At 44.3% G+C, this 228,683-nt stretch overlaps 1 protein-coding gene and 1 non-coding gene across 4 annotated transcripts; both read right to left on the reverse strand.

Annotated features, from left to right (window-relative positions):
- Window positions 1-25,746: 25,746 nt before the first annotated feature.
- Window positions 25,747-187,122, reverse strand: LOC108921321 (kin of IRRE-like protein 3). 3 transcript variants are annotated; one of them, XM_018730756.2, is made up of 16 exons: window positions 186,817-187,122; window positions 87,541-87,690; window positions 77,664-77,813; window positions 63,788-63,945; window positions 61,131-61,281; window positions 54,858-54,963; window positions 47,271-47,419; window positions 46,283-46,410; window positions 43,024-43,150; window positions 38,882-38,982; window positions 38,084-38,282; window positions 37,662-37,769; window positions 37,069-37,152; window positions 35,581-35,690; window positions 34,893-34,979; window positions 25,747-31,236 (listed from the first exon to the last, which is right to left on the reverse strand). In XM_018730756.2, exons 1-16 carry the CDS (start codon window positions 186,857-186,859, stop codon window positions 30,781-30,783), a joined length of 2,307 nt encoding a protein of 768 aa, XP_018586272.2. In that variant the 5' UTR covers window positions 186,860-187,122; the 3' UTR covers window positions 25,747-30,780. The 3 variants fall into 3 exon arrangements, 2 of the variants coding, with proteins under 2 accessions (XP_018586272.2, XP_029105283.1); XM_029249450.1 differs by having other exon boundaries at window positions 38,072-38,282; XR_003797342.1 differs by having other exon boundaries at window positions 31,161-31,236; window positions 35,516-35,690; window positions 38,072-38,282.
- Window positions 187,123-211,300: 24,178 nt separating this feature from the next.
- On the reverse strand, window positions 211,301-211,373 carry trnar-ucg (transfer RNA arginine (anticodon UCG)). Its single transcript has one exon. It is a non-coding gene; the product is annotated as a tRNA-Arg (tRNA).
- Between the last annotated feature and the right edge of the window lie 17,310 nt (window positions 211,374-228,683).

Consider the following 228,683-nt stretch of genomic DNA (forward strand, 5'->3'; position numbering starts at 1 on the left):
ACACACCCAGGACGGGACGCCAGTCTGTTGCAAGGCACCCCAAGCGGGACTCGAACCCCAGACCCACCAGAGAGCAGGACCCGGTCCAACCCACTGCGCCACCATATGATTATTATATTTATTTAATTTACTATAAAATAATGAGAATGACAAGAGTAATTATTGTTACTAAGTATTGTATTTATTTAAAGTACAAATTTGTAGAACATTATATCTACACCTTATTCTAAGGACCTCACACTATATGCATGTTATGCCCAGCTGAATATGCACCGTGTCTTACGACACGACAATAAACATGAACATAATTATTAAGAGGACCTTTTTAGCATCCTCAGGGGACGTTTCTTTACAGTACTTACTGTGTCTGGCCATTACAGTACATTATTGCTTTTTCTGGGAGCACAGGGTCACAAACACACAACAATAGCCCTAGACAATGTAGAACACTTCACGTCAGCTTATTAGTCCTGATCAAAATAAACAAATCAGTTGAGAAGGAATCCAATAAATTAAGGGGAAGAAGTAACAGGTAGTATCCATGGAATCGGGGATAACTGGTACCCTAGTGTTTAGAGCAGCTGCTTTTGGACCCAATGGTTGCAGGTTTGATTCCCAGGTCCAGCTGTTGTAAGCTTGAGTAGGTACTTACAATAAAGTGTTCCAGTAACAAAATAACCCAACTGTATAAATGTGTAAGTAGTTGTAAGTAACTTAACATTGTAAGTTGATTGGAGAAAAGCTAGATAAATACTTAAAATAAGTGTTCAGCTGAAAAACTCCACCCCTGGGCTGAGATCCAGCTCTGTGTTTCTTTAAAAAAAATCACAGAGCCTTTCTCTCCTGTGGGAAAGGGGGAGGAGCCAAGTGGAGAAAAGAATTCTGTGCTTTTTTTTTTTTTTAACCCCCTTATGCAAGAGGGAAGTTTTTATGGTGTCACTTCTTGGGTTAGTACTTCGAGCAAAGGTCCTACAGCAGGGGCTGGAGTTCACACCCAGAACCTTCTGACTGCAAGACAGCAGTTGTAACCACTACGCCACCTGCTGCCCCCACACAAACATCAACAGAATGGTTGCCACGGAGGACTGCGGATCACGCACCCTTCTCTGACGGACGCGGGCGATGCAAAGCGGAGGGTGCAGCGCGGAACAGGAAACGGCTGGACGCGTTCCCTTTGCCACGACATTGGCTCGAACCCTGGGAAAGCTGCGCCAAGACCTCTCGGTGCCTCTGAGCGTAAAGAGCTTTGAGAAACGCTTGTCTCATTGCGCTCGAGCGCCGCGGCCCTCGTTTCCCATCCTGGCACGCGGGCAGAAGCGCAGCTTTTCCGGATCACGTTAAATTAGTACTTAGAGAGAAGGTTAAATTAGTTTAATTGGGGAAATAATTAGTGAAATCAAGTGCTTAATGGCTCATGTGGAATGAAAACATTCATACATGTTGCTCCCTCCGGATCGGCACCATTCTGATGGATCGTGGTTCGACAGCAGATGCTGACTGCTCGTTAGACATCTATGAAGACTCGGAAATTTCCCGGTCGATTCGGATGCGGGGGGCACAGTCGTGACGGGGGGTTGTAAGTTCAGCTCCCTGATGGAGCGCTGATGGATAAGGCTGTGGTGAAAAAATAAAATTTTGAAAATTTTCTCTAAAACCTAAAAAATTGAAATTGCAGCAGTGGGACAACACAAACGTAAAGGACATGGACTTACAACCTGAAGGGTGCTGGTTTGAATCCCACTCATACTATAGTACCCTTGATGAAAGTGCTTACCCTGAAATGACACAGTAAAAATTGCCCGGCTGTATAAATGAGTCAAATACTGCAAGTCACATTAGTTAAAAGCATCACCAAAGCAGAATTGTAATTAATAACGATAAAAAATATAAATACTACGGTTCCATTTATGACACTCCGTGAGTGTCAGTGGAGGAAGGAAACGTGAGAAGTTCCGTCTTCGACGGCATCAACTCTTCAAACCCTGGTCCGTCGATGACTTCATAGTATAAATCACAGTCATGATTGTTTTGTTACCTAATCAATACTTCCACCCAAAGTGATTTACAGTATTTGACCCATTTGTACAGCAGGGTGTTTTACTGTAGTAATTCAGTGCAAGTACCTCGATTCAAGGGCATCGCAGCAGGAGCAGATCACCTTCTCTTTGGATGGTCACGTCCTAACGACTGTGCTAATTGGTACCGACCCTCCCGGCGGAGGCATCGTGAATCACGGCGCGTTTCGTCTCTTTTGCTCGTATCGTCAAGGCCGACGTTATGTTTCACACAACGAATCCTGGCAAAATAGTTTGACATTTTATCAAGGTTGTTTTTTTTTTTTTTTTGAACCAGCTGCCTAATTACCGAGGAAATCCAAACCTTTCATTTCTTTGTCTGTGCCCCACTGTTAATGACCTCTAGGAGGAGCGCTGTGTCACACACCTGTTCCGCGGTTCTGCTTCGGCGCAGAGGCCCCGCGGTAAAGTTGCCGCGGGAAGCAGCTATTACAAGATTAATGGGCAAATAAAAGCTGGCGGGAACTTTCAGGGAAGAAGCGGGTTCGACTAGCCGGGGTTGCCTCTTCGGCGAAGCGTGACCGCAGCGGCCACCTCCGGTCCGTCGCGATGGGCCGCGAAAGGAGGCGGAGCGGCGGTGACCCCTGACGCACAGAACCGCTAACAATCAGAAAGGGAGCGAGGAGGGAGGGGGGCTTCTCATTTCCACCGCGGTGATTTTGACTTGAAACCATCACCTTCTCCGCAGCTCCGTCAGCGACACCCCTGTCCGGATCAGCCGAGCTGCTGTTACCGGCGTCCGCCAACAGAGGTCACCGTGGGACCTTTTTCCTTCCCGACGCTTAAAGCGGGGAACCCAAGTGGCCTCTTGCAGGTTCCTTTGGAAACCTCACAAAGGGTAATAAAAATGAGAAATGATGAAACCAGGTGTAATCGGAGCAGCGGCATGCGGAAGGGAGGCACCGGGCCCTCGGGGGGGTGGGGGGACGCTCCGCAGGACGCACTCCATGCGTCGCACACTTAAACAAGCCCGGCGCAACATTTAGAGCGCTCCTCTTCCGCACGTGTACTAGTAATAACACACCTCTAATAACACATCCGAACAATCGTGACATTTTTCGCCGGCTCGCTGTGGGTACGCTGCCAATTAGCTTAACTTTTTTTTGCCATTTTTGTCTCTGTTAGGGTGATTGCAGAGGTTGTTCAAAAGGAAATCTTTTGTTTTTTTTTTCCTCCCTGAATTTTTGTGATGGAAAGTGATGTCAGATGAAAACGCGCAAACTGAACGATCGATTCACCCGGGGCCTGTTGTAACATTACACATATTTCGCTCTCCTTTATTTCAACATTTTGACATGTCGCACCGTATGACTTTGCGACCTTTCTCTCCGACACACGTCCATTCTTCGGATGCAAAATGTAACATCCTGCTTAGGAATCCGCTTTCTTAACCGCGGCACAAAATAGACGGCAGTTAAAAAAAAAAAAATGCAAATTTGGACTCAAATAAATGAACAAAGTGCTCAAATTGTGTGCAGTAGCGTGTTCGTAAATGACCTTTCGAACCCGAGATGGTCAGTTGCCTCTTGAGAAGTCGAGGGAGGAGAGGACTGGACGGGATAATTGTGCTGATGTAAATGTGGCATTTGTCCTGAAGTCGGGGCAGCAGGGGGCAGAGCGTTTAGAGCTCTCACCTTGAAGTCCACTCTTTCATCTGCGCTTAAACGCAACAAAATTGCCAGCATTCATAAAAACATTAAGGAAAAATAGGAGAAATTATGATAAAAAAATGTAAGTCCAATAAAGAGCATGTGGAGAAATCACCGGCTCTGCCCAGCGAGAACACTGAGCGGATTCGACTGGGATGGATGCTGTCAACAGGATTGCACTCCGACACATCGGGAACTTACTCAGTCTCACACTCCGGGGGCTGCTGGGGGTCAAAGGTCATCATGCTTCCGCAGACTGTTTTCGCAGAGAATATCAGACAATGGTCTTCTGAAAAGTGTGTTGGAGCTTGGATGATTAGGGTCATCAAGGGGCGGGGTCAGTCTGACTAGGGGGTGTGGCCTGTCCGGTAAGGGGGAAAGACGAGTCCGACCGGGTTGGGCTTCTTCATTAATGGGCGGAGCCTTTTCGTCAACCTGGCTGAGGGGTGTGGCCAACCAGACGGAGGGCTTCTTGACGAGGGGGCGTGGCCTGTCTGCCTGGGGTGGGTGGGGCCGTTTGAGCTGGCGTGGATCCCATCTGCTTTCTGACAGCGCCAGTCACGGCCGTGTTTCTGTTCCGAGCCAAACGCGAATGCTGATTTGAAAAAGCATGGATTTAACTTTTTTTTGACACGTTGCAATTCCCCAACTTCTGGGTCCCAACGCAATATCGCAGCATGGTCATTAGCTGCCAAATTTGAATTTTCCCATTTTCATAAGAGCCATCAAGCAGCAGTCGGCAGCGCAGAAGAACAGGCCTCGCCGAAAACCGTCAGCTTCCTGCGTGCTTTCGCACAGAACTGATGTCGCTAATTAGGCCGCCGCTATTAGAGAAGTGATCGCTGCAAAAAAAAAAAAAAAAAAAAAACAAGACGTCGACTTGCGGGACACGTCGGACGAAGATCCTGAGAATTACCTGGTGCTCGCCGCCGCTCAGTTACATCTACATCGTCTGAAACACCGGGAGAAGTAATCAGCGCTTCATTCAGTGGAGCTCCGAGGTTTCGTTCTCACCTCCTGTTACACGTGGGATGGCAAAGTCAACAGTAACGATGGCGTTTCTCTCTCCTCCCTTTCCAACACCTCCGCACATTTAGCTCATTAACAGCAGTTGTATGATGGTTTAAATTCACACCGATTTCGTCTGTGGAAGTTTTCACATCAGAGACCACTGGCGTATGTATCCAGATGGCATTGCGAACACATTTGTGCTGAACTGATGCTCGTGATTTTGCTACTTGCGTTGCCGGAGATTTGAGCCTCTTTGGTCACACGTTCGGTTCCTACCGATCCTTGCAGCGACACTAATGCTGGCGTTTCTTTATACTGTGGATCTCTGAGCAACTGCTTACAGTGTTTCCTCCGTTTATGAACACAACTGCGGCGCGAAGTTTGTAACTCCTTCTGCGGATGAAGTCACTTCGGTTCAAAAGTCACTTTTAGCACTAAGTCGCAAAGAATAAAAGTTCAGCTATATCGACGTCCATCCATTTATCCCTGGGTAGGTGCTGAAAATGTCGCGGATGTAGCTTTAACATACGAGGATGTGAGCCTTTTTATTTTATTACTTCCATTAACTTAGAGCTGCATTAAGATTAAGAGTAATTTTAAACGACTGAAAATTAAACTATCCAATCTCCAGAAACTCGTATTAAGTGCAAATTTTTTAAAACCGATTCGTCCCATAAAATTGGTCAGTTTTGGGGCTCTTTTCTGCCATCTATTGGCTCGGTGGATAAACACCGTCTGCGTTCACGCCTCTGCAGACGAACATCAAACAAAATGATAAGTGAAGAGAATGTACTTAAAATTCATACATGGCCTTGCAAATAAAAAAAAAATGTACCTTTGAAATTTGTTACTGGACCGCAATATGAGGAGCCAGTGTATATTTACATTTACATTTATTCATTTATTTCATAGATACTTTTCTCCAAAGTGGCGGTGTGCCGGGTTTGGCCAGTGCCTGCTGTGCGGTGGGTTTGAGGTTCGAGCCCTGTTTGGGGTGCCTTGCGGGAGACTGGCATCCTGTCGAAGGTGTGCTCCCTACCTAGCCTTGCGCCCTGTTTTGCCAGGTAGGCTCTGGCTTGCCATGACCCCGCTTGGGTCAAGCAGTTGTTGATGTTGTTTGGTTTTCTCCAAAGTGACTTTCAATGAACTTTTTGTATATATAACTGCATTTCTATATTTTTCGATATTTCTCAAAAGCGCATGGGTCTACCTGTCCCATAAGCCCCGAAATGCTAACCTCCGCCCCGATTGCAACACGGCTGCCCGTATCGACTCCACCGGGTTACACTACAGTTCACCACAGGGGCCCGATTAGGATTCAGCCCCAAACAAGTAAGACCGTTGCACGAACAACTCAGAAACAGGGAGAGTCCCTGCAGCACGCGCCACCGTGGGCTTTGGACCGAGGGACCATTTGACTACTTCGCGAAAGGACGACGTCTCCTATCCTCACCTTGAATTACTGCCGTTTTATAGATCTTTACAGAAGCCGAGGTATCGCTCCCGTGCAGCCGCCGATCAACAGTGGCATATCCCGAGCAATCGTAAAAATGATGAACACCCCATCTCTGCGCTGTAAAACCCTGCACCGCGGGGAATACGGCGCCCGGGGCGGACATTATGGCTTCCCAACAATGACATCATCTGTCATAATGAATCCCGCGGACCGGCTTCCGCAGTAAATAATACATATTGCCCGCATAATTTCTCTGGCTGTATGCACATCGGCTGACGAGTGCAGGGTAATGGGGGGCGAAGTTGATTTAATAAATCCTTTTCGAGGTGCCCCGATGACACCGTTCGCGGGGGCCGAGGCCCGGCGCGCTGGTGGAAATGGAAGTGGTGGGGGGATGGGGGGGTGTTCCGTGTCCCGCGTCCCCAACGTCCCGATGAGACAGGTCTATAAAGGGAGCGAAGCAGAACGTGAAACAGAGAAACAGAGCGGGAGAGAAATTAGAAGTCATGCTCATTTGCATATCAATTAGCTTCGTTCCGAGGCGCTTGTCACTCAATGATTGCGCTAATGGTTGTGTCTCGGGAGCTGGCGGCGGCTGTTTGCGGGGAATTCGGTCCTCACTCGGAGATACAAGACGCTCTCTAACCAAGCAGATGCTCAGCGCTCCGGATTAACATCCTCCCTGGCGAGGGCCCAGATTGCCGATGTCCCACATCAGCTGACTCCGGCGGTGCGGACGGAACCGGCGCTGCCCAGGGTACCAGTTCAACGTGCCGGTCCTTTTTCTTCATTCCACGTGTTTCCGATTTTATCTTTTATCGGCCAAAAAGCAACAAACAAGAAAAATCACCGTTTTCTTTATCGTACTCATTCTCCGGGTCTTTGGCCAGCGAGAAGCTCGATCTTGTTATCTGCAGCTCGCGATGGTTTATGGAGATGTCCGTAAACGGCAAAAAAAAAGTTTAAAAGATCATTATTTGGGTTATTATAACTGATTTTTTTTTTTTTTTTTTAAAAAAACTTTTATCACTGTAATTTCAACCGAAGGAATGTTATCTGATAATTGGCTGTGCACCGCCGGCAGTGTCGGCTGCCTTTGATTTTACCAGGGAAGGAAGAGCGGACACGGTGAACAAGTTGTCCTCTGCGTGCGTGAAGGGAATGTGTGAGAGTGCTGGTGCCCCACGATGTCTGTACCGCGTTTCCCAGGACGTGCTCCGCACAGCTGGATAAAGATGGAAAGGTAGCTATTATTTGTTCAGCTGCACAAAGCAACTTAGAATGAGAGGTTCGTACACCAATTCACCTATGTAGGTATATTTACTGTATCCGTTCAGGGCAAGTAGCTTGATCAAGGGTGCTAGAGCAGAAGGAAGGATTCGAACCCGGGCCCTTCGAGTGCAACGTGAAAACTTGCCCCCTTCCAGTATCTCGGAGCACAGCCAGATGGTGTAAATGAAACATAGGGGACATTAATTTCTTCTACGCAGATCACGGGAACACCTGCAATGCATTTCCGATGCGGAGGAATGTTCCAGAAGAATTACGCTAAATTAAAATGCAGGTACAAGGATTCAGGTCACGGGACTGGAATCTGCGGGAACTTTTGATTGACTGCGGAGGACAGAGTTTCTGTTTACATCGCATATCGACGTGCATTCAGATGTAACTTTTTTATTCGTCTCTTTTCATTGCGTTCCTAACACACGGGCTCAGACGACCCAACCCTCCCATCCTAAACAGGAAGCTGCTGCGCCGAGGATGTAAATTAACAGGATCCCATCGAATGCAGCCGGATGGATCGACCGAGTGCGTTCGACTTTAATGACACGACACTGGGAGCTGCACAATTGTCACACGTCTTTTTAACACATTTGACCACTACTGACTTTCCAAAAAATGTATTTGCTGTCCTCCAGAGCTCTGCAATCCCCTCTCTGGATATTTATGGATGCTTTTTATAAATGTGAGATTTACGTATAAATGTACATTTATTGTTGTGAAAGACACTTTTCTCCAAAGCTAATTAACAAGGAAGCAGGAGAAAATCAACAACAGGTGAAGAGCCTTAGATACGGACCCAGGATTGTTGATGCGCAGCTTGTTTGACCGTGTTGCTGGTTCACATCCCTCAAGCAGCTGCCCATAGAAGTCACATTCAAAGAGTAATTATGTAGATAGTCATAGCTGGTGATATTGGACTTATTTATGTAGCTGTCAGGAGAAATGGCTCAGAAAGACATGGGTTTGGGATGTTTCTTGAATTCTGAAGGGATTCAGCAGCTCTGAGGGACAGAGGGAATTCATTCCACCACCTACAGGAAGCCAATGGAGAGAAAGGAGGAGGAGAGACACATGGGAATTCTTGATAAGATGAGCAAAAAGCACACCTTGCCTATTTTATTTTCATACTTTGGAATACAGATTTTTACAAGTTTTATTTGTATTTTAACGTTATCAAGGGTAAGTAATTGAGATGCAGCTCTGCATATACTGTAACTGTGTGAACACTACAGGGACAGTTTGGTTTGCTGCCCACTCAACCACCCAAAACACCACCAGCAAAGTAATAAATGTGGAGAGAACGGATTAATTAATTGAAAACCAAGCTATTTATCTCTGAAATCCCCAGGGTGCCGCAGCGGACTTCCCACCTGGCCCCGAAAACGGCCGCAAACCCATGTCACACTTTGGCGGGCATCTGATGGGATTTGCACGCCACATTTTCCGTGTCGCTCCACGCTCGAGGAGAGAAACTGCGCCTGGCGCGGCGTGCGAAACGGACACACTTTGGCCGCTCGAGCCCCATTCCCGTTGCAGGAAGGCGGAATTAAACCTGCAAAAATACCAACAGTTTCCATCACTGAAAATAATTATGGGAGGAAAATGCGCCGTGTGACGTGAGACTGAAGCCGGCGCTCATGACACCCTCCTCCCGGGGCATCTATATAAATACCCAGCGGAACGGGTGGTACGGCGACGCGTGCCACATGTGATCCTGGGACAGATAAGTGCGCGCTTCCATCTCACGTCGCCTGATCACGACCTTTACTTGACTTTTGGTCCCTTCGGTCCCGGGGCCGGCGGCTCCTTCCCTTTGTGTTCGCTCCCTCCCGGCTTGTATATGGCCCCGTCTCTGAGCAAACGCAGAATTGCCCGCCATCGATTTTCCACTTTCTTCAGGAGCCGGGCCGATGCTTTCCTGTCCCATTTATTGAGCGGCGGGGAAAAAAAAAAAAGGAAAAAACGCTCCCGTTTCTGTGGGGCTAAATGTTACCGGGCAGAACCAGCAAAGCGCGGCTCCCTTTTTCCAGAGTTAAAGCCGTGCGTTTTACTTGCTGGAAGGATGATAGTCCCATGTCTTCCTTGGCCAAATGTTACATTTATTTATTTATTTATCCACACTTTCCTCCCGAGCAACCGACGCCGTTGAGCCGAGCTGCCCGTTTCTTCAGCAGGCTCATTTTACCGCACCATTTCGGGGTAGATGCTCTGCTCAAGCATGGCGGTGCGGCGGGTTTAGCCAGTGCCTGCTGTGTAGCGGGTCGGGGGGTCTTGGGGTCGAGCCCTGCTTGGAATACCTTGCGACGGACTGAAATCCCATCCTGGGTGTGTCCGCTCCCCTCTCCGGCCTCGTGCCCCGTGTTACTGGGTAAGGCTCTGGCTCACCGCGACCCTGCTTGGGACAAGTGGTTGTTGACCATGGAAGGATGCTCTGCTCAAAGGTACAATGGCAGAAGGTGGGATTCAAACCCTTGTCTTTCAAGTTCAAGGCAGCAGCTCTAACCACTGCCCTACCAGGTATGCTGTATAAATACGGATCGAATCTCATGCCAGGTTTGGATTTCAGTTCCTGTGAAAATTAGAAAAAGACAATAAAGCCCCTTTTTTTTTCTTTGTACCGTAGTCACTTTATATAATCCGGCGTGTCCGAATGCGCGCCCCCGTCACACACGGGTGGGCAGCGCGGGAAGAACGGGCCTTTGTTGTGCGCTGAATTGAAGTGCCAGGCGAAAGGACTCTCGAGGACACCCCTCCCCCGCCCCCTTTACCCCCTGAGAAAAACTGCGCAAATTAAACACACCTCTTCTGTGTCACATCGACAAAGGCCGGGGGCGGCTCAGCAGCGCGACAGGGGGATACGTGCGAAAAAAAAAAAAAAAAAAATACACACGTTTTAAAGTGTTCGCAAACAGATACGATCCGGGAAATAAATATTCAAGAAATATTGAGAAGGTGTTGAGACGTTTTACGCAGCCAGAGGGGAAGATTAGGCCTACTGGAGGGTGGGTGGCGGGGGGGGCACAAAGGGAGCCAAGCAGCATGCAAAGGGGCTTCTCATTTATTCCCAACTACCCCGGGTATAAACAGGAAGAGCAGATTCCACATTAACAGGTACCCATCACACTGATTGCATTGATTCCAACCCTAAAGCCTTATTAACTTATTCCATGCGCCCGTTCCCTCCATTTCTATTTTTTGAAACGCGCTTCATCGTATCCAACGGCAGCATCCTTTTCACCGTCACATACACAGGCCACTAGGGGGCAGTAGGAATTAAGTGCTAGCGACGCTCCCGAAAGCGCAGGGTCGCAAAGAGCGGCCGTATCAGGGTTCGAGCTCGGCGGGGCGGTCGCCCAGGGGCACCGAAGAGGGACGCGACCCAACGCTCTGGGTGCGCTGTCGGCGTCCGCAGCACCAGTTCAGCGGAACAGGTGCTGCGCCGTGTGGTTATGATTCAGTGAAGACCCCTACCCCCACAAACACACACACACACATTACTCACACAGGCAGCCGCAGAAGTGCTTCAAGAGTCTGTTCACTGCAGCGAATGGATAAATCGAATTACAGGGAAGAACGGCAGGGAACGCGACCCTTTTTCTCTTGGCAGTATTGTGATAACACAGACTTTATTGCAGCAGGCAAAACATCTGCATGATTTTTTTTCATATATTAGTTGTTTACCTGGCGACAGCTTTCGTTCACGGCTACCGGTCGAAGGAAAACATTTACATTGATGTTTACGTATGAATATCTCCCGAAGCATTACTGACTCTGAGTGCCTCCCTCAAGGGTACAACTGCATGCCCTTCCAAATTCTCTGTTCAAAGGGACGGTTCCTTAAACACTGCGCCCCCTCCTGGTGGGCTGCGCTCAGTGGTGGTCTCCTTCCCGTGACGTGGAGGTTTGCTTTCATGTCGCAGATCAAGGCAAGAGTTCTGCCTTCTTTCAAAAAAGGCTTTTCCTTCAAGTGCCTTCAAGTAACCGTAACCCTCATTAAAAATAATTCGGCGGAAGCGGGAAAGCGCAACAGATGAACCTGCGCGGTAAAACCCGTGTTCGTTCAGCGTCTCATCGCACCGCTTCTGCGGGATTTTTTAAAAGACAATATTCTAAAACTGAAAAATTAATGGAACATCCAGTTCCTTTCAATCCACCTTGTTGAATGATGACGATGATCAAGGCTGTGACCCCGACTGATCATTACGATGATGATGATGATGATGATGATGATGATGCACCCCATCTGTATACTACCATTTCTTTGAACTGAATCTTGAATAAATCAGCATTTCCCTAACTGTTCACTGGATGCGTTGGGTATCATTGTAAAAGTTAATGTGTGATTTTAGTGCTGGCTGTAGTTTGACTGGAAACAAAAAGATTAAATTAAATAAATGAAATAAAAAAAAAAATAAAACAGTGCTCCTGGTTTCATGTAGGCTAATTTAAATGTATAGTGAGTACGGCAGCTACTCCACCGCTCAGCTTTTGTTAAATTAAATAATTTAGCTCAACCAACCATTTAAGTTCAATACCAATTTATTCTCTTTTAAGTTTTGAAAAATTATTAAACAAAGATTTTTTTTTTTTTTCCCCCCACAAACATTTTGCTCAAGTCGTCTCTGGCGGTATTTTTCTTTCCACGTATTTTCTTTAAAGGAGCCGGATCATTAGAAGACGGTTTTCCGCCGTTAATTATTATCCCGAACCCATGATCTCAGTTCAGCTGGTTCAAATGAAGATATTTAGTTAACTAAGTTAGTTAACCAGGGCTAATGAATTACAGCATCAGCCGGAACGAAAAGCAGCATACGACATGTGGAAAACGTCATATTTGGTTACATATGCCAGTTTCATGCATCACTTCTTCAAAAAATCTGTCCCCGCTGTAGGTCGACATTTTGGGAGGAACCAGATGCCGTTTTCGCCCCCTCCCTTCGTTCGGCTGCGGGGATCGGAACCCATCGGGCCGGGAGGAGGAGCGCCGGGCTTTCTGAACCTCGGTGATCACTGAGGATATGAACAAGAAGTTTGGAGCACGAGGACCGGGTCCTCGAGGTCCTTCAGGTGCGGAACCATCGCAACCCGCTGCGTGCTCTTCCCGCCGTCCTCCTGAGGGAGAGCTGAGAAGCAGAAGATGCCGGCGCAACTGTATGCTCGAGGAGGAATAAAGAAAAATAACAAACAGGCAGAAAGAGGATGATGAAAAGGTTACGGTGCTTCGTCATGCGTGACTCACACTCTGCTGACTCGCCCGTGGGTTCCTCTCTGCGTTCCTGCAGCCCATGTGTCAATAATTCGATAAGACCCCCTCCAGGACAGAGTTAAGCCCTTATTACACCCTCCGTTGGCTAAACTAGAGGCCTTGGAGTCCACTTAGTACAGCAGTGCCCTGTGTTGCCGGACACCCTGCCCACACGCACGCCCACACATACAGACACACAAATAACACACTGGTCCTGGATACGTCCTTATCATAATTTGTTAGGAGATGTAAAGAACCCACCGTAACCTTAACCGTAAGCCTAACCACAGCCCTTATTCCTAACTCTATCTCTGCGTGTAACCCAAACCCCTAACCATATATTTAGCCCGAACCCCTAACCCCTAACCCTAACTAGAGCCCTCATTCCGAACCCTAACCCTCACACTAACAACTTATCCCTAAGATTAACCCCTAACTCCTAACCCCTAACCATATCTTTAACCCTAACCCCTAACCCTTAACCATATTCTTAACCCAAACCCTAATCACACACACATTTTCGGAACCGGAGCCTACCTGGCAACACAGGGCGTAAGGCCGGAGGGGGAGGGGACGCCAGTCCGCCGCAAGGCATCCCAAGCGGGACTCGAACCCCAGACCCACCGGAGAGCAGGACCAACCCACTGCGCCACCGTGCCCCCCTCCAAACCCTAATCCCTAACCCTAACTCTAACCATAACCTCTAACACCTAACCATATATTTAACCCCAACCCTAACTCTCACTATAGCCCTTATTCCTAATTCTATCTCTAACCCCTAACCCTGACCCTAACTATAGCACTTATTCCTAACTCTAACACTTAATCCTAACCCTAACCTCTAAAACCTAACCCCTAACCGTAAATGTAACTTAAACCCTAACCTCTCACTCCTAACCCTAACCCCAACCAGTGAACATCCAGAGCAGGAAAGCCATTGTCTGGTTCTCTCCGCTCCTCCACGGTCCAACAGCAGGTTCAAGGGGTACAAATGCAGGAGCTAAAGAAAGCCCCGCTAGGCCACCCTCCGGTTCTTCTGGAATCTCCCGTCTACCTTCAGTTTGCCCCACGTGCGGTTTGATGTTTGACTCTCTTGTAGTCCGCCCACCTTTCGGCCCTCCACGCTGACTTCAGAGAAGAAACGTTAAACGGCACTTTTCTGATCTAGTCATGCGGTAAATCTACTCTCATCTTTAGCTGTCTCTTTAAAAAGAACAATAGCTGCATGCACATGAAATCATTTGGCCCTAATTAGACCAAAAAAAAAAAAAAGACGCAAAGAAAGGCGACGGAGAGGTGTGACAGGACGTCGGACGAGCGATAACGCCGCAGTGGCGCCGAGACGTCGACTCGGGGAGAGAGGTAATGAAGGAGAGAATGAGGAATAAAGAGGGAGTTAAGAGATACTTCAAAGATGAAGCGGAGCGCCACGGTAACGAGGCCATAATGCGGCCGATTTGACTGGGATGAAGGATGTGGCGACGGCAGTTAACTTCTCAGCACGGAGGAGGAAGATTCGGGAAACAGAGCCCGATAGCAGCGCGTTTGCAGAAGAGAGATTGCTTGACATTGTAGACATTTGTTTCCGTGGGAGAGTGCAGTTCCGGAAGGAGGTGGTTTGGCAGCTCAGGGTCAAGTCTGATGGGCAGAGGGGTGATGCAATCACCAGAGGCAAGGTCACATGGCACCCCTTTAGGGCGATGGGGTCTGTCACTCTTCTCGAGATCACTTTCGGGACAGCGTCTAACCAGAAAGTATCCGGAGAACGCTGCTTATTCAATTCCAAGGGGCCAGTAGCTTCAATATACTCGACCTTAGCACAGGCCCCAAACCAACAGATCTTTGGCTCTCGTCACTTTTACACTGAATTGCATTTACATTTATTTTTTCAGTAGCTGCTTTTCTCCAAAGCAGCGTAAAAGTCAGAGTTAACAAAAACGCATCAAGAATCGACAAATGAACCAGACACGCAGAAACAAATGCAGGATTATCGAAGCACAGCTTGTTTGTCTGATACCGCCATGTTGCTGGTTCGCATCCCTCAAACAGCCACCGATGGAGGTAACATTCAAATAGCAAATAAACAGATGCTCATAGCAGATGGTGTTGGACTCATTTATGTTACTGCCAGGAGATCAGGAGAGAGGTGGATCTGAAAGACTTGGGTTCAAAACCCTTCTTGAACGCTGCGAGGGATTCAGCAGCTCTGAGGGACACAGGGAGTTTGTCCGTAAGCTTTCGAACTATGGACCTTTTAATTCGGGACCGGGAAGTGTCCAGAGGAGGAGGAGCAAAGCACATCCGGGGTGATGAGCTCCTGCAGGTATCAACATGCAGGTCTTTTGACAGTTTTGCAGGTAACAACCAGAGTGTACAGCTTGACGTGGGAAGCTGCAGGAAAACCAACGAAGACGGCGTCCAGAATGCAGCTGCACTCCATTAACACGTCCTATTGTGTTTTAAATTGCTCATTACCTGTGAGGATGCAAATGTCTTCAGCCACAATCTGGAGCTCCAGACCTTCTGCATGTCTCATACACACCCCAGCAGAGCAGGGTAACGATGGTGCACCGTGCTCGACGAAGGCAATAGCCGCCAGCTAAGAGAGCTACTCTTCCATCAACCATCTCAGTGAGATTAATGGGGGGGTTGAGACAGATGCGCTTTGAGTTGTGCGATTCGGAAAAATGTTTCTCTCGCTTTTACTGCAAACCTTTGGACAAACCCACTTATCGTCAGAAGGATGTGATAACAGCTCAGAGAAACTAAGCAGTGACTGATTACTATATTCTGCCTTTTGCCATGTTAGCAAAGATGCTGGAGACGTTTTCGAAAGAGATGTTTAAGACCAAAGTGAAGAAAAGGCCGTGTACACACTGTACGTTCGGCATTAAAACTGTGCCTTCTTTGGGCAACATCTGTAAGAAGATGTGAATCTGAAGGAGCTGTTTAAAGCTAAATGTTTGGAAAAATACATATTATATTGCAAATATATATAATTACTGTTAATGTTGCCCGGAGAGCTGGTAGTGTCGTGGTCAACGTTAGTCCCTTTGGATCTGAAGGATGCATGTTTGATCCCCAGCTCTGGCAAGGTACACACACACACACACACACACACACACACACACACATTTTCTGAACTGCTTGTCCCATACGGGGTTGGGGAGAACCAGAGCCTAACCTGACAACACAGGGCATAAGGCTGGAGGGGGAGGGGACACACCCAGGACGGGACGCCAGTCCGTTGAAAGGCACCCCAAGTGGGACTCGAACCCCAGACCCACTGGAGAGCAGGACCCGGCTGAACCCACTGCACCACTGCACCCCCCCTTCTCTGGCAAGGTACTAACCCTAAAAATTTTTTTCAGTATCACTACCCAGCTGGGGGGGCGGGGGGCACAGCGGGTTTGGCCGGGTCCTGCTCTCCGGTGGGTCTGGGGTTTGACTCCTGCTTGGGGTGCCTTCTGAAGCACTGGCGTCCCATCCTGGGTGTGTCCCCCCCCCCTCCAGCCTTGCGCCCTGTGTTGCCGGGTTAGGCTCCGGCTTGCCTCGGGACAAGCAGTTTCAGATAGTGAGTGTGTGTGTGTGTGTGTGTGTGTGTGTGTGTGTGTGTGCGCGCATGTATGGATTACCCAGGTAAATCACTGTAAGTCACTTTGGAGAAAAGTGTCAGCTAAATGTATTACTAATAACAAAATTACTTTACATTAAACCTTTAAAGGCAACTTCTCAAAGCGCTTCAGAGTGAAAAGATATAAATGTACAAAGAAGAATTAATAACCATCAGCATCATACAAATTTAGGAGACACAAACAGAAGAACAAAATAAAGAGGAAATTATTTTTTTATTCTTATATTATTTTGTGATTATTTAGTCCCTGGGTATGGCATGAGCACGTGTAAAAAATGGAGAGTGACCACATTTTTCCTCTTTAAAAGATGCAGTCACAGTTACCATGGTGATTTGCCAAAATGTCAGGTGACAGCGAGACTGTTTCAAGTGCATCTGCCAACGGGGCTTCGTCGATGTCCTGGTTCATAAAGTGCAGGCCAACCACATGGGCATTAATGTGGGGATTTTTTTAAAATACATTAATATAACCGTTTTTAACATCGGCAGCTCAAACGTGCATCTCCTGCGCAGAGTTTACGAGACGGTGGAGCTCGCGAACCACTTGATACACAACTAATTTATTTCTGAAGAGTGAAGCGTAAAGGTCATTAGCGTTTGAAAAATTTCATAATGAGCATTTAAAGGATGACCAGGGCAAGTTTAAACTGAACTAAATAATTCACTGTTTCCCTGAAGGAATTTTTATAAAATATGTGGGGGGGAAAAAAAAAAAAAAAAAATCAGGATGCAGCTAAAGAGGCCAAACAAACAAGAACATCAAATAACAAACAACAAAACAAAAACAAAACAGAGAAGCGTGCATTTTAAAAAGTATCTTAAAAGGAATAATGAAATGAAGAACTGTTTCTTCCTTTTTCGTCGAACTCAAGAGCTGGAGATGATTAATTACTCGAAGTACTGTAGCGCGAGAGCTCCATGCTGCCGTCAAAACGTCCGAGTCAAAGCGTTGCGACACCTTCCCTGTTAAAACGAGGTATTTGAGTGCGGCTGCGGATTGTCGCCATTTCTCACAGAGCAAACTCCGCTCGGGGAATTTTTGCGACGCTCCCACCGCAGAAGCATTACGCTCGCGATAAATCTATGAGATCCACCTGTGCACCTGCGGAGCGTCGGAGTCCCGCACCGCCGCTGTACTAGCCGATTCCATGCCGTTTTCCACCTCCGCAACCCTTGAAGTGAAACCTGATTGTATTTCAAAAAGAAAAAAAAAAAAAAAACACGAGATGTGCGTCTTAATAGGTTCTTTCAGCGAAACGATGCTGTCCGCACCATACTTAAATCCCCTCAAGTCACCGATGGCTAGGGTGAATCTGATGCCAATCTGACGTTCTCCAGAAATGGAGCCAAGAAGTTCGGGAGGGTTTGGTCAGGTCAAGGTGGTCTTCAGCACATAGTCAGGACTTAACCGTTGACCCTGGTAGAGCCTGGCTTTCAGAGTGTAGGTGACGACTGAACGCGGAACCTATATCCACCATGCCGGTATTGTTAATTTGCTGCTTATTTTTACTGGAGTAATTCAGAGTAAGCACCTCGCTCGAGGTACTACAACACTAGTGGGGAAGACTTGAACCAGCTACTTTCAGGTTACATGTCCAGTTGAGCTGTACCACCTACTCTCCCAAACTTCTGAAACCGAAACAAGGCATGACTTTGGGTCATATCTGGAGCTAAGACTTGCCGTTGAGATTCCAGAGCAAAACACATCACAGGCAGCAGTTGGAAATGATGACTGATCGGCAATTGTACAGACTCAGCAATGACCGATCATCACTGATGAATGATGGTGTCTCTTTTTTGCTTTGCTTTCTGCAAAGTGCAGCTAAAACAACATCAGCACCTTGCTGTTCATGGCATCTCTTTTAAAATAAGAGCAAAGATGACAGCAAAAGTGCATTTTCATCTGAAATAATATCTTTCACTGGCATGATGTTGACTTCGGACGGTCCTGACAACGAGTGCTCTTCGTGGGCCATAAGGACTTTCGATCCGTTCGGGGTTGAAAATTCACACCGAGGCCTTTTGGTGCCACATGTGACGTTGGGGTCTTGGGAATGGATACTGAGGCTTTTGGGTGCTACAGGGAACCTCGGGGAGTTGGAAACTCAGACGACACCCTTTGGGTGCCGCAAGGGGACGTTGGGATTTTGGGAATTGAGGCAAAGCCTCTGGGTGCCAGATTGGGATACTGGAGTGCTGGGAACGAACCCTGAGGTCTTTGGATGTCACAAGCGGGTGGCTTTGAGCAGGAGAGGATTCCGAAGTCGCGTTCGAGAAGTCGAGCAGTCAGCCCCCCGCTATCTGCCGCTTTTCAAGGGACGCAATGGGCCATCTGCTTTTCCGTGCGATCGGCCCCTTTAATTGTGTTTTATCGATGTCACCGAGGGTAGTACTGCTATGAATTTTGCATTTCTTCACAGTCACCCACCACGTAATGTGTATGCAAAGTACCGGTGGAAAGTCATGTTGTCCAGTTTACTTTGACTAATTTGTACACCTTACATTACTTATGCGGATTCCACGCGGCTTGGTAAATTAAAATAAATCGCTCGTTGTGTCAACCATCGCGATAAACCCTAGAGCACTAAGTGCATTCCGTGGGTAAACAATCAAGTGTCATTATTCTTTACGTGACAAAAAACTTAGATGAGGAAACACATTCACTTTAACTTCTTTTATAATAAAAACATATTTTAATGAAAAAGCTGTGGAAACTGCTTTTCGGGGGCCAGCTGTGCTGCGATTAACTGAGAATTACATCTGAATTAAAAAACATATTCACTCAACGTAAATCTAGACAGCTGAAGTTCACTCACTGTAGTAAAGTACTACTTTGCTGCAGTTTGTCTTTTTATTCATCAGCCACCATTTTCCATTACTGTCGCTGTCAGTAATTTCAAGTCTTATTTCTTCTAATAATACAAAGAGGAGATTCAGCCATTATAAATGAATGTATAGGTCTCATCCATGGCCTCAATTAACAGCCACCTCCTTGTAACTCTGAGTTAACTGACCACTGGTTTCTGACTCCTATCGCTGACTGACGGGGTCGACCGGCTCCGTTGCCGGAGTGGTAAATGACTCAGAGTTAACGATCGTACGTTATAAATTCACTCAGGCTGCCGGTGTGACGGTACCAAATCCATGCGTTCGGAGTGTGAGAGGAAACCAGAGTACCTAGAGAAAACCTGTGTGAACACGGGGAGAAAACACAAACTCCACACACGCTGAATACGGCTTGAACTCATGCTCTCCTGCACCTTCCAGGTGCCATAAGGCAGCAGGACTATCCGTCGGGTCACCATGTCTACCGCAGTTATTGGAGTGCGTTAACCTTCTGGCCCGGAGTTCCCTTACTGTTTACTAAGTCTGAGTTAAACGTCTCAGATTTTGATTCAACTGAGTCTCTGTCTTATCCAAACCGGAGTTAACTGGCTCTGTTTACCGACTCCGAGTTCACCGATGGTTACATTTGCGCTGGATACTGAACAGTTGCTCACAACTTCGCATTTAGAATTTAGCTGACACTTTTCTAAAAAGTAACTTACACTGTTAAGCTACTCATAATTACTCACCCATTTATTTAACTGGACAATTTTTCCTTCTTACCGGAGCAATTCAGGGTAAGTACCTTGCTCAAGGGTCGAGTACTTTGCTCAAGCCCCCCCTGAACCTGCGCTTTTGTTTAGCTCTTAGTCACTCTTCCCCGTTTCCCTTCTATCCTTTTCTCCCCCCATTACTTTCTCTCCTCTCGGCTGTCGGAGTCTCTTTAGCCGACAGATCAGCCAGACGACCTGCGATGATCTTTCACCAATTAGTCTGATGCAGCCATTTTAACGATCTTCTCTCCTCTCTGTTAAATTGCCCTTCTGCTGCAGATCCAGGTGCCCCCGGATTGGCCCGCGCCGCCCCGCCGTGCCCTCCCGCCTCCGGTCGTGTCAGAACGGGGGCTACGACATAATGTTTGCTGAGGCTGTACAATCGCTGATGCAATGTCTGTTCTTTGTGCAGACAGCTCGTTGGCGGGTTCCAACCAGCTGGCTCAGCTTCGCCCACGCCGCCCTCTCACCCTTCGCCGGGCAGCCTGCCAGTCTACCTTCTGATCCGAGTGTCACTTCTCTGCACCTGCATTAAAGGAGTGCATTTGCAACCGCGAGGTAACAGGTCTAAGTCCCAGGAGGATCTCTGATGCTGTACCTTTCATCGCCTCACTTGTAATGCCCCCCCCCCCCCAAGGAACTGGGAGGATGACCTCTGCCATGAGTTCTATACAACACCATGTGGGAGGATACCTGGGATGTATACTAATCCAGCCCTCACAGCTCGTGTGAAACCCGGTTCCCCATTGTGTTGTATCTGTGTCCTTTTGGGTTCAAAGGTAAAACTTGGTCACCTTCGGCAACCACCACCCCCCATCCCCATCCCCATCCCCATCCCCATCCCGTTGAACTTCCCGGCCCAGTCTTGCTGCAAAGAACATCGATGCCGCTCTATCTCAGACAATCAAAATTTAAAAACGTCAATGGAAAGTTTCATTGCGGGAGGGCCCCAATTCATTCTCACGTTCGCAGCGAAGAATAATGGCGGCTTTAATTGCCGAGCCACCAAATTCAATAGGGAATTAAGTACTTTTTTATTGATGGAATTTTAGCGGCGCTTCCCAGGAATATTGGCAATTTGGATTCAATATCCCTTTAAAAGCCTGTTATTTTCTTCCTGATGCCAGATTGATCACGGCAATATTTAAAAGGCAATTTTCATTCTTCATGTACAACAAATTCTATTTCATGCAGTTCTTCCGATGGGGAGCATAAAAACGCTTTGCATAGATTTATAAATGGAAATGATGCACTTTAGAAGCCGTTTTTTGGTTACGGCCTAATCTTCCCAGAACTACGTTTCGAAACGCCTGTTTTTGTGCGGCTCCTCGATGAATCGGAGCCCATCGCACATCGACATTATCCAAACACCGGGACGTACGCAGACAGCGAATTATCTGCATTTGCCGCTAAGAAGCTGCATCTGTCTCCTCAATGGAGCTGGCTGATTGCTGCATGCCCGGCTCTTTCTCTAAGACACCACCCTATCATTTTCCCGAATGGAAACAGCGGTACCTTTGTTGATCCCTGGTCCTCGAGCATTCAGAATACATAATAGGAAACGTAATTAAGTTTTAAATCTGCTACACTTTCTTTGGTCTTCCAGAATTGCAGTCTTCTTTTTGTTCTTAAAGAACTATATTGATTTAATTTTGTTTTCCATTTTCAGACACTGAAGAAACTCTTGTTATTACGTGGTTAAAAATGTCCCCCAAATCAATTTGCGCGTGATTTATGCCCCAGAATGTAATCAGTTTATTACGGTATTCCTCATCCTGAGAAACAATGAGGATAATCTTAATAATGAGAATTATTAGTTTCTGCAGAGGTGACAAATTACTGCTGCCAGTGTTAAGATCAATAAGCGCTCAGGACTCTCTCTGCCTTAAATTGCGGGCGAAACTGTGTGGATAATTAATAGTCGGACGCGGGAGCTGGCGCTTGATTAACTTTGTATCTTGGAGAGTCGAGGCGCTGCGCCCATGACAAATCTTAAAAGGAGGGAAATCGCTGGAGCAAAGGCCTGCAGAAGACACATCCAAAGACTCAACCGGCAGGGTCTCCGTAATGAAGAAGAAAGGTCAACTCCTACATAACACCTTTCGAGCCAAAATCTTCCTTAGGATTTCTAAATGCTAAACTGCACTGCTACCCTACCCCCGGCCCCAACCCGGGGGAGAAAACTGTTTCTCTTCATCCAGAAGAAATGAAACACACAAAAGGTGATGCGGGGATGTTCTCGGTTCTGGCTCCGTTGTGGTGGAATGAGCTCCTCCTCTCACTCAGAACTTTTGAAACTGTCTACACTCAAGAAGGGTCTGAAAACTCACCTTTTTCGGACTCGCTTCGCCCAAGATCTCTCGAGTTCATGTATAGTGTAAATATTCATGCACCGTAACTTTGTGATCATCCCCAAATAAGCCTTTAAACAGCTGCTACTCCTCTATTGTATGTAAATGTTTGTGTACCCTTTAAAAGTCTATCCTGAGTTTTATGCACCTACTAGTGCGATGAACATCGGTGCATAAAGTGGAAAGTAACAAACTAGGTTTGCTTAAGGATCACCTCTGGCACTATGTCTCTTTCTCCTAATGTAATGCACAAGTTGTCTATTTCTGAGATGTACATCGCTTTGGAGAAAAGCGTCTACTAAATGAATAAGTGTAAATAGACTTGTAACGCACTTGGATCTTTAGTTTCACTATCCCGAATGCCAAGCTCTTAATCTAAGCTGATAGCAAAACGAAAATTAAATGCCAACAATGTGGCAGACGTGAGTGTGGCCTGCATGTTTTGTTGAATTGTAAACACATGATTTTGTGGGATTTCCGTTTCATTTCTTGCATATAAAAAAAAAAAAAAAAAAAAAAAAAAAGATAAGTGAGCAAGAAGGGGGGGGGGGGGGGGGGGAAACCTTGCTCACAAGTTTCCTTGTTTTCACAAGGAAATTAAATATCTTGAAGTTCTTATTTTACTTACTAAACAATACAACTGGAATAAATTGAACCAGAACCACAATCCAAAATGAAGTACAATTTTAACCATTTATGCAGTTGGATATTATTGCAGAACAATTGAAATACCTTGCTTCAAGCTACCTGTTGGAACTGGCAACTGGGTAAGTCCCTTTACACATAAAAGTACCCGCTTCTCTGAGCTCAAAGGGAAGCGTCAAATTGTCAACTACACCACGCATAACAAAAACAAACAGTTACAATCCAACCGCAAATGTTTACCACCCACCCTGCCTAAGCGGCAGACTGTAGAACGTGTCATTTTCTTCTGAGAAATTGAGCCTGGAAGACATGCAGTCTAATATTCATAATTGAATCAAAGGCAGATGTTGCCAGACTAAGCTTTCTTGCGAAACAGCTGTCTTTAAACAAAACGACAGTGCGAGAGGAACTTCATGGCCAATTACACCGAGGCAGCAGCACACACAATTTTTCCTTTTTAAAAAAAAAAAAAAAAAAAAAAAAAAAAAAAACACCACAAAAAAGGAATTTAAGACTTTGCTGTAGCTTCTTATTGATTCACCTCACTAGGTAATGATGTTGGAGACAAATTGCATTTGTTTACTTCTTTTCGCAAAATTATACAATAGTGTCCAGTGTTACCACCCCCCAACCCCGTTATACACTGATGGAGCTCATTAGCTTAGCTTCCCAATCAAGCAGAGAGCATCATTAAGGCAATTGAATGTGGATAAAGTTGATTTTGCAGGACCCGCCCCAATTTAAAATTTGAATTAACAGCTTTATAGTTGCTAGATGAAACTAAAAAGATGGAAAGTAATTGCATATAGAAGCAATTTGGGCTCCCATTTGTCCTAATAATGCAGCCTCGTTCCAGTGGGTTTCATCCAACTGGATATTTACCAAAGAGGGTTAGTGTATATCCGTGGCTTGAGAATTCCTCTCCTTGAGATTTTATCTCACGACCAATCGGCTAAAAGTCCAATTCATCAAGTCATATTGTGCTTCAGGGTTCTCATAACTTTCCAAGGATCCAAAGAAAACCCCATTCCTCTAAATTGGCACTGTACAGCTACAGGAAAGTCAAGTCCAGCAGCTTTCTCCGCTCTTTTTATAGGACCGAAAGCTCCTAACGAGAGCTAAATGGGTTCATTCAGGACAGATGAATTGGGTCTTTTGCAGTCCGGCTGGACCAAAAGCCTCCCGAACCCGGCACTCCGGGATGGCTGTCGAATAGCCCTGCGTGAAAAGCCTTGAGCCTTGCCATTGTGAAGTCAACTGAGAGGCTCGCGTTGGGGTAAAGCCCTCCTGCTCTAGAAAGAGGAAGGCATTCCATTCAGGAAGGCCACACTCCCAAGGGAAGAGTCCAACCTATAAGCTGTCCACTGATGAGCTCTCCGCATGATTCTAGTGACTGCCCTGCCCAAACCGCTCCATCCATCCCATGACATGGTTATCAAAGCACACAATTTCCAATCTGTTCCTACACCTCCTCTGGGAGAGTTAGCAAGAAAACATGAATTGATGGTTTTCATTTAGATTTCTCTTATTCGAAATAAAACTAGAAATATTTGTGGTGCATGGAAAATAAATAAATTAAACAAGAGTTAACTTTTCATCAGCGAGACACAGTTGGCATCCAGATGGTTTCTCTGTGAGGAATATCGAGTGTTGTTTTGGAGAATGAGGTACCTTCATTTCTCTACACAGTTAATTACTTCACACGTCTGTCCAGCGTCTGCCAAATGAAACAACCTGAAAAGCAGAGTGCTTTGAGTATTCAGTAGATGCAACTTTCACATTTTCACACCTGGTACTCACCCTGTTAACGTTTATCTGACATTTTTCTCCAAAGTAACTTACAATTATTTACACAGCTGGATAATTTTACTAGAGCAATTTAGGGTAAGTACATTGTTCAAGGGTACTACAGGTCAAGGGGAGATTCAAGGCAGCAGCTCTAACCACTATACCCCCAGCTGTCCCTCTTTTTAAGAATTGGTAAGGTGCTAACCAAAAAACTGCTGAGTACTGAAAATGTATTATTAATGATTGGCTACACATGTTGAAATGAACAATTAATTCAATGAAGGGAACAAAGGATGATCTGTCTGGGTGCTTCCTCCCTCAGCATTGCATAATTAAACTGCTGTTGGAATCGGAACAACGATTTCATGTTATGTTTCCATTTGGAATCCAGAATTACTGTTAATATTGCCTGATTCTTTTCTTTAACATGAGTCACAATGTTAGACTTGTCTATTAACTACAGTATGTAACATGATGTACCTGTTTAACACTCACTCTGTCAATTAACAATAAGCATAGACGTGAAGTGGGATTCAAACCTGTATCCTTCCAACTTGGAAGACATTGGCTCTAACCCGCATGCTAACAGCTGAGCACGGAAATAGATATCTACGAAGCAGACTGGAAAGACAATATATGCTGATTTTTTCCATTACACATTCCTCTGCCTCAAATGCTACAATTAGTCTTTAATTATCTGCACTACACTTTTAGCGTTTCCCTAAAGCGGAGGAATACAGCTTTTCTGTTTGAGTACAGGGTAAAGTGTGCTTTCTGACATTTTTTAAGAAAGTGCACGCGGAGCCCTCCAGCGCTGATTCGAGCAGCTCCGCTCCGACAATAGCCCCGTGTTTGAAAATGTGAGCTGTTGCAAGTTGCAGAGACAAAAAAGGGAGACCTTTGCTTTTTTTCTTTTCTTTTTCTTTTCCAAATACACAGAGCAAAAGCAATATAGATTCACAGTCCAACACAGGTAAAACACAACTTTCTAATCCTTCTCATGGGGAAACGTGTCTCTTGTACAGTTCGAAAAAGGGGTTCTCTTCTACGGTGCTCTCGTGTACAGAAACGGGTGGTTCACCCAACACCTTCCACGACAAAACGGTGTAAATGCAGAGTTCTTAAATGTCTCAAAGTGTCCATGGATGTTTCTCTTCCCTGTGACCGGTGGCTGGACAACGACCAGGCAGAAGGAGTGTATGCGAAGAGGAATGTTGGCCCTACGTGCCATCTGCTCTCCTGTGAAGTGAACAAGATCTGAATCTCAGGGTCCGGCAGCTGTATCAGAGGCAGAGAGGGGCGGCGCCGGGTGCGGGTTGCAATGGGACACACTGCACGGCTGGGTCACTGCAAGCCGTGCCTGCCTCACAAGGTCAGTCTTCTCCATTGTCCAGGTTGAAGGTTCCAGGCGAAGAAATGCACGAAGACATGGCAGGAAACGTTCTCAGGTTTGACCGTAAAAAGAAACTCTACCAAAGCAACAGAGTTCGTAAAACAGGTGGTTCCAAGACCCCGCCTTTCCAGACACAGTGGCAGATTTGGTTACTGCTGACTCCTCCAGCATTTTACTGCATATTAGTTTAAGGTTATCAGTACACTCAGATTAAGGTAATATTTATTACATTATGTGTATTTTATTTCAATATATTGCTGCATATTATTCATACATACACAGGCTCTTCAAACTTTCAAAGCTTCTCTAACTTTTGTTTGTAACTCCAAAATACAGATGTACCTTGTTTATTTATTGGTTCTGCTTTGTGGAAATCCTGTTCAGCTGTAATAAATGAAAATATATTGTGAGAATTTCTAATGTTTTTGTTACATGACATAAATGTATGCTATTCAATGCTGATTACTGACCGCCCGCTCCCAAAAACATATGCAATGCTCCTCAACTTTTCATTGATCACCAACACCTGGGAACAGCAGACGTGCTGTAAACACTGTGGAAATTAAGTGAATGATGGTGGTCCAACACTCTTACTCTAAGTGCTCTTTACTGCTTTACTGCCATCTGTGGAATTTGAGAGTAAATATGGGGCATGTTTGCTACAGTTAGGAATTTTAAAAAACTGATCATGTTTTGAATTTTTTTTTTTGCAAATGTTTGCATCTTCAGAAATTCTTAACTGTAAGATGAGGAGAGAGTGTATTCATATGTAAGCTGAAGTAAGGTTATGATGTGCATGGCTGAAGGAACCTTGGCTGAAGTAGTTTCTGTTAGCACTGAGTAGTGAACTTCTCAAGAGTCTAAGGACACAAAACTGATCTGCAGGGTTCATGAGAAGCATTTACATTTCCAGAAACCATTAGCCAGGGAGCTCTTGTTATTTCAGCTACCAAATCCACAGTTAATATTGTCTAAGAATTAGCTATTCAAACCCAAGCGAGGAAGCAATTGTTTCACAAAGGGAGATTTTCTGGGCTCAGGGAAACCACTGGGTGAGGAGCTTGTTAAACAACACAGCTTGTACCATCCAGGAAGCAGTGCCAGAAATGAGAGGGACTGGGCAATAGAGTTTTCAAAAGGGAACAAATGAGCTAATTCAAAGCATTCTGGAAAATAAAAAAACTGTAAAGAATACCATAAGAATGAATAATCTGTACAATGCTGGCACGAGAATCCTAATGTTCCAAATATAGATAAAATCAGCAGAAATTATTTTGGAATTCATTTACAGCTGATGAAACAGCACAGGTGAATTGGACATTTACAGTTTTGCTGCCAGCTCATTAAACCAAACGCTGTCCAACACTGGCAATGGCGTATACACCCCTCCCTCCAGTCGTAACAGGGCCATGATGGACATTCTGGGGATGAAATGATGTGCAAAATTTGAGCAGTGGAGCCAAGATGGAGCTCCTCATCCCTTGGTGCATGCTAAAGGCTCATGTGTTGATCACCATCCGACGGGCATGCAAAAGAAAAAAAAAAAAAGGATTGGCAACAATGTCCAAATGCTGCTGTTGTCCAAGAAGAAAAATTGCTGTTTTTAATCGCAGAGACTGCAAACAGTTATGACTTGCAGAAAAGCACTTTCAGTAAACATGGAGAAGGAATGGCCTTGGTGTTTATTGTTATGTGTGCAACTTTATGTCATGCTTCAGAAAAAGGAAATGGGAAGGAGGCGGACATGCATATGAAAAATTAATCAGAAGCACTACATGCAGGGAGAAAGGTTCTGTGGTGAAGAAAGCGCAATGCTGAAGTTTACATCCGATAAACAAATACCACAAGAAACATTTGACAGCCTGCTATAACTCAGGGAACCCTGCACACAACATAAAAATAATAATTGCATCTAGTACCACCTGCTGAGCAAACTGTGTTCCCCCCCTTTGGTAAAATACAGACTCAAACAAAAGGCCACTGTAATGGATTCGAAATGTGACTCCTGCCCACAGTCTTAGCTGACTTTCTTTTCAGCCCTATTTTTGGTTCAAGGTATGAATTACATTTTGATTTTTGCGATGACAAATGTCAGAGCCCAACATTTTTCAACTCGCTCAGCATTCGTTTGTCAACTGAAGTATGAACCCAATTTCAGTGCGACAAATGATGGGTATTTTTCATTTCTGACAAACGAGTTGGCTGATAAACTATAAACCAGCCAAAATGGGGTAAATTACAATATTATCTGTTTTATAGCAGACGTCAGTAAAAAACTTAAAAGATGCACTAAAAGTTCTCAACACTATCCTCATATCATAATGTGTCACCTTACTTCAGATTTTTAAAAAAAAGCAATTTTTCCTTTTCATGAATTACATGGCTTTTGGTAGGTTAATGTATAAGGGAATGAGATGGTTTATCGTTTTTTTTTTTTTTGACGACTTGTTTATTGCTGCACCAATGACCTTCTGCTTCACCTGTAAACTGAACATGTTCTGTGAAGAAATCCCCAGAACTCTGAGACCCGAAGAGCTGATGGGATGTGACAAAGACTGCTTCGCGCGATCGAGTAACTAAAGCAACGTGTAATGCACAAGGCCTCAGCCTAAGTGATTCTGATAAACTAATTTAAGAGCTTGTTTCCATCCGAGGGCTTACGAGAACAAGGAGAAATGGGTGAAATTTGCCCAACCAGAGAACTGACGGACGCAGTTAGGAAAACCACCTGGGAGGAACTAAAAGCAGAGCTCAGGCTGAGTGTCTGAACTGGAGTAAATTACTGTTCTATTACCACAACAGGCTGACAGTGCTGTGATGAGAAAAGAGGTAAAGATCCTGCAACTATGACCCTGGGGCTCTGGCCTTCCTGTCACTGCTGCCAGTGAGGTGTTGGATTATGGGACAGCTGCTGAGGGCATGGCACGCTAGTCCGTATCCCCGGGTCTTGCCCGACAGTCGCAAGGTTCCTGACATCTGTTCTCCAACACGCCATCTGTGTATTTCAGAGCACCAGGTGGGCGTGGCTTCTGGGATCCGATGGCTCTAACTGCACAAAAAAAATCACAAGGATGGATAGTTTCTGTGCTGCACACTGTGGCTGATCGTAAAGGCGAGGTCCAGGAGAACACACGCAGTTCTGTACACACACATACACTTACACACACAATCCTCTCTGAACCAGAAATTGGTAACGGCAAAACCTCACAGTCTATATTTGTCACGTGCGTTGCATTTCCTGGCCTGGCATTTTAGCTTCCTGCACTTACAACAGTGGATGCACTCTTGTGGCAATCTTACAAGCATGTAGAAGTACAGAAGAAAACCTAGTATTACTATTATTTTCTTTTTTCATCTGTCCCTCCATTCAGTAGTCAGGTCACAGTAGGCAGAGTGCTGGATATACACAGTTCCAGTGTAAACAACATGGGTTCGACAGTGCATTTAAAAGCCATTTGACTCTAGGCCCCAATGGTCGCGTACAAAAAGTCTCACAGATGTCCTGTTGACATGGACCACAATCCGATCATCTGCAAGCGGCTGAGCGAAACCGTACATTTTGTGCAAAAGATATGGATGGCGAACCGGCGATCTGGCTTGCAGAACTAAACATGATGGTGTCTATGAGCACAGATGAAAATCGCTCTGAAGAACTGGCCTGTCATAATTCGAAAAGGACCCCATTCTGAGGTCCATGTACGATGACATCTCTTATGACCTGTGAATCTCTGATGGTTCTACACAGCTAGAATAATGCAACGTCCTAAAAATAAAACTGAGGACAAAAAAATAGACAAAGTAAAAGGGATACTAAGAAAACACACGGTAACCCCCCTTACAAAATGTTTTCTTAACGTGCCAATTTCTCGGGTTTATAGGAACATAATGAACCAGCTGAAATCTAAATCTCAAGACGTGTGAGTGAAGCAACCCTAAAACCCGAGAAGTTAAACCCTTTATTTATTACATAACCTTAGGGCAAAGTTTGTAGGCTGAGCTCGCACAGTTTGACTCGCCGACCTGGACTTCTCTACAAAAAACCACAAGTCCCTTTTCAGTTAAATTGAGATGCCTTGAGCAATTTGTGGATTCATTTGTGCTTGGGTTCGAGAGTGAGGCAGAGTATCAGCTCATGAAGCTCACGTTTCATCTGCTATCCTGCAACTTCTCCTTTCTTGTCTTTGAAGCGGGATGGCCTAGAGGTTGCAGTGCGCAGCGAGCATGGCTGAGCAATGTGAACTTGCCGGAGGCTCGCGGTTTGTGAATGCTGTCTCGACTGTCACACTGTGGCACGTGGAGAGGCCAGGCATCTTCACTCCAGAGTAACAACTGTTTTTTTCTTGTTAGATTTGTAACTACGTGTGGCAAATATTCAGTCAAGAAGTGTACATTTAAGCTTGAGCTACTTTGGCAAAAAAAAGCACGATTCTTATGATCGAAACACACTGAGCTGCGTCGCAATTTTCCAGAGGACAAAGAGAGCCAAACTGGATACGGACAATTTTAACCTCCTTGACTGGACAGAGAAGAATTCAGATGAAGCAACTCCACCCAGTCCCCGTCCAAGGAAACCAACACGTATGAAAGACAAGTCCTGTTGGCTGCTTGCCGTGGGTTTGTCGAAGGGCTCCATGCCCTCAGGCGGCCCTGCTACACATGGGTCTGCATGCGCTTCTGCAGGGGCCGCGTCAGGTCGGAGTTCTGCGACGAGGACTGTGAGTAATGCGAGGACGAGGATGCCGATGCCTTGCTGGCCTTATCGAACTGCGCGTAGCCATCCGGTTTGCCGCAGCTGCTCACGCTGCTGTCACACTGCGCGTCCAGGAACGAGCTCGAGTCGCTGAGTGAGCCGCGCTGGTACTCGCGCTCGCACAGCTCAATGGAGCTGCTGCCCATGCCCAGGACGAAGCGTTGGCTGTAGTCGTAAAGGCGGTTGGGCCCGGCACCCAGCGTAGAGTAGATGTTGGTGAAGGACATGCCTGTGGGCACCCTGTGTTTGCCCAGTGTGGCCGTGCCGGGGTTGCGTACTTCGGTGGCGTGGCTGCTAGTGGGGGTCGAGTGGTGCTCTTTGAATGTATTGACGCTGTAGTAGCCATTGGTTGGGTCCTGGGAGCAAGAAAAGGAAGCAAAAGCATTAGTGTGAAAAACACACTGATAAACAAAACACACGATAACGTTGCTATGATCTGGCTTTAAGTGAAGGTCTCAGTGACAGGAGCAGAAACTAAAAACTTTAAAGTAAACTAAACAAATAACATTTAAATACAGAACATTTAAATATATTTATATACATGTGGTCCTCCTCTTACCCTTACATGAGGATAAACAATTCATGTACATAAATGCTATGTTGTATAAACACTATATGTTTTATAATCACACATTTTTTCACTAATTTCACACAGTGCTCATCTTAACTATAATATAGAACAATAACAATATAAATATAGTACATAGTATTAGCATGGTACATGGGCAGTATTTTGATCCTGCACTGTTGTGTTCACTTTCATTTCTAAATCTATTGCCACTTTTTCTTTGGCACCCCACTAGAACATCATCTTTAAAATAAAAAAGTAACTTCAAGGGAATAACAAACAAAAAGTTTTGTGAACAAAATGCAAGCACTACTAGGCACCCAAAACCAACTGAGACTAAAATGATAAGCGATACGGTGCCTTGTGGCAGCATGACCAGCCGGGGTTATTGTACAGTAGATGTAGTGGTCATCATTAGACGTTACAGATGAACAAAATGGTATAATAACGATAATAACGAAAGGCTGTCCTAAGTTCAGGTTGACCACCTGTATTACATATAGGACTTCCTTTTGCTCACTGCTTCCCTGTGGATGGCTGATGGTGTTGTAGTTAGAATGCCTCCCTTTGGACACAAAGGTCACTGGTTCAGATCCCAGATATAGCTTATCCTAAATTGCTCTAGTAAATTTACCCAGCTGGGTAAATGATTGTAAGTTTGCTTAGAGGAAAGTGTCAGGTAAATTTGCTATTTTGAACTGGTCGCTTAACATACCAGCAGCATTCAGACTAAAGAAACTGAAGACATTCAAGTGGTGTATGAAGACAGTGAAAATATCAATAATTTCCATGTGGGTCACCAACACATTCCTCCAGCTGCCTCTCAGAAGGGAGGCCATCAGCCCCATGTCTCTTTGCCTTGATTCCCATCTGAAGTATAGTTGTGTCAGGTTCGTGTTGACATTAATTAGAGCCAGGATGTCAGGCATGCGAAGGATGGGGAAGCTGCACGCCTTGTGCGAACCCAAGATCTGATGTCTGAGTGGTGAGGAAGTCACCCTCCACCAAAACCCACAGCCCCCGGTATCTGTTAATTACAAGAAGCCCGATGACTCACGGGTTGACACCTTATTTGCACAGGAATGTATGGAAAAAGCCCTAAAAGTCTATTCTTATGAACATCTCAAACAGATAATGAAGCGTTCTTTTGCGAGACTCCCTGGCATCTTGCAGAAATAGCCCAAGTTCGCTATTGGGGAAAAAGAGGCAAACATCTTTTTGTTGCCCACGTTTGTTCAGAGGGAAAATGTAACAGGCACTGGCGGTGTCGCTGATGTCTTTGTCTGCGCTCGCAGTTGCTAAGAAGTGCACGGGGAGCTGCCGGAGCTGCATGTCATTCCAATCTGCCAAATCTCGGGGGTGGCGTGCCAATAACCGGGAGGTGACGTAACTATGACAACCCAAATACTGGGGGGGCAGTGCCGACTACTTTGTTATTGGCCACCAGAACGAAGTGAGGAAGAACAAGAAAAAACAGTTGAGAAGATGGAGATACAGTGATAAGCAACATTTAAAGGGGTAACAGTGATAAATGAGAGTAAAATAACATATTCTCAGCACAGCATTGCTCTATATAGAAAAAAAATGCAAGCCTGGAAAGGAAAAATGTGAAAATATGAACCCTTTGCAAGCATCGGGAATCCAGGGCACGCAATTTTCAAACAGCTGACAGCCTATGGGCAGACAAGAGCAAGTGAACATACTTTGTGTATTAACGTGGGATACTTTCTTACTGAATCATTTATCCCACACCTTTCTCTTAGGTGACTTACAGTGGCCAGAGTTTTGTGAACTAATCTATTGACAATACGTTACCCATTTATAGACTCAGTCACTGATTTTTGTGAACTGCTTATCTGTGGCACTGTCGCGGCAGTGCGGAGCCTATCCCACATACCCACATGCCAAGCGAGGGGTACACCTTGGATGAAATGCCAGTCTATTGCAGGGTAGCAAGACATACACACACTCCTTCAAACAGGCACACACTAAGGGCAATGTAATGTTGCCAATTCATCTGAAATGTATGTCTTTGGACTTTCGGTAGAAACCCACATAGACATGAGGAGAACAAGCAAAATCCACAGAAGGCTGAGCTGGATTTGAACCTATGCCCAGACAGCTCAGGCACTGCGAAGCAGCAGCACTACCTGCTGTGACATTGTGCAACCCTCCGTTTATACAGCTGGGTCATATTTACTGTGCCAGTACAGGGTACCTTGAACAAAGTTATTAGAGAAGGTGGAATCTGAACCCGTGTTCTTGGATTACAAAATGATCGCTCTACCTGCCACTGTTGTTAAAATCATAATCGTGCTTAGATTTGTTTTGCCTTCCCTTGACTTCTGACAGATCATCTCTAAGACATTAAAGAAAAAAAAAAACTAAAAGTGTAAGTCAAATAGAAATATAATTTTTATATTATTTTGTCAAAAATGGATTTCGCTTTCAGTAGCTAATTTATTGTTTTAATTTTTTTAGAAAGTTCAGTAGTTAATTTATTATTGTTTTAACAAAAATTCTATTCACGTGCTTCCCGCTACAGCTGCTGGTCCATGCGCTCCGTCCGAGACTTGTTTAGAATGCTCTGCCACAAACATCACTCTCTGTGCAGCACACATGCCCGTCACATTGTGCTCTGCATTTCCAATTCCTTTTCTGCCAGTTTAAGTGCTTTTTTGCTGCGGTGATCAGCAGAGGAGCGAGGGAGTCAATTAGGGTCCTAATTGTGAAATCATTGGTTTTGGTTCAATAGAGTGACTGCAAATATTCATGCCTCCCATCTACCTGTAATGTAATGCTGGATATTTTTGAGCCCTCATTAGAAAGGAGCAGCAACTGTGCTTTCTCAAAGTGTAAATAATGAGTCTGGCAAACATAAAAAAATAAAATGATCAAAGGCTCTTTCAACTGTGGCGAAAGTTCATTTAATTTTCCTCTGGCTGATGACATATCAGTTGTCATTTTACTGGGTATATGTTTCAATTACATGACTAATTCTATTGCTCCATAAGTTTTTCATACACTTGGTAAAGGATGGAAAAGCGCTCGGGCACAGTTACTGTTCAGAATCAGTTAGCAAGACTATGTGCTGTCAGATGGTAAATAAAAATAATTTAACTGCCGTGGAATGTACCTTTTTCAAACCTATATGTTGTATGAATATGACTTCACATGATGCACATCATCAGGTGTACTTCATGGGAGATCTACTGCATGCCCCTACAGCCACTTTCACTGTCTGAATGTTCAGCGTGCAGTTAAGCAAACGTAGAGGACATCACCTAAAGCAGTGTAATCCCAATGTACTAAGGCAGTGCGATGCCAGTGTGCTAAAGCACTGTAATCTCAGTGTACTAAAACAGTGTAATTCCAGTGTACTAAGGCAGTGTAGTCCCAGTGTGTTAAAGCAGTGTACTCCTAATTTCCTCCAGCGCAGCCCACCTTGATATGTTGATACTCCTTCTCTTCCTCCTGCAGCACCTCTAGCTGTTTCAGCACAGACTCCTGCTGGAACTCCCCTCTCTCGATCTGAGGAGGACAAGGCATGGGGAAATGGAGAGAAAGGAGAACTGTTTCACATATGAGCACATTTCTTACACTTTTTTTTTCACAAGAACAAAAGAAGAGCCAATAATAATAATATCCCAACCTAATAAATTCCCAATAAATTTCCTAACCTAATAAAATCCTAACCTTCTTAGTGTTTTACCTTGATGTCAGTAATTTTGATTTCCCACAATTGATTACATTAATATTTATTTCTTTGTAAAAAGAATAAACAGGTGCAAATGATAAATCTGAAATAACTCCTAAAATGTGAGATACAGAACATAGTTTTCTTTCTGTATGAGTAAACGTGAGACATTATATAATAAACAGATTTTATTAGCAATAAATGGCAAAATACAGGTCTGGAGAGAGGTGGATCATGCAGGTATGTTTACCATAATCTGTTCTGGTTATAGAAGTACACATGGAACTTCACTTGAAATGGACTCTGTGCCCATTTAGGGAAGTAAGACCGTGAAGTTGGACCATGTTGGGTCACAGGAAGTATACTGTACCTCTGTTCACAGGAAGTAGAGCTGTGTCCACAGACAGGACGGTGACCCACGCAGAGCTCACTCACCATGAGCTGCTTAATGGCGGCATGCTCCTCTGTCTCACGGGCGGCGTTGTGATCCTTGTGGACAATCTCCACCCGGATGTCGCTCTTTGTGGAAACGACCCCTTTCAGATCTGCGAGGCAGAGCAACAATCAACTCAAGGTCAGTGAAACGAGTACACTTTACCTCTCCTTGGTGCCCTTTTCTCTTGTCTTTCCAGAGTTAGCTGGAGAAACATACCCTGTTGTTGTTAACAACACAGCAACTCATATATACGTATATATATATATATATATATAATATATATATATATATATATATATATATAAATAAGGGGGCGCGGTGGCGCAGTGGGTTGGACCGCAGTCCTGCTCTCCGGTGGGTCTGGGGTTCTAGTCCTGCTTGGGGTGCCTTGCGACGGACTGGCGTCCCGTCCTGGGTGTGTCCCCTCCCTCTCTCCAGCCTTACGCCCTGTGTTGCCGGGTAGGCTCCGGTTCCCCGTGACCCCGTATGGGACGAGCGGTTCTGAAAATGTGTGTGTGTATATATAAATATATATATACATACACACAGTACTGTATAGAAGGCTTAGTCACTTAGATGTTTTACAAAAATGTTTGTTTTAGACGGTTATTTAATGTATTCTGCATTAGTGTCAATGGGAAAGAGCATATTTTAGATTTCCAAGCATCCATCCATCCATCTTCCTCCGCTTATCCGGGACCGGGTCGCGGATTTCCAAGCATTCCTTTAACAAAAAGTTACTGCAGAAGGAGGTGTGATTCGAACCCGAGTCATTTGAATACAAAGTGATCTTTAGTCTGTTATTTAGAAATCCGATTTCTGTCTTGATTTGTTTTTGTCTTCATTTGGATTTTAAGTATCACTAATTCATTAAAAATATAACACCAAAACAGTGTGTATAAAAATGGATCTAGAAATCATGGTGCAATTCAGCATTCAGTAAATTTATCGAGGGGGGCGCAGTGGGTTGGACTGGGTCGGACTGGGTCCAGTGAGTCTGGGGTTCAAGTCCTGCTTGGGGTGTCTTGTGACGGACTGGTGTCCCGTGTCCCCTCCTCCTCCTCCTCCAGCCTTACGCCCTGTGTTACCGGGTTAGGCTCTAGCTCCCCACGACCCCGTATGAGACAAGCGGCTCAGACAGTGTGTGTGTAAATTTATCGAGTTCTTCTACTTTTATTTTTCAAAAAATTTACATTCTGTATCATTGAATATATACATATCATTGCTTTAACTAATATGGAGTATTTTCTGCCATACTCACAATAATCTGCCCTATATTTTGACCATTACATTTTACATACAGATGGGATTTGAACCTTGCTCTTTGGAGTGCGAGATTAAAACCCTAAACATTACGCCACCTGCTGTCCCAAGCAGTATGTCTGCTGCTTCTTGGAAGGGAACCAACAACCTTCTGTCAACCGCCATGCTGCTGTCAGCATCTCCAGGGAAAATACTGGAACAATCTGCACATGACAAAATCTTACTTTCTGTCTTAATTTTGCTGGCGAGGTCTCGCTGGTGGGCGGATATGGAGACGGGCAGTGAAGACATTACAAGGCGCACCTCCTCTGTAACAAACGACAACATCACGCTGAGATCTGGAGAACCAGCGTGCACCCAACAACAGAACAGGGCAAACAAATCACCCAGGGGACAAAGGACTTCTTTGAAGCTACATGAGAGAAAAAACTGTTTTTTGCAAGAGCAGTAAAACAAATAAAAACATCAATAAAATGTTGGTGAGTCAAAGCTAAGGGTGAGTAATCCTGCCTTATGATGGCCATATGGTGTGAAGGCTTTTTAGTATCCCAGACTTAATTAGTTAAGTCATTGTTTGGGCAGAAAATAACCTCACCTGGCTTTCGCTGTTGTGAATAATTCAGTGATTTGGGACACTTTCCAGTTGCTGGCTAATTTACGCCGGCAAAAGCCTGGTGATGTTATTTTCTCTCCCAACAATGACTTTTATTATGCAGTCAAGTGCTGGGACATGGCAAAATCCCGCGAACCCCGCAGCCCCAAAAGGCTCGATGCTCAGTCCAAACACACGTGCAGCCATGTGACGGGAGGGACTTACTTCTCTGGGCACGGGTGCAGCAGAAGGCTCCCAGGGTCCCCATGAGGACAATGAAGGCGACGAAGGCACCCACGGCCACCCCAATAATGACAGCCAGGTGGAGGGACTCTGCAAAACATGGGCACACGCGTGTCTACGATAACATGTCACAGCTGCAGTCCTTCAGAATGGTGTTGCTCACTCCCCACGGAACTGTGCTGTTTACCATAGCACCTAAACAACACCTGAACATGGTGCTACTTTCCAGCACAAGGCAGACCCGTTGAGTGTGCGGTCCTCTTGAAGCCTGAGTGAGGACACCTGGGCATGTGCAGGATGCGGAGCATGTGACCAGTTTGAACCACCCCACAGGAGTGCTAGGGCAAACTGGTGGTCGGCGAGCACTCTGAGGACGAGGAGGGCAGTCGAACCTTGCCTCCCACCTTGTTCCCTAAGGCGGATGATCTCGGTGTCGGAGCCGAAGCTGTTCCAGGCCGTGCAGTTGTAGATGGTCTGGAAGTCGGCGGGCACGATGTTGCTCATGGTGAGGGTGGAGATGACGCCCTCCTCCGTGCTGACCGTCTCCACTGTGTAGCGACCTGATGTCCCCGACTCCAGAACCGTCTCCTTCCAGGACCACGCCTTTGGTGGGAAAACAGGGGTGACGTGGAAGAAAGAGCATTTGACCGTACTGAGCAGAGAGCGGCGGTGCAAACAATGCTGCTACAACATTCCGTAAACCAAACAAAATTCATTGCTCATTAACATCTAAATAGAGTTATACCACCTTCTCAGAAGTTGAAGTTCATTAAAATGCACGGTCGTATTATGCAATTATAAAATCAATTTGTTAACAAAAACCTTTTTGTTCTGTTTTTTAAAACATGAATATGTAAGTTTTATCAGCAAGTACACAATGTTTCCTGATAGACGTTGCTGCAACTCGGTAATGGGGCTGGGTGTATGAACGAAAAACATGACCATATTCAGCACTGTTCACCCTTTTGTATGAAAACACATGCTTGCATAAAGTCACAAGTGTGGAGTATGTGTTAAAGGTTATGAAAGTCACAGCTTTCAAAGTTTCAGTTACAATGCACTGATCTTAATTTATTCATACTTATGAGAGTTATTAATTTACTTCGATTAGCTAGATCACACCTCCGCACACTGGTACAGCTCCGATTTGGAATACAAGGGATGGCATGGTCACTGGGGAGGTTGCAGACTCGGTCACTCACAATGCGGTCCGGTGGTGGGGTGCTGCGGATGAAGCACTTGATCTGCCCTTTCTCCCCATGCAGGGCTTGCTGGGTCTGGGTGCTGGAGATGGTGGGGGGACCTGTCACATTGGCGGGAGGAGGGTGGTGCAGAGGGACAACGTGTCAGGACTGACATGAGAATATCTCAGACGCACACACACTGTTGTGGTGAGTTCATAACGCCTCTCCTTTTGATGAAATAAATGATTTCCCCGACGTCGGAAAGACTGCCCACAAGGTGACAAAGTGCGCACGTGCAGTCATGTGCAGTCACGTGCATCAGGGTGTCACCAGCATGAACTCCAATGGCCCCGCAGGTCGAAGAGCGGAAGGGCAGTCAGCGACTCGAAGGACACACTTGGTGAGGTGGCCTTCGATGGGGTTGGCGTTGCAAGCCATGAGCGGAAATCTTTTATGGCAGTTTTCATTTCTCAGGGCGGGAGGAGGCTGGTGTCAGGGTGAGGACACCTACATGTGAGGAAGCATGATGGGAGCAGGGCCCAGAGGATCGAGTTGAGGCGACAGGCAAGGGAAAACGCAATTTTCCGTGCTTGATTCCCTGAGTGGAACGAGCCTGCACCGCATGAGCCGGTTGGCGGAGGTGCCCAGTGACCCAGCGGTGCCATGAGTGACCTCGGGAAAGCTGGCAGGCGACTTGCTTGCTTTCGGCGGCCGCAGGAGTTGGTCCAGTAGAAATTCCAAAAAAAAAGTGTAAAACCGGAGGCGAGGAGGGGGTCGCTTTTAAAACACCCTGGCGGCCACTTGCTCTGCGTCCCCCTAACCAACCGTAATTGTCGTTTATTACCTGTCTCCAATTAAAGCACATTTGCATTTTAATGGGCTGTCAACAGCCGAGCGTACAACAACCAGCATGTCTGTGGAAAAAAAAAAAGCGACAGGCTAGTCGGGTGCAAGCTGCCCTGCGCACCAATTGTTCTGCATCGCTGACTCGGGAACACTCAACCGATTGCTCATACCCGTACAACCTGGTGTAAAGTGAGGTGGGGGAGGGGCTGTAATAATATTACTGAGACCTCTGCAGTAAACACACTGAGATCAATTCCTCCTGGGCCGCAAAACAATTCTGGCTAGAGATATAGAACGTGATCCGAGAGCTTCATCTTTCAGGCACTTAGGGGGGAGGCTTGTGATGTGCATGTGTGTGAGAGGTGCTGTAGTGGTGGGGGGGTGTCGGGCCATGAAAACCTGAGGTCAGGAAACAAAGCCCAGGAGAGACCAGTAACCTAGATCACTTTTCACTTAAGAATTCATTTTGCTGACACTTCTTGAAAGCATCTTATTTGGTCTGTGTAGTATGCTTATTACAATGATTTACCTCTTTATACAGTTAGGTCATTTTTACTGTATTGGCTCAGGGTAAATACCTTGGTTGGGAGGACTACAGCAGGTTGTTTTGAGCCGGGATCGTTTAATTTCAAGGTGACAGCTTTAACAACCACGCCACCTGCTGCCCCCGGCCATCCTCATAATATCTTACAGCTGAGCATCATGAAGTAATTTGTACTGCCACATATTCGCAGGACCACCTTGACTGTATTTTCAGTTCCCCTCCTGGGAGCCGAGTCCAAACCAGCGGGAAACAGCCCAGCCATTGAAACAGTGCACTGCCAAAAGGCTCATAATGAAAACAACTGTGCCTTAAAACTGCATGAATGTCATTCAGATTCTGAGAAATTCCAAAGACCTGAGCACTACAACAATAAAAAAAAAATAAAATAAAATACTGAGAGGACCTGAAAGTATTTGCTCCGAGGAGTCATGACTTTGAACACAGCGTACAGGAGTGATTCAGATGATATAAATGGATGCTGTCAGAGACAAAAACGGAGCACAAGAAAAATGGGCAGGAAAACAAGCCTGCAGAGAAGTAACAAATCTGAGACTGAATGGCAGAACGGAACAGCGTCGCTTAATAAGGCTCAGAGGATTCTGGGAAACACACTTTAACACCCTGACAGCTGCCTGGACACAAGAAGCCAAACACACACACAGTCTACTTCATTATATGAAAAAATCTTCATAATCTTCATTTATTTCAGACATAACCCAAAACATATATCCACTCCTGATGCTAATCTTTATTTAAGTGCACTACACCAATACACTGGCTCATCTTACAAACACAACTGGGACCAGAAGTCTGCCACATATTTAATTTGTAAATCCAAAGCCATCACTTAGACACAATGAATAAAAATCATTCAAACATCCCTCAAAATATTCACTCTTTATGTTCCGTAAAAACCTCAGACAAAGCTATACAAAATACATTGAATTGATTTTTGTTTTAACATTTTATAACTTTGAGCTATACTGAATTTGAAAACAAATTTAAAATGACTGCAGATTCTAACTTCTATTCAATGCTGATAATCAAGATGGTCCAGCTCGTACCTTGGGTACTCTGCCATCTAGTGGCAGGGAATGTAAATCGAGTCTGCAGTCACTCCAATACAAACTGAAAAACGACATTGTTGAAAATGTATAACTTGAGGACTCAGTGTAGTTCAGCTACAGCAAGAGCATCAGTTACTAGTAGAACTACCAGTAGTAACAGATACATATCCCATAATAGTAGCACTACGGTGAATGCTGGTTTCAGTGGCCCGTTTCATTTTCAGCAGCACCACTCAAGATAAGGAGAACATTTACGCATACAATGGATTACTGAATTGTCATATTGCGCAAAGCTGGGCCTTGCGAGGATACAAGTCGCGCAGCCAAAAAAGTGCAGTTAATAATGTAGGTTTTTACTGACATTATCTGAACTCCACACAGTTCCTTTGGCTTTAAAGAGAGTCCAAAACAGAGATGAAAAGAGGGCTACCTAACTCTCGCTATCTGCAAAGACTATAAAGACATCCACAAGATGTCTGTAATCCGACGCCCCCACATTGCCGAGTTTAAGTGGGTTTAGTGACATGTATTAAAGATATCTATTTTAATGGCGCCGAAGGTAATTTACATCGACAAGGCCCTTGCCCGGGTTTCGCAGTAAATGGATGTGTGGGGCTTTTAAAGATCTGTAAATTTCTCGACTGAAAGCCGCCGCAACGCTCCCGCACGTTGCCTGCATATCAAGCCGTAGTAATGAAGTAATTTGTCTGAGAGTTGCCAGGTCCCCGTACCACTCCCTCGCATTCATTAGTCAGTCGCAGCCCGTGCCCACAGCCTCTCGTGAATTTCCTCCGCGATTTAATCAGCATTAAAATGCATTTCCTGCATCTATTATGCAAGTCCATCTAAAGCAAAGGACCATTTCTGTTGTTGTTGTGTTTTTTCCTCTCTTAAAATGCTTTAACAGGAATGGCTTCCACATTTACTCTGAGCTCACCAAGGTCGGACGAGTTGTGTAGTGGGAGCTTTTATCCACAGCACCTCACGCAGCTCACAGTTCACACTGCTGGAAACATTTATAGTGGTACCTTGCTTTACTGTGGCCACCTTCTCAGTGGAACAACAGCAAGGGCCCTCCTGTGACTGGAACCAATAAGAATGTGGCTTTCTGAAAAACCTTCAGCCCCAACTCAGTACACTACATTTTACATTTAATTAATTTGTCATATATCTCCAATATCATGTACAACTTAGAGTAGTCAAAAGTGCACCACAAAAGGATCAAAAATTATAAATACTGATGTGACTATCCAAGCACAGCCAGAATTTTTTCCAATGCCGCTATTTTTGCCAGTGCACATTACATAAGTAGCTGTACATAGAACTGATATACTGGAAATACAAAGCTCATGGTGTAATGTTAGTTTAAGTAGCAGTTATGTGATCAGGAGAGAAATGGGTCTGATAGGGATGGGTTTGAATGTTTCTTGAATGCTGGAAGGGACTCAGCAGCTCTGAGGGATAGAGGGAGCTCATTGTACAATATCCGGAACAAAACTGAGAACCTACGGACCTTAAGTTTTAGATCCACCAGTACCTACTACCCCCATCAAAGGTATCAGAACCTGGAACCAGTACTGTCAAAGCTACGTCTACTGTGAAAGCCATGTCCTGCCAGTACCCAGCATCAGCTGCGAAACTATAAGTAAAGTCAAATAACCAAACTAGGTACTGTGGTTTCTGCAACTTGTACAAACACTTACCATTCACAGTGAGGGACACCTCTTTTTCCCCTGCTCCCACCCTGGGGACCACTGCTCGGCACACATACTTCCCAGCATCTTCTTGTTTCACCGCCCGCAGCGTCAAGACGTTCTCATTGCTCAGCACCTGCAGGAATGAGCCACGTAGAGGACAGTCTGAGCAGAGATGTGAGGAAACAACGTTGCGGGAGCTCCACGATAACGCTGTGTTGCACAACATTTGTGCTTCGGCAAATCCATTCCGAGACATTTCCATGAGCGTCACTCCTTTAGATAAGCTGAAGGAAGCAAGTGCATTTCTCTGTAAATCCTCCTTGTGTGGGAATGGCATAGCTGTGATTTTATAATTGTTATGGGTAGTGTGTTTTTATTAACAGAATCCCTCTGCTTATTTTGCCTGTATGTGATCACGTGAAGACAGACGTACTCCTATGGTACGTATTGTGTAAGGCCAACAGCTGTCCAGCGCAGGGTACGTCCACAGTCATCTAGAGCCTATCCTGGAAACACAGGCTGTGAGGAAGGGTACATCCTGGATTGGATGCCACTTCATCATAGCGTAAGCACACACATTCATAAACACACACACTAAGGTCAGTTTAGAGTCATAGTTAACCTGACACAGAAGTCTTTGGACTGTGGGGGAAAAGCTATACGAACACAGAGACAAAACGTAAACTGCATATGCATTGGGTTGGATTCAGACCCGTGCCTAAACAGTCCAGCAGTGCTACCCTCTGAACAATCATAGATAATTTATCAAAATGACATAAAGGTAACTTCAAAAATATACATTTGTGTACTGGTTTGGCCAGTGCCCGCTGTGTGGCGGGTCTGGGGTTCGAGCCCTGCTTGGGGTGCCTTGTGACGGACTGGTGTCCCGTCCAGGGTGTGTCCCCTCCCCCTTCGGCCATGCGCCCTGTGTTGCCGGGTTAGGCTCCGGTTCGCCGCGACCCTGGTCAGGACAAGAGCTTGTTGACAATGACATTTTTGTACTGCTATTGCCATGCCATGTATCATACTCTCTCAAAGAGGCATGTTCAGTTATGTAGAATATTAATCATCTTATCACTTAACATTCATTATCACAGCTTTGAAAACTTCCTACAACTCAGTTTCACAATGAGATGTTTGCTGGCAACTCTCCAGTTCAAGCTGTCAGCAAATTCAAATACATACATACACACACACACACACACTTTCTGAACCGCTTGTCCCATTCGGGGTCACGGAGCCTACCCGGCAACACAGGGCACAAGGCCGGAGGGGGAGGGGACACACCCAGGACGGGACACCAGTCCACCGCAAGGCACCCCAAGCAGGACTCGAACCCCAGACCCACCGGAGAGCAGGACTGTGGTCCAACCCACTGCACCACCGCACCCCCACTCAAATTCAAATACTTCAAACCAATAATACTTTGACAGTATTTAAATAAAATGAGTCACTGTTTTAACCTGTGTAAGTTTAAATTGTTCTCTCCAAACATTTAACTTATAATTTACATGTTGGGAACACGCAAACATCATTTCTGTTAACAGGGTGCATAGGTTTAACTTAAGTTCACACTGAGCTCGTCTTGAACCCATGACCAAAAACACACAGCTGTGGGGCAGTGAGATGCCAGAATTACCCACTGTGCCACCCTATAATAAACTTTGACTGAACAAAATCAGAAATAATTCAAGGCAACAATATGATGGGTGTCAGTCTAGGGGGCGTAGAGATCTTGAGCTGAAATAAATATAGCCTGGGAAGAATGATTGCTGATCAATATAACACTGTGGGTCGTTTAAGAGTTTGATGTAAGTGGAATATTTTATAATTACATAAGTGCATAACACAAGGCTTTGATGTATTTCCTACAAGATAAAAAGTACTTACGCTCAAGAACTTGGAAGTACAATTTACAAAATACACAGAAAGTAATTAAAAAGTGCAGGGAAAAAACCGCCCATCTCTGCAGTAGATCAAATTGAATTCTGTGAGCTCGCTGTCCTTATTTTACCCCTTTTTTCCTAAGTGTAGATAACATTTATTCATTTGTTTAGTCAGATTTCCATGACATTCAGAATATGGAAAGATGCAATGTGTTATTTAAAAATGGCAGCCCAGCATCATAACATGCACGCCCTCCTTATAACAAGTCTAAGAATTGCTAATGTAATAATACTATATAATCTATGCTAATGTGCTTGCAAAATCTTGTTGTACAAAGAGCAAATGCATCTCTTACCAGACGGCCACATTCTCGAGTGTAATACCTCGCCGTCACTGTGCCGTCCATGTAAATATATGCATGCATCTTAACACATTTGCATATGCATTGTAACATAAATAAGAGCCTCGAAAAAACAAATATATGTCAGATAAGTGAGGACTACCAATGGAAGCAGAGCAATATAAAATTATTTTATGGTTTTTATTTAAGTGTGCAAAGAGTTGTGTTGAAAATAAACAATTTTTAACTTCAAACTCAGATCTAAAGGTTACAGAGTTCATGTCTGCTTAATACCAATCTGGATACAAATCAAAAGTTTGAGTACACATCCTTTTATCTCTAGATGGCGATTACACAACTTCGGGTAGTGCTTTGGATCAGTAATTTTGTGTCTCTGAATTATGCCATGATAGTCATGTTGGATGGGGGCATGGTGGCGCAGTGGGTTGAACCGGGCCCTGCTCTCCAGTGGGTCTGGGTTTCGAGTCCCGCTGGGGGTGCTTTTAGGCGGACTGGCGTCCCTTCCTGGGTGTGTCCCCTCCCCCTCCAGCCTTACGCCCTGTGTTGCTGGGTTAGGCTCCGGCTCCCTGCGACCCCGTATGGGACAAGCGGTTCAGACAATGTGTGTGTGTGTGTGTGTGTGTGTGTAGTCATGCTGGATGAGATTGCCATAGCTTTAAGAAAGGTATGAGAAAAGCATGTGTGAGGAGTATAAGTCCATCTTATGGACCAGTGATCACAGGATCCTGTGACCACTGGTACTTATACTCCTCACACATGCTTTTTTTGGGCCAGGAAAGCCTAGTTTCAAGGACTCAAACTTTTGACTAGTGCCATATATGAGTTTATCTAGAAGGACAAGTATCCAAGTGCCTGGGTAAGGTGATGGCTGACCATGAGTGAGAAGTTTGCCCTACTGTGTTGCCTTGGAGTATCTCTTTGGGGGGGTTCTGGATTTAGGTCGGGAGCCAGCTCTGGTGATTGGATGAGTAGGGCCATTGAAGCAGAAGGAGACAACACTGAACCTGGCATACGCACCACTCCAGAGCCGCGCTTCATCCACACGATGGTGAGGGAGGGGTTTCCGGTCCAGGCGCAGTTGAACACAGCATCAGAGCCTTGGTCCACCTGCAAAGACTGTGGCTCTGCTGCCATGTGGGGCCCAACTGTTTTAGAAGACAGATGGGAAAACTGTCTACAACGTGTCTGCAATGTTGAAGGAAACCTGAGCTCAGCCTCAACTTGGTACAAATAGACACAGTGGCTGCAAAAGAGCTGTGCCATCACTCAAACTACCAGACTGTGCAGTCATAGTAATTTTTTTCTTTGAGACGTACTTTGCTTTGGAGAAAAGCATCTGCTAAATGAATAAATGCAAATAAATAAATGTAAATGCGCAATCCAGTCAAAACATTGGTACCCATTAAAACCCAACAGGATCATAATGCCAGGCTCCATAATGTAATGAGATTTAGAAACATTAAAAACGTACTGGACTGAAGGACCGGACTATAAAACGCAATCCAGTCACTGACTTAAAAGAACATCCAACTAGTCATAAAACTGGACTATACGATTCAGTTGAATGACTGACTAGCCTTATCCACCATCTGAAGTGAAATTCCAGACCAGGATAAGTTTAAAAAACAGTTTCACATTGACAAACCAAATGGAAACCAGAGTAACTGATTTTACGATCCAGTCAAAAGAGTGAGTAGCCTTCACAACAGTTTTGACATTTCTTTTCTAACCTGGTGACCATAGTCATCTGAAGACTGACCAAAGTTCCTGGTATGAGACAGTCGATCAACACACACAAGACTTTTGTGTGTCAAACCTCGTCTGAAGATTGACTTGTTCATGTTTACAAAGTTTCAGACTCATGACTGCCGTGTTGCTTCAGATACAACAGATACAACAGCAGCCGAAGACCTTTTTCACGTTTACACAGCCCAGGCTTAAGGATACATTTCCAGGCTTTCTTTGCTGTCTCTTTCTGCCTTGTGGACAGCTTGCTGATACTCACAGTAAACGTCTACGTTCCGGCTGACGTTGGTGCTGCCCAGGAGGTTGGTAACTTCACAGGACACTGGCTCTGTGAAGAAGGAGTGGTCCACCACAACCTCATAGGTGTCACCGGACACCTCCCTGATGATGTTTCCACCTTTGGCCCACCTGCATGCAAAGAAAGAAAAATAATCTCATCAATGATTTCACAGAGACTCAGTTAATAGACTACGGTCTTCAAATGGCGGAGTGAAGACCTGAATGGCATCCACTGACAACCCGATGCTCTCATTTGGGCATTAGGTAATATCCCACAACTGGAAAGAAACATATGTTTTTCCTAAGAACTTACAAACAATGTACTTGGTGCACACATTTCATGACGACAGTAGAGTATATATACAGTACTTTATTGATATATAAAAACTATTTATAAATATACAACATTACATGAAAAAACAAGACAGAAAAATACCATATCACATTTTCCACATATTTTAAGCATTTAGAAAGCAATTTCCTGCTGACCTCTTTATTTAAACCTATTTCACTTCTGTTCATGATGTAGTTGCACTGAATGGGCAAAAGTAAAGGTGAGAACCGGAGAATTTCCACCCAAAATTCTGAGGAAGGGGACAGGAACGGTGTGTTCTGTATGCAAGGGCAGTGTATTATGCATCAAGAGCAGCTCATCCTGTTTTGCAAACAGCAGTCAGGTACTGAAATGGAAGAGCTACTTTGCGTGCTGCAGTTTTAGCTTGGGGTAACCGGTCCTTAAAGATAGGAGGCTGTGGGTGTTTGTTTGTGTTATGCAACAGAAAACTGAATAGAGACAATTCAGTGCAGGAATACCAGCACCTCCAAATCATTTTAATTGGGGCAGATGTGAGCACTCTTAATACCATTTAATAACGTGCATTTAGACATTTAGGATGTTTAGTTATTTGGTTATGACAGATTTTCCGAGCGCATTCGACTGCTCTAATCTCGTGCATTCCAAATTGTGGCAATCACGACAGCCGGCTGTGCCGCGGATATCCGCCGGAGATCGATTTTAGCTGGGCGGCTGCTCGACGTGTCTTTTTTCGGAGGCTCCGTTTCAGGAATGGCGCAGTGTCAGCAGGTTGCGGCTCTAGCCGTCACTGACCGCTTTTGTGGAAACAGCCAAGGGTGCCAGGAACAGGAACCACGGTCGACCCTTTGTCGCCAACGTACCGCTGTAAAGTTCCCCCTGCCAGGCCTTGATCCTTGTCCAAGTCACTAAGTTCTCCAAGAAGCCGCTCCAGATCCCCCATTTAATCCCTTATGTATTTAGAGAGCATTTAAATCATTTTTATTATCATTTATTTACTCGGCAAAGGCCCTTAAGCAGTATGACTTTTATAGTGTGTGATTTTGCACTGTAAAATACAGCAGGAGGACTTCTGGGGCAGATTGAATGCCCTATGCCTCACACAAGGGTACTGCAGCAGTTTCTCTCCTGGGATCTGATCCTACAAAGTTCTGGGCACAAGACCAAGTATGCAGTTGTAAAGTTGTGTGGCTCTTGGTTGCGGGTCTGTTTCAGGTGTTATGCATGCGGCTTCAAAATACGCCTGAATCTGATGACGACGCTGTAAACGGCACCAGCAGACGCATCTGTGAGGAATGGGCCTGCCGTGCGGATTTGACTCACGTCGAGAACTCCCGTTCACAGCTGCCCATGAATAAAAATGCCATTTTGGAAGCAGCGAGATGAGCCATATGCTGTAAGATGATTTAATCTGCGAGGGAAAAACGTAAACTTCGGAAACACGCTACATTTGTTTCTAATAAATGACAGAGTGGAGCTGACACTTTATGATGCATTCAACAGACCGGGACGATTCAATTAAATGAACTCGGCGATAATAAACAGCAAAGTTAATTGATCCCTGGCAACATAATCAACACAACAGAGTTTTTCTTAATAGGTTCTTTCGAATGCGTGCGATGCATTAGATGGCAGTGATTCACCTGCGCAAACCGCCGCACTCTAAGGACAATCCGACGATAATATAATTGCCAGGCTGTCTTTTACTTTGGTGTTATCATTTCATTGCTTAGCAGAATGCTTTTATCCAGTGATGGCTTTCGGATAAACAGATTAAAGTTCTGCAGTTTGGCCATTTATCCTCCTGGATATTTTTACTGCAGCGATTCAGGTTAAGTACCCCGCAAAAGGATGGATTATCACAGTGATCTCAGCCACAAAGGCAGAACATGGAGTCCATCATACGGGTCCGTGTGGAGCAAGAGGATTGCGAGATGGAAAAGGTCGGCTGATGCCGGCTTCTGCTTGCTCTTAAATCCCAAGACATTTACCTGTAAACCCCCGCCGCTATAAACATTATTATTATGCTGCTGCTTATCCGACATGTTTATCCAAAGGGACTGACAGTGTTAAACAGCTGTATATTTTACCAGAGAAAGGACCTATGCTTGAGTTAACAATGTGCAGGCACCCCGGGGAGCTGAACCAACAACCTTCATGTCACAAGGCTGTGTTTGTTACTACCGCAGTATCGACCATATGCTACCTGAGCAAGATTTCACGTCTATTGATGGACTGACTTTTACCAGGTACTTCAAATGTGTGGTCTGAACATCTGCCCAACCCCTGTCTGCTTCCCACCAAACTCACATGTGTAAATAAATGTTATGCTTTAACAAATTGTACATGAGCTTATTCTAACAAATTGAACTCTGCTAATTAAAAGCTTTGACCTTTATGTTTCCCACCTAGATTAACGATTATCCATTAACGGCGCCCGGTGCAGAAGGAGCTCCTAATGTCACCCATCCGGCCCACTTGGATTTTAATTACTTTGCTTGCATGCGTTGAGTGGACCTGTCGCTCTCATTAATATGGAGGTGTGTTTTCGCGTTTCTCATACACAATTTCAGACTTTTTTTCTCCAACTTCCAAATTAACAGAAAATCAAAACAAACACAAGCGAAATCAATAGATAATAATGACAGATGAAATGAAAAGACCAAAAAACTCTCATCTGACAGAATATAAAACCACAGGACATACAAAAACATAATATTCAAATAATTACAATATATCAAAATTTCTAAGGTTAAAAATATCAAGCTTAAAAAATCTGTTGAGCACTTCTTAAAATCAGTCCGCTCAGTTTAAAAACATGATTTCATGCCTTGGACTTCACCAAAGAAGTGTGGAACTCCTCTTCTCCCGGCTGGCTTGTAGCCAGAGCCTAAAACATTACTGCTGTTCTCGCAGCGGTTAGGAGAAGAAAAAAAAAATCATTACTTCAGTTTGTTATTAAGACCCAAATTAGTGAGAGGGGGATTAGTGATGTTGTTGAATGCCACCGCTAAGGACTAATGTAAACACCTTACATATATGGCAGTCTGCCATCATCACAATAATGCATTTACATAAAACCCCACTGTGTTTTGCATTTTAAAATCCACACAACCCTCTTTTCAATGCACACTTAACTACAGTATTTGTACTAGGCTGTAACTGACTTTACTAACTTAATGATTCTTGGGCTATAAAATGTCTCCAAAACCACAGGCAAGTTTGTCTTGTCCTAGTTATTTTGCAAATAATTGAGTAAACTACTTGAAAAGTCTAATCAATTATTTATAACGAAATAAAAAGATATTCCTTCATTAAGTATTTATTAAAAAAGCTGTAAAATATATCGTAATCTTCACTGTTGATCACAGTGCTCCTATAAACCCACCGGTTTAATTCATACATTCTTTGCTATGGTTGGAAATAGTGCAATTTTGTGAAATGCATTCATCACCACAGTTCAGAGGTCACCGTGCGAAGATCTCGTTTGTTTGCAGAAACAAAGAGCATCTTGAAATGCAGGCTAGTGTGGTGTTAGTAGATGTAATGTGTGGCATTTGCATCTGCTTAATTCAGCTTTGGCTGTTTCGCAAGTGCAGTTAGAGATGGTGAAGGGGCAGATGTGTTTACATTGCGCTCCTTACTCCATTGCTGCGTAGCAACAGTATAATGTGATTTTTTAAACGAATTTCAACTGTGTGAAAGGAGAAAGATTATACAAATTCTTCAGATCGGGAGATGAACCACATCACTGACCAAAGCCTAGCCTTCTGCCGAGTGGGACGTGAACTAAATGAGCCTATCAACTTGACACACCCCCTGTTCAAATCAGCCCAGGGACTGTTTGTTTAAATTCCTGAATTATTTCTGAACTCTTCATTGATGAGGAGAGGTCTGTAGCTCTACATTGTGTCCACGTTTGCCTGTGATGTTCTGCCATGGTCTGATCGCGCCTTTCTCAGAAAGCAACTAGAGATGCAGCTGCACAAAAAGATTGGGCTGACAAAGGTCTGGTGAAGTTCTTGGACACCGCTCCACATGTGCCCAACTAATCCTTCGCGAGCCACAGTAAATCCCCGCGATTAAACCTGTCCATCAGATGCTGTGGTGGAACAGGCGAGGATATAGGAGGTGGTGCGATATCAGCACAACAGCAGCATCAGCATCAAGCTCTTGTGGTTAGTGGTGGATGTCAAGGCTGGGAACTCTACCGGGACTGTAGTGCTATAGTCTTGGATGAAGTACTGTGTATGTTTTATATTTTATTTCACTTCTTTGCTTCCTCAGGTCAAGTATGGTGCTACAGCTGAGAAACTCCTGAGAGTTGGACTGGTAACGCTGATCAACAAATTCAAGAGTGTTACCTCGCCGCAGAATAAAACTAGGTGATTTTTACTAAATTCCATGCCCTGAATTCAAAACTGAAAACCAAAACATTTTATAATTATTTTGTAGAAAGTTTAAAAAGGTATCTTAAGTGATGTACTGCACACTTTCTTTAAAGCACAACAGCTTTATATGTTTTCAAAGAAGAGATATGGAACCTCAAGAGGGACTCACTCAACTTCACTAAATTTGCATTTAACACAAAACTTTAGACAAGAATCACATATTTTTATGCCATAACAAAATTCTTTGTTGCACTGTGTAACTGTCTGGTGGCTTGTGGCAGGTTTCTGGACTCCGGCAGGTGGCCACACACCACCACACACCTCCACAGACCGGCACACATATTCACAGGTCAACACACACCTTAACACACATCACCAAACACCTTCACACACCTCCGCACACCAACACACCTCCGCACACCCACCACACACCTGCGAATGCTTATACCCCTCCAACTAAGCAGCCTCACACACCTCCACGAATCCTTAGACATCCGACTCAATGGATCGCCAGTGTCATCGCACCATGTTTTACACACCAGTGGCACGATGTGATACAATGTGGCATGATGTGACGTGACCTGACCAGATGGTGGTGTGTTCCTCCACGGAGCAGTTTGTCTGACAGCCTGTCATTAAATAAGGTCCTAACACTACCCCTAATGTTTGCACCTGTTGTCAGATTATTTGTTTTGACATTTTTTTTTTTTAACTCCATTGATGGATAGGCGGAGATAAGGCTAACTGAAAACTGCTGACTTCACTCAAAGCTAAACAAACCTCCCTCGCCCCCCTTCAAAAATGGCAAAGCAATCTGATTTACTCAGTTACATATATTACTCTCTATCTCTTTTAAATGCCTGTCCCATCTTGATGGACGTCAACATTGTGAAAAGCAGGTGATTGCCTCTGGCAGAACAAACCGCCGCTTTCCAGAGCTGTCAAACAGAATAGACGTCGCTTTTCAACGCGTCCCGCTGCAGCGTGAATGAAAGTGGATGGCGGCGGCGCATGAAATACCTTTGAATGTCAGTGCATGATTGAAATATAATTACAGCGAGTGCTGGCACCATCTGACAAGTGAAAAAACAAAGACGTTTGTTCGCTCTACAATTACCGGTTTGAGCGACGCCACGCTCCGACACAGCTCTGTGACAGTTAAGAGGAATTTGTCAGTGTCGCATGATGTCAACGACAGGGGTAGATGCTGCCAATGATGAATTTTTCAATTTTAGTTAATAGGGAAGGATAGTGCTTCTTAATGATACAAATCACACACACACACAACTGCTTGTCCCAAGTGGGGTCGTGGCCAACTGGAGCCTAACCCGGCAACACAGGGCGCAAGCCCAGAGGGGGAGCGGACACACCCAGGATGGGATGCCAGTCTGCTGCAAGGCATCCCAAGCAGAACTGGAACCCCAGACCCACCACAGAGTAGGCTCCGGTCAAACCCACTGTGCCACCACACCACCCCCTGGATACAAATCAAATTTTTCAAAAAAATTTTCTTAAATATTTACAGTTCATCCGTGCACGATTGGAAGTCAGGTGACAATACTGAACTGACCGGATAGTCCACTGCAACACCATATTATTATTTTTTAATATGTTTCCCAGGATTTTCAAAAACTGAAGAAAAGTGTTCAGTTAATCTGTAAAACGAAATCCAAGTTGTTAAAAAAAAAATTACAGTTTATATGTTTAAAGTGATTTTGAAGCATACAGTTCAGCACATATACTTTTTCAGAAATGCAGAATTGGAAGTTTTACATATAACAAATTGAAAAATATAATGCATCTGAATGATTGCTCAATAACATATCCATTGTGAACCATGATAATTTACGTACCTAATGACTTCACAGAAATAAAACGCACCATGGGGTTTGATCATATGCACTTTGGTTGTGCTGGTTGCTTTACTATATCGAATAGGTCTGACTTCTGGGCTTTGGGCTGCGACACCATTTTGCACCTCGCCAGCTGAACAGATGAGTGTGGGAGGTGAAGCACGACGGATGAATGTGTGCGAATCACTGAGTCATTAATGTTTGCGTTTCTGCTAATCTCAGTGTGCGAGTGTGTGACTCAGGGATTATGCCAATTGTGTGTTTCTGTATTCAAGCAGAGGAGAGAATACTTTTATGCAAGTATATGACAGTGTGTACAAGCTAGTGCTTATGAGTGTGTGCATGTGAGATTTTGAGGTTATACCAAAAGTTTTTGTGTGTTTCCCTAAGAAAAACATAGGAATGAGTAGTTGAGTGCAAATATATGAGTGTATATGTGCTCGAAAGCTTTCACAGGACCGAGTACATTTATGAGCTGCAGGTGCTGCTGTGGTGAGATCCGTTCACTTTCTAAAGTTCGTAATTTGAATCCCGCTATCTCGCTGCTGTATTACTCTAATCTCACTCCTTCTATACTACTCTTTTTCAAGACACTTACTCTAAACTAATACAGCAAGAATTGCCCTGTTTTATATATGGATACATCAATGGGGGGGCAGCTGGTACCATAAGGGTAAGAGCTGCTGCCTTTGGATCTAAAGGTCGCAGGTTTCAATCGAAACTCCTGCTGTAGGGTCCTTGAGTAATGTACTTACCCTAAATTGCTCTGGTAAAAATGACCCAGCTATTACTAATGGGTAACAGTTGTAAGTAGCTTCAATTCTTAAGTCTCTTTGGAGAATAGTGTCAGCTAAAGGATATACTATAAATCACTTTGGATAAAATGAGTCAGCAAAGTAAAGGCTGATAATAATGATTTGTTACGTGCTTATGAGCACGTACTCCAGTTACTGCGTGCTTTGTTTTTGCGTGAATGTCCGTCTACCTGCATGACACGGACAAGGTTTCACCTGTACTGTGTCACCGGTGGGTTGGCTTTGGCCGAGCAGTGGAACTTGACCAGGTTCCCCTCCAGGATGGGCTGCGGTTCCACCGACAGGTTCACCAAGGGCAGATCTACAGGAGAAGGGGACAGCAGTTCATCCACCAGGCTCCGCTGTGCGCTCACATCATGTCGAATTACCGGCACAGGTGTGAGGTAAAAACCAAAAAAAAAAAACTTGGCAGCAAAAACAGAAACAAACACCACTTTTGTTTCATCTTTCAAATAAGAGGACAAATTCAAAGGGATGGACACCAAAACACCGTAATAAAATTTGAGTGTTTTCACCGCTGTAATTATTAATTGAATAACTGTTAGCCTGCTAATAGCTCGTTGTGTTTAAAGTACTCAACGCAATAAGTATCATTAAAGCTGTTTGTTCGGGGAAACTCACACATTCAGCGCGCTAATTGTGGAAACACTGAGTTTACCTTAGACGCTTAGGCGGGAAACTCTCTTTCCAAAGGTTTCTTTCCCGCCCAACCGCCCAGGCCCTTTCAACTCGCCCTTCTCTTCGCACTGCGCCTCATTAAAATGGAAAAAAGTGAGGCATACTTCGGTTCTCCTGCGGCGCCTAAGGAAGGTAGGTCGCCCTGGAAGGCGGCGACGAAGCGAAAAAGGCCAGGAGTCATCGGTAAAATAAATAAATCAATAAATAAATAAATACATAATTTAAAAATGCGCTCGCGCGGGAGACAGGAATGTGGCGGGAACAGCGCGCACCTACCTTTGCGCACCCTCTGCGCGAGACGTCTAACGCGGCTAGTTGAACTCGCCTCACAAGGACGCGCTTTCTTATTATTTCCCAGCAGAAACAGCAAAAGGCGCGTTTCGAAGTACTGTATTTTTTTTCTTTTTTTTTTTTTTTTTTTTTTTTTTACAATGCCGATCTTGACCTTTTTTTGCCATCGACTGAGGAAAAAAATTCAGCTTAAGTCCTTTGCATTTATTGAAATTTGTGTTTGGCTTTTGTGGATGTAGTAAGTTTAGTGAAAAATTGTGAAAGGCTTTTGTTCAAAACACTTGTCAGCCAGAGATCCATTAAAAAATTTTAGAGAAAAATAAGAAAAGATTTTTATTTCAATTTAGTACCTCGGTCAGGGTAGGCAATTTTCTCTGAAGACCAACACCCCTAGCCTGTCTTCTGAATATAAAAAGGTGCCATACCATAATAAAAAAATATATTAATTTTAATTAAAATAAATCAGTAAAGTAATATTACAAAGAATGCATGAAAACAATGCAGACTGCATATTGTGGATATAGGATCGCTCTTTCAGGCATGGAGGAACAGTGTTACACAAATTGTAGAGCTGACTGATGGTTTTTAAAATGACGTATAAAGAAGATCTAAGAAGGCAGAAGTCTTGGGTCAAGCCACTGCACCACAGAACAGTAGCTGGTGGTCAGAAATACTCTATTCTTCATGAATCTTTTAGAGAATCATCAACACTACATTTAATAACACCGAAAATTAGTAAAACCGTCTTAAATAAGTAAAATGCTGTATTCCCATTCAAACAAGTCAGCCAAGTGTACTTCATTACATGACATATGCCACCATTGGTTGGTTTTGGGTTTCAATTCATCTCTGTGTGCGAATGATGTTGCAACTGCAGAGAGAAAGCTAATAGTCTCTGCACAGGCTGGAAGGAACATTTTCCAGGATATTTAACAAAAAAACAGTATCAGAAACATGGAAGAACCTTAACTGGCTTCCTATGTTTGAAGTCGTATTACTTTGAGCAGGTGTAGCGGTGGATGTGCAGGGGAAAACTGCAGACAGCTTTGTGCCAGAGCTCATCTGGGCTGCCCTGTGGTGCTAAACAACACCCCACCCCCCTGCCCCATGTCCTTCAATAACTGTGGCCGGGCAGGATCCATCTCCATCTCCCAGTCTACGATGGGAGGGGGTAAAGAGCCAGCTGGTCAGACCCCTGCTCTGTCCCTCATGCCAGGCACTAATTTCTAACTGTGCCCCCCATTAGCCTTACATGACAGCAGGGAGAAGGGCTTAGAGGTGACATGAAGGAGGGGGTCCTTTCCTCCACTCTGTGTTCCCATCTGCAGGGGCTTCTTGTGCCCCAGGAGGGACAGAAGCTGGATTTTCATGCCTGGGGCATGAACAGTGCCTTATCCAGCCCTGCGCAGAAGGCTCCAGTTCACATAAATATTACAGATGCATCTCAGTTAGAGACGCGGACAGAGGGGCAGCTGCACCATGAGTCCGGGGGAGCAGATGTCTGGAAGGCTGTGGCTTCATCAGTCGCACATGGAGCGATTAACAACGTTCTTCATGACCCTTTATTCAGCTTTGGGAAATTGTGATCAGCCATTTCCTCACAGCTTCGGCCTTTCTCATTAATGTCGGGGTGAGTGACACTTATTTATTGAATGTTGAGACGACATGACCCCCTCGCAGAATTGGATGCAAAATCATCTCTCTCAATTAGGGAGTTCATTCCCTCCGAGAAGCAGCCGAATGGTACGTGGATGGTGTAGATACACAAAGAAGGGATTTTTAAATGAAAAGTTTTCCAATTAAACATGGCAGCTTGTGACATAAATGGTGACAGCGTATGAGACGAGCACTGGATGAGAGCCATGCGAGGTTTGATAAAAATTTGCATAACATATAAGATATGGTAATAATAAAGAGTAAAGTTTGATAAATGGGAAAGAGATACAGCAGAAACAGCCATAAAGACAACAGATTGTTTCACTTGTAGCATTTAATGTAAAGTTCAAAAGAAGACCAGAGGGAACCTCTCTCCAGCTTCTCAAGATCTTCTCAGATACATTCCACTGTTGTTGCTACCCATCTGTTCCACAAATCAAATTCCAGAGAATTGCTCAGATTGTTTTGAACATTTTGATCATCTTTCATCATTCTGAATTACTGGCTACAATGAGTGTCAGCGCAGGAATGAATACAGAAAAGGGTTGCAAGGCATCGTGAATTACACTAGCTGGCATTCCAGTAAAGAGTATACATAGGGATGTATTTTTGCATCAGTGTAAATGAGTGCATACAATCCGTGAGCCAGCAAAGAAAGGCCTAAGAATAGCCCTGGGGCTGGCTAGAACTCAAAGATCTCATGGAGCAATCCTCAGTGGTCAGTGTTTCTGTCTCATATGAACTTTGCTGACCACCACTTGGCGGTTTTTGGATGTGGAAAGACTTAGACAGATCACATTTGTGCACAGGATGTTTCACGTGAAATGACAGAAATTTAGTGTGTCATTCTAAGGTTAAAACACCAGCTGCCTTTGTAGGAATAACACCGGAAATCTCTTGGTGGCAGGTCTGTGTCCTGAACTGTTTTACCATCCCTTGGGTGACCGTGCTAATTGGGCCAGGCTGGCAGAAAGCAAAGTGGCCCTCAGGCCTGTCTTTGAACGGGAAGGCTGTTTGAGAGGATGGAAGCCCCTCATTTCCCTCAGACGTGATGAAACGCTCCCTGGCGCTGTTTCGCTCGTCCGGATGAGCCTCTTTACTGTGCAGTCGGAGATTAGAATGGCAATACAGAAAGATCAGCGTTTACGCCATTAATTATTCCCAACAAATGGCACCATTTCCGCCTTATTTACAATGCATTTATTCAGGGAGGACCCCCTTCCCCCTGTTCTTTTCATTTGCCCGTGGAAAGAAAATGGTGGGACTTACAGGGGCGAGGTGGGCATTGGGCTCATACTAGGACAAGTCTTTAGAGAAACTCTTTTTAAAAGCTCTGTTTACAGATTAACATATCCACAGAGAACTGTGACTGATATAATGTGTGTCAGCTTCAGAAAGATAGGAGTTAGGGAAAACTGAGTGCTTCCATCAATAATTTACCATTATAAATAATAATTTGCAGTAAACTATGAGATTTGCCTTAGCCAAACACGTCTGCAAAGTGTCTAAATAACAGCACACGTGTCTCTTTAGAGGATACTCACACACTCCACAGCACATCGAATATCGAAAAATGAAGTCATTTTAATGTATGCAAATGATATTTTCCAGCAGTTATATTACTCTGCGTTGAATTGCGCCAAAGCTCTGTTATATTGACAAGAGCATTTCTACGATTACAGCGGATAAACACTCAAACTAATCCGTTTTATCTTATAATAAAGTTAAGCTGAGATTCATGGAATAACACTTGGATTACTTTGTTCAAAAGACTTCGTTGACAGGCCAGTGGCATTCATAGGGAGGGGTGGACACTACAAGGTGACCCGGGTGCTGCAGCAATGCCGTGACTTTAATTACTTTCTCTGTCACCAGCTCAGTTGCCTTGAACCAGGGACTTCATTGGCATGTTTTAAATGCTGAGAGACAGTCATCATGACGGCTGGCCTCCATCAGGGTCAGGGAGAAGTGTCAGCTTGCGATCTGGACTCAGAAGTCACACATGCGCAGACATAATTGCAGAGGTCCACACACAGAAGCCACCATCAAAGTAAGTGAGTAAGCGCTGTCCTGCTTCACAGATGGGTCATATTTAACCAGGGTATTTGGGGGGGCTGAAGGGCAGAGGAAGAGGACAAGTAGAAGCCCCAGTGGAGAGCATTGCAGCTATCCGAGTGCGGTTCTCCTTGGGGCGATCTGAGCTCTGTGCGATTCATGGCTCAGAGTCAACACTGCTGTACTACTGTGGGAGAGCATGGCAGACCCGCTGGGCATTGGGGGGAGACAGGGAGGGGTGTGTGGAGGCGGTGGGAAGCTTAGTTTGTGTCCTTCACCTTGCATCTTCCCACCATCAGTTATTCATAGACCACCTGTTTCCCTTGTAAACAGTTTCCAGTTCTCCAGATTGCCTGCCCGGGTTTGGTTGTCCTGCTCCTAATGCTTATGCGGTGCAGTGTTTTTCAAGGGAGGGGTTGGGGAAGGTTTGTGGGGGCACATTAACCCCCCTGAAAGAGCTCTTTTTGAGCCGATTCCATTCACCCTGCCCGGCAACACTATAGTCGTGGTTCCAATGGCTATTACGCTCTCCCTGGTATCCGACTGCTTGCAGCTAGAGAGCGGAAAGAATCGGCAGTGCCGGGACGTGACGGAAATATTCGAGCGGGAACCGTACCTTCCCACCAGACTTTGTGCCATTTGGTCATCTCACTGAAAGGCAGAATGGCTCAGCTGCGGCGCATACCTGAGCCATAAAGGCTGCCCTGGCTGCACACCTTCTTTGCTCTAAGCCGCGTCTCTCTCCTGCGTTGCTCCGGTAGGAGTTCTTCAGGAGGATTAAGGGAAAGGTGCAGTAAAAAGAACACAGCTGTTGAGATTAATGCGCCTCTCAACGGCACTTTTCGGCTTTTATTGTTCACCTAAAGCTTTCTGACGACGCGCAGAGTGACGCAACGCTCCTTTGTTGAAAATCTGCGACGAGCAGCGAGCGGCTTTTGATCTGCAGATGCTTATCGGAACGGCTTATTTTTTTTTCCCCTTCATGCTGCGTTTATTTACTCTGTTTCGGGAGAACTTTATAATCTCTACTTTCATGTGAAGGACTGCGGAGTATGGAAAATCCACCATCAAAATACACACAAAATGAAATGAAGAGATAGTTCAACAGACGCACATCCTACAACCAGCAAGAGTCCTGACAATGCCAGTATGTTTTAAAACAATGATCAAACGCACTAATAACAACTTTCTGATCGTCGCAGTATTTATATAATGTCGTAGCATCTGACGTGCAGAAAAAAGGAAAGTCTTTCACCAGAACGACAACTAAATATTTCAGAACAGTTTGCGTGTGGCATTTCAGGAAGCCATTACCCCATATTACTCAACATGTGTGCATTTTGGAAAAGTGATCTTGACTCCCTGAGGCCCAGAGTCTTACTGTTTTCAAAAAAATATTTAAATTACAATCTAGCTGACGGATCCAATTGTTATACAAATAATGACTTCAGCCAAGCAAGTCATACAGACCGAGTATAAAGCAGCACGGTGTGTGTTTCAGGGTTCTTCTATCCTGGTATTGAATGCAACCTGTCGCCCCATTATGAGTGAGGTCCAAGCAAGCTGTGAAAAGCTGACCTACAGGACACACACAATAACGGTGTAGGTGGAGGAAGGAATCAAAAACCTGGTCACTAGTGAACTGCCCTTGAATGCCACAAAGGCACATCTTACACCTGGTAATCTTTCAACCCTTGTACTGTCCATGGTACCTGGAATAGGATATGGATGTTGATGGTGCGCTGCTAATCGTAAATGGAGACAGAAGAACAGCAGCTGAGGACTCACGCTGGATGTCGATGGTGACCCGTGCCTCCTTGCCGCTGGGCACCGCCTTGTTGGAGGCCCTACAGGTGATTATCTGGCCGCTTTCCACACTGGAGGCGGGAATATGGAGCGTACTGACAGCACTCTCCCTCTTTCCATCCCGGAGGAGTGTCTGCCAAGACAGAGTGGTATGGGATTAGATTTGAGGTATTTGATTAGTGGGGTGGTTAGAGTTGAAGGGGAAGCACTGAGGGTTGCGAAAGAAGCCTTAACTCTCCACCTGGTGATCTGAGTCCTGGTAGAAGAAGAACTAGCAAAGTGCCTGCTGATGGCCATCTGCTACTCTTGAACTGAGTGTTGAAATAATGACTTCATAAGCATGCACTATTCACCAGAACAACTCACTGATTTTATACTTTCATGTGTAACTATCCAGCATTTGGGTTGAGTACTTGCTTGTGACTATAACAGCAATGTCCTTCCAGGGGTCTGAGCTTGTGACTCTCTGGCTGAAACTGGATATCCCGGAGAACTTGACTGCTTATAAGTAAGAACAGCGCTTGGGCACGGAAGGTCCTCCACACCTAATCCTAATCCACATATCCTAACTCTAACCCCAACCCCCACCCACACCCACATACCGTAACTCACAAACCTCACTGTGTCTGTGCACAGCTGGTCAAAGATCTGTACAACTGGCACACTGCCTCTACATAAACACATTTTTTTAGCATGCTTTTTGGAGCGTGCATCATTATTCTGTTCAGGAGTCAACAGAACAGCATCCTAATCGTTTCTGTCACTTCGGATGCTTTGTTTCCTAATTAAAATCTTCGTTTAAGCTTTGCCCAACACCACACTTTTAATTTTTCCAGCTCAGACAAGCTAAGTAGCCTGAAGAGAGAAGACAGTTATGATCGAGAAATTGAAAATTGTGCCACGGTATCAGTTGAGCTACCTGCCTCCCGGAAGTGATTTGCAAAGAGAAATGTTTTTAATTATCCTTTCATTAATAATTATTATACTGCAATAAATTTGCAGAGAGGATGACTGTAGAATATAATGAAACAAGTAAGATGGAATAACTTATAAGTCAGAGCACAAACACACACACTCACACATATATCTGTGCAGATTCTCCATTCATTCAGCAGCAGCTCTTAGCAATTTATTTTCAAGTGACTCAATGCAGTATTTTAGCTCAATCAATGTTATTTGTCCCCTTTAGAAAATCGACAAAAAGTCTTTAATGGGATCAGACCCCCTGAACCGAAATCAGTGCAGAAAAGACTCACACGCTCGATTCATTTATATGGAAATTGACACTGATTATGCATTCAAGCGGAAGGTTAACTACATCATCAGCTCCTGCTCCTGGGCAAGGAGAGGGAGATTGCTGGGCGCACGCTTTTGGGTTTAATTGGGGGGAAGGAATGTGTAAAGGCCTCGACCCTCTGTGGTTTGTTTCGGGAACATTTGGGAGTGCTGGGGTCATGCACTTCTGAATGTGGGCGTCTAGGCTGCGGAGCGTCAAGGGAGCCCATTTCCACCATGGTTCTCTGGGGCTGTTTCTCGGACCCAGCTTCTGCGAAATGAGCAGAATGCCTGAGACAATATCTAAAAGAAAAGGGTTGCTATGGAGGTGTGGGCCACTCTGGTACTTTCATAGCTTGACGCGAAAAGCTACGTTTTACCTTGGGAGGAAATAAGACATTAAGCTTCTTGGGTGTCAATGAAGCTGACAGAGCCAACCTGAAAGGCAAGTCTGCATGAAGAAATATGCGGGAGGGTTCAAAATTGGGGCTACAAAGAAGTCTACTTGTCCTCACATGACCCCATTACGTGATGTGCCACTATCCGGTGTGGGATGAATGCCAAGTTCTCATCCAAGAAAGACACACCTTTCATTTTTTTTACTGATTCTTTTTTACTACATTCTATTTGGAAAGCATGGAGGGATGACATTGCGTCAGTTGCACACTAATGTGCTGAAATATGACTTCTGGCCTCTGTGAGACACAAATCCCGATCGCCAAGTATAGTTGAACCTCCTCCAAAAAGACAAAACAGTCAGATTAGGAAAGTGAGGAAGTCAGAATTACTAATGAGGCAGACACAGTGGCTGCAGGAAAGCAGAGGCATTCAGACAAAGCAATAACAGCTATTGCAGTAATGAGGCAGACAGGATTGGTATAGGAGTGAGACTGGCAGGCGAGACACTGAAGATCCCTTCAGAACATTCTGCATAATCGCATGAAATTTAGATTCTCCAAATGACTTTATCCTACCACACAACTTGAGTCCAACCTTTGGGTAGATGGTCCCATCCCCTGATGTTAAACCTACACAAACAGCCCAGGCAATACCTTGTACTACAGGATCTCTCTCCCAGCATTAATCCAACTCACTCAGCCTGAGTCATACCATAGAGTAATGGTCTCCCTACTTGACTTGAACTCCAATTATTCATCTTGGGAATTTTCATGAAATACATGGTCCCATGTCTTGAGTTTAATCCCATCTTCTCAGCTTGGGTTGTACTATAAAGAAAATGGTCCCATCCATTGCCTTTAACCCCACCCACTCAGCCTGGGTTCATTCATGAAGTATATAGCCTCATCCCCTGGATGTACTTGACTGGTCTTGATATAACTCCAACCTCTTAGCCTGGGTCTTACCTTGGAGTACACTGCCCCACTGAGGACCTCCCTGTCACGAATCCAGATGATGGAAGCTGCAGGCTTGGCATTGTTGGCATGACAGGTCAGGTTGAGGGGCTCCCCTGCTCGCAGACTCACTACCGGAGCTCCTGTGATCGCAGGGTCATCGGGAGGAACTGAGCGGAAGATAAATAAAGAGGGATACTTGGACTTAGGTCCTGCTGCAGCAGAGAACCTCAACACTTAACACAGCCAAAAGCTAACAATAACACATGTGACACAAAGTACACCCATACCCCATTTAGTGGATGCTTGGAATCTATTTGTTGAATTTCCATTATGCAAACACTCTACATAAATTAATATAAATGGAAAACATATTAATGCATTCGAGACCCCGCAATTCTTACCCAAACGTACACACAAAATAATTTATTTGCCTAGAAGAAATCAATAAATGCACCATCAAACAAATACCTTTGTTTCTCTAACCCAGCAGTATGCCCTTCAACACTTCCAATTCAACACTCGCACAGATTGATTTTTGCTTCAGTTTAGCCTTTTCAACAGCGGCAGCAGTTTTATTCACTTTTCTTGCTCTTTGGATCTATAACTATAAATATAAATCTCCAAAGCAACCCAGAAATTAAGGAAAAGGCAAATGCACCCCGACACACAACCAGTCAACATAAATTCACAGAGAGGGGTGAAAAATGGGGACCTGAGGCAACTGCCCTCTCACCTGGCTATTCTGCGTGTATTCCTCTGCCTGTCTCCGAATGGTTTTTTCCTCTAAAGTGAAAAATAAGCAGGTACAAATTGGTGGCAGCCAGTAAAGTGAGTTCCCCAGAAACGAATGGCTGCTAAGTGGGGGACGAGTGCACCGATAAGCGGTGCCAAGGCCTCGCTCTCGAGGGCCACAATCATTTTAATTAGCACCTGACCAGCACCTAGAGCACCAGGTGATGTGACTCACTGTCAGAGTATCTACATCAATAGAGGAAATACATGGAGCAAATGCGTCCACCACTAAGTTCAGTTTTGAATGGACTGCAATATGTGGCACTAGAGCTTCAACCCAGACTGCCATTCTGCCCACCTCCCCAAACCTGCTCCAGCTTGTTTCTTTGACTTCGACAGTTCCTGGTGTGTGATGACTGCCAAGAAATGCTGCAGGAACGGTCCATAATCGCACACAACTGCAGCCTCTCCAGCCAGGTTGCTCTTTTACAGCTTCAGAGAAAGCTTCTTCAGCGGCCCAGCACACCCCGCAGCCCATTTCGAACAGCAGCCCATTTGCAGCGCCAACAACTTAATTACTATGCAAAGCAGAACGTGGAAATACATTAAGAGACAATTGCAAATACAGCTGAAAGTCAGCAAAATATGTACAGGACGGATAATAGATGAAATAGAGATGTATGAGTAGGAATATAAATTGATCTTTATTACAGGGTATAGACAAAAACGCCATTGAAAAGAGTTTGACGTAAGTGAAGGTGTGTTTTGCATACCAGAGGAAAAATTTTATTGTAAGGAAGAAAGAAGGCTGAAAGGGTGGAGTGACACGGAAAGCCAATCTTTTGAGAAGCGAGCAACAGCAGGCCGCGAGTTCCCAAATGGCACTGATTACGCCTTTTTTCCCTCTTCTAAACAAGCCCTGATCACTCCGGTTTTATTCAAACCTCAGTGAATTATTGATTGGGTCCCTCAGTTAATTAGGGAGCATATCTGGGGCAAGTCGGGATCAAGGCCAATGAGGAGCTGACATACAGCTAAATGTGTATGTGTGTGTCAGTGTGTGACATGACGCAGAACGAAGGAAAAAGAGAAGGGAGGAAATTTGGATTGTTATTAATTTTTATTATTCATCATTAAAAGCTTCAGTTATTATTGAAAAAATAGAAAATGGGGATTATTTAGGGTCTCTTAAATTGCTTTGTGGAACTTCAGAGGTTCTTGTTTGGTTTGTTCCTCTCAACAGCGCTTTGGCCTGGAAACAAAACTCAAACGGCATGACGGCCAAGTAGACCAAGTGGACAGCAAGCCTCGAGCAATCAGCAGTGCACCACTATATAAATGACTTTATAAAAATGGCAAAGGTGTGAAAGTCATGTGTTGGGGCCATAAAAGCACAATTATGACATCTCCGGGAGGCCAGCTCTCCATCTGAATAGTCTTGTAGCTGCATGGACAGTGTATTTACAGATATGGCAATGCATTACATATAACAAATCCAGCAAGAAACACACACACACATCATCTGAAACTGCTTGTCCCATACGGGATCGCGGGGAGCTGGAGCCTAACACAGGGCGCAAGGTTGGAGGGGGAGGGGACACACCCAGGACGGGATGCCAGTCCATTGCAAGATACGTCAAGCGGGACTCGAACCCCAGACCCACCGGAGAGCAGGACCCCATAAAACCCACTGCACCACCGTGCCCCCCCTCCCAGTAAGAAACAGATGGACATAAAAAAATTTAGCTATGTACAGCAGCATAGCTACTGAAAATATAACGTACCTTGTTTTTTCAGTGCTTGATGTGTTCAGATCAGAAATATTGATCTGCCCAAGATGAACCGTTGAGGAATACATGTTTGGTCTACCCATGTGAGATGGGTCCACTGGCTCTCAGCAATGTTCCCTCTAAGCTGAGCACTCCGTTCATTAACTGCGCGCACACGGCAAAGCTTTGAGCACACATAAAACATCCATTTTCCAATCATCAAAAATCATCAAACATTTTGCACAACACACAGTGTGAATTGCCTGGTGGCTGCCTGCCCCATCAGGCCAGTAGATACTTGTCCTGCAATTCTCACTGATGCCGTTTGCTTTTATATCACGTCAGACTATTTAACTTCTTCTTTGTCGTGGCGCACATTTTTCAGCTAGGTTAAAAATCTTGCACGAAAGTAGTTAATTGTGCACAGCTTAGAAATTACAGGGAACATTGTGCTCCGGGGCAATTTTATCCAAGGATCTCCCAATGAGTGGTACAATGTAAGCGTTTTCTGACCAGAGGTTAAGGCTCCTAGTTCATGGCGGGCTGCATTTTTAAGTACAACAGTTCACCTGGGCTATACTAGTAAGCAAAGCATCCATCCATCGTCAACAACCACTTGTCCCGAGCGGGGTCGCGGCGAGCCGGAGCCTAACCCAGCAAACGCAGAGCGCAGAGTCGAAGGGGAAAGGGACACACCCAGGGACACCAATCCATTGCAAGGCACCCGAAGCAGGGCTCAAGCCCCAAACTCGCCACATAGCGGGCGCCAGTTAAACCTGCTGCGCCGCCGCGCCCCGCTCCCCCCCTTCAAGTAAAGCATACGAATGAATATATAAAAAGGAAGTTAATAAAGCTGAAAGTCACCATTTGAGAGCTGGTTCAGAATTTAGTCGCTGTCAATTCATTAACAATGCCATGGTGGTAGCCAGGTGTCCTTTCAGCCAGGTTTCCTAAAATACCTCAGTAAATATTTTGCTAGACAAACAAGAATTGGAAAAGAGCGAGCCATGAAAAGTGCTCTGGATAAAAGCCTGCACTAAGCAACAAAAATAATATTAACAGTATGCAGCCGGGGCTCGCTTTCCTGGAGCTGAGTGTTTTCTGTTTAACTGGGGCATTTGTTCTGTCCAGCTCAATAAAGCAATAAGGAGTGGACAGACCCTCTCTGCAGGACCTTTTTCTTGAGACGTTCTCATTGAGATACACAAAGAAATGCTTAGCTGCCACCTGTTGAGAAATCCAGGCCTGATTGATGCCGAAAAATGCGACTGTCCGGTGTTGCGCACGGAGGACTTACATACATGCATCAAGAATGAGGAACATGGCAGTGATGTTAACCACGAAAAGAAATTCTACGCACATTGTTCTTACGCAAAAACACCTGGTGAATAGTTGAGGTTACACCGTTTTTTTTTCCACAGGAAGTACTGCTTACAAATGAATCCATGCAAGCGGAACAAGTAGATCCGTGACCGTAGCGGTAATTCCACGGGTCTGCTGCAAGAAAACATTACATCATCGCAGCATCTAGAATACTGAAAAAAACCATGTGCTACTTGCTTTGTTATTTGCTGCCGTGTAGCTTTAAAGTACATATTAACATTCCTTTAATAGTTTTTAGTGCTCCTGGAGGTTCTGCACCCAAATACTTCACAGAATACACATAAAGCCGTGCACTCTCATCTCTGATCTTCAAGTGTCAGCTCTTTCAAACACCTCTAGTCATTCATAGGAAAAGTGGCCAAGTGGTTCTTTGTTTCCATGGAATATGTTTCCACGAAATATCAAAGAATCAGGCTCTGCTCACATCTCGCAAAATTAAACCGCACCTTTTTAATATAATTTAATTAGTATTTATGGTTCAGTTTGCTGTTTTACCAACCAAACTTCATGTTTTTATTTCTGTTTAATTTGCATAATGCAAAACCACTTCGCACTCCGTAATAAAGTGCAATAAAAAATGCCATTTAAATAAAGATAAATTAAAGCTGCCTAGGAAACACAGCTAAATTACTATGTTTATTTTAATTTGACAAAAATTGTTTATTTGTAATATAATGTATCCGCATGCATGGATGGACACACACACACACACACACACACTTGCAATTTAAGCCCTGTTTCTAACCATCTGCAGAATGAAGAAGGCACCGCATCAAGATTCAAGGTAGGTTTGGGAGTGCAGCACCAACCAAGAACAGCAGCAGTCCTTGGTATTGATCAAGCGATCACTGCCACATCACTGGAAGGTCTTGCTCCTATTTATTTGTTCTGCTGGTTACAGTGCTTAGGACCCACCTCTTTCTGTACTCTTCACGAACCAGAAAGGCCTCAATACCATCACCATTTTCCTTATACAAGACTGATCAATGCGCTTTCCACCATAACTAATCATCTGACAGCTGTAGGAAATGGTCTTTGCCACATATTTTTCTATTTACGCAGTTATACACAGTGGTGTTCATGCAATTTACAGTATATTTTTTTAAAATAAAATACAGCTGTATCTGAGTAAAAAAGTTTTGGGCAATTTATCTTTGCTGTATCACAGAACTCCAAATGAAAGGTTTTAGTCAGCTGGCTGCAATGGACAACAACACACATTTGTTTTTTTCAACACACAATGCATTCTTCACTCCAGGTTCTTCTGAGAAGTTTCATTCTTTGTTATGGAGCTCGCTCAGATGGATAAAAATGGCCTCATTTCTTTTACCTGATACCCACTGCCTCCACATCTTCCCTGGCAGCGAGCAAACAATCTTCCACCGACTCAGAGGTGTCTAGTACATGTCTCAAACCACGTCTAACTGTCATTTGTTTCAAACCCCGGGTGTCTGACCCTACCCGGAAACTTTCCTGTCAAAACTCATCCCTGGAAGAGTAATGCTAGGCCTGAACTCGTGGTTCTCAGCAGATAAACGAGGAATATTCTGGAAAGTGGAGAAGTTGGAGAACTGCAGAGTTTCAACTTCCCTCATTGCTGTCGCCGAAGCTTTTTCCACACCTCGATGTAACGAGAACAAAACGAGAGAAATACAGAGAAAGGCAGTGTGTGAGACCCACAATACCTCAGACATAGCAAAAGCCTCCAATAAGTACAATATATAAAAGAAGAAGTTTAAGGGAGTTCCTTATCCTACAAGGGGAAAATGTTCTGGTTAGTTCACGTTATATAAAAATTCAACTTGAAAATGAGAAATTTTTAAGATGAACCACCTCTCAACGGTACAACAGTAGAGCATATCCTGGAACACGAGGAAGCCTAGCGACAGGTTTTTAGTCATTATGCTAGCAAGCTCTAGTAGTGACATAAGAGGATACCATCACAACATCCGCATAAACCTCTTTCACGATTTTGCTGGCGTTCTAGCTCTTCAAAGAGGAGTTCTGGCATATTCCTTTACTGTAATTCAAGGTTTTCATTTCTCTTTTAAAAAAAGTGCTTTTGATTTACTGTGTTCAAAGTACGCATGCTGCATAACCTGGAGTCGTAAAGTGCAAAATATATCTGTCAGGACTGACAGTTTAATTTACGAGGGGTGTGTTGGAGGGGGGGATGTAAACCGCGCAGTGCAACAATAGCCAACAAAAAAAAAAAAAATCGAAACAAATTCTGGCTGCACTCTAGGCTGTTGCCTTTAGTTCTCCACAGTGCTGTTTTCCCTTTCAGTAGTATGAGTTCAAAGGCCAAGGTTGTATATATAGAAAATACCTGAATGCTTCACAGAAGAGAAGCTGAAAACAAACTTACAGTCAAAACAATCTGGGCCAAAGGTCCGGTATAAGAAAACGAAGAGGCTGACAAAAGAGGAGGTGCGCACAATGGGTTCTAGATCTCAACACCCTGTCTCTGTCTTGTGCCTCATTGGCCCATAGGGGGTGTTGACTGAAACAAGCTTTCTTTCTGGCTCTATCTCTGATCCGCCTGTTTGCCGCAGGTCCTCCGGCAATCGTGTGACAGCAGCCTGAGGGGCCATTCCTTGCTTTGAGTATGTCCGTACACGCAGTAGGCCCTACTGATCCCAAAAATATGCGAGTTACCAACACCTGTTGGTGGGTTTCTCTGTAGTCGGCCATAGACATCCCCTGTTTCTAGCACTGGCTGCTAGTTACGGAACTGACCCTTGTTGTACTCTGTTGTGGATTTCTTTGAATGAAAGAGAATGTGATAATGGATTTTACTTTGGAAACTAATAAGGGACAAAGGGGTACTTTGGTGTGACACAGGTGGGCGAAGAGAAAGGAGGGAAGGGAAGGAGGGTTGACCAGAGCCTGTTAAATAATCCCGCCTAATTGTGCACCTGAACGTGGTTTCAGATTTCAGGATGACCCTCTCCTGGGAACATGCTGGACGAATCACACTGTTAAATGGTTGTTCACTACCCTAAACATCACTGTGGAGAAGACAATTACCTTCCCCCGTTCTGGGGGGATTAGCCCATTGAAGCCCCATGCATCTGGGCTATAGACATCTGCTCTTGCCCAAGGGGGGATGTTAGCATCTGAGTGAGAAAGGCATGCAGGGATACAGCACACAATGCCCCCTGTGCCCACAGTGGACCCTTGGAGGACGTGTCTGTGACGCTCAACGCCAGCTCATCTCCTTCCCCCCCAGATGAGAGATGCCACTGGAGTTAATTAAACCATACCAAGATTAATGGGAATGTAACAGCCCTTGGAGTGCCAGATAAGTTGCAATTTGTTTCACATCCCTGGCTGGCCAAACCTGAGGGGCACATTTCCCCATTGCGAAGGAAAACAGGATTTATCCGTTCTTCTCATTGAGGCAAGCAAGCAGTTAGCGTTAATCAGAGGAAATAGACCGATGTCTACTGAAGCAAAGTGCAGCTTAAACACCTAAAGCGGCGTAGCTTTCGCTGTCCTCTGCAAATTACACTGTTGCTTCCATTTAATTGAAATTTCTCTGCTAAGTTTCGTGTGTATTTATAAAGCTTTCCAAAATTGGTTGTGAAACGACCTTGATATAAACCCTCCCTCGGTAAAAGAAACCTCTCTTTTGTCTGTTCAGAAATTGCTGGCTCAGTGCAACCTGTGGATCATCTTTTAAAATGGCACACACAAGTCTGGGAAGCTGAGATGATTTCTAACCTGGTGCCCACTTTTTGTCTTTGGCAGGATGGATGGAATACATACAAGGAATGGAAAGTAGCTGCAAGCTGGCTAAATCCCTTGGGCTGAGGACAGTCTGCTCTGATGGAACGGGTTAAAAAGGCTGGCTTGTAGACAAGACCTCTGGGCACTGGGCCACAGCCTTCGCAGATCTCTGAACAAGCAGAAAGAGGAGCAGAATACTGATCAGCCAATGTCAGTGATGGCCAGATGGTTGCCGGTTTGTATCCCATTTGGAAATTGCTGTTCCACCCATAAGTACTGCTTGGCCTTCGAGCTGATGCTTGTTAAATGCTGAGTAAAATAATTGATTTTGTTGTTCAGTTGCGATTCTGCTTTTCAGGCTTAGAATAGACACAGAATCGACACAATCATTACTGGTGTCAGGACTGGAAACAATCAGTACCGTATCAGATACCCAAATAATGCATTTGTAATAATCAGTGTCTGTCCCTAATGTAGGTGCAAGATGCAGTCTCTGATGCATAAAACTTCTTTGCTCTGGGAAGTAGGTGGTGTTGCGGTTCGGAAAAATGGGCTTGTGACCACGTTGGAGTTCCAGAAGATGAGATGGGTAGTTGTTGATAGCGCCTGTTTAAGCATAGTCTTACTGGCCGATGAAACAATGTTACAAACTAGATGAGGAAAGAGCTTTGGAGAAGGAAGTCGGTGGAGAATACACACCAGACCCTTGTCTCCGTTGCGTGTCGTTCATGCTGTGATGATCCACAGACCCATGCTCAGATGGTAGCGCTGGTCGCTTGAAAAGCGACTTGAGCGCAGCCTGCCAGATTAGGGAGGGTGGAACCCATAAAACAGGCATCGTGTGTAACAACAGGAGGACAACATGGCTCAATGGCTCAATGGCTCAAAGGACGGGGGGTTCTGCCATTGTCGAGTCACACCTGCTTGCCCTTGCTATCATTCCCAGTCAGCTGTTACTGCCTGCTTTCCTCCACTTGGTCAAAAAGAAGCTTTTTCCCCTTTGCTCTAACCAGAAAAAGCTGGACACTGAAGTTCAATCATTCTCTCCTCAAAGAGCCTTAATTTTACTCTGCTGGAGCCAATGTAAGAAGAATGGAAAACAAGAGAGGAAAAGGAGTATAAGGAGGGGTGTGGTGGCGCAGCGGGTTTGGCTGGGACCTGATATGTGGCAGGTCTGGGGTTCAAGTCCTCCTTGGGGTACCCTGTGGTGGACTGGCATCCCACCCTGGGTGTATCCCCTGGGCCCTGCGTTGTCGGGTTAGGCTCTGGTTTGCTGCGACCCTGCTCGGGACAAGCAATTTCAGACATTGTGTGTGTGTGTGTGTGTGTGAGAGAGAAGCAGTATAGTTCTCTATCCTGATGAAGGTAATGTTCTTTGGAGGATGCCAGAACAGCCATTTGTTTTAAAAAACAATGTAAAGCAACTCTTTTCCAAACATAATCACCCCCCAACAGATCTAATTTATTTAGTAGCACCTGCCGAACATCTGGAATATTTTGAAAATCAATAATATATAATAATTACATACTATATATGTTTCATATCATACAATTTTTCTGACTTTTAATAGTACAATAATAGTCATGGTTGATGGCCAAGGAGGAGACACCCGTGATCTGCTCAGGCCAGAAGAAGGTTGAACATTAAGTGCGTGAACCAAGTCACCTGAGGTCCAACCCGATGGCTCATTCTGAGTTCATATTCCTCACAAGACCACGGTAGCGGAGATGCTGAGAAAGATTTTTCCACTTTCACATTTCTGGATCAGCAGCCATGTCAAGCACACAGTCTGTGGCCCTAAGAAGAAAGGATGACGCTAGTAAAGAAAAAACATGCCTCCTTTTTTCTCTCAAGTGCCTGTGGAAAGTTGAATCAAGGATACAGAAATAAGCAAGTCCATTATCAAGAGCTTCTGTGAAGTGGCGTCACGCGTGAAGGAAAGAATTACATCAACGAATGAGAGGAAAGTACAGTATATTTTCAATTTCCCAGAGAGCTGACTGTATGCTTGTCCCGACCAGTGTTTGTCTTAGTAAAATCACTGTGGTGTGGAAAGGGAGCACGTTAGGGTGAGCAGCTGAAATAACCTCTCGCGCTGTTGTAACGGCTATTCATCATCAGACCCCAGGTACCGTAGGAAAACAGCAATAACACCGAAGGGAGGCTCCGTGCAAACCATGTAGCAAGAGGCCATGCCCATGCAATCTACCGACGCACTCTGGCTTAGGGAAAGCCAGCATTTTCTTTCCACAACGGGAAATGAACGCGAGGATCTATCATGAGGTGGGGACAATAATAGTCGAGCTCTCGGGCAATTTCCCCTTGTAAAATAAAGTAAATACGCTGAGAAAAGAAAGTACAGTGAAAGGCCCTGCCTGCATTGACTGCCCTTTTACTTTTCTTGAATCCCCATATGAGACCATTGTGGTCACGGCTGACAAGCAGCGGACACGCTTTGGAGAGGGACTAATCTCACATTACATGCTGTAAAATTAAAAACGAATAATGTAAGTACCGCTAGCGTGTGCCGGAACATCCATACAAAGGTTCTTCTGACAGTTTGCAGCAGCAAAGAGCACATTCTTTGAAAAAAATACTTAATCTTTGAGTTTCTCGGTCTACTTATTTAGTTAACTATAGCAAAACCTGCAGTATTTCACATCCTTTTTTGTTATGTGAAAATGCATGTTTTTGCAAAATCTCAGAATGTATTGAGTCATGCTTGGTATTTTCAGCTTTTTACGCTGATTTCTGAAAACAGAATAAAATTCATAATGGAGAACTTGGTTAGCCTATCAATAACGTTAATCGTTCAGTCTAAATTTATAGATATGCAAGTTTTTTTGACTTGCATTGTAATAAGATTTTTACTGACTGGCTGTCAGTTACTGACATTAACCGACTGACCCTTCTTAATGCATTTCTGTAAGGTATCACAGACATAAAAAAGCAGTGATGCCCTTTCACAGACCTCCTGACACCTCCCCTGGCACATCCCCCAACCTCGCTCACATGCTGTGGCCCCCTTGCACAGATGCCCCTTGTATTTCTTGGGGATTAGTTGCCTTGGACTAACTAATTAGCCTCTCTGGCTGCTGCTTTGTCCTCCAGCCTCCTGTAGCTCATCCTTAATTCAGCAGTTCCATTGCCAGGGGGTGACCTGAGGCCATCCTGTATCCCGGGACAGGATTCAAAGTTCATATGTCACCCAGACAGGGCATTATAATCCTGGCGATACTTCATGGAGGTCAAACAGCTCTGCTTGTTTTTTTAACATAGCCGTAGATGACAGAGCTGGCAGACCTTCCTCATACCCAGTTGACTGCCCTGCAGATCACAGCGTACGATGGGGGGAGGTTGTTACTCAACACATTCATCACACACAGGGGCAGAAGGGTTCAACAGGGGCAATGCAGTGTGCTCAGTTCATTTCTGAGGTTATGAGGCCATGTTTCAAATTCCCCCCTGAAGCGAATAAGTTGGCTAAGCCACACTATCTGCTACTGTTAAATGGAAATGGTTTCACAGATGGGTTATGATACCACCATATTTGTAAAGCTAGCGATGAGAGCACAGGATTGTTCATGCTTATTGTCCCCTACTCTTCATTAAATTTTGAACCTTAATCCGCAGTGATTTGAGTGGCCATAAGCCACCAATGCGCCTAGAAAAGCCAAACACGGAGAAGTGTCAGACAAGAAGTGTGACACTGTGGGGGGTCCCTAAAACCTCTAGAAATATCCAATAGCATTGTCTAAAAATAATTCATCACTCTCAGGCAGACAGGTACAAGACGATGACTTCTCACAGGGACAACCAAACAGGGGAAAAGAAAATAACATACCAACATCAGCCTGTCAGGAGTCAGACGGGCTGACTTACATTTTGCCGTTAGCCACTTGTCCTCACTGAGAAGATGAGCACCAGGAGGCAAAGACCTCTAAAAATAGCCTTCCAGGTGTATCTCACTCAAACAGACTGATACAAGACTGAAGCCTCTTGTGTAGACAGCCAATCAGGTTGAGAGAAAAGGGAACGAAAAAGAAAAAAAAACCCAACATGCCAACATCTGACTGTCAGCTGTGAGACACAAGTCAGCATCAGGCACTGTCTGCTCTGTCAAATAAAGACAAAGAGCATGTGCAGCTCTCCCAGGCGGCAAGCACTGGAGCAGTAGGTTCAACAAAGAGCGCTGGTGTGTGTGTGGGAGAAATTTTGTGCCGAGGTTCTCTAAACTTACTTAACATGCTCACCTGGGAGGTCTGAATCCTAACAGCCACCTGGACATGCCTGCCACATGATACTAATTGTAGGGTAGCGGTACAGTCTAAATTGAAGGAATGGACCCTAGTTGCTAGGCAGGTGGGAGAGTTACAATGGAAATATTACTTGGTAGCAGTGACTCTAATACTGAAGTTAGGGTGGAAGGATTGGTCACAACTTTCTATTGTGGGTTATTGGTACAGTTCATGTCCAAAGCTTACGACATTGACACTAATGATGAAGCAAGGGTGGAAGGATTGCTCGATAGTCGGTGGTTGTAGGGACAACGGTAGAACTATCGGGGGTGGTTTACTCGGTAGTAGCCATGCGAATGGGCTGTTATGCAGGAAGGATTGCTAACTAGTTAACGGGCAAACTGGAAACTTATGGTGTAAAGTTCACTTGTGCACAGCAAAGCTAGCCGTAAAGTTTTGATTGAAGGGTTGCTTGCTGATTTCAATGAGTAGAGATGATGCTAGAGTTAAGATGGGGAAAATCACTTGCCATTTGCTAGGGGAGTGGTCGAGCTAGAACAGAATCGTTGCTTTTTAGTTGCTGCACAAACCACAGAGGAAAGATGGAGGAATTGCTCACTTGTTGCAAGATTAACTGCAGATTTAGGGTACAAAGGATTCTCAGTGTTCCACTGTCCCTATTCGGAGTCACTTCCCCACCCACCACCCAAAACAAAAAACCCCGCAATGGGAACATACTTTTTCAGAAAACCCAATCAGGGCCTCCTTAAGTAGCCACTTCTGGATTATTGTGCCAAATGTGGTTCTAAAAGGGGGATAATGAACTAATACCTATGGAAAAATATTGTGGTTCAAGCCTGTGTCCCTGAGGGTTAAATCAATGATGATAATCAGTGTTCCAGAGGCAGCCCACCAGCGGTCCTGCAGCCGTATATTTACACTGGATCTGGATCTATTGACACATCGCATTGTTGCAAATGAATTTTTATTTCTGATTCCTGAAAGGACCAGCAGAGCAAATAGTTAGATGAGTTTAATGATTACAAAAATGCCTTTGATGAAGTTATAAAAATGAAGCAGCGACAACTGAAAAAGCTACTCAATCTTTAGAGCACAAAACACAACTAACAAGGGTGTTTTCCTGTCTTTGCCATGTGAGAGATCAAAATGAGAACTCTGACTACAGTCGATGATTTTTAATTTGAATGAGACAACAGTACTGGAGCCATTGCACTGGAACTTACTTTTTGCCTTTTTTTTTGTCAGGCTCCCTCTTCCCCTATAGGTCATTAGTTTCCATTTTGTTTTTACAAGCTCAATAAAGCAGAGCAGTCTTGCAGGTAAAAATATTCTCCCTAACTGTCTGCCCCCCGAAGCTTAGCCGATCTTTAGCACTTCGCCCCAGCTCCCTAGCATACCCCTCACCTGCTGAGATGAGAAGCAGGAGCGCAAGGAAAAACAGATAAAGTATCGAAAAGAAACAAACAAATAAACACAAAGAAATTAAGAGTAAATAGTTACAACGTATTCACACTTTCATTAATCCATTCCCTTTGATCAAAGGCAGGGACACCGAATATTTGCTGTTCAACAATATTAACCTATTAATTTAATAAAGATTAAATCACTTCTTTGGTTTAACAATGGAAACCGTAGGATTTCACAGGAAATGAATACTAAGCAAACACACTGCCTTTTGTGTGATTATTTGAGAGGCGACTGGCTTAGATAATTGGCTTAAACCCTGACAAAACAGCCTTGTTGTGAGGCCATATACGCAGCAGCAGCGTCGTAACGTTATCTGTACTTCAGCAGTTATATTCCGCAGAAACACAGCTGCTCGGAAAGGTGGGATTCTAAGACTTTTATCTTTTCTATTCAAAACCGTGCAACTTCAGGCTATTAGCTTTGCAAAGTTGTGCGTGAGTTTCAGTACTGCAGTGTTTTTACCCTTCTTGACAGTTGGAGCTTTTACTTTAAACCATCCTGCGATCTGAGCCTACAATGAAATGGTCACAAGACGAACTCACCCAACACGGTCACCCGGGCAGGTCGTGACCTAATGGCAGCCTGGATGGCCTGGCACTCAAAGAGAGCATCGTCCACCAACTCAACCCGCTGGATCCGGAGGTGGTACTCGCCCTCGTCGTGGTCCCCAACCACTGCATATCGGGGGTAACCTGAAACACAGGATGCGTTCTGTCACACAGTATTCCTTCATACATGGACATTTGGAAGTTGTACATTCATCATGTATGATAAACCCAAAGGAAGACCTCATCGTCTTGGTGGGATCATTCAAGGCTGATTTTAGTAGATCCAAGTGTACACGGTTGTGGTAAAGGAGGACTTTGACTGGGCTGTCTACGACCTTTAGTTATTCTCAGTGAATCACGTAAATTGCTTGGTGCCTTTGATTCCACCCAATCGGAGTTCAGTGCTCGCCAAGAGACAGGATTTATGACTGACTGAAAGGAAGAAAATATCAGCTCCCCCACAAATAGCGAATAATGAGAAAAGGGCTCTGATTCATTTATTTACACATTTATCATCTTTAAAGCATCTTTAAAAGCAAATAGTAAAACAATCATTTTCGTTTGTGAGCGTTATAAAAAAACATTTTTTGTACAATGGTTTCAGATTTATTGTTTAATAAGACAAGAGTAAGGTTTTCTTACAATAAATATGGGTGTTACATACTCAAATAAAAAGCTTTATGGTACACAATATAACCATTAGTTTGGCTATGTATTGGAAGTGTATTTCCCTGTAGGAAATTAGAAGACAGCTTTGATTTGTGATTTTTATGACGCATAAGCCAGGCCCAAAGACAGGAGGCAGAGCCTGTGGCTGACTCACATATGTAAGCAAGACCCTTTCTCAGCAGTCGTCTCACCTGTCGTGTCATGTAGATGTAAACATGCTGCATCTTAAGCAGACCAGCGTAAGCCAGTCTGTTTGCCGAAGGCCCCAGAGACTGAACGGCACAGCCGGTGGAAAATGTTGTGAGGAACATGTTGCGACTAAGCATTGCAGTGGCAATGTCAGCATGCGGAAAGGGCGGAAAGATCATATTCATGGAAGACCCAAGGGGCTGTCTTTCTCAATACCCTTCTGCATGGGAAGTTAATCTAGACTGCCATGACAACTGTGCACCAATAGTCATGTAACCTTCAAAGGGCTGAATATACAGTAGTATCATATCCAGGATTCTATTTAAAAATGACATGAAAACCTGAATACACTTGCACCATCCCGTTTGGTGCAAGAAACGCATACATTGGATGGTCTGACCCATTGCCCTTCCTTCATGACTGTTAAATCCTTTATGGCCTTGAGAATGACACTTGAGAACATTAGACAGAATTCATGTGTTGGTACAAACCAGAGAAACTGGTGCAGTTGCAATCAGTTCTCTTGTTTATTACATGCTCCATTGTATCCATGCCATGCAGTGAGGGCTTTAACCCAGCAGCATACCGAGTGACAGCTCGTCAGGTGTTTCCATTATTTTGTCTGCTAGCTTTTAGTCACTACTTTCTGTTAGATTCAATGTTTAGCAATGCTTTGACAATGCTTAGTCAATACAGCTCACAGTAATTGAACTACCTGCCTTGAATCAAACCAGACATGGTATGTATTGACTCTTGGCCAATCCTAAAGCTTCATAGAGTCTTAGTAAATCTTCTCAAAAAATTTTGGAAAAGTTAGGTGCTTGGAAGCTCTAATGAGGTCGGATAATGATATGCTTCCGTCTTGTTTTCGACACCATCGTATGGAAATGACCTCTCTGATAGTGGCAGTCCTTTTTTAAAGGCTGCCTTTTACACTTCAGCCCCCAATGATTGGATGAACAAACAATGAAATTGTGTTTTCTCTCAGAGGACAGGATCTCTCTTGGCTAAAATCATACTTGCAGGACTCATATCAGGTTGTTACACTGAATGATGAATATTTTTATTGATTAGTGATAAAATCCAGAGAAGCAGACTCATTTTCGTAAATTAACTTGTGTCTGCATGTAAAGTTCTTGATCTGTTGCTGATATGGATTTGTTTATCATGAGTTATCAGTTGCTTTAGAGAAAATCATCTGCCAGACGTATAACTCTAAATGTAGAAAATACGTTTGGAGTGTCTTGTTCACCTGTATAGTGTAGACCAAGTTAGAAAGATGCTGTTTTGCATCATCCTGACAGCCTGACTCATGTGTTCTCACCTTCAGGATTATTATATAGCCGTGTTATCTGTCTGTTCAAACATCTCCCCGAAGTGCCTATAGCAGGTACAGAAAGCAGCAGCAACAGTTTTGACTGTAACTAAGATATATCAACATATCAGTTCTGCGTGCTCCTCTGTACATTGGCCTAATGTCAAATGGGACTGGGTATTAAACATCACCTATTCTTCTTCCAGTTTCTGGAAGCCTGGTTATCTGGACTGCAAGAAGGTAAACAGCCAAGTGTCAAAATGAAGTACAAACTCATCAGCCAGAACTCTAAGAATCGAAATACTAGGCTTGGTTATCAACTAGACATCAGAATACCCGTCACCTTTGTAACCTTTTGTGGTCTTGAACCAAAATATATCTGATCTTCCACTGCCATCCTCTCCCGTTTGATTTATTTATTTACGAGATACTGGCTGTCTTGTACTGCAAAGAAATACAGCTCTCGATGATTAAGTCTAGTCTACAACACACACATTTAGCCTTTTTTGCTGCTGAAAGAGCAAAGACAGAACATATCTTGAGCCAAGTAGTCGACTTCAACACCATACATTGCATGCGACACCACCTTTTCGCCTGTGTCATGTCATGATTGGGTTTTCACTACCTGTCGGTTCCCTCAAGGCTGTCTGTATCCTGTGAGTTGCATCATTTTTTATTATGCTGTCATATCTTAGCCCGTCGGGTTGTTCTGTATTGCATTTGGCTACTCTTGCTGCCCTGTCACCCAGACTAACTGCAAATAAAAGAACGTTATCATTCTTCTTGCACTTTGCTGCTTATAGATCACCTCCGGAGCCCAGATGTCAGGCTCGTGGCAGTATTCAGCGAAAGGAGCCAAGTCCAGTCTAATCCAGTTTTCTGATTCACTGCCCTGTGTCCAACCCCCACTGCCCTGTTTCCAGGGAAAGAATTAGAAACATAATAGCTGGAGCCCAGTCATGACCCGTTATTCTCAAGGCATTTGTGATTGTTCTGGTATTCTCCCTATAAACTGTCATCAGACAATGATTTTCCTTGATACTTACTGGAGCACCACTTTCAAAGGGGTCAGAGAATAATTTTCACTTTTCCTATTATTGCCAAATTGAGTTGTTTAAATTCAATAAAATTTGATTGATTAGCTGATTATCTACATCACCATTTTGTCCAGCCCACATTCTGTGAATGAATTCTACCCCTCTGCAGATTTATGACATTGACTCCTTTTTTATTAAATTGCTCTCATATCTAATGCAGAGTATTGAGTTGCATGCATCCATAAACGTTTCAGTCTTATCAAGGACATCATTTTTTTTGTTGCCAGTTTGAATGGTCGAAAAATTGTGCTGGAAGTTTTCGCTTCAGTAAGTCCCATAGGCCGGACCAGGACACTTGTGACATTTCAGTCATCGGGACTATTAGCCCTCAGTGCTAAAACACAATCACTGTCTTTTGCTTCATTAGAGCTCATTCAGTTTTAATACAGTGTTACGCACCCCTCATTTCCCCAATGAACTGGGCAGCCACAGGCTATTAGCACACTCCACTCCCTGTCCTGGTACGTGGGACTCCTAATATCTTCCTGGGAGGACAAAAAGCGGACAAAGGAGAACAATGCAAAAAAGGGAAAAAAGTAAGTTATATAAGCTTCTACCAAAAATTTAATGGACAACAACGCCTTCTGGGAAAAGCCAAATGAGGGGTTCTGGCCCTCAGATCTTTGTAGAGAGGTTGGGTTTTGAAGGTAGGTGTTGGAATGTCACATTTTTCTCTTCCAATAATATGGATTACCTCCTCTTGTTTGAAGAGATGCGAAAAAAAAGGCCAGCCAAGACGAAGACCGCAGACAGGTCACAAAAGGTCAGACTCCACTTCTCTGGGATGAAGATCAAACCCAACCGTGCAAGGTAAATAACACTAATGGCCATTGATTCAATGTTAAATACACTGCAGTTTGTTTGCCAAAGGTGGGAATCAATGAAATGGCTGGATTGCTTCTGGAGTGGTTAGCGTAGTATATGGGAACAGTTATGCAGTCATAACCATGAGGCTGCAGGTTTCAGACCCAGCAGGGCCCTGCTGTTGGACCCTTAGAGAAAGAACTTGATCTGAAACCTGAAAACTTTGGTTTTTGCAGAAAAAAGAATCTGCCAATTCACTAGATAATGTAATATATAATGATGCCCCCTTTCAGTCTCCTGGGTTACACATATTCTTCAGAATGCATGCTTTGGAAATAAATCATAGAGTACGATTGATTTTATCTTGTGTACGATCCCGCTGTGGTTCTCAACACAAGAGGCTATACTCAAATCTACCGCAAGTGAGACTTCAACCTCCGACCAACAAATGCTGCACAGTGCTTAGTTTCCCTGTTAAGAAGAAGTCTCTTCTGCAGGTGAGATGGGCTTAGCGCTGTGTTCTCTGATGTCTTTGCTATCAATATTAAAAGCAGAGTAATGAGAGCGACCCTCAAGTGAGGTATGACTATTGCTTATGCACTCCACACGCACGCCTATGAAAAGTTCTTTTAAAAAAGTACTGTAACCATCTTGAAGCTTAAGATTTGAGGTATAAATCAATCAAATCAATTAAATTAAAACTGCACAATGATGGGGGGGGGGGGGGGGGGGTAGTGGCGTTGTGGGTTTGGCCTGTGCCTGCTCTCTGACGGATCTAGGGTTCGAGTCCTGCTTGGGGTGTCCTGCGATGGACTGGCAACCTGTCCTGGGTGTGTCCCCTCCCCCTCCAGCCTTGCACCCTGTGTTGCTGGGTTAGGTTCTGGCTCACTGCCACCCCACTTGGGACAAGCTGTTTCAGATGTGTGTGTGTGTGTGTGTGTGTGTGTGTGTGTGTGTGTGTGTGTGTGTGTGTGTGTGTGTGTATACGTATTCTCTGGCAGGTCTGGGGTTCATGTCCTGCTTGGGGTGTCTTGAGACAGACTGGTGCCCTGTCCTGGGTGTGTCCTCTCCCCCTCCAGCTTTGCACCGTGTGTTGCCGGGGTAGGCGCCAGTTCGCCGAAACCTTGCTTGGACGACAGGAACATTAACTTCCAAATACGAGGAAAGCTCAAAATGATTTCTCAGACTCTTACGTTTATCTGACATTTTCAACCAAAGTGACTTACAGTGTCATCTATCTACAGTTATTTTCCTGTTTACGTAGTTGGGTAATTTTACTGGAGCAATTTAGGGTATGTACCATGCTAAAGGTACTACAGCTAGGGGCAAGATTCAAACCTGGAGCCTTTGGGTCCAAAGGCAGCAGCTCAAATCATTATGCGACCAGCTGTCCAAAGAAAATTTACTAGCCAAAATAAGATGATAACCTTGCACTGAAGGTTGCCATATAATTATTGATTAAGCTGCTGCTTAAAAACAACACACTAAAACTAACTATAGGGAAATACAGTATTTTAGTGTGTTTACAAGGACACAGCAGCACATGGAAATAACTTCCCACTGTATGGTAACCGTGTCTTCATTCATACATCGTGGTACAGCAATAGTGTTAGTGCTATGCCATGTGGGTCACTAATAGCGATCTTTATTAGCAGTCCACGGTATGTTCTCGCCTTCGTTATTGCTTCAGTGTACGTTAATTACAGCCTTTGTTAGCAGTCCACAGTGTGTTAATTGTATTCTTCGTGACTGCTGCAAGGTACATTAATCATGATCTTCCGTAGTGCTCCATGATTCCTTAATTGTGTTTTTCATAACTCCTACTAGAGTAGTAAGCACAGTCTTGGTTAGCGCTCTATGTTGTGGTCTTCGTTCATGCTTCACGGTATACTAATTGTGCTCTTCTGTGGTGCTACACAGGGCTCGAAACACAATTTTCTTTAGGGTGCCGGAGTACATTAACTGTGTTTTTTGTTACTTGTTCAAGGTCTGTTACTCACAGTCTTGGTTAGCATTCGATAGTACATTAATCATGTATTTTCTGATGGCTGCACGATACTTTCACTGCAAGGTATGCTAATTATGGTATTTTTTTATGCTTCATGGTACACTACTTGTGTTCTGCTGTGTTACGTGACAACTCCGGTGACAATCTTTGTTAGTGTTTTAAGGTACATTAATTTCGTTTTTTACGACATACTATGTTAATCACAGCTTGTGATATCCCTCCCAAGAACCTTATTCGTGTTCTTCGTTACAGCTACAAGCCATGTTAATTGCGATGTTCGTTAACGCTCCATGGTTCGTTAGCCATGTTTTTCGTTACTGCTGCAGGATACATTAATCGCGTTCTTTTACAATGGTCCATGGTATGTTAATTGTATTCTCCGTTACCGCTACAGGCTACGTTAACTACAGTCTTTGTTAGTGCTCCACAGTACATTAATTGGACTTACCTTTGGTCTTCCATGGTAGGATGACTGCCTTTTTGTCACTGCTATGTCACTTTTTAATTAGCCCTTTTATTAACCATTCACAATACGCTAATCATGAGCTTTGCTAATGGTTCATGGTATTCTAGTGACACTCTTTGTTATTTCTGAATGGTACGCTAGCCATGCTTTTTCTTAGCCTACGTATAAGGAAGTAAGATTCATCATTGGAAGTGAACTGATTATTTTGGTTTTAGTGTAAGGCCATCAACAGCCTTCCACAAACAGGGAAGTAGAAAATCATTCATGGCCTGACTTTTGCAATCAGATGCTTGACCATTAACTGCTGGTAAAACCGTTAAAGTAGCAGACGGCCCATCGAGAGTAACAGCTGGATATTTAAATATTTATACATAAATGTACAAATTTGTGGCCACCCTGACAAAAATTCCTACAACGAGATCACATAATACAAAACATCAGCAGCAGAATGACATAAGCATTGTTTTTAAAAGAGTCTCATGATGTAGTCCTTTAGGGCCAGACACCAGCTGGTTTTAGGACACTTTCTAATTAGATCCTGATTTACACTTGAAATAGCTGACCAACTATCTCGATAATTACTTTAATTGAGCAATTAAGGGAGCGATTAAGAGTTGAACGAAAGTAGCACGCCATAGAGCTATCTCGAGTGAGGCTCTGCTTCTCTAGATACTTGGTTTTTCGGCCTGAACCAGAAAATGTATCGGAGTGCAAGGTTATTCTATCAATAGGCATTGTAAAAAGTTATTCACTAAGAATACACAATCCTTTAAAAATCATTTAAAATGACATTTTCAATGTCTCTAAAAAGATGTGTTTAATATTTCACTTAAGTAAATAATTTCCCTTTTAATTATGATACATTTTTAAAGGTGTTTGATAATTGTGAATAATTGTCATAACTCAATATAATAAAAAAAAACCCCACATCTTTAAAAAATGAGAATTAAAAATAAATGGAAAGATAGATATCAGCTTACAATCTGAATTTAATGAAGAGCTCAACAAAGCCCAACTAATTAAGAAATTAACAAGAAAAACTGAATACCCAGGGGCTTCCAAGACTGGTATTAAGAACTGCTGACATGAATTGTCACATAGAGGCTTAAGGTCTAAGTTGGACATTAAAAGGTGCCACTCCTTTGGGGGTAGGGTTCTGTAGATGCTGAGAAAGGTCACTTAGTTATGATTGTGGTTGAACGGGGAACCTTTGGAATGCCGCAGAACTGACCGCTAGCAACTTCACAGTTCTGTCCTTAAAGCTCACCCCTGCATTTACTCAACATATCTATCATTGGCTTCTGAACACGGGTCACGTCTGTGGTCTCTGCGAGCCAATACAGGCTTGGGGTATAGTGTCCCAGCATCTCTACACTGATGCTCTCCAGGGGTCAGCTCTCCCATTGCAATCTAATGCCATCCCCAGGCAGCAGTGGATTCAACAGGACAGCAGGTGACCAGACTTGAATCCTGGGCGGTGGCTCCCTGCTGTTGGTATTTTAACCTGAAATGCGTTGGAAAAAAATCCAGCTGCATAAACAGGTAAAGAAAACAGCAGAACAGTGATCGCTGTGGATGGGAGCTTTTGCTGTTCAGCTTCATCGTACACTGAACCTTTTTACAAACATGCAGGTCTGTGAGACAAAATTGTTCTCGGCCGAATTGATAAAGCATGCAAAACATGAACATTAATTTTTAATTTTTAATTTTACCATAGTGGACTCAATAACAACAGGAAGAAGAAAAAAGCCAATTGGCCTTGTTGGCAGGCATGCTTCTCAGCAAGTTTGTTTAGAACCATTTTGAAGTTGGGAAGTTAAACTGAACATGTTTAACGGCCTACATTAGGCTACTTAATGAAATATCCACCCTATACATGCCTTGCCTTACATGGCAGAGTACCTATCTTATACAACAGCTATTATATTGAAAACGTGATTACAAATAGCACAGAACAAATTTTCACTTCTTATTGATCATCAGCGCTCAGGAACACCAGATACGAGCATGTGAATACTGCGGAAGCGAGGGGAATGAAAGCAGTCCTGCATCCCTATTCTGTCTGAGTGTGCTTTACTGCCATCTACCAGCTCAGAAAGCAAACACAGGGTGGATTCATTGTGCTACAGTTTGATATTTTATAGAACAGCTAAATGATGGGGTGCAATTAAAAAAAAAAAAATTACTGAAAACTATGTTTGAAAACATTTAATTGGGCTACTTGTAACACAAGGAGTCAGTGTGAATACACATTTTTTCTTGAAGCTGAGGCATCATTTAACTGACTGTATACATAGAATTCATTTTGTCACGCTCATACTGTCCGGCCAAAGCGGAACACCTGGGGCGCGGCAGAGACTATCGCATTAAGGCAGCGTCAGACCAGGAGCTGACGCGGAACCTTGTTCAGCCTTGCAACTTGCGACCTACCTGTTTTGCCTCCACTCTGCTCCGAGCATGCAGTCCTTTCCTAGTCTCATCTCCCTCCTCCTTAATCTCTATAGCTCCTTATGATTATCGACCTTTTGCCTGAATACCGACCTTGCCTTTTGGATTATCCGCTAACCGATGTTTGCACCTCGGAGACCTCTTGCCTGCTCTTTGACATTGTTTCCCGGATTTCCCTGAATAAAGCCCTTATTCCGCTCCGTACTTGGGTCCGCCACTTCCTTCCGGAACCGGCCGTGACACATTTTGGTTTACGAAACGTTTCATTTTATGCCCTTACCGTATGGTGTAAGGATGACTTGAATCGGCTTTGCTGAAAAGATTCTGCTTAAGTAAGTAAATGTAAATGTAAATGCAGAATGCACCATCAGACAGGACATCTCCAACTTAAACAATTTTTCTTACAATTAATTTGTAAACATTACAAATGAAAAATGGGTGTTCAAAACTTCAAAAATTTGAAAGCACCACTCTCAGCTTTGCCTTTTAATTTGAAGCAGTGTCGCTATACCTCTGCATAATATTAAGGTTACAGGTTTTCTGAAACTACAGTCTACCTCTGTCTGCCATTATCTTTTTACTTGAGTGCACCGCTAATCTGCATAGTTGAATATATTAGATGCTCTCCCCTCACCGAGGAGTCTGAAAGTGTTTTTAATTTGTGCTTAAAAATCAAACCAAGAACTGCATTAAACTGTTGTGGCACCACCTCCTGAATGGCAGATCAATAGAGAAAACGTGGCTCGGGTGCAGAATTATGGAAAAATGAGCTTAAAAAGCAGTGGAGATCAGAACAAATGACATTCCAATGAAAATAAATGGAAAATGAGAAAGGAAAAGGGGGAGGCGAAGGGCGAGCTGGAGTGTGGTCCAACCTGAGAGGTCCCGGTTCACGCCCAGGGCCAGCCCATCCTTGACCCAGAGGACGATGCCGTGGTATCCGGGAATGGAGCAGGGGAGCGTGACTGGTTGGCCCGCCACCACCACCAGGTCGTGGGGCTGCTGGGTAAACACAGCGCAACGGCCTGTGGGGAGACAGAGGGGCGGGGAGAGACAGGTGAGTGAACAAGACAAACGTGACATTTTGCCTTCTTCCGCTAATCCTCATGATAGAGCTTTCTCTGCCACAGGGGGCGCCAATGCGCTCGAAGCGTACAATGGATATCTGCAGCGGTCAGCACTTGGGTCCATCCACAGGCCCAGAGTCTCAATGGCCATGTGCCAAATCACACGGGGCTCTTTGGGGCCTGGGACAGAGGTCATCGACCAACCGCTGCAAACCTCTACCATACGGTGCCTCCAGGGGGCGATAGGGCCAACCCAGCACTACCACAAAATAGGCGTCTCTATCACAATCCATTATCCGCAGCCCCTTCGCAACCAACCTCCTCATGGAGCGGCCCCAAAGTGCGATATTCACCGGCCCACAAACGGAATGAAAGGACATGTGTTCAAAGTCTCATGTCTCCCTGCTGCCACGTGAAGGGAAGCGTACCTGCACCGTTGTACGCGTCGGCTGCTGTGCGTCGGCGTCACCTTCGGATGCAACGCACTCTATGGGCCTCGCCCCCGGGGGAAGGCAATCGTTAGCGTGGCTCTCAGATGACATCGGCGGTCAATCCCCTTTCAACTCGACGGGCTCCCTCGGCGACGCTTCGTCCGCATTCGCTTACTCACGGCTCCCCTCTCATTGTGCGAAAAGTGCAATCGAAAGAAAGCAAATGGGCCCAAATTGATTTTGAAAAATCTCCACGGGGAGCAGAGGCAGAGGGTGGAAGGGGAAATTTAATGGAGTGTAGTAACAAGCTTCACCGTGCTATATTACGCTGCTATTTTTTTAGTGTGCTCCCATCCCGAGAATTACCCAGAAATTGGTCTTTTAATACAATTCACGGCGCGCTTTGTTTTGATCACGCGCTTTGCATAATGCCAGAAAGTAATTGCTGCACTTACAATAACATACAAGGAGCTAACTCACGGTAGTGGATTAATACATTTTTTGTTCTTCCCACAGAAGAAAAAAAAAAACATTAAAGGAAAACTGTCTGCCGAATCAGAGTGTTACAATAAAATGAAATTTCCATCAGCTGAAGTATTGCATTAATAAACACGTCTGTAGTTTATTTTCCTGTAAGGTGTGGAAGCTGATGGCTTGTTAAAAAGGAGAATATGGAGTTTTCTAACTGTCTTATTGTAACTTCACTGTGGAAACCTCACATCATGTCTGCGCACATTTTAATCAGTCAATACCGTAAAAAACTTTACAGAGATAACTCAAATCAGTGCAAGGCTGGTTATTGTTTAAGTCCCACAGGGCCAACCCCATCCACATGATGTGGAGCAGGTAGTGAAGGGCCTCTTAACTCGCTGAACAGATAAGAAGGTGAGTGTCATGTGACCATCAATTCTTCCGTATGCCATCGTTATTTCTTGTTTTTTATTAACAAAATGACTTTGACATCCTCGACATGCACCATTGGGCAATATCCACGTATGTCACACATGCAGCTCAGGTTGTAATGGTCCAACCTGTTTGAAAAATGACTGTAGAAAGCCAAAAGAGGTGGAATGTAACAATAATAATTATTATTCACTCGTTTAGATGACACTTTTATCCAAGATAACTTACACTTAAACTTGTGTGGCTTGTACACTAAACTGCTTACACTGATTTACCCATTTGTACAGCTGGGTAATTTTTACTCTACTAATTCAGCCAGCCCATTCTGATTATAAAGCAATGACCTTAATCCCTACGTTATTCACTGACTCAAAAATATAATTCTGATTTTAAGGAAACTATTTAAAATATCCGAAATATAGTAAATAACAATGAAGAAATTATATAACTAATGACCTTAAGCCCTCTGTGTTATTAAGCAATTAAAAGCCTTTATTTGACTCCTTTGTTACACGCAGCTAATAATATTCAATTGCCAGTATTACCATTGTTTACCCATTTGTGCAACTATGTGATTTTTACTGTATCTATTCAGGGATACAGTACCTTGATCAACTGTACTACAGCAGCAGAGGGATTCAATCTCAGGACCTTTTGTTTCTCTCTTTCCCCATATCCCATAAAGGTACTCTATATATTTTATGTAGGTCACGCAGAGTGCAAACTATGCACAAGTATGAGTGTGTGGGGTGTCTATTAGTCTCCTAATCGAGTTTGGGGGTGGGGGGGGACACATCTGCCAACTTTCCACTTCAAAGAGTCCTAATCGATGGCGGTGGCCTCCCTTTACCTCCGCCAGCCCTTTGCTAGCCAAGCGTGACGCTCACCCAAGTGTAAAAACAGGAGAAAAAACCCTCATCTCTTGGACTTGGAACCGACGACTGAAATCACCCTGTGATCAAGCAGTCGGGGAAGAAATAGGAAAAAAAAGAAAATCAAGAACCATCGCAGTCGATTAAAACGATAAATAAAACTTATTACAGTGCCAGCCTTTTGCACTGGTGCTCCCGCCACCAACAGAAATTATAGTAATTATAACAATCATAGTAATAAATATTTAAAGTAGGTATTTGCTAAATGGCACTTCGGATGGCACATTTTACTACTGTGTTATGTAAGAGTTAATCGCTTGCTTAACAGAGTGATTCTTCAATCACAACAATTTGATTGTTAGGAGGTTTAAGTAGTTAATGTTATTCACAGGCAGCAGTTATATAATTTGTACTATGTAACTAAATATTTCATGCTTATTATTATCCTACTGAGCCTTATTAGTAAAATTTATAATTGATAATGACCTGGAGGGGCGTCAAGGCCCCGTGCTGGCAGTGACACATGGGAAGGACCTGCCGGTTTGATAATTCAGTGCTGGAACGTGACTCTCTTTCTGATCCATGAAGGGCCAAGTCACAGAAGAGAGAGTGTGTATGAGTGTGTGTGTGCAGTGCTTACCAAAGAGGAGAGTCACACTCAGGTGATACACAGGTCAGGCTATATGGAGTATAAAGGGAGTTTGGTTTGAGGTCCCTTGTCTTGCGTCCCCCTGCCTTTGCTGATATGCGTTCCAGCTGAGCCATTCATTAACCGAGCCGTTCACTGAGTAAATTGCACACCTCAAATCACCGTAAAACGAGTGTGTTTGTCTCAGTGTTACATGGAATTTGTGCTGTACAATACCTTGTTATACTTAACGTGTTCCAGGTGTGACTGCGATAAGGAAATGTATCCTCTCTATTTGTTAATCCGTGAGTCTTAAGACAGAATAAATTAAATGTGTCCTTGTTATTTGGTCTTCAAATGCTTCACGCCGAAAAAACTATTACCGTACCACAACAAATGACTGATTAAAAAAATGGCAAAGAATGATGGACCATTATTATATTTAGTGCCTGCTAGTTACTGATGAACTGAAAGCACAAACATAATTTTTTTGCATTCAATATGAAAAAATATAATATTGAAATGTTTAATGCAATTCAGTTTATTAGTACAAAATGCTCTTCAGAACAAAGCGACAAGGAGTGGTGAATATGAGAAGATATATACTGTAGGCGATGCATAGGTGACAGTGAAAAGAAAGTAAAGAGAAAATATATAATGCTACTTGCAAAGGAGCTGATCTGAAGTAAGCCATCTGGCAACTGAGGAAAAGAAAAAAAAAAAAAAAAAAACTCCCAGGCCAAGGAACTGGGAAAAAAGTAAACCTCTGGGGAGTTGGAGTCCCAGTGGCTCTTCACCCTGTCCTGTCATTTCAGTGTATGATAATGCAGGGTGTATCTGTAGCTAAGTTTATTTTACTTGGTCGATGCAGAATTGACATTAACGAAGACAGAAGCCATACTATGACAAAGTCACTTGAAATATTAAAACCTTTACATGATTTCTATAAATTCATCTTTTTCACGATTTCAGGTATTTGTCAACTAATTCAAATTCACTCTCTCAGTTCACAAGGCCTTACAGTTCAGCTCTACAGAATATCTATACTGCTTTCCATTGTGCAATGTTCATCTATTTACATTTTCCATTTATTTATTTATTTTTATTTATTTTTATAGAGCGCTCTTCTCTCGCAGTGACACAGAGCGCTTTAACACAGGCATAAAGCAAGAAAAATTGATACAAACAAAGAAGACAGTCAACTAATGGCTACCATAATGAAGAATTTATTATAGAGCTATAAGTATGCCTACTGGCCACCGGGGAAAGGAACAAAAACTCCCAACTGAAGGTTGATGGAGAAAACACCTCTGGGGGTCCACGGGCCAGTGGTCGCACACCCCTCCTGGGCATTCTAGAAAGTAACAATTTGTAAGCCAGTGTCTAACAAGTAATAATGATATTTAGCAGACACTTTTCTCCAAAGCAACTTCCAATGAACTCTATGTGGTGTTATGAGCCCACACCTTATTCACCACTGCTAGATACACTGCTTAAACTGGGTCACTCATCCATACATCACTGGAACACACTCTCTCGATCACTCACACACATTTATACAGCTGGGTAGTATTTACTATACCAGTTCAGCGTAAGCAGGTAACCTGACCAAGGATTCGAATCTAGTCCAAAGGTGGTGACTGTAACCGTTACATCACCTGCTGCATTAAATCGCTCTCTGACCAGGACCGTTAAATGTGAGCTCGATGTGAAGAAAAGCCTCACGAGAAGGGTCAGCTGAAGCTGGATGCAACACCTGCTGCCTGAAGAGGTTCTCTTTCCTTTGGTTGCTTTGCAGTGTACATTTCATCCTGTAGGGATGGCCGGTGGTACACCCGTTTGCACACCTGTTTGCACATCTCTCCCTGATGGGAACCGTATCTCTGTCGCTTGGATGATTCAGGACCTCTCCACATGCACCCATTTGCAGCTCCTGATGCCTGATACGTGGCGACCGCAACACGGGGACACGGCTCCTTCCCTTGCACACGGTCACAGCAGAGTCAGGTGTGTCGCACTGGTGCGTCGGTCACCTGGCTGAGCTTTTCAAGCATGGCAGCTCTGATGGAAAATCAATCCCAGCCTGCATGGAATTTATTACTGTGCACTTTCATTTGCTCAGCAGACACCATTCTGCATCGGTATAACCGATTTAATCCCTAATTTTATGCTTTTCTACATATTTAGATGAATGAATATTTATGGAAGCCGCTCCAGTAAAAATAACACGAGCAGGACAAATGTGGTCTTGCAAGCACTAGGCGTTTTTTTTTTTCTTTGCCAGTTGGTAGTGTTCTTATGAAATGACCTTTGGAAGAACGAGTTTAGCAGGTTATGGCTGGTAAATACCCAGAGATACCTGAGCCGAGCAGTCGGGATGGTGTACGAGAAGATATCTGGAGATATGGAGAGCCCAAGTCCTCTGCTGTACGGTAAGCCAGAACTGGGGTCCTCAATGTGCCCTTGGGTACGAACCATGGAAGAGCAATGACCTATTGCAGGTCATGTCTGAATATAGAGAGAGTTACAACGCATCCATTGGCTTTTGAAGGACAAGCTGATGTCCAAGATTTACTTTCCATGGATCCATGCAGACTAACTGATTGTGAGCGAAAAGCAAAACGTCTTAAATCCACATATTAATTTATTCTCCTGAATTTGCCTTTAAGAAGTCAACATCTGTGCCTTCTTTTGGGGCTCCTGCTGTTTCATTTCCAGGTGCAATGAAGATGAAAAAGCCTGGAGTTCAAATGCTCACCTTCAGCGGACATGCAGGACCGTTGTCTAAACAGGACACTAAGCTCCGAGCGCACCTGTGCACAAGCTGGGTGAATTGTCGAAGAATACTAATGGGAGACGTGGTACGCAAACATTACTGCTAATCCCTGCCTGAAGACAAGAGCAGGGTAAACACAAGCGGCGTCACTATGGATTGTTCCATCTAATCTCATCTCTGTCTAATTGAATCGTACCCACCGGGGTGTCCCGATCTCTCGATCAATCTACACTTTCTATCTTTCTGCCTATAGATCCGTGACAAAATGTTCAACCGTTGTTCATGCATCACCAAGTCCCCCTGTACATCAATTTAGTTTACCAGTTCGTTTGTTGAGGAAGCCAAGTGAAGGCAAGAAACATACTTCTGTCAAACCTACCTTCAGCGATAATTTTTTTTCTATTTTTTTTTATATGAGGCAAATGTAATTAAATGCCTAAATCATTCTTCAGAGTGCTAGCCGACTTTATTAGATACAAAGAAAGGACTAAACATGCAAGGCAAATGTAATGTTTGATCTCTACAGCAACCAGCACTACCCACTGCCTTTTTCTGCGTATGATGATCCAAACAATTTTCTCTTTCCTGGTAACACATTTTGTTTGTCTTCTGTAAATGGACATTTACATTTACATTTCTCCACTCACCAGATGCTTTTCTCTGATCTGATGTACAATTCTGAGTGAACAAAAGTGCATCAACAGCAGATGAAGAGCTTCAGACACAGAATTTTCGAAGCACAGCTAGTTTACCTGATACCACCATGTTGCTGGTTCCCATCCCTCAAGCAGCTGAGTATAGAAGTGTCATTCAGATAGTACATACATAAATAATCATAGCAAATGGACTCATTTATGTAGCTGTCAAGAGATCAAGAGATCATGAAAGAAATGGTGCTAAAAGACAGAAATTGGAGTCCCTTCTTGAATGCAGGAAGGGATTCAGCAGCTCTGAGGGACAAAGGGCACTCATTCCCCTTTGGATCAAAACCATGCACTATAAGGCCTTTGATTTTGGAGCCCTTTTGAGTGGGAGCACAGACAGAGGTAGAGGAGCACATCTGGGAAGAAGGAAGGGGTCAGGTCATGTAGGTCCTCTCTGTTCTTGCATGCTTTTGTGAAAGTGAGCTGCCTGAGACTATATTGGCGGAAGAGCCATGGACAAGGCGGCAATGTGCCTCTCTTGTGCCCTGGGATATATTAAAATGTACTGTATCAATACAACAGTGATGTCTCCTTTGAAAGGTTACATGTGTGCACAGCTCAGATTCAGACACAGTGAAATCCCGCGGTATTAAAGCCACCTGCGTTTATATACTCAAGATTACAACGAAGACCTTGGCGTTCGGTTACATTTGCAGTACTGTTCCTTCCGAATTTACCGTAAGCCTTCCTGAGAGTTGGGTAAATTTAGGTGAACGGAAGCATTCGAGACAAATTATTTGCCATGTTCCGGGAGATGTCTGTGTTTATGAAGGACTGACGAAATGATGAAAGGCGACACGACGCCACATCCAGTGAAATCACAGCGTTGCGCTTGACGAAATGTCACAGCGACGCTAAGGGGATTTCTGTACAGGTCGGGTGTCCTCTTCAGTCAAGCAGATGAGCTTGCAGGTTCGAATACCAGGAGAGATTATACAAGAGCGATATAGTGAAATGTAATTGCTTCTATAAATATAAGCTGTATGAATAGGCAAATGTCTGGATTATAAGCAATGAGAGTCGCTCTGTACATGATTTTCTGCCTAGAATATAAATAAATGCGATAATGAAGGAGAAATAGGCGTTTTAATCCGCTGCCCGTTGAGAATAAGGAGAAATATTTTGTTAGATTAATTCGATTGATACAGTAAATGGGAAGAAGGTGTACTGGGACGATGGGAACTATCCACGACAAATAGCGCCAGCAATTAAACGCAAATTCAGCTTTATTAAAAATAGCTCTCGCTTCTCCGGTGCTGTTTTCTGCTCTCCCCGAGTACCGTTCAGGGAGTTGCATGAGTAAATAAGGAGGAACCGTTAGCGCCATTCGCAAGCTTCTCCTGCACTGACAAGGCCCACATGTCGTTGCATAAGGATGGGGGTACAGCCTTCCTTTTTGTGGAATTACACAACGCACAGTATGAACGGTTCATACTGGAGCAAGCAGGGTAAGTACACAGGATCAAGGATACTACATGTTAGTATCATGTTGTATGAATAGGTAAACCAAATAAAAAATTAAACAATGCTTCATAATATTTATTTTTCCAGCTGACATATTTATCCAAAGCTGCTTATGATAATTCATCCATTTAAGCAGCAGGGATTTTTTAAACGTATCAAGTCAAGGTATATACCTTGATAAAGGGTTCAACAGCAGGAGGTGGGATTCAAACCTGGGTCCTTCGAGGGGCAGGGACGCTGATTTAACCAGTACGCCGCCCACAAGAACAGCTAAGATATGCATTATAATATCAGTTTTTGACTTGGGTATCTCCATATTTAAGGGGCTGTATGCATTTAGGGGAATTCACACACACCTTTAACCACTATCCCACTGTCCTTGGTGCTGATTTCCTACAGCCACACGTGGATCTAAGGTACCATCTCCAAAGTGGTTAAGGTGCCAGGCTTTCATGGGGCCAAGACAGAGGGAGCTCCCACAACTTCATTGCTCATCACCGGAAGTATTGCTCTGTCTCTTTATCGCACAAGTAGGGTTCATCATTCACATGGATGTCTAGAAGGGCACCAAACCTTTTTAAAAGTAATTAATGTGACGGTGAAGCATGACCGCTGGTGCTAACAGCTTCACTGTGGTCACAACCTGGTTGGAGTTATAGGTCTTTGGTGTTGAAATGTAGCTGACTGTGGTGCTGATCACGATTTTCCGGGGTTGCTTTCTCCAAGGCCCCTATGATCTGTATACCGATAACAGGAACCTCTAAACGTTACATTTGTCTCTTCAATTTGGTTGACTTGTGGTGAGGGTGGTGGCTCAAGGACCGTAGGCGGTGGATGGATGTTGAGGAGGTTGGTAGGCAGAAGGAGGTCAAGCCTCCGCCGGCTCACTGTTGCGCGGCGGATGATCTGGCTTGTCCCCTGCAGGCACTACAGTGATGGATCTCTTACTTAGCAAGGGTTCGAGATGCAGGGTGCAAGCCAACACAGCAGAGGGTTAAATCAAACAACTATGCTTGTTGCCACGATGTTTCCGCCCCGGGTCGTAAACCCAGACATCGCAATCCCTGGCCTGTTTACCGCCACACTGCCCAGTAATTACAATTTTTATGAAATGCCCAAACAGGACATTTTAGATGTGTCACTGTTGAACATATATCGCTTCTTCGCAGAGCCGTTTGTTACGGCGGCCCTGGGATCCCATGCTATTCAGATAAGCCCAGGGCTCCTTAGTAGAGCCTTCAAAAGGCATTTACACCATATTACAGTGCGTCAGCTTTTAACGATGGCGTGCCACCGCGTATTTTTCAAAAGTAACTCTAAATGCAAATGCAGGCCAATCCATCTTGAAAGGCGCCAAACATGAGAGTTCTCGTTCCGTCGTGGCTCAGGTTTCTGAGGGGAAGACTAACAGGTCGCAGGGCTCGACAGCCTTAACTACCCATCAGATGACATTATTATCCAGTGCAAGTGCAGGACCATTTACTCACATGGTTGAGTCATTTCGTCAAGGGGTTAACGGCAGGCTCCCCCTTTATGTCATCGCCCTCGTCCAGTAACGACTGCGCTCCCTGTTACCTTATACGCTGGCTCCTTGCGCTATGCATTGCCAAGTTAGACATTTTGGAGCATGCGACCATTTTCTATTTGATGTATTTTTAACTGAATTTTTCCAATTCAGGATACTTTCTCGAATTTCTCTTCTGTGCCAGTAAAGAGCACCCGAACGTGAGCGTGGAACCACCTTCGTTCGGCTCATTTCCGCAGTGTTTACAGCTTGCGTCTGGCATCCCTGAGATCGGCGACAAGATTACGAATGCCGCATATATTTACGGGACGAACAGCTCAACAGTCAGCATTGAACAGCTGTTTGGTGAGAATTTGAATTTTTAATTTGAAATGTTTATTTTTTTTTTAAATTTGTGTTTAGTGTGTTTTTTTCATTCCGGGCATATCCAAGATGTTTACAGAACGTAACCGCTGAGTGCATCGAGGGACATCAGTATTAATAACCTTCTACTGATTTTGACTTGGCGGTAGAAGTGACTCCGGAGTTAAGAACAAAACAAGTTACCAACAGGCCTCTGTTTTAATTGTGTTCACAAGTTGAGGAGCCTCTGTCTTGTATATCTTTTTAGTCTTTCTTATTTCTGCATTGCACAGACCCTGTATGTGGTGACGTTAAGTGGGAGTGTTTTGGTCCACACAGTGACCATTTGCCCAGCACAAGGACTTGGCCACAGGTAGGAAACGGGTCCCCTCGGAACTAGGGAGCCGACCCATCGCCGTGGGGCTGGGTGCGTCGTGTCTGATTTCAGCCCCTTGCTCCCACAGCTATTACTATACAAGTGGCATTTCCTTGCTCATTTCTTCTTTGCTAGTACTTTTTTAACTTTCCGGCATACCTTGTTTTTGCCTTCCACCCAGGGAGGGCATTAGGAGTCAGCGCACGGCAGATGCTCAGCAACCCTGACAGGAGTACTAAGGACCCCTGGTTGTGCTCTCCCTGCCTCTACAGGAGCTGTAAAGCTGCAGGGAAGCACTTGGACTCTTCCTGCTGCTTCTTGAACTGCGCCTCTCCCTCCCACACCCCACCCTCCCTCCGCCGGCATCGCCTGGGGCCACCACCCAGGTTCCAGTAAGCACCGGGGGCTCCGCGGGCCCCTCTCCCACCTATCTACCCCGCTTTTAATCTCCTCACCGGCACACAGCTTTCAGTAGCGCTGCACTACTTTGTTTCTCCTTTAATTATTGCTCTGTTTGTTTAACCTACTTTTCGAAATGAGAACCCCCCCTCCCCCCCCCAGCCCCCACCACCCATCCGCCTCCCCCTCCTTTCGCACGCCCACCTCAACCTTGAATATTCCCACTGCAATCTATTAATTTTTCATGCATTCCATCCTGGATGATTTAAAGATTGCTGATGGTGAGGCGGGGAGGGGGCGGAGAGGAGGTTGCGGGTTCGGATGCGGGAGGGGGGGTTGCTTCCTCGGGGCTGGGAAAGACGGTTAGGTGCCGAATGCTGGTTTAACAACTGATAATTACAGCCACGGCAGTAGTGCGGGGCTCCCACAGCTAGAGTGGCGCCATGTTCCACTCTCATTAACACCGGCGAGGAGGTGGCTTCCCCATGTTGCTTTGGTGAACCACACTCTGGTGGAGTTAATTAGGATGGCACTGGGGGGACCTGCATTCGGTGAGCAGTAGCTGATGAAGTTGTCTGAGACTCGATGACGGAAACTTTCTCTAAATAACGCTTTTTTTTTTCTTTTTTTCATTTCCATTTTTTGCACTCTCCCATGTTCCCATGCTTTGATGTTTTCGTGCCAGGATGCGCAGCGAGGGTCTCGAGCTGGAATACCTGGAGGGCCGCGTTTATTTACATCTCTTCTCCAGCCTCTTTTGTTAATTGCACAATTAGCGCAGGCATTTTTGATGTTTTAATCATTGTTGTTATTGTTCCTTTTTTCTCAAACAACGGATTTCGTTCGGCTTCTCGTGCCTCGTGCCGTGGAGACGCTGCATTCTGGCGCGGTGCTTTTACAGAGGAAATGCTGAGGTTCGAGCACCGCGAGCAATTAAAAGCTAATTGGAGCAATTAAAGTGGGAGAAACCGTTTGGAATAAAGACCAAAGCACTGGTGTGCTCGAAAACCTCAAGCGATTCAGTGTCTACTGCGTTATACGTGGGCTGCAAAGACAGAAGGTCCTCGCTTTGTTGAGCTGCCGCTGCCAAATGTTTAAAAGGTGTCGTCCATTTTCCGCGACCCCAGAGTGATTTTGAACCCATAACAGACCGCACACCATTAACAAAATCCCCAGCCGAGACAACCCCAGGTTCCGACCCCATCGTTTTATGAGCTTTGGGTGACACGCCTTCTCGGTCAGTCTCCAGCGCCATCCGCTCTTTTGTACTTGTTCCGAACATCTGGTCTGGAGGCTGATGACTGATTGCAACCCCTCCTCGGACCCCCTGCCGTGTGAAACTTTTACTTCACCCCAATCGGACAAATTAGCGCTGGCGGCCCGCCCGGCGAGCGCCCGAACCTCTCCAGCCGGACTAATGGAGCTAATACGCAGTGTAAAGGTCAAGTCGGGGAGGATTAGCGCACGCGGCCGCGCCGCTAGGCTGACCTTATCACTGCTAATCCCTGTGAGGACAGCTTGCACCCTGTCCCCTCTTGAGGCCTGTGGCACTGGTGACTAATGAGCCCCGATGCTGGCGATGTCTGTGATGCTGGCGGGGGCATGTATTTGCAAAGTGATGGTGGATCACTCTGGAAGTCAGAAACACTTCTTTTATTCTTTCAGGATACATGGACGTGGGTAGAAGGGACAAAGTGCGCAGCAGCTGGTGACTTAACACCAATCTACGCCAATCGAGCGATGAGCACAGGGAGCGGCTGCGGAGATTTCCCTCGAAGTAGAGGACTGTCATCAAAGTCAGGCTCGACATCTCCTTCTGACTGTCAAGCAATATTTATGTAGCTTTTCATCAGCCCCCGGAGTCTTTCCGGTCACTCAATTGAATTAAAACAAAAATCAATGGTGTCCGATATGTACGAGACCTAATCACTCCCTACATCCAAGCAAGAGCGCTCTGCTCCTCCACCTCTGTTTACTGGGTGGTTCCACTTGTAAAGGGTCCAAAACCAAGAGCAAAAGCCTGTAGGTTTTCCCTTTTCGCTCCTATGAATGAGTTTCCTCTGTCCCTCGGAGCTACTGAATCCCTTTCAACATTCATGAAGGGTCTCAACACACATCTCTGTCAGAGCCACTTTTGATCATTTAACTGCTGTACAAATTTGCATCACATCATCTGTCCAAAGGACCTTTTCATTTCCTCTCAACTCTATAAGCAGCTTCTCATGTAACGACAGTGGTACTGGACCCACCGTGCTTCGGCAATCCCGTATAAAGTTCTGTATACAAAGCTTTTTGGTTTGTAAACAGTAGTTTGGTTACCCTACATTGCTTTGGAGCTGTGAATAAATGTCTGCTAAATGGATACATGTAAATGTAAATGCAAAAGAGCACATCAAATGAGTTTGAAAGCATACTCTCATAGAGCCTTAGCATCGATGCAACAAGCTACAGATTCAGATGTGTTCACTTCCTATTAAGAAGTCCTTATCCTTATTAATCCTTATTTATTGTCCTTATTAATAACTATATAATGATGATGACACCAGCCTGGAACTCAAGTATGCTGAGGTGGAAGCTAACTGTATTCCCTTTTACTTGGCAGGGATAGCTGTGTGAGAGATGCAGGTTCGATAGCCAGTCAGACAGCTTTCGGCGAAGCTGACAGAGAACATCATTTGTTAAAACAGTGTGCCCTGTGTCAGCATGGTATCGACTTGAAGTGCTGCCAGATGTCTTCAGGTTTTGCTGCGAGATCACCTTCTGGGGCCTTTGGATCCAGGTGTAGGAATGTCTGATAAGGCTCAGAGTCTCTGGTTTCTGAAAGATGAGGCTATTTTTAGGATTTGTATTCACCATTTTTATAAGGCTTATTCAACCCTTGCGATCTTAACAGAACTTTAAATAAGAAATTTTCAACTCTTGAACCAACTGACCTTATCAAACTTTTGCTGGTGGGTTTGGTACTCAGGTGTATAGGTTTTGAGATGGCCTCTGTGCACAGCCTGGCTGACTGCAATGCCTCCTGGATGAGACTAGTCACATGACACACAAGGTCACGACCCTGAGGGCTGACCCATCGAGCACTCCTTCATATACCTGGACGGAGCGGAGCAGGTGGATGTGGAGTATAAATGTCGGAAGTGCCAGGCGCTAAAAGGCACCCCGTCCCTCGCCCCATTGCCATCAGCGCCACTTTTGACGATGCAACAGGCGGTGTCATAGCACTGCGTTTCCACTCCCCGCTAACACGGCTTGTCAGAGCTGCCGCTCTGCTTCAGTAAACAGGCCCTGGCAACAAGATGAGGTCGGGAGGCCAGAGCGGCGATGTGCTGCTCCTCTCTTGTAGGCGAGCGGCGCTCTGGCCTTAGTCTAGACTACTCTGCCTAAATGCATTACCTCCTTGACCCCAAAGTGTCCTTTATCCTATTTCAAAACCTAACAATAGGGGTCTTGTTGGGGTCCAAATGTGGACTGCAGCAGGTGGTTCAGACATTTACATTTTTTTATCTGATAGTTTTCTTTTACACTCAAACCTAGTTAAAGGTACTGCCTCAGGAAGTAGGATTCCAGCCAGGATCCTCTGAGTGCAAGGCAGCCGCTTTAACCTCTTTACCACCTGCTGGCCTCCTGTTCAGGCAATGAATTGGGTTTCTACCCAAAAGGCTGCAGGTTCGAAATCTAATGCATTGCCTAAAAGTGTCTTCTTCATGAATGATGTATCATTAGTCATCCTGAAACGTAGAGTGAGGGCCCTTTTTCACGGACTAGTGCACTGCTGCTTAAGTCTCCCAGCATGCACCTTGTCCACTCACATATCTCTTTTATCTCCAGCCACATCAGCAACATTGTCCATCATGCCAGTCAAGTCTGATGAATCACGCAAATAAATCATTAAAATGTACGCCGAGCAAACAGGCTGAGGAGAACTTGAAGTACCCAAGGCATCAAACTGCTTGACGTAACGACTGTTACGGACAGGTCCCGGTCGCGGCTCCACCGCAGCCTCTTTGCTTTTCCTCACAGGAATGGAGATTAGTGGGGAGCGATGAATACACAGGGGAATGATGAGAACACCACCCTAGAGTTCCTTTGATTTGTTAGAATATAAATCAGCCTTGGTGTCTATTACCTGTGATTAGTCTTGTTTTTTGTTGATGGCGTGTTGGAGGTGTTCAAAACGTGTCGCCTTGCTCACATGGCCTCCTCTCTACTGCAGCCAAAGACTTCTCGCCGACCCGAACTTACTTGTACTTTTCTTTGATGAAGAGTCACTGCTCTAATAGCAGGGTTGCCACAAAGCCTATTTTCTCTGATGGAGAGCCTGATTCCACCGTCATAGGACATCCTGATAAAGTGCAAGACAAACCACGAGAGAACTGAACAGAGATAAAACGGTGGTGGTGTTGCAGTTGTGTCTTACGTGCATTTGACTTACGCGGTCTCGTTTTCCCATGAGCAACTTCTTAATTTCTTCAGTTTTTTTCAGGGAAATAAATATACACAAAAAAGAGAAAATTTCAGCACATATGTATGCTTATCATCACAGGTACTCTTATTGTTTTGTGTATTGTGGTATCAAATTCCATCAGGTTTATATTGTGAAGTTATACTCAATTTGTTGCTTTACACATTATGTCCCCCAGTCTGCATGTAAGCTGACACTCCATTGTACTCGTTTTAAAGGAACCCAACTTCAGTATAAAGATTTAATCAAAGCAATAAAAAATGTTTCAAAAAGTGGCAGTTTACTCTGGAAACAATGTTCTTGGGAAAAATCTTCAACATAGTCCCGGATCTATATCTCAACCCAAGTCACAATTTTAGGAATGCAGCTGTTTCGCTGTGTATTCTAGAAATATTTTTGTATCATTGGTATTAACTAGGGAAGGGCAGCTGGTGGTGTTGTGGTTGGAGTGGCTGCCTTGGGCTCCGAAGGTTGCCAGTTTGGTCCCCACCTCCGGCTCTGATGCCCTTGAGCAAGGTGCTTGCCCTGCAGTTGCTCTGGTACCTTCGCCCGGCTGTGTGCCTGGGTATCTAGTTGTGGCTCTGCGATGGACTGGTGTACTGTCCAGGGCGTGCCCACACTGCTTCAGCCTTGTGCCCGTTGTGTCTGGGACAGGCTCCGGCTTGCCACGACTCCGCTCAGGGAGAAGCGGTTATTGACATTGGTTGGTTGGTATTACCTACTGATATGGATGATATTGACTACAGTCTTGTTACTTTAAAGTCAGTACGGCTGTCTCACAGATCAGTAACAAAAACAGGAGCAGGAACAAGGTTGAAATGAAGACCAGGAGAAAAAGGACCCATGAGGAATCGAATTTGACACTTCAATTCTGCTTGAGTCACTGTCTGAGTTCCACATCTGGTGATGTCGCCCATGTCTCCCTGCTTGGGTTGTCCTAATGGGCCATGTTGCTGAACAGTGTGCCATGCTTTTTCACGGTCCAGCCTTAATGTCCAGGTGTGAGGATGTGTGCCGGATTACACTACCACCAATGGTACTGGATTAACAATTAAAGAGAAATCCATAGTGAAGCCTTTTGGCTAGATCGCTGGGATTCTGCCACGGCCACCAGGAGGTGAATTTTAAGCGGTCCTAATTGTGTACCTTGTGGAACACCCTGCCGGAGTGTCGTGAAGAAGTCTTTCACCTCCCTTTGATGCCTGACTGTCATGATGGTGTTGAGTTTTAAGACTTGTGAGGGGAAAAGTTATAGGTTCATATGTTACGATCTTAAAATTTCATGTAACCTTAACTGCCTTAACTTAAATAAAACTGTAGCAGGAGAAAAAAATTTAAAAAAAAAAATGTTTTTTCAGCTGAATGGTTTTAAATAAATTGTACCATGTATAATTTACACATTTAGAGGCGTCAACTGGACAGTTTCATATATGAATGAAAACCCAGTCGTGCTGAAATGTCTTAGATTATTTTTATGTTAACCTGTAATTAATAAAAGCAGCTATGTAAAAAGTAATATTTAATGAAAGAGGACTTATTTTTGATCTGATGTCTCCAGGAGAAAACCATGAATATGTTCAGTAGTCTGTTTCTCACTGTTTCTCAGTGTCTCGATAGTAATATCTTTCAGAAATGTCTGGCCACTGCCCTTACACAATGTTAATTTTTTCTCTGAAAATGTATGGATGTGTCATTTCATACATTTTACACCTTCTGCATGATTTAATGATTGGTTTCCCAGGGAATACCTGAAAATTACTTCTTTTTTTAGTTTTCCTTTAAGAGCAGTTGCTCTTTCAGGGAAGCGAAGCGGTCTTCAGCAATTCACAGAAGTGACCATTTACCATTTTTCTGAACATTTTACAATTTCACACCTCTTGCGGCCATTTTGTCTCCAAACACCGTGTGACGGCATCGTTTAAAACTTAAGTTGTTTAACGATTCTGAAAGCCGCGACCAAAGTAAACTTCAGAAAGCCTGAGCTACCTTTGCTCAAATATTTTATTTATATCTAGCACCCAAGAGAATCCATCATGAATGCAGAAGTACGTCGACATACCGGTGGGTCAATTCCAGCACGGAACATGTGCAGGGAATGGAAAAATGCTAAATGGGTACACTGACGAAAATCATTAATGGCTAGCAAAAAAACAGTTCTTATCAGAATAACAAATAAAAGGGTTAGTCTTGTAAGCAACATTCAGGCCTGAAGGGAACAGGAAGAAGAAGAATTAAAATAAATCAAAAATGGCTTGAGGCCAGTAAACCATCAGCACAGCTCGCAACATGCAATGTCATGTAATATTCATATGTTAAGGAATATCATGTATCCAGGGTGAATTACAAATGCTATATGCATGCGTTTTTACTTTGTCATTTCTGGTGGAACATATCGCCTAAAGGTGCTGGAGTTTACAGTCCGTTCAATGCGTGCAACGTCAGCTAGCGTGAGCATCATATGGGTGTATCTGTGTGTCGCTCCCTGTAACTCCGTACGGCTCTGATCGCTCCCTGACGGTACACTGAACCTAATAGGGATTTTTATTTCAAAATTCCATTAAGGGAAGAGGAATACTTACTTCTCCTTGTTATTATTTTGCGCTGAGGCTGCACATTTGCTTTTTACTGAGATGGAATTAATAGCAACGAGCCACAAAAGTATCGGGATTATTCCATGCAACATTAAGTTCTGTGGGCTTGTCTTCCCTAAATGGTCTCTGTATTTCCGCTGACGTACGTAGCGGCAAAATAAAAAATAAAAAAAATTAAAAAAAAGACAACTTTGCCATGCTCTGCCTAACTACTGTCCTATGCAAGACAGGAAGTTATTCCCATGCTGAAGGAACAGGAAATGGATGGCATCCAAAATCATAACTGACAACTGTTATGTGAAGTAGAAGATTTGACTGTTAGGCCGAATAGAAGCGCAACAGAGTGTACAACCGTGGCTACATAGAGACAGATATGGAAGATGAGTATATTAACAATGGAGCTGGTTTAGAAAAAAAAAAAGTCAACAGCTTTAATGAGACCCAGTGAGCAATGTGGCCTATGCGTCCTGGATGTGGTGGAGATGTGGCGGTAGGCATGTGGGTAAGTGCACTTCCAGAGGCAGGGATTGAATTAAATTGAAAGGCCTGAGTCAGGGGGTTGAGATGCCAAAAATTGAAATTCAAAGGAATCCACATGGAGTGCCACTTGCGTCATCGCGAGGTAATCCTTGATCATTCTCACTGTGGGGCAATCGCGCCGTGATTCGCTGCTTCCCTCGCTGGAAATTTCCAGCTGTTGCTCAGGCTTGACGTGCGCAAGTTAACCAGGGCGCCTTTAGGGTGGAACACGCCGATGCTCCCGTCTCGAATATCAGCACCGCACCTGAGACTCAAGCGAGAGAGATGGAGGGGGGAGAGTCGGTGTTTGGGTTTTGGTTTTTGAAAAGTGACTCATCTGCCCGTGCCTGCGGGCAGAATGGTTGAGGAACTGCACTGTAAAAAAGGCATCAGATAGAAAAACGGAGACAGTTGTGTCGTCGCACCCTTGAGCGAGCTGCTTAACCCACCTATCTTCTCAGTGAAATGCCGGAGCCTCGGGAAGCAACGGACTTAATCCGGTGCTGCTCTATTCCGGCACATAAGGACTGGAGGAGACTTGATAATGCAAGACCACTCAGATGATCCAGATAAAAAATAAAAATACAGTGGTCTCTCTCCATTACTGCATCAAGTTCAACACATTGTGGGGGGGTGGAAACCTCGAGTGGGGATGAACGAAGGGGGAGGGGTGGAATGAGGCTTTTTTCAAGGGCAATGATGGTTCTAGGTGGGTGGTGACAGATGGACTAGGACTAAATTCGGCCTGACATTAAGCTTTTCTCTGTCACTCTCTCCCCCGTACGGCTCTGTGCGGAGGTTCCAACAAGGAGATATTCTGCAAGCTAGAATTAAAGGCAGGACAAAAAACACGATGGCGTGAAAACAAACAGCGGGTGCAAACAAGGAAGCGGAAAGCACTGCGGTGCATGAAGGGTGATCCATCACAGAATGTGTTTCGAAGAGGCTGCGGGTAAGACCGAGAGGACACCTACAGCGGAATTATGCTCGAAGGAAAATCAAAATAAATAAATAAATATGCCAAATTAAATCTGTTGTGAGAGGGCTGATCGGCTGAAAGCCTTCTGAGCGATCTTTTCGTTTCCAACAGTGAGAGGTGTTATTTACAGCTCCGCGGTGCCAATTGATTGACAGCCGTCTCTCCCTTACACTTCCCGACTTGGTCTGTGCATCGGGGGCTATATCTGCCGGATGGTGTCCATTGAGCACCGCCCCCACAGATCTCATGGGAGCCTGGGTTGCATCTGCTAAAGCTGCCGTACGTGTCACTGCTGTGTGGCCATGCGAGTAGCATCTGCAGTATGTGGAGCCAGCAGGTCCCGGAGTCGCCTGGCGACAATCGGCTTGGGGTGTATGGGAAAGGGGCGTGGCTCACAATGATGAAGGGCAGCACCTTGAAAGGAGGGGAATAAAGGACTGTGGGCAACAGGGGAAATGAAATCCTCTGCAATATCAAGAAAGAATGATAACCTCTTAATGTCATGCCGAGCATTTTAATGCAGTAGCTGAAAACAGCGAGACGTCCCTTATTGATGACTCTTTGATGATTACTTTCTTGATTCTGGTGCCTAATGTATGCCCTGTGGCAAAGGGAGCACCAACCGTTGTCTTTGCCCAAGTAGGATGAATACAGTATATGCATCAATACGAGTGCTAATGATATAGTGCTTTTACTCAAAATACAAGTTGCTCTCACTTGATATAAAGTTATATTTAAGTCATCATTTTTATCGATTTGACATACCATATTAACTGAGGGCCTGGCTGATACCGCATGTGAGAGAGTCAGGTAAAGAACCTGGGTTGGCACAGGAGGGGCGTTCTCTCAACTGCTACTGCTGTTAATATAAATAATATAAATTGTCATCATCATCCTACTCTTGATGCCACCATGGTGCTAATGACAGCAGATGGTTGGATGCGGCCTCTGGAAGGGATGTCCATGAGCTCTTTGGAACTGTCCAAGGGATTCCCAGTGTCTCTCAGTCTGTCCCGATCAGTCCGAGAAAAAAAAATGTGCCGCTGTGGCTCAGCGTGTTTGCGCCGGTCCAACGGAAGCCCAGTGGCTCTCAGCGTGTTTGAATCAGTTCAGCAGAAGCTTGGTGCCTCTCACTTTGTTTGGATCAGTCCACCGAAAACTCAGCGTCCCCTCCAATCATCATCACTAGCATTACTGGTCCAGGCCCGAGGGACCAACTGACTCCTGTCATATGCAGGAGAGCTGCTGATTGTCTTTCCCTCTCAGACCCCTTGACTGTCATGCCACCGCTAACACTACACACCCAGGCCGCTGTCTTCTCCCAGGGGCAGCTAACCCTCCGATCACCTGCTCCCGCACCCTCCCACCCACCGCTGCGCTCTTTCTCAAACAGGCTTATTAATCTGTTTGAGGCAAGCGGCAGACTGAGCATCACCTATGCCCGCATCAATTTGTGTAAACGTCCATGCCACAAATACTGTGGAATTCAAAACAAATCCTTTCAAACCTCATTTTCTCCTTTTCTCCTCATCCGAGTCATTACTTCCTACGGCTTAGCCCTCATTAAAGGCATAAAGGGTGAGGGTTTGGGGCGCCGAAAAGAACCGTTTCTAACCGTTTTCTCCCTCCGCTTTCTCAATACGCGGGGATCTGCTGCGAGCCCGGGGTTTGCCCTGCTGAGCCATCCTGCAGGTGTCTTTATTCCGTTGGAGATGATACGTGTCTAATGCGCTCCAGCTGTGACGGATTATTACACGGATAGTTCAAACCGACCTAATTGGTTGTTCGGGACGAGAGGGGAGACACGGCAGCGTGCATCACTTTCTTTATGGCACGTGGCATCGCAGCGCTAGTGGGAAGCGCGGTTTAGCACGCTGCCATATGGATATAACGGCACTGCTGGGTGCTAGCTTGTTACCTGGCGATGATTGATTTTTAATGGTCGGCCGGAGGTCACCGTGAGCAGAAACATTTGCCTCGCAACTGCCAACCCTGGCGGCTGGTTGCACCCCGGCTCCGAAACGCTCGACATGCTGCGGCTTGTGAAAGGATTGACTTCCGTGCGAAGGGTTGTTTTAATTAACTTAATCTTAATTAGGGAGTCTGGCACATCTCAGATCAGAGTTAATCAGGCCTCGCTGATGGGAGAGAGGACTGGGAGAGTGTGTCAAAAAAAGAGACGACGCACTCATCTACCTAAGGGGCAGAGTGTTGGAGCAATGGGGGTCTCACGCTGAATTCTAAGAGGCGCTGTGTGTTTAACTACCATTCTCGCCCGGTTCAACAATCTGAATTAATTGTCGAGGAAACACGTGTACCTGTAATTCCCTCCGTTGTCTCCGCTGTTTAAACCACGTCGCCCTTCAATAAATGCTCAAATGGGTTCACAGATTTCTCCATCGAACGTTCAACGAACAGAGCAGTTTTCCGTTTCAGAAAGTTCAGTCCCAGTCGCTTTCCTTAGCAGCTACTAATGAAAATGTTGCCAATTCCTGTGTACAGGTTTAATTTGGCATTATGCTCTCCGGTTGCCTGACTGTTCTATGCGAGGGGATTTTGACACAGTGCTGTGGATGTTCGCGCGGGTTTGCGATGCTTTCTGCCCGCAGCGCATTGCGTGTATTTGTGAACAAGCAAGTGTGTGCGATTGCCCCGTGATGGACCGGCGTGCCGTTCCAGGGTGTATCCTGCTTCACAGCCTATGCTTCCCAGGACAGACTTTGAACCGCCACAACCCAGAACTGGACAAACAGTTACTGAAAATAGATGGATGTTCTCACAGGGCTTTTTGCTCTTAAATGTTTGCTCCGTGCTGTCCGAAGCAGTCGAATTCTCGAGTTGAGCGGCAGTGTTTTGTCAATAAAGAACTCTTAAGAGATCAGTAGCCCGATCAGTAACTGTTAGATATTTTCAAAACCCGAGCTCTAATAAACAGCTGGCGAGCAACGTGTAGCCCAACCGGTAATCAGTGATCAGCAGATTTTTCTCGAGCTTCCTGGGTCCAGTGTGAAGCTCGGGGGCACTAGGTGAACTGAATATTCCAGAGACTGCTGGGTATTTCCAGAAATGTATTTTTGCTTTGGGTGGCAGGATGGCGGCGACGGTTTTTAGCCGAAGACGGGCAGAGCAGACACACGCAAGTGAGTTTTTGTATGTAACAACAATCCCGCACTTTAATTGAAGGGTGGGTGTCAGGAGCCGTTAGTGAAGGAAATCAATGGCGTACATCTAATCACAAATAAACTGAAGCCACTGCAGGGGTATTGATAAAATGACAGAAAGGAGGAGAGCAGGTGGTTAATCAGTGGAATTATCTCCTAAATCTTTTCTCATTGTCTGTGGAATACAAATAGAGGGAGCGGGAGCTAGAGAGGGAAATTAGATGTGGTCGATTCTTTCCTCTCTCCCACAACGGGTAATTACAGCAGTCTTCCTTCCAGTCATCGGTCACCGTCAGTGTCACCAGCACAGTCCCTAGCCACTGCCATCTGGCCTTTCCGGAACCGACCGTCCCAGAAGTGTCACTTTTCTCTCTCGCTCTTTTTTTTAAAGGTTTACAGCGATCACTGCCGGCTTCTGCTTCCACAGAGAACCTCGGTCTGAGACCATGACCCTTTTCGGTACGTGTGACCTGACCTCAAGCTGACTGCAGTGAAGAAACAGTCACTGCGTTTCATGCTCTCTGTAGGTCAGGATGCCGACGTGTGAAAACTGAATTATGCCAGTTCATGGTAAGAATGACATGGCATCCAAAGGAATTGCTTCCACAGTTACATTTTCTCTCTCAGCTGAACTGAAGCTTCTCACTGACGAATGTGGCTCACATTCCCAAAGATATATGCATATAAGCCCATGACCATGAAGGCACACAATAAATCTGTAAAACTCCATTTAGCTCCAAAGCACTGAACTCAATGAGTCTGTAACCACTGACCCTGTTACAATAGTAAGTTTTAGATTTACTGTTTTTATACAACAGTCTCTGTCTTTAATGAACTGAAAAAATGAGGTAAGGTGCGAGTTGAGCCGTGTTTCCATCGGCATTTTTTATAAGAATTACAGGGTTAGAAAGCAGCAACTTCCCGCTCCTATTATCCATGAAAATAAATATGTCTTTTCCTGGGCCAACACTTTGGGGACTTCTTGATTTAACCAACTGCCTTTGTTCTTCCATCATCTTCATCAGCATTTTGAACAGAACCTACAGGATCATCTACTAGTTTATCTACAGCAGCAAGTTCAGAATCATATTCTGTGGCATCTTCATGACCTTCTGTAACACCATCAATGGCACAGCGTACAGGACCATTTCCGAGATCTTCGGCACTACCCATTGGAACAATTACTTCATCATCTTTAATGCCTTCTTCAGAATCGTCTACAGCATCTTCTATAGCATCATCTTTATCACCATCTGTAGAACTATTTTATTTTTTATTCCTTTCAGTACTTTGCTCAGATGAAACTTCGATCCAGTGTGACACACAAGTTGAATCTTACTGATATATCTATGGAGCCAAACACATATACATTAAAGTGATTCAGGGCTTTGTGCCATGCAAAAGAGTACATAACCTAAACACCCCTTTAAGTACCCCTTAGTATAACTTAGTAGCAAGTCTAGTTACTTTTGACTCTTCTTCTCTATCATCCCAGTTCAGGTCCTCTTGTTGAGCAGTTGGACCTTCCATGGCCTTTCTCCTTTGCTTGCTGTATGCCTGGATCTGGTCTCAGAACCCCAGCCTAGAGCATATGTTGTTTTGAGCTCTATTACCTCGCTTTGGTGCTTTTGTTTACTTGACGTGCAGTGCTCCTCCTCGTTTCTTATTTTCATTTTCTCTCTCCCTGCCAGAATCACATGTAAGACTACAGCCATCTACACAAACAATGTACTTGCATATCCTTGTACAGAGTAAAACCGTAATTACATTCACTCCATTTGAGGATAAGTTCTTATTCCTTCCGACACTGAACACTTGACCTCCATATCATCTGCTGTCATATTATATTCAGTTGTTGTTCCCAAAATTTAAACAGGGAAAAAAAACCTTCTAATAAAGCAGAATCCACTTTTTTTTTTTTTTAATATTTACAGAAACATATTTTTCAATAAAAAGCAATTAAGTTCTGGCATGTGAATCAGTTGATAAACTGAAACAACCCAACATTTTTTCCCTATTTCACATTGGTGACAATTTTTATAAATATACTGGATAGTCTTTAATAGACTCACACTGTTTTTTTGTTCTCTGTTCAGCAGAGCTATATTAAATATGTCGATATTATGATTAATGCACTCATTTGACCACATTCTGCATTTCCTTTGCAGCACCTCAAGTCTGAATTGATTTGTTTTTTCTCTGCTAATGGAGTCCTCGGACGTGATTGCAGTACCGCCAGGTTTCTGTCTCCATGCTACCTGCACGAGAGATCGTCTGAGCATGCAACATTTTGATGAGGAGCCCACCTCCTTGCCTCCTACAGATATCCCACCTAGTGGATTTCCATTTAGTTTCAAGGTTGGGGTTGTCAATGGGAATCTGCTCTCTGAAAGCATGCCCCAACTTGGCCCATCGAAACAGGCAATGATACCGAGGTTACACTTGAACCTTAACCCTCAAAAATCACAAAAACAGCCAGTGCATGAACAGCAAAAATTGACTTTTTAGCAGTCAGGCCTTCATTCCTCCATGGACCTCTGCAAAGCAGCACTAATGTGAACGCACTGATTATTTTAGCCAGGTTGCAAACAAACAACTGACGCTTGGAAGCTGCATAATTGGGTTTGCACAGCAGATGGAGAAAGATGGCAAAGTTACAGCACGACAGTCATGTCACATATGTACTTGGCAAACAGGGTTGGGAGGTTCACTTTTATGGATGTGGATGGTCAGCACTAAACAAACTCTGAGACAATTAATACTGCCCCTGAATGGTCTAAAGGAATTCCAGGAAAAGCTGAATTCTTTTAACACCTGTGTTCTTACTGTATTTGGCAAATAAGGATGGGTTTCAGTTTCACAGGTATTTATGGTAGCTTTTTGCTCTTGTCCAGTAAAATGGTAAGCATTAAACTGCCTGCATGGTCAATAAGGCTTCTCACTTGAGCCCATTTGATTTGACACCAGTGATTTTACTGAGATTGTCTTTGTTTTTCTTCTGCCTCTAAGCGAAGGGTGGGTTCACATCTGGCTACTCCATGTCCAGACCCCTCCAAACAGAAATATGTTGACTGAGATGTTTTAGACGTTGATCACCGTTGACAGTGCTGCTAATCGAATTAACAAATCCAAGAGGAGCTCACTTTCCAGAACAACAGCGTGCTTTTTAAGGTACATACAAAACTACTTGACCTTAATGGACATCACCCGTCAATCCCAATTAGCTTCAGCTGGAGATACGTATTGGAGACCATGACAGGGTTCATAATGGACAATAATATGCTTCCTCCCTCTATAATAGTGGATAGTTTTCATGGCACTTAGATGAACTCAGCTAAAAGGGTACTCTATTGGAAAACAGTACTTTAACAACGTCTTTAGTTGAGGTATCAGGGTTCGATCTTTCAGTTTAGAGCATGAGTGGCCACGTCATCATGGTGGGGCCTCTGTCTGTGAGGCTTGGAGAGCTGGAGACGCTAACACGAAATTGCTGGTCAAGAAAAAGGTCTCAGATGTGGTCCTGTGCATGCTGTTTAAGCCTGTTTAAGAGATTACTTAATTCAGGTCCTTCAGAGCACCACCCCAGGGAGGATTTCCAACAGACTGCTCCTCCTCTCCACTCCCATCATGCTAAAGCACGTGGGTCGAAGCTCCAGTTTATTTCAAAAACATTTTTAGGACAAACGTTTTCAGTATCTTCAAAGCATGAAACATTTCCATCACCCTTGCTATTCAGGATATGTATGTACCAGTTCATTTTTAAAGTGAAGTCTACAGTAATGACACCTTTGCGATTCTTTCAAGCCCATGAACCTTATTCACAGCGCAAGACTGCAAAGTTTACTGTGGCTGTTTGTCTTTTTTTCAGCTGCCACTCATTAAGTTGCAATCACTCAAGAATGTTTCTAACTTTATCCCCAAGGTTACCCTGGATGTGCATTCAATGAGCTTTCACGGGAGGCCAAAGGTGAGAAGACAATGAACAAACCAAGAAGCCTTTTTCGTGAACTTTCTCTTTGAAACACTGCATCTTATTCCGCCTCAGATGTTATTTTTTGACGTCTGTATTGTGTAACTGACAGTACGAACAAACGGCAGCAGCTGAATTCTTCATATTCCACATCCCTAAAGTCTTAACTCCCTTTCTAGTTTCTTGAAGAAGTCTCTCGCATCTAAATTTAACATCTGCATTTGTAAACATGGAAATAATTTGGAGATTTAACCTTTAAAGTTTGATCCTTTGTTAACTAAGGAAAAAGAAATAACCTGGAGCTACATAAATACACTACAGTATTAGACCTCAATGTGAATTTTAATTAAAAGACTTTGCAAACTTGCAAAAAGAACGGTCGAGTGCAACATAGGGCCCAATAGTTGAGGCGCGAACAGTGTTTGAATGTGCGTGTATGCATGTGTCCTATAAGCATGGTCTGCTGAGCCCGGCGATGGGGTCGGGTTGGTTGGGGTGGAAGACGATCCTGTTCCTGTGACATGATGGATGCGTTTGGACAGTGAAGTTCCAGCCCTGACAAACCATATTAGCCTCTGTGAAGAAGTGACGAGACCAATAGGAACTTACACAAGGAGGAGGCTGTGTGAGTTTGTGGTGGCTGGTGAGGGGTTGAGGGCACTGTCCCCAACAGACTGGTGGGGAGGGGGTTACCTGGCCTAACATGGAATGGAATAAGTCTGGAGCTCACATAAATGGATACGGAACAGTACTGAAAATATGTGCGTGAAGTCATCAAACCATGTTCCATGGGATAAACGGTTTTTTGCCTTAAATCTTTTCAGTAAATCAAGTGGACAAAGGGAAAAACCAGGACCGTGAGTACAATGTTCCCTAAAGTGCTGCGATTTATCACAATATTTCAATTAATTGAATTTTTTTCCAAAAACAGCACCTGTTTACAGCCTATTTGTCACTAGTACATAAAATTGTGAGGGAATTAAAAAAACCTCAAGAAGCTCAGTTGATTTTCCTTATTAGTCAAATTCTATTACCCCACATACTGGAAATGTTCAGATCATGTTGGGTCTCACTGAATATAATGCAATCATTACAAACATATTTGTCTCATGAACATTAATTATCTTGCACTGAAAACCACAGGAGGCTAAAATGAATAACGTGGGGTTGTTGCTCCTCATGGCACTATTTCCTGAAAATGCCATAATATCATCTGTTTGTTTATTTTAGACAGGACAGTCAGTGAAAGCATTACCCATAATGCTTTTCACGTCTTTGTCACATTTCATTCATAGCATAGACCTTGGGCTTTGCTTTTTCCTATCTGGGCATTTTTTCATTTGAAATCATAGTGTTGGCAACCAAATGCAAGAATAGGCATGGGACAGTGCATTATTAGACCTGCCATTCGTTGGGATTCCTCTGTATAGCTGTCTTCATGCTCCTCTTGTTGCCTTTACCAGCTTCTGGAAGCTTCTAAATGAAGCTACATCACACAAAAAAATCGGGCCATCATAGATTAATGCAAAAAAAGTGGTCTTTACTAATGTTAAATGTCTTTTTTCCCCAAATAATTTGTAAGTAATTCATTCATTCATTCAAAAAAAAAAAAAAAAATAAAAAAACTGAATATTGTACCTCTAATTATCAATATCATCGACACATCATTTAGTTGTCATCCGTTAATTTATATACGGGCTACCATGGCATCCATTGAGAGGCTTTCTGGCTCCCCAGTGGTTGTTTCCATGTTCAAACACAGCCCTGTTAATTTGACACAATGAAATGAAGAAACCTTCGGGAATGTAGGTCTAAATGTCATGGCGGGGGATGCTTGTAACTCATAGGGAGCACTAATGTGTACCGACTGGAGATGTCTACGCCATTCAGAAGAGAAATCCTTTGTGCACACTTATGAAATAACTCCTTTCATATGGAGCTAATGCAGTCTATATCTGTCTCTTGGTGCCACGAATAAACTGGTCTTACATGCCAGTGTTGCCATACATGTTGCCATGCGTCCAACTCAAGGTGCTGCTCTTTTTTGAATCTCTTCTTTAGCTTGCTGGAAGTGTAGACTAAACAAATGTGCGTTGTGTAGTTCTTTCAGCCGTGATTCAGAGTAGCTATATTTACCCCTGCTGAAAGCCCAAACTCTGGCTGAACGGTAATGGCGGTCGTAACACACATCGGGGGCACGCATAAACACCTCTCCTTGGCTCTGTTTACTCAATTAGGGGAGCTGATGCAGAATAAAGTGGAGAAGACGTGGAAAGGGAGAGCTGGTGGTAAGAACTGAGCCGTAGTGGGGGCTGGCAAGACTTCGGGCTCCGGAACGCAGCGTTTGCGCTCCATAAACATGCAGGAATACGAGCAGAGTGGGAAGGTGGGAGACATGGTGCCTACAGATCTCTGCCAGGTTTGTTGGGCTTCATTGTTCGCCCACTCCATTATTCTGCTCGACTTGCTCTCGGAGGCCTGCCGGGATGAAATATCCGCCGACGCCGCCAGACCCTTCTGCGAACTGCGTGAATTCTCGTTTGGGGGACACTGCATTTGCACGGGTGTCTCCAAGGGAAATGGCCAGATGAGGTTAAGTTCTTCTGTCTCCACTGCGAACAATCATCACTTTTTTTTAGTGCTCTACCTTAGGGGTCAGGGTTGGATGGGGTGGTTTCCTCCTGCTTTCATTTCCATTCAGACAGCAGGTTGCAAAGTGATTAAGGAATGGGACTTATAAGCAGAGTTATTGATTCAGGTCTTAGGAGGGTCCATGCCGTTCTAGCCATAAGGGCCATACTTAGCCGGAACGACGTCAGTAAAATGCCCTCAAGTACGAAAAGGTAAAATGAGAGAACTTCCATCTATTTTCTAGATGTTTCTGCACACAAATAGCAGTAATAACACTTTCCGAAGAATGGAGCCGGATAATCACACAACTTAGACCTGAGAATAAGAAAGAGCATTGAAAATGACAAATGAAATAGCTCTGAAAGCTTCCTGTTACTATTTGTGTGTCTATCTATAATTAGAGGCTTTGTGCGCAGTGCACAAACTGACAGCGCTGTGTGTTTCACCTGATGCGAAACCTGAGAATTCACACCATCCCCGCACGCGCGTCTCCGAGCGTAAGCAACACGTCGGATTTTCCTTCCGCGTCACGGCGAGCGTGAAGTAGCCGCTCCAGTGACCCAAGGTTTTTAACTCCCTAGTTTTTCTGACCTCTATTACAAGAGTTTAGACGCGGTTAGGCAGGAAATGCACAAGTTACGACGCCAGCCTTCTGGAAACATCCGCTCACACTTAGCAAGGTATGCATTGATGAGCGTACAGAAACCTTGAGAATAAGGCCAGAGATGGACATATATATTTAATGTATTACTGTCATCAATATATCTTGCATCAGCGTGGTGGTGTTCCTGGGTCGGCAATGGCTGTTCCAGGATGAATTATTCAGCTGCTTTTATCTAAATTACTTGCATAACTTCCAGCTCTGCTCATTCATACAGCCGGCAATACAGGTTAAACACCCACTGCTTTCAAGGGTACAAAAGAAAGTCCTGCTTCTAAACCGCAGCCATGAAGACCGCTGGGGCTGGACTGAGGGTAACGCGCTGTACTAGAACAGCGCTCTGCGAGACGGCCGACATGCCGCCTCACCTCCGAGGAGACCTTGAAGTCTGTTTGTCGCGGCGCGTCGGCCGGAAGGCAAATGAAGACAACAAATTTGCTTGTTTAACACAACAGTCGGACATCATTTCCATTTTGTGCCCCCAGATATAAACAGGCGCGATGTTTTAAATCAAGTTTGGACGGAATAATTTCTGCTGTTACTCGAGTGTGCTGCGTGCAGAGGGAGAAAAAAAAAAAAATTCCAATTAAAATGCACGATGCTGAAAACTCCGGCAGAAAAGAATATTGAAAGTGTACGGCTCATTTTTCTGCTGTCATTACCCCCCTTCAATCACACAAAGGGAAATGAAAGGCACTCAAGGTTGCAAAATTATTGCAAAGGGAGTCGCAGGGTGATTTGATTAAGTTTATTCCTCTACCTTCCAGCAGTGGGAGCAGACAGCGTCAGATTCGCTGCGGTGCGGAGAGCGAAAAGGTATGAGCCATTAAGGCAGTCGCCCCCTGCTGCGTTCAATCAGGAAGGATACCTGAGGGGACCCCCTCCCAAACCCCCAGCTTGGCTGAGAGGACATGGATTTACATTATTCATGGGGGTTGCAGAAGTCATGCCTAGATCAGCCCTGTCCCTGGCTCACCCCCTCCCCCACACCTCACCATGCCCTCGAGGACTTCAGCCCTTCTTCGAGGGTCTTTGAACGCAGGGTTCACAGCGGTCCGGTGGACTGACTCCAATGTCACGGTGGGGTTAGACACACCGGAAAACACATCCCCACACCAGTGCCCCGAGCGACGGTCCGGGTAAACATTCAGAAGAAGACAAGATGGTACCGTGGGGGTCCCCTTATTTCAGCTTATGCTATATTCAGAGGCGCAATTCTGCTTGCATCTCGTTTGTAAAATTCCGCCCTCTTCCTTAACTCGTCCGCCGCCCTTTCTGTCTCGCCGTAACAGCCGTGCAAGTCAGGAAGCGTAAATGCAAACGTCTTTAGAGATAGGTTGCGTCTTCTGCCGAGCACCACGCGTACTTAATTCACAGGTGATGTTTTTCTTTTATTGTCTTTTTTGTGCCGCGGCAAACTTTGCAGCGCTGTACGGGTAAAGCGCGCAGCGCCGAACCCCCATCCCTACTCTCATATCATTAAAGCCTCTCACCCCACCCCCACCACGCGAGCTCCCTGCCTCCTTCCCGCTACCTTGAAAATGAGACACCATTTCAGTCGGCTCCGTTTGTTATCTTTTTGCACACCTCTGGATTCGCCCACCTCGTCCCTCCCTAATTTCTCTATTAGAGGAGGAAGGGTGAAAGTGGGAGAGGAAAGCTTTGCTTATCCATCCCGGAATTACACGGGAGAACAAATTAAGACTCCTCAGCTCATTAGCGCCACTTTAATTTGCCGCCCCACCTGGAATCATTTGTAAACTGTCTCTCATGCTGATAATTCCAGGTTGACATGGAGACGGGTCCTCCACGGCTCCCACGCTTACAGGCTCCCGGCTAAGTCTCGACGACACGTTGTTCGCGATGGGTGACCATCGCGTTTCCTCCGCCACTCGTGACCAGGAGTCATATCCCATGACCGAAGACCTGAAAGAATTGTGGTGCAGGACCTTTTGGCCGTGGCATAAATTTTCTATTAAGTCAAGTTTAATTTCCACAGTAACACTAAACTGAATTTTCAGACACGTCTTCTAGGAAAAAACAAAACAGAATTCTGCTGACTTATTTTGTGCCCCTCGAGCGGACATTTTTTACAACGGGTTGATCCGTAGAGATGGTTACTGACTAGGTAAGGTATTTTGTAATTGTCACTTAACTCAATAAGGATACATCTATCTCAATTTTAAAGTGTGCTTCTGTGAAAAAGGAAGGTTTAAAACTTGACAGGAAATTGATTTGTTGCCAGTGTTTTCCTGCACTAATGGTGGAAAAGTTTTTAATTAAGAGAAGTAATGATTTTGTTTCTATCGTAGAGGATTTTGATGAGTAAAATGAACCACATAAACAGGTAAACAGCCACCCGGGGAGGGGGGGGTGTGACGACAGTGCTGTACTGTCAGAATTTATTTGGTTGCCATGGCTACGGGCATCCCCGGTACTGCTGCAATTAAACCTTATTTTGTAGAAGTCCAGTTTGATGCCACAAAGGAAAGACTGACAAAAAGATTAGGATCCGATCCTGGGTTTCTTTAAATGCAGCCATTACTTTGCAGTTCTGCCAATTTTTCATGGAAAAGTTAAATTTAATGCATATTCAAACAGATTTGGATTTCATCGGTGGGTTATCTGTGTTACTTTTGTAGGTACACGTGCCACCATGATTTGATGTGTCTCCTTGAACAATTTTTTTTTTTTTAAAACATTTTTGTCAGTTTTCACATGGCTCATGTTTCATTTATATACAGTTTAAAGCTGAGTCAAATAGGAACAAAGGGGATAACGCTGAACACAGAAACCCAAATCTTTGTTTCAGAGCACATGTGTAAGTGTCAGTGCTGTAACCTGTGAATGAAATGATGCAGATAAAGCATGGAGGCTGGATCGCAATGCAAGACAGGGCTAAACATCAAACCACTGTGCCACACTATAACACTGATGACATTGTTAAATAAGTAAATAAATAAATAAATGAATAAAGAAAATGTATTTTAAATAGATAAATAAATAAATACAGTCATAAATTTGGGCACACTTGCTTGAAACTATTTACATCTAGGTCTTTAGTTTGAGTTTCTTCATTATCATTCTTCTCTAGATAGTTCGAGCATAAGCTCCAGGCCTGTTATCTGGAGGCTTGGTATAATGCTGAAGAATGAAGAACTGCTCAACTAGCTGTAAATCTGAAGGAATGGCATGCCTTGATGTATACTGTGATAGCCATGTTGTTTGAAATTGCAATGAACTGCATAAAGACCACCAACAGCAAAGCAGCCCCATACCATGATGCTCCCACCTCCATGCTGGACAGGGGGAACCTCTCACAACTCATGTGCTCACCCTCTTTCTGTCAGCATTTGGGCCCAATATAAAAAAGATAAATAAATAAATAATAATTAAAAAAAAGTACTCATTGGTCTATGACACACATTTATGCTCCTCAGATGTCCAGTTTCTGCGTTTTTTGGCCCAGGCACATTTTTAATCAAGCAAATTTTTGACTGGTACTATAATTTGTGACATCTAGAAGCGGGAAGCCAGCCCGCAAGCCAACACCCAGCCCTCACTGTAATGCGGCCCTAACGGAGCATGGCATCTACTTTCACAGCGATTAGCATTTAAATAATCTGGAGGCAATAAAGTGCGTTAAAGAGCGTCAAAGCATCTGCGTCCTTCGCCTTCAATTAAAGCTTAATGCCGTCAGGAATCCCTGTTTTATTAACTCCATCCTCACTGGGGCGGGGGGTGTGCCTTTGAGAGGTAGAACAAAAGAGGGATGCAGCTCACTCTGGAGGCGAAGATTACTCGCCGCCATTGATGTGAGAGGAGCATCATCATTGTTTCGTCGCAAATGCTTTCGAAGGGCAACATTCCAAGCTTGAAAAGAGAATAAAACAAACGGGAACAAAACAAAACAAAAAAAAAAAAAATGTGAAACACGTCACATACTTTCGAATTTGTTATTTGTTATAAAAACGGAAGAGAGAGACAAGGAACCTTGAAAATCTCTTTCTGATGGAGCCGATTTCAAAGCACCGAGACCCGCAGAGTCATCAAGCCGCACATTGTTTTTGATTTTTTTCCTCTAGGGTGGCATTGACGGCAAAACGAGAGCACAGCTGAAAATAAGCATTTCGATAAGGGTGATTCGCGGTCTAAAAAGACGGCGTTATTGATTGGAATTACGCTGAGAATCGGGTCTCGGCGTAAGGAGTGTTGACACTCGTCGAGAAACGAGGATAAATTTGCGTGGAGGTCCTCGACACCTCTGTTTAAATACGAACTAAATCAAGCGCTAACAAAGTCTTTGCAATACTGCATTTTTATAAATTTGAACGAGTTTATGGTTATTTTCTCTGGAGCTTGTGGGATCATCACTCAGCTCCGGTATTCTCCGCAATGACTCTGACTTTTTTTTTTTTTTTTTAACCCCCCCCCCCCCCACATCCGCTCTCCGGTCCAACCTGCTCTAAGAAGGTCTGCGCTACAGGCACACGCTTCCAACTAAAGCCAACCTCCCCCCCTTCCCCCAACCCCTTTTACCATGCCATTATTGCACACGCTTCCACTTGCAAGAAGATTGCCAACTCATTATATTGGAAGGGCAGCCAGAGCAGGTCCGTCTTATACGAATAACATCTCACTCCGCTCATGGCTGCTGCCGTCATTTAAATCCCCTCCATTAAGCCCTTCAGATTTTGTTAGCGTCAGGCTCCGCGGTGCAGCAATGCAACATACTGCTTGCAAGCCTCGCAGGGGCTCACGCCTCACGCAAAGCGATGGTTAATGCTTATGCAACTTGGCTGGAGATGTGTCTCAAACCCTCGGCACCCTGCCCTAACGAGTCGACAGCGCCGCGATATCTCGCCCCCTCCCTATACGTCGCTCTCTCGTCTCCACGTAATGGGCCCTTCACCACCGCGCCGCGGTCCGCTTTTTACCCACGCCTCTCTTTCGGCGTACCTTTAAAAAGAGGCGTTTGAATAGTCCTCGGTCCGTAAATGTGCTCCACGTATCCGTCTTTTCCGGAATATACCAGAATGTACACGAATGTACAGAGTGAAGTTTTCACTGAAGGACAGGGTTGATAAACACGGCGCGTAATGGAGGCATTCTGCTAGCGCGGTCCGTTGTCCGCCTAATCTCCTCCGCTTTGGATCCGGCTCCGCTGCGTGCCTCGTTATCCCGTTCCATCGACCCACGTGGGATGCGTCACTGCCGGGCCTCCTGCTCTTATCGCCCCTTCTCGCGTACTACAGTAAGGGTGCCCGCGTGCACACAGAGGGATATGAAAGCCTGAAATGTACTTGAAGCACTAAACACGACTCCCCCCCCCGAGTGCTTCCACCAGGCGAGGTACGGCAATATGAAGAAAGAAATTTCGATTTGAACCTGGGGAAATCACTTACGTGCCCCTCCCCCCTCCTCCTGCTTTCCAGGTTCAGGTGTACCGCTGATCAGCACAACTAAGGCGCTGCACAGCAAACCTGGCATCGCTCAGTCGGGCACCTTCTTTCATCAACGTATTATGAGCTTGCCAGTTAGCTCCTATTCGTCGCTGTTTAATAATCTCTTCAGGTTAAGGGCCTTGTTTACAATAGCAGGGGACCCCTCCTGGGTCTCTGCCCTTATACCTGCAGCCTGGTGTCGAGCCCCTGAGCAGTTCTCAACACCCTTTGAAACAGTCACACACGGTGTTGTCCTGCTGATTGACAACTGCCAGCACCACCACCAACCTCGAGCGGTGGCACGGTGGCACAGAGTGTGGCGCTGCTGCCTCATAGTGCCTAGGTGGTGCGAGAGGACATGGGTTTAATCCCCGCTCACTCTATATGGAGCCTGCATGTTCTCGCCTTGTCTGCGTGGGTTTCCTCCGGGTGCTCCGGTTTCCTCCCACACTCCAAAGACATGCTGTTCAGGTTCACCCATAGTGTGTGAGTGACAGAGAGAGATTATGTTCCACTGATGTACGGATGAGTGACCCAGTGTAAGTAGTGTAGTAGTGTGAGATTCCCCCCCCCCATGAGTCAACAGTTGCGCTGCTTTGATTCTTCTGTGGAAACATCAGTCCCGCTTCTTCGAAAATAAGAGGCTTCTCTATTGTGTACCTGGGGAGGAAAGTACCGTAGCAGGTAGGGACATAGACTTGTAATCTGTTGCCGGTTTGAACCCTATCCCTGCCGCCGCTATAGTATCCTTGATGAAAGTCTTTACCTCGGATCGTTCCGGAGGAATTACAGAGCTCTTTTAATGGGCCAAATTCTTTAAGGTGTTTTGGTTAAAAAGTGAAAGCCAAGTGAAATATTAACAACACCGACATCTGTATTTGAAGCACACCTTCTGTAGTAAAGACTGACAGAACGGAAATAGACTTGTTCTTCCGTGAGGAGGAGAGATGCCACTGCTACACGTCCTTTGTGTTCCATTCACGGCGATGCGGCGGCTTCCTGCGGCGGACCTCTCCCTTGGACACGTCGGACGGATCAGGCGGAGAGGAGCCGGCCGCATCGGAACCCTGCCCGCAACACGCGGCCGGGCCTTTCCCAGCTGCACGGCGGAGATAACGGAGTCAAGGAGCGAACAGCAATCCCCGCCGGCTGCAGCCCGATCGTCATCTCCACGGAAACGCGCGACTAATCGACGGCATCAGACAGGTTCATCCGCACGGCGCACCTGTCAGAACACGATTAAGGCCTGTCCTCACTCCAACAAAAGTGCACGTGTATCTGTGTGTGTCTGTGTGTTTATTTTACAAACGCCCCTCCCTCTTCCCGTCTGTGTCTCCAGCCAAGTCATTACCGTACAGGTACGACTTCCCTTGGTCTGCAGTCATGCCTCCCTGCGATTACGGCGCATAGCAGGACGCTGACGCGAAATTAGTTATTGACATGGACCAGATTGTTATTTGTAATGTTGACGGCCAATCCGCCCCCCCCCTCCCCCCCGCAATGTACTAACATGGCAGGCACAGCTTCTGCTCCTCCAACAAATTATTGCGACAAAGCATTTTTCTTTTTTTTTTTTTTTTTTTTGCCGTGGCCAATTTTCCCGCCGAACGCTCACGCCGAGATGTAATTACAGAGTGTAAGCGGTCGCCGCCATTTTAACTCATTTATTCATTTGCCCAAACGGTTTCTTTTCAGAAATCTGCAGATTTTTTTTAAAGCAAAGGGCTTTAAAAAAAAATGTACTCCAGGTACATCTCGAGTCACCACAGAGCAGCCACTGTGACTTTTAAAACAGGATGAAATATCAGTCTCGCTGTGTAATATAAATAATTTAGGATACCCAGTTTTTACATTTCCTCCGGCTTCCTTGACAGATATTGTTCCTTTGATATCTGTTGTCACCGCCTTCAAGAAGAGAGACACTCTGCTCGGATACAGTTCCTCTCGTTGATGCATATGTACTTGTATACATAAAATGAAAAAAAAAATTGGCTGTAGCTGCATTCAGAACTCCATCAGCCATCGTGCATTTGGATCCTCAGCCAATAATTTCCTCCCAGCCTCAAAATATGTTACCGATTTGCAAATGAGGCTGTTACAGCGTCGATATCTCCTTCTCGTGCCTTTTACAATCATCGACCTTCCGGCTAAATTAGGCTGACAGTGTTTTTGTCTGTTGTATCAAGCACCATCGGCTGGTTTTAGTTTTCCGCTTTCAACATCATTACTTGTAAAATGCATTATAAATTTTTTACCGAAATCTTACCGAGGGAGGCACATAGAAAGACACAAAAGTATGTACTGGGAATACTGGTACACACCCCATCTTGAAAGCCCTGCTAAAAATTGAGAAAACATTAAAGGCTATTAGAGAAATCCTAGACTTCTAAAGAGATGGAAATGCAAACTAATAGTGTTTCTTCTAAAGCATTACCTTGTTAAGTTCAGATGAAATCTAGACCAGAGATCCCCCCCCCCTCCCAAAAAAAAAAAAAAAAAAAAACAACATTTAATCCGTAATCTTGGAGCAAAGAGTATTTTCTTTGAATATTACATTAAAGAGATATTTCAGTTACATCCACTGCCTGGAGAACTGTGATTTATTGAATCCGTTTCTTCTTTATTTTCCGGTATCCCCCTCAGAAGGGCCTCCTCGGAGTTTTTTCATCCTGTCAGAAACACTTTGACAGCTTCGGTCTTTCATACATTATTCAATATGCTCAGTGACAGAAGCGTAAATAAATTGCCAGGCACACAGTTCAAAGCTAAATTAACTTGTGACATCCGGAAAAATAAATAAAGCACATGGATGGGGGGTCCAAGTGATCTCATCTCCGAGACGCTGGTTGGCGGGAGAACCACGGTCACAAACAGCTGGCCGAGCGGGACGATGCCATTGTGGATATTAGAGGAGCTTGTTCATGCTGCTGGTAGTGTAGTGGTTAGAGCTGCCGCCTTTGGCAGCAAGATTGCAGGTTTAAATCTTGCCTCTAGGTGTAGTACTGTTGAGTTGAGTCCTTGCCCAAAATTGTTCCAGTAAAAATTACCCTGTTGTCTAAATGGCTATCTAAGTAACTATAGGTAGATTAGCATTATAAGTTGCTTTGGAGAAAAGTGTCAGCTAAATCAGTTGAGCTAAGGCTCTTCTGTGGGCAGGCTGCTATTTCATCACTGTCGTCCATGTCCAGTAAGGTCTAAACTTCTCATGTCCATGTCAACACAAATCTCTATTTCTCAGTTGTGTCTGCATACAAGAATGTCTAAACCATTCAGGGGTCTCTATGTCCAGTGACTTCTAATCTCCCCATTTATGTCTGTGACCAGCAGGGCCTAAACTCCTCACTGGTGTCCAACAGGGTCCAAATTCCCAATTGCAGCCCATGTCCAACCCTTCACTACTGTCCATAACCAACGAGGTTTGAACTCCTCAGTGATAACCATGTATAATAAGTTTGTAACTCCTCACTGGTTTGCATGTCCAGCCAGCCCAAGAAAGTCATCGACCATCAACCATCGACTTTGCACTGTTTATTCCAGTTCACTTCCACTGTTCTTTGTCTTCATGTTGTTGGATGTTTGTTACTGTAACCTCATGTAATTGCTCATCAAGTTTTCTTCCCGTCTTCCGTATATATTTTTACGTATCAAACAAGGCCTAAATGTCCACGATTGTCCAACAGGACCTAAATACCCCCTTTGAAAGCCATACCCATGAAAGTCTGAACGTCTCGTTGGGTTCCCCATCCAGCTGCTGGCCCCACAGCAGCACACCAAGTAATGAAAACAGCACAAACTTTTTTCTTTGTGTCTTGCTAACCTCCTGGAGGTCCAAGGCTGCAGATGTGGCACCTCATGCGAAAGACTATGTTATCGCACCTTGAAACGCCGTGGAGCTGCAAACAGGGCTTATCGCTCCGTCAGATTTTTAATTGTTGCAATGGTGACAATTTCCTGAGAAAAAAGGCTTTATCGCCTCAAGCCGGCTTGTTGTTTGAGGTTTCCCTTGATTCCCTCTTCCACCTAATCATTTAATTTGTTTGCCGAAGCCAGATTGGCACTTGTTTGTATCGGTGCGAGTTATCAGCGGGCCGGTCCGGGCGCTGCAGAACGCATGATGAATTTATGGTAGTAACTGGGAGCGAACAGCCTAAAGTGAGAATGATCCTAACCTGCACTCTCGAATATTACACCCTGTACGGCATGAGGTCTTCCAGCGGCTGAGGAATCGGGCTGGAAATCCCAGAGAAATACCTTTAAATCCCCAAATGCTCTGGTATGAAATGCCAAAAAGGTACATTGTGTTCTACCCTTGGAAATAGTCCCTGCAGCTTCCGAAACCATGGCGTTCTTTCAGATGGGAAAATGTGTGAGTTGTTTTGGATGAAAGCACCTTGGAAGTAAAATGGATCACATAACAAGACCTTAAAATTCGGTACACGTTTTCACAGAGGCTTGTTAAGTTTGTAGCTATGTCATTCCATTATGTTAAAGTCAGTGACAGCGTAAAGATTACATGGACAGGGACCTTCACTGGGGTATGAAAACTGCACATGGGTAGACTACATCACTTTTAATAAAAATGCATAACTAGGCATTAGCAAAGAAGCTCATACCAGCAATACCGCTATCTTGATGTAACCAGTTCTCCACAGGTGGGTCATGACACAGGAGTGTAGAACTGCGGGGATCCCCACCGAGACCAAAGAAGGGATCTGACTAACGTCTCCGGGAGGCGCGGTGGCCGAGGTCGCCCCTTCTAACAAGACCCGCCCCGGCAGCAGGGTCGAGAGCTGCTTCGTATGTTCCTTGGCCTCCAAAACTCCCCGTTCGGCTCGGGCACCTCATCAAGGTCCTCGCTTAACGGCTTTTTAATGAGCTCCAAATTACCCTTCGCATGGAAACCTATCAAAGGGAGCCATTTTTTTCATAAAGCAGAAATTTTCAATTACCCGGCCGCATTGTTTAGCTCACAATTGTTGTTATTGAATAAGCGGGCCTCTCGCTCTTCCTTACTGATCATTTATTTATGTATCCCTTTATTTATCTATTTATTTCCCCGGGAAGATGTCAATGCTGCCACTGTTGAACTCAAAGCCTTGCCTATTATCTCATCATCTTATTGCGATCATATTTCAGAGGATGTGTGAGACTCTTAACTGCGAGGAGAGGGGGGAGCAGACTTGGTGCAACGTGGCGCTCGAGAAACTGCGCTCTTATGGAGTGCTTTATACGTTCTAAGATGGGCCACATGGCACGCTTGCACAAAACAACCACACATGATGCGTAGCGTCAATGGGAGATTTCGATCAACGGAAATAATGTGTCAGAATCGGAGGTGGGAAACCAGCAGAGCTCCTCTCGTTGATCCTGTATGGCCGAATAGGGCAGATCTACACATGACCCAATGGGTCGCCAACTCCCAGTTGGAATTTGCCCGTAAATGACTCTACCGGGTTCTGCGAGAGCCTGCTGTACGTGCTGCATTTAAAACCACCACCCATTCCACGTAAGCGCGATGCAAGAATTCCACGAGAATAAATAAGTAAATAAATATACAAATAAACTTTAAAAATAATCAGTTTTCTGTTTTGAACTGCAGTACAAAAGATTTTCTGCTCCACTGCTCCAAATCTATCTCCCCGTTTTGTGATTTTGCTCTCATTTGAATGCCTGTACGGTCATAAAATGCTAACACCCCAGTGTTTACCGAAAACAAAGCTGGAATCATTTCCCCCATTCTGCTTTCTGACAGGCATTGTCGCGCGGCCCGTGATCCAGCATGGTAGGGGATCGTAGCTTAAACCCTGATTATGGATTCTGACAGCCTTGCAGTGTGTTAAATACGCGCAACACAAAGCAAGAGGAGAGAACGGCGACAAAGTAAAATAAAAAAGGCAGTTTTATGCATTATGCCTAAATGTGTTTAGCCCGTTATGATGTGATAATAAACTTTGCATTTTTAAAATGATTTTGTCAAACCGTTTTTCCAGCCTTTTTTTTTTTTTTTTTTTTTTAAATACGAAGCCGTTAATTCAGAAATACAGGCATTATTTGGCACCGCGATGCTGACTAGCGAAAATATTATGTGTCATGCGAACTTGCCTACACAAAATACCCATCATGCTTGACCACAACCAGGTGAGTTGAGAGGTTAAATTGGAGTGAACCCATCAGATGGCAGCGGCTGCACGTTAACCTGACATTCAGCTGGCAAGCATTCTTAGCGCAGCCGGTGCTGTAGCGGTTAAGGCTGTCACCTTGCAGTCTAGAGGTCCTTGGTTTCAATCTCTGATCCTGCTGTAGTGCTCTTGATCACAGCACTTACACTGAATTACTCCAGTAAAAACACCTCGCTGTGTTAATAGGTAAATCATCGTGAAGTTGCTTATCTAGTGCTGTAAGAGAGCTTGAACAGAGGTCTTGGCTAAATAATAGGTAATAATTTGGAGTCATTCCTTTTATTGACCCTCTTATTCTGAAAGACCTACAGCAAACGGCCCTTTTTGGGATTTGACACTGCAGCCTTCTGGTCAGAGTTGCTGTTTCTATATTACTGTGCTGCTCCGCATTTGGAGGTCAAAGAGTCCGCGGCACGTCCAAGCGGTCAGTTAGGATCTTCGACTTGTCACCAGAAGGTTGCAGGTTTGAATGTCTCAACAACCTGCTAAATGTTCCACTGATGGTGAGGAAACTGCAGTACCGGTCAAAGTTGGAGCTCATGTAATAGAAAGTAGTTATTACTTTCATTTGTTTTCGTTGCCAAGGCTTGTGCTAGGTGTGCAAATGAGTAGACATGGCTTCCTAGCTCTTTTGAACCCATTACCTTAGACGAAGGACACTTGCAAGCTCCTTTGCGTTCACTTTTCTGTCCAGTTCACCCCATATTGACAATTTTCACTGATATTTTGACATTTTGACAGCGTAGCAGGTAGAACTCCTGCCTTCGGACCCAAAGGTTGCAGATTTTAATCCCACCTCCCGCTGTAGTACCCTTGAGCAAGGTATTTACCCTAAAAATAGCTCTAGCACAACTACCCAGCTGTACAAATGGATAAATAATTGTAAGTAGCTTAACTACTGTCACTTTGGAGAAGAGTGTCAGTTAAATGAATAAATGTACATGGTTTTATTCAGGTAGGTGACGCTTCAGCGCACCTGGCTGCGTTAAGGAAAATGTGCATCGTTTCAGACTCGTTTCTTTCTCGCTAAACATCCATGCATCCAGGAGGTCGACATCTTTATTTCGCTCTCTAGCTGGCATTTGTTTAAGGCTGCAGAAAAGTGCACTACACTGTTTAATCTCGTAAAAGAAAGGAGGGGGGGGGGGGGGGGGGGGAAAAAATACAATTTCAACAAGTAAATCTTCAAGAGAGCTAATCCTCTGAACGTTTTCATATACAGTGTTACTTTCCCTTTCAAATAAAAAAGCGACATAGTAATAAACATTATTATTTGTTGCCGAAGGCAGATGGCGTTCCTCGCAGAGACAACAGAAGACTCTAATGGGATTAGTTCCGGTCTCGGAGAACATCGCGGAGAGAGTTGCTCTGACGACGCGCTGTGACCGGGAGGCGCCAAAGCGCTCGGGCCTGACGTGTGCGGTGCAGCGGGCCGTCGCGCCCAGACCGCGGTCCGTTCCTCTCCGCGTTCGCCGCACGGTCGGATTAGTATGTTGTTTACAGAGAGAAACGCGACGTTTTGCAAAAGCGCGAAATTCGGGGGTGTCACGTGTGCTACGAGGCGCAAAGTCGATGACGCAGGCCCCTGGAGTCGAGGATGGAGTTTGATGAGTTCCCGCAGGATGCAGGCTAATCATTTCCTTTACCCGTAAAATCCCCCATTAATTAAGTCTGCTTAAGCTCTCAAAATACTTCACTTTGCAATATCGTGTTTCCGTATTCCCACCGAGTGGGTGCAGTGGCGCAGCGGGTTTGGTCGGGTTCTGCTCTCCGGTGAGTCTGGGGTTCAGGTCCTGCTTGCGGTGCCTTGCGATGGACTGGCATCTCGTCCTGGGTGCGTCCCCTCCCCCTCCAACCTTGTGCCCTGTGTTGCCGGATTGGCCTCCGGTTCGCTGCGACCCTGCTCAGGACTAGTGGCTTCAGACAATGAATGTGCGTGTGTCTGTGTATTCCCGCTGACTGACGTCCTCTACGTGGTGTACCCTGTCTAGCTCTGTGCCTCCGGGAGAGGTTGCGGACCACCGGCACCCTGAACCGGACGAAAGGTTGACAGCAGCTGCAGCAGCGAGTGAGAGCTATATTTTGTGCTGTATTGGTGATTAGAAGCGCAAGCATGCTGAAAAAGACGCGGCTCTTCGTCTCCATCCAAATTTTGCAAATTGCTCGGGAACCCTGGGAAATTATTAGCGCGGTTGTTGGAGACCCACTTGGCCGCTGCCCCCGTCTCGCTCGCACACCGCAACAGACAAATGCAATGAAGGTACCGAGGCTATGGAGCACCCCTCCCCACCAGCCCAACCTCACCCCCACTACCATCCCCCAGCTGGGTCTGTTGCAAGAGGGAGGATGGCTAATGAGCCAAGCACAGTTTTGACAACTCGCATCTGCTGCTGCTCTCCTGGCCCCACCGAGCATCCCAGCATGCCTCTGTCTCTCCCGGACTGGCTTCGCGGGAAGCTGGCGACTGGCTGCCCGTACGGTGCGTGTCGTTGCAGCAAACGCAGGTCTCCGTCCTTCACTCTCACATTCAGGTTCATGTACAGAGTCATATTCAGGATGATCAATAGATGTCATTCCATTTTGCTTGACTTCAGTTCTGCATTTCCATATTTCAGAGTCCAAGAAGTTCTATTTGGCTCTCCCTTTCGCTACCTCTACTCTCCTGGTTCTGTCTCTGTGTCTCGACTTCTGTCTCTCACACGCACGCTAAATTGCTCACGAGAAAGTGTTATGGAAAAGGGTACTTTCACGTTGGATGATTTACACCCCCCCCCCCCCCCCCACACACACACACACGCACACGCACACGCACCGCCTCCCATGTTGTACACTTCCTCCCAGCATTCATCCAGACAATGGACCCGAGCTCGACATTCCTACGCAGACTGTAGAAATGATCTCTGGTGGTTTCACACCTGCAGCAATACTTTGGTCTCCAACACAATTGCTGCGTTTTTTTTCAGAATACATTGTTGATCAGCACATCAGTGAAATGAAAGAAATAATTACCTATTCATTCTCTTGTCTCCAAGATGACTAACAATGCGACTTTTGTGCACAAAGCTATTTACACCGATTTACTCATTGATGCAGCTGGTTAAATTTTCCAATATCAATTCAGGTTAAGTAAGATATTCTGCAGCAGCATAGTGCGGTAGCAGTTCAATGACTTGTATTGATTATTGATCAAGGTACTTATCCTGAACTGATTCAGTAAAAATGACCCTGCTGTGTAGACTGGAAAATCACTGTCGCTTAAAACTGTAAATTGCTTTACTTATTTAGTAGACGCTTTTCTCCAAAGTGCCTTCCAGTGAACTCTATGCAGTGTTATCAGCCCACACACCTTATTCACCAAGATGACTTGCACTCTCTCCGTCACTCACACACTATGGGTGAACCTGAACAGCATGTCTTTGGACTGTGGGAGGAAACCAGAGCACAGAGGAAACCCACGCAGACATAGGGAGAACATACGAACTCCACACGGACTGATGGGGATTCAAACCCACGTCCTCTCGCACCACCCGGGTGCTGTGAGACAGCAGTGCTACTCGCTGTGTCTCCACGTTGCCTACAATTAATAAAGCTGACACTTTTATAAAAAAAAAAAGCATTAGCTATAAGAATAAATGTAAATACGTTATTCATAGATACTACAGCTGCAGGGAATGATTTGAATGGGACCCTCACAATGTAAGGTGATGGCTCTTACCACTGTGTCACCTGCTGCCCCCTTAATGATGCACCGACCCACTATTAACACACATGCACTTATGTTTCTGTACAGTTCTACAGTTGTGGGCATCAGCTAAATGAAGAATAAAAATTAATCAATTCTGAAACATGCCCCCCCCCCCCCCCATCCCTATCCCCTTCATGTGCCACCCTATGATGAGAGACCTTTACTGGCCAGTCACCCGTCCTCATTCCGCATGCAGCGACACGAAGCTACACAGATTGCTAAGCAACACACGGCCTTGAATGTAACAGTCACACTCAGACATACACTTTCACACACACACACTCACACAGATGTCTGGTGTACTGTCAGGATATGTTCAATCACGCAATTTTACATTCGTAACGCTACCCCGGCTGGGTAAGGTTTGTATATTTCAACCCTTTTCCTCACCTCTAACCCTAAGAAATGCCAGTTCTTTTCCATCATACTCATGTAATACAGTAACGACGGGAGATTCTGCAGTGTAAAAATTATGGATGTGAGGAGTGTGCCGCCCCTGCTCTACAGTGCTCTGTGAGATGATCTCACACCGTCTCTCCTCAAAAAAAAAGAAAAAGTCAGCAAAACTTGTGCTTCTGCATACAAAGGCGAAATCACGTCGCGCCTCTCTGGGCTAATGGAGCTTCAAGGACTCGGCTGGCGGACCGTGCCGGAGCACACCCCCCGCCCCACCCCACCCCACCCCCTTCCCCTGCCCAGACGGCGCTGCGCTGGCCTCTGTTAATTAAACAGCAGTGGATAAGTTAATAGTTGGGCACTGAAGGGGAGAAGAAAGTAATATCATCAGGCAAAATTAATTTTGAATAAATTGCACTGCATTTCCATAAATGCAATTTCAACTTCTGCACAATATTATGGTACCGTTCAGAAATTAAGCACAGGCAATTATTTAGTGCTCTAACTGCCAATCCTGAGCCTTTTCAGAGGCCGTGAAACAAAATTTTTCTTTCCCCCCCCTTCCTTCTGCTCATTGCTGGATATTGTTTTACTTATATCTCATGTAAGTGGAATCAATGTTCCTGCTATGTACCACGCTCCTATCATGGGCACTAGGTGGCATAGCAGTTCGAGTCATTGTCCTCTATTCTAAGCATCCCAATTTAAACCCCACCCCCTGCAGCAGTACCCTTGATCAACCCTCAGCTGTTACAGTAGAATTACCCAGTTGTGTAAATGGGTAAATCATTGTAAAGAGCTAAGTGTACAAACCTAACATGTTTAGTCAAATTAAATAAAAATAAGTAATAATAATACCACCACCACTCCTGAATCTCCACTCTTGGTCCCAGCAGACCCTCCCTCACCACAAAGCCATGAATCTCATTTCATATGATGTACTTGACTTTGCTGTCACTATAGAGCTTCAGAGGGAGAGAACCTCAGGCCACAATCCGTGAAGCGCCTTTAAGCTTCGGCTTGGACTCAAAAAAAAAAAAAAAAAAAAAAAAAAAAAAATCTCAGCTTTTCGTCATAAAACTGTGTGTCTCATCCTGGAAGACATGAGTGAAAAGCTCTCCATCGATAAAACGATAAAACAGGAATTCTCTAGTCTATCCCCATTCTACGTCTTGACAGTTTTCATCAGCAAAGAAGCAGGATGGTTTCCTGAACCTCAGGCCGGGGAGCGTTGGCATGAAGCCCTCTCCATCACAAGTGCAGGAGATCCATCGGTTACCCAGCAGTGAATCCTATTGAGGGGGGTTTACTCTGGTAACAATACAAAGTGACTGGATGTCCTCCTCTCACACTACAGCTGCTGCCTTGCAGTCAGAAGGTATTTGGGTTTCAATCCCATCTCCTGCAGCACTACCATTGGTCAAGGTATTTACTCTGAACTAACAAAGTAAAAAATTAACCAGCTATATAAATGGGTAACTTATATTTACATTTCCTTATTAAACAGTAATAATGGGCAAAAGGGGGAACTCTAGTGTGGGAGGGGCAGGGAAACATAATGTTGAGCATCCAGGAGGAAAAGAGAGCCGTGGCAAAATAGTGGCATTGCAAGGGTGCGAGCCAGTGGACCTCCAGTTGTGTCTGAATGCAAAAGGTATTTGTTTCCACAGCTCTAACTGTGTTTTAGATAAATGAAGATTAATAATAATAATAATAATAATAATAATAATAATAATAATAATAATAATAATTGTGACAAATGCCTAGTTGTCCTCACAAGCGGACCTGGAGGCATCAAGTCTGAGCTCTTTAGGCTTTTATTCTCAAAGACCTTTGAGCCGCTTTCTCAACTTCGTGCCACAGGAATCTTTTTTGCCGTACGGGCGCGATGAAGAGTTCCACCCAGTCCCTCTCGTCTCCGGCGCGGTGCTCTCGCTCACTTCTTTCCACATCAATCACATCCGCCACATTACGCCGGCTCATCGTTCCTAATACGCACGCCATCTTTCATTGGTCGGGCTTTCAGTTTTCCGGCCCGCGAGCCTGGAGTCCTGTGCAGAAACATCCTCTCCTTCCCATCAGGTGATGCCAACAGCCTTCTGTGCTAAATATCGTCGATCGACACACTCAGCGTGATGCTTTTACCCTGGTACCACTTTAAAGGAACCTCATTATTTATCACACACTGCATGTGTATGCGCATGCACACACACACACACACACACACACACACACACACACACACACACACAATAACACCAGTCAGACATAAGTACAAATGCAGGTCTGATTTCTGTATCCCGCTTAATATTAACGTCACCAAGGTAACCTCTATGAAGGGATATACAAATGTGCCGCCATAGCGATGCCACCTCTTTCCGCCGAAGGGGTCGATATCGTTCTTTCGGAGTTTCAGGAACAATCAGCTGGTTCACATCCCATGGAAGGGGTCATGGGTGCACGTGAAGGGGATCCCCGCACCGGGACAGCTGAAGAGGCCCGGCGGCCCACGTGGACTCACAGATGGCGTCACCCAAACGTGATTGTGACACCTTCCAATACGGCGTCTTGCAGCAAATGCTCCAAATAAAAAGCCCTTGTAATGTGATTATTAAGCGAAGGAGACAAATTAAGAATGAGTTCTGCCTTCTCGTCCCGTTTATGAGAATGAAAGCCGAAGCTGAGGCTCTGGAATGAACCGCGAGCATTGATTCTGGTGCCTATCAGAGCGGAGTGCGTGCGCAGGCGAGGAATCGCTCTTTGTGTCGACGCCGCGCCGCTCACAAAAAGAGACGGGGATTTATTGTGAGTCAGCAGCGCGGCATGCTGGGAATGGATCTCACTGTGCCTTTGGATACAGCGGGAGTGCCGGGCGCCGTGGCGGACGACGCGCCTCCCCGCGGGTGTCCGAGAGGGCTGCGCCACGCGCTGCTCGCTGCGCAGACAGCTAACACCTGCGAGTGTGTTCACGCAAACGGGGACGAATTAGCAGAGGAGCAGAGGAGTAGTAACACCAATATTAGTCTGGAGTTCAGCTGAAAGTACCATGTGGCAGGGGTTTGATGTTAACTTTGGAGGGCGTAGGGTGGTCCTAATACACTAAGGACCCAGACTTGTTACCTGTAGGCTGCTTCAGGGGACCCTCGAGCAAGGGTGTGTGGAACAGCAGGTGGCGTAGTGTTTAGAGTTGACACCTTGAAACAGAATATTCTTTCCCTCACCGACACCATTGCTGCATGTCTGTGTAACATCTCTATCTGCAAGACTGATGATTGGCACCTACAGCTCATCCTCTCCAAGATCTTCTCCGTCCTCTTCCAGCCTCCGTCAAACCTCTGCAGCTGGTGCAGTAGCCCGTTACCCTAGCTGTGTTCCACTTGCCAAAGCATTCCCGTGTATCTCCTCTCCTTGGGCTTCCTTCAGGTGCCAGCATCAAGTTCTGCACTGGTTATGGCCTACAAAACAGTTGAAGGATCCACACCCCAGCAGCTACAGGACCTGATCACTCTCTATACCCCAGCAGAAACACTCTCACCCTCCTCGTCTGCCACTCAAAACCCAACCCACTCATAAGATCAAAATGAAAAAAAGTCAGTAGGTTCTCATTTTTAGCCACAATGCAGTGGACTGAACTCCCTCTGTCCCTCAGAGCTGCTGAGTCCCTCCTAGCATTCAAAAATTATCTTAGAGCCAATTTTTTTCAGATCGATTTCCCTCCTCAGCTTCTGAAGCCTTCGTCACCTGCTATTTTTATTGAATGGTTTTCCTCTTTGTTATTTCCATAGGTAGCTACTGGAATATGAGTGCTATGACAAAGCTGTGCTTTAATCACGTGTCTGTATCTAAGACCTCTAGCTCTGTCCCTTTGGAGAAAAAGGGCCTTCCAAATTAATACAAGTAATCTAAGTGTAAATGAGGGTCCCCAGTTTAAATCCTCCTTACTTTACTACCCTTGAGCAAGTTACTTACCCCAGATTGATACAGTAAAAATTACCCACAGTAAATCACTATAAGTAGCTTAGGATATGGACCTAACAGTTCAAGTCTCTTTGGAGAAAAGTGTCAGATAAATAATAACCGAATTAATTCCAAACTGCTATAGTAAAAAAGAAAAAAACAGAATGCATATATAGGTATTAATGTAAGCTGCTTTGGCAGAAACATCAGCCAAAAATTGTGGTAATAATTAAAAAAAAAGAGGTCCATTTTGGCACATGAATTAAAATATATAAAATTATTTCAAAACTATTAGGTTTCATCCAATTAGTACAATTTTATGGCCAGTTTTTTTACAACTTTTGAATGACTCTTTGATGAAAGGGCAACAAAAAGGGCAAGAAACACGATATCTGCAGAAGAAACCTGCTGACGGGGTGTGGTGAGCACATCTATGCTATAAAGAGCAAAATGCATGGGATTTTTTTGGGTGGGGATGAGATTAAAAGAGATGCAGAGGAGAGAAGAAAACCTCACCGGCTGTGATATTTCTCCAGAAGGCCGTGTTTGATTTTATTTTCCTGCAGTGACCTTCTGATGTAAGCTTCTGAACATCTCTACAGACAGCTTGTCCACGCTGCGAGGGTGTGTTTTTTTTTCCCATTCCCGGTCCCGAGATGTTTGGCGCATTTGGGCCGAGATGCACTACGGCGCTCACAACAAAGAGGAGGCATTGGATATGAAATAAAAATACATCCTTGTATTGTGGCGGCTTTCCGGGGGTGTCCGCAGCTCGGCACTCAGAGCCTCGGCCGCGCACCATGGGACCGCTAAGCTTTAAACATTTTTGGGGAGCTGTTACATATTAAGCGTTTCCTCTGGGAATTTGAAGCTTTGGACACAAAGGCCACCGGGGTGTCGGTTCGAAGTGCCTGCGCAGTGATGCTCTCCGCTGACAAATCTCTGCATTAATCGCCGGAATAATAGCGGGCGAGTGATGACGCACATGACAGATTGGAAGTGGATTGGGACAGCTCCGGGGGAAACTAAATGACACACTTCATTAGCTGTGGGGTAGAGTTATTCAGGGTGATAAGCGCCTCCCGGGGAGCTCCCGCGATAATGACAGCTTCATTGCGAACTTTTGATTTATTCGGTCAACGGCATCCCACTGACACCGTGAGCCCCTGAGCATCCAGACACGGGGATCTCGGCCAGCCTCGGCTGTGGCGTGCCTTCCGGAAGGTGTCGCATGTAAAAGGAACGGCATTGTGGTGTAAGTGTAGACAGCAGGGGGCAGAGTGGCTGAAGCCCTGAATTTGTGACTAAAAGGCTTTAAGGTCACGATGTCTTATACCACTCCTCTGTACCTGAATTATGCCATTGAGAGAGTGTGTTCTACTGATGTATGGGTGAGTGACCCAGTGTAAGTAGTGTATCTGGCAGTTTAAGTCGGCACGGTGAATAAGGTGCGTGGGCTGGTAACACTACATAGAGTTCATGGGAAGTTGCCTTGGAGAAAAGCTTCTGCTAAATCTTCTGCAAAAAATCCAGACATAGTAGTGACTGAAAATGTAACATTCTGAGGAATCAGACGTGGTGCAGAAACCCATCACCAGGTATTCATTGCTAGGTACTCATTGCCTGGTACCCATGAGTAGGCACCCATTACCAGGTACTTACTGCCAAGTACTCATCATCAGGTACCCATTGCCAGGTTCCTTTCCCCAACTATACATAGCTAGATACTCATTCCCAGGTAATCATTGTAATAAAAGACAACCACTCTGATTTGAGATTTTAGTTAACTTTTGTACAGTAACCAAGCATGAAAAGGCTGGACTGACTTCCCTTGACAACAGACAGCTGCTCAGTGTCCAAAAACACCTTGCACAGGGTATCAAATTTGTACTTTTGGAGTTATTTTCCTCTGCTCTTTGTGTGCTCAGAAGCACGATGCAAGGTCCTGATGTTTTTCCGGACCACATCTTTAGCAAATAAACCCATTTCGTTTCTTTTTTCATCCGCCCCCTATCCGATGTCCACCTTCCCAACCATGATTGCTTGTCTTGCCACAAGGGTCTAAGTGACTTAATAAAAGTAAGAATGAAATATGTGATTTTGACAGAAGGTGCCGCTGGCTGTACCCATTCCTGTTTTGGGATGGGTTGTATCCAAGAGTCTGCATTTAGGCCTTCCCAAGTCTAACCTTGTGAGCTATTGGCAAGCACCCAGTTCAAGGAGACTTCAGAACTTGTCTATGGCACAATACACACTTATGAGAGAAAAGGATGGCCTGGAAATGCACCTCTGAAACCAATGAGCATTGTGATGTTCTGTGGCCTGGCCTGCAGTCCACATGCAGTTGGTTTGCCGGGTAAGTGGAAATGTAATTATAGGAATGTGGGTAGTGGGGGGTGCTCTGTAAACCTGGAAATGGGGCCTCACAGCATACATCAAACCGAACAAAAGTCCTTCTCGCATTGGACTCCATCCAGAAACCAGGGAAGCCCTCCTGGTCTCTGCCTCTACAGGGGGCGGGGCATCATGTTAACTCTTCCCCAGCTCCAGCGGAGCCCTCCGTTCCTGTTCTTAATCAGGGGTCTTCAAATTATGTCAGGCTCTAATTCCATAAGTAACTACAGGTGGTCCCCAATATACGATGGGGTTACATATTGTGAAACCCATCATAAGTCGAAAATATCCTCTGTCGAAAATGCATTTAATACACCTAGCCTACCGAACGTCATAGCCCAGCGTACATGCGATGGTCATTAGGGTCTTGGTGCCGTCATGCTGTGCAATTATCTTGAGTTACTCCTCAAGAGTCAACACCCTCTTCTTCCCACCAGTAGCCGGAGACACAGATCGGCGTTTGTGACATTATAGATGCACAAAACGCAATGTAGACACAGAAGGGTATCTGTACAGAGAACACGTGACAGAGTGGGAGATGTGAATCACTGCCGCTGCCCAGCATTGCGAGAGAGTATCGCACCACATATCACTTGCCTGGGGAGAGGGGGGGAAGGGAAGAAAAAAAAAAAAAAAATGAAATTCAAAATACGTAGTACGGTTGCTACTAAATGTCTATCACTAGCTCACCATCCTGAAGTCGAAAAAAATCGTAAGTCAAACCATCGTAAATCGGACACCACTTGTGCAATATTCATTCTCGGTCCTTTGACTTCTTGTAAGTGGTCATGGGTTCCGCAGGTGCACTTGTGGTTAGGGATCACCGACCCAGTTGGGCAACCACATAATACCTCTTACCGAGCATTTGGCGATATTAGCTTGGTCGAACTGTTAATGTAGGGGCCTACAAGCTGATTTTTATACATACCATAGAAGTTTTGGGGCACTTCTTTTCATGATGCACACCCAAGGCCCCTTCCCAGCAATTGCAGGTTCAACTGGAGGAAGGTACTGAACTTGAAATCAGAAGCTACGGCAATAACATGGTAAAGGTTTCCCACCGAGTGGGATAAATATATAACAACAGGACCACAGATGCTTCTGCGTCTCCTCCATTTAAAACGAAGTGGGGGGCTGTTGACATAATGCGAAATGCGCAGCGGTGGCAGTTTTAATGTGCGCGCCACACGCGCGCTGATGCGGCAGGTTTGTAAGTCATTCATTATTCATTAGGCCCAATTATTCCAACATCTTGCATTTAATAAAAATTGATTTACTTTACGGGATCGCTCAATTTTTTTCAGGGGGAAAAAAAAAAGGCCTTCAACAATGTCTTATTTCATTATGTTGGAAATCTTCCTTTGCATGCTCAATTAGCATTTTGCAACAACAAGGCACAAAGACGTGGAAATAAAGCATGTTAACATAAACTCGGAGTTGTTTAAGCGGAGAAGTGGCCGCCATGCCTTGCTGAAGGCTTCGCTGCGAACACACACCGTGCGCAATCCGGATTTAAACAATTAACGAGTCTCTTTCTCTTTCTTCCCGGTGCCGGTTCCCGATTTGAATGAGACGCTCCCGGGGGAAAACAATAAAAAAAATCAGCCCAACAATTATCCACACAGATGTTTTACGGTAGATCCCCTCCAATCAATGCTAATCAAGCACCTAAAGGTAACAAATAATTGCCTGTCTCCGCTGCCTCCTGCAGCGCCGCAACAACGAGAACATTATTGCTGTTTGTTTTATTTTATTGCATTTTCCTTTACTGGTGTTAAATGACAGACTTGTAAAATAAAGGAACGATGCACAGATAGAAAATCATTGACGTGGAATAATGCATCAGCAAAAATACTTCTTATATGTCTGTAGATTATTGCTAGTGACATAGTGGGCTGTTGCCTCGGAATTCAGAAGTTCTACCCTGCTATAATACTTGCGGTCAAAGTACTACAGGACCAAATTACTCCCAAGTGGTACAGTAAAAATGACTTTGCTATAGTAGACAATGAGCAGCCAGCTTTTTTTCTTTTTTAAACTTTTTTTCTTACTAGGGATCAGAACAGATCACCAGCATACCAAAGGTGTCTGGTTCCACATGCTGTCTAACTTGACAGGAGTAAATTTCTTCAGGCATCATTTCCGGTAATTAAAATCTTTATTCAGTAAATTAATCCTAAAAACTGCCATGCCAATTAAAAAAATTTATAATAAAACAATGAAATCAATAAGACCAGCTAATATAAAGACCACACGGCAGAACCTTTAAAACACTAAAGACATACCCCAAGGCTTAAAACTAAACGTAATAAATAATTAAAAGGAAACTTACTCACTAACATTCACCACTGAAGAGAGGCAGCCCCCTGGCCTGGTCCCAAGGTGTTACCATACACCTTACCTACCCATTCTGGATGTTTCCCTTTTCGCAACACAGCTTCCTAACCAGCTTCCCCCCCCCTTAACCACCACAAATTAATTAAGCATTTCAGACATAGGTTTACCAAAGGCACTTAACAGAACAGGGGTAACCAAAAGCACCAAAAATCCTACTAATGGTTACTAAAATAAACCAGTGCGCTGAAGCACAGCAAAACACCATGACACTGAAGGAAGAAGTATGATGGCTTTTAAAAAACAAGGAGCAGCATGAAATAGAGTGAGCTTTGTACCAAAAAAAAGACAAGACGGCAAGCTGCAATGCACTGTGGGAAGACCGGAGCTTCCCATTGCCTGTACAATACAGTCATTCCCAAGAGCGCCCATTCCAGATATGAGAGTTCAAGCTATTAGGACTTTTATATCTAATACCCCTGCTTTGACTTAGGAGACATTTCTTCAAGTTTACGAGGGCCATGTTTTTGATTTCATGCACCCCCTACAGCTCACACACACACTTACTGAACTGCTTGTCCCATTCGGGGTCACAGGAAGCCAGAGCCTAACCTGGCAACACAGGGCATAAGGCTGGAGGGGGAGGGGACACACCCAGGACAGGACAGGATGCCAGTCTGTCACAAAGCACCCCAAGCAGGGCTTGAACCCCAGACCCACCGGAGAGCAGGACCCGGTCCAACCCACTGCACCCCCGTGCCTCTTCAGCTGAACAGTACAAAAAATTTACTTTTACTCATTTAGCCGACGCCTTTCTCCAAAGTGACATAAATGCACTATCACTGTTGCATTTGAGCCTGTTCAAAGATACAGTACACAGTAACTCGGAAAGAGCTGAATGAGCCCAGGTAGACAGTAGTACAGAATTAATAATAATAATAATAATAATAATAATAATAATAATAATGGGGGTGTGGTGGCACAGTGGGTTGGACCAGGTCCTGCTCTCCAGTGCTCTTCATCTTATGGCAAAAGCGGTACTGATACATCATCCATATGTCCCCTCTCAGACTCTAAAGTACGAAAGCATGAGGTTCAGATCAAGGCCACCTCCTCATGTACATATACAGCAAACATGGCTGCCCCATCCTTAATGCAAAACAAACCACGATGTGATCGGGATTCCGATGCTGAGGAACCCTTTGATGTGCTTATTAAAATTGTATATGGATAAGGCAAACAAAATTAGAAAGAAAGGTCTTTGAACTTTTAAGGCCTCGTATTGCTGCACTGGTGTTTTTTCTTTCCTATGTCCTGATTTATTTTGGGAAGAATCTTTATCCATACCTTCAATATATGGAAACTGATTGCATGGCCTCTACACACACACACACACACACACACACACACACACACACACACGCTCACTGGTTTCCCAAGTGATGCATTCAATCCAGGTCGTATCACTTACAAATCTTATCTCTCCCTCTTTAAGTTTCTTTGAAAAGGATTTAAAAGCCAATTAAATACTTCCCAGCACAGCAAAGAGCTGCTGCCATTTCATTTTTTTTTTTTTTTTGTGCCTTTTTCTTTTTTTTTTTTCCCATTTTTCATTTTGTTCACACAAATTGTCAGGTCCTCAGAGAAATTCACCTTTCTCGCATCGCTAAAGAAAACTCATTATTTGCCCGGGCCCTGTGCGGGTACGAGGAGTGTAGCGACGCGTGCTGTTTGATGTGTTCCTTAGGTTGGGTAATTAGGCCGTCGGCCCACCGAGAGGCAGCGCGGGTCATCCCCATGATGCACCGGCGCAGTGGGGGTCGCCTTCCAGGGGTCCAGCTTGGCTTGGTAGGCCACTGGGAGACAAGGAAGGACTTTGTGAATCTTTGGCTGCACTGAAGTGTTGGTTTTGGACAAACAAAGTATGGTGAACACCCAGACTGGGGAAAAGTTTGGGCACCGTTTCTTCATTGTGGATGAGTCTTAATCTTGGACCTCCTGGAAGTCACATACTATATGGACTCTGACTGGAAGGTCTTCACCACAAGCTGCTCCTCTTGCAGAATTTTCTGATCCTTCCAGAATTTTCTTGGTCCTCAGTACCTGTCCCCATGTGGCCTGTTGACCCTCGTGCTCTCACTCAAAGCGCCTCCTTTTGCCATGAATTTATCAGTTCTCCCCAGACAGCTGACTGCAGACACAGCGCTGCTATGAATGCTGGGAAATCAGCACATTATCATTTGCTGTATTTACACACAGCCACACACACAGATAGTGTATATTAAAGTGCCCCTCAGTGTTCATAAACAACAACAAAAAAAAAAATACTATGAGGGTTGCTTATTTGTTTATGGGGTACATTATTCAACCAGTATCTTCGGGGATAAATAGGATAAAGCATCCATTCATTGCATTGTATTAAAGGAAAACTCCAGGCGTTGTGCATAATTTGATACAGAGCACAATATGCATCAAACTTTGTATTCATGACAGTCGTGTATCTGATTCCCTGAATTGTTTTTTTTTTTTTTTCAGACACATTGCATTTATATATGTAGGAGAAGAGCATGCCACATAGGTTTAGACCTTATACCCATCTGGTGCTTGCTCTGTTACCCTTACAGAGTCATGAGATGCTGGCCATGTGAAGAGCTCTGTATCGTAACCACAGCTCTCCTTCAGAAGATTTCACTCCTTCACGTGAGGCTGTGACCACAGCTTGTAACCATAGGGATAAGAAGTAACAACATGGTGAAGATGGATTAATCGCCTGCTGGCTATGGGTACATTTGTCTACAGCCATGTGTTGGAATGCAAGTTTAAAGTACAAGTAACACCGCAGCAGAAAAAAAACTGGTGGGGGAAGAGACTAAAAATATGTGCGTTTGTGAAAAAACACTGCTCGTATATATGATTGCGCTTAAATTGAATAACCGTCTTGGGAAAGAGAATCTTCCCTTTGCCTTTTTAATAAATCAGGGGTTACAAAGTTATGAAAAGCACTAGGTTCTTTGACAGTGGAACACAGCATTGACACCTGTGATTTCCTTTCCTTTCCTTTCCTTTCCTTTCCTTTCCATCCCAGTAATGTTTACTCTCTAACTTACCTTGATTTCTAAAGGAACTACGTATATTTTTTCAGAGTAGTTTCGGACATCTTTAATGCTTACTTTTACTGAAATAATTTTTTTGAAGAAGTACTTGAGTTTTTTTTGTTATTTATTTATTTATTTATTTTTCAGTAACAACACTTTCTTTAAGTGCAGTCTTTGACTTCTCTACCCCATAGTGGCTGGTTCCATTATTCCTCCCTTGTGTTTCACCTGTGACCTTACGGGGGGGAATCCGTCTGCCACTTTCGGCTAAAACTGTTGGGACTGGGAGCCGGATTCCAGCAGGTCGAAGGTCAGTGTCACAGCCGAGGCCTTTTGAAGACGCTGCCCGCTGTCCCTTCCAATTCTCCGTGGAGCATGAGAAGAACAAAGCGCACTTGTCTGTTTGTTTCCTCCCTGCCCGATTCACCTCCTCTCCTGCGTGAACGATTTAAGCTGATGAAACTAACAGAAAGATACGGGCAGTGGCAGAAGAGAAATGTTCCCTTGGTTCGGAGCAGCCAGTGAATCATGTCAGGTGAGCCGCGGTATGGGCTAAGTTTTTCACTGCCACAGAGCAGTAATTGTCTCTCCAGCTTCTGATCGACAGGCTGGGAGGAAAAAGTGACGCAACGTTGGGCTCAGGTAATATGCCGCTCTGAACTGCACCCGGTACCTTCAGCCCAAAAGGCCATTAAAATCACCTGCAGCCTAAATGCCAGAGATTGGTACCATTATTTGTACACGCTTTGAGGTATCTTCACTGCAGACCTCTAACATGCTCCTTCATCAGAGCTACAAATGTCAGTACTAACGCAGAGGGTCAGGTGTGTGGTGCAGCAGAACTCCTCCTCCTCTGGCTGATTGGTAGCCCCATTCATGAGGGGTCCAAAATCAAAAGACAATCAATTTTGCCTCCAGTGTAATGGAACAAACTCCCTTGTTGCCCCAGAACTGCTTAATTCCTTCCCGCATTCAATAAGGGCCTCAAAACCCATCTCGTTTTTTTTTTTTTTCTGAATCAGCTCCATAAATGAGTCGAAAGCCATCTGCTATGGTATCTATGTATTTGCTATTTGAATGTCACTTCTCTCGGCAACAGCTTGAGTGATGTGAACCAGCAACATGGTGGTATCAGAAAGACAAGGTGTGCTTTGATGATCCTGTGTCTAGAGCTCTTCATCTATTGCTGGTGCATGCTAGTTTATTCTAAGTTGTATGTCACTCTGGAGAGAAGTGTCTGATATATAAATTCAAACGGAAATGCATGAGGATTTAATCTACAGTGTTTTTAACACAGCTTTTTTAACTCCTGTGCAAGGTGCTTAAGTCCTCAAGGTTTTTTGTTTTTTGTTAAATATTCATTTGCATAAATGGGTCAAAAATTTGCACAGAAGAGTCTGATAATGTAATAAATAACATGACACTTGAGGAAGGTACTTGCTGTAAATGATTAATTTGTGCTCTTAGCGGTAGCTAATTGATAACCCGCCGAGACTAAATGATCAAGGAAAGGTCACCCACTTACTCAGGTAAACCCCAAAAGGTCCTGTTTTTGCTCTGCCAAATGTCAAACTTCTGTCTTTGAAGCGAAGCATATGCTGTTTGTCTCAGAGAAACAGGGATTATTTATTTATTTATTTTTTATTTTTTCATTATTCTGTAGCAGTTTCCCACTCATTTGTCTCCAATTGCTCTCTAGCACTGGCTCCAGGAGATATTTTCAAGTTTTTAGTCCCTGCTTCAGTCAACATTTCTGTCTTTATTCAAACAGCGCAATAAACTCAGCAGATATGTGCAGTCCTTATTTTGAAACTCGGTTTTTTAGATTTTTTTTTCTCGTTGGGACTGGTCGGGTTCATATTCATAATGAAACCTGCCTATATGTAAATGGCAACTGTTTTAATTCACTCCGGAACATACCTGTACAGTGCTTTCATATCAATGTCACGTACTGAATGCATTTTGCTTGCAAAAAAAAAAAAAAAAAAAACCACAACACTACTTCAACCTGTTGCTGGCTGCCAATTCTGCTCCTTGTTTGTTTGTAGGACAACAGGTAGTGTAGTGGTTAGAACTGTGCTTAAGCTTTATTATAATTAGTCAAGATTTTTGTGCTGAAATGACAAATAACAGTAAAATTACCCTGCTGTATGAAAGATAAACCGTTCAGAGCTCAGAGTACAAATGAAGCACTGTAAGTCAGATTGCAGAAAAGGCAATTGTCAAACAATTGATGAAATTTAAATAAAGATGTATTAACCCTTTTTGGTGTCATGGGAAGTCTGTTGTGACAGCAGGATATGAGGTGATAGAAAACAATAAGTTGGCCTTGAAGGAAGGAAGACAGGTAAATGTCAGTGGGAGACAAAATGTCAATAAAGCACTGGCATCTTGTCCTAGGAGCTCACCGTAGCAGTTAGGGCCTCCATGTTGACCTGGTTCGGATATAAAGCACTGTTTAATTCTAGTGAACAAATGATAGTGCCTGAGGTTCTTTTCACTGGGTGATGACTGTCAGCACTACCAAATCCAGCTGGCATCAACTGAACTGAAAGCTGAACTTATACCTTTGAAGCGAACAAGAGTCAGTCCCACAAAAAGCCCTAGAGCCTTGTTTCATTATGGTTGGAACCCATAGGCAGGGCATGGTTTTTGCACCTCAGATGAAGACCATACCTGTGTCACTAGTACACATACGTTGAGCTGATTGACGGGCGGTGGTTTGGTAGATGGTGGAATCAGAAGAAGAATGAACGATGATGCTCACAATCCTTGTTTTGAATGGCCGATGGTTGTCAACACTTGTGGTTTCGGTTGATCTTGTGTTTGTCAACCTTGCTGCCATCAACCTTCCGTTGACTTACAAAGTAAAAAAATTATCATTTTTGAAGTAATGACATGTGAAGCCCAAATATCCGAGTACATTTATGTGTCCAGTTCTTTGTCGTTTCAAAGATGCCTCGTGCTCATCATGAGAGACTGATGAAAAGACACCAGTTCTCGCATATCGTCACAAGTCGGTTTTCCTCTTCATGTAATCAATGTTTCATGGGGATGCTGAAAGGCCGGTCCTCAGCCAGGCCGAGTTTAGAAACCGCGGACTGAACAAAATGTGGAAGCACCCGTCAGTCCTGACTGAAAGTGCTCACTCAGGGAATGTGACAGACCACCCGAAAAACACGTCCGCTCAAAGAGACGGCCCAGGGAGTCAATCGCGATCCCACACTTTGTTCAGGGCCACTTGCATTTGCATGTATTTATTCCTCGGACACACACACACACACACAACCTGCGAGGGAAAAAAAACAGCAAGGCAAATAAGAACAGCGAGCGGAGAACATGGGTGAAATCCTGGTGTCAGCAGGATCGCGCTGGTAAACAAGGCCCAAAGTGCTAACGGTGTAATAATGCCAAGCAGAGACTTGAGTCCTTCGCTTTCTGAGCGCACAGCAGTTTTACCCCGCCAGGTATGGAGCCGGAAATGGCGGCGCTGCGGCACGTTGCGGCTGCCCTCCCGGAGACGGCCCTCTCTGCGCAATTAGCTCATTAGCACGCGGCGCCGCGGCTCTGGAAACGTGTGTGAAGAGCGAGAGCCATGGAATCTAATAAAGGCAGCAGGCGCCTTCCCTTAGTCAATTATCCCTTCACCGGTGTCCGCTCCTGCTGTCAATTAACTGGGTACAGCATACGCAGCACAGGCCTGTGCGGAATGATTCCGAGTTTGGTGACAAACGTGCGACTAGGCAGGTCACAAGAAGAACAGTCATCTCAACACATGTGTTCGTTTCTTCACGATAAAGCAATAAACAGCATCTTTCAACCCATATAATAATGCTAATAATGACAAAACCAGTCTGACATATCTGGAAAAGGTTTGTCTTGTGTACCATGTTACCGACGATGCCTTTTGCCAATGAACATGTGAGGGACGTATACAGTTCTGTCATCATAACTCATTATTTATATGACTCCTTTCTTCAAAATAATCAACTTTGCAGTGGTTTTTACAGCTGTGTAATATCTACCGTATCAATTCATGCCTAGTACCTTGATCAAAGGCACTAGAGCAGGAATTGGATTTGAATTCGGAACCTCAGGATAACAGAGTGACAGCCATAACTACCACGTCACTTGCTGAAAACATGAAATAGGAACTAATGTTACCATAATAATAATAATAATAATAATAATAGTTGTTTGAGCTGTACATTTTTTGCTGACTGTGACATCCAATTTCTAGTTATATTTTGTACTGCCTTCACTTCAAGGCATCTGGGAGGAAAAAGTATTTTCATTTTCTGACAATATGTGCTACATACTGGAGAACTGATGACTTGTTTGTTTTTACAAACACTGAGCAAAATGATTTTAAAAACCTTCCTTTGAGACGAAATTCCCGCAGTAATACAAGAATTCCTCTTCTGAATATTATGAGTTAAAGACGGAATAGAGAGGACGTGACATAAGTTGTGAGGATGTGGAAATTAGCTTGAGGATGTGGATATTAGGTATGCGGATGGGGACAATAACTCTGGATACATATACTTTGGAGTGTCCCATTCTTTTCTGTACATATAACACACTGTCTTTTTATAAAAAGCATGACAAAACCCTTAGAATCGTGGTTTTGGGGAAATGGTCTGTCTTTCCAATCTGGTCCTTTGTGCTGGTGGATGCCTGTGTGGGCTGACTGGCTTTATAACCTCCATGCTAAAAGGCAAAGTGTGTGGTGTGACTGTCTTTAACTGCTCTGTGGATGCTTTTCATCCGGACCAATTTATGTTGCTTATTTATTTATTTTCCCTTGTATACATGAAGGCATTTCTCTCAAAGAGAGAACAGGTTTTTTTTTAATCCTAAAGTTGAATTTCAGCTCTTCAGCCATAGATTGATAAGACTAAATAATGGAAATTTAGATACAGAGACACATTCACTGAACAAGGCCTGGTGACTGAGAACTTTCATCATTTCATAAATAATTTATCTTTTTCTTTTTTTTTTTGATCTGGTCAGCGTTGGAAGTTCGGTATACCTTTTTCTTTTTAGATTAGTGACATGTCAAAACATTTCAGAAAAAATTATAGTGCGTTTGTCATCCTTATCTTTAACCGTGGGCGACAATACCTGTGCTATAAATAAGGGTACATAAACACACAAATGCTTTATTTTAAAAAATGGCTTAGCGACAGATAGAGAACCAAAATTAATTTTCTGAAACACTTTTTTTCCCCTTTATGCAAAGCCTTGCATCACACTGATCAGTGTCAACCGTTTAAAGTTTTTTCTATTTAATTTGCATCAACTCAACTAAATGTAGTCTGTTAAATTCCAACTTTGAGGCAAGACTTTGACTTAACTTTGTTATTATTATTATTATTATTATTATTATTATTATTATTATTATTATTATTATTATCATCGTTGTTGCTTATCTGACACTTTTCTCCAAAGCAACCTACTATGTTAGATTTGTACAACATGCTACAATGATTTTCCAGTTTTTATAGCAGGTTCATTTTTACTGCATGATCAGTAAGCTCCTTTATCAATGGTAATACTACAGGAGGTAGGTTTGAATACCCAGGTCTTATTTTTGAAAGGTGACAATTGAAACCACTACGTCACCTGCTTACCTGTAATATGTCTGTATCGAGGCTTAAAAATGGGGAAATCTGTCCTTTTTGATCGTGAGAAAGTTGACCAACATCTCTTGGTCTCCGAAGCACATTTCAAATGGCAAGGATGTACACACTGCATTGCACCTTCCAAAGGCATCATGTCCCAAAATTATGAACCTGTTTAAATATTCCTGTCCATTCTTTCCACGCTTATGAGCTAATTCGTCTTCTATCCTTCCTTAACATAATTATCCCCCTGTCGTTCTGCTATCAGCTTAGGAGAGTTGTGTTTTTGTACCAAGAATGCATGCATTGTCAGGATAGAACCTTCTTCTACCAAATCCGATAAGTTTTGAATATCCTTCTGGAGAATAAAAGTGTCACTCTGTCGGCGTCACTTGAGGACAAGTGGGTATTCTTTCCCTCGTCACCCAAACACATCCTGCACTCTTCCTCGAGGTGTCTACTTCTCTCACTTGTGGATGAAATGGGGACCATCCCCTTCATTAATTTTGCAGCACCACTCCTCGCGCCTTCCGTGTGAAGTCTGTCACTTGGCTCCTTCAGTTGATCTTCATATTTTCAGAGGTGGGGCCCAATGTGGGAATAATGTGACATGTGATGTGGAAGAGAGACCATCCAGCTGCTCCAGTCCTCTCTGCATGCCTGAAGACAAGCACAGTGTCATGTCTCCACGATTCAGCTTTGGCATCCAAGGCCATTTTCTCTAGGACCATCACGGCACGCCTTATTCAGGCCTGTATTTGCAGTAAAAGTACAGGGTGCGGTTACTATAAGAGAATGACAGCTGAGGTGAATGCCATTCCTTCCAGTTGAAGTTGAATTCCTTCCAAGAGCATTTTGAGTTGATCCCTTTGTGTGTTTCCATTGCTGTATCTGGTTTTTACCATTTTGAACGTATCTTTATTAGGACAGAATCAGGGCACTAGCTAGTCCTCGGAGCCTGAAACACAAGCTCCAGTCTATGATGTATAATAAACTATGTATAGTTAGCATTTATCATCATCCTGCACAGTTGACACCTTCATCCAGAGGGACTAATTTTTTTTTTTACCTGGATATTCTAATGGGAAAACATTCAAGCAGTACCTTTCTCTAGAATTCAACAACAAAGGGCTCTGCTCAGACTTGAGCAACCAACCATCAGGCTACAGACTATTGACATTTACTGACCAGGCACCTGTTAACATCATCAGTCTCAGTATGTCTTGTCTTCCATCCATCCATCCATCCATCCATCCATCCATCCATCCAGCAATCTCTTTTCAATCTGTGCTTGAAGGAATGTTTTTGCTAGTATTGTACCTTTCAACATATGTCTAGTGCCTTGGTTCATTTAGATATGCATCCTCTAACAGGACAGCTGGTAACGTAGTAGTTAGAGTCACTGCTGTTGGATTGAACGGTTGCAGGTTTGATCTCCAGTTCTGGCTGTAGTACTTACCCTAACTTGCTCCAGTAAAATGACCCAGCTCTAGAAGCGGGTAAATAATTGTAAGTTGTGTTGTCAGCTAAATGTAAATGTTATTGTTTAGGGCTGCTCTAATTTGTATTCTATGTGGAAAATAACTTGTAAGTTTAAATGCAGTTAAAAAAAACAGACATACAAACACAGCTATGAGCACTGTCTTGTCTTGTTACACATATGTATCACTCAACCTGTAGGGTGTTCATTAGCCGCCTAATCTAATCTCATCAATCATGCAAATCTGGCCAGCTCTTTCCCATAATTAGATTTCACTGTGTATTACAAGCCAAATGCAGAAGTATATTAAATGAGATTCGTGTATGTGACAGATGCGCTACTGTGTTTAAATGGTTCAACTGAAAGCCAATGTATTTAAGTTACTTTGCTAGATACTTATTATATCATTGTCACCGGGCATCATATGCCGCTAGCTGAGGCAGCTGGGCCCTTGCATAATAGGTTTGGTTATTTACAGTGCCATAATTCACAATGCTCATTCATTATTCTCGACTCTTCAGAAGGTACTATTCTTCATCAATCACAGAATGGTATCTCGGTCAGGGGTCCACCTGCAGAGTACCTGCTGTACAGGTGGGATGTGGAGACGGGATGTAAGGCAGAGCTCCTTCCCTGACTGCTGATTGTTCAGTTTGGTTCTGTGAAGCCCCATCTATAAGCTGAAGCATCACTGTGATGCCTTACAACTGGACACAGTGCAGTACAACGTGGGCTCTGGAGAAGCTCATCTTATCAAAGGCACCTTTACATTGACATTTATTCATTAAAGAGGCACTTTGATTCAATTTCACTCACAGTTTAAAATTGTACAGGTATGGTAAGTACATCAGAATGAAATTACAGAGGTCCGGAACACACAAGCAGGCGTGGTGAGCGAAGTCAGTCATGTGTGACCTCATTCTACACATAGTACACCGAATGGTAACCCATCTAGCAATAACTGGTTAGTGGATATTGTATCGGTTACATCTGCTGCCTTGCACTTCAAGGATGCAGGTTCAAACTTCGCTTGCTGCTCCACCTCTGATCGCTTTGTGGTGCCATATACATAAGGTCCAAATTCAAAAGCCTGACCGATACAGTAAAAATTACCCAGCTGAAGGTTTTTGGTTTCGCTGCAGATGCGCTTTAATGAGCTCTGTCCCTCAGAGCTGCTGCAGCTCTTGCAGCATTCAAGCTGAGTCTCAGAGCACATACCTTTGAAACTCACCGATCTCTTGTCTCCTCCACAGACTTGCACTATATTCACTATAAAAAGCACCTTTTGCACTCTCCATGAATTCGTGTAATGTATGTGGGCAAAAACGGCGCTACTTGCGACTCCACTTTGAGAAACTCTTGTGTGTAACTGCATCTCTGTTTCTTCCCATGAAATGCACCTTTGTTTCCTCTCTTAGAACCCTAACAAAGGGATGTCTAAGCTGAGCAACAGATGCAGTAAAGTACAGGGACAATCAGTAAGAGAGTATCTGCTCAGCTGGTACACAGCAGGCTTGAAAACAGCTGTGTGGTGTTAAGTGGTCTATTTTCTCACGGGGTTGGGGGCACATTACGAGGAGAGGACAGCTCCGTGGATCCGAGGAGGCCAAGAAGGATCACCTCACCACCGTGCCTCTGGCACGCGTCTCCTGCTCCATCTGGATCAGCCCTAACAGGCGGTGTGGGAGGACTGTGGTTCATCAGCCCAGGCTGTCGATGATGTAACTTCCAGGGACCCATGTGGCGTCGCGAAGACGCAAAAGCCGCTATAAACCCCCGCTGGCAGTTTTCTGCCTCCCCCCATCCAAATGGACACGGATGCACTAATGAAATATAATATTACTCCTGGGTCATGTCTCTGACCACTCAGATTCTGACAGACCCCTCCTGGCTCCGTAACCTGCTGATCTGGGGATTGTTAGCAGATTGTAAGCTGCAGAAGGAGACAGCAGCTCCTCTTTACCTGGGAGATGTGTGGAAAAACATGTTTTTTATCCAACTCACAGCCCATCCCAGCCAACAGCAGAGAGCTTGGACCCTTATCCACACACAGGAGGGATTATCAGCCCGGCTCTGCACATCTGACTGGAACAGCCCTGCTTTTCCTTTGCCTCTGTCATTGTTGGTGGTGCATGCGCTTTTTGACTAGCACAGAGGCAGCGCAAAAGAAAGACAAAACAGAGACTGCCATGTGACACACAGGCCGAAGGACTTAGTTGCAACTGGCAAACAGATTATCTCACCAAGTCAACACCCCAGCAAGAGCACTGTGCTCCTCCATCCATGGTCGCGCTCACTTGGGGGGTCAAAAATCAAAAATTTGTTGGTTTACAGTTTGGCTCTGATGTGGTGGAACAAACTCCCTCTGTCCCTCAGAGATGGTGAATCCCTCCCAGCATTCAAGAAGGGTCTCAAACCTCTATCTTTGAGTCCGACAGCTACATAAATGAGTCCAACACCATCTGCTATGATTATCAGTGTATTTGCTATTTGAATTTCACTTCTATAGGCAACTACTATAGGGATGTGAACGAGCAACATGATGGTATCAGCCACAACAATCCTGCATCTGTGTCTAAAGTTCTTCATCTGTTGTGAAATGCTCTTTTCTTGCATACCTCTTTAGAGAAAAGTATTGATTAAATGAATAAATGTAAATGTACATTAAAACTAGAGATGAAGCAGCTTCTGGACCTGCAGAGTCACTTAACCCTTTGTATCTCAGATTTTGCACCCAGGGCTACACCTAGGGTCCCTGGGTCAAACAGCAAGCACTGGACTGTAACTACATGTACCTGGGAAATGGTATTAATTAGCAAATGCGCTGTGCTTTTCAGAATGGGCTGCATTGGTGGTGCCTGTCGGATTCCTGTTCTTTGGCTACAGGATGGTTACTGTAGTTAACTGTGCCATTGAAATAAATTATATATCAAATAATATGGCAGCAGATGGCATTATAGTAAGAGTTACATCCTTCCACAAAGATCCCAGGTTCAAATTCCACCTCCTTCTGTAGTACCCTTGATCAAGGTACTCACCCTGAACTCAGCAGTGAGAATTACCCAGCTGTATAAATGAGTAAATCACTGCAAGTGGCTTAACATTACAAGTTGTTTTGGAAAAAAAAAATGTAAGTGTTAAAAAGACACCACAAGTATGGACACGAAACAGCTTATGGGGAGGATTTGGAGGGAGAGGGAGAGACAGATGAAGGGGCAAGTTCCTCGTGTGACAAAGTGAATGGAGTTAACCAAGCATGTACCTGGCAGGGATGCAGGGGGGGAGAAAGGGGGATAATCGATTCTTCATTTCATGCCAAGTGCCTCGGATTACTCTGTGCACTGCGATGGGTGGGTAACCCTGCGTTGAGGGGGCCCCCGCCTTTCTGATACATGTAGGACCACAGCACTGCAGCTGGATAGACCACTAATACCATGATCCAAATAAGTGTAACTTGTCCCTAGTCATCTGTAGTTGCACAGAGCACCTTAATCCTGCACAATGTGCTTACAGTTGTATGGATTTATTGTTGCATTTCACTGGAGAAGTTCAAGCGAAGGTCATTTCTCTAGAGGTCATCAGGTGCTCTGAACTTGGAATTGGAAGCTCCAGATGATGTTGGACGCTAAACCATTAGACTGCCTAGTGCTTTCAATGTCTATTAGTCTCTTAATTCACACTCCTCAACACAACTAGTACTAGAAATCTCAGTTGTGTTTTTTTGGAAATACAATATCTCTTCTACCCCTAAGATATGATCTATAAAAGCACAATACAGACAGCCCTTCCTTTGTTCACTTGTTAAGTGCTGTAAAATTCTTGGGTGTAGCAGCAATATATTGCTGCAAGACTTCGAGCGGCGCTGAAATGAAAATTCTTACTGAAGATGAAAATACCATTTCACCGCAAACTCCTAACCAGTTTTGATTATCGATTGATTCATCACATAAACATGCAATGTTTCCCATCTTGTTACCGATCACCATTACTTAGGAACGCCAGATACGAGCTGTAAACACTGAGGAACTGAGATGAATGAAAGTAAATGTTTCTGTCTTTAAAAATGTTTTACCATTTGTAACTCAAGAACTCGAAGTACAATATATCCATCGCTCTGTCTTTGCAGAGGAGAGACAGAACATTTACATTTTTATTTGCATTTATTTGTTTAGCAAACAGGTGGTGCAGTGGGTTGGACCAGGTCCTGCTCTCCAGTAGGTCTGAGGTTCGAGTCCCCCTTGGGGTGCCTTGCGACGGACTAGTGTCCCATCCTGGGTGTGTCCCCTCCCCCTCCGGCCTTACGCCCTGTGTTGCTGGGTAGGCTCCGGTTCCCAGCAACCCTGTATGGGACAAGCGGTTCAGAAAGTGTGTGTGTGTGTGTATTTAGCAAACACTTTTCTCCAAAGCAACATACATTACCAAGAACAATACAAAAAATGCATTAAATCATCATAAGGAGAGATTTCAATGCAGGTATGTGATTCTTGAGTACAATCAATTTGTCGCATACTGTACCTCCGTATGAACCAGTATACGTTACGCTGGTAGCTGCATAGAGAATCGGTTTTATAATTATTTGAAAAAAACACCATCTGCCATTATCTTCATAGTTAGGCAGTGTATGCAATGAAGAAAAACATAATTTAAGATAATTTCCTTAATGCTTTAGTGTGAGATTCATCCAGATCTCTTTTTGACATCATAGAGCAATTGTGATGTTCTAAATTATAACTCTTGGACCACATAAGCATTTTTGTTTTTTTCAGAAACGGAGGGGTTTCCCTTTTAAAGGTGAGTGGAAAATCGTTCTGTATGCTCCAGTTCCTGCTGAGACACATACGGCGGTGCACAAGCAAAGTGTTTACTGCACCTGCCCAATGCGAGATGTGTGTCAGAGCTGTGGGCCCAGAGACAAGGAGCGCTGAACATCGCTGGGGAAAAGCAACGCCCACTCCTGCAGGAAGCGGCGGGATATCGGTGTATCTGATTGACATGCGGCCCACCTGCCTCACACATCCGCCCGAGGGGTGATTAATCGCCTGGTTCCAGCCAACGAAGCTGTCACCGTCCTAATTGACGGAGGAGTCTCCTTCGAGGTGAACTCCGGCAGCGGTGGCACGCGCAGCTTGCGACGTCTCACTTATTAAGCCAGTAATATCAGCTTTTCACCGCGAATTGGTAAACAGACAGCAAATGCAATTTTCTGGGCACTCCAATAAGATGTTATTACCTTAAAAAATATTTGTTTATGGAAAAGCAGATATATTCCCCATCCATCACTGATAGCACTGCAGCATGACTGCAAAATTGGAAAGGAGAGTAGGTTGGGGCGCAAAACCTCCATTCTCTGCGAGGGAAAATACTTTTAAAAATGCAGGTTTATTCTTAATGTTTTCTGCTTTTTTTTCCACTTAGAGCTTTGTTAAAGCAATATCATTTTTTTTTTTGCACACAGAATGAAACTTTTTTAAGGAAGTAAATAAAACGAATAATCCTCTAACATGAAATCGAGTACATGTACACATTATGTACAAAAATCCGAAATATATTTCCGCTTTCTCCTCTTCTTCTGTACAGAACAATATTTTCTTTGTCTCTAATTACATACAGCTAAATAACAGGGAGCTGATGGAGTGGTTACAGATGGGTTGAGACTGTGTGATCACTGCCATTGAAAGAACGACTGAATGCAGGCTTTGGGTCAAATTAGAAGACGTATGAAAACAGAGAGGCAAATATGAGCAGTGGCGATAGCATCATTTTAGCAAAAAGATAATAATTTAAAGAAAATATGAAGGAATAATAAATCTATTAAGTCAAAGTTTGAGAAGTGAAGTGTCAGGGGGCAACAAAACGTTTCTCATTGCTGCAGGAAACATAGAATACTGTACTGTAAAAAATATATATACACCATGTTTTTACACTGGGGTGCTGAAATGTCTGATTTTAAGGATATACTGTCACTTTAAGTGGTTCGCTCTCTCACTTAGTGGGTGGGAATCACATCTATTGTTTGCATACTGGTACTTTCTTCCAAAATAATTGCCCTTTAAAATCATTTTCTCTGTGCTCTAAATCTGTTGTTAAAATCAAAACATTGAAATACACTAATTTCTTTCTTTTCTAACATCTAATTTTAAACAAAATATATGGCTCCGTAGGTCTAGAAAGTATGTGTGGAATAAAAGTGTCTCGAAGAAAGAAATCGTAACGAAAAAAGGAAAAATGGATCTACAAAGCAGCGTATTGAAAAACTTCAATACCCCAGACTACCTAGAAATTTTGAAACAGTTACACCTGTCTCATGCTGCAAAGCAAATAAAATATGTATTTATTTTTCACCAGTCTAGGTACTAGATACTGGGAAGTGTGAGATATCCTGTAACACGAGCTCAGGCTACATTACTCATGTATACGGTAGGGCATAGCATTAATATTGCCCTGTATTGCCCTTTCTTGGTGAAAAGAAGATCCAAGCTGGCAGGAAGAAGCAAGGTGGTGACACCGAGGAAGAGGATGATGAGGAAGAAGGGTTCCTCTTCAGAGAAGAGACGGACACTCGGAAGCCCTTTTCCCCGAAGACGCTTGAGAGCGGGATCTCACGCCTCTGTGAAAAGCTCGTGGAGGACGACGTGAAGAACCACATGCTGCTAAAAAGACTCAGCACCGAGTAGGTGCTAAGATGGAGAAGAAGAGAATTACACATCTGTGACAGTGGCTTTGCAGTTAAAAGCAGTCTTTGTTGTGTTCCAACCTGGACATGACAGGGCCTCAAAGCGGTCATTATGGGACCGATACTGTTACACCGCGGTGGGTTTCACGTCCACTTTTTAACAACCACCCGGCCACACAATCAGACCTCTGCACTGGTCTTTCCGAATGAGCGCGGACAACCTCGATCGCGGAAAAATTGTTTCCCAGCGGTCATTTCTCTACGTTCGCTTGGCAGTGATAATGTTACCGAAGTGGACAGCTAATCCATCCACCGTCCATACAGGCTGGTTGCACTGAACGCCAGGCTCTTCCGCAATCTCCCCCCCGATCGAGGGCCTCATTTTCATAATTTCCCCTACTGCCTATAACTCAAACTGGAGTATTTAGAGGCATTAAGTGTTTTCCATAAAGATGGGTCATCCAATCACCAAATTGCCACAGAAATATCATTAGTCAAAAAGCAGTCTCCTCGGTCCAAGGCTAATTATAATGTGGAATAAGGAGTTTTAGAACAATTTACTCCATTCGATAGGGGGGCAGTTTTACAGTGGCAGTTCCATTTAAGTACTTTGATCAAAGCTACTACACCAGGAACACAGATTTTAACCAAGAACCTCCAGATTACAGGGAAACAGCCATGACGAATATATTAGCTGCTACCACTTTACTGTGCTCTATAATATGGCTCATTATCCTTTTTTAATGTACACATAAATAAGAGCATGTAGAAAGAATGCGAATAAATGAGAGCACGTGCCGGTCTGCTTTAGCTGCAGTTACCAAATGCCCGGTCTGCTCGAAATAGTATGATAACAGAAATATTTCTAAAAATCTTTGTTTTCTTTGTCTCGGTTTTTCCACTTTGATTTATTCCCACTAACTGAACTACAGGCATCCAGAAAGAACACACAGTTTTAGGAAAACCTCTTTTAAATATATTCAGTGAGACAACGTGAGCCCATTCCCGCATTTAATACAGCTGACCCTAGAGACACGCAGGAATTTAATGCGGCTGGGGATGGTCGCATTGCAAAGGAAGCAAGAGGGGGAAAAAATTTATATAATAAAAATAACATGAACAAATCAACAAAGGTGCATTTATTTCTACTCAGCCTAATCCTGTGTAAGAGTAATTCTCTTAAAGCACTTTTGTTTGAAGACTACTGGAGACAGTGTGGTGAGGACATGAAAGCTGGCATGTTGTTGCGCTTATCTGCTCTTGGGTCCACGCTCGCTTTTCTCGAGCCGCCACAGCAGAGAGTCGGAGAGGAGCACTACAGCGAAAACTCATCTAATATGATTTACTGGAGTGGCCCCAAGTCATGTCTCCTGCAATTGTACATGCAACCCCGTCGCTGGAATCATCAAGTCAGGCCTCCGCATGGCATCGTCCTCTGATTCTTTTAAATTTTAATTTCTGCTTAAATATGCACATCTGCAGAAATGAGCTTGTTTTTTTTTAATTTAAATATTTAAACACATTTGCATAATGAAAATACAGGTTGAGGCGATGTGAAAGCAAAGTGTCACTGACTGTTCGGGTCCTGCGTGCATGGGGGACATCGCCGGTATGACAGGGCACCGAATTAACAAGAGTTTCCAAGAAGTCTGGTAATGTCTTCTTCCGCAGAAAAGAGGTCAAGAAAGTCTCATGGAACAACTTTGAGGTACGTTTTTTACAAATATCGTGTAGCTTGTTCAGTCTCAAGTAGGGACCAGAGCAGTAACTGGAAATTGGACTTTCTCAATTTAAACTTCTATGTACACTATTATTAATTCATTAATCATCACTGGCGTCCCGTCCTGGGCGTGTCCCCTCCCCCTTCGGCCTTGTGCCCTGTGTTGCCGAGTTAGGCTCCGGCTCGCCGTGACCCCATTCGGGAAAAGCAGTTGTAGACGTTGGTTGGTTGGTTAATTGGTTAATCTTTATCATTACCGATTTGTTTATTTAATGCCTTTATCCAAGGCAACTTATAGCTCTCGATGTGCATTATACAGTGATTTACTCATTATTATAGTTGGGTATTTTTTTACTCTGTCGGTTCGGCTTATATACCTTTTTCAAGAGTGATACAACATCTACATTTATTCGTTTAGCTCATGCTTTTCTCCAAAGTGACTTACAATTATTTATCCATTTTGTACAGCTGCATAATTTTACTGAACTGAGCACCATCGGGATCGAGGATTCAAATCCAGGTCCTACAAGCGGACGATGACTGCTCTAACCACTACACCACGTGTTGCCAGTTTACCATATTTTAAACTCAAGTGTTTCTCAGTATTTTTGTAACAAAAAGAAACACAGATATGGAAATACCAGGGTACATGTAATGTAGTAGCTGAGCGCATTACCTAGAAATCGGACTGTTCTGAGTTCAAATCCTGCTCCTGCTGCACTATCCTTATGCAAGAACGTTTTACTTCGAATTGCTTCAGTAAAAATACCATGCCACTTCTGTATAACACGTGAAATAAGTAACAAATCTTAAGGAGCAGCAAGTGGTGTAATAGTTACAGCTGTTGCCTTGAGCTCAGGGGACTTGAGTGGGAAGCTTTGCTCCCAGTATAGTACCCTGGAGCAAGAAATTTACTCTGATTTGATACAGTAAAAGTTAACCATTGTGCACATCATTTAAGTAAATTGGTACACATGCAACATTGCAAATAGCTTTAGAGAAAAGTGTCGGGTAAATAACAGCAAAATTAAAAGCACAGAATTTCTGCCACAGTAGGCCAATTTGAGTGGCCTCTCCAACCATTATGAATGTGGCTAATGCCTTGATTTAGAAATTACATTTTGTTTTCTCTAATGACATTATCAGCTCAAATGCAATGTATTATTAGTGCAAATGCAAGGGAAGCTGTTAAACTCTCTTGTAAACATCGGTTGGGGACAAGCAAGCACGGGAGACTATGCAAGTATCAGCTGAGGATCATCAAAACATATGACTGAGAAAAAAAATGTATACAGCAAGTTGGGTGCAGTTGGAATCCTGCGGACGAGAAAGACAATGAAACGGGATCAATACCCACTGAACAGCTTGCCAGCGTCAGGCTGACTGACGGAATAAGTGTTCCCATAGATCACACCCCACAAACCTGAGACAGAAATGAAAAGTTGGCTTTCAAAGGCAGTGGGCCACCTCTCCTCAGAGCATCTTAGTGGATGAATGAGTTACGGACCTGCATTTCATTATCCACGCTTCGGTGGAGAAGTGCAGGAATCTCAGCTGATGCCTGGGTGCGAAGAGGTAAGTCTCGGAGTAGGACAGTAACATGTTCAGCCTCATTAAAATTAAATATGTATTCTTTGTTTAATCTCATTTACCTTTCTCTCTCAGTAGACTAATGCACTGGTGTCTAGGTGGAAGGCATAAACTTCTATTCTGAAGGTTGCTGGTTTGAGTCCCTGTACTTGCCACTGCAGTGGTAAACTTGACTGAGACATTGAACTTGAAATATTCAAGCAAAATTTCCCAGCTGAAGCTGATTTGAAAAAAAGAAAAAAACAAAAAATCTACGACTATTTTAGAAGATAAGGTCTGCGAATTTACAAATTTAAAATTTAAAAGAATTAATTAACTTTCTGGAAGTAGACCGAGGGGTATTCCGGTCATGACGTCCAGCTCCATTCAGCTACCAATTAGACATAGACATCAGTGACCGTTGTGTGATTAAAAATACCGCAAAAAACAATTTGGATGTGGTGCAAATATGTTTTAGTGCCGCTGAACGTGTTTCATGTGGTCACGAGGCACTGAGCCAACGCTAGCGGTGGTGTCGACACTAATGGCTGCCCAGGCCATATTCTGTTTGCCTAACATGCTTTGCATCTTTAAAACACGTCTGATCTCGCAAGTCTGAGGATCTTTTGAAGAGAGAATTTACCGAAATAAACCGACACGGACCGAGTTCAGGCACTGGGTGCACGCCATCCAGCGACTGATTAAAAAGCTGCAAATTCCAGCGTGAAAATGCTAGACAAGACTTCGGCGAAGGCCCCCACCGCACAAACCCAAACCCCCTGCACCCCAAGGAGCCGACGGGTGTTCCAGAAAAGGAATCTCTATTTCTGCACGAGCGTCTGGGTACCAGGACCATGGGGTATTACGCAATGGGCTCATGAAGAGAAACATGACGAAAGGGAAAAAAAAAAAAAAAAAATTATAAATAAATTAATTAATAAATAATTTGTTAACTGGCTCAGATGACTTCAGAGGGAAAATGTAAATGACGTTTCCAGTGCCTGGAAAGTGACTCAGATTACAGCAGCACAGTCATCTTTTTTGATAATGTGTGAAGGAGGAGGAAGCACGGTTCCCAGCACAGGCCAGTGCGCTAGCTGCTCTTTACAGTTTTTCAGATGGGGGGGGAGATGCTCCCCCTCCCATCCTTTTCTAACAGCTCCAAAAGAGCTTTCTTCCCCATCTGTAGCCATATACCCACTGCAGCGGGAGGTTTTCGCACGCAACATTTGGCAGCAGCACTCCTGGGTGGCCTGTGGGTTTCTGTTCTAATAGAGGAACAGAGGTCTCCGGTTTCTCTCGTAGTAAACAAAAGCGACTCCCAGGCTTCTCTCATTGTAAAGAAAAGCGGCCGACAGGTTTCCCTCTTAGCAAAGGAAGGAGGATTTCTCCTCCGTCAGCAGTCCCGGGAGGGCCATGCAAGCCATGGTGACGTTGTCTTTCTCCATTGTTGCGTTCCATCTTGAGCTTTGCACAGGCCTCACTGTCGTTTTGGGCTCAAACTCTGAATGCCATGATTTATGGATACACACACACACACACACACACAACAAGGGCATCGGGTAGTGAGTCAACCCTTCAGGCCTAACAGATGGCACTGCCAATCCATCAGGTCCTGCCAATCCATCATGTTCTGACGACCAGGGGGATGGGGAGATGAGATACAGACACTGCTGCCAAGCGCTCCCTCGAAACGATTCACAATGCTTTGCGAGCAGCAGGTGGCGCCGTGTTTAAGGAATACCACCAAGCTATTTGTCAGTTTAAATCACTGCTGGAGAACTGTGCTTTTTGACATGGTGCATACTTGTATATACAGGTTGTGTAAGACACTGGTCATGTTTTTGCTCCGTGTATTTTTGATGTTATCTCGCTGATATTCGATATTTGCATTATTTTTAACGTCTGTGATGGTGTATTTTTGTAAAATGGCCTTCTGTCCTCTGATACCTGGTTTTTGAAGGCTGTATGGATTACCTCCATATTCAACTTGTTGTCTGACATCTGATCTAAAATCTGGTCCACTTTGCAACTGTATGACATAAGAGAAAAAAATGGTCCTTCCCCTCTCCTCCCCAAACAGGTACTCCCATCTCTCCATTTTTGAAAATCACATTTGCGGCAAATGGGCAAGACTCACAGACTCATCGGCAAGTCATTATTTAGTGACTAAGCAGATACTTACAACTACATTTTTGCCAATGTATACAACTAGTTTACGCGTTGCTCAGGGGGTTCAACAGCAGTTCCTGCCTCATGCACATAAACAGGTAACCTCTTGGTTAGACAAACAGCTCTCGAACCACCACGCCACCTGCTGGATCCAAGCCACGGTGAGACAGGATGGAAGCGGGGGGGATTACGGTGGCCCGCGGCACAGAACGATGCAGATTGTGGGGATTTGCAGAGTCCGTGGGAGGGAGGGAGGGAGGGCTGCTCACGCGTGGGTGCGCGGGCCACAATTCAGAGCAGACGGCTGTAATTGGGGCCCGATTATCCCCTCGCATTGTCACTGATCTCCGTCATCCCGTTTCGCTTCTCTGGGAAAGTGCGGCTCGTCTCCAGAAGCCAATTCCGTAATGGAGTTAGTTCGTGGGAAAGATTTAAGGTGCCTGTCGCCCCCTCAGCCGCTGTGATACTGCTATTTTCATTCTCTCCTAGATACACACTCCATTACGTTACCACAAACTATTAAAGTGCACTTATTTATTTTCTATTTAACTCTGTCTTCCGGGCCTTTATGGATATTGGAATTTTTCCGCAATTACCAAAACACAGCGGAACCCCTGGGTGATGTATAGTCACATCCTTTAGTATTCTTTCACCAGGTGTTGCATTAGCAGATGGATCAAGACAGGCGGTTCACGTAGCTGCGTATTAGGCTGGATCTGTGCTCAACCAATCACGGCGCCACAGCACAACCGCTGTGGTTAGGAGGCGATTCGTGGGCTCGGCTGTTCTTTGGACCGTTGTTCTTTGCAGAGGAGCATTAACGAGGAAAGGAATTCCACCATGAATTCTTCAGCATCTGAAGAAAACATCGGTTAGAACCTCGCAGGAGCCTTCGGAATGAATGCCCTTGTGGGATCGCTGTTCTCAGGGGATAATGAAACGTGCTCTTGTAATACGATTTCATTCTTGTCATTAATAGTTAGTCAGCAAGGCCAGCGCTTCACTGGAGGCATATGCATTGTTTCATCTCTTTCACACGCAAGAGAACAAGTTCTTTTCAGACAAAATCCTCGCAGACAAATATATAAAGCTACAAGTCCTCCCTTTGGATCAGATTTGTTGGTATATCTCAGCCTTAACGTCTTGAGTGCAACTTTTCCATTGTTGACTCCCATCTCCATTCTGTCTCGCACTTTACCCAACAGGGAAATATTTGCCATCGGTGGTGAAAATTTGTTCTGGTTAAAGGTGACAGTAACACTTGTGTTTGTTATACTCGTCTCTTGTACCCTGCGGTGCATCTGAGCATACAGATGGAAAAGGGCGCCCACAAAACATATCAAGCCACAATGTAAAGGCTGAAAAAATGATGGACTACGTTACTTATTTTTCGGTTACTGTACGTTTGGCTCTGCGGAAACTACTAAATGTGTACAAACTACCGTAGAGTTTCTCTGCCTTCAGAAGTGAATACATAAATTAATATGTTAAGAAATTTCCTTTCATGGCCAGTTGCGTGCTGTTTTCAACTGGTCCTTTCAGAGATACACTGGTATTCCAATCCCGGTAGGCGCTCAGTGAGTTCATTCCTCAGGACTCACCGCAGGGAATCATGAACACCGATCTATGAGGCAGACAGAGCAGGCCACCGGGTAGGGACCTTCCATCGTGTCAGCTGCATGGTCTCTAGGCCACTGGAGAGAGGGATTCACTAGCCAGATCTGTTGCTCTCATTTTGTTGCCTTTTGGGTCGAAGTTGGTTAAAGAGGTTTGCTTTGAAAGGAGGTCATCACCAATTAACTTCATCTACCTTCTCGGTAATTCAGGTAGCACAGAAGAACAGGACCCCTGGCCGAACTGTGTCAGGGTTATACCCTTGGGGAATCATTGCTGCTGTGCCCTTGAGATACCCAACTCTGTGGACATGTGAAATGAAAAACTGGAACCCACCGGATATGTACCACATGGATGGATTTTCCGAGAAACTAAATCAAATGAAATAGCTGCAAACCTGCAGCCTCGGAAAATGCGGTGTGTCTAAATACGTTCTACTTCCCGCTCTTTCCCTAAAAGGCCTGAGCATTTTTTGAGGCCGTTTCTTCCGACATAGTGATGCCATGTGTTGCTATTCTGTCCTTTTTTTCTTTTTCAATACATTTTCCTTTACTGATCTGTCTGATACGTTTCTCCAAATTGATGTGCAACTCAGAGTAAACAAAAGAACATCAGCAGCAAATGAAGAGCTCTAGGCTCAGACATGATTGTTAAAGCATGCCATGTTTGTCTGATATCACCATTTTGCTGGTTCGCATCAATCAAGTTGCTGCCTACAGAAGTCATATTACATGCCTTCTTCAGCGTTGGGAGGGATTGAGCAGTTCTAAGGGACAGAGAGAAAGTGTTTCATGACATCAGGACCAAAACTAAGAATCAAAATGTCCTTTGCACGTTTGGATTTTGGATCCATCGTGAGTGACACCACCAAGAAGCCTTTAGAAAAACTGGTAGAGGACAACGCTCTTGTTGTGGTGTGTGGATTGACCACGTTCTTTAAAGAAGTAGTCAATTCCAGCTGTTAATGCTGCAATTCCGTCCTATCCAACAATGCTGTGTCTGCAACAGGGATCACTGTTTATTGGAATAAAGACACATAGATAATACATAGAAAAAATATATAGATTAATTTTATTACATAGTGCAGATTAATGCTTATTAATGTTTACATGATGCCAGTGATACAAAGGCTATACAATACTTATACAATACAATACTTTATGTATAGTTCCTGAAATAAAATAAGACCAGAATTTATAACACCTTATCTTTCACACACTTGTCTATTTTGCCAATGCTCATATAATAATCTGCTTCATGACTTGCTACTTTATGACATAATGCAGTGAGTGAAAAAAGTCAGAGGTTAAAACTCAGAGCAGCTTTCGAAGTCCTCTACTGAAATTAATAAAAAAATAATAAAAAAAAAAAAAAAAACAAAAAAAAACAGCGGCACTGAACTGAAATGCATAAGTGGCACATATAACCTGCACGGCAGCAGAAATCAATGAGAACGCAGCAAGATAAAGGATGCTTTCATCATTAAGCTTCCATTCTTGTGTCACTCCTTGTTTGCTGGATCGCTTTGCGTCGGTGTGGGAACATGGACAGGCATGTCAATAGTCGGTGGAAGTGGTCTGAAGTGTTTTGATATTCAACAGAGTCATCGGGAATAATGGCAGAAAACAACTGCATTATGCGTAGCGGCGCGGCCTGCGAAGGTCAGGACGACAAGCGCGACGCAGGCCGTACGACGCGCGCTTTGAAGCGAAAATGCTGTAATTGCTGGATCCCCAGCACTTCCCGGGCTGCTTCGCACGCTCCCTCTTAAGTGCTTTTTATTGAAACAGATGCTGCCCCGATAAAGCACATGGCATATACCGTAATACTTCATCAGAGAGCTGCAATTACCCGGTAGCGAGATGAAAAGACACAGAGACGGACATTGTTCTTCTGAGCATCGGAAGGCAGTTTTTCTACCAGGGCTTCCGTACACATAAGAAAGAGCTCTAACTGTAACTAGTGACACCGGCCCAGGAATCAAAGCGGATGGAAAACAGTTTGTTCTTCTACATCTATCTATCTATCTATCTATCTATCTATCTATCTATCTATCTACCTATCTACTTTCCACTGCAGGATTGCAGTAGTCCAAAGCCTATCCTGGAGGCTTATGATGTATACTCTGGATGGCACATGACTTTGTCACAGGGAGGCGTTTATATTCCTTTGTTATATTTGATCATAACCCATTGAAATACATTATGCTGTTACGGATGGACTCTGTCTTAATACGATGAAACAGAGAGGCACATTTTGAGCATCACTATATGACTTCCTTCCTTTTACAAACTCGTTGAAGACTGGCTATACGTTGCACATCATATTTTAGAGAAGTTAACATCTGAAAAATCACCAAATTTAATGATGGTGAATGAAAGAAGGCTTAGTCATGCGAGCAAGTAAATTTGTAATGGCTTATCGAGTATGAATTACTCAGGTCTCTGTAATTTATTCCCTTTTCAGATCTCAAACTGTAATTCCTAAGGCTTCAAGAGGTTTCAGAATTAAAAAGGTATCCATACACTGCTTCATACACTGTCACAAACCTGTAACATGTTTGAATTAATGACTAGACCTATAAATGGTTGCTTTAAATATTGTCAAGCAAAATACTTTGATGTGGCTCACTTTAATTTTCCAGGTACCACAGGGGAGACATAATGGTGCTATCAGTGCAGTCATATCTTACCATGTTCTGTACTGCATTTCTGCCTTTTTGCAATTGGATAAACCCTTTTTATGATAGATAGATAGATAGATAGATAGATGTCTTAGTTTAGCATCCGTTGACTGATATACATTCACATTTTCACAGCTGTCCTTCTGTCATTCATTAAGAATCACATCAGGCTGGATATGAGAGTACAACTTACAATTTTTTTCTTTTTCAATTGTATTTTCATCAGCAAAATGCTGATTCAAGAATAAGCCAAGAGTGTTTTGAGATGCATATAGAGAATAACAAACAGTCTCTTGCCTCTGGCTGAATCTGATTGCTTTGGTCTTTTCATCCAACCCTTAAGAGCCCCAGTGTGACAAAGATGTATATTTACATACCTACTGGCTGCCCTTTGCCCCTCGCTGACAGGTACAGTATAAACGATTGCTTTCACAGGGCTTGCAAGCATACATCAGCAAAAGGACCAAAACCCACAGAGACGTTTTGTTTGAAATAGTATCAGATAAACATGGGTCTGTTGCGAACTGAATTGAGTCCCTCCGCAGCAGACGCAGGATTGCTCTTATGCAAAGAAACAGGAGCTCTTTATCATGACAATCAGCTTTCGCTTCCCATCGCCGAGGGAGTCGAGCATCGTGCGGAGGCCGAGGACCGGTCTTTGCGGATGAGCTGTACGAACAGGTTGTGTTCGGTTGTCATCTCGCTGAAACGCTGGTGGTCCGGGTGATTTGACAGACCGGGCCGAACGTTCTGGTGTGCGCGATATATACAGGTCCATATGGGCAGCCTCCCACACACCTCTGCGCTGTGCTCCTTTTTTTTACATTTACTTATATAGGGGATACTTTCCTCGAGTGCGATTTGCAACGTTAAAGTACATATCGAAAATGAAAATGTAAAGTTTTTAACAAGGTGAAAATTTCAAACAACTCGAACGCAGAAAGAAGTAAACAGCTATTACATAAAGTTCAGCAAAAATTACATTTGGCTTGCAGACACAATTTTTGCGTTGGGCTTCCAAAACGAATGGAAAATAATTTCCACCAAAAATATCCTCACCGTGAGCAAAGCAGCGGCACGCTGCATGTCAAAGTGGGTAAATGAAGGAAAATATCCCAAATAACAAGCAAACACCGTAATACTGGGCCAGAAGCTAATGAAGGGAGCCAAAAGGAACCTATTTTCAAAAACGATTATATCAAATTTCCATTGCTTACGATAACTGTGCACTTTGCTTGCTAAATATGGTAGTTAGAGGAACCTGGCCGAGAAAGGAAACATGTCAGTCAGCAGAACTCAAATAACTGTATAATCATCTTTCCCATTAACATATCACTTGATCGACTTTTCAGTCTGTTGCCCTTCGGTTTCAAAGCTGATTTGAAAACATAACTACGTATTTCTATATTTAACTCCCGTTGTTCCTGTCTGGCCCTGCAATCGTGCGGCACACTGAGCACAGAGAGAAACTCAGCATGCTATTGCTAAGCTTACCATGACATATTTGGTTCACTCCCTGGCTCAGTTAAATTTTTAAATGCGTTATCAGTGATGCAATAGGTGCAGTGTAAAATTATATATATTTATATATATATATATATATATATATATGCGCACACACACACACACACACACACACACACACACACATATGTGTGTGTGTATGTACAGTGTATGTGTGTATATACATATATATGTACAGGTGGTCCCCGATGGGGTTACGTTCCGAGAAACCCATCATAAGTCGAAAATATCGTAAGTCGAAAATGCATTTAATACACCTAACCTACCGAACATCATAGCCTAACATACATGCGATGGCCATTATGGGTTTGGCGCCGTCATGCTGGGCAATGATCTTGAGTTTTTCATGAAGTGTAATCACCCTCCTCTTCTTCTTCCCACCAGTAGCAGGAGACACAGATGGGTGTTTCTGTGACATTATAGATGCACAAAACACAACCGCGTGACAGACTGGGAGATGCGGATCGTTGCTGCTGCTCAGCATCACGAGAGAGTATTGCACCGCATAACGCTTGCCCGGGAAAAAAAATCAAAATTCAAAATTCAAAGCACGGTTTCTACTGAATGTTGCCAGCTCTCACCATCGTAAAGTTGAAAAATCGTAAGTCGAACCATTGTAAGTCGAGGAGCATCTGTATGTATATACAAATAAAGCATATATAAATTTCAGTACGTAAATACACACACACACACACACACACACACACATTTCAGAACCGCTTGTCCCATACGGGGTCACGGGGAACCGGAGCCTACCCGGTAACACAGGGCGGAAGGCCAGGGGACACACCCAGGACGGGACGCCAGTCCGTCACAAGGCACCCCAAGCGGGACTCGAACCCCAGACCCACCGGAGAGCAGGACTGTGGTCCAACCCACTGCGCCACCGCACGCCCCTAGTACGTAAATATATATATATATATATATATATATATATATATATATATATATATATATATATATATATATATATATATATATATATATATATATATATATATATATATATATATATATATATATATATATATATATATATATATATATATATATATATATATATATATATATATATATATATATATATATATATATATAGAATGGGGGTGCGGTGGCGCAGTGGGTTGGACCACAGTCCTGCTGTCTGGTGGGTCTGGGGTTCGAGTCCCGCTTGGGGTGCCTTGTGACGGACTGGCGTCCCGTCCTGGGTGTGTCCCCTCCCCCTCCGGCCTTACGCCCTGTGTTGCCGGGTAGGCTCCGGTTCCCCGTGACCCCATATGGGACAAGCGGTTCTGAAAGTGTGTGTGTGTGTGTGTGTATATATATATATACATACACTGTACATCTCTAAATAATATATATGCCATTATATTGAAAACATGGACTCCACTGAATTGTGGTGCTGGAGGAGACTCAATTACACCTTGGGTGGCCAAGAAAAGAAACAGATGGATGTTGGTTCAAATCCGAATTCCCACTAGAAGCACAAATGATGACACTGAGTTATCATACTTTGAATATCTTGTGAGAAGGCTGAATTTACTCAGAATGATGGTGTTGACTGAAAAAGAATAAGAGGATGACCAGACTGATTAATGAGCTCAATTACAACAACAATGGACACACCGCTTTCAGCACTAAGGACACAAATGTAGAAAAGAACTTTCTGGAAAGACTGTATACAAGTGATCAATATCAATTGACGTTGACATATGACTCTTGACAGTGTCAGTTAACTTTTGAGATATATTTGATTTTTTACATTATATCTCAGCATTTTATGTAAACTGTGCCAAACCTTGATTGCATGATTGTGCCTTTTTTACGCTATAAACATTTTCTTTTAGTTTTCAGTGAATAAGTAGTGTTGGATACCAAGTGTTTGGAACTGCTGTTGTGCAGTGACTACAGCCGTCGCCAGGAGACATTGCTTGTCTACTCTGTGCATCGGGCTTAAGAGTCACACTGTCAGATGCACTCGGAGTGAAGAATTGACTTATATTTTACAGCGTAAACTCTAAACCAGACATATTTTAGCCCTATTAAAATGCCCAGATTTTCTGGAAATGTTAACGATTTTCCGTCATTCAGAACCCACTCCATACTAAGAGTATTATGTTTAAGTGACTGGGCAGCAGGTGGCATAGTGATTAGGGTTGTCACTATTAGATGAGAAAGTCCCTGATTTGAATCCCCACTCCTGCTGTGCTATTCTAGATCAAGGTACTTGAGTTAAACTCTAAACTGACAGTAGGAATTCCAAGCTGTTTAAATCGGCGAATAATTATTAAGAGTTTAGTGTAGTATACCTAACCTGTAAGTTGATTTGGAAAAAAAGAAAAACGAGCTAATAAGCAGTCATGAAGAAATACAACTAATTTGATATAATTTACCTACGATATTAATTGCGAGAATATTGTTTTCTTTCCGTCTCTCTCACTGCCATCCTCTCATTATTCATTCTTAGCTGAAAACTGGAGTACAAAGGTGACAAAAAAATAGCTAATTATCATAGCTCCAACTGGCAGAAGTTGACTACCAGTCATTTCACTTGGGTTTTCTGTAATTAATCTGTGTTTATGTGCAAATGTCTTGTTTGATTATGCTAATAAGTTAGGCTCTTCTTATTTAAAAAATTCCAACCGAGAACGTGTGGTAATTATGACTGAAATTTGCAGTTTATCGTATGAATTACTAATGCTTGTATAAATCTACCAGTTTATGGACTTTGGTCAGATTGTTGGCTTTTCGCCTCCATAACCGGGAAGCTGAACAGAACTGGCTCGGGGGACACCGTTTTTGCATTAAACCCCGTGTCGCAAGGCTACGGCTCCAGTCCAGAGGTGTGAAAGCTGACACATGAACATGGTGGATGCCCTAAATGTTTCCCAACTAATGGCAAGTTCTGTCGCCATGGAGAGTGGCGGCATGGTGGCACAGCGAGAAGCGCTGCTGTCTCACAGCACCTGGGTGGTGTGAGAGGACATGGGTTTGATCCCTGCATGTTCTCCCTGTGTCTGCATAGATTTCCTCTGGGTACTCTGGTTTCCTCCCACAGTCCAAGACATGCTGTTCAGGTTTTCCCATAGTGTGTGTGTGTGTGTGTGTTCGTTTGTTTGTCTGTTCCACTGATATATGGATGAGTGACCCAGTGTAAGTAGTGTATCTAGCAGTGTAAGTCACCATGGTGAATAAGGTGTGTGGGCTGGTAACACTACATAGTATCCATTGTAAGTTGCTTTGGAGAAAAGTGTCTGCTAAATAAAGAAATATAAAGTATGACTCAATGGTGTGTGTAGCTGAAGATTATTGCCCGGATTACAGATGTGTTCTCAAGTGTCATCCCTCAAAAATACTATGCTTTGGAGTTCAGGTGCAGTATATTTACCATAGCCTATCTTTCTTAAATTACTTTTCCTTCTGCAGACAGTAACTCACCATTCACTTCAACAGCTTTTAATCTGAACCGGCCTTTACCCTCCGAGCTGCGTAGCAGCAGACTGAAGGACAGGGCAGAGAAGGCGCGAGCCCAGGTGCTGCTGGTGGGTGGATGGCGGGGGTGTCAGGACAAGTCCGTGGGGCAAGTCCAGCTCAGCCTTCGCTGTGATTTTAATGAATACCCCAGCGTTCTATCGCAGATGAGAATGAGGCCCAAAGCAAAGAGGAAGTGGGAGCAGAGGATTTCTATTGGTCGGGATGAGAAAGTGTCCAACTGTGACCATTATAAATGATTGATTTGAACAAAGTATGTGTGAATACAATCAGTATTAAAAAAGGTACAAGGGACCACTGTATAACACTGGAATTGATTCAAGTCTGCCTGAACAAAGATAACAGTAGCATTAATTCACAGATTTGACGAAGCGTATTCATCTTTATTTTTTTTTTATTAAGCGTCTCATTTACCTTATTAGTCGACTTTCGTGATTCATCGTATCGTGTACATTTCTTTCTTTTCTTGCATCTTTTGATCACTTTTTTACTTGTTGCACGTATTGCCAGTCTGTGTGGTTGTGCAGAAAGTTCAAAGTTATAAAAAAAATCAGCTCAAAGCATTCTGGTTACTTGCAATTTTGCATTAGTGGATAAGTTAGAGTAGATGACCTTGGCTGGAACTGAGTGAAATGTTTCTGGGGTGTTTCCGTAGGATTCATGAGTGTGTGTCAGAGTGATCGATGCTGATGGCTAACATCTGGAGAGAAACTGGGGGCAAACAAAATATCTTAAAGCTTTGTTGTGCTTCATCACTGAGTCGCAAAAGAACCAGAAATAATGTGGAAAAGACCAGTTGCGACAGAATGATGTCAGAGTAATGCGGCCGCTGCTGTCGCGCTCCTGGTACAACGTTCTCTCAGTCCAGCTGATATTCTTTGTTTGAGCACTTTGTTACCAAAGTCTCCACCCACGAATTGCCGTGCTACAGCGACCGCCCGACACCGCCGGCCGATTCCCTGCCGAAGAAGTCCGGCTCGTCGGAAACCATCTGTCACGTCAGTCTGCTTGAACTGCATGTAGATTGACGGGTGCGAGACCACCGGAGGCGGGGAGCACGACACACTCCCTGCCCCTCCGTCACAAGAATTTAAAACCAGGTATAAGTGCACATCTGACATCCCTCCCTGCTCCTCTCAGAAGGAGCTCCACGCAAGCAGACCTCACCGCATATCTGCACCGTTTCCATGGTCTCACTCTTCAGAGTGACTTAATCAGCCTGACAGACCTTCTCAGCCTGGGGAAACTGTCTCTCTTCCCCTCCCCCACGATGGCACAGCCGGTGACAAACACACAGTGGCACCTCGAGTGTGGCGTCTCTCCGTGGCAGCTCTCCAACCTCCCCCTGCCCAGAGTCTTACTCCCACAGAGATCCCACCCCCCCCCCCCCCGTACACCACCCCCTCAGCCCAGACCCCCACTTGCTCCCTCAGCCAATCAGCAAACCCAGTCACGACCAAAAAAAAAAAAAAAAAGCCCAAGTATGAGTCATTCCTCCCTTTTGTTATGTCCAGTGTTGCTGTTGCGCTGCTGGGCACCCTGTTCCAGTCGAAACAGTCCTGGTGGGTTTATTCAACCCCATCCCCCAAAAACAGCCAACATCATCAGATCTGTTGTGCTCCATCACATCCTACTCGTCCACCTTGCTGCATGTTCTTCTTCCCAGTTGGGTCCTGCAAAGGCCACCCGGATCATTTTCCGGCCACGCTGCGCTCCCCTCCATGGGTAAATACCTCGTCCCATTTTCCTCCCTAACAGAATCCTGACAACCAGCTCTGCGACTGATTCAAGATCTGTTCATTAGTCCAAAGTAACACATTTCTCCATCTGTCACGTGTGAAGGAAGGATGCTGTAATTAGATTTATGTTAAGCAGATACTGGTGTCACTTGACGAGTGTATGGCTCAGACCCATAGGCGAGCTGCTCGTTGGATTGACGGAACGGTAGAGAACGTTGTCACTGGATCAGACATTACACTCTGCCTCCCTGTGGAGCAGCTCTGCTCCACTAAAGATTTTCTTTTGTCGCACGCGGTGCGTGCGTGGGGCGGCATGTGTGCCTCGCGTGTGTTTTGTTGCCTTTTGCCGGCTCGTCGGAAAGCGTGACACACTTTTCCTCAGAGCAAAAATCACAACTAAGAACATGTTTTACTGGATTCGAAATAAGACGGATTTACAGGTCGATCTACGCCCCTACCTTCACCTGTGGTCACAAACTCTGGGTAATGACCGAAAGAATAACATCGCGGGTACAAGCGGCTGAAATGAGTTTTCTCCGCAGTGTGTTGGGACTCACTCTCCATGATAGGGTAACGAGCTTGGACATCCTTGAGGAGCTCAGAGTAGAGGCGCTACTTCTCTACATTGAGAGGAGCCCATTGAGGTGGTTCGGGAATCTGGTAAGGATGCCCCCTGGGCACCTCCCTTTGGGGGTCTACGAGGCACGGTCAACTGGGACAAGGTCCTGAGGTCAGCCCAGGACCTGCTAGAGAGATTTTATCTCCCAGTTGGCCTGGGAGCGGCTAGGGATCCCCCGGGTTGAGCTGGAGGAAGTTGGAGGGACAGGAACGTCTGGGCTGCTCTGTTTTCCCTATTTTTCCCTGTTGCCACCGCGGCCCTAGTAGGACAAGAGGGTAAGACAATGGATGGGTGGATGGAAAATAAGATGGTGCCTTTCTGACCTGCATCATATCATATCTTTATCCGCAGTGGTAGTCAACTGGGCTGTCTTGAAGTGTAATCCAACATTTGTACTGGCAAAATCAGAAGGCCATAAGTTCAAGTCATAACGTAGGTCCTGAAACTGCACGGTTGAGAAAGTTTTCTAAAAAACAAAAATTGAATGTTTTTTTTTTGGAATCAATATCTCAGATTCCAGGGACTCATTAGTGAAACATTTGAAGGATTTGACATGTAACTGTAAGGTTTGCAGTTTGAGCCCATCCTAGATGTCAGTGTGTTTTCATACCCTTTCATAGCCCAGGACTTTTCCAGTGCCCTTCAGAAAGGATTCTTCGTATTATGCAGAGAATACAGTTGTTGCCTTGTATTAAAGAACCTGGGCTTGAATCCCACTCCTACTGTTCTACCCTTGATCGAAGCACTTACCCTGAAGTGACAGTGAAAATTACCCAGCTGTATGAATCTATAAACCGTTTTAAGAGGCTTTGTATACAAACCTAACATTGCAAGTTACCTTGGACAAAAGGTAAATAAATAATAGTTAGTAATAAATATTAGTATTAACCTTCTGTCTTAAACCAGGCATTGAAATCCCCTTAATTATTTCAATAAATATTGAGCACATATTTAATTTTTGAAGTTATGACAACTTTGCACAGCCTTTGGAGTAAAATGGGATTCACATCCAACTGAAAGGCAACATAACAACAAAAATTCTGGTGAGCACAGACATTATCAAACTAAATTTAAAAACACAAATTCCCAATTGTACATTAGCTTTAAATGCATGCTGTTTAAGTTGTTCAGGGTATTGGCATCTGTGGAATAAAGCCTTGTAAACAGACCAGCTGTCAGGCGGTTTTGATTATTCTGTAGCTCCTCAGCGGAGGACGGAAACAGCAGCATGCTGTGTAAGTGCTGCCTTTTTGCAGGGTGCATCCGGATGGCAAGGTTTCCCAAACAGCCACTGTGCAAACAGCGCATGGGGAACTGCTCTATCCATGAAGCCTGATGAATGAACTTGGGTGGATGAAACTGCCTGTTAAGCAGAAAAAACACATTCATTGAATAGGGGACAAGAGAAAAAACTGCTCTCCAGTGGGTCTTGGGCTTGAGTCCTGCTTGGGGTGCCTTGTGGTGGACTGGCAGCCTGTTCTGGGTGTGCCCCTCCCCCTCCAGCCCTGCACCCTGTGTTGCTGGGTTAGGCTCCAGTTCGCCGCGACCCCCTCGGGACAAGCGGCTTCAGATAAGACAAAAAAAAAAAAAAACTTTTCTGTCCTTCATGCAGAAATAAGTCAATAGGAAATCGCAACAAGTTACCGCACAGGGGAAATATGGACAATGAAATGTGCAACGTTAAGGCAGAGAAAGTCACTTCGGCCTTCCTGGTCTGAAAGCAAAGTAATAATGGATTCGAATGGTATTTTTACTACTCCACATTTTACTGTCAGTTCTACTACACTCACAGCTTCAGCGCATGTTTACTTAGCATACCAAAAGGCATCTTAAAAACTAGTATTACACTTCTGACACCAGTACAGAGCTAGTTCATAAAAATTTAATAATCTTTTATTTAAAAAGTGTGTCTCTCAGACAGCAAAATGAGGCAAATACAATAACACTCTACATGAGGTCCCCGTCATATGATGCACTGAAAAAGTATATCTGACAGCAAAACAACATATAGTGAGAATATTTTTTCGCTTAAGAAACAATCGAAAACGTCAACAATGGGGTTAGAGTTTTGATACACTTCATTATCAGCTGGTAAGAAAACTCAACAATATTTAAGAACAATCTACCGTTCTCGAAAGCATGAGCTAATTTTTACAGTGAGAATCAGATTTAGGATGCTGGTCATACATTATAGTGACGAAGTGAATCAAGCTTATTAATAACAGCAAACACGTATTCTCATTCTTGCAGAAAATGAATGCAGATAAGCAGGAGATATGTACCTGTACCCTCAACTAAATTCCTCTCTTTCTTGGAAATGAATACTGTTAGTTTAAGTTAGTTGTGCTTTCTCATTTAGGAGGCAGGAGCCATGCCTGCTAGTTTGTATACAGGGCACTATTTTCTTCAATAACACCTTTATAATTAAATACATTGTTACTAGATAAAATACACATTTCCAAAAATCGCAACTTTGATTTTCAGCTAAAATGTGCATTGCAGTATGTCTAGCAGTGTATCTGTGGGGATGGTGACAAATAAGGGGCAAAGTATTTGCAGAACAACAGTGATGTGTCCTGTGATGGGAACCATCTTAACATGGGGTGAAGAAACACTAACACGAGGGAGAGGAAACGATAATAATAATGGGGCAGCGAGCCGTCAGGTTACCGAGCAGCACGTGACACTTGGCTGAGTCAGGGTTCTCAGATTGCCCTGCACGTATTTGTTGTATCTACAGGGAGATATCCATCTGCTGGGGACCCCACACAAGCAATTGTCATTGTCGCTGCAGTGAGTAGCCATGCAGCCTGTTCCGACCCGTAACGAGTGTTGTATTGTATTGCACTGAATTGCATTGCATTTTTCTCCGAAATGTACGTCACTTTGGAGAAAAGGATCTGCTGAATGAATAAATGTATATGTAAGTGGCACCAAAAGAGCAATGCAACTGGAATCCATCCCTGGACACAACCTGCATACTTACTCACTATGGACTGAAACTGTGCTTTAAACTGAACCCGTATACCACTCTTAAACATGCCAATTAGGTATGAGGGATTTTTATATCTGAAGATTACTGCTGAGTCCAACTTGTTTATTAACGGAGAAAAACCCTCCAGTAATTTATTATGCTGCTGATTTTTTCATGAGGACAATTAGATTAATAATGCAATTATGCAAAATACAGACACATTCCCAAATGAGGAAACGGAAAAATATTATATAGCCACATTGTGAGTAAAGTTTGGTTTGAGACTCTTATACCTTAAACGACAACATTGCGTGGACTGACCGACCTGTTCTCACATAAGCCACATGTGACCGTTCACAAAACACAAATAAACAAATGTTGGTGTGATAAGGTGAAAAATACTCTAATGAAAACTTGGTTATAAAAGCAATCCATCTGAAGAAACTTAAATTCATACTTCTGTTTCTGGGTCCATCAGATACAGGTCCATAACCTGTAGATGACATGCTGATGCATAGTGCTGAAGAGAACGTGAGAAACATTCATGTAGGATCTTTTCTCCACGTGTGGAACCAGTGCTCCCATTTAGTTCATTTCCCGCAGTTGAACCCCACAAATTGCTGGTGGTGGTCTCAATCTGATGTGTGTGACCAGAATTATTGTGAGGGTCCTATGAGGCCTCCGTGGAGGGTTGTAGCCAGGGCTATGTGTATCGAATTTATTTCACCTGTTTGATGGTACCCTTGTGGGATCTGAACATGCAACCTGCTGAACACCATACAGCACCCGCTGGCCTCGACAATTGTCTGCAAATCCCAGCGCTGATTTACGACCATCTGTGGTGAGACTTGAACCCGCAATGCACATTTCTAAGATGACCTGCCTGTTACAGCCGCTTGTGGCGGAAACTGAACCCACAGTCTGCTGCTTTCACAATGACCGACCTGTTCCCACGGTGGCCTCTAATTATCAGGAGCTGTCCCGAGAGCAGTGAAGGAGAAAGGGCGCCACTGACATAGACAGAAAAAGTAAATACCGGAGTTCCGTTTGTTTGAGCTCGGGATGAAAACCAGTTACAGACGAGCCGTTTGGATGACCCGCTGTTTGCTCGCTCGCTTGTTTCGTTCATTTGTTTGTTTGTTCACAAATAAGTTGCAAGAATCACAACAAAAAGCATAAATATTTTAGCAGAGCTAAAGAGGCGTGCACGCTGAAAAGGTAACCATCTGCGGCCAGAGCTGCCGTTCTGTCGTGGTGCTTGGGTGGGGGCGGGGGGGGGGGGGGGCTGGTGAACAGCTTCTAATGGTGCTGAGCTACAGGTTGCCGCAGAGAGAGAGCCTGTAAGGGGCCGCTGGGGATTGCACGGCTGGGTTAAGCCGCGCTCTCCATCTGACACGCTCTCTAAGCTGTGCGTCGATCGCTCGCTGCCTTTCCGGCAACAAGCGGCCTAATTAGGCGGCGCGGAGCTGGAGCACCTCCAACGCAGACGGGCCACATCGTCCTAGAGCTGACGCACCAGTCCGGCACCCTTCCGTTAACCCCCGTTCGCTTGATCGCTCTCCTCCTTCTTTCCCAACACATATCCCTCCCTGACGGATGCTGAGCTCTACCCTCAGCACCCGTCCCTGCCAACCGCCATCATGCAGGCGGTCATCATTTCAGAAGCTGCTTGGCACCTTCCTTTAAAGACCAAAAAAGTAATAATAACAATAATCATAATAAAGAGAAAATGTTCGGAAAAGGGACGGAAAACTTTTTGCGCCGTGATCCCACGTTTTCGGAAGCGCTTCGGTGAGCACGATCTTTTCGGCTAGGCTGTGGATAAAGAGGCTGAGTTCAAAGCCGTGCTCTCGGAACAATTACGAGGAACCTCTGCCGTAATTGTCCGAACTCTGTATGAGAAGATGGCCACCCTTGGCCCCTTCTGCCTCAGCCCATTTATCAGGACAAAATAACGAGGCAGGATTAGATAAAGTAGGCTCAGGCAGTCCTCATTGCACCAGCCATGGTATAAACCAAGTGGTCAATACTGAGAATGCCGTTCTGTTTAAGTTCCTGCGCTGTCCGTATGGGTTAATCCACGCTCCGACTCAAGGTAAAAGAGCAAGAACTGAGGACAAAGGGTCCCGGTGGGATGTTCACAATATTGTTGTCATTGGAGCAACAGCAACCAACGAAATCACAGCGGTCATCCAAATTACACTGACAGTCAGATGTCATAAGTATTTGTACTGTCAGTTTGAGTCAAGCCAAACTGCTATTCATGGTCTCAGAAAGAGAAGGTGTCAAGGGTGTGGCTTTCTGTGTATTTTTGTATGTGTGTGAGACAGAGAGAGGGGGAGGGATGAAATCCTTGACTTCTGGTTTCTTGGAAACAATAATGCTGAGCGAGGTGTAATGCTGCGTCATTCCACCCTCCGCACATACGTGCCCGCTTGCATTTTCCACACATCCAAGCTGTTATCTGGCTAACTCTGAAAGTGCCTCCTGTCCTGCACCGCGGTGAACGCCCCTCGTGCTCCAGTTGGCCTGGAGTGGATTACTCACACATGTCTTTTGCCAGAACTGGTGAGATGAGGCATGCAAGACCAAAATCAGAAGAGGAGGTATGATTTTTTTTTTTTAATGAAAGTTGCAGGTCGATATTATAACCTTAGAACCTAAAACTGAAACACAGTAAAAAAGAAAAAAAATATGGTCTTCTAAGTAAGAAGCCTGCTGGTTCCTGTTCTTGGATGCTTCAGCTTTACCCTAAAGAAGGTGTGTGGACAGTGAACTTGATGTAAAGTATTGCTTAAAATCTGTTTAGTCACACACCATCTGAATACTAAATACTAATAATGGAGTAATAATTAATATCTTCATTTATATTTATTCATTCAGCAGACACTTTCCCAGGGAAGCGATGTACATCTCAGACTAAAGTGTGCATTTCACAACAGGCAAAGAGCTTTGCATGCAGACACAATTCTCAAAGCACAATCCGTTTGTCAAATACCACAGTTTTCGCTGCTGAGCGTTGTATGAGCAGCTTCCTAGAATCCATTCTGATAGGAAAGACAGAAGTGATTGTGACAGATGGATTTGAACAAATTCAATCAGCTGTTAGGAGATCGGGAGAGAAGTGGTTCTGAAAGACAAAGGTTTCAGACCCTTGTTGATGTTGAAAAGGATTCAGCAACTCTGAAGGATCCATGGAACTCATTACACCACATCAGAGCCAAAATCAAACAGCTTTCAAACTTTTAGTTTTGAGCTTATCATGAGTGTACGGACAGTACAATTTGATCTCCAAAGTGCTACCTATTAAGCCTAAATCGTTACAAATAAATTATGATTTGAATTTCCAAGTTACAAAGAAAAGCCGATTTGGGCTGGAAGAAGGACACACGATAAGGGCCGACAGCTTTTGGCCGTGAGTTCTGTTTTCATCCCTCATTGTGGAAGACGTGCTGGTTAGACCTTCGCTGCTGCTTGTTCGGGTGCAGTAGGCTGATGTATAGAAACCCTGGAAACCCTTACCTGATGTGTCAGAATGAGCTCTGATACAGACTGCCAGGTTTGGAGATGATGGGGTGGAGAATGCCAACAACGTAACTCTTCTATATTGTCAATTATTCATTACAGTACGGGTTTAATAACTCAGCTCTATGTTCCACTTCTTCTTTCACATAAAAAGGTGAGAGGAGAGGTCAGACTGGGAGCTGACACACAGTTTTGCCCCTGACCCCGACATCACAAGTGCATTGGGTCTAATTACCCCGGGTTGTATCTAGAAGGCATGTAATCCGGGATAATTCCCACTTTCCTGGCACCCAAATCGGGATAAACAAATCCTTGGGGAGTAAAATCCAGCAGAGATCCCCTTAAAGCACACAGGAGGGAGGGGTGAGAGGAAGAAGTGGACGGAACTTCTTAATAAGAACTTTGAAGCTATGAGGTTTTAATAAATAGATCCCTCAGCACAAATTCTCACATATTGTTTGCGCCTCCAGCTGCTACTTTGGGTGCATCTCTGGGGTCTGAGGGTTAAATAGCTCATTTTTCTTCAGCAATCTGACCTGACTAAAGTAATGAAGTCATGTAATGCGTTCAGGATAAGCACGTTTGAGGGGCTCCACTCATCTGAGCTGAGCTCATGAGTGGGTTGGTACCTGCATCTGGGCCAAAGGAAGTGTTGCCTTTCACAACTTGAGCGAGAGAACATGCGATAACATCACATATGGCTTGTCACTGTAAAGCACTTTCCCAAACAGGCCCTTGGAGACTCGTGTCGTTCATTTCTGAAGCTCACAGGAAGAACAATGCGGCCCTGATGGGGAGGGACGGACGAGGTCCTTCTGCCTCTGCTGATTTATTCATCCCTCATTTACTCATTCAGTCCCTATCGATTACTCATGTCTCAAATTCAGAGTAGAGGCTAATTGATCACCTGTCTCAGGCTCACTGGATTGGATTGGATTGGTGGTGGTGTGTGTGTGTGTGAGAGGATGGTAGAGGGGATGCTACGTACCCCTGTGGCAGACTGTCCTTGGAAGCAGATGAGGCAAAAACAAGCACAGGATGGGCTGCGCAATGAGCCTCGCTCTGCCAGGAGCATCAATATCAATTTGGCGGTGCTTAGCTGCCGAAGCCACTCGTGGCAAAGTCTCCGGGGGGCGTGGCTGAGGACGTGACAATTGTTCCCCCCCCCACCCCACTGGATCACTTTTCCAATAGCGGTGGGATGCAGTACTCAGAGAGCCGTGTTAAACAGTACGATAAAGGGTCATATCCCCAGTGTTGATGTACACACAGCGCAGGACTCCTACCAGCAACTACAACTGCATAAATTTTCAATACATGCCAATGTAGCATTTATGATGGTTATTATTATTATTATTGTTGTTGTTGTTGTTGTTGTTAGGATTAATTAATTAATTATTGGTTATATTATATTATATAGATTAATTACTTAATTAATTAGTGGAGATAGGATATATACATATATATATCCTAAAGAGGGGTGCGGTGGCGCAGTGGGTTGGACGACAGTCCTGCTCTCGGGTGGGTCTGGGGTTCGAGTCCCGCTTGGGGTGCCTTGCGATGGACTGGCGTCCCGTCCTGGGTGTGTCCCCTCCCCCTCCAGCCTTACACCCTGTGTTGCCGGGTTGGCTCCGTGACCCCGTATGGGACAAGCGGTTCTGAAAATGTGTGTGTGTGTGTGTGTGTGTGTGTGTGTGTATATCCTAAAGATATATATATATATATACACACATCACCTTAAAACCTCATTTTGAATCAAGCCATGTGGAGACATCACTGGTCTTTATGTATATATCAGAGTTTTCATTGTTTCCGTTGTCGTTTTTTTTGGCTAGTGCTGTAGTTCTGTAATCGGTTAAACCTGAATCTGCACCATGTTGGTCAAGAGTAATTAGACATGTTAACTCGCATGAGGATAAGCGGGTCACAAGTTCGGAAAGTGCGCGTAGAAAGCACAGATGTAACTTCAGAGTGTGACAGAGATGTGGGTGACAGGGTCGGGGGCTCCGCGCAGCCGCATCGCTCCACAACCACGCGTAAGCACCGCGCACAGCGGCTGCGCGGTCAAGAAGTCGGAGGTGGCTGGGGGTCGATTGCAAGTGTCTGTCATGCACACCCCCCTGGGCTGCGCAACTTGCACCCGCCCCCTCAAAATCTGCCCTCTGCCTTGCAGGGCGGACTGTGAGCATGAGTGCCAGCAACGGGGGGGGGGGGAGGGTGCCAATGGTCTTGGGGGCTGCCAGTGACAGCAGGATTTGTAGACCCACACACACACACACACCCTCTGATTCTCAGTCTTTGCCTGATTTAACTGATAGCAGCTGTGATGCAAACAGAGGTGTAATTTGTACAGTCAGAACGAGTTTGGAATGAGAGCCTTGCTCCCCGGAGGCCCCCAGAACACACGACCAGATCAGGCTGTCAGGTTGCTGGCGCTCACCTGCTGGCGCTCACCTGGCCTCGCGTTACTGTACGGCAGTAAAATCAAAGCACTCTGAACAATGGAGGCCTGAGCTGGTGTTTGGGAGTGACTCTGTGTGTGTGTGTCCGGGCCAATGCTGGAGAAAGACGACATCTTCATAAAGCTTCCTCTGCCGCTGCCTCGCTACCCAGCACAACAATCCTCCCCTTCTCTTCCCTTTCCTTGCGTTTGCCGCCGATAGAATTCGCTCAATTAAACTAATCGCGTCCCCACAGAGGGAAGACAGACACGGGCACAATCACAGGAGAATACCCCAGTCGCGAGGAGGGCGCCGGCACGCAGAAAACTCCCACTCTCCAAGTTCTTTACAGAGCGACAAACCCAAAAGCGAGAACTTTCTTCTTCTTTTTTTGCCTTTTTTTGTCATCCCCTCAGGGATACCGTGCCAACTACTGGAGCACAGTTCAAGCACTCGCTCCGGTTTGGAGGATCCCCTGGTGCTCGGCACCGAGCGCCATAAAACTCCTATGCAATTTATACATCAGACTTGCAACTTGCTTGAGGAAAACAAAGAGGCAGAGGCGCAATTGGGGAGGCGGCAGGGTAATGGGGTGGGGAGGGGGGTATCGTCAGACAATACCGCACCAACAGGAGCGTGAATTCAGCTCATCTTCGCAAACAACATAAAAATGACCCGCATAATCGATCAGTAGCCGAGGACTCGTATGCCAATGGAAGTCAGAAAGAAGTAGCGAGTTGGAAGCTCACTGTGACAGACAATGAGAGTGATTGCCTCTTGAGACCAGGTCCCGCGTTCCTGCAAGGATGCTGCAGAGAGCAATATTAAAAGCTTTATTACGGGTGTCGGTGTCAAATTAGCGGAGCACGCCGCGTGTGCTCGGGCATATATTTGCTTTGCTCCGCATAGATCATTTCCTGCATCCGGCTGAGCGCATGAAATTGAAATATAAATAAAGAGGCCCCATGAAAATGTACTTAACATCCTTTTTCTGAGGAAATGCAATAAGTGCTTGGCTTGAAAGGAAGAGGGAGCAAGACGGAGGGAGGCAGATGGGGTAATAACGCTCAGGTTGAGGATAATAAATGGACAGTTCGGCGGTCTCGCACGTGCGTGTTGAAAATGTGCCGCGGTTTGTGTTCGTCCTTTCCTGACCGCTGAAGGACGTGTTTACAAGTACTGGACAACTGGACTGTGAGCATGTCCTACGAAAGAGTGCTGATGGTTACCTGTTTGCAAAGGCAAGTTGAACCACCTGTGACCATGGGCGAGTCGACAGTCCTCTCCAGGGCAGTTCTTTCAATGTGCAAATAAACGACAGAAGAGCTCAGAGAAACTATCAGCTGGACCAGGTCATGGGGGGCATTTTTGGACCGTGTCCACGCTATCTTGCAAGTGGTGACCATATAACCACAACCTGGTCTTACGCATCTTTACACTGTTTTTCTTCGCTCCTCTGCCAAAGTCAGGAAAACCAACCATAACCCCTAAAGAAAGTGACCGAACCCATAAGCGAGAATTTGGCAAAACACAAAAACAGATAAAAAAGAAAAAAAAAAAAAAAATCACATTTTGAAAAAAAAATCCAGATAAAAGCATTCCTTCGAATGCATTGCAAACACAACACAGCAAGAAACAATTTCCGTTTCTGAGAACCGCTTTCCAAAGTAGAGTGTAACCGCACACGCACATGCGTACGTCGCGTTCATCTGCATGAATTGTGCACAAATTGCGTGAACTTCCTGATGTGCACGGCAGGATGAAGACCCGTCTTCCTGGACAGTACTCCAGAGCCCAGAACCTGAACCCTCCACTTTGGATGCAGCACTTAGTTTAATGTTTCACTGGGAACAGATCCCCCTCCACCCCAGCAGCGCTCCACTCCTGTAGCGCCAACCTCCGCCGCTCTGCGCCGGTTAAAACGCTAATGCACTTTGTGGCTGATGTGTGCACAACACCACTGCAGATTATTTTAATTGCACTTAATGTGTTGCTCTCTTCTACAGTGGCCATTTAAAGCCTGATCTGCTTAGGAAGCGTTGGCTGAGTAAATAAAACCCCATACAGGGGACCGTGGGCCATCTTCACAGGATGACAGCAGGAAGAAGGAGCGTGCGAACCTCCGGGAAGCCGGCGCCGGGCTCCCGACAAAACTCTCAGCAGATGGAAAGACTTGGGGCGAAACACGCAGCAGCCTCCTCTACTTCCACGCACGCTCACGCACGCGCCCTGCAGACCGAAGCGAATCAGCACCGGCAGTGCTGTCAGGAGGAAGCAGGAGTTACTTAGCTTACCGTGTCCTATCCACCAGGAGAGCAGGAGCAGCTCAAGGATCATGTCGAGTAGTTGATAGGGGGTTGGTGGGAGTCGTTCCTCTGAAGAGCCGCCGGAGATGAACTCAGAGCCTCCGGGAGGCTGGTAGCTCCCTCCTCGGGCTGCGGTCAGGATGGGGAATCCTGCGCTGCCTCGTCTCTCGTCTCCCTCCTCTTTGGAGTCCCTCGTCCCCGTGGCGCGTTGTGCTCGTCTCTGCTTTGCTGCCCTGCCGGCGCGAGCTCTGAGCTTCTCCACACTCTCCCACTCTCTCGTCTCTTTCCTTGCTCGCTTTCTTTCTCCCTCTCTCCCTCTCTCTCTCTCTCCCTCTCTCTCACTCACTCCCTCCTCTCTCGCTCCGGCTCGCTGCCATTCCACGCTTGGGCTTGGAGTGCCCCCCCATTCTCTCTCTCGCTCGCTCACTCTCCCTTCTCATTCGCCAACTCAGCCAGAAGTAGAGAAAGGTACAGTAGTGAGTGGTCTCGCCCGCCTCTTCTCTCGCTCGCTTTTGTTTTTCTGCATCAATGGCCGTACAACAGCCGTGGGAGAAACAGAACTGGGCTCTGTTTCCACAGGAAAGACCCTAGAATGCCGGTCCAAAGGGCAGAATCTTGCATCTACCTCCTTCTGCACACCTCCAGTCCACTTCCAATGTCTCCAACTCCACACAATTGACCAACAAAGGTTTCAGTATTTTTTTTAAAAAGTTGCCGATACTAAAGAGACTGATACGAAGGGAAGGGATGGCCCACAGAGGAGCAGCCCTGAATAAGGAAACCCCCGATAAAGTGTTCTGCTTCTCATTGTCCAGATGAGGGAGGGTCTGGGTCTGTTTCAGATGCTGTGAGCACACAGAGCCCTTGCCTGGGGCAATTTTTAACCCTGTATCAGTGGCAAGAGAGGGGAGCGTGGTTTTATCACACTTATGAGGCTCCTTCCGCGATCAGCACTTCCTTTCCCTTCGAGAGCCGTTTCCCTTCAGCTCAGGGAACCTTCAACAACGTAGCATGTCATCGAGTCCCTCCATCGACCATAAAAATGCTCTTAGAAGAAATAGAGCACCTCTGGTTGGTGGAATAATGTAGGACAGCTTTCTATGCCATGTCTTGGAAATCGTGACCATTGTGATGTTTGCATATGGTGCCATATGCCGTCTGAAAGTCGATGATTGTACCATGTATTCCATATATAGCTTTGGGCAAGAAGTAGCGTCACCTTCCACATGGAGGGCAGGACGATAGAAATCTTCAATTACAATGAAAGAGGACCAGTGTGCCTCTGCACGGCGGACTGAATCAGGAGGATCTGCTCTGCCCATCCGGTCGCCCTGCTTGGCTGCAGTCCCACAGAACCTGAACTTAGCAAGTGGATGATATCCAAGAAGGAAGAACAGGATGCAACTGCATTGTCCTCTAATGCCAACTGGACTCCTAAGAAGAAATAAACAATGAAAGCTGGCAGGACTAGCATTTGTTACTCTTCGGTTTTCTGTTCATTGGTATTACTGTAGTTTTGTTGCTCGTCCAACATCTTCACCACTGCATGTTATGCTGCTGTTAAGCGTCACCAAGTTCATCTTGTCAGTTTTCGTTGACCACATACATAGAGCGTCTCCAGAATGTTCCGTCCTCCAGTTGTGTCCTTAGTGTTGAAAGCGGTGTGTCCCTTGTCATTCTGGTTGACTCCGTCCATCTGGATGCTGTCAGTTTTCTTCTTATTCCTCCAGCTTTTCCAGTCACCACTGTCATTCCCAGAGAATCCAGTTCTCTCGTGATGTGTCCAAAGGACCCCAAACCCTCAGTCTCGCCATTTGTGCTTTATCTGAGAGTTTTGCTTTGATTTGACTCGAAATCCACTGGTTTGTTAGATGTTCTTAAAAGTTCACAATGTCCTTGAAGTGCTTCTTCAGTGTCACGCTTTCATGTCCATACGGTGTTATTGTAAATGCCACCAAATGACCAATTCATCTGACTGACTCCTTTTTTTTTTTTTTTTTTGGTCTTATCGACACACCAGCACATTTGAGGACCTCTTCCAGATCTTTCATCACCTGTCTATACAGGTGGATGTTTTACTGGAACAATTTGTGCTAAAGGAACCTGAACTGCCAGCCTTTAGGATACAGGGCCAGGTCTGTGTTCATCTTTCTGCAGGACCGCTCGTCCTGCCCAGCTGTCTCCTGTTCACTCGTGAGGTGTATGAAGTGACGTTCTCTGCCTCTAGCTCTGCCCACTCTGGTCCTCTCATCCAGCAGCACCTGGCGGTGCCTGTATCTCCAAAACAGGACAAACTGCAGACCTCTCTGAGCGCTGTTAATTAACTGCTGCTGCGATCCGAACTGCTCCCTTCAATCTGCACGCATTATTCCGGGAGTGTTATTATCGGTTTGTTTATTTATTTACGCGTTATAATAAATAGTCTTTTCAGAAGGCATGTCAGTGCCGTGTTTGTGTGCCGTTGCGAGCTGTGCTGGGCTGGCTGGAGAAGCAGGACCAGTCGAGTGTGCTTCGAGGGGAGAATAATGCACATTTGAATTTCAAGGAAAGCTTTACTTGTCAGATACACCTCTCAGTAATTTCAGCCTTAGGTATTTGTTAATATTTACAGCTTATTTGTTTATTTATCTCAGGCTTCCTACATTCCAGCAGGTTCGAGAGGCAGGTAACTTAGATGGATGGCTCGCCGTTCTCCTGCAAGGAAAAGACAAACATCAATATACAATGACGTTTCATTATTGCTTTTTTTTTGTGAGGCTTTTTAATTTTCTTATTTCTCAGCTTGATTTCTTATTGTAATAAAAACAGAGTGAAATGTAGGAACAAGCAGCGTTTTTTTAAGAGCATTGGCGTCACCTGTTTCCCGTGGGCCTAGCTTCTGCAAGGATTCTTTCTCTCTGAATTTATGCACGTTTGAAATATATTAGGTTTCCACGTCTTCGCGCACAATCACCTGCAGAAGATTCTACGGTGAGCCTGAGCAGTTGCCATCAAGTCCAATGATACCTTATATGAGCGTTCAAAGACAGTAATTATAGACCATCACCAGTAACGGTGCCACCCTATAACACCTTTGACAGGAGTCATGGCTCAGACTACTAGTTGACCTGAGGGAGCAGCGCTTTAATTATTTACTTACTTTACAGCTGATTTCATGCAAGATAACCTGTACTGATGTAACATTTTTGATTATTTATGTAGTGAAAACATGAAACAAATAAACAACCTGTAGCTGCACTTCTGCACCTGATGCACCAACTCCCGCTTCAGACAAAGAGGTGGTTGGGTGAGTGTCTTTCCTGCTGGAGGCAGCAGGTGGCGTTGCGGTTAGGGTATCACCTTGAAAGTCCTCAGTCTGAATTCCACCTCCTGCTCAAGGTACTCACTCTGGATCGATACAGTACAACTTGACCGGCAGTTTGAGTGAGTAAATCACTGTAAGTATTTGGAGTACAAACCTACCAATATAAGTCACATCACACAATAGCATACTTTTCAATTACTAATAGCCTTTGGACAGTTTGGTTGTTTTTCATGAAAAGGTATAAGACATACCATTTCACAAACAATTTTTATCTGTCACAGTGAACCGGGACGGAAGGACCCAAGTGCGGGGTCGTTCGTCTGGATTCAGAGGATCGGGCAAGTTCTCGACGTCAGGGACAGGCGGGTGGTCGGTCGATCGGCGATCGGGGTCAGAACGAAGATCCACGTACGTGGTGGAGAAAGAAAGCGAAGGGTCAACGACCGGAGAACGTGAACTGAGAACTGGAGATGCGTACGAGCGAGGAGTCACAATGAAGGGCGGTTGTCTCTGATGAGATTCCGCAAAAGTGTGGGAGCTGAAGAGGGTCTTTTAAAGGGTGAACGGTTAATCAGGTGCTAGAGCAGAGTCAGGCGTTGTCGTTTGAGTCGTGGGCGTGGATGTGACAGTATCAAGTTTTTGCACCGGTGAAACATTCACACCTTTTTTCCCTCGACATAATAAAGAAAAAAGACAAAGTAAAACCATTAACTTTTTGTTCTGCCCTTTTACGACCTTTTTAAATCCATTTGTATTTTGTTATTCAGTATCGAATGAAATCATTAAATTATTATCCATTGAGGGAACTGCTGGAAAAGCTTTGAAGTTCCTTTCTAAACAACCATCTTGTACACAACATAAACGGTAAATAGAACAGTCAATTTTAAAAGTTAAAAAGTAAAAAAAAAATGTATAAAACAATATTCTTTATTTATTTGACACTTTCCTCCAAGCCGACTTAACAATGTGAGGTTTGTACATTAAGCTACTTAGAATGATGTTGCACATTTATAGAGCAGAGTAAATTTTACTCTTTCTATTCAGTTCAGCTACATTTGTTAAGAGTGCTGCAGTAGAAGAAGGGATGTGAACCTAATACCTCCGGACAGCAAGGAGACAGACCTACCCTCTACATTCCCAGCTGCCCCAAATTCATAAACTTCAATAAGCAATTGAGTCAAAACTTTGTTCTGTCCGCAGACATATGAAATTTTTATAAGAGTCGAAGGCTTCCTGACATTCAGAACTCAGCAGTCTCAGATCAACAGCTCCGACTCTCTCTCAAAGGGTCGTCTTGTTTTTTCCCCTAGCACCTCCCGCCTCCATCACCTGCTAAGAGAAGGATTGTCCTGCGCCGGATTGCCGGCTCACGGAGCGCTATATCCCTCCGTTTGAGGAGCGATGGCGTACAGCGGCCGTAACTCTCGAGAGCGTGACACACTCCTGCTAATTTATAAAGGCAGAGCTGCTGTTTCTCCTGGCCGTAAAGCAGTCATGCTCAGATGCGCTTCTGTATGAAGTGTTTGCAGGCTGTGCCTGTACAGAGTGCAAGGATATATCCATAAACACAGCACACGCGGTCATTCTCCTAATTATTATATTCACAGGGGCGAAACGGAACAAAAATCCAAAAACCATGTGGAATAAAATATAATTTACAGTATAATTGGTTCTTATTTATCCTGAAGCCTGACCGCTGCTTTCACAAGGTTATAGACAAAGCACATGACAAACCAACACGTATAAGAATTTTTTAAGGAGACGTTGTAAAGTGAGACGTTCAGCTACAATAAAAGATACAAAAACAAACAGTTAGTTTACATTTATTTATTTAGCGGAGACTTTTCTCCAAAGCGACTTCCAGTGAACTCTATGTAGTGTTACTTAGTGTTACTATCAGCCCACACACGTTATTCACCATGGTGACTTACACTGCTAGATACACTACTTACACTGGGTCACTCATCCATACATCAGTGGAACACACACACACTCCCTCTGTTACTCACACACTATGAGGGACCTGAATAGCATGTCTTTGGAGTGTGGGAGGAAACCAGAGCACCCAGAGAAAACCCACACAGACTGAGCGGGGATCGAACCCATATCCTCTTGCACTACCCAGGCACTGTGAGACAGCAGAGTAGTGGTAGTTAATAAATACTTCAGTAAATATAGTTTAAATAGGGTCATGTGTTCTGGTTAAATTTGTCACCTTGCAGTCTTAAGGTTCCAGGTTCAAATCCCCACTCCTGCTGCAGCACCATTGAACGAGGTATTTACCCTAATTGATACAGCAAGAATACCCAGCTATATAAATAATTACGTTGTTGTATAATTGTTTATCGAGCACGATGCCACCTTGAACAAAGGAGAGCGTAATAACAACAATAATAATGAGCTCACTACTGGAGAACAGATTTAAAATATAGAATATAATTGTAATATTGTGAAAAGACTTTTACAAATTAAATGTGTTTAAATGCTACTTGGGGCAAAGGGAGGACATTGATGATTCTTCCTCTGTGTTATTTCAGTTCTTTTTTTCTTTTTTTCTTCCCCAGTATCATGAATATGTATTTATTATGTCCCATTTTTAAGATTTTGTTCTCTTTATACTGGCATGCCATCAAACAAATGTCTATTGACTGACTTCCATTCCCAGAGCCATCTTCATGTTTATTTTAAAGTCTGCAATCAATGAACAGCAGCAGAATCGACTAATCAAAGAGATGAAAATAAAATTAGCAAAGAAAGAACATTTTTTTTCCCCCTTCCTGTTAAAGTGTTTACAGCAGGGAAGCAGAACTGTTTTCTATGTTAGTCATGTTTGAGGTTCATGAATATTATGTGCGGAGCCTATGGACTCTTGTTCGCTCAGAATAAAGGTAATAAATCTTATTTATGCAGCCCTTTGCCACGGGTTTCTCTGGATGGTCCACAGAGAGCGCGTGTCCTGGTCCAGCTCTCTGCAATGAGGCCGGGGGCTAGAAACCGAGTTAATTAACCGAGGAGAAGTTGCAAAGTGACTGACTTTGTGCAACTTTAAAAAATACAAAGCAGAAACCAGGCATTAATTCTGCACCCCTCCCTCCTCCCGCCCACATCCCGGCCCCCCAACAAGGAAACGAGACCAATTGAGGGTGGACGGCCCATTGTTCACACCCGCTGAATGTCAATTAGTGTGGGTAGGAGAGTTAAGGACCACGCTGCCACACTACACTGTATATTGCATCTCCAGGGATTACAAACTCAGCACCGTGGTTTCATGTGTCTCTGCCCCCCAACACACACCTGGTTTCAGATATAAGCCAAAGAGATCCCTCCACTCATTTTGCCTGGACTTTGATCCCCGCTCCGCGCTGTGCTTTGCCTCCAGGCGCTGAGCAGGTTGCCTAATGCGCGAGGACGTGCACCTGAAGGTTGTGGGCTTCGGTCCCTCCAGTGACCCGGAGTGAAGTCCCGAATCTGAAATTTCTCCAGCAAAAACCCCAGCTGTTCAGATGGGTGAAACTGCATGTTGCTTCACATGAAAGCAATGCAAATGTGATTTAGAAGCAACTTAGGATGCTTATATAATCATCGTCTCATTTTGGCAGCTATAACTTAAATGAATGGTATAAAATGTATTTTAAATAAATCAGGACCCTGAGTAATGCATGCCGCTGAAATGGCGTGTGTGTGTGTGTGTGTGTGTGTGTGTGTGTGTGTGTGTGTGTGATTGTAGGGTCAGCTTTTTTGGGGCCAAAGCAAGATCCATTTCAGAGCATGATAATAACCAGCTATAAATATTACTCAAGTGAAAAATAACTGCAGTCTGTGGCTGTAACGTGCAGTGATGACAGGTAGGTGAGATCATCAAGGCCCAACGGAGGAGATTGTTTCGCTCAACTCACATAGTCCTTTAACTTGATTCGTCTAGACTTCCTGGAGGCAAAACCATTGATTGGATTGTTATATACTAACTGCCGTCCGTGTGCACTTTGCCATTTGCAGCACAACGCTAAGAGGAAGAATAAAAGCACACTCAGTTTAATTTATCAGAATCAGAACTGATATCCTCAGAAAGTTAGCTTTAGTTTCTCTTATTTTAATCAACAACAAAGCTTTTTTTTCTGATATGATTGTTATTTCTATTAATTTGGAATATGGGTGATTACCCCTCCTCGCCTCAACTGTCTACATCAGCTTCTTGTAGCTGCCCTTATCAAGTTCAAGACTCTGCCTACAAGATGGTTAAAAAAAATCACAACCTCAACACCTACAGGAGCGCAATCTTTGGCTGCGTGGTGATCCCACCGACAAGGCTCTCAGACGTGAAAGTCTGCCATTCTTGGCCCCGACGTGCGGAACAAATTCCCTCTGTCCCTCAGAGCTGCTGAATCCCTCCCAGCATTCAAGAAAGCTCTCAAACCCATCTCTTTCAGATCCATTTCCCTCCAACACCATCTGTTACATCTATCAATGTATTTGCTATTTGAATGTCATTTCTATAGGCAGCTACTTGAGGGATGTGAACTAGCAATATGGTAATTCCGTGTCTGTGTTTAAAGGGCTTTGTCGGTTGTGAAATGCACTTTTGTTTACTCTGCTAGTTTATTCTTTCTAAAATCCATTTTTTAACATGCAGAATTACTGTCCTCTGACTTCAAAACACAAAGCAAAGACACTGATGAAAATCCAGAAGGGTTTTTAACCGATTCAACAGACCGACCACGTGCACCACATCACACTTCGATAAGGAGTATCTGTGCAAGAGGGGAATACTTTAAATACAAGTTTTCTGTTATAAGCACGGGAATAAGGAGTTTTCTGAAAAGCAACCAAGAAAAGATGCATTTTGTAAAGACCCATCACGGTGTGCACAGCAAGACTCTGCACACATGAAAATACGGGTTGAAATAATAGTAATAAAAGCAATAAAGACAAGCTTGCAGTAATAAAAAATACATCTTCCAACATTTCTGCCACGAAATAAAGTAACTAGTTAGTAGTGAAGCAAAACTTTGAATTGCCTTTCTTGACTCTTGGGATTTTACAGGCCTGTCACATTATCATGGAAATAGTGATGGCTGCATGCGAAAACAATCTGAACAAAAATTTTTACCATGAAGACAATCAGCCTTCAACCTGGCGTTTCCCTGAAAGTCGCCGAGGACGAAGCTGACAGTCAAAGAAAGGAACAAACAACAATAGCGATGGTTCTAGGGATAATGCAGCAGAGTCTGTGTGTGTTTTCAAGGTGCTCTCAGTATATGCTACCCCCCGAAGTTGGTGCAACGTCCCATTATTTCAGCGTTTTATTCGGGAAGGGAAGAAATCACATCTTCATGTAGTTTTCAAGGCACAGTGGGCAATGCTGATGCCTTATGGTTCCTGAGCTGTAGGGTTTGATTTGGGTTTCAATCTAATAAAGTGTGCGCGGCGTTTTCATGCTCTCGCTGCGTTTGTGTGTTTCCTCCCGCAGTCGAAATCGAAAGTGGTGTTTCAGGTGGATCGGCGGCTCTAAATTCCCCATAGTGCACATGCGTGTGTGTGTGTGTGTGTGTGTGTGTGTGTGCGTGTGTGTGCGTGTGTGTGTGTGTGTGTGATAGCCCTGCAATGGTTTCATTTCCTGTCCAGAGTGTACCCTACCTCAGTCCGTACCCAGGCTGCCAAGACTGAACAAGATCTTTAGAAAATGAATGAATGGATCCTGATATAGGGGGGCGTGGTGGTGCGGTGGCGCAGTGGCGCAGTGGGTTGGACCGCAGTCCTGCTCTCTGGTGGGTCTGGGGCTCAAGTCCCCCTTGGGGTCCCTTGCGACGGACTGGCGTCCCGTCCTGGGTGCGTCCCCTCCCCCTCCGGCCTTATGCCCTGTGTTACCGGGTTGGCTCTGGTTCCCCCGTGACCCCGTATGGGACAAGCGGTTCTGAAACTGTGTGTGTGTTTGAATGGATCCTGCCACCAAGACCAGGTATAACAAAGCATGGGGTCCAAATTAAATTATGCTAAGATGGACTGAAAAGGGAGGGGGTGCGGTGGCGCAGTGGGTTGGGCCACAGTCCTGCTGTCCGGTGGGTCTGGGGTTCGAGTCCCGCTTGGGGTACCTTGCGACGGACTGGCGTCCCGTCCTGGGTGTGTCCCCTCCCCCTCCGGTCTTACGCCCTGTGTTGCCCGGTAGGCTCTGGTTCCCCGTGACCCCGTATGGGACAAGCGATTCTGAAAATGTGTGTGTGTGTGTGGACTGAAAAGAGTTGCGTTTATAGCAAAACGGTGGCATTAAAAATACCAAAGTTACGGTAAAACACTTTGAATAATTTTTGCAATAAGAAAAAGGTTTACATTTATTGGTTTAGCTTACACTTTCCTCCAAAGTGACTTATAACGTTAAGCTACATGCCAGTATTTACCATAATTATTTATGACTATCTATGTACCTTATGGTAGCACAGGTTTTCTCATTAGTGTGGAAAATATATGAATTACTTCACTGTGAAAGATACGTATCTGGAACCCTTGACTTTATTCAGCTATTTTTGGAAAGCGAACGCTCTATATTGAGAGGTTTTACCGTTTTACTGTCACTTTAGAACGATCCATCCATGCTGTCGTCCACAGCATTTCCTTCAAAAACACCTTTTATGATCAACAAGGAAATAATCAAAACAATAATTTTAAAGGAAAATATAAAGGAAAACGTTCCAGTTTGTCTAATTTGTGCTGATAAAGTGTTTTATAGCTAGGCCTGGTCACAAATAAGGAGTGACGTATCTGCGAAACAACATATGGCTCGGTGCCATATAGCAGGGACCATCTGTCACAAAAATAATAATAATAATAGGAAAATAATACAGAGCTAATTATGAATTTTATTACGAGGCGATTTTTCTACCTTTAAACGCGAAATTAAGCGCCTAATTAAATTAATTACATCTGCCTAAGCAGAAGCACTGCTCCGAGGACGAGCGCAAATGCAGCACGATGCTGTTTCGGCACAGGAAGCGCACCGCAACGTGCCGCTTGTTTCTCGCCAGACTCCATTTGTACTTGTTACGGAAGCAGATTACCGACGTGGTGTTCGCTTGCGTTTCACCCTTGGTCTCCCGGAGGACCGGCGGTGCAGGCGAACACATCTCACTGCCGAGATTGGTTTTCGGCCTCGGGAGCGGAGGTGCCTGGCATTTTTGCAGCCGCTAATTTGACACCGAGTTTTCCCTCCGAAACCGTCTGACATTTAATGTCTTGTACCCGTGCCCATCTACACTGACGGGATGCTTTTGACTGGATAATGCTCTTTAAATGCTAAGTTTACAATGTAATGGATGGTGTTTGCAATGCAGTTCAGTCAGTATAAACAAATGTTTTTTTTTTTTTTTTGAATGTTAAAAGAAAATGTCAAAAGAAAGACAAAAAGAAAATGTCAAATGCAAAGACAAATCATTTTACAGAGGAAATGTCAGACGTCATGTTATTTATTTACATCACCGCTTTGCGGACGGGTTTGGGAACGCGGAAGAAAACGGGCGCTTTGCAGACAAACTGCGTTACTCATTTGTGCAGCAGTTCAAGAGCAGCTGTTAAAGGACCTGGGATGTAATTTATGAAATTTACTCAGATTTCATATTAAATGGGAATGTTATCATCACAGGGGGTTTGGTAACGCAGGAGTCTTGGCTGGGTCCTGCTCTCTGGCGGGCCTAGGGTTCGAGTCCTGCTTGGGGTTCCTTGCGATGACCTGGCGTCCTGTATGAATTCATCTAATACCAGCTGAAGTATCTGAGTGGAATGATGACATAAATACTACTACTACTAACAATAATAATATACACACACTTTCAGAACCGCTTGTCCCATACGGGGTCGCGGGGAACCAGAGCCTAACCCGGCAACACAGGGCGTAAGGCCGGAGGGGGAGGGGACACACCCAGGACGGGACGCCAAGCGGGACTCAAACCCCAGACCCACCGGAGAGCAGGACCACAGTCCAACCCACTGCGCCACCCTCACAATAATAATAATAATATCAAAAACTATTTTCATAACCGTTTTGTCCTAAACAGGGTCTCAGTGATCCAGAGCCTATCCTAAAAGCGCTGGGCACAAGACCGAGAGAGGTACACCCTAGATGAGATACCAGTACATCAGAAAGTACTCACTCACACACACACTCAGGGCAATTTTTTAGAGACACTAATAAACCTTAACTGCATGTCTTTCGGAGGAAACTAATAGGGGGAGGGGTGGCATGCAAACGCCCCACCAAATGAGCAGGGATCGAACCCATTTTCTCCTGTGAGCTTGCAGCTCTACTCACTGCCACCCCGTAATAATAATAATAATAATAATAATAATGGAATGTGCCTTGCTATATCTTTGCGGGGCACAGGCACTTGAGCAAACTCACAAAAAGAGTTTCGGAAAGATCTGCCCCACATACAGGCACGTGAAAATGTTTGAGGGTACGTTTCATCGGAAGCGAACGCCACCGGAAAGCATATTAGCCCGCCGCTTCAGCGGAACGCCCGTCCGACGCAAGTCGGCTTTCTCGAAACACAGCCCGTCTGATATCGCTCAGGCAGCGCAAACAAGGAAATTGTAAACAAGCATACAAAGCAATCTGAGCTTTATCTGGCTAAACACATATTTGAAATGCATAACATACAATGGCATATTTGCGCGACAGGCTGAGATATTGCTTTCGCTCCTTTAATAGCGGCAACGTGTTCATTTTGCATGTGTTATTTTTTTTCCCAACCTCTTCTTGCTGAAGTGGGCTACAGATAAGAGAATCCGGAGCGTTCGGGCCCTGTTTGTTTCGTTGCGTCGGAGCGAGGGCCGAGACACGGATTGGCGAAGTGAGAACGTATCGGGCGGCAAGACAGATAAGCAATCTGACAGGTGCCGCTTTCGATGTTCGCCGGCCTCGGGACTCATCCCCCCGCCTTGTTAGGACTTTCCCGGATGCGCATTGTTAGAATCGTGCCCAATAAATAAAACATCACTGGAAATGAGATTAAAACGTACCGAGAGGCCGACGGGCGGCTCTCGGAAACAGGACGGTGGGAGAAGCGAAAAGCTGAGGCCTGCGGCGAAGGCGTAGATAGCGGAGATATTGATGGGTGCAGAGGGCAAACGAGAAGGTCTCTGAATGCAGAACGGGGCTTCGCCGCTCTTTGCTGTTTTTTTTTTTTCCTCCATGTGGCTCAATTTAAGCAGCTTCTGTTTGCAGACGTATCAGTTACCCTTAGCCACAGCTCATCCCATAGGACCTGCCTGGATCTTTAAATGGGTCAACCAGTCTTATCCTCTGTTGGTCGCACCTTGATTAATGGCGGGAGCTCCAGGAGCTGCCCTCGCCACGAAAGTTCCCGCAATGGAGGCTTGTGTTTGTTGGGGGGGGGGGGGGGGGATAAATTTGTGGTGTCTGGGAGAGGGAGGGCAGCATCCATCCTTCTTCCGTTCTCTGTCTCGTTTCTCGATTTCTCATAACCATTGACGTGGCACTGACACACCGCAGAGAGCAACGTTACCCCGCTGTCCTTCCTCTGGGGAGGCGCGTAAACAGAACCGACTCAGTGGGTATGCAAATTAATCCTCCTGCCGCATCTCGAACGGAGCGCGAGATATATATACATAGAGAATGGGTTTCATCCCCGAGAGGGCAATACCGCAAGGAGTACAACAAACCGAAAACATTACCGACAAACACCAGTTACATCAGAAAAAAGCTTATGCATATTAGTGAATATTAGTATTTACTGTAATCTTTCATCAGAAGTTCTGCTCTTGGAGCAGTGGCAGGAGTTCAAGCCTTTTGAACAGAAGGTTGCAGTATCAAAACCCAACTTGGTCTTTGGTTGTAGCTACTACATCAACTACTCTGGGAACCTTCTGGAAACAGTAGATATACAGCAGGTATCTATAAGAAGCGTACATACGTCAGTGACTCGTTCTACAGCGGACTCATGCTCATTAGCATATTTCCCTACTCTTTTGTCTTTAGTCCCTAACATGTCTGTCAGGAAATTTGAATACGCTGTTTGCATAATAATATGGGGGCTCAGCTCGATGCGGCACAAGCCTTTCGCTGGTGAAGAGCCCGATGAGTGTTCGCCGAAATTGATTCTATTGTCCGTTGGGGAGATGCAGCAGACAACAATCCCCGGTTCGAGTCCTGTCCTCCCTGGACCGCGGTCCTCAGTATCTGAGATCAAAATGATGGTTCACGAGAGCATCGTCCACAGCTGCTCTCTGGACCTCGATGCCGACAGGTGGTATGTACTCATCCGAGGTGGACGGGGTATCTCTAGGTCGGGGCGCAAATGAAAACAAATACAAAACAAAATGTGCATCTTCACGCCCCGCATCTGGATTCGTTTGTCGATTTGAAGGTGCTCTTTTGCCTCGTCTCCGGTTTTGAAGCTCGTCCCGGTGCTCCAGAGATTCAAGGACTCTGCGAGGCATCGACAGCAGCAGAGCGTCCTCCTTTAGCGGCGGACATGTGCGGCGCGCAGCTTTGTCCTTAGCGTCCGGGCGAGCTCAACGACAGCCTGAGCGAACGGCTTCTTCTGCACACGAGATGTCTACCACGACGTGTGACATTTACAGTACTCTGGAGCCTCCTGTGTCTGCTTTGGTCCGGTACAGTTCAGCGCACCCCATGTCCGGCATTAGGTTCTAATGTGGTATTTCAATTCTGAGCCCTGTTTGAGGTAAGGAACCCGGCTGGCTGTCACCACTTACTCACACATCCCCTCCTTCCGGGTAACTATTCTGCATCCCCAGGATGAGCTGCCACCCAGAGCTGGACAAACTGTAGCGCTGACTGCAATCCACATTAGGTACGGCTGCAGGCCCCGATTCCATTAAGTCATTCACCGATTACCGAGAGGGCGTCCAGGCCACTGCACGGTGCAGGGCTGAGCTAATTCTTCTTTAAACAATTCGCCTGGGACGGTGGGGGTGACCCGAGATGACATTGGTGACAACGTATCCCTCGCGGTTTTGTCACGACCCACGCGGCGAGTTTCGGGTTTTTGTGCTCCGGTCAAATTTGACTGATTTACAATTTTTCTCTCTCATTAGTATGATTTTTTCATCTGATCGCCATTAGGTCGCTTCACGACATCCTCCTCACTTGGCATCCGAACGCATAAGATTAATGATCGCTAGTTTAATTGAATTTTAGGTTTTTATTCAAATTTAGTGCGTTTGTTCAGATCTAGCCGACTATAGGAAATGAACGGGCGAGACTATAATAAAGATGAAAGAGTATCAGATGCCAGATTCAGAAATTCACACACACATACACGCACCTTCAGAGCTACAGGTAAAAGTCGGACCCCACTTCCTTCTCTATCTTGGACCGGTATTATTTGGACTACGGTAAACCCAGAGGTGTGTGGTTTGAGTCCTTCTCTGAGTGTGTACAGTTTGCATGCTTCTTCCTGGGTTTGCACCCCCACATGTGGGTGGAAGAAAGCAACAGCAACCCACTTTCATTCCTCCTTTTCTGCGAAAGTCATGTAAGTGCTTGCTCTGCGACAAGACTAATGCAATGGCAAGGGTTTATATTACTAATCAAAGTTAAGCAAAGGCAGCTTTTAACCATTTCAGATTTTATATTGGTGCCTTTAACGTTTTACTCAACACTGGATGGTAAAATTTCAGGTGAATGGGGTCTATAGACAATAAATCCCCAAAAGTAGTGTAGAACTTGTGATATTGACAAGGAATGAAGCTGGTTAAAAGGTATAAAACATCATTGTAGTTGATCATATATATTTTACAATTAAGGGACAGCACGGTGGAACAGCAAGGAGCGCAGCTGTCTCCTGCACCTTGGTGGTACAAAAGGGTTAGGGTTCGATGCCGGCTCAGTCTGTGTGGAGTTTGGGTGTTTTCCTTGTGTCTGCGTGGGATTCCTCTGGGTGCTCTGGTTTCCTCCCACAGTCCAAAGACATGCTGTTCAGGTTCACAACCATAGTGTGTGAGTGACAGATAGAGTGTGTTCCACTGATGTATGGATGAGTGACCCAGTGTAAGTAATGTATCTAGCAGAGTAAGTCACCATGGTGAATAAGGTATGTGGGCTGATAACACGTAGAGTTCATTGGAAGCTGTTTTGGAGAAAAGTGCCTGCTAAATAAATGTGATATAACTACTTTATGAACAGTTATGATGGGCTGCCCAGTTTTGCAGAGGAACAAAAACAGAAAGGTGCCTCGAACCCCGTGCCAGGGTAAAACAACGAGTTTGTCAGAACCCTTAAGTTGTTTACTTTCCTTCTCTTTCTGTGAACTCTGCACCCCGATTTACTGACCCGATCGGCCCAACCCCGTTCCCTCCTAAGAAAACTTACATAACTGTTGACGAAACTTTCCCCATGTTTCAAAGCCACTGCGCAAAGTGAAGTCATCTCACAGCACGAAAACATCCCACAATATGAAAAATTAACCTGTGTTAGTTATATTCCGCCGTGGCCCACTGTAGGGAGGAGGCAGGGCCCGTGATGTCACTCACTGATAAATGTTGAGGCAAGCGGCTGTTCCCAGTGGTGCGTGGGATCATTACTCACGGGCGACGGCCGTCCTCCTGTTGTATTGTATCTGTTTTCCCTCTGAGTTGACTCTTCCGACAGGAGATCTGGTCATCAGAAGACATTTATCAAAGTCCGTCGTGTGCGACTAAAATAGTGTTTAAGCAATGGCTGCCCGTTTCCCCCCAGAGAGCTCGCTTTGCATTTTATTATTATTTTTTTTTTGGGTTTTGTTTTCACTTTGCTTTGCTCGTATTTCACCGGCTCTCCAAATAAATGACAATGGTCATTAACTTTAAGACGGACGTTTTGCTTCCTTTTTCTGTTGATTGTTTGGGTTATTAGTTTGTGACGGTGAGAGATCTGAGTTGTGGAACCAATGTGAGTATAATGACGACGACGATGATGATGATGGAGATTACGATGATGGGTTTAAGCTTTGGACTCGATGAGGAGTCCATGAAGACCGAGCGCTGACTTCCCAAGTTTGTTCTTTCTTTCTTTAAATCAAGTACTGAAGCGTGTGAAAGTTGCAACATACTGATTCTGAGAAGTAAATGTTCTGCAGGGAACAAATAACTGCCATCTTTCTCGACCTTCGTTCAGACTTGACTTAGAAAACTCTTTGCTAAGAAATCTCTAAAAAAATGACAACCAAGCATTCACGTTGTCACACCCACGCCATCAGCCCAAGCGACAGCACCTGTACCGAATCAAAGCAGCAGGGTATAAAAACACCGTGTCGACTCCCCGGGTTGCGGAACCTTTTCGGAACCGCTGCTTTGGCTAAGCATCCACAGAGCGTACGGATACCTTCCCCGTCCTTCTCGATCCCCTTCGTTCCTGATCCCCTGGCTCCACGTCTTTGGTTCCTGACCTCGGCTTTGTGAAATCGACCTTGGCTTCTGTTTTGTCCCCGGAACAACGTTCGCTCCTCGACTGACCCTCGCCTGCCCCACAACTACAATTCTGGTTTGCCCTTTTGGTGTTCATAATAAAAGTTCCCACGACTGGGTCCAACTATCCCTCTGTCTCCCGGTCACGTCCCTGACACATATGATTTTATTGTATAGGAGGGTAATTTTTACTGCAGCAATAAAGGGTAACGACATTGATCAAGTGTACTGTATTTGGTATGTCACTGTGCATTACTTTGAGGTCCGTTGTCTCCCTCATCCTATTGAAACATGGTTGGTTGCTGGGTGGGATCTGACTAGAGCTATCCGTGGGAACGTGGAGGTGAGGTTTGTCCATTTGGCCATTAGTTCAACTATTAGTTTAACCATTTTGTTGTCCCGTGGTCATGAGATGCTCTCAAAGAATAAGACCAACTCATGTTAAGCATGGAAACATTTAATGATCCAAAGAAAATGTATAATTCATTCTTTACAGAGTTTAGATGTTATGTGTAACCTGTGGACTTTTGTTACTGTAGCTGTGAGATGCTTAGTAGCTGCATGTCAGAAGTACATATTTTTTTCTTATTATTTCATACTCATTCAGTTAATTCCGAACCTAAAGTGCTAGTTCCGAGGAGTTTGGCTTTGATGTTCACTTCATGTATTGGGTCCGATGTTCTTTTTTTCAGCATCTTTGTCTACATCGGCAGGTTGGCAGGAAGCCGAAGACCTTTAACCTGGGTGCGTATCCGCACGTCATGTGAGAAGTTTGGGGAACTGAGGGTATGCCGGAGGCCTCACGTCCACTGTGATGACCGCTGATGTCACCCTCCCTGACTCCTTAACCCTCCCCTCACAGCCTGATATGAAATCCTTCCATAACAGCGAGAATTCTGTTCAGGGTCCCGCTGAGTGTGTCAAGGCGTCATGATGAGTGTGAAAATGGGACTAATTAAAGAAAACCACAAAAGGCACACGTGCACACACTGTCGCCACGGGGTAACTGACCCCCCGACAACCCTCCCCTTTACACCCCAGAATTAATATCCGGTCCTTTGGCTCTGTGTTTCTGCATGGTAAGCAATTTGAAGACATCATCTATCCTCTCAAGGAGTGTGTGTGTGTGTGTGTGTGTTGCACCATGGCCAAATCTCTTCAGTAATCAAATAGCATAATAATGGCATTAAAACTGACTACCAGATTACCAGCAAGCATCTGTAAAAGCATTCTTATTGGATTATTCAAACTAAATAAACGTCTCTCTGCGTTGGCCGGATGCAATTGCACAGAAATCCCATCTTCCCCAACCCCATCGTTTCCCGCTTAATTTAAACAAGCAAGACCTTTAACTTGCATCACTTATCACCAGCAGGCAAAAGTACAACAGGAGGGAGCATCATCAGAATTCTGTGACTTCACACCGAATATGGAATAATTATGAAGAAGAACGCACGGTTAATGTGTTCCCGCACCTCTGGAACACACAGTCCGCGGTCAGTAACGATACTGCAGATGCACTGTCTTCTCAACACACTTTTAACTCTGTGTAACCCCAATCAAATTTGCTGTCATGTTTGTGATGAGGCTGTCAGGTGATCGTGGAGAGAGATGAATTAGAGCAACTCAAGGAGGAAAGTCTCAACAGCTTAGCTGGTTGAAAGAGTTTGCAAGCGGAGGCTGGTCCCTGCAGATCACAGAGCAGATATAGAGCACAGCGCTATTATAATAACTGACATATTGCTGCAGGAGTTGAGTTATGTCTTGACTGAATAATAGCGAGTTCATAAAATCAAGGTCATCATCTATTGTTTCGATTAATAGTAAACTCTTTCACGTTGTGGTTGCTAAGTGACATAGAGCAGCATTCATCGTGTTGAACACACAAACATTCGTTTATTTAGCTGAAGCTTCTCTCCAAAGCAACTTACAGTGATAGGTTACTTACAGTTATTCTCCCGTTAATGCAGCTGGCTGATTTTTCCTGGAGCAATTTAGGGTAAGTACTGTGCTCAAGGGCACTACAGCTGGAGGTGGCATTCAAACCTCTGACCTTTGGGTCCAAAGGCAGCAGTGTGAACCACTACATTTCCAGCTCTTCCAGAAAGTTTTGTGTTCCACTGATGTTCTTAGTGTTAAAAGGTGTGTGTCACTGAGTCCATCCATGTGGTAGCTGCTCCAACTTTTCCAATTATTCCTGTATTATCAAGAGAATCCACTCTTCTCACGATGTGTCCAAAGTATGATAACCTCAACCTCATCATTTGCGCTGCAATTTCATGTCCAGACTTGATTTTATCCAATGCTCATTTAACTGAGACTTTTCTCTGAAGTCTCTTACACTGCAAAAGTACTTACAATTATTTACCCATTTGTACAGCTGGGGATATATATGTATATATATATATATTAACTAGAGCAATTGAAGGTAAGTACATTGCTCAAGGGTATTACATCTGGAGATGGGAATCAAATCTCTGATTTTGGGCAGCTGAAAATATTGATAGTTACAGAAATCGGGAAAATAAGCAAAACAGAGGATATCGCTAGAAGTCTAAAGTTTTTCTTAAAAAAAAAATCAATTAAGTAAAGTTTGATGTAGTAAATAAAGTCTTTATTAGAGTACTCATTGAGGATCATTGTGGTGTGGGTTTGATCCCTACTCAGCCTGTGCGGAGTTTGCATGTTGTCTGTGTGAATTTCCTCTGGGTGCTCTGGTTTCTGCCCACAGCCCAAAGACATGCTGTTCAGGTTCACCCAGAGTGTGTGAGTGACAGAGAGAGTGTGTTCCACTGATGTTTGGATGAGTGACCCAGTGTAAGTAGTGTATCTAGCAGTGTAAGTCACCATGGTGAATAACGTGTGTGGGCTGATAACACTACATAGAGTTCGTTGGAAGTCGCTTTGGACAAAAGCGTCTGCTAAATATATAAATTAAATGTAAATGAAGGGCCGTGTAAAATATAGCAACGGTGTATCTGACACTCTCGAACTGTTGCTTTAGTTCTTTGAATCTCATCTTCCTGAGCACTTCTGTACTACTTCTGTGCAGCGAACCAGATCTCGCAGTGGAACGCCATTAATGCGCATTGTCTTTTAGATCACGCTAAGGACAGGATTACTGTCACTTTTGCACTTGCGAGTTTTGACAAAGCACAGTCCTCCTTCTCGATAAACTGCGCTGCAGAGGCAATTATTTCCTTACAGGAGAGACAGGAAGGGGAAAATACCAGTGAAAATAGCGGGCGATGAAAGGGCAAATCTGGCAAGCTGGGAAATATTTGTTATATGTTGCACCCAGGCAGTCAGAAGCACAGATGAGGAGTGTGACGGTTTAAGAGTGGTCCTTGTCACAGGCCCTAACAGTCCCAGTTTGGTGTGACTGGTACATCCACAGTGCTTTTGCTCACATTTTATGTCCTCCTCCAGCTTAAGAAAACACCTGACAGTTTGATAACCGATCACCTGAAATGATGCTGGAGGCAAACACCTTTTTTGTTAATTTTTTTCCTGACGATTTTCACTTGTCAGACAAGTACCGTAAGCAAAATATGACAGATACATCAGCTTACTTCTTAATACAAGGATGAAAATGTATCACTGTGAAGGCAGAAGGTGGTGTAGTGGTTAAAGCTTTAGCCTTACAATCAAAGAACATTGTTTGGAGTCCCAGCTGGAGTAACTTTGTTTAAGGTACTTATCTTCAAGCAATACAGTAAAAGTGACCCAGCTGTATAAACGAGTAAATCACTGTAAGTAGCTTAGTGTATAACCCTCACAGTATAAGCTGCTTTGGCAAACACCATCCAATAAATGAATAAATAATAAAAGTACAACAGAAGCTGATATTATTTGGGTAACTATACAGAAATAAATTTTTTTTAAAAATTTAGGCTCAACCCTTAACCCAATTTTTAGGCCATTAGTTACACATGCCCTATATCTGCATGCCGCTATAGAAGAGTGTTTAATTAAAGACCTTCTTTGAAATGTGTTTGCAACATACCAGTGAGAATTGGATCAGAAAGAAGAAAGTTTTAAATGCTTCTCGTTTAAGTTGCAGTTTAATTTACAGTTGTACTTCAGCACAGTGTTTTGTGGTTCACCTAAACCTCTATCATTTGGAAAAGCAGATGCTGAAGTGGGTTGATCTGATTAGGGCAGGAATGGAGCCAAATGTAAGCATATTAAACAACATTTCCAGGGAAATAATAGTTACAAATTAATCTGTTAAAAGTTTGTACTGACGTGATATGCTGCAACTATTTACTTAACTCTATTAACTGTGGCAAAAGAAACAGAAGTTATGAGGAAGCTATGTCTACACATTTATATTTACATGTATTCCTTTATCAGATGCTGTTCTCTAAAGTGAAAACTCACAGAAAGCAAAAGTGCATCAACGACAGAATTATGAAACCACAGCGTGTCTTTTTTGTGTGATACTACAATGGAAAAAGTTCAGATCACTCAGGTAGCAACTAGTAAATACTTAACCAGTCATAGCAGATGGTGACGGAAACATTTATACAGCTGTCAGGAGATCAGGTGAGAAATTTACCTTAAGGAGATAGGTTTTGAGAGCCTTCTTCGATGCTGGTAAGGATTCAGCAGCTCTGAGGGACAGAGGAACTCTGTTCTACCACATTGGAGCCAAAAACTAAGAATCTACTGACTTTTGGTCTCAAACCCCTCTTGAGTAGGACCACCTATTTGCCTGAGGTGGAGGAGCCCAAGAATTTTGCTGGGGTGTAGGGATTAATCAGGTCTTGCAGCTATCAGAGTGCAGGTCCCTAGGGTTAGTGTTGCTAGTTTTTTTCAGTGAGAAAGAAAGAGGAGAAGGAACCCTAACAAACTGCTGAGTTCACTTGATCAGTAATGGAAGCGACTTGATCTTTTCCCTGTTGGTTTTCAGAGAACACGACAGTGCTGTTATGATAACACTTAATAAACTATGGACTGGACTGTCAGTCTAAATGGTATAAAAATATATCCCTCCAAAAAATGGCACTCATGAAGCACATGACCTTAGTAGACTAGATGAGTAGATTTTTAAAGCAAGGATTTGGACAGCTATTACCATTAAGAAGCTTCATGCATCCAGCATTAATTATCATCAAAATGCTGCATGGCACAAATCAATTCCTCCTTAAGCCATTCGGGCTAACTGGCGCTCCGGCAGTTGTCTCCTGGATTGATTCATTTGTGACCCTGAGTTTATGCTTTTCGTTTGTCTTCTGCACTCTCTTCTCCATTTGCAGTTGTCTGTCACATGTGTCTTCAGTGACCTGATCCTGACCCGTTTTGAATACGTGAGGCCCTAAATTCACCGACACTTTCTGATTGATCCACTGTGCGTGTCTAATTTCCAGAGAATGAAAATAGATGTGCCAGACATACCTGTTAACACAGTGCCATCTCAGTCTAATTATAGAGCATGAAGTCAAATTTTACTTTGTCACTGCATTTACCATGAACAGATTGTTGCTAAAACAATTCCTAGATGCTTCAAAAACAGCAAGTGTAAGTCTGTCGTTGAGTACATGAGTAAAATGTGTTCCCAGGCCGCCCTGAAGGAGTATTTTACAGATAACTGATATGTTTGCAATATACAGAAATCACATATATACAGCAGACAGACGGGTCATTTTTACATCAACATTTACTTGTTCAGCTGACATTTTTTCCAAAGGAACTTTGGAATGATAAGCTACTTAGACTGATTTACCCATTTAAAGAGCATGGTATTTTTTATTTAAGTCTGTTAGGGTAAATACTTTGACCAAGGGTACTACAGCAGGAGGTGATATTCAAGCCAGCAGCCTCCAAGTTTACAGGAACTCCTACATCGCATGCTGTTAATATAATGTTGTCCATACATTCACCTATTTTCAATAACTTCTTATCCTGATCAGGGTCACGGCAGTCCAGGGCCAATTCCGGGAATCAATGGGCACAAGGCTGAGGGGGTTACACCCTGGATGGGATGCCAGTCAATTACAGGGTAACCACACACACGCAAACAGCAGGTTAGCTGAACTGACAGTATTTGGACTGCGGGATGAAACCAGAACACTTAAAGGAAACCCATACAGACACGGGAAGAGCATGTAAACAACACACACGCTGAACCAGATTAAAACCAACACCCAAACTACCCAGGTGCTGGGAAACAGCTCATTGTGCCACCCATTAATATCATATCACACACACACACACACACACACACACACACACACACACACACACACACACACACACACACACACACACACACACACACATACACACACATATATTTTCAGAACCGCTTGTCCCATACGGGGTCACGGGGAACCGGAGCCGCAAATTAACATAATTGCAGACATACGAATTGTATAAATATATTGGATTTATCTGTGAGGTATATGTGAGTTACTACCAGAAATACAGTGGGAGATCTGATCAGGGACACAGTTACTGCAGGTAGGATGGTTGTGAACGTTGAACATAAAGTTGATATATTTTATACATAATTTATATTTATGTATAAAATATACTTCATATAGAAAAACAGTGAGTTCGAGTTTGTCCAAACAGGTAAAATGGATTCCCTTGATGCTCTGGAGGAAGATTTTCTAGGTAGTTGATATTTCTGCAGTATATAGAAATAAGCGATCATATTTGTAAGGCACATGAACGTTACTTGAGCAGGGCTGATGCAACTTGCAACATGTGGCCAGGGAAGCAGGATGTCGTTGGACTGCTGTTGGGTAATACAGCTTACAGTGTTAAAGTTATAATTATTTACCCATTTATACACCTAGGTAATTTCTACCGGAGCAATTTATGGTAAGTACATTGCTCAAGGATACTACATGGGGAGGTGGGGACTGAACCTGTAACCTTTGGATCCAAAAACAGCTCTGCTCCCAGCTCTCCCACACATGCACCTACATTAATTGGCTGCAATCACATAGTTATCTTACCTGTGTTGAGAGGATGCCCAAAGGGGTGGTAAGCCATCTGTATGGGTGTGTCATGTCAGAAGCAGAGCAATGTGTACATGAGACATAGAGCTTGTAGCAGGTAGCAGATGCTGCCCTGTATCAACCATGTTCCTTTCTTCCGCTCTCTGAGCCCCACTTGCCAAACCGTGTTTCGGCTCATCCAGGAAATGCTCAATGCCGCGAGAAAGGCATTCGTGCTCCTACTGATGTTACCTGAGCAGTGTGTGCACTTACCCCTGTTACACCAGCACACTGATGATCTACTTTCCTCCAGATGAAAGCTGCTGGTTGGAGGCAACGAATGCTGGGTAGCTGCCATGTTCATGGTCGTTCCCCATTTGTTGCTATGTTTGACATCCCTAAACTTATGAAATATTACTATTAATTCATTTAGCCGGGGCTTTTCTCCAAAGGAACTGATATCATTAGGTTTGTGCACTGAGCAGCTTACAACTTTTATACAGCAGGGTAAATTTTACTGCATCAAGTCACAGTCTACATCTATTCATTTAATTGGCACTTTTCTCCAATGCAGCTTAGAAAGTCACTCGACCTGCAATTATTTATCCATTTATACAGGTTGGTAATTTTTACTGTAGCAATTTAGGATAAGTACCTTGCTCAAGGGTACTTCAGCAGGAGGTGTAATTCAAGTCCATGACCTCTGAGCCCAAAAGTGTAAGTTACACCAACTGTATAACCAGGAAGTCTGCCAATGTTCAAGGAAATCACACAGTGAGTTGCAGTAGCATGCAAACACTAGCAACCACGAAGGGACTCGAACCCTCAATCTTCTGATCCGAAGTCAGACGCCTTATCCATTAGGCCACGTGGTCTAGTAGTGGTGCTTATTTATGGTACTAGAATAGGAGTGGAGATTTAGCTCTTGGACTATCAGCTTGCAAGCTAAAAGATCTAAACTCAATACCATCCACTGCTCTATGTCAAATTGTGTATGTGCAATTAGGTAGAGACATATGTAAATACTGATATTTGTAAATTATGTTGATGTTTGCCACTCACAACCAATATACTACCACATACAGACAATTCACATATTGGACTAAGTCACATGTGTATATTATATCTAGATCATCAATTTATGAGTAAAAGAACATGGAAAATATCTGAGATCTTTTTACTAGAAAAAGCAGAGCTTTCTTTTTTATTAGTATATGAAACAGAAAAGCTCAACTTCCATTTGACATACTTGAGAAAAAGAGGAACATAATCTATAAATCAAGATAAAAGGAAACTAGCATCACCAATAAACCGATGGGCAGCAGGTGGTGTAGTGGACAGAGCTGTTACCGTATAATCATAGGACCCAGGTTTCAATCCCCGCTGGTGCTGTAGTACCCTTGATCAAGGTACTTACTCTGAAACGATGCAGTAAAAGTTACCCGGTTGGCTGGGTCATTGTAGGTAGCACAGTATCTAGGCTTGATGAGTTGCTTCGAAGAAAGGTGTCAAATAACCAGCACTAACAATAATTAGTAAGGAGTTTTCTACATCCTTGCTTCAATCACTAAAACCTGAACATGTTCAGCTTTAGGGAGACAGCGATTTTGCTGTACACCAAGTGGGAAATCCGTGCCATAAAGGCTGGTTCTTCTCCAACAGGGAGTATATCAGTCTTTGTCAAAAAGAATTAAACCCAACAGCAAACAAGCTCCACTGACTGTCCCCAACAGTCCGGCCAGCTATCTGACACCACCAAGTGAGATGAACCCCAAACGAGAGCCGGGGAGCCGGGGAACCGGTCCCTGATTCCTAGTTTCATTATTTGTGCACCCGTCCCACAGCCAGCAGAGGTGAGCAGGCAACGTGCTCACTTAACACGAATGTGGGTGCATAAATCAGACCAGATCGATGAGAGCTAGAGGACGACGGCCCAGGTCAAACGCATCAGAAGTAGATATCGAACAGGTCTTCACAAAGACTCCAGTGGTACGGCACACAACGGTCGAAAGCAGAAGGTCCGACTGGCGGTCCGTGTGAAAAACACCTCATGATTAGTTCTGTTAGTTGCTTTTTAACTTCCCGAAGAGACACTTTTTTCCAGCATGTGTGGAAATGTTGAAAAGTAGGTGCTGTAGTGTGTGATGGGCAGATTATATGATGGGGTTTGAAGGGGTATAATGTCTTTCTGAAAGTGAAGGGCCACATTTCTTTATCTCATCCTTCCTTCTGTGTCATATTATGGGCAACAGGTTGCATAATGGTTCGAGCAATCACCTTTGCCTTGCAAGACCTGGCTTTGCATATTGCTCCCACTGTTGCACCCTTGAGCAAGGTACTTGCGATAACCGATAGTAAAAATTACCCTGCTGTATAATTGGGAATCCAAGTAGTCCACTGTCCAATCTTCACACTGAGTGTTACTTTGAAAATGTGTCAGATAATAATAATAATAATAATAATAATAATAATAATAAGAAGAAGAAGAAGAAGAAGAAGAAGAAGAAGAAGAAGAAGAAGAATTGCATGGTGATTCTCCTGACAGGGGTTCAGCATTAGTTGGGAGGAAATCACTCTTATTTTGCTTGATAGATCATTCCCGTTTTTCCTGTCCAGGAACTAGAGCAAATAGGGTTGTTACCTTGCAGCTGAAAAGTCCCTGGGTTGAATCCCAACTCATGCTGTTGCACCTTACTGTGAGGTGATGCAGTAAAAATTACTGTGCTGTATGAATGGATAACTCATTGTTAAACTGATACTGCCAATGATGTTGGAGAAAGATAAATATAAATAAATCAGAAAACAAATACTGTAATGCTGAATTATAACTGAAACCAATTTATGGTTGTACAGATATCCCTGTGGGTTGAGTGATGTTTTCAGGTAATGCACTAGATCATAAAAAAAAAACACAATAAAAACACTGCAGTGATTTGTACTTCCCAGCCTTGAATTGTTCTGTAAAAACAGAGCAGGGAAATGAACCCAAACATATTGGCAAAGCATATAATGAGGATGCTTTGAATCCAAGCAATCTGCACCGAATCAACCCATCATGTCTCATATTGACCCAGTATTTTCAAAGAGGCATGCGGCTGTTTGGACCCGGGTTCACGCAAGAACCTACCAGAAGCCCATTGAATCAACACGCCATGCGAACTCTGGTTCGCTTTTTGTTTGCGAAACGCCACTTAGTTTTCGGCAGTCGCTCGGCATCGTTGAGCAGCTGTGAAGCTCACAGTGCGAGCTGCCACTCTTTATTTTTAATTTATTTCCCCTGCCGATCAAAACAACACGAGTTGCCTCGGAGGCATCCACATGGAGAATTCCCCATTTCCCTTTCTAATGCTTCTTGGCGCTAAATAATGAAAAGATTAGATTGTTCATTATTTATTCTTCAAACAGTGAACGCAATTGTAATATATTTTAATCCTTTAGATTTAAAGTGTTATTCAGAACAGCACATTCCATAAGTGGTGAAGTGAACTTTGCCTTCCCTTTGTCTCTACGACGACGAACGTTTGTTTTCGAGACCATTTGGGTGCTGTCTTCAGGCTGTGATGCCAATAGGTGTGACACTGAGAAGTAGTGAAATGTTCAAACTGATGTCCCTCTCTGTCTTCACATCTCAACCAATGGTTGCGTATGATTCCCTTAGACTTTGCTCCCTGAGAGGTGTAGAGGTGAAAATTTCAGAAGGGTTGATCGTATAACATTATGCATCATTACAACGACCCTATTGGACTGTTTTTATTGTTTCTAAGTGCTAATGAATTGATGTTAACACTTGTTGACCACAAATACTGTATAGAGTTCCTCCAGGATCTCCTGTCCTCCACTTCTGTCATTAGTATTGAAAAAGCTGAGTACATTGTTACTGTGTCTGAGTCCATCAGTCTGGTTTGTAGTCATCCTCTTCTTCTTCCTTCGACTTTGCCAAGCGTTGCAATCTTTTTCAGAGATTGTGATCTTCAGGTAGAGGGTGCAGTGGCACAGTGGGTTGGTCTTGGTCCAGCTCTTTGGGGGGTTTGGGGTTCGAGTCCTGCTTGGGGTGCCTTGCGATGGACTGACATTCTGTTCTGGGTGTGTCCCCTACCCTTGTGCTGGGTTAGGCTCCTGTGTCCTGTAGGGGGCAAGTGGTTTGGACATGTGTGTGATCTTTGCATGATGTGTCCAAAGTACGATAATGTCATTCTTGTCATTTGTGCTTCCAGTGAGGGCCCTGGTTTGATTTGATCCAACAACCATTTTTTCCTGTCTCTCTATGGTGCCCTTAAAAGTGTCCTCCAGGCCCACAATGCAGAGGAGTCCAGGTGTTTCCTATCCTTCTTTTTCAATGTTCAGCTTTCCCATCCGTATGGTATTACAGAAGAAAAACCGTGATATCTGTGTTGCTGATCATTGACCTCAAGAGGCAAAAGCTGATTTTGAGCTAACGTCTGCTGTATAAATTCAAAATTCATTACAGAGTTTTCACCAGTTGCACTTTTTGGTTATGGTTCTATGGAGACAGGTAATGTGGAGTTTTTGTCGATGTAGGTGCCAAGATGGGCAAAACTTCTCAAACCATATTCCCCCACCAAGCTGCAGCTGTTCTTGCTGTCAGAATCAACAAATCAGCAATCACTAGAAAGTCCCATAAAAGATGCTTAGTAGCGATGTCACAATGCTCTCGTCCATTGCAAAAGCAAGGCAAGGGAATGTGGAGAACTGTCCATTCAGCACCTCTCCTGCCAGGAAACAAAACCAGCGCCATGGCCAGCAGCCCATCTCCATCGGTCACTTGCACCTGACACAAGACAGTTAGACTGCTGTGATTTCTCAAGTAGGCAGTATGAAACGACACGGTTCCAAATCCCCACACCTGCTGTAGCACCCTTGATCAGGGTACATACTCTGAATCAACACAGAAAAATTGCCCAGCTCTATAAAAGGTTAAATCATTGTCACTAGCTTAGTGTACAAACTAAGACTATGTCTCCTTGGAGAAAAATGTCTGATGTGAGAAATTGTAATGCATGTATTTTAATAATGCATTTTCCCCTAACATTACTGCATTATATTTTAATGCATTTAAAGTATTTAAATTTCAAACTTTTCATACAGCTTCTTGTACAGCTGGATAGTTTTACTGGATCAATATTAATTCAGATTTTCTTTATTGCATGATGCCATGTTGCGTACATTTGCAGTGTTTCTCGCCTGCCCGCGTGCATGAGTGATTTCCGCATCTCACAAGCTCGAGGTGCAAGTAAGTGAAGTCATCCAAACTGCAATGGCTGTTTGCTCATTGTGGTTCTATGCCGTCCTCAATAAAGCTATAACACAACGAAGGGACGCAAACCCTCTGCACAATGCGCTCAAGCCGAGCGCATGACACACTTGATGTGCTATTTGAGAAGACTTGTTTTGAGGATACACCTCCTGAGATCATCTATTTATACTTTCGCTGGGGGTTCCCATATGACAGGCGATAGCAGGCAACTCAAAATACTCACAGAAGGGATTAAACAAATGAGCGCGGATGGAGCCGGCGGCACCCATCTCACCGCAGGGGGAGGGAAGGGATCTGGGCCTTCATTTACAAACCACAGACACTTTCAGATGCCCCTGCTTATCGTTAAACCTTTAACTTCTCATTCTTATTGTTTATTCTTATTATAATAAATCCATCCAGTGTCAGGGATCAAGCATGCAGTGTGGAGTGCAGTGATCGGGATCAAAACCTGAGACTGTTTTGGCTGAAGGGAGACTGTAACCTCTAACGGGGATATTCTTCTTCTTCTTCTTATTATTATTATTATTATTATTATTATTATTATTATTATTATTATTATTATTATCATCAGAGTTTACAATCAGTATGATTTCATATGGACCGTGGCACAGACAATTGTTATTTTTAATTTTCCCAAACAAAATTTGCACTCATTAAGATTCGGAGGCTCTGATTAGCAGCGTTCCCATAGGCAAAGTTGTTGTCTGTTTTTCATATTGTCTTTCATATCTCATCTGTACACACACAAGCTAACAGAGATGCACTCGGGCAAAACAAACATCCCCTTGATGTTGCAGAGCCTCCTGTGCCGAGGCCCTGACAGTGATACTGGAGTAAAAAGTGTAGGGATTTGGTTGTTATCCCCTAGCGTCGATAATGCCAATAGGTCCAGCAAAGGTTGCGCGGTCATTAATTGTCAAGGTAATTGCCGCACAATGGCCCGCATTAGGCAGCTGCTGTATTGATCTGTGTCATCGGGTGTTAAGGCATTCCTCCTAATGAAGGCATAAATTGAGAGCCCAAAAAACTTTGTCAGTCAGCGAAAGATAGCCAACGACCCTCAGAACGTGCTTTTTAGGCTAGTGGGTTTATTCAAACCACCTTGGTCAGTTACTCTCCAGGAAGAATAAAAGATTTTACCACTGTTATAGAGGGTGTATTTCACGTGTACTCAATGCACTGCACTAGATGTTCATTCGCCAGTTTAAGCAAAATCCATTCTAGAACTGCTCGCTCACATACAAGTCAAGGGAAATACAACTGAGTGCGGAAGTGGCTTCAGCACCATGGACAGCACACTGGGTCATTTTGCCATAGACACCAACTTCAGTTTGGTGGAACTAACAAACTTACTAACTTGAGTTTTATCCATGTTACAGGTGATAATTTTGCCTTTCACTGACTGAGATGGAAGACAGTTGCATTGAAACCTTGACACTCCATATAATGAATTGAATGTTTTTTGCTAGTGGGGGTGCGGTGGTGCAGTGGGTTGGACCACAGTCCTGCGGTCTGGTGGGTCTGGGGTTTGAGTCCCGCTTGGGGTGCCTTGCGACGGACTGGTGTCCCGTCCTGGGTGTGTTCCCTCCCTCTCTGGCCTTACGCCCCTGTGTTCCTGGGTAGGCTCCGGTTCCATGTGACCCTGTATGGGACAAGCGGTTCTGAAAGTGTGTGTGTGTGTGTGTGTGTGTGTGTTTTGCTCTTCCCCATGTGTATTATTTGAGGGTACGAGTGTGTCACAATGTGTGAACATGGGTGAGCGGCTGTGTATGTGTGTTTTGCTGATCTGTACTTGTCTGTGAGTGTGTGTGTTTGTCTGTGTCTAAATTTTATTATTTTTTTTAATTTTAATTTATGTGGAATCTGTGTTCATGTACATCTGTGTTTCTGAATTTGTGCTTGTGTCTCTGTGTGTTTGTTTTTCCCCTCCTCAGTGATCTTCCACATGTTCCTCCAGATATTCACCTGCTGGATCTCCTCTCACGTTTAATTCCAGGTGTGAACTTACGCGTAAATTTGTGTCTTTGAACCCAGTGTGGTCCGTCAGCCGACAGCAACCATCTCCACAACCACAGTGAAACAGGCTCAGTCATCATGTTGAACTGAACCTCATCATTATAGAACTGTTCACGTCCCTCTGAAATCATATCTCATCCTCCACACGATACCGCTGGACCAGGGGAGTCTGAAAACTGAACTACCAGCTGTCGGGTTCATCACATCACCTTCTGCACGATGAAAAGTGTTGTTTACAGCTTTGTAGACTAGAAGTAAGTATTTACTCAGTGATTTTATTAAAGGGGTCTTCATAATTTATTAGCTAATCTTTCATCCTACGTGACATAGAGCATTTAACATTCTTCACTTTACACAGCTGGATATATTTTAATAAAACATTAGCAAAACATAAACGACACCTCAGCTTCCCGTAAAACTAAAAATTAGATGCAAATGTTGTACGTTGTCTTGAGTTATGAGGGATATATGATTATTACTACATGGTTCCAGGCCCATTAGGCTTTTTGATATGACAACATTCCTCAAAGATGAGATTGCAGATTGATATGACAGCTGTTAACGTGAAAGCTGTTGTTTCGCGTACGGATTGTTTCTCGCGCTTTTCAGGTGGAATCAGAATATAAATGACAGGCGACATACTTACGTTGAAACCCAAACGTCTCTCAATTTTACTTCTGTGCCATCTGAAATTAATATAAAAGCACTTAATCCTGGCTCCACTTAATTAAGTCATACTGTTGATCGTTTAAAAGTTTTTTAAAGTTTATTTATTTAAATAATGGACTCAGTGGAATGGAAATATGAGGATTCTTTCATTTTTTTCATGTCAAAAGATGACAACTTGCAACATAACAAACGTATTTCTGTTGATAGGAAATTCCTAACTCTACAAATAACATGATAATATTTGTAATCATGTTACATTTGCATTTATTCATTTTAAGTGAGGCCAGCAGGAGGTGTAGTGGTTAGATATCCTGCCTTAAACTCAAGTCTTCAAATCCCACCTCCAGCTGTAGTAGCCTTGAGAAAGACACTCACCCTGAATTGGTACTGTAAGAATGTCCTGCTGCACAAACATGTTGAGTATCTTACATTGCAAGATGCCTTCAAGAAAGTACCAATAAAGGAAGAAATAACATGAACTTTCCTTCTTTGATGACTTTTCGGAATAGAGAAAATGACAGCTGATATAGAGGTTAATGGAACATTGACATCAGGACACTTCTGGTTTTAATCCCATGAAAGTTAAGGCAGTGGTTTCCCTGGGGGAGATTAAAAACCCCAAATCTGGCTGTGAATTTATCATTATGCAAATGTGGAAAGTGGAATTGCATCCTCCAGGCTGTCTACGTTTCTCCTGTCTCTGTATCCAGGGTCCTGAGACCGTGCGGGAATGGATGTTTACTTGGTCCCCTGACCAGGCCAATGGGGGGAGCAGTGGGCCAGCTGTGCCGCCATCTGGGAATCCATTTAATGAATAGGTAGCTGAAAGATCGAGCCCTTTCCGCTTGGAGGAGGGCAGCACGTCCAGTCCCCTCCATTAGAAATCACACCGAAACTGACCACAGCAGTGACACTTTTGTCAACAACACAATAACTGGGTTATCAATCAAAGGAATGTGCTTCAGCTTCGTTTGGATTCCCTGCACTACCTGAGCGATTTGAGTGACAAAGCGGCACCGACGACTCAACAATTACCTTTTAAATGAGCAATGGTTGTAGACATGATCCGACCTCACGCACGATTCTATTGACAGATGAGGGGGACGGTTCCTCTGTCTTCTGAATGGAATTAGGAGCAGGTAGTGTAGGACTTATCGGTTGCCTTGAATCATAAGGCCCTGGGTTCGAATGCACACTCCTTCTGTAGCACAAAGAAATTGTGCACAAAGAGTATGGTTTCCTGTAGGGTTAAAGAAGTATCTCTCTCTACCCAATACCCTTAAATAAGGTACTGATCCTCAACTGATACAGTAAAAATAGCCCTGCTGTATGAATGGGTAAATCAGTATGAGTTGCTTAGAGGAAAGGTGTCAACTAAATTAATAAGTGCTTTGGAAAAGCATTTAGAAGAGTGGTTATGACTATTGCCTTGCAATCACAAGGTTATTTTCCGGGTTTTCAATCCCCTATCTAGCACCCTTGGTCAAAATAGTTAGCCTGAAATGAAACTGTAAAAATTACCCATCTGAATGGGTAAATCACTGTAACTAGCTTAGTGTTAAAACCTCACATTCTAAGGAATCCTGAGGAAACAGGCAGATAAATGAACAAATGCAACTTATCATCTCTTCATTATTTTCAATGTGTCTGTACGCACACTGATGGGAAAACTGAATCAGTGCCATAACCGTTTCGTTATGATCTGCTTTATCTTTCCTTTCTCCAGTTTTTTTTTGCCTATTGTAGGTTGTGAAGTAATAGGACATGCCAGTGGCAGGTGGCGAGTGATAAAGACATTGATCTCGCATGGCACCTTTAAAATGATCTGTTAAGTTACAATCAATCCTGATCAATTCAATTGCGGTTGGAGCACGTTTGCTGGAGGGACAGTTATCCGCGTCGATAGCGGAGGTTGAATGTAATTTGTCGTTACACGTTAATAGTACCACTTGCCAGCCGCAGTCGTCAAGACGCGAGTAACATCACGGTCCAGGTTCAAGACGTATTGGACATCTGTCACCACGTCTCTTTCACTGTTCTAAAGGAAACACCTTGAACAAGCCCAGTTATTCACCAGTCGTGTCGAATGAACGCAGCAGCTGGAAATGGTCAAACGTATAGAACGGGAAACCAGACCATCTAATCTCCTCCTAACGCCATTACAAATAAACACAGTTATCTGCTAATTGGTGGGAAAAAAAACACTGTTGTAATTTTGTTTCAATATTGCATTTTATTTGCGTTGCTCTTGCAGCCCGTGAGTCTCCATCGTGGACGCCATTTAGAGTCAGCACTTTTTCTTCCATAATTAATAAGTTTTAAAGATAATTTATTTATTTATTTGGCTAGCTATCCAATAGCCTGGATTTTAACTGTCTGGTGCTCTACGTTTCCAGGATACGCTTCAGATCACTACCCTGACTCAGGATGAGCTGTTATCAACAATAAATGACTCTGTTTTATTTTCTTAAAAATATTTTTTAATTAACTATTGATGCATTGACTGCATAAGCTGAAATAAAGTACGAAGAAAGTCTGACATTTCTACAAGATACCAACACATTTGGACCACTGCGTCAATTTTTTAAAAATGAGTGACTCTGGGGCAGCAGGTGGTTTGGTGGTTAGTGATGTTGGTTTGAATCCCACTCTTAACTAAAGTGCTGACTCCGAATTGATGCAGTAAAAATTACCTTGTTGCTGAAAAGGGATAAATTGCTGCAAGTAGTTAAGTATACAGATGTAACTGTGTAAGTCACCTGGGAAAAAGGTGTCATGTAAATACGTAAATGATAAAAACAACACTCATATGGTTAGAGAGTGTTTCTGCTGTTGAGACTGGGCCGGCTTGCGGGTTTTCCAAACACCGGAGGACGTGAGACGACCTGAAGCAACATCTCAAGGGAGCGAAGAAACAGGAATCCCATGAGGAAGCTTCCCACATCAGAGACGCACTTCAGAAAAACATATTTGAAAAACTATATAGAAAAACAAAAAGTCAGATCCAAATCGATTTTGTGCGATGCCGACTTCAAACACTTATAAACATTCAGGCGTCAACGTTTTTTCTTCTTTCTGTCTTTTTTCCTCTCTGCTTTGGAGATGCAGATATGGAAATAATCTTGTAGATGAAAGGCCCTGTGGATGGAAGGTACGAAAAGCGCCTCCTTATTTTAGTCCCACACATCTTTGCAAGCTTGCGCTTCCTAACATGCTGGAGCATCGGGTTCAGAAGTGAGTAATTCAAGAGATAAAATATATATTTTTGCCTTTATAATTTTCTTCTTATGATATTGTTTATTCGAGACAGTAGAGGGGCTCACAGACAGCGCAACCACTATAAAACTTCAGCTTGTAAATGTCCTGGAGACAAAAACAAAAATGCAACGAATAAAAGGAAAAAAACATTAACAATATTCAAAACATAGGAAACATTTATTTTTATATTTGAAATTACTTTCAACTTCATCCTGACCTGAGATTTGCACTTTCCAGAAGCACCCCAGTCGCTGTATATGACTTTTTTTGCCTAATTGTAGGAATTACTGTACCTGGAAATTTATTTTCATTCATTCATTCATTCATTCATTCATTCATTCATTCTCATTAACTGCTTGCTCAGTGTAGGGTTGTGGTGGTCCAGAAAAGGTTCTGGGAGCATAAGATGTGAATATAACAGGGTACAGCAGGGTACAACAATAATAGAATTTTTTGCAGCCAATTCATTGCAGGTTAGTCACACAGACACTCACTCAGCGAAACACATGCACACACACACGCTGCGAGTAATTTAAAGCCATCAGGTCATCTAAGAGTGGGGTGGTGCAGTGGGTTGGACTGGGTCCTGCTCCCTGGTGGGTCTGGGGTTCACGTCCCACTTGGGGTGCCTTGTGATGGGCTGGCATCTCGTCCTGGGTGTGTCCCCTCCCTCTCCAGCCTTTCACCCTGTGTTGTCGGGTTAGGCTCTGGCTCCCTGTGGGACAAGTGGTTCAGATGGTGGGTGTATGTGGGTTCACCTAAGAGATGTGTCTTGGGAAGGAAACCCACATAAACATGCAAATACCCACACTAAGCTTGATTCAAACCCACTGTGCTGCCAGGCTGCCTCACAATATATGTGAATATTTTGTAATTCTTTGGTAATTGTTTTACCCCATTCTTTTACAGCAGTAAAGGCATGTTGAACTCCAGGCCAAGGATTAGGGTCGGCTGCGGGTACCGGCGGGTGGGGGGGGGGGGGCTCACCCAGCGACAAAGAGGGAATTGTCACTCCTTGCGTGACAGCCAGCAGAATGCTAACCGCCGGAGGGCTCGTCCGGTGAATCACAAAGGCCGTATTGAGCCGCCCCGCCCCCGCGCTCTCTCTCACCCCCACAGCGATCGAACGGCTGGGCACGTCGCCCGAGAGGACTTCGTCTGCTGTCAAGTTGCACTCTCTCTGATTAGCAGGCTGCGCCACTCCAGCGGGCAACGGCTCAGGAGAACAACAGCAGGCACAGCAAACACCTCGCTGCCCTTCCCATTTGTTCTTTATATTTATTGGATCTTTTTCCAGCCCCAAATTGCGCCCCCCCAAATGTTTGATGGTAGTAGGATGATGGGTGGGCACCCCCCATGGAGAAGTGCCCACCACTGGAATTGACCACTTATTCTTCACAAGTCAAGGCCAACCCGTCTATTTTTTTGTGCACGGAATTCTCATTGGAGGATTACAAGCAATTTTTCCTTTTCTCTCCGAAAATATGAATCACTCGTTTATTTTCTCTGTCCTTCATCAGCACAATGGAGGGGCGATCTGTTCTTGTAGAGCGCCGGGCTTCTTGCACGCTCCTTTGCTCTTGTGAGAAAAGACAATAAAGTCTACCAAGGTTTTCTAAAACTGCCCCATTACACAAAAAAAAAATTAAACAAATAAAAATTTAATTTATCTGACTTTTATTTCTAAAGCAACATGAACCTTTCAGCTACTTGCACTGATTTATTCCTTCATACACCTGGTTATTTGTCAAAGGAGCAACTAAGGGTAAGACCCTTGATCAAGAGATGGTCTCGAGACCTTTCTTGACTGCTACATTGGACAAAAATGAAAACTAACAGACATTCTAGATCACCTGGAGGTGGGTTTCAAACCCATGCCCTTCATGAGCAAAAGCAACAGCTCTGACCACTACAACAGCAGCTGAAAAACCTTCCAGAAGAACCAATGAAAAGCTTCACGGAGTTCAGTTACTGACTGCTCTTTTCAAGATGTATATCCTCTTTCCTGTTTTAATTAATTGCAGCCTAAAATGGAAAAATAATCATGTTTTAACAACTGGCATCTGCTTGAGACGGAGCAGAATTTCCTGTCATGTGTAATTGTGATGATTAGTTCCTATTAGTTCCGGGAGGCGTGCATTAAGCATGCTTTGCTTGCTCAGCTCCTTTGCACAAAGCCAGGTGCCAGAATATGGCCCTTTAAGCAAAATCGCCTTGCTGGGAGACTTTAAAGTTCATTAAGGTGAATGGCCTTTGCGACAAATCTCAAATCAAACTGAATTAAGAGCCTGATTATCTTTCCTTAGAGAATAAAAGCAGATTAAAAGAAGTCCGATTAAAGATTTGGGCTGAACCAAAGCTTATTAAAGCAACGTTCACGTCTGTGAATATGAAGTGGCCCGGGTTGTTCTCTCGTCCAAACGTGGATGGACTCGGACCAAAGCTGTGCTGTAATATCATTTATCGCTGCGACTGATGCAAAAATGACAGGTTCTGATTGGTGGTTAAAGGTCCAACTCAGTGAAGCGTTCAACGTCCATCCATGTCTATGTAAAGCCTACAACTTTGGCAGGGCTTAGATGTGAGTAGCCAGGACTTTGTATCTCACAGGAGGAGGAAGAGAGGACATGAACGAGCACTCTATCTCACTGGACAACTCACTTATCTCATCCACTATCAGTCAAGAGCCTGAGGGTAATAATAGACTTAAACATCTGCTTCTCCCAGCTCATGAGAACAATAACCTGATCCTGAAGATACCCCCTGTATAGCATCCTCTGGATTTTCCCATATCTAACAACACACTGTTCCCGGCTTCTGCTCCAGGCCATGGTGATGTCGCGCTTGGACCCTTGCAACTCATTCCTGACTGCTCTTCCAGCCTCCACCATCACACCTCTCTAGCTGATACAGAATGTTGCCGTACAAGCTGTGTCCAACACGCAAAAGCATTCCCATGCATCATGTGTCTCCACTGCACGTCTTCTTCACCGGCTTGCTATAGCTGTCCTACTCAAGTTCAACACTGTGGTTAAGGCCTACAAGACTGTGGAAAGATGTGCACCCATATACCTACATGGTCTGGTGATTCTCTTGTGGTGGTAAAATTTTGCAGTCATAGAAATTGTTATAGTTGTAGAAATTGTTAACCATGGTAACTGCTAATATTTTGTACTGGGTTTAAGGCTGTGCTCTGTCTTGTGGAATGTAAGACCATTGTGTGAGAAGCAGGCTGTACCAGGCACCAGGTCAGGGGTCGTCTGATAAAGGCAGGATGTGCACACCAACAGCATGTCATAAAAGGCCTGGCGCGAGGTCAGTTTAGGGTAAGCCGGATGATTGATGGGGGTTGGATGGTTCAGTTTGAGAGTGAGGGATTTTGAGAACAAAAGAAGCGGAAAGTTCCTAAGCAAAAAGGCGGGAAAACATCGGCACGCCTACTGTAACGCCCTGTAATGAATTATGTACGAGTTTGACAAATAAAAGCAGGCAATTGAGACTGATCGGGGAGACAGCCAATTTCTGGGGTTCTCCCATCGGCCGATGTTTTCGTGAAAAGTCTGTGTGTCTGAGTGTATTTCTTCCAGGGTCTCCTACGGCTGTACGGGAAGGGAAACATTTCTTTCGCGCTCTAAAGCCCAGTAAGAGTGTTGTGCTGTGTAAGAGCCAAGCCTCTGTCCACGTAGTGGTGCCACTCACAAAGGGTTCAACATCAAATATTTCCAGTTCTCAGTTTTTGCCCCAGTGTGACGCAACAAACTCCCTTGCCCTTCAAAGCTGCTGAATCCCTTCCAGCATTCAGGAAGGGACCAGATGCATCGATCTCAGACCCATTTCTCTTCTGATCGCCTGAGAGCTGCATAAACGAGAGGAATGCAATCTGCTTTGATTACCTGTGTATTTGCTATTTGAATGTCACTTTTATAGGTGGCTACTTGGGTGATGTGAACCAGCAACATGGTGGTTTAAGCCAGACAAGCTGTGTTTTGATAATCCTGAATCTGTATAGTGCGGTGGCGCAGTGGGTTGGACCACAGTCCTGCTCTCCGGTGGGTCTGGGGTTCGAGTCCCGCTTGGGGTGCCTTGCGACGGACTGGCGTCCCGTCCTGGGTGTGTCCCCTCCCCCTCCAGCCTTACGCCCTGAGTTGCCGGGTTAGGCTCCGGTTCCCCGTGACCCCGTATGGGACAAGCGGTTCTGAAAATGTGTGTGTGTGTGTGTGTGAATCTGTATATAAAGTTCTTTGTTGGTTGTTAAATGTCCATTTGTTTACTCAGTTTGATGCCGCATTGCAGAAAAGATTGCAAACTGAAAGATGTAGAGATTAAACAAATACCACTTTTATTCAAAGCGGGCACCAGTTTTATTCACCGACCATGTATGCAGCTGGATATTTTCACTGTATCAGTTCAGCGCTTTTTTTTTTCCTCCACATTCTGCCCACATGATATGAGACATCAATCAAAATGACTTTCTTATTTCCTCGGTCTCCAACCAGAATCATCTGAAAGAGATTAATTAACGGTGTGAAATAATACATTTTTACTGTACTATGAACCTGGGGTCAGCAACATGTTAGGCAATCATCACGTATTCAACTGGTAGTGAAATTATGTCAAACTGGATTTTTAAAACAGGCATAGATTCAAGCGAAAATGCATTTTTGTGTCACTCTATGTTTTTCAGTGGTATGATATTGCTGTGTAAGACAAGGCCAATAACAGTAAACTGTTGACAGGTTAAAAACACTGGGCACAGTGGTATTTCCAGAAAGGCACCTAAACTCCCATATGACTGCGCACCTAGAGAAACTGGCTGCTTCCAAATTATTTGTCACACTTGGCTGGAGGAGGTTCCGGTGTGAATCGCTGTTCTCTTAAATGACTTTGGTTTATTTCAGATACAGATCTCCAAACTTGACATGAATTTACAGACACAGATGAGACATGGACTCACTTCAGATTTTCTTCCAAATTCTGATCTTTTTTTTTGGTCAGTTGGAAAAAAAATTCACAAAGCTTCACACAGATTTTTTGGATCACTGAATATCACTGAAGATATGAGAATATATGAAAAGTTAGTTATATATATATATATATATATATATATATAGTAAATAGTTATAATACATAGTAGCACTGCTGTCTCACAGCGCCTGAGTGGTGCAATAGGACGTGAGTTCGATCCCTGCTCAGTCTGTGTGGAGTTTGCATGTTCTCCCTGTGTCTGTGTGAGTTTCCTCTGGGTGCTCTGGTTTCCTCCCACACTCCAAAATCATGTTGTTCAGGTTCCCCCATAGTGTGTGAGTGACAGAGAGAGTGTGTTCCACTGATGCACGGAGGAGTGAACCAGTGTAAGTAGTGTATCTAGCAGTGTAAGTGATCTTGGTGAATAAGGTGTGTGGGCTCATAACATTACATAGAGTTCACTGGAAGTCGCTTTGGAGAAAAGCATCTGCTAAATAAATAAATGTAATATGATTCTGATTATTAACAACCAGTTCTCTCAACAGTGAACTTTCAATTCTCAACAACCAACTCTCAACGCTTGACACGCAACACTCATCAAACCAACAATCTTTAAACTCGAGAATCATTTTTAAGAGGACCTTCCATAATCATCAAATGACCACACCTGTAGCTTGACCCCCTAATGAGCCCTCCTCAGGTGTGTCTGCCATTTCAGGTAAGGGTGCGGTGGGGGGTGGCCTACGTACTTCAATGGCACTTCAATTCACTTTAGTTCAGTTTGTTTCATATAGCGCCCCTACCAGCACGGTTCCCTCAGAGAATTAACATTTGATCTGTCAGAGAAAATACTGGCAGCAGTACAAGGAGACTTGAAAGAAGTAGCACTGGTGATAGAACCTCGCAGATGGATGCATAAGAAAATCACGATATACTGTTAAAACAAGTGTGTCAAGTACAGGGCTTCCACTAATACATGCAAGGCATATAAAATATGCAAATCTTGTTCTGGCAGTACATGCATCGCCAGCATTTGTAAGTGGGCCATCCCTTTGGATTCAGACTGTACTCCCTTTCTTCTTCAGCAAGTACTCTTTCTTCCGCTTGCCCTTTGAAGGCAACCAGTATGGTCGAGCGGTTCTCTCGCTGCGTTCCTGGGAAATCACACGAGATCCATTGCGGGTTCATTTCACGCATTCATGGTTTTGTCCGTTTGTTCGACAGAAGGCTTGAAAAGCAACGTGAAGGTGCGACGAGGTGGCGCTCTCACGCCAAGTGTGGACATTTACTCATTTAGCAGATGCTTTTCTCCAAAACGACATACATCTAATTGAAAATACAATATGTACATTACATGAGGAGAAAGAGACATAGTTACAGATGTGACTCTTAAGTACAGTTAGTTTCCTTCACCATATGAACCGAGATTCATCACACAAGTAGCAGCAAAAAACTTTATGTAAATGATTCCTAATCAAGTTCCTAGTAGTTTTTTTTTGGACATATATAAACACACACACACATTTTCAGAACCGCTTGTCCCATACGGGGTCGGGGGAACCGGAGCCTAACCTGGCAACACAGGGCGTAAGGCCGGAGGGGGAAGGGGACACACCCCGGACGGGACGCCAGTCCGCCACAGGGCACCCCAAGCGGGACTCGAACCCCAAACCCACCAGAAAGCAGGACTGCGGTCCAACCCACTGCGCCACCGCACCCCCTGTATATAACCGTTTATGTTACATTGCAGGAGTGGCCCAGTAAAGGACTGATCCGAGCATCATCATGAACAATTATACCTTACATGAGCTTAAGAGTCCGGAAGAGATGAGTTTTAAGAAGTTTTTTGAACGCACGGATTACGAGCATTTTGACCCCACAATGACTCCTCCATGAGGTCCGACTTAAGATATACACAGACGGTAGCGGAGGTGACCGCCGCACTCATACCATGTTCACAAATAACACCTCATTAACACGGTGTTATAAATGACTTCTC

The sequence above is a fragment of the Scleropages formosus genome, chromosome 25 (assembly GCF_900964775.1).
Source record: "Scleropages formosus chromosome 25, fSclFor1.1, whole genome shotgun sequence".
Classification (NCBI taxonomy): Eukaryota; Metazoa; Chordata; class Actinopteri; order Osteoglossiformes; family Osteoglossidae; genus Scleropages; species Scleropages formosus.

What these genes read in the sequence shown, in the direction of transcription:
- LOC108921321 (XM_029249450.1), bottom strand. Translation starts at nt 186,859, where the DNA reads ATGATCCTTGAGCTGCTCCTGCTCTCCTGGTGGATAGGACACG. An exon ending in GTGGGGCAGTGTACTCCAAG is followed by an intron (nt 61,282 to 63,787) that starts GTAAGACCCAGG and finishes CTGTCTTGGCAG; the next exon opens with ACACTCCTCCGGGATGGAAA. An exon ending in CCCCACCACCGGACCGCATT is followed by an intron (nt 38,283 to 38,881) that starts GTGAGTGACCGA and finishes TTCCCACCAAAG; the next exon opens with GCGTGGTCCTGGAAGGAGAC.